Source organism: Platichthys flesus, chromosome 7 (genome assembly GCF_949316205.1).
Source record: "Platichthys flesus chromosome 7, fPlaFle2.1, whole genome shotgun sequence".
In the NCBI taxonomy this organism is placed as follows: Eukaryota; Metazoa; Chordata; class Actinopteri; order Pleuronectiformes; family Pleuronectidae; genus Platichthys; species Platichthys flesus.
Genome location: NC_084951.1, coordinates 13,219,630 through 13,507,987, shown reverse-complemented (window position 1 = coordinate 13,507,987; position 288,358 = coordinate 13,219,630). Strand labels below are relative to the sequence as shown.

Below are 288,358 nucleotides of genomic sequence, written 5' to 3'. Positions count from 1 at the left end.
ACCTGGAGCTGCAGTTGGTCACTTTCAACCTGAAGTGGTTTGAAATACTGCACAACACAGTCAGTCGCTGCCTCTAACCGCAGCTGACCCAACACCTTCCGCAGTGACATAAAGCAGTTTTCTGTTCCACAGCCACTCAACTAGGGACTGTAAATCAACAGTAAATGCATAAAAACAGTGCAAGGCAGAAGATTTATTGTAACACTGCAAATCCTTTTAAACAAATATTAAAATAAGACCCAAATCAGCCAGAACGTCGTATAACAGGTCATGCTCGCTTCAGTTTTGAGCCGGGGCCATGGCGGTTGACAGGCTGTCTGAATTTACATCGATATTAACATTTGATTAATAACACAGCTTTCACTCTCAAGACTGGTCATGTTCTAAGTGTATAAATCTGTGATGTATGAACAAAATGCAAATAGAATCAACACATGATTTGAGCACATTGTTCTTTTCAGTGGTTAAACAGCACATTAGGACACGTATGTGATTGTAAATGCACATCAGTTAAAGCAGATCTCCTGTTAAATAACGAATTGTTATACAAACAGTCATGTAGCAGATATAGCGAGAGAATTGATGAAGAGCGCAGCGTTCAGATTTGATAAGTGCATTTCTACCATGTGGTTTCAACCTGGGACTTTCACGAGAGCTCGTCAGAGAAGCGCTCAGAGTGCTGCCTGGAGAGGCTTTTTCGATTTCACTGAGAAGGCACTCGTACTGGAAAGTGGGTGGAGAAGATAATTCTCCGAAAGAGGAGGAAAAAAAGAAAGAAACTTCAACATTAATAAACCTTTTTAGTCGGCATAATCATTCATTTTGAACCTAAACTGAACAGAGCAACAAAACAAATCATTTTTGGGGAAGGAATACATGTATTTTAATGCCCTCAAGCAAAACTAATTAAAGACGACACCTCATTTGCATAAATAAGCATTATAATTTGCATGCAGGCACATGGGAATAGAGTCAGAAAAGAAAGCAATATTTTGCAGTCTGCTAATTTCATTTTATTCAGGATTTAAGCTTAATAAAGATTCATTTTGGAGGGGAAAGGAAAATAATCAAAGGGGGAAATTTGAACTATCTCCAAAGATGCAGCAGCCTCCCATTCAAAGGGCTCTCTCTGAGTCACCAGATGACTCCTAATCTGGAGTGGCACTTCCTGGCCCGGCTCCAACACCAACTCCTTGAAAGGTAAAAAAAAATTTAGAGCCCAATTTATTAGTATGCAGTTCTGGCATCGGGTAGAGAATTAATGGCGGTGACTGATAATGACTGTAATCGTGGCACAAATGGGGTGTTGAAATAGCAAACAACGGGCACAAGGCATGTAATGGGGATTTTATTAATTACCCGAGGTCCCTAGCATGAGCAGTCTCCAGGATTTACTGTGGCCATGCCAGCCGGTCGAGGAGGGGTTGGCCAGTCTAATCCGACAATGAAAGGGTCACTACAGAGACTGCGGCTTGGGACGAAGGGGAGTAAGGCGGCACGCGGCTGCACTTGCTTGAAAACTGCTCTATAATATGAGAGTTACTAGTACTGAAAAGATGAGAGGGGCTGTATTCATTTGATTTATTTATTAGGGGGTTCGGATCATGTCAAACATAAGAATCATGTATTTTCGGTGAAAAGTCACCAAGCGCTTGACTCGAGCGCAAATTAGCTCGTACATCACGTGTTAAATTGCATGAAAACAGGAAAACACTTCAAAAGACCTGAAACGATTCAGATGAATTACTGTGTTTATTTAGAGTATTTTGATTAAGATGTATGTAGTGAATGCAGTTGTCTACAATGAAATAATCTCCTTCTATATCCTTTGGTGGCTATTAGAAAAAGAAATCAACATATGGTAGCACTGCCAGGTAGGATAACCCATTCACACATCAACTCATCAACAAGAGAGGATTGATTAAAAGTCCTTTTTATTACTCACTGCATCCTTAATGGACGCTAGACTTTCAAAATGGAAGAAACAATTAGAGTTTTACTGCTTTGTGGGCACTACTGATTTATATAAATCACTGCACGGGTGTAAATTTTCCAATAAAAGACTGAACCACTCCTAGCATACATAATCAACATGTACACACTTGGTGTTCACTCTAGACTTGCACAATCTCTTTACATTGGTAGGACTCAGCAGTCACACCAGTTCAACCTCACTCAATCAACAGATTGGGTGCGCTTGATGGTATTTTTAAACTGTTTCTATATGCTTTACCAGTGCTAATCATAGCCAGGGCTTTAGGCCCCAAAACACATGTCCCAGAGGCAAACAAACATGGCTACGACTATTTGTATTCCAATGCTGTGTAATCCATAACATGTATGAAGATGAAATGAGAGTTTGCTTGAGTTCATTTACAGAGCCTTGGAGGGGTTTCCTCAATAAAATGTAGTCTGTCCAGACATGCGATAACACTGTCATTCCATCGGATGGGGAAATCTATTGAGCTTTGTGTAAGAGGCCTAAATCCAATACCAACTGAAACAACTGCTGACATACAGTGTGATGTAGCTGCTACAGATTCTTGAAATTTTCCACGATAAAGGCAAACAGCCAAATGTAAGCCTGTTGTTGTGACGCAGTTGTCGTGTGGTCACTGTGATACCCTCCACTGGAGCATGAAACAGGTGGAGCCTCTCTGTGGAGTTTAAAGTGCCACTCCCTGTAATATAGTCAATAACCTGAGTTTAAAATAGCCTTTTAAAATTGCCTGGGTACCTAGATGCAATTAAAGTGACACTCCACCCAAAAATCTATGTTTAGTGCATCAAATATCCACCCTGTGTTGGCTGGAAGGGTCAGTGCAAAAAGTTTGTATCACTGTAAAGAAAGCAGCTGTGGTCAGGCTGTATTCATATCAGTCACAGTTGCTCATAATGGGGGAAGTTTTCACAGAAGAGAAATGGTATTAAAACTTTTACGCAACAGAAAACCAAAGTTACAGCATGACCTGCAAAGCAAGGGGGATATGGTAAGCATCCAATGGAGGAAGGGCAATTTTTCTTCAATTTAAAAACTTTATAAAAACCATTGAAATTCATCGTAATCAGCAGGAATTCAAGCTGAGTTTACAGTCTTTATTAATTCTTAAAAAAAAACTTTCATTAACTATATATCCAACCACAAAAAAATTCTAATATGGCTATTAAATCTCTACACAGTGTTGGAGGAAGCCATAAGCAAACAGGTGACCTGACACTGAGAGAAATTCAAACAAGCTATTATTTAAATCTCTTTGAGGAACAATTTATCCTGATTAAAAAATGCCTTGAGAGTTTTGAAGGAAAGGCTTGTTCAGATTCTTTCTGTTACACACACACGCACACATAAAAACTGAGGTGAGCCATTCAGATAAAGTGTAATGATGAACCTGGATGACTTGTTGCTCAAGTCACATTGCGTGACAAAGGTGTGTATTTTGTATAGGATATTTATCTCATGCTTGTGCCCAAGGGCAACTGTTGGTAAGATAACCCGCGAAAATCTCACCATTCAGGTTCAGATTTGAATGGGGAAAAAAAGATTTGAAAATGTGTGCTGTTTTTGTCGCACACTTGCTTTATGACATAGTGCTCAAAACAAAAGCATTTTATCTTTTTATAAGGCAGACTTACAGCTCAACTTTCATAAATTCTTTTTTGAGTTTCCATGAGTACAGTGAGTGACCATCAATGAAATCATAATTTCCAATCTGTGGGGCCCCATAAAAACCGCTGAGTGCCGAAGCTGCGTTTCACAGAAAAAAAAAACACCCTATCGTCCTTCTGTGCTTATAACGTTTGATTTGCAACAAAATAAGCACCAATTAACAGGGACACTTTATGTTTGAGTAAAGTCTCCCCGTGAGCGGAATTCGTTTAATGAGACATTTTCATCACACAGCAAATGTTTATGAAACATCACCTGATCAAACGTCTCCACGTGGGCGTTACGCTCACAGTCACTGAACAGTTAACACATTTCAGCTCCTGTGATTACTCTTTTATCACCAAAATCAAAATATGCACTTTTTCCGAACCTTCCCTCATTCACATGTTCTGACAAGGCCTGCACAAGTGGCTTGGCCCTGGGCTTGTGTTTATAGTATTACTGTGTACTTTAGCGTATCTTGTTTTCACTTAAACATCGTTTCTTAAAGGGATTGTAGGAATTTTTTCCCCATATAAAAACAAGTGGGAAACACACGCCAATGCCAGCTGACAGTCAGTACATTCCTTCCACTTCCTTTCATTACAATGTTAGGTCTTGTCAATATTAGTTTGCCAAAATATTTTAACAGAAAGAGGTCCATGCTGTTCATGCATACAAATTGTGTAGAAAATAGTGCTAAATGACTTGTAGCATTTCCTCCGTTTGCCCTTAACTGTCCCAGACAATTGTCATCACTTTAATGGAAAATACCAGCATGAGTCAAATACCACATTCACTTGAGAAATACCCATGTTCCTAAAGCTTTTTGTGCTTTACCTGTACCTGTTCCATGGGTGTGTACATTGTTTTTCTCAAGTTGTGAGATCATGTGTGAAAAATGCATTGAAAAACAGTCATGCTGCAACGTATCGAAACCTGTTTTTACGCAATGATCAAGATATTTCAAAAATCAGCCCCATCTTAAAAAGCACAATGAATGTTCCTCTCTGCCCGTGTTTGTTTTGTTCCTCCTCGTGTCCTGCCTCTGATGTGAAAGGGAGAGACTTTGAAACTAAAGTTGGCAACATTCCTTGGCAGTGAAACACACAGAAGTATCACCTTATTGCTCAGCTTTTGAACACATGAAAAACACAAAGAGCCAAACCAGATGTTCAAGTTCTGATCTGAGAACAGATTGCATGTATAGCTAGAAAAGTGTTGGCGTTTATTACATGAATAAATGTTCACTCATTTGACTTTTTTTGTAGTGGTGCCAAAGGAGTCATTAGTTTCTAGGATGTCGTGTACATTTGTGTTTCTGTTCTCAAACACATTTTGATGTTTTATCTTAAACAATGTAGGTTGTTTGTTCTGTCTATTTTAAGTAGAGAGTGTATTCCAGCCATCACTAGACATGGTAAACACTAAGACCTGTTGTTAATGTAAAATCACTTCAGCTGCCAGTGTTTTACCCCGAACGTTATCCACGACAATGTGCATAAAAAACAACAAATGTAATTAAAAAGATTTTCTAAGGAATACAGTTTTATGAATCTGCTATAAACAGGAAAACAGATATGTCCCGACTTTTACCTGAACCCACTCTGAATAACTTCAGTGCTAGTCGGAAGTCGGAGTCCCGTGGGTGATGAGGAGGAGATCCCTCTGTGTTCCAGAGGTGTCTCAGACAGGCGTGTTGCCTCACCTGGTCCTGTGTTTACCTCAGATGGTGGGATTAGGAAGAAGCCATGTGGAAGATATGACTCTAATCCACCCTGCCTTTACTTGGCATTTAGACACGGCTTTCTGCAACACTTGCGCTCGCCTAAAAGGTAAAGCAACACCCTCAAGGAATGTAAGAAATATCAAGAGTGTTTTGAGGCTGTCAGCGTGATACAGCAATATTTTGACAGGCACACAGGGCATAGTGTGCCTTGTGGAGGAGGCTTGCAGATGGACTGTTAGGGGATCAGTGGGAAGGGGCGTTATTGTAGGGTCTTATAGTTCTCCAGCAGTCATTAACCAACTGAAATGTTCAGCTACACAAGATGGATCAGTGCTTCCTCTACTGTTAAACACAGGAAAACAGATATGTTTTCCTGGCAATAGATAAGCTTGAGACTTGTTTCTAGCCCCTTTACCATCCGGCAGATATTCACGGTACTTTTCTGTATACGTATTTGGCAATGTCGGTCTGTTTTCCATGATGGATAGTTAAATGTTATGTTGATGAAACTACAGATCAGGTTTGGTATTTTGTTCAATGTTTGGAGTAAAAATATTTTGATAAAACAGTGAAATATTTCATTTAGTGGATTATTTGTAGAAAAATATCACCACGTCTATAAACCGTGAATATTACAGACATTGTTTAGGAGGGCAAAACCTTACTTCTCACCCATGTTGATGTTAAGAAGACCTCTTGTCAAGCCAACTTTCCTTTTTTATGAATATTTGCTCATCAGTACCAGAAATACCAGTGAATTAGGCTAATTAATAATTTTCTGTTGATGTACAGCGCTGCTTAACTAGCTGGGGGAACAGCAACCCCCCCCATCCCCCACTCCTAATGCTTCTTGCTAATCCCCGGATGTTTTTAATAAAATTAAATATATAACCTTGACCAGAGCAACGCATAATAACATTCTGCACAGGCATGCAGAAGTTAACGTGCAAGGAAAAAAGGTTGTTGGCAATGCTAATGTTAGCCACAATGTCATCTTGGCCAACGAATGTCTTTGTTAAGCCACAGATACTGGGATTCTGAATGACATTATTCCTAATTTTGACCATTTTGTTTTTACTTTCAGATCAATCAACTAAATTAAAATATGTCTTTAACCAAACAATTAAGTTGATCTGGCTCCCTGATGCTGAGTCCGACGTAAAGAACAGTGCTCCCAAATTTTATCAAAATTTGGTGAAGAACATGTTTAAGGATGTTGAGGCAGAATCAAAGCCTAACATCGCGGTCCAGATTGTGTGGGAAGCAGATACAATTAGCTTCTCTCTGACTTCATAGCTGTATTTTGCATTTTTGGTCTGAGGACTTGCCCTTGATGTCCTAACCACATCACCGCCTCCATCACCACTGGTTGAAAACGAAACTCTTATTTATCCAATGTGCTGATAATTAAGCTGTTCTCATTAGGCATATAATTGGAAATGTAATTAGCATTAGTAATAATTATTGCATTTAATACCTTTTCTCTTTAGTTATCAGGCTGATTCAAACTGGTAATTAGCAGTCATGAGAATTTCATACTTTTGTCCTAATTCATTTTGGTCACCAAATATTTCTGTAGTATTTTACCGCACATCAATACATTATTACGACATTAATTTAGAGCTTTAGATAAATATTATTACTTATTTAAAGAGCAGGAAAACCACAATACAGTTTTTTTCTCCATAACTGAAGCTCTACTTTACATGTCGACTACAGCAAAAGGAAGAGTGGGGTCTTAATTTTGAGAAAAACAAATTGTTAGTCATGGCAGCTTTAAAGATGACATGTTTCATTTGCTTGTCCTTGGTAGATCAATCCCCTCTTCTTCCTCTGCCTTTTCCTGCCAGCTGTGGCCATAAAGTGGGATTTTCCCTTGGTCACACAAGGATGAAAGACAGACTCAATACTTGGTTTTCCCCTGTCAGACTTCAATTTTCTACTTTTGTCTGTAGAAGAGGCAGCATTTCCACATATATATTTTTTTCTCACAAGATTAAAGCTTGTCCTTATTCAGGAACAGATTCTGCAAGAAAATATTGGAGTAAATATAGTTTTCATTTAATCTTTGGGCAACGATTTTCTGCTGATTTGTCTGGATTTGAGATGTGTGTGACTTTCTTTAACTGCTTTGAAGATATATTCATTTTCGTCCAAACGAAAACTGCTGTTTTATGTTTATCTACAGAAAATAGATGGCTGTAGAGCGAGCATTGCCCAGACGCGATAACTCTTCAGTGGACTCAGCTCCAGCAAAGATTTTTCAACAGAAAGGTGAGTCTCAAAATTATATTTGTGTGTGGTTGAACATCATATACTAATATTTAGTGTAGATTTAATGGCTAATGCAGTGCCTGTTCGAAAGCTGTGTGTTTGGAATGGCCTCCTCTCTTGTCAAGTGTTAATGCCCTGGAGCTACCTCAGAATTATTCCTTGTCATTAGTGAGTCCTCCTCAAACAGTTCTACGCTAGGGTCAATCTTTTTGTATGGATGCTGGACGTTGTTTGCAGAGCTTTTTATAAACAGTCTATGCTGCAGAGTGAAGTAAGACATCTGTGTGGTCATCCTACCCGGATTATCATCATGAAGATTTTATCGGCAATGTTTCAAATTGCACCAAACTCAGCGCTGCACTTCCTCGGGCAAATTACAATGCACATGCTAAGTTTGAAGCCAATTAAAAGAATGGTTTGCAAGATGTGCGTTCCAGGTACAGACAGACGTTTGCGGATTTAGTAGGTAGATGTATTCACTAGCTAAGAAAGTGAAATGAAACTAAAGGCTGTGCAATTCATTTGAATTAAGCTGTATTTCACACATTTACTATTTCTTTTTATCTCCATGGGAAACCAAATTATTGGAATTGCTGACTTGACTTCCAGAAAACACTAAATGTGGCCAGAAATATGCAGTATTGGTGTCACCGCGCCATGTTGAAGCTACACCTCCGTTTCTTGGAACAACTTAATTGTCTCAAACATGCACGCAAGCAGCAAGCACGAGTCATGATACCCCAAGGCCTAGATTAATTAAGCTATGAAAACCCATGAGCAGAGAGCATTCAGCAGGTGCCTGTTTGCCTTGGTATGGGACTTGTTTTTGGCAGTGGTGCAGTGGCTCATTATAAATCTATAATTAAGTTACAATTTTATTTGCTTTTTTTTACATTCTGTCATAGGGGATCAACATGGCTTAAACCCTGATTCTGTTAAGTGCACTCTTGGCTATATTGCTATTGTATCATCTATTCTTCCTCAGGAATTATACTTTGACAAAAATGTGAATAAGAGGCTGAGAGTGATACGTTGAGTGTGTGTGACAATCGCTGGTTGTTACCCTGTGCCTCCTAAAGGTGTTCTCGCTCTCCAGTCGCTGTCGAGGAACATCTCGTAGTTCTTAGTATCTCCTGATTTGTTCTTAATCCAAAACAAGCTGATTTGCGCACCCCTCCCCCCCATCGCTGCACAAAAACAAACATCGCGCTCTCCCGCTGGTTGGAGGGACGGTCCTCGGAACCCCCACGGTTCAGCTCATCCCATGTTGGGGATGTGCTGGCAAGGCTAAGTGAACAGGGTGAGGCGGATCTCTCAGGGCAGCGTCTGTTGTTTTGAGTCACCTGCCAGCAGAGAGGGAGGATGAGACGCGGAGCCGGAGCCCCGGAGGAGGGATCAGCAGGGCTGTGGGAGAGAATCCCCCTCGCCTACAGGGTGGTCAGACTGAATGAGAGTCACCACCACGGCGCTAACGTTTGCCAAGAGCTCACAATGTGGCCTGTGGAGGGGCAGACTGGGCAGGAAATTGAGGTTAACAACATGGTTACATATTTAACAGTGCTTGGCTGTGCGCATAGGATGTGCAATGATAAAGCCTTGTACAGCCAAGCATGTTATTAAGTAATGAAATCTGCAAAAAATAGTTGTATTCAATTACAATATTTGTGGATCTTTCTGGATACGCTATTTTAAGTAACTAAAGATCAAAAAGACATTAAAATCCTAATGAAGTTATGGCCCATTTGCTGTGGAAAGATGCGTCGCCATTGATGTTGAGTTTGTGGTTTTAATATCTTTGGCTTATTGATTTATGAGTCGTTACTGTTTGTTTAATCCTACAACTCAAATTTCAAAAAAGATCCAAACAAATGCTCATATTTACCGCATTACTGCCAATCCGTTTAACAATGTAAGTATAACTTAACTGTCCAATCATGTATTCAAAATGCAGTATAGATAGGTTGAAATTTAACAATATACACCCCAAAGTCACAAAGTGGAGCAACTGGTCAGCAACTTATTGTTTTCACAGGTGTTAATTGTACATTGCAGTACAGGTCTGAACACTGGTTTTCACAGCTCAAGTCTTACGAGTGAATCTCGCCGCTTTCCTTTACTCTTTCCCCCACTGTGCTTTGCCCAGGGGAGAGACGCCTTCTACGTGTTGTAATAAGGGTAGCTGATATAATGAAGGTCATTGTAATCAGAGCTAATGTGCCAAGGAGTCAAGACACTGTAGCTTTATTTGCCAGTAAGGCCCGGCATTTGGTACCCATGGGGATCAGGCTGATAGTGTTATCTTTGCTAACCTGACTCTAATACAGGCCTCGCTCCGCTGTTTGTGTCGGTGTCGGAGCTGAACTTTTCCCAGCGATCCCCTCCGCGTGTGGACGGGCGCGGATTGGGCTCCACTCCGCTCCATCCCGGTTAAATCCCATCCCTAGGTGTTTGGCTTCTTCTAGGTTCACACACTGTATTTAGAGAGCGGCGCTCCCTCTCTCCGACCGTCTGGCTTGGAAAACAGACTGGGCTCACGTACGCTTCAATTGAATGTACTTGACATAGAAACATTACATTGGCGTCTGCTGAGGACCGGCTCGGAAGAGATGACCTCTAAATCTAATCCTGTCCCCCAGGATATGCAAATGTCCTCAGCTCAAATTTGATTTGTTTTTGTCAGTTCAGGACACAGCAGTTTGTTTACAACTGTTATCCACCGCCGTGTAAAAAAACGGGTGGCGCATATACGCAATTGTATTTTACAGGACATTTTACAACCTTACTCACCAGACTGTTTTGATATTGAGGTCTTGTATAATTTCTCTGTACACTTTGGTATCAAAATAGTTTTTCTCTTAATGATATGTGACATGATAAATCATAAAGCAAAGCTATCAAATCATAACGTAAGACTATCAAACTGATGCAGGTCTAATGACTATAGTGTTTCGTTATTGTTCAGGTTATTTGTAAATAGGTTAATAGAATAATGAACGATATTAATAATGAGAACAGTTTTTTAAACCTTGAAACACCCACTCAGTGACTGCAGGTCATAACGTAAGACTATCAAACTGATGCAGGTCTAATGACTATAGTGTTTCATTATTGTTCAGGTTATTTGTAAATAGGTTAATAGAATAATGAACGATATTAATAATGAGAACAGTTTTTTAAACCTTGAAATACCCACTCAGTGACTGCAGGTTCACAGCTGTCTCGGTCATCAGTTTGCATTAATGAGATGTCTGGTGACCCGTATGTGACTGAATATTTATCAGAGACCCAAAGTCCATAAAATCTTAAATAAAACCCATGTCCAGTGGGGATCCTAGAAGGTTGATTAACATTTCTCTCTTTTTTTTCACACTTGCCTTTTTAATGCTCCGCTTTCTGTTAGAAACATCAAAGGGCTTTTTTCCCTCCTCTTCTGAGCACCTCCAGAAAAAACACACGCTACCCATATCTAACCCCATGCTAGTCCCCTGGTCCCATCATTCAAACTTCTTTGTGGCTTCCTAGAGGACCACGGTGAAATGATCTCTTTTGTTTCGCATCATTAGTTCCATCTGTTGTGCGAGCAGGCCTGTCTGTTCCGGAGCATGGCAACGTGATGGTCGCCAGGGGCGACTGGAGACGCTACCGTTCCAGTGGCTTGTGGCTCGACCTCCACCACCGCCATTGCCTCGTCCGTGATCCCCATGACACCCTCACACTCGCTTGACTGTTTTTACTTATTTATTCATACATCTGTGGAAAACAGAAGCAGCCATTTACAGGACGGGCGGCTAATTCAGTTGTTGTTTGATATAGAAAGAATTTAGAGTAATTTTGTTAATGTAACTCAAACATTTCCTTGATACAATATCACTGAAGAGCACCATATATAACGTTCTTATAGTAAAGCAATATAGGATCGTCTGCAACATTTAAGCTGGTAATTGGCTGATCAAGTTTTGTAACCACTCTGATGTGCTTTCATGTAATAAATACAAATCGCCTATCTTGTCAGTTTTGTGTTGTGTCCACTCTGTGTAGAAAACAGACATTAATAGGTCAGACTTGTGTACTTATTTTCCTGCGGTTGCTGGTAAATGGCGCGCCAAACAGATGTAGCATTTTCTGTCAACAAGGAAATATTTTATTCATGATTTACATGAATGATAAATCTTCAGAAAGTCTTAGCGCTGATGGGCATACACAATTTAACATCTGTCTTCCTCAGAATAATTAATCACATACCAGAACACTTGGGACTCAGTGTTGGATTTTCCTCGTACTTTGCTTGATCTAATTACTTCTTTAAACGTAAAGCATTCTTTAAAGAAGACTGGAATTATAAACATCCAAGCCATATGATGCGCTAAAGCACAGCCTAGGAAAGAAGCAGGGAAATCTTGTTCTCGTCAAGATTTCCTTTTTAGCCTTATCCCTGTGAAACTATGCAAACCCCACCATTCCTACGACAAGGAAATGTGGCCTTCTAATTATAATTCGTAATACCCAAATGAATATTTCCATAATGTCTCCTGAGTGAATTGCTCTGGCCTTATCACCATAGTGTGAATGTTCAGCACAAGGGCATCTGTGTGCATGTCAATGCGGAGATCACCAGATCATTTTCACTGAAGATGGAGCCATCAAAGGTCACAGCCATCCAAATGACCTAACCTTGCAATGTAACACCTGGGTGTAAAAGTGGACTCATCCTATCTTCTGGGATGGGTGTAATGCACCTCTAATGTATAAAGTGCGGAAATAAAATAAGAGTTATAGGTTGGTGGAGGAGCTACAGTGTGGGCTGGAGAACACTGTAACTCTAGAGGGTGAAATAGCTGTGTTGGTATCAGCCGAGGTGACAGGCTGTTGCCAGAGTGCTGTATTTGTTGGAACCATTATGAAATAAAGTCTGTGAAAAAGGCCAATATTCAGTTTGAATTGATTCCTGGAAAACACCAGAAGTGAATATGCTTTCATTTTGATAGTATTACTATGGATAAAATGTGTTGTGTCAGTTTCACCCCGCCATTACTTTTCTCCATTAAGGCAAAACCGACTGATTTTATTTTTGCCCAGTCTATTTTCTGTGATAAAATGAAAATGGGAGAGCTTTATTAAGTCTGAGTGACACCTAAAGCTGAGAGCCAACAGGAAAATAAGTCATGTGGGATCTAGTTTCAGTTCATTTTTGCTCAATTCCCATCTCCTGATCAAATACTGCACTTTCCAGTAGGGGCCTAATGGGAGTGTCAAGTTCACCGAGGCCCTCTCTCTTCCTCTGACTCCATTACCTGATAACAGCACTGGTTCTGCCACTTATTTGCACAGTGCAGTTGAGCTCGGCTTGTGCTCTGCACATTTGTAGCAGGTTGTAATAGAAGCTTTATTGAGGCCATTTTTATTAATTTCTACAAATCTTCCCTGCGCTTGTTTCCAAGTTGCTATGGGCACTCGCCCATCTCATTTTCTTTTCTATTTGCACTGCTCTTTTTTGTGAAGCTTTTAAATGCTACTCCCCTTTAAGCCAAACAAACATGACCACCGATTTCTTAGGTTCAGGGCCTTTCAAACAACCTTTCAATAAAACAAGCTCAGCTGTGAGACATGCAGGATCTCTCATGCTGGGCAGCTCGGCTGAAAATACCTTCCCTCCTGTTTCAAAGCCATCAGCTTTTGGTTCCCCCAGGAGAGCCAGCATTATCCTGCAGGGTTTATTTAAACTTGTGAGGAGGGTCTTTTTTTTCACGCAGCAGTATATGTGACATTTAGGAGAACTCACCGCGTATGAAAGTGATTTTTATTTGGCTTATCAAACCAAATATCACAGCCAAAGGTGTTTCCTATTTCCTGTGACAGGTAAGTGGTGACATGTTTTAGAAATGGTCTGCGTGATGCTGGGGGGGGCCACACCTGCGCCTCGACTGCCGGTGACATAAGTAAAGGATGATGGATGCTGAGATGCCTTGAAGGCCTGCTGCGTTTGCCAGTCTTTTAGCTCTTTACGATACTGTAACCTGAAAGGTGAGGGGAGGAATGAACAGCGGAGGAGGATGGAAAAAGACAAATGAGGAAAGATGTCAAACACATCCTTTACAGCTTGATACCGAGGTCCATGGCTTGTTTTTATTGACCTTTTCCATTTTCTTTCCCATTTCTATCTACTGCATAAGATATGCCACTTAAATAAATGTCATTTGACCATCTCTCGTTAAAGTGTCACACACTGACATGTGGTATTTTGATAGAATCCATTCATATGTGGACAGTTTATCCATTCTGCCTGCTCTATTGTATAGCGATGCATTTGACTAAATATATGGGAGCTTGAGGTGCCTCCTTTTTGAAATCATCCCTCCTTAACTGCCTCTTAAATCGTCCAACTGGTCAGTGTGAGCGTGTTACTTTTTTGTACCATCTTGGGAGGACAACTATGCTTTAGCTTAGACATTATTGGACCATTAAATCGCTGCCCCTCCCTCTCAAGCACTTTCAGTTCTGTATAAATGCATCAGAATTACTTCCAGTGGGGGTTGGCGCAAAAAACACTACTGGAAAGGCTACTAATTCTCTTAATGATGTCTTGTCCTTTAATAAGTCGTCATCTTCATTCACAAATGGATCGGCAGCGGAGCACCCCAGGGACCGAGGTCACCCCTAACCTTTTTGTCCCAGCGCAGGAAGTTACTTTCTGTGAAATGAGGCGGGCGGTTTGTGTTAAAAGTTGAATTTGTTGACAGGGGGTGGTGGTGGGAGTGTGATGCCACACACCACACAGTAATTATTAGAGGGGCGGATTAGTTGGCAGACATTTATGATTAGTTTTCTGGCTACTAATAGCTGCGGCAGGAGAAATACTGTAAACATAATATTAATGCTTTTGAATAAGTGCGTCACATGTGAAAGATGAATCCTTCACTGACAGCAGCCAGAGATCTTCTTTATGAATGGCTGTGTTGATTGTTTTCATATATTAAAACTTGGCGCCGTCAGCTTCATCAAGTTGTTATAAACACATCGTCTCTGAATTTCAGCGTGCATTGTGAAATAAGTTAGGAATTTTTCTCATGGGAGTGAACAGAACGATAATCCATCCATTGACAAGCTCGGGCATTAAAGTATCAACACCCATCTATTATGGTGAGTGCCATGGTTACACGAGTGTATTGGAAAATGTGAGCTTTATTTAGCCGAGATTCCGTTAAAGGTCATGGAGTTTGTAAAAAGGTGTTTTTGTTGTCAAACAACTCAAAACACTCACATAATGGTCCCCAGAAATCATAGCACTGTTACACTTTAAATGCAGAACACTATACAATAATTTTATCTCCACCAAGGAGGTTATGTTTTTGTTTGCGTTTGTTTCTTTCCTTCTTTCCTATAGTTTCAATAGAACACATTCTTAAATGGGGGCTGATATTTTGAGTGTGAGCAATTTGGTGCAGATCCTTATCAAAATATGAATCAAGTGAATTTCAATGTGGTTTCATGAAGGGACTATCGGGCCTTGGCGGGGGTCAGCCCTCTACTGTATTCCAATCTGGTTTGTTTGTCTGTGTAATTTTTACCGGGATTACACCAAATGAATGTACAGATTAACATGTAACATGGTGTAAGGATGCAGTTTGGGTCAGGGAAAAACACACTAAATGGATCAGGGATTTTTATTTCACTTTCTTTGACATCGCGATTTTCATAATTTTCCTTGAATTCCCTGAAAATTATCTCTGAATCTTAATGAAAATATCAGAAATCAATTCTCTATCTAAAAAAATCTGTGTCTCGTTGATTTTAAAGTGGTTTCATAAGTGTTCAGGCTTTTATCAGCTACTGCATGGTAACAAATACAGTTCGAAACCTGTGAGTAGCTAATACACGTAATGTGGCCTTAGCTGTAAGGGTTGTTTTCACTGAAGGGGACTGTTGGGCCTTGGCAGAGTTATGCGCTCTACTGAGTACAATTCTAGTTTATTAATTCATTTTCAGATTCAAGGTGAGTGTGTTTGAGCAATAAAAAATCACCAAGTGACTAAATTACTTTTATCGCATCTTATATAAATGGTTACATTTCCCCATATCTGACTCAGGTGAATCACAGTTTTTTAAGATAAAAAAGAACTCAGTCCTATGATCAAATTAATATTTGATATAATAAAAACATATGTGGTCTTAAGTGACGTTTTCAACTCCCCTGAACACAGAGGATTGTTTGAGGTTCAGAATGAATGAGGAGTAGGGTCGGTACAAAATACCACTGTACGTCGATAAGATAACTGTAATTTTTTCTCCTGATCCCAGCACCTTTGGGCTGAATACAAGCACACATCAAGAGGTGAGGTGTAGCCAGTGATATACATGACATTCGTCTCTAAGGAGGCCTTTGATTTGTATAATATCTTTCAGACAAGGTCATAGCAGTGCCTACTTCTTTGAAGATAGAGGGAAGAGAACATGTTCCCCCTCCACTGCGCCTGTGGAACAGAACAAACGTGAGATCACGGTGTCGAGGGGCTTCCACTCTTCAAAGTTGATATGAATCAGACATGAAACGGTTTAGATAAAGTGATAGTTATCTCGATTCCTGGCGCCGTCCCTTGAATAGACAGTAACGCGAGGGGAAGCTGAATAGCCGCGTTTTAGTGTGAAATCCTAGGGAAATGTATCCATCTGGTGTATGAATAATTTAGACTGCTCAAGTTGGTTCCTGTTGCTGTTGTGTTTGCGCTCAGCTTTCTCCCTCGGCTCGGCACCCCCGACCACCCGCCCTCCCTCCTTGACATCACTCCTGAGGCTTGTTTGTGATGCTTAAAGGGAAGTTGGGCCACATGACGGATCGTGGGGAGGAGAGACTCACTTCTCCCTCTCTCCGCTCTGCTTTCTCTCTCCCTTCTCTTGTCTTTCCTGGACCTACACAAACCGCAGATAACAGTTTAACACCCACCGGGACACATCCTCCATCACACACACAATGGGATATAGCATGTGGAGACACTGCAGATGCAGAGAAAACTGTAAATGTTCTCTGGTGTACACTTTCCACACCATTGAAGTTTGAAAGCCTGGATTTTAATAGTTTAAATGCAATCTTTCTTATGCACTAACACTGTGTTAATAAGACTTGGTTTAATTAGATTTTAACCTGACATTTATAAATGTATCATGCAGCACTTAATAGGGAAGCACCAGAGCTGGAGAAAGTTCTACATAGAACACAAGTGTATAGATTCAAAATGCTGAGTTGCCCACACACACACACACAAACACACACACACTGATCCGACCTATACCCAATATCAATATTATCATTCCAACTACACAAACACGGAGTTCTATAGCATTCATGATACCAGCCTACAAAAAACTACTGTCAAAATAACAACACAAACATGTATGTGGACAAATCCACTAATATGCGAGGTCAGCTACCACTTGCCATGCATTGATTAATTTATTGTAAAAATTTAAACATGCTCAGGTGGAGTTGGGTCCCCTGGTGAAATCCAGTCCCTGTCTTTAAATGAACCAGTCAGGATGGAGGGAGAGAGAGAGAAAGAGAGAGAGGGAGGGAGGAGGGCTGAAGAAGGAGGGAGGGGGATGTGACAGGCCCTTGGAATCTCAACCTCTCTCTCCTGGCGCCCGCACTAATCAACCCCTGTAATTTATGCAGAAAATATGATTTATATTTAATTTCACTACACTTGCATTGTTAATTTGAGATGTAATTAACGCGTCGCCACGGCAACTAATTTCTCAATGCCGTAAATTATCACCGCCTTTTCATCAAAATTCAGTTACTTTGGCTCCTGTGCGCGGTGTTGTGATGCAATTAGGTTTCCAGGGCAACCCCAAAGTGTTAATTTTCTTTTGTTGTATTGCAGCGAGGCAGAAGTTTCTTTACCTCAAGTCATACTCACTTTTTGGGGTGAACAAAGAACTTGGAATTTTCTTTCTTACTTTAGTCAAAAAAGAAGAAGAGGGAGCAGAGGTGTTAAACGATGTCTCTGGAACGTGCGGCTCATGAGCACAAGTACACACCGCTGCTCTCCCCAACACTTGTTCTACTGTTGTGATGTCAACTGATTTATCACTGAGAATTCTTTGCTATTGCAAGTAGAGGTGTCTCAAAGTTGTCCTTTGGGAAAGGGCATATTTGTCAAAGGGAATCTATATAAATGAGAAATGTGTTCATTGTTCAAATTTAAGAGAGCTCGGTCTTTCTCCCCCTCTCCATCCACTCTCACCCCTCTCTCTCCCTGTCTGTCTCATACATACAAACACGCTCACACACCACAGCACATTTCCAGTACTCGCAGTCCTTTTATTCCCCCAACAGTGACTGTGAAATGACTCGATATTTTAATCAACTGTATCTAATTTGCACTCCAGCAGAAGATAGGGCCACATGTGTGCTGTTGTTGCCCTGGCTGGCACTGAGTATGCCCACCGGATGGCTCTGAGCCGCCCCGGATTGCCACACTTGCCAGTCTCTGTGGCCCACTCGGCCCCGCCATCTCCAATCCATTCTCCCTTAGCCAGTCTTCAGTGGAAATATCAGGTCATTGGCTGCTAAGCTCTGGTTAACTGCAAAGGTAATTAAATTTGTAAGCAGGCTTTTTGAATCTTTTCAGTCTCTTCGGTAATCCCGGCAGGGATTACAGCATTTTTGAAGCGCAGGTCTGTTTTGACACCCAGGCAGAAAGGGGCCAACTCCTAGTGACCAGACTGGATTCACGACAGCCAAATGCCTAACTGTCTGACAGATACAGAGCACATGATGTGTGTTTTACTGTGGATATACACAGGCAGGAATGTCAGGAAAAGTGTTGGTTATTACAAAGAGCAGGCCCTGCCAGCCAGATTAAGTACAGCACCTCCATGTTAATTTGTATGTGTGTGCCTGTGGTGTCAATTCTTTGACAAAATAATGATAACAAGCTAATTGATTTTTGATACCCACTGGCTCCCTCGAAAAAAGAAAAAAAGAAAATCAGTTGCCTAACATGTGGTTAATACATTAATTTTTCAGTAGTGCTGCCACAGCAGATAACAGATAATAAATCTACTGTAAAGTAGAGAATCCTTTTTTTATATCACAATGTTGTCCCTGCTGACTTTAAACAACTGTTTGACATTATTTGCATAGACAGCAGAATATCATAGGATTCAGTGTACGCTTTTTGTAGAGGAGGATCATGGGAAGAGGCTCGGCAAAACAAAACCTCTTTCTCACAACTAATTTAATTAAAAAACGTCTTTCTGGTATAATTTTGCCTACTTTAAATCATAACACAAAAGGAGTGACATTGGTTCCTGTGTAGATTACACACGGCAGTTATTTGATCGTAACCTCCGCTGCTTTGATCCCTCCCCGTCTGATCTTTTAACTAGAGATTAACCCCACCTCGGAGTTTAAAACAAGCACACACTTGTCTTATGTATCCCACCTATGGTAAATACCAGGCATTATGTAGAATCTAAAATGTATTCAAGTCCACGTCAGTAAAGAATGGCATAGTCTGCAATATGTAGCAACAGCAGTGTTTTACTGTATAATTCTGCCACAAAGATAGAAGGTTCAATTTCTAGACAGAAAATCCACAAAATCCTTTGTCCACTGATGTCAAACTTTGTTGAAGAAACAATTAGAAGTCACAACGTGGCTGCTCTGCTTGATCAAAAGCAGTTTGATAGGACATCCAACCTGTCTGGAGCCTCCTAAGTCTGGCTTAATTAGAACAACATAGTCCAAAATAACCTTGCTATCGCCCCGACGGATGAAAAGTGCAGCAAATTTTAGGAAAGGTCATAAAGAAAGTTTTTTTTCCATGTAACTCACTGTAAAAACCCTAAGTTGAATAGACTTGTTTATTTATTCAGGTCCAAAAGAGTATTTGCTTTTGTCGCATTTATTCCCATTTTGCCAGCACAAGGGGCCTTGGAAGACGAGTTACCAAGGAACACAAAATTTTAATTAGTGTATTTTAATCATTCAGGCTTTTCAAGCTAATCCACAGACCCCTGAGAATTCCCAAGATGCAGCTCTGTGCTGCTTTACCATTTATTGTTGAGTCTATTATAATTACTGTTAGCAGGTGGGGGCAGGGAGACGTTTATTATGTTTTTCCATCTTTATTATAATTACCAGAAAAAAATGAAAGGATGCTGTTTCATTAAGTTTAGAGATGATGCCATTTTCCCCCTGTTTTTCCCCTCAATCTCCTTCCTGCCTTTGTTCTGTAATGCTATTGTGCTGGCTTTCATTCCAGCGCTTTCATACGTTGCACAGCTTCATGAGAAAAAAACAACAAAACGAAACAGATCTCGTATTAAGAACAGAAGAGGGTAAAGATGGTCTTTAAGCACTTAATTTCTGAGACAGTCTTCCCTCTTTCTATTTTTCCCTTCTTCATATCCAAGCAGTGCTCAGAGAATGAAGTTGACGCATCCTCTGAAACACAACTGTTTAATGGAGTTGGACTGGGATCAGAACAGAAATGCAGAAAGAAGAATATGTCTGCCTCTCTTCCACACTCGTCAGTAATGAAAGATAAGAGGACTGCAGTAAATCTTTAAGCCCCATGCTTTTGGTTCTCTACAGGGATTTTAGCATCTTGCAGAAATATTTTTATGTTTGTCTTTTTGTTAAATATTATTATTCCTCTTGAGTCCCCACTGTGGCCCACTTGTGTAACCAAAACAATCAGGAGGCGAAAGTTTTTAACTAAGTAAACTGTTTTTTTTCTCCACAAGATCCTTTTTTGTAGAGTTATAAGTTAAATGGACATCCAACTTTTAGCACAATAGGGTCTGAAAGTTGGTTCAGCCTCTCTTCATTTAATGAAGAGAGGCTCTCTTTGCGTGACAGTGAAACATGTATCGGCAGCTTCTGTGGATGTCATGGGTTGACTAGTTGATCGGAGCTTGTAGTATGGTTATGTTGGAGTCAACTACATCACATAAAACTTAACGCTTGCCATCATTTCAATGTCTGTCAAGGGCACCATTTTGGAAATGGAGCTCATCAATTTTCCTAAGTGAGCAGATTTGAAGCTGTCACTTGGCTCGAAAGCAGTGTACTAAAGAACTTTATTTCAGCGTGATGTCATTAGACCTCCAGTTATGTGAATTGATGCCACCCCGTAAGTCTTTGTTCATAATCACCTGAAGGGTAAAAATCATCTGAAAAGAGCAATTTGCATTTCGCTCCTGACGAATACAAAGCGCATTACTTGCTTTAGCACAAATACAGATTTTAAGACGCTATAAAAATCACTCAGCAAAATACATTTGCAAACACTACAGGTCATAAAAGCAAAGTTAAAACAGCAACATTAATTATTATTTTATTATTTATTTTGATGTGGCATTTCTCTATAATTTCACCAAGTCAAGACAAGATGCTGCAGTATAGACAGAAAGATTCACTCTTGTGATAAACAGTCGCTGTGTATTCACGTGTACGTTTTCATTGCATGTTTGATTGGTTCTCTTTGATCTGATGACTATAAGAGAAGGATTCACACCTGTTACACCAACTTCAGTTAAACTCGTTTTTTTCAATGGGAGTTTTCTGTAGATAACCAGCCTGTTGAGCCAGTTCTTGGTTTTCACAGTAATAAGGAAAAATAAATACCAGAGACCATGTTGTGTTGGTATCACACCCATGGATACTTGGTTGTTATAGACAACCACACCCATATCTGAACTCAACTGTACAATTACACCTGTACAGTTTTGTGACTCAGTGGTAGTGCCAGCAGGGCCATATTTTTTAATGGTAACACACAAGACTCAGAAAATAAAAACATCACCCAGTAAATATATGATATACAAAAGCCTATTTGAGATGTGACTTGATATTTAACAGTTAGACGGTAATATCTTGACCAACATGAACATCTCGTCTAAGTTATTTGTTGCTATGCATATAGACATTGGTGCTCTCTTTGAGCTGTAGTGTTTTTACAAGTCCTTCAATATGCCTGCATTGCTGTGAGATAAGCTCTGTCTTATTTGAGTCCTAAAAACAAGAGTTAATGTTTTCCTGAGAAATAAGCATCGCCCGTCACATTACATTACATTATATTTCAAGCCAGGTTTAGATCAACATGATATTAGGTTCAGGTAAGGTCAGTCATGTTGCACAATCTCACTGCAGCTAATGTTAACCACATCGGGTTTAGACACCAAAAACCAGAATGCTTGTCGGGTTCTAGCTTGGTTAGTTTGCTTGCGGGTCAAATTTGTCCGAACAGAAGAATGTGGCCCAAGCTGCTCTTAATGTTGTTTGTTCCCAAAATGAAAGTATTATTTATAGTGTGCTCTGCATGTTGCTTTCAAACAGCTGGGGCTTCTATTATGTAAGAATCATTTCTGCTGGTGGTTAGCCTTCTGTCTGTTGCATGGCTAAGGTGCTAGCCAAAGCTTTAGCAAAGTTTTGTGTTTTTTGTGTTTACTTAGTGGTTCACTCTCATACACCTCCAAGAAAAAGCAATATCCAATAACACATTATATCCACTAAGTATATGTAGCGTGTTTGGGTTATATATTTTGAGATTTACATTTGGGGTTATTGTCTGTGACTGACGCCAAGTTCTGGTGCCAAACAAACCAGTTTTTATTCCCTTTTATTCCTTCCTGAAGTTTCATACTGTAGTTGAAAGTGCTCGTTTCGACCTTTACTCCTCTACATTCTGCCTGTTGGACTGTAAACTCTCCTCTCTCCATCCATTTCTGAAATTCCTGAAGCTTTGCTGCGTTTTTAGCACCACGTCATTGCTCTACTCTGGGACGTTTCTGAGGGCAGGCGGGAGAGGAGAGCGGGCAGTGATCTCATGAGGATATTTTTCATGTTTTCATGAAAAATTCCACATCTTCTCATGAGGTGGCGTTCAGGAAAAAAACCCAGATATATTTCGAGACAGGTCCTTGGAAGAAAATAATTAATAGACCTGAGGTGTGAAAGGCCGCACTGATGCAATTATAGAGTCTTTGTGAAGTGTCAGGATTTTTGGAATTATAAAATCACCCTGGATTGGCAGCAGTAATTACAGTGGGTGAAAAACATACCTTTGCTGATACAGGCCATACAACTGCCCAGTTGTTTCCAACCTGTTTATGGCTTTACCACTTTTCTATGCTGGCACTAATATTATTCTTAGTACCAGTTATGTAATTTGTATTTTTACACTAAATTACATTTAACATAAAAGAAAAACATTACTATATAACTACACAAAGCTTTTTTACAATGCTTTGACATGATCCAGAACAGATTTTTAATAGTTTTTGAATTCATAACTTTCTAGGATGTTTTCTGTAGATTGCATGAAATCTGTAAATGTAAGCTGATTAATTATACTATATTATGAAATATAACATTATAATTACTGGCAAAATAATTTGCACTAAGCCTTCTCAAAATGCATCACAGATGTTAAACATCAAAATCAGGAAACAGGTTTCTGATAGTATGACTGTATCTACAGAAAAAGTCATTAGACCTTGAATAGAAATCCTGATGTAGTGTCCTTTCCAGTGAGTCACTGTGAAAAGTGGGATCTAATTGTATCAGAGGTCATGATTAAGTTGCACAGTTCTTATCCAGGTTAAAAAAAGACATTGCTATGTATAAATATCCCTGAGTCGAGAATAAATGCTGTGTCTGTGCTACAGTTTTTATTGGACCTCTCAGTAGCATGGCCTTGATAAGCTTCGTGGAATAATAATTAGTGCATCTGTTCCTTCACACACAGGCAGCCAGGTGATGTTTAGGTTTTTGTATAATAGTGGGGCAAGTGAAATCCATTAGCATCCATGATGGGTCTCCTGGGGTTCTTCAGGACAGAAAACCTGTAAACTGGTTCTGCCTTCTTTCACTCTTTTTCTTTAAACTTTTTAATGAGCTTGATGTCTGGTGCACCATGATGCAATACAGAGGCTCTTCTCCCGGCCTGATCCAAACATGTGCTCAGTGTGAGTGAGGCTGGCGAGCCAGACCTGATAAAAGTGGCATTAAACCATCAGACTTCTCCCCTCACGCTGCACCCACATCCACATCGTACAAATTACTGCTCAATTTGGCTGCAATCATGCTCTTAACATGGAGCTGGTTTGGAGAGGAGCTTTTCTAATTATGGGCAATCTGTAAAAGATTGTTGTTGTGATTACGGCACAGACATATGTATGCCCGAGTGCAGAGCACATACAAAATTGACACCTGCAGGCAAGATGACCCCAAATGACCAAGGTTACTGCTTTACCTCTGATTATGTGCTGTATATGCAGTTATTTTTCATTGCCTATACTAAATCATTTATAAAGAAAATACAAATAGAGCTAGAATTAACCGATGAGATTTTTTCTATATATCTGTGTTTTGAAATTTGATGTTCAATTACTTAAGAAAAAAATACACAGTATATGCAGTCAGCCCATCAACATATCGTCCAGTGGGCAAGTAGATGTGTGCAATGGTTTAACTTGGACACTTTTCCCTTCAGCAATCATGTCAAGAAGAACATAAAGACAAGATCAAGGAATCTTAATTATAATGACGAAATTGCACAGGGCACAACACGGGCATCCAATCTGATAGTGATAATTACAGACACATGCGACGAATAGGAAATATCGAATTGTGAGAAACTCACTTTTACGTAGATGATTCTGTGTCTGTGTGTGTGTGTGTGTGTGTGTGAGTGTGTGTATGTGTGTGTGTATGTATGTGTTGGAGTGTTCAGTTCTCATTGCGCAGATCAAGAGAGGTTGAGCAAGTCTCCACTTCAGCTCACACATAAAAAAAAAATACTTTGGCTCCATCTCGCCTTAGAAAAACTCCTCATCCACCCAAACCGCCACACGTGCCCTTTTCCTGTCTCCGTTTATTACGCAGCCATGATCCTCTTATGAAGGCTTCCTCTCCAGTGAAATACCATGTGTTTCTGGTTAAGCGCAATTTCTTTTTCTCATCATTCAAGACAAGCATTTGCCAAGCCAAAAGCATTGAGAAAGCCTCACTTCTGCTTTTCTTTTTTATTATTTTTTATGTTTCCCCCCTGACATGTCTCAGAATATTTCAAATCGCTGAGGTTTTAAATTAATTTACCTCCACAACAAAATAGCTCAGCATTTTAATAGCATTGTGAGTAATTTTAAGTTAATTCGCTAACCTTTGAAATAGAGTTCAGGCAGCCAGTAAATTGTGGTTTTCTGATGACGAACTCAGAGGTCATACAGAGGGTCCTAGCTTATTCAACAAAGGATTAGTGGGATATCATTTTGGAATTGCCTTTTTTTTACCAGATGGCATTTGAAATGTGTCATTGATACAGTGTGGAGGACTTAAAAAACAATTTGGTTTAGATTTTAAAGCTTCAAATTGTTGGGTGCATTCACTCACACCATAAACTGTAAATAAAGATGGACAACATGACAGCTCCTCACAAATGGATCTGGAGGCTGGCTGCAATAGAGGCCACAATCCCTGCATCCTCCATGTTAGCTGGACATGGACCCCCCCTCCCCCCCCACAAAAAAAGATTACATGTACATTAACTATTATTATATGAACCTATTACTAGTTAGTTCTTTACACTGATTGATGTTTAAATTCTTCCAATGAATTTGGTTTTCGTTATTTGCTGCCAAAACAGTCATGCTTGCCAACTGAAACCGACTCATTATTGGCTGAGCAAGTTTATCGCAGAGACGTCACTACTGCAGCTCCATCCTCCAATCGCTATCTATCTGGTGTATTTTGGTCTGATTTCTGGATACTAGGAGGAAATGGAGACGTGTCCATCTTTGTATACAGTCTTTGACTCGTACCATTTCTAAGCAGCAAGTATTATTATCAGAATTCAGTAATTCCCTAAGGGTATCTCTGTAAAGGCTTTGTTTTGTTACAGGTAACGGCAGAGTGCTCAAAATGAATCCACCTTAGGAGAAACACAAAAATATTACAGAAATCCTCCTGCCAATGATACATACAAATAAAACCACACGCACTATTGAACATTGAAAAACGGAACGCAGCTTGTTCATAAGTGACATTTTTTCCACTGTGCTTTTGAACTCAAACACCAACCACTTTATTTCAGTATATTTCTTCGCGCTTACTGCATCCCGACCAACAACAAGAAATAAGTGGTTTTCATCATAATGTATTCAACAATATGAGTATGCCTGTGGTGTCACCTCCTTTTTAGTGTGAATTCCCCCCACCACATTAAATGTAAGCTGTTATAGGGCCCAAAGGAGCCCAGTAGTCTATTTTCCAATGATGTTGTCAGCCATGTGGCTTACACCCCTGAGAGGTGAAGGTAATCAGCCTTTTCATCTCCAGAGGAGGGGCGACGTTGAAGTCCTGGCTGACTCCATATTTTCCTCAGATGTCTTCCCTGTCTTGGAGCAGATCTTCACTCCTTCTGCTCTGAGTCTTTTCTACACGTCTTGATCCACGTGTGTAATTTTAATTTCCGATTTTAAATGATTTAAAAGTGTTGCATTCGGATGCTGAAAACTCTCTTCTCCCCAAAAAAGATACATCATTGAAATGTACTGATTTAATTAATGTTTGATATTATGTGTGTGTTTTATTTTCTGTTAGATCATGAACCTGAAGTAAATTCATACTGACTCTGTTGTTCACTTTGAATCACTGGGTCTCTGGGAGTATAATTCTCTTTCCCACACCATTGAAAAACAGTTTCTAATTTTCACTGTAAATGCGTGTGTTTATGTTGTTGTGAATGAACACAAATCAGCACTCTGGCACAAGATCAAAACTGCATTTTAGGAAAAAGATCCAAACTCTAAATTCCCTCATTAAGAGAACAAATTTCCTATAAGTCTTTGAAATCACTTTTCCTCTGAGAGCACATGCACGCCTGCATTTCTTTTGTGTAGGTGTTGAAACAATTGCTCTCCTCTCTGCACCTCCCTAAAATAGCAGACGTACAGGGCTTGTAAGAAAATTAGTCAATTTAATTTCCTTGAGTAATGAAAATGTCATGCACCATTTAATAAAACTGCAAGAAAAAAGTCTGTGTTGCACACGCTGGAGATAGCTAGGCCCGCATGGATTTGAAGTTTGACAGTTGCCCCTTTTGATGTTTTCTCTGAGTTTTGTTTCTTTTTTTTACTTGATGTGATTTCAAATTAATCTCAACAGCTTGGATGTAAATATGAAAATGAGACTTGTTTGGTCTCCCCCCGCCAGAGCACTGCTGGCTGAGGTAACGATATCTCTTTCCCCTTTAAACTGCAAATTATTTTACGTTTATGAGTTTGTCTCATCTTCAAGGTCAAAAATGTAATTTTTGCTCTTTCAAAGGGTTATAACCTTAAAAGAGAACCTCCATCCTTGCTGATTAATGAGAGACTCCTGCATTTGATGTTTCAACTGTGACATTTTAAACTTTGAATATTTTATATGCATACCTATGAAAAAAAATGAAGATATGCATTCATGTGGAATAAACGGTATTGCAGAGAAGAAAGGCTGGGCTGGGTATCATTTTAATAGAACAGTTAGAGTGCAATGGTTTTTCTTGGTGATTTTTATTTGAGGTTTTTATGTGTGCGCAAGCTGATTTAAAGGCACACTAAATCATTGGGGATGGGGAGTAGTGGATTATGCGTTTAATCAAGGAGTAGGGCCTTGGGAGAGTGGCTGGCCAAGTCACCGGGACATCAGTGAGGGGTTAGCTCTAACATGGGGAATATCCTCTTTGTTCCCTGCCGTTATGGGCCATTTTTACAACATTTATAAGGGAAAAAATGATAGAATATGTGCTGCTGTTCCATCTGTGTTCTCACTGATCACTGGAATTGTTGGACTGCTATACATTTTCAATGTAGAATACCTCTATCATTAGGTGCCAGTTCTTAAAAGTCATTTGGACATGTGAGTCCGCGAGAGGAAGTACTTAGCTGTACTGTTTGTGGTTTTAGCAAAACCTGTTATTGTTTTTGATTTATTGTACCCAAGTTCCACCTTGTACAGTCACTCACGTGTATGTATTCAATGGAGAGGATTGCAAACATTCACCCAATTCTGTTTATATGGTGTCTGCATAGGCAAACATGTTTGCATGTGCACAGACAACGTATAATCTTGTTTAAGCCTGTGAATTATCCATGTGAACCCTTATGGTTATGGGCAGATGATGAAATTCATGTCACATTATTTTTGGAACGTTTAGATACCCGATGTCAATAACGATACATGGACTCTGAGTATCGGCTGATACCAGTGCATTAAAAAAATTTAATTAAATAAATATATATACATTATATATCTATAACAATGATACCGATCACTTCCAAACCGAAATTTTCTATTCTATTGTACGGAACATCCCTAGTTTTTGCCTTGCTTATATATCAGGTCAATCAGTGTCTGAATCAAATAATTGACAAAACTATAAGGGCACATGAAGCGTGCATACCTACGCCAAAGCCCTACAAATCGTAATGTTAAAGAAAGTGAAAAACATTCCGCTCCCCTTCATTTTAAATGCTCCAAAAGCGAATGGTTTCTTCCTGGGCCTATACTACACCAAGTTTCAATGTAATTCTGCTAACAGCAATAAAAACACAACCTCCTTGGTAAAGGTAATGAATAGATACTTTTGTAAACTGTCACATCATTAGTTATAAGAATTTTCACTGCATTTTTGCTGTCGGGTCATCATCACTAAGGAAACCACCATAGTACGTTAACAGTTAATAAAACAATCTGACCAAGACGCCACTTAGCCTTTTGTCAAATATAATTATGAAATTGGAAACAATCCAAATATCATCAAATAGTTCAGTATCAAAGGGGCGATATTTCGGTGTGTAATCAAATTTTCTACAGTAAAAGTCTCTTTTTCTTCTTTACTCTTGTCAAATCGACTGTGGAAACTGAATTGCACTGTTGAGTTTCCACGGATCTGCAGTATTTGTCTTGGTTGTTTCATCAGCCTTATCACAGCTACCACAGTGTCCCCAGAGAAGTTGAAATACTCACCGGTTCCGTCTTCAGACATGGCTTGCCTCATGACTTCATATCAAATATTGCAATATGCAGGGCTACTGTACATTCATCTCGTTAAAGTATTTGATAAAACTGTTTTTCTGGCTTACACAGTTAAGTGTTGTGTTTCAGATTGCTGTCCTGTCAGCTTCAGGCAAGTTAGCATCAATATCTCTGAGATGTTCCCATTACCACCGGTTCTTTGAAAATTAATATGTGTGTTTAATGCTTGATGACTTGCTTTCCTACCGGCCAGGAAAGCTTAATGTTTAATTAAAAAGTCACTGTGTGCTTTGTGTGTCACATCTGTGCAACAGTCTTGTGTCTTAATCAGGGTGACAGCACACAAATTAAGGATGGATTTAGAATGTGAATGGAAACAGTATAATTTAAGTTGCCAAACTTCATGATTATATGAGGTAGAGACCATGTATGTGCATGTATATTCTCACTCGCTCCGCTTGGGGTTGTATGTGTATAAGGCGAAGGACCTTCTCCTGCATTATGTCCTATATTCCATTGTGTGTTTGTGTGTGTGTGTGTTGTTTTTAATTTGGTCAATTATGCAGCTTAATTACTTAATAACCTCCACTGTTCTTAACTGTGCAGTTAGATAGGTGAAATATTTACCAAAGTAGGATTTAAACAGGGACATGTTTTCTATAAGGGCACGGTTTGTTTTCTCCTCCTATTTGTTCCTGTGGGGGATTAATTCTGTCAATCACATTGACTGGCACCTTTCAAATCACACCCTTGCAGCAAAGTGGCTGATTTTGTCTGGGAGAGAATGGCGTTATCTGTAGGACCTTGTTTGGAGACTCACAAAACCGCTAAACCCGCAATTCATGGGAGATCTGTTTACAATCTGCACCGGCCATTGACTGCTAAACAGCCCGCGCAGATCCATCCTGGGCCACTCCGAGGAGGAGAGGAGCAGAGCAATTACATCCTCAAACAGCAATCTGAAGCTAGGTCGGCATGCAAACAGACGTCAAGTACACACACAAACACTGACAGATTCAGACACAAGCAATACGTTTGCTCAGGACTTTGTTAAGCTTTGGGTATGAATATGTTTGGTCTATCATCTAGTGTTGCATGTGTACCGTGCAGTACAGTCATTTTGCTGACATGTAGGTCTGAGTATCTAATTTCATACTTTGCATGATTAAGAAGCAGCATAAGAAACCTGACTCCTGAAACTCGATAGCTGAATTTCAATTAAACCTGTCACCAATTTGATTTCATGTTAAGTGCTGAGATGTTTGGGATCACTGTGGATTAGAAAAAAACAAGAGTTTGATTAAACAAGAGACTCCATCAATAAGCTTTGTTGTTCGATGGTTAAACGTTGGCAACCTGAAAAGTGTTTGACGTCGTCGGATCAGTTGTGAGTCAATGGTTCCATGAGAAGCTTAAAAGCAGACATATTGACATTTTACTGTATAGTAGCATCAGTCTGCTACATTGATGAATCTCACATTACTGCACATATTAAACTACAATAGCTCACAATGTTGTGACTCACAAACTCGTAAAAATTACACTAACAAATATATATCTCAATATAATCCACATTCAATTGTTCTCTTATTATAGATGAGAAGAATTAGATAAATTGATATTAAAGAAGTGTGACATATTCTCATATATTTATCCATGTGTTGTGTGTTATTATATTAAATATTGGAGCAAATTGTTGCTTGTCAGTGAGCTCTCTGCCCTGTAACAAAATAAAATGTTGGTAATATAATATCAGAATATTAGTGAGTTAGAGATTTAGAGAGTAATAATGCTATTTTACGAGAATTAACCCATAATTCAATAATTAAGTTATAATTTGAAGTTAAAAATGTTTTCCTTGGGAAACTCCAAAACCCCTTTGACATCATCCAGATGTAACAATAACCAAATATCCTCGACAAAAGAGTCTAAGTCTGCGTATACCTTTCTTTCAGAAACCTTTCAAAATTCAGAAACTTATGATAATGTGGCGCTGATGACCTAAAACAAGTATTTTACTATTTGTGAAATTATAGCAACATAGTGCCTAACCCCTTTTAAACGAGTTTTAGCTCAAATTATATATATATATTATATTATATAAAATCATGCCTACACCCAATATTATGAATTTATTCTCGTCATATTATGACTTCATTCCCCAAATCTCCGTTTTTTTTTCCCACTATACTCTAGCGTGAGTCATCATAACCCAAACTCCAAGCAATATTTTCATTGAAAATACAAGCATAAGGTTTAATCTGGCATAAATATATAATGTAAAGTAATGCAGCTACACTTTCCATTATCAGGACCTTGACTGTTTCATATCCATGGTGAAACGAGTTCTCAGATTCTTCCAAATGTGGATCCAAAAGCTGTTTGTTGAACTAGGAGCGGAGCGAGCAGGGAGGTTTGCCTGCCTTACAAAGCAAGGTTAGACGCTGTAAAGATATCACAACAAGATTAAAAGCATTAAAGGCATTGTCAGTGGATCTTTTTTATTTCGTCCACCCTACTTCCAGTCAGCGTCTTTTTTTTTTTTTTGGTTGTTGTTAAAGGACATAAGGCCTTTTAATTCAAAGAGGCAGATTGTTGTTTTTACAGCCCCGGAAGTGTTTCTCAATTGGGGTGCACTAAATCATCGCTCCGCTCAATGCTGTATAAATGGCTTAAGGTTGTCCAATGGGAAATGACCAATGTAGTGTATGTGGTTCCCTGTGCTACGGCTCGATGGTTAAATACATACAGACCTTAAAACGTACAGTTCTGCATCACATATTAAGATGCGCTTGATCAGTAATCATTACTTTTAAATTTCGCTAAACACAAATAAGTCGTCTGAAACCTCTCTGTAGCTTGTGTGTCGAAGCAATATGTCACAATAGGTGTCACTCATGTTTTATGATTCTTGAAATGTAAGCCCCATTCTCTATAGTGCCTTGGGCATTAAACCTTGAGGATGATGCAAACAGCTAAGTATATTACTTCATCCATTAAAGGATTTTAATAGTTGGGTTACATTATTGATTTTATTTTACTGTGATAAATACATCACTGATTGAAGGTTTTTCAAGTCAAAGATGAATTGCATTAGTGTGGCTTTTTGAGGAGTTAGAACAGAGATAGGACGCATGGAAGCCATAAAGTCTGTATATGTGACACTTAATGTACGCATTACAACTGGGCTAGTGCAAGCTTTTCACAGTATTCTTTTAAAAAGCCGTAATGAGTAATCAGACGAAGGAACTGTGTGAAGCCTGAGTTATTAGTTAGTATATAAAGTGCACCAAACACAAAGGACCTCTTAAACACACTGTTTATGTTCCAAACTGTTAAATACAATGATTAGATTTATCTTTTGTTCAAAATTGAACCACAGAAAAAGAAGATTTATTTGTGTTGATTTTATTTCTCCACCCTTCAGACAAACTAGGACGACGCTGGTTAAGCATACGCTCTCATCAAAACAGGACATGATGCAGTATACGCCGACAAAACCACCTAATCAACCAAACCAAACAAAAATAAATACATCTAATGGTGTGCATGTGGGAAATTTTTATCTGAATTTGGTATTTAGACGATTCGCACTGAATGATGATATGTGACAATCAGTCACAGCAATTAGTGTTACTGTTAAGAAGCCTTTTTGTTTTCTCTCACCCATACAGAATGTCACAAATAAATCCTCACTTGCATTTGCATATTAATTGGATCTGAGACGTCAAGCATCTTTCATTAAGCAAAATGATCTGCATATTTGGAGACATAAAATAGTTTATTTCAATGTGGGAAAAGAAGTCATTGAAAATTGACCGCATATGGGAAATAAACTTTGGCTGATCCATTAACCCTTTTACCCCCCCTTCCCCCGGCAGCAGATTGAACCCAAAGCAACAACAGGCTGATTAACAATGGGATGTTGTTCATCAGACTAAACAAAGCTAAAGAAAATAAGGCAGCTAGAGAGATCCAATGACTGTTATAACGTAACGTTTGTGTTTTATGTATTTGTACATTGTGAAAGTCTGTTACAGTTTCTGTTGAGAAAAGTCAAAACAACCCGGGACAACTTATCAATATAATAGATTGCAATGTTTCTGTTTTGCGTGATCTAACCAATTGAATTAAGCATTATTTATGGAACACACGGGGCAGTGTGTGCATGCAGCAAGATGGAAATTGTATTAATTTTACCAAATTAAGAAAGGCGTCATATTTCCAGGCTTGAAAATTCTGTTATATTTATATTTGAATCAGCAGTTTTGTTTATCTTCTTTTCGGATTAGGCCTTGAGGGAACCCAACCCCATGATTATCGAAATCCCTTGTGTCATCTGCAGTTGTCTTATAAACTTATTCTCAATAGCTCCAACTCTGCTCCGCTAATTACCACAACAACCAACTCCCCTTGAAAGCATCATTTGAACATAATGTCCCATTGTCTTAAGATTGTGTACTTCCAGTGATAAAATTCTCTTTCCTCCTAGTGCACTCTGTTCTTCAAAAGTGAATAAAATCCCAGGACAATAAGAAACGGCAAACAAAGTGGACGAGGGGGGAAAGACGTTGTTTGTCTGAAATCTTTGTGTGTCAGACACAGCCGCGCTTTGTTTGCCGCGTCTGTCGGCCATTCTAAAGGGAAAAGTGACATTGGTTGGTTCGATACGATTAAGGCTCACAGTGCTGGTAATAGAAAGGCTGTGTATCGCGGGGTCTACATAGTTAGGGGCTAGACTTGTGAATAATTTGATTAGGTTGCAGGGGAATATATCTGGAGGATTATGTAAATAGCGGTGCCCCCACGCAGAACTCTTTTGAACTCTTCAGAACTCACATCTGCCGGGGTCGACAGCTAGACAGGACGGCTGCCTTCTTGTAGGCTGATTCCTCTGTGTTGCAGGAAGGTGCTTAAAGGTCATTCTCAGTACAAACAGACTTGTCCTGAAAGACCTCTCCATTCTAAAGAACTTCAATTTATTTTTTGTTGATGCCCATGCAATTATCATTTTCTTTGAGTCAACAATAGCTGAGCTTAGGACAATTATTGTTGTATACTAATTAGCCAGACTGTGTGCGCGTGTGTGGCCAGTCACCTCTCGCACGCACTGGATATGTAAACACTGGAATAGCTTTGACCTGTTTACAATATATTTAAGGTTATATCTGCCTCTCCCTCTGTGCCGTCTGATTATGAGATTTTTCCCCCAAGCCTTATTTGGTGTATTTCTGGGTGGGGATATGTTTGTGTTGAGCACTATGGCAACCAAAGTCAAGGTGACCAAGAGCATGTTGCACACATTAGATTACCAGAATAGAGGCAGGAGACAATGCAGTCAGCACAAAATACCATGTATCTGCAGCCTGATTGTAGGGATTGCAGAGACCATCTCTGGGCTGGCTGTGGATTTATTGTCTCGGTGAGTCTGACCATTGCGCTCGTAGCTAAATATGAAAGCAAACGCACCTCTGCTTGTACATTGGCTTCTGTATTTACCTTGTGCCTGGTCACAAACACCTTAACAGCAGGGGACAAGTGGTTATTTTTGCCTCACTGGGACAGTGTCTGCTCTAAACATGGCTGTTTGGAAGGGGCTGTTTGCTTTGCCTGTGTTTATGCTCAGGAGCTACTTCAGAATTATTCCTTTTCATTAGTGAGTCCTCCTCAAACTGCTCCACAATATACTGTGGCTTTTTATTGTTCGTGTGCTGGATGCTATGTGCAGAGCTTAATGTTCTATGGTGCGGAGTGATTTTAGAAAACTTTGTGTTCATCCTACCTGGTTTGTCGGCAGTGAAAATGTTATAGTAAATGTTTTCTTTTTTAAATGAAACTGAATTACTTTTTCTGGTTCATGTATGAGTTTAAATTATTTACTTAACTGGTTTAATTCTTCAATCCATAACATGTCGACTATTTCGGGTCTGTTAAGCTCTTCAACTCTTCACTCCACACTGCACTTCCTCTGGCAATTTACAGCAAATAGGCAACGCTTGAAGCCGATAAGTTTAACAGTTTAGGAGATATGCGTTCCATATACAGACAGACAGACGTTCGTGGAATTCATAGATATGGAAAGCAGATGTGATGTTGAAGCAAACTATTTTAATACCCTGATTTTTTGGTTAAGCAGCATTTGAGAAGCTTTGTCTAATTTCCGTATGAAAGTGTTCCTAAATCCTTATTTGTTTTGTCAAAAGGCAGATAGAGTCTTAACAATGTTATCACATCATTAGCACCTTAACTCGTATCTTACGAGAAAGGTGTTTAAACTCTGCTCACAGGGGCTCCATTACACTGTGTTGAGCTTATTTGGTCAAACTCCAAATAAAAAAGCCTTAAATGCTCTAATATTATCAGCTGGTCGAAAATCTGGCAGGCTCATAACAGCACATGTTAAGTAACTCTGGCAACTTATGCTCGCTCGTGCACTGTGGCTGCGAGAGTATGCCGGGGCCTTCGGAGATGAAGTGTTTGGGACTGCGCTGCAGAATCGGAGGCAGTGGTGCCAGCGCAGTAAAAACGTAATCACTTTGGCAGGCTGTGTGGTTGTGGGATTCAGTCGCACTCAACAAAACATGAAAAAGAAAACAAGCAGTTTTTACAGTGCTTACCCCTCGGTTTATTGAAACTTCCCCCCCACACGTGAACCCCATACTGGGATGGATACGTGAAATATAGCGAATATCCTGATTGTGTGTCCTCTCTGACAGTTGCTTTTCCCCCGAAAAGCCAAAGTCCTGAAATATTTACTCAAAATAAAGCTGACAAAACCTCCCACTTGCCTTTTTTTTTTTTATTATTCTCAGGAATGTTTGTACGGAAGAAAGCGGTTTCTTTACCAACAGGAAGGATGATACAAGGACATACTGTAATTATGTTCAAAGATACAGATTCAGCCCCGTTTTTACTTGTAGAACTTGAGCAATCAGTTTAGGAATCTAAAATAATCCTCTTTTGTGGTTATCATGTGCTATTGAAAGAGTCTGCTTTGCCGTGGCTTGTGACCACTTGTTGAAGAGGTTGGGAGTGATTTAGGGAGGGCAGCTGGATAACAGAGATTGTATTTATCTATTCTGAGAGCCCTTTATTTTTGCAAGCAGTTCTCAGCTTGCAGTCGCTTCTTTCATGACTTTGTGGCCGATTTTATGAATTGTGTGAAAGGAATATGACTAACGGGAGGAACAGCTGAGCGGGCTCCATCTGTGGAACAACCTGGAGAAAATGAAAAATGCCAGAGATGTTAACCAGAGGGCAATCTGGATGTGTGGAAGTGCTGCTTGAAGTGCCAAATGCTGATTTCCTGCCGCTCTGGGGGGGAGGGCAAACATCTCACAAAGGTCAGGGACTGGGACATGGGATTATTTTTGCATTTTAGATTCAACAGGTTCATATTTATCCACCACAAATTAAAAACTCTCTATAAAGTAGATGTGTTGGATCCCTTTCGAAGGAGTGAATGTCACGAGGGTCACTAGAAATAGAAACTTTTTTCTAACACTAGGCTCGGTTATCCGACAGTGTTTTGCACGGCTATGTGAAACCTCTCCAGGCATCTGAATATGTGATTGTTCTCTGCTGCTACGTGTGTGAGGATAGATACAGAGGCATTATTACCCTGGAGAGGTCAAGGGTCAAGCATTTAGTAAGCTGCCGGCTCGGATCCCTGCATTAGAGATTTCACTCCGCTGGCCCAGGAAATACTCCTGTGTCTAGTCTAAATAATCAAGAGTCCTTCAGCGTACGAATTTAAAAACTGATAAATAAACACAAGAGACTGATATTAAGAGGAAGTGTCACTGCGAGGCGCCCACAGGAACCAAAGTGAAGATTTTCCCACTTAATTATAGAACAACAGAGCGGTGTTTACAGGGCTTCGCTCAGAAATAGGAATACCCGATTGGTCTCATGCTGTTACCTTTAGTCTGATTTTCTTAGTTTCTCAACAATGTTGTTTGACCTTCTGCATAGGAACAGTTTGTTTTAACCTCATTCCTCCAAAAATGCAGGAAAACAATGGAACCGGCTGGGGTAGGAAGTCACATCTCGCCATATCAAAAACAGATTAGAAACTGAAGAAAAGGCCAAAATACATGAGTGCATGAGAACAAAAGAAGTGGCATGAAACAATTAAAACAGTCAGTACTGTTTTTTTTCCAGGATGTGTTTGACAGACATTGTTTTGCAGATATTTGGACAGTATTTACTGATAAAAGCTTGAAGAGGTTTATGATCTATTATATTTTATATCTCACAACTTCACTGTCGTTATGCATTCTTAAATACACATATCATATACTTCAAAACACAGTTACAAGGTGCCTTACATGTTAAAACAATTGCCTAAAACTTTGAATTAAGAATTGATGAAAAACAATAGGAAACAGTTAAAAAGCAAACAAAGATAAAATAAAACATTACAAAGGGATGAAACTAGACGGTTAGATATCCCAGTCCTTATGCGCTGGCTTTTATCTGATCAAACTGTGAATGCTCCTTGCTTGCCTCCTGTTTGAATCTCTAAACAGGGACAAAGTTAGGGTGAGCATTATCACACAAACTCAAAATAACTCCAGAATTCAGACAGTACCTTATTAGGTCATGAATCCACAATGGGAAGGAAGTGCACAATTTTTTTTTATTGACAAGCCAGTGTTTCTTTTCGTCCAAGAACAGGACAACATAACCTAAGACAGAGATACTGGCCAAGTGCTTTATTTCATGAACAATTAAAAAGGGTTCTCCACACATGCACTGGGTTTAGTTTCACTAGTCGTAGGTAGAATAATGTTGAAGTTCCAATGTGCTGATCTCAGGCCTATAATGCCATGGCCTCAGGCTTATCAAAGCACATCACCTTTCTGAGGAATTCAGTAAGTTCCCACGTTCTGTTATCAGTAGTGAAGCACGGAATGGAAGTTTTTCCACCACAAGTTTCTCATATATTACTTTTTGTTATGCTATGAAATCACTTCCCGCTCTAGTGAAGCTGTAGACAGTGAACAAGACAATTAGTTTCAATAAGTAAACTAGATTTAAATTGTGTATGAAAAACCTCACAAGCCGTCTATTTATGGATCCACTGGTTTAAAAAGGGGCTGTCTGGTACACAGCATGCCCGACTTGTGTTTTGTTCTATTTTCGACCTGATTCTGTCCTTGAAAAGGACAAGAAAACTGACGGACTGTGTGTGTGCAAGTGTGTGTGTGCATGTATCCGTGTGTGTGTTAGTCAGATAGGGTGGGGTGTGTGGCGTCACAAGTGCTCCAGTTTAGGAAAAGTGACACTTTGCCTTGAAAGTCTCTTCAAGCCAGTTAGATAAGGAATTTAGTGGCTTTATCACAAATGCCACTATTTAATTTAAAAGGGTGAGGCACTTAGGATCTGGCACCGGTCTTTCAGTCTAGTGATAAATTTGCAAGAAAGTGGAAAAGATTGGAGCCTGAGAGCAGATTAGCAGGATACAAATATAGAAGTGACATTATAGTGGGTATTAGTCAGGTGCTCCTCTGAACAAGTGGCTGGTTCCTGATTGGCCCTGAGAATGAGGCCTGACTGTGGGGCCAGCTTTCTGGAACACTGCCTGATTCAGACTCATTCTGTTCTAAAGACTGCGTTATCTCTTATTAAAGAAACGCCTTAAAGCAGAATATTTACAATAAATCACTATATCATTTTCAAATTACCTTTCAATGCACTTGTCACAGCCAAAAATGAGGTCACTGTATTGTACATTGGTTAATTCTTTGTTTTGCTTTCTGTGTCATTATTCTATTTGTGCCTGGGTCCGATTTGGCAGAAACACACAGGAGCCTCAGCCAACTCAGGCAAGAGCTCACATTATTTGTTTGCACAGAAATAAACATACAGACGACACAACGTAGTTTAGGAATAACCAGGATAATCACATAATTTACTCATGTACTTATAGGTAACATTTTGTTTTATTGGTATTCATCTGAACATTATTTTCTCATATATGATAAAATGTCAGAAATGTTTGCAAAGTGATGATTAGAAATTTAATTATATATATAATTATAGTATATCGTTTTTTTTTTGGGTAAGATCTACCATCCATTTTACTATAAACGACACAGAAACCAAACCTTGAAATAGAATAGTACTCAATAGAAGCCTTAGAGCTGGGGTCACATTACCCGTTTCAGCTACACACACACACAGCAAACACAAACCACATTTAGATCAATTAGGTCCAGAGTTGTATTCAGATCTTCAACAAATTTCACATAATCATAAATATTGCTCCCTAAGAAAGTCAGATTGTTTTCATCAAGATTGTTTTTTTTAAATCTACAAAAAAGCCCTGATTTAGCGAAAATGAAAACAATTCCTGGATGTGTCCTTGATCTGGATCCACATCAGAATTTTATGGATTCTTTCCTGACTCATACCACATCCTTCCACCAAGTTGTATCTTTCCAGCAGTTTTTGCACAATCCTGGTAACAAATAAACAAATAAAACAAAACCTCCTTGGTGGAGTTCTTTCTAAAGTGATAGCAGCTTGCACATGTCTAATATTCTACATCTTGTCTTGTCCATCTCATTATACATGTGATTCAGCCTCAAACATGCTAACGTTGAAAGATAATCTTGAACGTTAAACATAACAACACAAAGCACCTGAGTTCCTGAAGATTTTTATAACCCCATATTTTTTTGCAAAGCTTTGTATAACAATATTTTAATTACATTCTTTTTTACTCACATCTCCCTTTTTACTTAAAGTACATCTGTACCTGTTCTTGGGGAGTTGTTAAAATGATTCTGTAAACAGTGGAACATTAAATAGATGAAGGGAAAAGACAAAAGCACATTCACTAAGGACTACTTACATTTTTTAAACAATAATGATACTTTATCTTTATAATTTCTACCCGTGAACACGCAGCAGAGCCAGGTCCCCCTTCTCTCGTCTTTTCTTTAATTCTCTGCCAGCAGACAAAAATCCTGCAGAATCACTATCTTTATTTTTAACTGATCCTCTAACATACATTTGTATTTTGTTACTAAAACCCTGCTTTTCTTCATTTATCTCTCCCTCCCTCTCCTCCTCTCCTCCTCTCCTCTCCTTTTTTTTTTTTTGCATCAGTCGATGTGTGTTCATCTTGGCAGAGCTCCATAGTCTGTTTGATGTGGTTTCCAGAAGTCCTGAACTGCAGTCCCTGGCTACTCTTTCTGTCATCGGCAGACCTGCTGTCTCTTTAGCCTCCATTGACTCCTTTTAACCTCCTCCTACCTTCCTCACATTGGAGCAGCTGCTTCCCTTCCCCGCTGCACATTTCTGCATGGAAATGATTTGATTCCCATTATTTGGTTGTGAACTAGGTTTTGTCGTGGGGCTGCATATACAAATGGACACTTGCAAATACAGTATGCTCTCTGGTCATTTGCCAAACATCGTCCAGGCTCTATTCTGGGCACTGAAGAAAAATGAAAGAAGGCTACTGTTTACTTGTTAAACAATATTAATTAAATAGTCTTAAATTTATGATTTGCCACCGAAGACTTGCATTTTTTCCATCCCAATATTACTGACAAACTGGATCAAAGTTAATCAGCTCTGTCGAGCTCACTGCCACTGGTGACGTCCACGCGCTGTAATTTGAGTGATAGAAGAGGGGGGTGGGGGTTGAGGCAGCAAGATAGTAGCTTCAAAGAGGGCTTTGTAGAGGACAGCCAGTGACCCTATATGGGCGCCTTTCCTGCATATACCAGCACGTTTAAAGGGAAACTGATAGGCAGGTGAAATATCTGCCACTTACAGAAAACAGGCAGGGACTGGGGAGGGCAGACAGGACAGAATGGATATGGATTGGGTCACAGGGCTGACGAGGCCTTCCTAAGGAAATGAATATTCCTTTCAAAGTACACTTGGTGACACTTTGGTCTGAGGACAAAACACAAGAGCAAAGAAAATCCATTCCTCACTTATATTTGGCACACAAAAGCCCTGGATCATAGGTTTTTTATCTTTTACCACATAAACACAGTACACGTTATATTGGACAGTTTATGGTGACATTACTACAAAGTGTTTTTTAAACCACTCAATGTATTTTGATATGTAGTGCCAAGCAACCGATGTATAAAAATCATTCTTCAGTCTCTTTAATCTTCACTGTTTGCAAGTGAAAAGTGAGGGGATTAATCAATCGACTCTTTTCATGCTCTTGAAGCGTATATGTATCCACTTTCACCCCACCAGCGGAGATTCATATTATTATCGAGTGGACTTCCACTTTGTATCAGATGAAGGCGATGCGGTGGAGGCACGAGCTAAACATGCCCAGGGGGCTGCAGTGAAACCGGTGTCTCGTTTTCAGGGGCAAACAAACACATACAGGGAGCAGACATGGCTGTCACATCTCCCTTAGCTCCCCCCTGTCACCCCTGAGGGCAGCGGGCAGGGGCAGCCTCGGCGCTGTGGTGATGCCACAAAAAATCCACATATACTCATGCAGGGACAGAAATACATGACCAGACATGTACAGACACACACACACACACATTAACACACACACACACACACATAAAAACATATGCTTCATCTGTTGTAGCTGTTCTCAAATACAGCAAAAATGACTCTCTGTATCATTTAACTTCCCTGTGGTGATCAGCGCTTTGACCTTCCAAGCTGAGAAAGCAGCGGATTTCGTCCAACAAACCTGGCTCCATTCTTAACTTCCACAGATTGATCAGTGATCGCTCTGGCGCCGGGCAGCTGTATAGCTTTACATCAGTGAGGAGGAGGTTTAGTGGTTTTCAATAGTATTTCAGGATATCCTTGCTGCTGCTGCTGCTGCTGCAGTTTTTGGCAGACTAACAGCTGCCACCAGCATTAGTGTACAAGCAGACACTTCTTAATGTTCCCCAGCCCTGGCCTCATGTGTCACATGGACTCCATCCAGCCTATAACCCAGTTGCCATTCACATCAGCTGGATTGGTTGAGAGCAGTGAGAGACCAGCAATTTACAAAAACGCTCTAGACCGTCCTTTCATTTTGGTTTCAGGTCAGCAACAATAATGTGACCGGTTCTGACGTGCTAGTGGCCTCTGTTTGCCCACAGAAGGCCAACAGAGTGCACAGACCTTACTAATTATGTGCGATTTATTATCACAGATGAAAAGTGATTTACTCCTTTTTTTTTAACAGTCTCTGGACCAAGGGAAATTAGTTATATAGCGCTGTTGCTTATAATTTGACAACACTGCCTTGAATTCACTGAGATGTAAAATTAATTCTTGCAGTTGTTTTCAATGGGACTTTCATGTTTGCCTTGCTCGCTGTTAAAAATCTGAGAAAAATACAAATGATTGGGCTTGGCTCAGTAACTTCATTGTGCAGGGAACAGAAAGCCAAACTGGACGAGGTTCAGTGGTTTTAGGCCTTTTGAGGGTTTGTGTGTTAGGATTTATGTATTTAATTACACACTCATTCTACTAATGTAAGTGGAGAAAAAAGGAAAACGGATAAAAAGCCCCATCAAGCCTTTAAGCTCGTAGTTTCCCTCTTACTGAAAGTTGGCCACCGCTGCTGTTTAGCTCCCCTTGAACTGGGCTAATACTTGTCTATTCCGATTAGGATTAGTAAGTGTAGCATGGGCTCAGGGACCCGGGACTCGTAATCTAATAAATCAAGATAAAAAACTCTGAGATTGGTGCACAGAGGGCTCGGATTTACTACTGGCCATCTCAGAGAAACAGGGATTAACACAGCATTTGTTGCTGTAGCTGCACCCCCCCCCCCCCCCCCCCCCCCAAATCTATGCGTAGGGAGAGGGAGAGAACCAGGCGGTGAGGAAAGGAAGAAGACTTAAAGGGAGGGAGAGGAGGGGAAGGGCTGACGAGGGCTTTCTAACAGGCAGCAAGTTAAACTCACAGTGACAAGGTCAGGTTGGTCCTTGTACAAAAGGCTTTGTTCCATAGGCAGATTAAAGGTCTCTTTGACAGTTTTTACACTTTTGGATCATGTTAAACACGTTAGGAGTTAATCCTGTCTGTGAGGGGAAGAAGCCCTGCTGCCACATGGATCACAGATAGGTGCAGACAATGGTGAGCACACTGCGTTCAATAAAAAAAGCTCCACACAACATAACTGAACAACTTCCTCATTATTGGCAAACGACACCTTTATTTTTTGTGTTTATATTATTGACAATCAAGTCGTTGTTGTCTTATTTTCACCCTATTTGTTCTGCTCCATGAGTAAATTCATGAAAATAAAGGCATCATGAAATGTGACATCACGTGTTTTAAAAGTTTCTTATACCATTCACTGGGTCTAATAGAGAGTAACTAAATGGAAAATGAGCTTCCTATTCACTGATTTGCAGCCGCTTCAAGCTGTTTGCTCAGATGTTATGATTAGGGTATTGTTTTTCTGGTTTCAAGTTAAGTTATTTGTCTGGACAAACATTGATTTCATAACCATTTAATGTGAGAAGACTAACAAGAGTTGTAGATTGGGGATTTTTTGGATTAAGCTTTATGTTCGTCAGGTAGGATGGTTGCCTGGTTTGTCATTGGAAAAAAAGTTTCGTCCTTCAGCAGTCAGCTCTTCAACGTATTTTGGACCCTTATGCAAACAGCTGATCAAAAATATCTAGTCTCTGTTAATCTCTACTGCCACACAACATAATCATTTTCAGTAGTTTTTACAGGTTAACTAGACTCTAACTTGAACTAGACCCTAATGCCCTCTCTCGCTATGGCAAAGCAGCATATCCCATCAACTCTCTAGCGGCCCACCATATGCAAATCAGTTATGAAACCATTATGAACCCAGATTGCGAACTGTTAGTGTTTTGTTATGGAAAAATGGATGGTTAGTAGCAGATGTAAAGTCAATGCACACATTTACAGGGTAGTGCAAAGTCCCTGTTCTCTCGCCTGATAAAACATCCAGACTAGCAGTTATCTGCAGCTCTTCTTTTTTTTCTGGGAAGCGTATTCTGAGAAACGGGACTAAAATATCTCCACCTGAAATGTGAGCTCTTTCTATTTTCTCTCTGATGCCGGGGGTTTCACATAAAGTTTTACATATCAAAAGTGGAATGTTCTTTCATCTGCATGCATGTCTTGTTAAGCAATATCAAAGAACAGGAAATTCTTTCTACATCCACATATAAAGGTTGAAAAATCCTAGCAACACATCCCAGCTTGTGCAAAAGAGGCCTTTTCTTTCTTTCTGAGTGAACTGTTAGCAATATCACCGGGCAATTAGCAAGGAAACGGGAGAGAAATGGAGAAACCAATTACTTCTGCGAGTTAGCTAAAGGCCATTTTAAACTGTGTGCCCATGACATAATAATGTTTATGGTAAATATTATAGTTGGAGACAGTGAGTGCATGGCGTGAGAGGCGAGGGGAGAAAAAAAGGCATCAATCTCAGATCGAGAATAATTTATTAAGATCTGAGATGCAGCAATTACGTGGAAAGGACCAAAAAGAAAAAAAGAAGAAGAAGCCAACTCTCCAGGAACCCCATACATGATTGCAATCTTGATTAAATCCCCCTGGATCTAATGAGTTGATTTTCTGCTGTTAATATTGCATTGCCTGATGATGGATTCGTTAAGATAATGGAACGAAGCTAAAATATAAATGACTCCCTGTCAAGGAGCAGATTTTCGTCATTTTCCGTCTGACACCTCCGCCGTGGGGATTTGGTGAGGCCTTTTTGTGTTTAGAACCATCAGGATCTGGAATACTAATTGCTCATGTGTGGACGCGTCTAATGCCTCTCCTCCTCTCTTCAACCCCCCCGCCCCACCACCACCACTCCTCTCTATTGTCTTGGTAAATATCTCCTCCACATCTCTAAGACAGAAACAAAGGGACAGAAGCGGCAGTTCTTTCGGTAAGGCTGGTGAAAGTCTCTCTGTTTTACTGCAGTTAAACCCATAGGATGACTCAACAACACTTTTCACATTGTACAGCTAATCTGTCCTGTTTGACAACCTCGACTATCAAATCACAGGAAGCGGGCAGATATTTAAAGCTACTGCGGATAACACACAAACTGCCCAAAAAAATAAATACAACATGTAAGCAATCGGCTTCTCATATCGACCTGTGCTTTTCAGATAAATTAATAATGCGGTCTCCCTTTGGTGCCGTGCAGAGCAGCTGAGCCGTCTCTCTCTGTTTTAAATGCTCTGTCACTTAGGACAACCGGTGGAGTAAAATGTCCGATGCATAGAATATTGATCCCGTATCACACGTGCACCACAACACACTACATGTAATATTTTCCTCCAGAGTGCAGCAGGGACCTAATGGAAAAAGCATTTGTATTAATCTGGTATTATAACACGGTGTGAATATGCTGAGATAATACGCTGCCGTTTGGAGCGGCTCAGTAGAGTGTCGTTAATCAAACAGGAAGAAGCTGTGTTCAGGTTCGATAATATATCCAGAGGTACAATGAAGAAGTTTGCAGCAAGTGGTACAATGATGATAAGTCTCAATAAAAACTGAACTTTGGGGACCGGGAAAAACACACACTTCATATGAATATAACAATTGTAAATACAGTTACAGTCATTTGTAATATTTATGTGTCCTACCGGCTAAATCCCAAACCTTTTCTCTCATTATCCTGATCTCCATTGTTGTCAAGTTTCATGCTTGGCCTGACCCTTCCTTTGTGCCGATTATAATATTGTTCCTCTATCTATGCGATATTACCAGGGAACCCGTCTGATTGGGCCATCCCTGAGGGCTCTTTCTTCTGCGTGTCACTTTTTGTGTCCTTTAACATGGTTTTGCTAAAAAGTATTTTTTAATCAATCAAGGAGCAGGCAGAAAATGAGCTTTGTCATGGCCGGGGCCTGGGGTCGTGTGACGCCTGCTCTGCCCGGTGACAGGTCTTCAAAAGGGATAAAAAGGAATATTTTGGGGGGAAAACGGGGGTTTCCATGGCACCAGCACTTGTTGCACACGGATCACCATTCTTTGGTCCCACACGAGATTGAGGTTTCAAAGGGCCGGACAACAAAAATTAGGCGAGAAGGGGACAGCGGGACTGTGGAGGTAGCTGCCCTCGAGCCCCCGACTCTGTCCTCTCCTGGGGGGAAAAGGAGAATAGGAGCCAGAAGTGACAACACAAAAAGAGGCCTACTATAGGTGCTGTCAAATATGCATGAGTAAATGGTCGCCTTCTCACTCTCTCTCTTCAGAACGTCAGAAGGAAACACACACACACGAGAACACAATGTACACAGCAACTCATTGAGAAGTGTATTCCTGTTGTGGCTTCCACTTCGCGTAATTAGAGGTTGTTTCATGTTGAGTGAGGTCACGTAAACTTGTAAGTTTCTGAGTTTATGTGTGGGAAATGAAACCAGGAAACTCAGACAATAGATGGGCCGTCATTACAGCGAGGAGAGTTATTATTTCAAACTGTTCTCTTCAGTCGAGTGCCTGTTGCTGTGTTCCTGTTATTTAAATTTGTAATAATTGAGAGTTCAGCTCAACTTGTCTACTTACTTTTCAATGCATACAGGCCTTATTAACACTAACTGTGTTTATGGCAATAAATTATGAACACATGCAGCCATATACTCTATCGCATACATTTCCCTTTGAGGTATGTTGTTTTGTTTTATGGGGATTTCCTTTGTGCTCCACCTAAATTCCTCTCACAATCACGTTTTCCTCTGTCTTTGGGAAGTGGCATCGAGAGGTCAAGGTTTTTGCGTGTCAGGAGTCCTTTAAGCAATTTGCAATAATTTCCATAGCATCATCACTGCCACCTTCAATATCAAACAAGGTTACACACATGTGTTGCCTCCTTACACTTGCGCAGTCAGAACTGAATGGGTTTCAGTGGTGGAGGGTTTTAGCTTGTTTACACAAAGGGGTCAACATCTCCAGATACACATTTATGTGCAGGTATTCATCAGCATTTAAGAACTGAAGTATTATGTAAGGAGAGGGTTGCTTGTCCCTGTCATTCTACGATGACAGCTGAGGATATTGAAATACAAAAATACAGACATGGGTTTGGCCACATCCTATTTTAACTTGAGTGTAATTATTTATTTATTTAGTCCGTTCTTTGAGGTTCTCAACAAGGCGCTGCCAGTCTGTTTAAAAGGTTAAGGCAGTCGGGATATGTTCCTTGATGGGATTTTATCATGCTAGGCATGCTCTGTTTCCTGATGAATATATTAAAATTATTACTGTGCAAACAGAGTTTCTAATTACTGACCTGCTTGGCATTGTACTGTGCGTTCTGTATATCCCCCTCCTCCTTCTTCATGCCTTGTTTATTTATCTGCACCAGTGAATACAGAATAGTCTATGCAATGTCATTTCCATCCACATGAAAATGATTTTGAAAATGCCAATCTTGCCTATTATACAGTGTAATTACTTGTCTGCTTTTTGATTTTATCATATCTTCAGCCAGTGGGAAGATACTTGGAGAGGCTAAACATCTTAGCGTAGCTTGTCAGCTGATGAATTGCAGTGGGGGGGGGGGGGGGGGGGGGGGGGGGCTCAGGAGTCAGGGAGTTTATTGGAGGGTTTACCTACTGTACACAGGATGTCTTTTGAAATGCATCGCAACATACTCAACAGACATTTAGGGGATGGTATGTCAAATATTGGAAGATGGAACTACCTTGATGCATTCTCATGGTATGAACGAGCTGTCACCTTTGTTTCACTCAGCAGGTTTTTCTACTTACAAAGCCAAAAACGTTATTTTTGGAGTTCTTTTCGATTCTCAAGCCACACTTGTGGCATGTCACCTAACTGCTCTTTTTCAGTGGTTGCAGTTGATGCGTTTGTGTGCGATGGGAAAGTGTCACCCATTTTACTGGAGCATCTGCACTACATCATGGAAAAGGGCAACCCTGTTGTTTACTTGTCTGCCTGCAATGTTGCACAGGGGGTTGATCAGGGGAGTTGATAGGAGCTGCAATTTAAAAAGAGGACACTGCAGCTCTGAACAAAAACAATTAAAGGAAAATGAAAGATGGCCCCCAAGGGTTAAAAACAGAAAATTATCAACATGCATGCTGGAATCCACTACCCCCCCACACCCACCCCCTGCACCAGTACCCCGTACACCCCCCTCAAACTTGCTGGGCCTGCATTGTTATGTATGATCAGATCTGCCAGTTCTTCCTCTAAGCTCCTTGTCACATTTTGACTTAATGAAGTGCAACTTAGAAGGGAATTGGGTTCATCATGCTAGTCGCACGATGCTCCCTTGTTGTAGCAAACAGGAGTGGCATGGGACCGAAGCGCTACAGCGCGAGTCGTTATCATTCCGGTCAGTCTGTTTAACACAAAATTAAACAAAGAACTAATTAGTGCCTCATGAATTAATAACTGCACTGTTGCCGAGAAGAAGTTAGGTTGCTGAGGGGAGATATAAAATAAGTAGGAAGATCAGGTTAGAATTATTATTACTTTTTCGGCGGCGCATTGGGCTCTCAAGGTTAGGAAACTTTTGAGAGGATTTAAGAGTGACTCAACTGGTTCTGCCAAAGTCGGTTTCTATCCTGACGTAACACTGCCAGGGTTAATGGGTGTCATATAAGGCAATGCACTTTTCTGCACAAAAGAGAGAGGTATATAGTTGCAACTGGCAGCTTTATATTTTAGCAATGTAGTATGAATTAAAACCAGCACTTTGAATTCTCTACTCCAAAAATCTTTGAATTCTTGAATTTTGCTTCTTTATTTAGACATTTCATGGGAAGTCGATTTCTTTGATACTTCGTTCTGCAAGACTGCAGAACTCATTCTTCTATTCGAGGGAAGCTGTGATTAAGCTATCCACCTAAGTCTGACTTTAAGGTTACTGCCTCCAAGTAAATTAGACATAGTTAAGTGTACTCTACACCTGCTCGCCACGCTTCAGTGGGCTTTACAAACTAGAGCCTCCTCCCTCAATCACCAGCCTCTCTCTCCCCTCCAGCTATGATATGGAGACGGATTATCTGTGCTGTTTTTAATACTGTAAAAACCAAATAGACGGGAGTGAACAAAAGTACACATTTTCCTTTGGAGTCAACAAGAGGTTTTGCCACATCGGGCGCAACCACTGCAGATTAGATGAGTTGCGTAAATGCGTGGATTTCTCAAGAGAGTGCACGAGGTATATATTCATGGGAATAATCAGCGTTCTGAGGTTTTAATGTTTCTCCTTTGCTCTCTTTGCACAGATGAAGTGAGCCCCTGTATGGAGTGACTCCGCAGGAAGAGAGAACGAGGTAGGACAAATCCCCAACATGACTGATTACTGTCCCCACCATCTCCCCTGTTCATATCTACAACAATATCAGGCATCTTCATTAATCCCCATGGATCAATGTGTCTGGGGGTTGTAAAAATTGACAAATGACTTATTAGAATCCCACCGTTTTATTTTCCAACTGATTAACTCACAGCAATGTCGTACACTATACAGGCACACTGATGTATCTGTTTTCCAAAGAGGGCCTCTCTCTCTCTCTCTCTCACTCACTCACTCTCTCTTTCTCTCTCTCAAGCTCTCGTGGCATGAGAGATCCATACAGTGCGAAACGCAGCCCCAACACTGTATTAAAAACCGTACCAGAGTGCAACGACTCAAAACTACAAGAACAATAAGCCGCTTTTGACACATAAAAAGTGCCGTTTTATTAGTTTCCTGACATATACAGGAACTACACTCTGCACTTCTTTAAATACGTGAGTGAACACAGACCAACCCATTGGAAAATAATCAGCCAGAATATGAAGAGCTTTACACTGGCAGTCATAAATATATATGTGTTTCGTCACTGTCATACCTTATTCTTTTTCCTGTGTGTGCGTGACGTAATCGCGTTAAGCAGGTTACATTCTGTTGATTATAACTCAATGTTCTTTTATGCCTGCTTTATGTTCAGACGGTGTAGTGGCAACATCCCACATTGTCATCTTGACGAAATAATATAATTTTTCCACAATATGGCATTTATTACTGTGGCAGACATTAGACACAGACATCTAAGTACAGATGACATCCACCAAATTAACAAGAGTATAAAACCTTTTGTTGCTGATAAAAAATCTGCCCCTGTACAATTTGACTCTCGAGAGGACACTAATGACTTGTGACTTGAAGAAACTGGGTTGCTTTTTTTTCTCTCTCTCCCCGAGATGAAACCTTCTGTGCTAATGATGTTAGCTGGTATAAGCACAATGCTGATGTGGGAGTCTGTCATGAGGATGCATACAACAGCCCTTGCCCCTGGCCTCCTAGTCAAGAGGGATCTAAACATTCAGAAGTGACACCGTGGGCTGTCTCATGTCAAATCAGAGACCCTCGCTATCACCGGGGGGTGGCATGGCCGTGAATTGAGGCGGAGGGCTACATCACACTCTTTTGTTTCTGGTGGTGTCACTCACACACCAGAGAGAAGACACACTCCTTGCATCAATCAGAGCCCCGGATACAAGCCTAGTGTACCTCCCTACAACATGATTATGACACTATCCACAGATCCCCTCATAGATAGTATAACTAAAGCAGCAACAGGAGAGTGAGAGCCGCGGATCACATTCAGCCGCAATTCCCGAAGGTCCCCCGACACAACTGGACAAACACACAGAGACATTATTAAACAGGTTCCTTTGGAAGTCCTGTGAAGCAAAGTTAAGTGTGAGTCAACTGCAGTGCACACTACATATCCTAACTTAAGTCTTCCCTCGTGTAACCACATAAGAACAACATAACTGACTACAGTTAGTTTAATTGGCTTTTGATATATGTTAATGCAGCTAATCATAAAGGCCAGCTGGCTCGAACACACAGGGCTGGCATGACATCCCCCTCCGATCGTGGCCCCCACAGACTCGGGCTGGGGAACTCTCCTCGAGCAAAGTCCCTCTCTTAGACAGTGGGAGGAAAATTAAACTGCCAAATTTGTTTTCATTGGTTCCAGAGACAATCTCAGGGGACTTCAGGGCTTTTAATTGAGCTCACTGAGCAGAAATTTGTAGGGCTGCTTACCAACAAGAATGGTGTCTCCCTATTAATTCTTTTCAGTCTCAGTGAAAGATCCGGCAGATTGGGACTGACTGTAAAGTAAAGTGACGCTTTGCGATATAAGAAAACTGTGTGTAATGTGTATTTTGTACTTCAGGGCTCTGTTAAGGTTCCTTTCCTCATGGAAAACAAGGGAATTGGTTTGATAATGACTGATAATTGAAATTCAGAATCACTTTGTCTGGTGTTTTGTTAGTGTGTGTATGTGTGTGAGTGTGTGTAGGAGGGTAATAATTCTTTCATAAACAGGAGCTCAAACTGTCGTGGATAGAGGTAAATATAGACCATGGTTTGCCTGAGGTACGATAATTGTCTCACAGATGAAAAAAAAGAGCAACAACTCCTAAACTAAATTCTGTGTTATTGAATCACTCGGTGTTGTATCATAACAAAAATGAGAAGCTGCCATCTCATTTTCCGCACTTCACTCTGTCCCTTACTTTTTGCTTCTTTTAAAAATTTCCCTGTGTGTCAAAACAAGCAAAGGCTACATGGAAACGGCAGCCCTGTGTAAATATTTATGATGTAACATCTCCATGTGAATAGACTTTCCTCCCAATCCATCCATCATTACGGGCATATCGTGAAAGCCCACCTCCCGGTGGCGGCTCAGGGCCTTAGGAAGCTCAGACAGGAGCGGCGTGTCCCCCTCTCATTCAAAGTATTTGTTTTTCTTTTGACTAGGGGCAGCCCAGCTGTGAGGGCATTTCATGTGTCAGCCCCTCGGTTCTCATTCAGCGCCGACTTCAAAGCCCAGTTTATGCCCATTGTTTTCTGTGACGTGGCTGCTAGAACCGAAAAATGCCTAAACAGAAAAATGTGATGTAGGTCAAATTACAGCAGTTGTGGCCCTGAAAAAAAGGGGAATTCTTATGGTCAGAAAATAAAGCCCTGGTTACCGCCTGACCCCGGCTTTTGTGCTTGTTGTCCATGTACCTCTTTAGTTGTTCATAGCAGAGCTGAATGAACATTGGGAAATGTAGAATAAAAAAGGCTGTAGTCCACAGAGCTTTGAAGAAAATCCTTTAAGTTTAACCTTTTTGTAGCTACATTTTTTTCGAAATTCACTTGGGAACTCAATGTCCAGTAGCTGAAGATTAAATTATTTTTGGTTTGAAGCTGAGGTCCTGTACATTGAGACTATTTGCTGCCTGTAATAATTGTGAGACTCACTCACAGAGTGTGCAGGCTCAGTTCTCTGACTTGTGCAATGGCTCGAAACGTAGAACATGTCTTTATTTGCTACACACAAAGTGCGATGAAGGATCTGCTGTGTTTTTTCAAGCTCCGCCGTCTTAAAGAATGCAAAGGTGTAGTAGATTTATGGGGTAGTGTGTTTGTAGAAGTAGGTAAGTCTAGTGCCTTACCTAAGTGGATTACAAGGTTTTAGGCTTTTCTCCTTGCACAACTTATCAGCAGAAAATAGGCGTTGCAGACGCTAGCGAAATATTGCCACCCAGTCTTTCATAACATTATCATTAGCCACGGAGGATTGCTGAAATGTGATTAATACATCACCATTTTGACAGACTGAGCCTGAAAAGGTAATATGGATTATTACAATGGTTGTAGAGCTCAATACCGCCATCCAAGTTTATCCATTTATCTGCAATGAAGAGGCTCCTTTGTGTTGTATAGCATTGTAACATCTATCTAAATAACAAAAGATATCTCTCCCATACACAATTGTTATGCTGTTAATATGCAGCCCGTGCAACAATGCACATGGGAATGAAGTGCTGAGACAAACTTGACTCAGATCAGGAAAAATTCTGTGGAACATTATGAGTGTTATGAATCGATGCTCCAGCCTCCAGCACTGGGCACTTCTTCCTTGCCTAAGGTATCTTATTACCCTCAAACAAAAATATTGCTTCTGTATTGTTCAATTACAACTGGCCGAGTGCTGAATGATGCAATTCACTAGCTAAGAGCTACTTTTTCTTTGTTGGCGTACACACTTTGCGTGTGTTTCATTTAGTTGGCCTTGGATGATACTGAATAAATACCATTTTTCTGTCGTTTCAAGTGCCTCTTTTCTCTCTGTGGATCCATTCAAGCTTTCAATACCTTTTCTCCCCTCTCCTCTCCTGTCTCTTTTTTCCACGAGCAGGAGGGTTTTACTTTACTCCTTTGTCATCCTAATTGATTGCATTAACCTTTTGAGTATTGAATTTCCTGTGCATCACGCCGAGCACAATGTGGAATATTATCATAATCCTTCCAAGTAATGGACACAGGGCAATCAACAATGCTTTAGGAAAAGTACGTCTTTGAAAGATGGAGCGTCATATTATTTTCCATCCAAAGACCTGGACAAGCTGAGACTTTAGAGCTTTAAGAAACTTTGTCAATAAGTGAGGTTTTTTTTATCTATTTAGCAGCTTGGGACTGCTGCTCTGAATATGTGCTATGTTTGGATACTATATGAATATGATTGATCTGTAAAAGACATTTGCACTAACACAAATATACACATATGTGAATATTTCTGTGATATTTCATGTGAAAGATAATTCTAATTATGCTGGACCAGAAACAGGCACCTGGATATCCACTGGTGGGAATGTGTTTGGCAACATAACATAATTTTCTTGTTCTGTGCCTGTTTTTCATATCATTTCAATAACATTTTGAATTCAGTGATTAAAACATTTATAATTATTTTTTAATAACATTTCATTGACAAAAACTACAATGCCAATCAAATGCATCGTCATATCAGTTCTGATAGGATAAATATAAGAGATCATTGGAAAGTGGTCTGATAACATATTTTTTATTTGTCATAAAAGATAGCTAAAAAAAAGTGGGAAGAAATCAAACATATCTCCCTTAATCCACATCCACACCAAAATGTGATGAGATCTTCTCAGCCCCACACCCCATCCCCCCTAGACTTAAGTGGACGTAAACCAAGAAACCACCAAGTAAACTACTGAGGGCACTCAGAGAGCTCATACTTCCACCCCAAGGCCCCACAATATAAACCCTTAACATGCCTGCTTTTTGTCATTGAAGATCAATGAATCATTCTCTGAGAAATTAATGGAAATGTTAAAAAAGACCTTCTCTTCCATTAAAGAAAGTAAAAAAAAAAACTTGAAAGAAAATGCATTGCGTTCATCCCAGACCAATACCACATCCTGCCACCAAGTTCTGTCGTAATCCTTTTAGTAGTTTTTGAGTAATTCGCTAACAAACAGACAAAAAACACAACCTCCATGGTATAGCTAATAACTACAATACAATACTACAATACATCAATACAGCCCACAAGGGTTGTTGGAGTGTCTGAGTAGCCACTCTGCTACGCAGCGATAGCAATACTACCAAGTGAAAGTTGGTTTCACCTATGACCAAAGCCGAAGATACTGACTGGACTGTGTTCTTTAATGGAGCGGTGAGAGCTGGGATTGCGCTCTCTCGCAAGCAGTTGTTTGTGAAAGTCACAAGATCCTGGTTGTGCACAGGTGTGTTTGAGTTTACCCAGAATGGGAAGGTCACTTATGCTGCATGTTGTTTGTCCCTATGATTCAGCAGTGACTGTGTTGCGAGCCTGGAGGACTGCAGTCTCTTTGGCTTTAGAAGCAAACAACATAGACAATGGAGGAGTCTGTCTCTCTCTGTCAGTAGTCACTTAGGTAGGCACAACTATCAACAGTACCAAGGCAACTGAGATGGGTTAGAAATACCCTGAGAGACTGGTGGTTCATCAATTTCTTATCTATACCACTTTAAGGGCCGCAGGAAGGAAGCCGGAGTCAATCCCAGCTGACATTGGGTGAAAGCGGGGTACACCCTGGATAGGTTGCCAGCGTATTACAGGGCCAAACATACAGAGACAAACAACCATTCACCTTCACACCTACGGACAATTTAGAGTCTCCATCCATCCCCATTCTTCATCTCTTTGGACTATGGGAGGTGTATAGTGTACCCGGAGTAAACCCCTGCAGACACTCGGAGAACATACCACTTCCACAAAGAAATACCCCGGCCAGGAAGCAGTAAAACTTCCTGCTGTGAGGCAACAGTGTTAACCAACACATTTTTTAAATAATGGAAAATGTTTTATAATAATTGCAGCAACCCCCTACTTTCTCTACCTTAGAAAGTAAATTCAAGCCCAGTTTCACACCTCAAATTCAACAGGACCCATGCAGATTCCTGGACACATGAGAAGTGTGCGAGCTCCTGCTCTTCCTTCTTGCTCATCGAGTTCACATATGTTTAATGGATTTGGAAGAGGCTTATGACTCTGTCCCTCAGGGTGGTGAGTGGGGGCAGCTTTGGGAATAAGGGGCCATACGATCCTACATGCCATTTAGTGCTAATTTTGTCAGCTGTTCTTAGATTTAGTTGAAGTCCTACTCCTGAGGTACTCCTGAGTCAATCCCACCCTTTTTATACTTAGTTGATTCTATGAAGTGTAAGTAATATGTAAATTGTATGTCTCTGATGCTTAGTATATTTAGCTTGAAGCGAACTACTAAATGGTTTTCATGTCTGTCTTGTTTTACATTGCAAGAATGCGGTGATCTGTACTGTATGTCTAGCAGCATGTGTATCTCTTTTTTCACTCTAGATGTTGTGATATATCTACTCTGAGAATGTAAATTAGTTTTTATCAAAACATGTCTTACCGTAATTACGTTTTGGTGCAAACAATGTGAACAATTTATGTCTTTCTATGCATAATGTTGATGAGTTCATGAGGTTCATTAAAGTAAAGTGATAGTGGAGTAAATGGAGAATATTTTCAAATACTGCTTAAAGGTAATATTATTTCATAACTACAGATAGTTTCTGGGGATTGTTCAACACAAGTCTACTCATATTGGTTTATTATCATCAGTTTTACAGGCCCAGAATGATATGAATGGACAGGGGGAGTGAAATAAATTTAAACAGGCATCACTCGTACAGTATATCCATTCGTAACACAACACCTCCACTACATCAGTGATATTAAGGCCCCTAGCCTAAAACCTACAAAAGACACTCCAAGGATAACAGTACAATAATAGCCTGTTAACAAGGAAGGAGGTGGCCTATTGGCCTATTGAGTTTAATCTATCGCTGAAGCTACTTTATTTAAACAAGGTGGTAAAGGAATAAAAAGTAGTTTATGTTGCAAGACCAATGTAATACCCATAACTGTCTTATAAAGGCTTAATGTCAGGCGGCCTTAGGAGAAGTGTCACTAGAATAACACTGATCAGCCTTGAGCTGGGGAATTAGAGACAGCAAATCTTTGAGTATAACGTGACAACTAGGATAGTTTAGAAAGACACAATGGGCAGAAACTTTTTATTGAAGAATTAATATATATTTTCAATAGAGCTTATACCCTCCTCCAAGGAGGTTATGTTTTCATTGGCGTTTGTTAGTATGAAAAAATTACTGGATAGATAACAACAAAACTCAGTGGAAGGAAACGGTAGAGGTCAGGAAAGATGCCATTCAATTTTGTTCTTGGATCTTGATGAATAAAATCAGGCATATTTGGGAACGCTGATATCTGTCAGTTTGTGCAATTTAGTGCAGCTTGATGAAATACAAGGCAACTGTTGGACCTAAGAAGAGGAGTGCCCTCTACTGAGTGCCATTCTAGTTATGTTATTGTGTTTGTTTTGGGTACCATACGAGGAAAAAGCAACAACAGAACAAAATGTAATAACATAATGAGAAAACTATATTTACACAACAAGAGATATCACACAGCATTTGGCTTCATGTTATGCGAGCTTTGTCAGCTTTGCAGATGCAGTTTATTTATAATGGAACAAAATGTTGATCGTCCACAGCCCACTCTGTTTGTTTCTGCTGTAGTTACAGTATTGGTGACGTCTGGATGCTGCTTTGTGTTTCTCTGTAAACACTAGCTTAAATGCATTAAAGTAATTGATTGTTGAAAAACAGACAAAATCATCATGTTATCGTGTTTCCTTGGCAACGGCAAGTATTATCTGGCTTCTGTTGATGAATTGGAGCAAAACAGCCTGTAATTCATATCAAGTCTGTTATATTTTTCAGCTCAAAGGGGAAAAATCAATTGAAACAAGCTCTTATGCATGGATAGATGCTAGTTTTGATCAATACTACTTTCACGGGGATAGTGCCTTTGAGTTTGATTGAGACCTGGATATACAAAGCTGGCCAGTGGTGCTCTGCAGGACTCGTGCAGAATTGTAGATATTGAGAGGGGCCACAGTCACTGTTTGGGCGCACCTTTTAACACATTCACCTGAGTTGTATTGATCAAAATAGAATGATGTGATTGACTGAAGATGTAGGTCAAAAATAGGTCAAGGTCAGTCAACACCACAAAGCCTAATCCTGTCCACCTTTTGTATTCCATCAAGCGCCACTGGTATTCCACTGGGAACTTCTGTGCCCTCAGCATATGGAAACCAAATGCCCCTTGGTTCAATTATACAAGCCCATTGAGCTTCAGAATATTGACATATCTCAGTATTCTGTAAATGTCATGGATAATGATCAACCTGGTTCACCAGAATATGCTTTCACAGAAACCAAGATCTGGAGGAAAGATGTGGAGTGAATTGAATTTGTAGGACTATAGCTATAAGGTCAGGATTTACCTGCCTAAAGGTAGAAGCTTAATTTCATTGAGAGTTGTCTTCTCATGAGGCAAGGTCTATTACAGACATTGTTCACAGAAATAATGCATATACTGTGGTTAATAAAAAAATAGGATCACAGTAATTACCACAGAAACAGAACTCAGGTTGAATATATTTCAGTTCATTTGACATACAAACATCTATTTTTTTACTTCAAAAGGAGGAACATTCAAATAGTTTGGTATGTACCTCGGTGTCGATTTATGGTTTGGTTTGTTTTTGTTACAGCGAAAACAAGAAATACAAAACATTTAAACTACTTCCTCTTTCATTTAAAATAAAACAAAACACTAGTGTACTTAACAGAGGCTGTCAATGGTTGACATTCTTGAAGTCTGTAATTACGCTGAAATTGGCTGCAACTTACTAATAAAGTACATTTACAAAAGTAATTCAAACAATTGATTATGGGGTTCAGTTACTGTCATCATGTTTTTTAAAACCTGAGTATGGCCGCGTTTTCTGGGTTTTCTACTTTACATGCGCTTGTTTACAGGCCTGTATTTGGGGAAAATGTCGGGCTCAAACACAGAGTTTCAAACTGAGCTCCGTACAGACACATATTTTTTTACATGCAGTGATTGTTTGGTACAGAAAGGCCCTTAACAACATTTTTCGGGACAAATACCTGTACTATTAATTCTGTAATTCTATTTTTACACTTTTTTAGCGAACTAAGCTAAAAAATATGGCGGACCACAAAAAAGCTTCAATTTGAACATTTGTACATGCTGGACTTGTGTAGTTAAGGGATCCAAAAGGCTCGTAGCCATACCAGAACTGTAGCTACAGATAAAGTTTTGTAAATTTACGACGTTCTAACATTAGAAAATCCATTTTCTTGACATTGCCGTTTTCATTTTGCACCTCGTCTTTGTTATTAAACAAATATGACCACGCTGCATAGGTTTTAGAAGAAGTCATAAACACAACACATTTTCGGAAACATGCAAACTTCACATCTAACTCAAAGTGACCATATTTATTTGCTTTGCTGCTTTCTTGTATCTGTTCCTGTCTCGTTCTCTTTGAATTCCCAGTCTATTCAGTGACAGCTACACACAGAATCTTAATTGATCTAATCTGGTTACTGCTTTCTATTTTCAACAGTTCCATTAGAAAACTCCCATCCTCCCCCACTCCCTCTCCCTTCGCCTCCCACACTCTCTACCCCCCATCTGCCCTGACCTACATGGTAGTCACATGGCCCCGGCTCCCTGGCTTGGCATTTTATGGAAAATCTGCAGGAGATAAAGCCACAGGGTTTAAAGTGTTATCCCTGCCTGTCCTTTGAGAAGGGCTAAACACTGAATGAGGTGTTATTGCATCAATGCTGTTGGACACACACAGGCAGCAAAGAGGATATCTTCATCCTGTCTTCCCTCTCTCTCTCTATCCCCCTCCCTCGCTCTGTCTCTCCCCCTCTCCCTCCTCTGTTTGATTGGATTTAGTAGAGTGTCACCACTGTGACTTTGGGGGATTTTTCTTTGCCTGTCACTGTCTTCTGCATGCTTGCTTGGGTTATTTACTTAACTTGTCCAGAAAATGGACTGTGATCTGCAGCTTACCACCAAAGCTAGGGAGAGACAAGTGCCACATGCTAGTTAAGATATGCCAGACGGGCACCTAGACGCTCGCTCCCTCGCTCGCTCGCCTGCGCTGGCTTGCTTACTCCCTCGCCGGTGCTGAGGGCTTAGTTTTGCACTGTGACCGAGTCCCCTTCACACTGTTGTCTGCCTGTAAATTTTCTGCTGCCCTTGCTATTCAGCCAATTACAGCAAAAGAGCTTTAGCGATTTTTTTCCCCCCTTCTCCTTCTCCTGGTTTATATTTATATATTTATTTAACAAGTGAATGATAAGCATTGCTGAAGGTTAAAAAAATGCTGAATTTCATAGTGTATATAATGTCAACTTTTTTCCATTGCAGGACAAATCAATAGAAGCTAGCTTTATCTTGCGCAGAACAACTACCTACACCACAGACTGATACAGCTTCTTTGCCTATTGCATTGGTAGATGCAGGATTTTATATATTTTTTCAATTTGTTTTCTAATTCTATCATTACATAATAAAATAAATATATATATTTTTTTTAATAATAAGCATGCACATCATTCTGGTTTGATTTTTTGTGCTTTGACTTGTTTGAAACGTTTGCTTCATCGTTATTGAACTGATAGCAGTGACAGAAACAGCCACGGTTCTTAATATTAACATGACTTTAAGAGATACTGTAAGGGTGTAAGTGAAGACAAATAAGTTCACTTTATCTGCAGTTTGCAGGTGTTGTTGTTTGTCCCAGTGCACCTCCTGTAAGTTTTATGCTGTCAGCGTCTTGCCGCTCCTCTTGACATCAAGCTGCTTCGTCCCAAACTGTCAACCTTAGAGCTCTCAGCTACATATTTAATAATTGAACTGAAAATTACACACGCTTTAACCCGTCTGCACAGTAATGAAGTGTTAGGTTCTTTAATTCTGAGTTGTTTATTCTTTTTATGGGATGTGGTACAAAGTATGTTTTACCTGATGTCTGCGAAGGCCACAGGATGACTATCAATACAATGTCAAATGTAATGCAGAGCCACAAAGCAGTTCAGGAATGCATCTAAAGTGCTTTGCCATGTTGCATTCTGGTGCTAAAATGACCAGAGTGCTGTTTTCCTGAAATAAGATTAGACGGAGAGGACAGCCTTGTGTCACTGTGACGATCGGTTGGAGTCGCACTGTAGCTAAACTACAGACCGACGTGCAGGCGTGCGACAGTCTCACTGCAAACCTAAAAAAGAACATCATATAGGTTCTTATTGTTCTATCAGTCATAAACAACTAACCAGAAGTTACACCAGTGATAATTGTGCATAAAAGAAGTGATACCACAAAATACACAGTGTTCCCAAACAAGAGAGCAGAAGAATAATGAGCTCCTTCCACCAGTGTGAAATCAGCCACGCCTAACAGTGGGAACGGAAAGTAAAACTGCTTAATGTGACAAAATAAAGACAGAAACACTCCAAGGGAAAGTTAGAATTAGGATCCTGAAAGATTTATGCCTCCATTTTATTTATAATTTGTTTTCTTTTCCTTATTGGAATTGAGTCGGAACTGAATATTTGATGAGCACAGCTTTGAAGTAAGGATGTTATGTCAGCAAGGAAACAAAAAGAAAAGAGAAACAACCAAGAACTGTATTTTGCAAAGTTTGCGCTTTGGAATAAAACTAATATGCCTTTGCTTTCACAAGTGGCTTGTTAATTGAATGTGGGGAGGGGGGGGGGTGAGTTTGCTATCTGCAGGTTGCGTTGAGCCCTGGCGAGGCTCGTGCGCGCCTTTCCGTCTGCACCGCGCTGAGTGCTGGGTACTCTCCACGCACAGAACACCATCTGCATTTTGCTGTTAACGCGCCTTCACATCCGAGGGAGGATTAGAAGGAAAATCCCCAGGTTTTTTCCAACCAGTTGACAAATATCAGATTTGTCTCGAAAAAATTAGCTCCATCTATATCTCCCACCATATGACACACAAAACAGATTATCTTTAATACCCAGCCAGCTTGGGTGTGGAAAAAGCAGATTAAAGTTTCTGTTTGGTCATATTTACCCATCTACTTCAAGTGCTAGACCGGCTGCATTACACAGCAGACAGACCTCTTCACAAAGAGCCCTCCCACACACACACACACACACACACACACACACACAAGTACACCCACCCCCAAGCCTTTACCTTCCAGAAACAAGATGTCTGCCTTGAAACAATTAGACATCATACTTAAATAATTCATCATTTCCCAGTCAGTCTTCCTCTTCTACATGTCCTTTAAACAGACCGAGGGAGCTGCCAAAGAGGCTAAAGTGAATAACAGCAGCAGGTGCCTTTTCAGACGGAGCTTTGTAGTCTGCAGAGGGTGCTGGGCTGTTATTTTAGTGGCCCACTGGTGAGGAGCAGGGGTTGGCTGGGAAATGGACCTGGTGGCTGACCTGAGACCCCAGAGCTGTCCTATTAGCACTGAGCTTTCCTCTAAATGTTAAAAGCTGTAATTTTTGCCTTCGATTTCTATTTCTCCTTGATACAACAATGCAATATGCGACAACCGCTGTCACCTGTCAACTTAAAGACGACAGAAACATAGCTTGATGTAAAAACTGAAAACAAAAACTCGTAGAACTCCTTTGACCCTGGTGGAGGTCATTTGCAGTGACAGATTGTGAGACTGGACATGCATGATTATTACCCATCAGCATTCATCAGAGGGATTTAAACATACCGGTAAGATGCTCCTTAAGCCTCTGCTAAGTCAGTATGCTCTTCCTGACCATTTCATTATCAAATGCATAATCGTCATCTGCCGCGGACAGAACCGAGGGCCTAGGGCACCTATACCTGGTGTCCTGGACTTCCTTGCTTCCGCTCAAGACCACTGCCCCACCCAGAGGTTGCTTTATGAACACAGGAGCCCCATAAATGAAATTAAGGTGTCAATTAGTCAATTATAGCATAATAACTCTGAGGGCAGACATTTAGAGACAGAGAGAACCTCGGCTAAGTTCATTTCCTCCGGCCCAGGAGCCTAGCGCTTGGCACACGTCACTCCCCGCCCAGACTCGCTGAATAAGGGCCCCAGTGCTCTCCCTAATGTTATTTTCCCCTGGATATCTTTTTTTGATCAACAATTTCCTTTCATGGTTTTGTTTTTCAGATGCAGGGGATGCACTTTTTCTCTCCCCAATTTGGCTAGGGAGAATTTTATAATTTAGTAATTAAAATCTTTGTTAGGCTTTAGAAATTGCAGCTAATTGAATTTAATGGGAAGATGAATTTCAATTTTATTTGATTAGTAGGACCCCTGGCATAGGTATTTATGGAAAAAACTCTACAAAAATATGCTGTGTGGGCTAAGATGGCATAATAGAATTACAGATAATCGGATTTCGCTGTCATGAATTTCACTCTAATTTCACTATAATTTTCCATTAGATAGCTGGTTTACAAATATTTGCTCATCTGCGATGGGAAAGGCTATCTGTCTAAAATGATTACGGAGCGAGCCTTCAGAAATATGTCCCTTTTTTCCCCTCCCTTTTAAAAACCAGATTGCGAGGGATCAAAATTAGGAAGATTGCATTATGGATGTCTGCATCCGGGAGAGCAATGGGGGAGATATGATGATTACGGCCGGGGGATGAAAGCAGTGTCAAGAAAAATGTATGACTCAAAAACATAGGCCTATTCTATCTCCCAAATCTCTGCTCTCAGCACACTGCCGCCAAGCAACATGCTATATCATAATTCATGTAATATCATAAACACTGCATGAATAACAGAAAGACATTGCAGCATGTCGACAAACACATATACCTTACACCTCGTACTGGCTCCATGTTAATTGCTTTTAAGTGTGTACATAAAACGAGATTTTCAGGTGTGATTTTTACAGTGCATGTATGTATACAGCCATGCAACAATTATGAAATTCAAATGAGAGTCGGAAGAATCATTGTCATGAGTAATGCAAATGATCATCATCAGGAAGAGGTGTATCACCGTCGTTATTGTTCTGGCTATATTTGTGTGTAAGCTTAATATTCAGCTCCTTCTCTGCTTAAAAATAAATATATAATGCAATATAAACAGACGTGAGAGGGAATAATATCCCATATCACAGACAACCTCGAATAACACTGGGGTGAACTCTCGTTGAATCCCACTTTAAAAGCCCCAGCTTCGGAATTAAGCTTTTACACGTCCAATTTCCTGCCAATTTAACAACAACATGACAGTGAATATCAAGAATAAACTTGATCCATCGCCTGCTGGAAAACACAAACTATTTTAATTTGCTGTGTTTGAAGTTAGACGCAGTAGAAGTGCTTCAGGCCGCCCGCTCCGTCTGTCTACCCCCGCGCCCCCACCTGTACACTCCACCAGTTAGGAGCGACCTCCACCCCACGCCAACTATCACCCACTCCATCTCCTCCCATTCGCTCACTCACTCTTTGCCCCGAACTGCCAGAGACAGCAAGAGGGGTTCAAAAACACAATCTGACTCTAAGCAAAGGTCAGATTTCTCACTCTGCATGTCTCTGGGCTTTGGGCACAAAAGCCACTGAATTCACATCTTTCAACTGGGCCCTGGCTTTTGTCCTGGGGAATGGAGGACTCGGAGTGGGCCCTGCACCAGACCAGCCCCTCCTGGAGTGCACTGTCAGGGGCAGCCAAACGTCTGGCCCGGCGGCCCTTTGACTGATGTACCCCTGCCATGTCACACGCACGGCAGCGCGCACTCGCACTCACACGCATACACACTCCACCTTGCCCTCAACATTCTCCCGCATGCACCATACAATACCCCCGGACCACATCAAACGAAAAGCCCCACAGCTCCTTTTGAAAAGTAATGGTTTTGCCCCCAAAGATGGCAGCTCCAGGGCCAGAGGGCTGTAAGGCACGGACAACGAGCCCTTCCCTCCTGTGGACTGTGTTACATGAAGAGAAATCAAACCAGAACGTCCCACAGTATCAAGTTTAGATACTGCCGGAGTTGTGTTATCCTTTTTTATTCACACTGCTGTAGCTGTATGGGAAAAAAAGCACTTTTTACAGCCACACATAAGTTTTTATTTTGTATATTCAACCACATGACTTTGGTTGATATTAAGTTCTTCACAAGAAAGTACCACTTTGAATTTGTTAAAAAATCCGGTGATCTCGTTGATCATTAGTGATCTGAACATCTTACAGTGATTATAATTCCAGTACAGATCACTTGTATTGACTTTATGTGCATTGCAGAATATCGCTTTGAATAATAGCCATGTTACCAGTGTGAACAAAGAGTTTTTTAGTGTTAAGTCTGTTCTTCCCAGGCCTCGTGATAAAATATGTGATTGATGTTAAACATAACTGACAGTTGACAGAAAAATACAAAAAACTTTAACCTTTTGCAACAGGTCTGTCAAGTCAGGTCATGTAGCGTGAAAACAATTAGATTTCATTCATCACGTCAAACAAAAGCTTTGGTAGTATTTACAGTACAGTTTAAGAGCAAGGGTGGGAGCTTTTGATAGAAATTCTTTTATGGACATTTTCCTTTATGTGGGTTAGAAGGAGGAGACAAAGCAGTTTTTTTCCATTATTAAACAGGATGAGTCATCATAACTTAGAAATCCACCAAAACCTGTTTCATGTACATACTTTGGACTCAGGAACTGAAGCCAGCTCCGTGTATCATTGTGTTATGGTTCACAGCCATAAAGTTGTTCATTTCCTCTTTTCTATATCCATGAAATGTTAGTTGCACACCACCTTTATTCAAAATAAAACTGCTGTGAAGAAAACAGGAATACCTAGTGACCTTTCAAAGTTTGGAATTTTTTTTTGTTTGTGTCACTTTGTTAATTCTGACATAGAGCCATGTTCCCAGCATATGGGCAGTGTGTATGTACAAATGGACCAGAGGCACTTTGCATGCCACTGCGGACGAAACTGCCAGGCAAATAAGGGGTTTGTCTTATAAAGTATTCATTGTCACCTGGTAACGGCTGTCGTTTATCATTTCACCTGAAATTACAATGAAAACTGATAGCTTATCAGAGGGAGGGAGGATAAAGAGTGTGCTCTGAGGGAGAGAGGCGTAGAAAGTGTACTACACGGCACTGAAATGGAGAGGATCCCTGTTTTGTGAGAGAAGTGAAAGAGGTATTCGCTTCGAGCTAATGTCACATCAAATACATGCAGAGGAATACATGTTGTACTCAATTTGAAATCTAGTTAATTTAATCCTTTAATACATGACATTCAGTAATAGTAAGTTCCTGTAGCTGGTACTTAATATAAAACAATGATAAATGGTCAGAATTTAAAGAGCAGATTTTACACTCTCCCTCTATTTGACTTTTCGACTTAAATAATTCTGTCACTCCTTCCTCAGTAAAAGTAGAATATATCTCGGTAAACGTGTTCTCCGATCCTCCGCAAATACCTTCCTTTTTTTCTCAAAGTGTTGTGCTATACCCTCATTTGAATAGAGGCAGTGGAGGCTCCACCCCAAGAGAGTTGAAAGGCTAGAGGACCACAAAGATGGAAAAGGCCAGCCCACTGAGGGAGGGAGAAAAAAACTGCTCCGGCTCCTCTGCCATAATTTCCTATCAGCCTATTCAGAAAACATCACCAACAGCTTGGTCTGTGCGTGTGTGTGTCTATGGGAGCAGAGCAGAGAGGGAGAGAGCGAGGCAGCGCACGCAGAGGCAGAGAGAGAGCGACACAGAGCGAGCGGGGAAGAGGGAGGCTACATTTTCTTTCACCTACCCCCCGTCAAACCACAGGAAGGAGGGGCCAGACCCTAAGCTGCCAATCAAATCCGCTCGTGGCAGCCGGCATTATCTCAGCAACAAACTATTGACAGATTACATGTCAAGGAGTTTAGTGCATGATTGAAGGAAGCCTTTTCAACAAAAAAAAATCTAGTTACTTTTCCGCTTTATTCTCCCCTCCACCAACCAGCATTCGAATGACTTTCCAGCAGAGTTGAGTAATATTATGAAAGTTACATGTCTGAGAGGATTTAACTTCGACTTTGCTGAATATGGTGAGTACTCCTCTTCTCTTTCTGTCTGTCGCCAGATATGTTTTATTAGCCGGCAGTTTAAGGTGTGCCTTTATCTCTGAATAAATATACAGAGAGGGGAAGTTGTTCATGATTTAACTATGTGCCAGTGCGTATGTATGCCCGAGTGTTGCGACACCCTTATTTATAGCTCTTTGACAGTGCCCAAAGGTGACTGCAATATCAAATATGATTGCCCATTTCTCTCGCACACGACCCATGAGGCTGTGTTTCACGCAGTACACATGTGAAGAAAGTTCACAAAGCCAGTTTCATTTTCTCTTGTCAGGGAGCCTTATTTTCTCCCAGGACATGAGACCAGCACAACTCCCTGTTTGGCTGTCTTTTTTTTTCTGTCTTCATCCATTGTTTTCCCTGCTTGATTTAGTCCCTTCCTTTCATTGCATGTTTATGAAAAAAAAGCCAACATTCGGTGTTGTAGAAATACAGGTAGCCTGTTGGTGTTACCCACAGAGGCACTCGCAATGCCAACAGGGTACAGTGAATGGCCTAAGGGTTTGTTGCCAAGGGGACAAAGCAAACAAACTGTTGTGTTGCTTATGTCTCTACACATGTAAAGGGAGCAGGAATTAACGTCAGTAATAGCGTGCACTTCTAATTAGTGTAACTTGCAGCACACAGGTGTATGCTACATTCAAAAGAAAATAAATCAAGTGCACGTTATGATAGCCAGAATAATATTCGAAATATTAAACAAAACAATTGTCAGTTATGAGCATTTTTCTGCAAATGCACAGATGGGGCTTGTTTTAAATTTTAATAGAGCTGTAACTGTCAGGTTTACAGTCAGTCTGTGCGTACTTTTGGAGGATAAACTTGTCCAGTGTCATAGGATTACACTTTACACTCATGAGCGTCACTCTCCTAACCGCTTCACTTGCATGAAGGGTTTGTTTGTATGTTTTAAAATATGTCATATTTTACGTTAAGTTATTTCTGTTTCACGTGTACACTGTCAGCGTTTGTGTTTGCATGCACTGAGTCGTTTGTTCCCTTCACACTTGTGTGTATGTATTAATAGTCTCTGTGTATTTCATTGTTTGCACCATGCATAAATATAACTACTTTATGACTAAATTGTAATATTACAAGTAAAAAATATATATATATTTTGAACTTTTGCAATCTATACATATTTGGTAAATAATGTGGTGATATTTTTTTGAGTAAGCTGGTTACAATTTATATGGAATTTTTCATAAATTACCGAAATTATAATAAAAATATACATATTTAGATTTTTTCTATATTCATGTCTTTACATATTTTTTTTGAATGAAAATCTGTAATTAAAACTACACTGTAGACCAGGGTTTGCTCCAGGCTCATATTTTTAATACGTTTATTTGCCACTGACATACTGTCCCTGTGTCTTATTTGAATCCTCTCAACAATTATTTGTTTTCTCCAGCTGTCTAATCTTGCCGTTAAGCACTCCTGACACTACACAGGCTTCTCTGCTCTTTAACTCGTATATGGCACAATTAATGAAAAAAAAAATCTAATCAAAGATGGTGCTGCTTATTAAATAAAATTCTCAGAGACTGTATGGACGACCACTATCACCACAGGGTTTCACAAACACACAGGACAGGCAGACACACTGACAGACAGACATGAAGGCTCAGTTATTTTGTCTGGTTATTTCAGGTACATTGTGTTATGGGTCTAAAATCAACAACAGGCAAATACGAGTGTTTGCATGACACACCTTAATTTCTAACTTTTCGTCAGCTCGGAAAATGTTTTTCTACCCTCTTATGAGTCATAATGTTGATTGCCTTCTCCCTCACCGAGTTGTCTCATTAACCCTTTGTGGCCCTCTCCAACTTTTACGGCCTTCCACAAAAAGCAGAATGAAATGAGGGAGAAAAACAAGCCCAGGTCTGAAGGCCCTCAATAACCTTTTATCACAATTTGGCAATAACCTGAATCAATTTGATGTCTTAAGCAATAAAATATGCTGTTGCACTCCTATTTCTGCTGCTCCTTGGATGACAGTAAATTTACATTTTTTAATTAAACTAGCCGGAATTTTTATTAGGGGGCTGGGCTATGCTAATGGGAATGTTGTGTACAGCAGATTAACAGAGTTTTGAAATAAATTTAACAGGGAGACATTTGGTGGAAAAAAAATGCGAGTCATTGTCTTTAACCTCTTTCATGCCGATTTCTCCTGGGGGATCCTTGTATTCTAAGGAGCCTTGTCAGGGAAGAGTGCTTCTCAGCAACGAGGTGATTAGTGTCGCCTTGTCAACCGAGGAGGAACGCTCACATCCCCGTAATTTATTTGTTCAAATGATGCCAAAATATATGATTTTTGTTATCACTTACATATGCATTTGAATATACTGACACAGTGTAAACCAGGCTTGGTTCGAATCAGGTGTTAAAAATGCCTCTATTCATGTTTTATTTAGGTTTTTTTAAATGTAAAAAATAATGAAATATACAGTTTTTTTCATTTTATTTTATATTTTATACACTGCCTCATCAGTGGATCCTTTCTTTCAATTTTCCCGCCTTAATCAATTTAATCAGGTATACATTTACTTTTGCTATTTTACAGCTACATTGGAGAGGGACAATTTGAAAAAAGTGTCAAATACAGTGGTTAATGGGAGTGTATATGTTTGTGTAGTTTTATGGTGCGCTCTCGGTGTTTGATTGATGATACGCGAGGCTGTGTGTGTTATGCCTGGTTTTAGCGGAGTGGCAGAGGGAGAGAAGGGGGGAACATAGACAGCAGACAAGGGGAGGGAGGTTAGTGTGTGTGTTACGGGGGGGGGGGGGGTCGAGACAGAAAGAGAGGGACAGCTGAGTCCGGATTGAGCATGTGCCCAGTCATCAGACACAAGCCACCCAACACCATAATTACCCTAACCCCGTCTTTTAATACCCAAATCACACCAACTGCCTTTTTTCCCCTTTACGGCAGTCAGAGGAAACATCGGAGATCAAACGATCAAATGAACTCCAGTTGCACGTGGGCTGCCATGCATCTTGCCGCAGTAGCCAAAGTGTTCAGGGCTACTTGATATGGGCCAGGAGCGAGGCAAGTGGCATCACCACCCCTTTTCTTCACTCCTGTGCACTCATGCAGTGGCCAGCACCTAATTAAAACCTCAAAGCTCCCCGTCACCAATCTGGAGTAATGGCCTAATTAATACTCGGTGAAGAAATATTCCAGAATGATAAACAGGTTGCACCTTGGGTCTTCATTGCCTTTATTATCTAAAATATAACAAGCCAAGTTTTATTATCACAGATAATACATGTTTGTTAAACTGCTGCGCTCGAAATGAAGGAAAAAAGAGACGGTGAATATCCTTTTTAATTATACTATCTTTAAAAGGATAGCCATGAATTATAAATTATATGAGCAATTACAACAAAAGCTTTGCCATTTATTATATTTCTAGAGAAAAAAACTTTTTTTCTTATTCATATGTCTCAGCTTCCAGTGGAAAAGAAACCCCGCGTTTAATCTCACAGCTAAATATGCCGTGTCATGGATTTCTTGTGTGCAGAGACAGGGGCGAGGATTCCAGTAACTTTTCTCTTTTTTTTCTCCTAATCTGTATATGAAATTATAATTTCATGCAAAGTATAAGGGAGAATAACAATCTCTAGTCATTGATATGCCATATAAGAGAGGAAAATGGGAAAATGAGGAGGCAATTAGCAGAGTGGAAAACTTTGGCACGTTTGTCTGAAAGCATGGTCTCCACTGGCCATGAATGAATTTGCATGCTTTGCTTATCGAAGCGCACTTATTAGGGGCAGCTGAAAGAGAGATTAAGGCGGCACAAAATGTGGTGACTAATCCTTTTAAATGTGGCAGGGGGTCTTTAAGGTGTGAACCAGCCCGTTCGTAGGTTTGGAATGTGACGGAACACAACTCTCCGTACGACTCTCCGTGTGCATGAAAAAGCAGCAGCGGGCAGATGTGGGGTTATTTAATGACAAGGGCAGTGATTGACACAGGTAATAAATTGATAGTTTATCTCCTGACCCTCTTATCCTTGGAAAAAAAACAGCAGGTGGGGTCAGGCCGGGTTGAGATAATGACGGAAACACTTTGTGGTCCGGCATCAATGACATTTTTTTGTTTTTTAATTAATCAATCATTGTTAGTGAGTTCAGTAAATCATTCATCTGAGGCCGAAAACTGAAGGCACAGACAAGGTGGTGCAGAAACAAATCTTCTGACTTTAGCACTGTTTTTCAGCCTTGAGCACATCTCTCAGTTTCAGTTCTCGGTCACCTTTTCTCTGACGGGAATCCAGCGCCTGTTTTACTGTCTTTATTCTTGATATGAGGAAAGAGAAAAAAAAGCACAAACAAACATGGAACCAGTTTTTTTTCTGTCACCTCCGATGTGAGCGAGGAAGTGTTTGCTCTGGCGAGTTACAGAGCCAATACTCCTGTCCTCGTTCCGTAATTGACTGCAAACAGGAACGTAGTGACGTTTAAACACTGCCCTCCTTCTCTCTGCCTTGTCTCGCACACAACATGCTCCTCAACCCGACACCCCCCCCCCCCCCCCCCCCTCGACTCCAGATCCCCCCCGTTTCTGCCGTGTGTTTCTTCATGTGACTCTCTATTCACTTGGGTCAGTAGCAGGCAGCACCAGCAATAATTACTGTCTGTACATGATAAATCTGAAGCCCAGCTGTTCGTTTCTGTCACTGCCAACAGAAAGAGGGGAGAAAGATAGAGAAGAGGGGGGGAGAGCGAGTGAGAGAAAAAGGGGAAGAGGCCAGGAGTTTGCAGTTTGTCAGATTTTCTTTTTTTTTCACTTGGTAACTTGATAGGATTACATGGTTCTAGGGCCCACACCTGTTAAGAGGCTGTTAGCAGAACAGTTGGCAGTCCCATAGCCACAGCTTAGCCATTTTCTTCCCTCACTGCTGTCCGTTCTGGATCCTCTTTTGGGGATTTCACCCCCGCATGCAGTGTATGACGGAGAGTTTGTTTCCCCGGGCTCCCGCCTCAGTCACAGGCTGAGGAGGGGAGAGCAATCCTCGTGACACGCGAGCGCTGCGCGTTAGATGTTAGATTGCGTATCCTGCGTTTGCATTTGCGTGCGTGTGTGAGTGTGTGTGTGTGTGTGTGTGTGTGAGTGTGGGTGTTTGTGTGTGTGTGTGAGGCCAGGTTGGCTGACATCTCTTTTTGCCTCCCTCTCCTGAGACACATTGTCTGCCATCAGTTGTGCCTCCCTCTCTGACCTCAGTCACATCGGAGCCGCCCTCCGGAACAACGTATATATATCTACAAGTAACACGACAGCAAACAAAGAAAGATTTCAATTAGTTTTTTTATTTCCATTTTGTAACCAAGGTAGGGGCCAGGTGTTGGCACAGTCGTAAAATGCCCAAATACTGGTTAAACCAGATGATTTAAATGATTAAGGGTTAGGTTGAGAACGTTTGTGCATATTTTAGGAGTGCCAAAGCCCTGCTGTCAATTAGAAATAGTTTTGGAAGGAGTGGAGAAATGAGTAATGCATCAAATTTGTTGCTTGTTTTTTCTTGTTGGGAGTGTTTATTTAAGTTGGAAAAAGCCCTGAATATTGTCTTAAGGTAGAAAATAAAAATGTAATTTTTTTTCAGGGCAATCTGTGTCATCTGGCCTAGAAAATAACATTACAGTAGGTTGTTTTGTGTCTCGGTGCAATGTGTCTCGCTACCTTATTTGGCGTTGAGCTGCAACCCAGCTCTTCGGCTCCGTCACTTTCTGTGGGCCCTCAGCACCTGTTCCCCCTATTGTGCCGGAATTTTCTATATTTGGCAAGAAGTTGGACTCTCTCAATTGGTGCGTAGGTCACTGATTCTAACAGTGTGAGAGAAATAACATATATATTCTCCAAGATAATTTTTTTTATCTCTTTCTTTGTATCTTTCTTTCTCTGCTGTTGCTCAGTTGTTTCAAAAGACAATATAAGAAAACAGGATTCAACTCGGGAGGTCACATTTCTCACCGGGGCGTCTAAATGTCGTGTCGTCCCTCTGCATGTTATTGACACGTTGCATTGCCATGAGTGCAAATTATTTTCCTTGTGAAGCACAGGAGAAATAAAAAAAGAGCAAAGTTAATAGATATCTCGGGCTAACTTTTAATTGTTCTGATATGTAATCGCTAAATGACAATAAAAAAAGGAGCAGGGCCACTTTAAAGGCTTTATCTCTCCTGCTCTGTGCCCAAAGTGTCATGTCCATAACAGCACCACCTGATCTTCAGAGTAAAATAACCACTAAGGCTTATTGTTTGGACAATATTGAAGCCCCCCTCCCCTCACACACACACACACACACACAGACAGCCACCCACCCCCCCGCCCGCCCGCTCCCACCGCTGCTCCTCTCCCCTCTCCCTTGATTCATTTCACCCACTGTCCTCGGCTGCTGGAAAATGGCGTTAATTTTTTTATTACCTGTTTGACTCTCCAGCCTTATTACTGTAGCCCCTTAATGTTCTCTGTAACCGTGGAAACCAGATGAATAAATGTCCGCCAAAGAAAATGAGATGATTAAACAGGTCACCCTTGCAAAACAAATTCGCTTGGTCGAGCGCAATTTGTGTACCAAGCGGCTGTCTTAACAGTTTGCTAACAAGGGGATTGTTTGCCAGACTAACTGACAGAGAAGGGAGGGGGGGTGGAAATGAAGATATCTGGGGAAAAGGATATGATTGAAGAGATAATAATTTAGATCACCGCGCTGTTTGTCTCGTCTCTTTATTCCTTGTGATAATGTGGTGTTTGTGCAAGAATGAGAGAGCAACCTTTCTTAGATAAAACGGAGCGACCGATACTTCCCTATTCCAGTGTACTGTATGTATTCAAGTTTAAAGCAGCCATCCATATTATTGTCAGAGGCATTTGGTCCGTGATCATCAGCAAGCGCAGTAGCAAATAGAATTTCCCTCATTTATGTGGCAACCAATCATTACTGCTAATTGTCCTTGAGGCCATCTGTATAGGATGGCTCGTCCTCCATTGGTGTTGGAACAGTGCTGGTCATGGATTTACAAGTCCAATAATGATACTTAACTCCTCCACAGTCAGCGCAAAAACACTTCATATTCACAACTGCAGTAATAAATATGGACAAGCTTCTTTTTTTTTTTTTCTCTGCTCAAATTAAACAGAAGCCTGAACAGCATCCTGGTTTCAATGTGTCGCTAAGTTTGGTTCCCATGATGTCCCCGCCCTTCCACATCTTGTCCAGGCGCAATGTTCTCATATGACTTGTTTCAGGCAAAGCACGACTGACAACCATATAAAACGTGTGGTGTTTTCATCTGGGAAAATAAGAGACTAGGTCGGGCAGATTTAGCCATGTAACGATAGGGCAAACATGCAGACTTGGATTCGAATCAGGCCTGTGTTGCCATTCTCGCCGCAAAATCATAAATGTTGGGGACACGGCGGTGGTGTTGTTTATGGAAGGATGCCCCGCTGCGCCACTCAAGGGTGTTGCCTGTTTGCATTGATGCACCACCACCACTTACCGCCTCCTGCTTTAAAACAACTTCCGCACCCCACTCGGCCCAGCCATTTTGTCCCGCTACCAGAGCAGATCCCAAATGTTCACCACAGCTGTAGCCTCAGCTTTAAAAGAAGGAAGGAGGGGGTTGTTGCTCAAAGCCAAGCCGTGGCTTCTTTTAGTCGTTTGTGGGACAGAAGATGGCGAGCCGGAGTTCGTCCCACTGGTGGAGGGAGGTATTTCATCCCAATACAGGGACACTATAGCTCAAAACTGAAAAGCACTTATGCATTATTGATGTTTTAATTTGTGCGAATGCCCAAGTCTTTGTTAAGTGATTATAGTGCTGGGGAGATAACAGCGGAGATACTTCTCTATGAAACAAGAGCTCGCTCGCTGGCCGCACTGGGAAGCCATTGGACTAAATCTAACAAGTCCACGCTTCTACTCAGAGAGGAAGAGAGGGAGTAAGGGGGGGGGAAGTAGAGGGGGGGTTGTTGAGTTGAAAAATATCAACGTGTCCCAGATAAGAACAAATTCAGCCGTTGATCTTTTGTCCTTACTTCAGCTACACCTCTCCCATTTATGATGTCGGGTTTATAGGTCTTTTACATCCCTTATCAAAAATTATTTGATGTAAATACAATGGAACTGACCTGAAAAGCCCTGTGTGTAAATACTGCGCATGGCACGCTAACAACTGACCTTGGGAGAAGAATGCAAAGTTATAATGCTTGCAAAACAAGCCAATAAAATAATACCCTTTCGAACTGCCGTGAGTTTTTTGTAAATAGATAAAAGAAAACAGACGAGAAGCAGTTTTCTTTCCGCTGCAATGATTAACTCAGTGCAAAGGTTATCATGGATGACAAGTTTTTAAACTCTGTAATTTATGTAATTGCCTGCTATAGAGACATACACGATAAACAATGACGTCAGGAAAAGTTCAAACCGTGTAGAAGACAAACGTGTGTGTGTGTATATGCAGAGTATAAGCTGAGCTACAAAGATTTTGTTTCATGTCCTCGTTGATGCGATGCTCAACTACATCTCAGATCATGGTCACCAGTTTCCTCTATTGTGGCATTTGGTCACCCAAACTGGGACTCAGCCTGTCTGGCCCCACACCTGCAGCTGTTCACACAGCCTGCCTTCCTCCAGCAACTAAAGCATGTATAACCTGTAAATGATGCTCTATTCATTTAACTCAGTGTGCATTAATATGGGCTCTATCAATGTCAACCTGTGAGATAAGTGTCTTAGTTCTGGCTTTGCTTTGGGTATTAGTCATTCTCCTTTGATCATTGGCTTTATTCTTGCTTTATTCTTTGGCAAATTCTGCTTAAATGTGGAACCCGCTTTATGTTTCTGCTTTGAGCTCCCTGGTGGAGGTAAAACATGAGAGCGTGCGTGTGCACATACACACAGACGTGCCTTTATGTGCGCACACATGCACACACACACACACACACACTCACACACGCAGTAGGCTCTCGGCTTCCCCAAGCATTTACTGCTTTATTAAGCTGTCTCATGAACCCACTAGCTGAACATGAGAATACAGAAAAAAAAAGAAAAGCCCATATTACTTAGATGATTTGATGTCATTTGTGGACTACCAAACGCCAGGCTTTATTGTGTGTGCAAGAAAGAAAGAGCGGCAGCGGAATTAAAAAAAGAAAAGAAATTGGCTTAGAAATTCTGAATTTCAATTAGCGTACGTAATCTGAACCTGCCGGCTTTGATAGAGGCTTTTTTTTTTTTTTTTTTTTACTAAGAATACAGCAGCACTTGTAAAACATTAATTAAGCAGACTTGTTTTTTTAAAGGATGGAGTAAAGTGTGCTTTATGCAGAGTCCTTTTCACTGAACAAAAGACAGTTACCTCACACAGAGGAACGCTTCACCCAAACCATCTGGAAAATAAAAGGAGAATTTGAATTGTAGAAAAAAAAGACAAAAGACAAAGTACAAAAAGAAAAAGACAACCCATTGAGAGTAATGTTCTGAAGGAGATGATATCATATGAGAGCGCAGTCTTTTGCTGAAGAATAGAAATGTATCCCTGCCTCAGTGAAACCTAAGCTTGGTGCAGGAAAATGAGCCTCTATTTTAATGACTTTCTACCTGACAGATGACTTTAGACTGCCTTTTGGATCACATTGCTCTGACTTTGTCTCTTACATCATCAAACCATTGATTATTAATAGTGTATATTAATTCTTAATCGATGGGTAATATGAGTTATTATGGCAACATTCTCGTCAATGTAAAAAAGGCGACTGTCTGTTTCTGTTTTGTAAAAACCAAAAAGATATCTCAGGGAGATTCTTGAACTTACTGTATCTGCTGTTTTGTTTCCGCCCTTGATGGTTTGTGGCGAAGCTATGGTATGTCTGTGAGTGGGCCTTTTAAAATGTCTTCTCTTTTCTGGTTAGTGTGACTACATGATACTCATGAGGTGAAATGCATACTCTAAACAACACTGGCTTTGCATTAAAGGGGATTACTGCTCATTCACACGTTTTATTTTCCATCAGAAACACAAAAACAATAAAGTCCCTTTTAAATACAGAAGCACATAAACGCCAAGGTATAGAAATCGTGTTAAATGTGTTTTTTTCCCCCCACCTACTATAAACATATGAGTTTTGATGCTTGTGCTATGTTGAAATATATAATAAAAAAAAGAACAGGAAAAGGATAAAGTCCTTGTCCCATATTTGCACATTGGTGTTGTATATGCATTTTCCACTGACTATTGTAAATCCTCTTGCAGTGGGTGATGAGTACACATACAGATGATACATTAAAAGTGCCATAACTCGCACACCCAGCAAAGCTAAAAATCAATTGGAATGGATAGTTAAGCTGGCCCCTAAAAATCAATGAGCAATTCATGTCCTTGATCACAGAGTGTCATTCCTCTCAATGTTAGAGGCTGATGAGGCCTGAGCACACACACACACACACACACACACTCATACTCATATTCAGCACAAATACACAACACAGGAAACTTTCAGAGACATTCATCGAGCTGATGCTGAAGGTTTATAGTAAATTTAACTCACCATTCAAGGGCACGTTTATTTTCACAGACTTGGATTTTAAACAACTCCTCTCGATGTCTCTTAAACAGGGTTTCCAGTGCATTTAATGTAACTTTCAGTCGGCCATAAGGTTATTGTCTCTAAAACTATGATTTTAGACTCAAACAGTATTGTTATAGTGTTAAATGGGGTTGGGGTATTTAATAGGGTCAGTTGGTGACTACAACAGTTCTGAATCCATCTATCAGCAATAGCAGGGAGTCAAGTTTCAAAGCTCCTGTTGTTGTTTATTAAAGCACGCAGAATGTCACAATCCTAAGACCAATGACAAATAGAGATGACCTTATAGCCATTACACAGTGGGGGCAAACACACACTCACACACACACACACCAACACACACACACACACACATTGGGAAGAAAGGCAATAAGGTTGGCCAAATGAAGAGGATGGAAATTCTGTGTTTCAAAATAGCAATTTTGCCCTTATTAATGCCATTAGTGTAACAGTCATAATGGATCAAATCAACGGATGACCGAAGCAACTCCTCTGTCTGCGCGCTGTGACGGGATCATGTCGGGAACAATTTGGGCGTTTTGTGTTGATGAGTGAAGTTTCAAGTGCCCTGTATCCTGCAAACCGCCCTTAAATTATGCCCATAGTTTCTCTCTTTATCTTCTTCTCTGCTTACTTATCTTTCTGTTATTCTTTTCATTGTCATTTATTTTGTATTTTTTGTACATTCAAACAGTCACTCGATATTGCCACCCTTCATTTGGGTCAGCTATCAGCAGAAGTGACCCTTTCAATGGGAACTACTATATTTTTAACCCAGATTTAGATAATGGCACTGTGACAGTCATTTTTCCGCTCCTGGGCTGTGTGCTGCTTTGAGGCTGTTCTTGTCACTCACACTTTGTATCCCCTATTACCAATTATAGCCCACACTGACCACTTCAGAGCAACGCTACAATAGAAATTACATACATGAAACGCACAATTATTTAACGTCAAATCGGAAAAATGACTGCTCTCTGAAGCTTTTCTACAAATGGCGTTCCCCTTATTTCACCATGGAGTCTGTTCGCAGTTGCTTGGCCTTAACAGGTGGTCATCTTTTATGGTCTATTACTCTGGTAACGTTTGAAAGGGTCATTCAGCTCCCTGGCTAAATACCTCAGGTTTGGGGAGCAGAGAGGGCCTTCGAAACAGTTGTCGCCTGTCAGGAGGAGCAGGGAGTTAGGAGGACCGCTCCAACAGTTGCTTGTCCCTTCTTCGAGGTGAGACATTTTCCGGCAGCTGTCACTCGGCCCCTTTACCTCGTGTTTTGTTTTTTTTCCTTTCCTTTTTCTTTTTTGGAGGGGCTGTTTTTACCCCCTCATTTCCAATAAAGCTGAAATGAATGTTTATGGCAACTGGAGGGGGAGGGCAAACTCCGGCGCTGTGCCCTGTCACTCACAATCTCACCCGTGTGTGTCCTCCTCCACGAGGGTTACATGTCTCATCAGCCGCCAATCATGAGACGCACGTGAGACGAACCTGAAGACAGAGTCTCCGTTTTCTGTCCTGGGATTCGGCGGCTTTTAAAGGCTCCTGTGGTTTTCTTGTAATGCAACGTCACAAGACTCTTCTAGTTGGCTTTGTATTGTAGCCAAATGTGTTATTTTTTGTCTCTGCTCTCCGTCTCCTCGACTCCCCATCTCTCTCCCGTATCCTCTTCCGTTCCCTGTCTCCCTCACTCCCCCTTTCTCTCCCCCTCAATCCATCTGCATCATGTCGATCTGTCAGACTGCCAGTGTCTGTTCCAATTAGATTCCACTTAATACACGTAACCTCGATTAACACGCAATCAAGCCCAGATAAATCACGTCCTTTAAGTCCCCCCCTCTGCCTCTCCTGTGTTGCTTTGCATCACTCAGTTTTCCCCAACAAGCTTTCTTCGCCACAGTCGTCGGTCACAGTGTATAAAATCACACGCCGGCTGCACGAGCAGGTAAACTTGGTCCTCGGTTGCATTTCGCTGCAGACACAGGTGCTTTTCACCTCAAAAACCAAGCGCACTATCTTCGTGTGCGACTCACTTCTGTTTCCAGCCGTGTGGAGTTTCTCTTGTGTTTCCAGCACACTCTTTGCCGGTGCCCTCCTCACCCCTGAAGATGAAGGTGTCTTAATTACATCTTTGGTTAAAAAGCTACAAAAGACACCCTGGGCTTTCTCTACATTGCAGGAGGCTGTGTAGTCTATTGTCTCTGTGACCTTTTTAGCTAGCGGACAATTGGTTTGACTAGATTACAAATTAAGACGCAGCACCAGGCACTTAGAAAGCAAGTCTGTTAGAGAGCCGTTCCATTACTACCAGTCTGTGAAAGCCACCGGGCCATACGGTTTTAGCATCACACAAATGGACAGGAAAGTCAGGCGTCACATGCTCATTGTTCCGCATCTATAAAATATAAAGTAACATTTGCTTTAATGATATCTGCAGTGCCAAGTCTTTGCCAGTGGCAGAAAAGGAAAAACACACAAAGCGACTACAGAGCTTAGGATTCAGGGCTGATTATAATTCTTTTAACAAAGTTAATAATTTACACTGTTTATGCTAATAGCAGAAAATAGGGACTGTTGAATTACCAAACAGCAAAAACCAGTAAAAATACAAACCAAATGAAAACAACCTGGGGCAGTGAAAAAGCACACGCAGCACTCTTGGGGTCTTCTTTTATTAATCGCAGCTAAAAGTGCTAACATTGACATGTTGAACAGATTAGCCTCTTTAATAATGGGGCGGGTCAACATGGCTACCGCTGCTGATCCATGAGGATATCCTGTCGGGAGGCGCATAGACGGTGTGTTTCATATCCTGACCCTTGCCTCTGTGGACCTAGCCCCTGCACTAAAGATATACTGAGTCTGGCCTGTGCATGGACGAGGAATAAAGCTCTCTTTTTTCTTCTATTGCTTATTGTAGTTTTGATTATACCCTTTTCTCAAACTGTTAAAGTTATGGTAGTTGTTTGTTTGTTGTATTAGGAAATCTGATCTGACCTACCTGACTGCATGGTTACTGTTTTTTTTTTTTTGGTGCTGTCTTCAAAAGCTTGAAGCTGTGGCAGTTAGAGATCTGGTTTTGTTTCACACGGCGACAGCTTGTGTCACACACGCTCAGCCTGCCGTTGTACAGCATTAATGGTTTTAAATATCTCAATGCTAGTTAGAGCTGACAAGGCCTGCCGGTGTGCGGTGTGTAAATAGGGCTTGGATTTAAAATAAATTAAGCTATGAGAAAGGCTCAGGTTGATCCATTTCTTATCTCCTCTGCTGCCTTGTCAGCCCCCGAGCCCTTTCAAATAGTGCGGACAAGTTAAGGGACCAGCACACCTCATTCACAGTTTCCAGCAGGCAGTGAGAAGAACCTGTTGTTAGTGCTTATTGATGAAGAGTTTATTTATAAAGCTACAGTAGATATTATACTTGTTCAACTTCCTTGAAACTGTTGATCTCTGCAGAACCAATTAAAAAGTTGCGCGTGTTTTATTTAATTAGTATTGGGTGCAAACAAAATGAGTATTGAATTGACACCCGATATCCCTCTGCCCTGTCTTTTTCCATTTATAAACTCCATCCACGGCCACAACAATGTTGCAGTGTCTCTTTAAAGGGGCTGACAGTTTTGACTATAAGATGAGCTCAATTTTTTTTTCTCTTTCCCAGAGAAAAAAAATGGGGAATAACGCTGATGAGTTTTAACAGCTTCAGCCGGGCGATGGGCAAATATAATAAGTGTTTTCGTAGACGTCACCATTGATTATCTCATCTGGGCATTTTGGGTGAATGTAGTGGATTTAGAGGCTCGTCTCCCATTGTGCTGACATCACCCTTTAACAAACCAAATTAAATCATGGCTAAAATCATTTGAAACTCTCCCAGTGTCTGTCTCAAATGCCCAAACAATGAAAGTCTGGGAAAAAATTCAAAGGGAGCGCTGTGTTCATTTGAGTGTGCATGTGTTTGTGTGTGTGTGTGTGTGTGTGTGTGTGTATGTGTGGTTGTGGGGGATGGGGGGGGAAGGGGGGTGCACTGTGGAAATGGGGGCAAATTTACCCTCACACTGAATAATGGAGTGAGGCGAGACAATTTTTTTTAACACATTCTTAAGAGAAATTATGTGACACAGTACTGCACAGGCAGATTTATACTCATACAGTTGTCTTTGTATTCTTTTATAAATAACTTATTATAATGTGTATTTTTCTTTGATTTGTATTTGCATTTGAACGTAGGGAAACCTCGGGCCTCAGCGAGGAAAGCTCTGTGTAAGGAAAATCTTAGAAGGGTTAGTCAGTCTTGATATAGAAGTAATTTTATAGATAGAAAGTCCGATTAAAGGGCACGAGGGTCCAGTTTCCATACTCTGGCAATGTTTCATGGAAAATGTGTTTCGATACTGAGACCACTTTGAAACACCACAGACAGGGAACGACAAAATGACACCTGTATATTATATAAACACATTTTGGGGACGTGCGATCGCAGAAAGTCACAAGCATGCCTGTCTCTTTTAGTTACCCTGACCATTAATATGTTTCTTTTAATACACATATATGTGAACATATTATTTTGTTTTACAATATCACAATGTAAATGTATTGCAGCCTTTAAATAAATTACTAGTTACAAAGTTGCAATGAGTAAAAGTATTCCCTTATTCTATTTCAAGGTATTTAACTGTTGTTGTGTGTTCGCCATACGATCGGCACAACATGCAGGGCTCGGACACACAGGGATCCGTCAGCTGTCCCGTTTCACCACTCGCGTGCCGTGGTCTGCCACCCATGACCTTGTGAGGCGAACAAAGGGGTTTGTGAGAAAGAAAGAGAAAGTGAGTGAGTGAGTGGGTGAGTGAGTGAGAGAGTGAGTGAGTGTAAAGGTACGTGGAGGTGGTGGTTGGATGGGAGGGGGCAGGAGTGGTTCTGCTAAGGGCCTCAACTCAGCCTACGTGGCCTGATGTGACAGGATTAGCTAAGCCCCAGTGAGCATGGCTGGTACTCTGTGTGTGTGTGTGTGTGTGTGTGTGTGTGTGTGGGTGTGTGTGTGTGTTTGTGTGTGTGTGCGCAGCAGACTGGGAACCCAGAACTGCTGCTTGCCACCAGCCGAGCCAAGACAAGACATTGGTAGATCAACAGTGTGTCAGCCCATCACTGCCGTCCAGCCTCAGCCCTCAGCACCTTCCCCCTTCCACCAATGGGAGCGAGCCAGAGCGCAGAAGATACAGCCAAGGGAGTCAAGATCCAGTCGGGGGAGACACAGTGGGGGACTAGTGGGCGGGCAGCTGGGGCTAAAGTGAACGTGAGTTGGAAAATGATCCTATTAAATTGAATTAAAGAGGCAGTCTTCATTTACCCCAAGAATGATGGATTTGGATAATTAACAGCGTTAATGGGGACTGGTTAAAGAGGGCAAGGGAAACCGGTGATTGCAGACACAGTGTAAAGGGGCCAGGTCAGACCTATATTCTAGTCAGGCCGGCGGCCCATGAGGGAGGACCCTTGTTGTTTTTATAAATCCATTTTATTTACCTTGCCCCAACCCATGGTCACTTGTGAGGGGTTAATTTATAAGCATTTCAAGACTTTGGCACACCGGAAATGCTACAAATCCCCCTTAACTCTATCCTTTTCAAGGTGCTTTCTTTTTTTTTCTGACGCTACCTTAATAAAAGAGCAGCGGATGTAAGATGATCTGAACTCAGACGATCAAAGGCTGTTGTGTTGTGTGGATTCGCGCTGGGCCCCGCTTAGTCGCACGCATGTGAGAAGGAAATTAAAAGCAATAGAAGGGTGTCGTTGATGATTATGTAGGTTCAGTGTCGATATATTTTGTGGTAGTGTGCTGCAGCAGTGAGTGCATTATACCAGTTTAATGCCCTCATCTCGGGACCTAATTATGGCACTAGTGTTTGCAAAATTTGTGTGTGTGTGTGTGTGTGTGTCTGTCTGTATGCACATGTGGTGGTGTACTTGTGCGCCTGGGCTTTCACTTTGGTCAGTGCACAAACCCTATCTGCATGTCCTTAATTCTCAATGATGTGCGGGCCCGGGGCAGTGTGTGTGATGGAGAGGTTGCCTGTTTGCCAAGTTGAAGTGATCGGGCGGGAGGGCATGGGCCCTCTGAAAAATCCTGCTGCCTTGCTCACAGCAGCCGACCGCTGATAGTGCGTCACTAGTTTCCACAGTCTAGTCAGGACTAGTGACACCCTGCCACAAAGGAGTCAGATTTATAGGGCATTATGTGTCATCGGGTAATCTGCAGCTCGTCTGTCGCCTCACAAATAATAGCTAATCCTGGAGAAGAACTAGTTAGCCTCATATACACAATGTCAGCTGCAGCCTTACTAATTCTTTTTTATCTCTTACATGCAGTTTTTTTCTTCTCGGTGCCGCGTTGTTTGAGGTCACGCTGTTTCCTTTTGACATAAAGCTGTGGACGTAATCAATTTCGACAGTTGTAGACGCACGCTCAACTCTACATTATCCCTGGCTGGTGTTTACCACAGCTCACCTGAACCTTGATTAGGCAGAGAATGTCTTAAGTAAGGGGATCAAATAATTTTATGCTACTTTTCTCCTTTAAAAAAAATTAACACCACAGTTGCACTGGCGCGGGTGTGTGTGTGTGTGTGTGTGAGGGAGAGAGTGATAGAGTGTGTGGAAAAAAACAATCTCATCAAGCAGGAGGCCGTTTGCTTAGCAAGAGCTGACAGTCTTTGTGTATGTAAATGAAGAATTTAGACTAATGGAGTTGAACCATTTCTAATTTTGTGATGGCAAGAGGATTTTGATTGAAAGTAATTAAGCAAGCTAGCTGTAAAATTAATTAAAGCAAAAGGAGGGGGGGGGGGGACTTTTATTGGATTGGATAGCGATATAGCTGCTGTCAGGCAGGGGGACAAATGGGGGTGACCTGGATTCTCTGCCCTCCCTCCTCCCACTCGGGACTTTTATGTCACTTTAATCTCCTTAGAGCGGCTGGTGTGCATTTGTTCGAAATAATCAAGGAAATATGGTCAGAAATTGTCAGCTTTCAGATCTAATTTACCTGACAGCCTCGCAAGTGTGTGTGCACGCGCCAGGATGCATGTGACAGTGGCAGGTCCTTTTTTTCCCCTTGCCCTCTCCTCAGCTTGGTGGAAAATGCTTTTGACAGTCTTGAAGCATCTTGGTTGTTGGAGGGTGGGGAAGACGAGGAACTTGGGTGGCTTTAAGATGGACATTTCAATGAGGCGTGTTTGGCCCGGCTTAGCACCTCTGACACCGTTGTGTGCATGCACACACACCAACATGCTTAATTGCCTCTGCAACATATTCAGACTGCGCTCGGCCACGCTAGCAGCACTTGACGGCTTCTGTTTTCTGCAGGTAGCCTGAACGAGCAGAAGAAGATTACAGCCTTCACAAAGCCTGTTACAGCTACTTAACCACTGACAAATAAGATCGCCCAATCCCGCACAAATAGAAATGGAACTTATTGTCCTTTGAGTTTGAAAAAACTCTGAAAACAACTAAATCATGTTTAGATTTCAGAATATTTTCCCTTTAGTGTTTCATCTTAAGCTTATAATTGGAAAACCGTGATGCTGGTAAAAGTATATAACACTTGTGAAATTTGTGATAAACTAATAATCATTCATAAAATAGTCCCACTAATGTCCTGCGACATCTATATGGCTTTGCACAGTATGGGGTCCGTATTAAAGGTCCACAGGGTTTCACACAATTCCACAGTTGGTGAGATGCCACTTCCTCTTAAAGCGTCTCAGAGCTTGCTGGTGGTGACATAGGGTCTCAGTGTGGTCCTCCGTACCCCCTGAAGAGACAGTTAATTAAGGCTTGGGTCCAGACAACGCTGCCGGGACTCTCACCCACCACACCATCGTCTGCCCCGGCTGCCACCGCTCCCCTCCTCGGCTCTACAGCCAATAGGGGCCTCTGGGAAAGCGGAGCGCCAGGGCTGCGCCACCATCGGGGCCCCTAACAGGATTAGGAGTCCTCTGAAAATAGGACCTTAGCTCCGAAAGCCTCTCGCCCACCTTCATCTGCCCAAAGTATCCCCCTCACTTCACCCCCAGCCCTCCTCTCCCCCTATAAGACGACTCCACCCGAGCTCCGTTTTATCAATTAATGTAATAAAAGGTGGAACAAAGAGCTTTCTTTCCCCAGCTCTGTAATTAGAGGGGGAGCTCTCCTGAGGACCAGCATTCCTTGGGCCCGAAAAACATGATTCTCACCCCCCCCTCCACCAAGCCGCCACCACTCAAGCGTAACATGGCTCCTCGATGTATAAGGGTGATAATGTAAATGTAGCGTAGTCTGCAAGGCAAACCCGGCACAACCTATTTCTGCGGCAGCTTTATCTAAGTGTGAACAAATGAATGTAACATTTGGAAGAGTGATACATTATTAACTCTAATTGTTTCCTTTATAACGCACACATACATTCACTGTCACCTCCACTTCGGCTCACACAAGTACACCCACTCTGAATTACTCTTGTCACGGCCCCTCTTCTAACACGTTACGTGTCACCACACACTGCTAACAAATGTGATAAAACCACCTGAATCGAGAATATCAGGTCTGATGTCGGCCCATGTGTGTTTTTGTCTTTTAAGGTGAGATATAGGAGACTTCACCGTGTGTGTCTAACTCTCTTTCTCTCTCGTGCTTAACTGTGTCTACACTGGTGTGAAAGTTAAGGAGAGAGACAGGGCGCCCGTTTTCACAACCACCGGAGCTTTAGATAGGAATTAGTTTTACAGCATATGCAAATGTTCCCCCTTGAAAAAAGGGGGTCTTTAAGTGACAGGTTGATATGTGATTAAACGACAATTAGAGTGCTGAAAATAAGTGTCGGCAGTAGGTCAAGCACCGGGCGGCTCAGCTAAAAGGTAGCCGACTATTGAGGAGAAAACACTCCCAGGCAGAGGCCATGCAGGAAAAGGACCCAAAACAAATTAGAGAGGTGGGTGGGGGTGGGGGGGGGGGGGGGGGGTGGGGGGCGGTGGCACTCCAATAGAGCCACAACAAAAACAAGTTCTGCGCTCTGCCTGGCTTACAAAAGACCGACTATTCACGATTAGAGGAGGATCCTGTTTTCATTAAACCTTCGCTGAGCACAGATACAGTCCCTGTGTTTTAAGTCGAGAACCTGCAGAGTGCAGGCATCATACCTGAGAGTTTAACCATTACCATTATGGGACTCCTCGGTTGTAATGATGTGCCTGTTTGCCTTATTTTAACCTTTAGTGCCCCTGGTCCAGATTAGAAGCAGTCATCGAACCTACTGTGTTGGCTGCGCTACACACCTCCTCTGCCCTTTAAGTTAAAAGCACACAGACATTAGGTATCCTCTGTCTTAGTACAACACACACACACACATAAACATACAGGCAGAGACATAAAAGGGCTCACGCTTATTCTGGCAACAGATGGCCCTGTCCCTATAATCCCCTTTGATGCTGCGGTGGGCAGTGGCTCCTGAACATCTCCGAAGCCAAAGCCCCAACAAAACTTGAGCTACTTTTCCTTTAACTGACCCCAATTGCCAAAGAGCTGTCAGCTGTCAGACCTGGTTAAGAGTGTCTTTACTGGGAGAGACTGAAGGGCACAGGTTTCTCTCTATCTCTGTCTCTGTCTCTGTCTCTCTCTCTCTCTCTCTCTCTCTCTCTCTCTCTCTCTCTCTCTCTCTCTCTCTCTCTCTCTCTCTCTCTCTCTCAGCTTCCTGTTTGTTTTCTGTCACAGAGGCTTCATTCCACCTCCATGACACGACTATGAAAGCAGGTTGACCGTGGCGCTCTGACTCGCGGTATAAACGGCACTTATTTCTTCACCCCCCCCCCCCCCCCGCCCTGCTCCTTCCAGAAGGTGAAAAAGTGAACCAACCTCCTCAAGGTTTTTCAAAGCCACAGATGGCAGGAGGTCGGGCTAAGAGGCTTAGATTTCATCAGAGCGCTCACCTTAATTATTGTCAATTGTAAGAAAGGGGGTCTTTTTGTGGCTTGTGTAACTTGCAATCTTAAAAATAATATTAAAATTGAACTAAATCACTTCATTTCTAGAAACTGTCTGTTAGAGATAATTACAAATAGATTTTTTTCATTTATATGTAAATGGTTTCTGCCTTAAAGAGAGTAAGCCTTTTGATGTTGATGAAATCTGTTGAAAAATCTGTTCATCTATCCAAGAAAGAAGTTCAGTTTCTGATCAAATAAAAATACCTGCGGTAGAGTTTAGCTCACAAATAGGTTGTAAACATAAATTGAAGCCTCAACCCTTATTCTAGAGAATTCATAGAAGACATTGTAGTTTGATGCTTAAATTTAGCTGAAGAATAGGACTTTTTATGTGTCATCCATTCCACTTTATTCCTATATTCTCTGATTAGAACGTAGAGGGCTGCGTTAAACACCCATGATTAAATTGAAGATCACTCTCCCAAATGTTTGAGTAAACCAGTACCGCGGAGCACTTTGCTTTCTTATTAATTTCGCACTGTAAATATATTCAAACGTGAACTGGTGTCATAACCTTTGTCTTAAATAATTTCCTCCTCCTAATGTGGGGAGCTCCAATCTCGGTCCTCTAATTGGAGGACAGCAGTTAAATGTCTCTTTAGGTGCATTTAGGCGATTGATCGCAGAGGTCTCTTATTCAGTTTTATTTGGAAAGCACCGGATTCAAACACAAATGTGGAAGGGGGGGGGGCAAGTTAGTGCTCGCTGGCTGTGCGATTTCAAAGAAATCCTCTGTACAGTTCGATTATGTATTATCATTTGAGAGCTTTGGGGGATAATCATCGCTGAGATTTGCTCACATTTCCAGCAGGTCTGCTGAGATGCATGTACGTAGCTAATGGGATTGGGCTTTTTTTCTATCCCTCTCCTGTGGCATTATAGAGCTGGCAGCTGAACTTGAACGGATGCGCATGGTGCTGAGTCGTGCACAGGACTATTTCAAGACTGAAATGCGATTGTTTTAATACTTTAATCCACCTGTCCTTGGCATTCAGGATGTTGCAGAAGTTGCCTAATTATTTCAGTGCCCTCTATCCTTCCTGTTTGAAATACAACAGAGACAGTGGCTCACATGTGATTATGAATTAGTCGATGATAAACAACGAATTTACAAAGAAAAAATCTATGGAAGAAATGTTTCTAATTTATTTCAGGAAGAAGCAAAAACAAAATCAGTTTGTCTGCAGGGTCCAGAATGTGATGAAGTCTCGAAACTTACTTAAAATAATGTATAGGGTAATGGACATTTTGAAAATGCATATATGCAAAGAGATTGGGAAATGCCCCAAATCACTTTAAAGAGCGAGACGTTAAACAAGAATTCTCTGAATTGTCCCGGGTTCCGACCGTGATAGTCTGCAAACACAAATATTTTCTTTTAATTAAAAAGGCCTCATCTCGTTGTATCCTCCCCCAAGCCTGCTGCCAGCTTCAACAACCCCCCAATGCACACACACACACACACACGCACACACACACACGCACACGCACTACACTAACACTTATGAAAACACACTCTTCTGATTCTTAATTTAAACCCAGTCGCACTCAGTGTCACATACATGCAGCCAAATTTGAGGGTAGCGAGTAAACGTGTCCCGGGCCATGGCTTCCTTTTGACTAGCTGCTAATCTGTCAGAGGCTGGTTGTCAATTGAGAACCAGGGACACCAGCAGGGACGGCTGCCCAGTTCACTGATAGCCCCCTGAGGGACAGTTAACCCTCAAACACCCCCCACCTACAAAAAAAAAAAAAAACTCTCTCTAGTGCAGTCCTCCCACTTCCACCCTTCCCCCTGTCTGGTCCAGCCTACCCGAACCCAAGCTGGCACTAAAAGTGTGTGTGTGTGTGTGTGTGTGTTGGGGGGGTAAAAGATTGGTGGTTTATGTATATGTGTGTGCATGCTGACTTGGGACAATGGCAGTGGCGGTGTGTGTTTGTGTATCTCCGTGTGGTTTGGTTGGGGGTGGTGGTGTGATAGTAATGCATGTTGATGTTTTCAGAGATACTTCATTTCAGAAACTGGGGCCTCATTAACTGTAGTCTTCATCAGGCCAGCGAGCAGCGGGCACATTAGGGGTCCACAGGAAGTTAGAGTACAGCAGGAGAGTGCATTAGGGAGGCCTGGGGAGACACACTCCCTCTCTTCCCCTCAGTTCCACTTCCACCTCCAGCTCTTTTCTATATCTTAATGCACCTTTCAGAGGAATTTGGATAGAGGTCAATAATTATGCTCTTTAAATTATTCAGCCGAGGTCCTCTGTAATTGTGCTTTTTAGAGCTCGGACATTGACAGCATGGTTTACTGCATGTGGGGCCCGGCCTGCAGACCGGATGAAATTAGTATAGAAAAAGAGAAAGAGCGGGTGAGTGCGTTTCGCTGCTTTCATCGCTAACTGATGTAGGATTGATCTTCATTTCTGAAATGTCAATACACGTCTACGCAAGACGAACAAATTAACTCATTTGCCGAGCGGATTTGTCAGCACATCAAGTTCGGATGTCTTTTAAACAGGCGTCGGGGCCGAGTCGGTCTGTGGTGGGCATGCTGGCGTCAGAGCGCGGCCACCGAGCCCCTCTGTGGGAATGTTTGGTTTGGGACGCAACTGTGTTATTTTTGTGACATCGAGGAGAAGAAAGCACAATCTGCAGGGGTAGCGGAAAAAAGAAATCAGCGAACTTTCTCTACAAAGCCCGGCCCCGGCAACGTTTGACTGCACATGATAACATCGTCCGTCCGAACAACAAGTCCTCTTTCAGCTACGGATTATTAACACATCGCTGAGAGTGGCGGGGAGCATTTGTCCGTTGTCACAGGGTCTAATATTTATATTTATCTAGTTGGGAGAGGCATTGACAAACATGTCACACACCTGCAGTTTTGTCGTACGTGCTACTGCAGTTTGGTGTCAAAGAAAGAGCCTGTACAGTAGAGTTTTGTTTAGGCAAGAGGAAGACTGTAATTACTGTCTGGCGATTCATCTAGTCACTGCATAAAATAGTGTTTATCCAGTCGCCCGTGTTTCTGTCGAGGCTGAGGGAGGGGAGGGTCATGTTTTGCACAAGTGAGACAGCTAGGGCAATCAGGAGAAGAATCGTGACTCCAAAACATTCAGCCTTTCTTTCCTCCGTCTCTCTTCCTCTCTTTGTACCTCTCTTTTTCTCTCTCTCCCTAGCAGGTTGAGAACTGGTGCCTTTGAAAATGAGATCTCCCTCACTGACACACCCACACACACACAAATAAACATAAAAAGCTAATTTGTTAGCACCCTCGTTTCAGAGGCCCGAGCAGGAGAATATTGTTGGAGGGAAAAGAAATGCTTTGTCAAATGTTGACATGTGTTGCAAACACGAGGCCTTCACCGGAGTGGCTCAGGCACATTGTCGGCACATGAAGAGAGGATGCTTTGAAACAAGATTATCCTCCAAATGGCCCTGCCTGCCTAACCACCCCCCCTCATCTGTACTCCTGTACATAATGCGTGTGAGTCTGTGCATGTGCGTCTGCTCAAAGATGCTAAATGATCAGATCCACTGAAATATAGGTAGGCCTGTTTTCTCACAGGATGAGTCTGGGTGTCATGTGCTGTATATCACTGTACAGCAGAAGGTGTATGTACACATTTGTCCCGCTGCAAGGCCTCATCATCTGGCACATGGTTTCACTTTCACTTGGGTTCTGGGGCCAGAAAGCGCACGTCCCTGTCACCGAGGCTACCTCCCCTTGGCTTTGGGTCAGGGTGACACTGGCAGGGGGGGAGGGAAGAAAAATCCATCACCACCACACCCTGCCCCCACAAAAATGAATAAAAATTGGAAAACAACATGCAAGGTCCACCTAATACAGGAACACTTGCAATATGCTGATGTTTTCTTTTGCACACTGTGTTTGCTAAATTGCCTTTGACTGCGTGCATCAGTAATGAAACTTTATGTCCTTGTGGAGAGGGCAGCAAGTCCGTTCCAGTTAGGACCGGGACGATCTCTCCTGTCTGGCTTTTGCAAGACTTTTTTTTCTAATACATGTCCTTATGAATAAATGAAGCCCATGAAGTCATTTTTTCCATATTTGTGTAAATTGCTTTAAAAGCATTTTATCATGTCATAAAAAAGCGCAATTGATCTGCTGGGCTTAGCCCATTGGACAGCTGTGTGTTTTGTTAATGGCCACTTTGCTCCAAGCAGCTTATTAAAAAATTTATATAGAAATGCTAAAATTGCATAAATTATTTAGATACAGTAAGCATTTTTTTGTTTTGGTCAGGCAGGGAGGGGCTGTTATCAGTATGGAAATTTACCATGGTATATTATCCTTTGAAATATAGTAATATATCTGCCCAGACACATATGTGTCCTCCTCACTGCACCCCCACATATGCAGAGGCGCAGGAAAAAAAGTATATATTTTTTGATGACTTCGTTTCAGCAACCACGGAATGTCACCCATATCCTGGTTGATTGTACTTTCGAGTTTTATGATGTTTTTCCATTGATTTGTTTCCCCGGCGCAGCTGCCGACCTCTATTGAGGGACGAACGTAATCAGCGCTGACGCAAATTAGATGGTTATTCGTTTCGAAAATTGACAGAAAAACAATAAAAAAGATGAAATGCTCCCAAATCAATAGATATAATGAAATTCAAATAATCCGAGAGATGAGGTCTCCATGGCAACTGATAATGTGGAAAAGAAAACAATTTAATAAAGGACAGACACGCTTTGAAAACAGATTGGGGAGGGGGGGCGGCTGTAAAGCGGGGAGAGGAGAGCAGAGGAGAGGAGATGGAGGGATAGAGAGAGGGAGGTAGGGAGGTGGAGGGGTGTTTGTGGCTGTAGTGGCGGCTCTATAGCTTGTTTCCCCCGGCGTGTGAAGGATCTGTGTCTGTCCCAAGGACACCGGAATAATTAGAAAAGCTTTCAGGCCAGAAAGTGCAGATTCAGGTTTTAATACACAAAATTATTTCAGGGGCAGTGAATCGGAAAACCATTTGTTGGTGACCTTCCTGAGAGGCCTCCCCCTCCCCGGCACAGGGCAAGATGGAGGCTATGTGGCAGCAGTGCCTGAGTTATGGCATATTTGTGTTTTTATAGAGGCAGGGGGAATGGAGTTGGGGAAGTTGGGTGGGGGCTGTGGGGGTAAATGTGTGTGTATGGTTGTGTTTTTTGTGCGAGTGTGTGTGTGTGTGTGTGCATGCATGTGTGCGTGTATGTGTTGGGGGGTCGTTGGGAGCCCTTCATGATCTGTGCGTGCGGTCGTGCGTGCGTGTGTGTGTGTGTGTGTGTGTGTGTGTGTGTGTGTGTGTGTGTGTGTGTGTGTGTGTGTGTGTGTGTGTATGTGTGTGTGTGTGTGTGTGTGTGTGTTCTAGCAGGAGTTTGGGCAGAGGGAAGGAGAGCAAAGAAGAGGAGGGAGAAAGTCAGGCAGCGACAGCGAGAGAGAGAAAGAGAAAGGGGGAAGTTGCAGATCCGGCTGTATTTACAGATCAGTTGTCAAAAGGAGCCATTTAAGGGGAATGCGCCCGTCCCTGCACTGTGACAGCCGAGGTGGCTGTTTAAAAAGCAAAAGACAACTATGAACCTGAGAGAGAGATAGTCAAACACAGGCTTTTTTCTGTTGAAGACAGACAGAGCAGGGGGTGGCGCAGGCAGGCGAGTGGGTGTTAAGTGACTTCATTTGTAGTCTATTTAAGGTATGTTTTACTTGTCCTTGTGCTGCTCTTCCAACGTCTAATACAGGCGGCTGTGTTCTAGTTAGCACAGCGAGGGAATAATGATCTGGTGCATCATTCTTATTTCCCGTAAATACAAATGACTTTCCCTCAACTGCCTTAAAACCTATATTTGATTTCAGTCCTGCTGTTAAGGGAGATTTCCCACTGATGCAAACAGTGATAAAAGCACAGCTCTGTTTCCCTCATTAGCTTATCACCACTTCAAGTATGTACACTTTCGGGTGGCTTTATTCAACATCCGTGTCCTGCTATTTTAACATCCTATTTTCTTTATTACTCCTTGTCAACGTTTTGACGGCAGCCTGGCTGGGCGTTGGAGCCTCGTCTGTCAAGCAGTCAGGAGCATTTTTGTGTCATTATAAGGCTTTGTTTGACTCAAATAAAGGTGATCCACCCTCTGTTCAAATGATACCAGCAGCAGGTCCGGGACAACACGTCTTGAATGCAGATACCCTTATCCTGTTCCACACAGCAATAAATGGAAAAACAAGTCCTCACACAAAGCTCAGCCTCATAATTACTGATCTAATATTTTAATAGCATAGGATCTGATCTGGATCTGTCATTTTCCTGTATTATGAATCATCATAAACGCTGTTCAACATTTGATGAAAGTGTTCTTGGTCTCACAGGTGAAATTAGTTTGCCGCCTAAAAAACAAATAAGGTGTTATGGAGTCGTCACACTCTTCTGTTTACTTTTAAACATTTCATTCTATTCGTATTAAAAATCTTAAAAGTAGTTGTTGACATGATGTTGCACAAAGAAGATAATTACTGCTTTATTTAGACTCAGATAATTAGGTCTTTGCTTTATTTTGCCCAGGGGAGTCGAACCTTATTCAAAGTCAAACAGAGATCTGACATTCTTCCGCAGGACAGCTAATATTCTCCAGTATTGATATTGCAATGTGAAATGTGCCCCACAAGTAGGAGAGAAACTAGAAATTCCCCACTGTGCGCTAGCTAAGAGCCTTCAAATCTAACATGCCAGTGTCAATGAACACTGTTTTCTTTTTTTAAATAAAAAAACTCGGGATAGAATAGAGATCTGAAATACGAGACCCGATAGGCATCCGCTGTGTGTGTTTGTGCACACACACACATAGGACACAAAGCACATGTTATCACTGTCAACAGCAGCAGTAGCAAACAGCAGCAGTTGTTCTGTGTGGGTATGTGTGTTGTGCCCGAATCAAAGTGTGTGTGTGCGTGCGTGTGTGTGTGTGTGTGCGCTTGTGTAGGCCCACAATCTCTCTGGCTGCTGGCTCTGAGGGACCCACTGTAAGTCAATCTGTGTGTTTGTGTGCTTGTGTGTGTGTATTTGTGTGCGTCTGAGCCGCTACTGTACTACTGTACAACACTTCAGGGGCCAGGAGCCAGGACGAGCCCAGCCGAACAGGGCTGGAAAGGGCCAGGGGCCAGCTCCCTGCGCACATCACTCACTTCACACCTGTCTCTCTCTCTCTCTCTCTCTCTCTCTCTCTCTCTCTCTCTCTCTCTCTCTCTCTCTCTCTCTCTCTCTCTCTCTCTCTCTCTCTCTCTCTCTCTCTCTCTCTCTCTCTCTCTCTCTCTCTCTCAGCCACACACACGCAAACACATGCACACAGCTCACACAGCCATGCTGCTTTGGCACTGGGCTCTCATTGTAGCAGTGACAGGAGGGAGCCCGTTAAGTGGCTCTCTCTTCCTGGGGCCCGTGCACATGTGTGTATGTGTGTGTGTGTATTTTGTTCCCCCATGTGGCGGTGGGGTGGATAAGGGCGATGAAGGACCCCTACCGGTAAAGTGGGTAAACTTGCACAGCCTCGACATCTGTGCTCAGGGAGGGAGGGAGCGAGGGAGGGAGGGGGGAGTGGAGAGGAGGATAGAGGAGGAGGGTAAGGAGGGAGGAGGGAGGAGAAATATAGACAGCAATAGAGGAGGACAGAGTGGGAACAAGGAAAGGAGTGAGAAGGAGAGAAGGAGGGAGAGGGAGACACAGAGGGAGAGTGGGAGAGAGAGAGAGAGAGAGAGAGAAGCTTGGCAGAGAGCAGTTGAGGAGAAAATGCCTTGCTTTGTGGAGAGAATTCTTCCAGGGCAGGAGGGAGAGGTGAGACAGAGCGCAGAGGGCGGTCTGCTGCCAGGTAAGACTCTCACACACTTTCCTCTCTGCTTCTCACTCCCTCCCTCTCTCCCCCCTCTCACTCACTCACTCACTCACACACACACACACACACACACACACACACACACACACACACACACACACACACACACGCACACGCACACGCACACACACACACACATTGGGGTTGAGTGCTACCTCGAGATGAACGGGACTGCTACTAGTTGCAGTTGGCATGAGTCAGGCACGCATGTGTAGTGATGTGGTGGGTGGTGTCAAAGTGTGTGTGTGTGAGAGAAAGAGGCAAAGAGAGAGAGAGAGAGACAGAGGAAACAGAGCAGGTGTAATGTTTATTTTTTGGGACATTTTTTAACTACAGATGCACATTTGCACATATCGTGAACTGAATGTGTTGAAGTAGTTTTGATACTTTGTTGCTTCCTCAAAAGTTTTGTTGTTGACTTTTTGTTCACTCTGCAGTTCCACTTTTACATTTGACACTTTTTTTATTTAATACTTTTATTTTACGACATTTCAGAGAAACTAAAATGCAGTTTTCACGTCTCATAGAGAAGTGAATTGCATTAATTTCTTTAATTTTCCATTAAGATACAAGTTGCTTTATTTTTAAATAAGATATTGTGAACTTATAAAATACAGTGAACTGTTACAGATTAACCTACACAGCAGTTGATAGTAGTTTTATGTAGTTTTATTACTCTCAACTTCAACTAGCTACCACACTAAAATATTTCCACTTAACTATTTATATTATATATATTTAATTTATCTTTCATAATCCATAACCCAATTGATTTAATTTTACTTATTTTTAGAAATGTGTACTTTATGAATAACTTTTATTTGTGTTAATACTTGTACTTAAGTAAAGCTTCTGAATACTTTAGACATTAATACTCAGCACATTACTTAATTCCATAGTAATAATTTGTATTAAGAAGCACTTTTCAGGTCCTTCAAGTAATACAAATACTTTTAATTTTGAATTGGAAACAGAAATAAAAAAGATCTAACTCTGCTCCACGGAATGTTCAAAATAGAAATAATTAAAAAGCACCATAATCCCTGCACTCTAATGTAAAGTGCAGATGTGTTCAGATCAGACATGCCGTAATTTGCGGTGTTGGTCCAGATTGATTCGTCTGTTTAGATACAGATGTTGTGATGGAGAGGTTTGTCATCGGAGGGATTTTCCACTCTGCTGATGTAAACACTGTCTGTTGAGAAAAGGCTAAAGAATCCTTCTCTCCCTGCTGGAGTCACAGTTCTTAACGGAATAATTCTCCTCGCGTACGATTAGATTTTCTCTTTTTGGTTAAATAAATACTGTGTGTGTGAACATAAACACAGATTTACATGCGGCCCTGTGGGTGTCTGTCTGTTAAACAGCATGGGCCTGATTTTTCTTGTTAAGGCCCGCAGGAAAAAAAAGACAGAAAGTCGAGGCGGAAGTTGGCCAGCTCTGACTTCATGCTTGCTGTTTATTTGTTTTTATAACAAATGGAACCGGCTTCCCGAGTGAAAGGTGAAGTCAGAATTGAATTTGGCTTGCGTTACCGTGGCGATCTGGCAACCGCTCCTGTGTCCCATAGGGCTGCTCCGGTTGCTGTGTGCCGGGCGCGTGTGTTTGTTATTTAACTGGCTGTGTGTGTGTGTGAATGTGTGGCTGTGTGAGTGTGTGTGTGTGTCTGTGTATGTGTGTGAGTGTGTGTGCTCTTACATTACGTGTGTGTGTGTGTTTGAGTAGTGGGTGGTGGTAGCACCATTCACGAGAGAGACATTTTACTAAGCAGACATTTCCCCCTCTGTTTTCACTCTGACCTGGTAGGAGATTGATGACTGAATTGTGGAGTACATGTTAACAGTAACTGGTGATTTATGAAGATACTTAGGGTAAGTGAGGCCGCACAGGCTGGAGGGGAAGAAAAAGATATAGCCTTTTAAGTTAATGCAAAAATATAGCCTTTTTAAGTAATAATTGTTATTACTACTGCAGGGGCTTGGGGAGAGGTCTGACTTAGAGTTGGATGTGAAGCTTTTCCTTTCATCCACTTCTCTTTTCTTGGATTTTTAACTCCATTCAACAGTGCAAGTTTCCCTAAACAATATAAAATGTGCGTTTAGAGGAAGACTTCCTTAAAAAGCTCAATATTTGAACGGAAAAGAAAAAACAACTACTTTTTCCTGGGTAAACCAAGATGGAAAACTTCTCTTGGATGAACCCTTGCACTGCAACAAGTGCGCTGTGTGTTTTGGCAGCCCCCCTCAGCCAAAGATCCCTCAGAAAATCCTCATGCAATTTTAGGAGAATCAGATTCTTTCCCTTCGGTTGGCTCGTGAACTCCTTGATATCATGCACATGGAGAATCCTTCTCTCTATTCAAATGTGAGACTCAATCCACTGGGATGTGATCTATGGCGTTTTTAAGGAATAAAGCAATTTTGGGGAATACGGAAGAGTGTTTCCCCGGGAAGAGGGAAGGCTTTCATTTTTTTTCGAAGGCACCTCTTAGACTGAGTGAAATGTTTCCCCTGTTCGCTCAAGGACGACTTTATTTCTTACCAGGGATTTAACACTCACTCAGTCCCCTCATAAATACAGCGTCCCTCAGCCCTTCGCTAGCCATAACTCATCCACTAACTCTCTAGCTAACTAAACTCATATAGCAGAGCCAACACTTGTTTGTCTTTTACCTCAGCCTTTCTCTCTCCCTCTTCCTCTCTGTCTCTCTCCCTCCCCACCTGATTTATACGTGACAGAATCTCCTCTGACTATCGTCTCACCATGCTCCTGTGCGGATCTGCTTGGCCCCCTCATGGAGTGGGTTTTAGAAGAAATGTGCATTTGAATATGAGCCAGCCTAATCTCCTTGAGGCTATTTAGAGTGAGCCTAATGCTCCAAGAATGAGCGAGAACAACACCAGAGAAAATGCGGACGTCCCTCTCGGCGTGTCACGACACAACTCAGGTCTCCGAACAACGAAGCAAGTCTTTGATTTGCTGATGAAAATCCCTCTTTAAGGCCAAGGACATAAAGAATCCTACTTTCAAGACACCTGTTGAAGCCCTCAGTCGCCTCAGAAAGGTCGACGTGTGTGGTTTTGTTTTTCGCCTTTATGGCACCTACCTGTGGAATTCAGCATGTTATCCCACTGGTGCAATAAATAGCAGACGTACAGCAGCTGATAAACTTTCAAGCCATTTCCCTCTCAGAAGATGAAAGTGCTCAGGTGGGAAATTACAGTATGGTGGAAGCCTTTACTGATCTGGTGCCGACTGGCATTTTGGGAGGAGACGGCCTTTCTGGCGTGGTTCCCGTATTGGTTGTTAACAGCCTGCTGGTACCTTCTGTTCTCTCTGTTCAGTCCCAATGGCCCGACACTGACAACTCCTCAAGCATCTGAAGACCCTCTGAAGTCAAAATCGCCCATTTTGATGTCTCATGGCAGCACCCGCGTTTTGTTGTATTTGCGTCTGAAAACACAGGCCCTGCTTGGAGGAATTACCCTCAGCACTCGTTGGCGCTCGATGGGGGAGGAGGGTTATCGTTCCCCCTTTTTCCCCCCATCTCCCCGCTCTCCTTGCTGTCCTTCCTCTCTTTTTGATCTCGCCATCAAATCTTCCCCGGTTTTTATGAGTGACGTTTACCCGAGAGCAGCTTGGGAAATGGTTGGCTGAAGAAGACGTTTGAGAAAATGCGCCTGAGCAAGCAATCACCTTTGATAAAGCCATAGTTCCAGTGGGAGAGGAAGAAGAAAGCCAAAGAGTACGAGCATTATTGGTAATGAAAAATGCCTTGCAAGAGGGAGCATCACTCCGATCCGGGCATGTTGAACCAACAATGTATAGTACAACAGATGCGGCACCGGTACGTCAAACATTTCTCTCTTGTTGTACAACAATGACCCAGAGGACTGATTTGAAACTGGGATACCACACTGGGCCCTTATTGCACAAATAATCTCATAACACAGCACTCACACAAACACAGTTAGTCGCACACCTGTCAACATTGGCAAACCTTCAGCTGTGGCACCAGTTGGCAAAAGGCTGGCAAGGCTTTTGGGAACACTGTAAAAGTGGAAGAAATAATGGGGAAGTTGAAGGCAGTTGGAGGCACGGAGAGCAAGAAATATTAGCTCTAGTAATTAGTACTTCCATAGAGAAGCAGCGGAGAGGACAGTGAGGCAAGCAAGTGCACAAAGGAGGCCCCGTGTGCAGATAATGATGGGGTATCATTGTAGCTCTGACAGCGTTAATCTTGGAGTGCTTCAGAGTGTTCGCGCGTGTGTGTGTCTTTGTGTGTGTGTGCTTGTTCTGTGCAGCACATGTATATACTGCTGGAGTGTATATGGTGGTGGTAAAGTGCCACTGACTGTTGCCCCTCCAGTGAGACCGACCACCTGACAGAGCAGTTTATTTGGCCATGTTGACAGTTGCCGCCTCTCGCAGCATCAGGCCGATAGTCCTGAAAATCCACAGCCTCCGGCGCAAGCTCCCAAAAGCCGAACTTGTCTTTTCAGAAGAGGGAGCAAGAAACGGAGGCGGGAAAAATAGGGGAAGAGCAGTCCAACTTTTTTTTGTGCCCTTTTTTCTTTTCTCCCCTTATCATTTGAAGTTGTGAGACACTCATTTAAGCCTCGCTGCACACCGACACTCTACACACGAGAAAGTGTTATGAATATGTATCAACACAGCATATGGCAGCAGTAGCGCTGGGACTAGGTGTGTCCAGAAGGTAGAGTGCTGCCGATGCATTATTCTCCATTCAAATTACCACAGTAAGAATGCAGCGGGAAGAGAGGTGTTCGCCGCCTCTTTAGACGGGGCAGGGGAAGAAGTTGGTTCACGCGAAACAGCAGGAGCGGATGAGCTGTGATGAGCACAGTAGTAGGCTGGCTGAGTTTCCTTGATTTGGTCGTTTTTTTCGGCAGGTTCAAACCCAGCACTCGCTGACACGAGCGTGATTAAAAGTGATATTTCTGACACATTAGAATGCGCACGGGAAGTAACCTCCTCTAAAGCGTTCATTATTAGATGCATGACAGACCTGAATATTTATAAAATAGATTTTAATAATTAATAGCAGCAATCTGCTCCCGTAATTCATCAGATTTGCACTTCAACAGAGTATCCGTTTTCACTTTAAAATAATAATAAGAGGAATATTAATGTTGCAGAAATGTAAAACGGGCAGCTGGATCCAGCGCAAATAGGCAAGCGCTCCGTGTTCACTTCTGAAGCTTTCCTTTAACGTGTCACTTTTAAAATAAAATTACATTTTAAGCCGTCAACACGGCGCCGTTTGAAAACCTTCAGCTGCTTGCGCTCGACAATTTAGTGAGTGGCTTCTCTCAAATGTGGGAAGTCATGAAGATAAAGATGCAGCAAACAAAGTGGGTTTGGTGTAGAATGCAAAAGTAGTGGTGTCGGTTTTATCAAAAGCAAATTTATTTGTTTGAGTGAACCTCCTTTTGTATACTGAGACCAAAAATAGACAGCATTCTTGTTTTTCCCCTGTAAAGCAGCTTTGCATGTTTCATCGTTTCACAGTCGTTTTTCTCTTTTTTTCTGCCTTATTGTGAGTGTTGTTTTATCCCATCTTCAGATTCAGCCACAGCACATTCCTCCCTCCACTGAACTCCCAGAAACAAGAATGTTTCCGTTTTAGGTGAAAACTGCCGCGTTTAGTTCCGCCTCCAGTTCACATTGAACTTTTCGCTAAAGCACGCTGATTTAGCGCTGTCACTGACACGCCGGTGTGTTTATCCTCACTGTGGATCAGGTTCTCCTGAGTGTGTAGAAATGTGAGTGTGCTCATTTGACTGTGTGTGTGTCTCAGAGCAAATTATGTGACCTGCGGCCACGAGACAGAGAGAAGCAGAACACAAGCATAATTTCTGTCTACAACACCCTGCAAGCAGGCGTGCAACACACATGCACAACAACAACCACACTTTCTATTTGTTTCAGCCACTTAACATATGTGTTTACAGTGGAATCTGCACATACCCGCACGTCTCCATCAGCATATGGCCACACACACTCTTCACAATGTTGTGTATCATGGAAACCTTGGTGTTGTCACTTCCATCCGGCTTATCCGAAGAAGTAAAAAGATAACAAACTAAAGTTCTGGCAAGAGAATCACAGCCACGGGGTAAAAAATGCAAATCCCACGAGCAGGAAGACTCACTCTCATCACTTCCTCCCTTAGCCCTGCAAAGAACACATTGTGATCAAAGTTTAATTGCGCTTCATAGGAAAAATACGTTGAATATTGAAAGTGCAGAATGTGATAAAATGTAAGTCTGAAAAAGCCTCCGCTGTTGAGCAAGAGATGGGTCACTGTCGGACAGGTAGACAACCTGTCCAAGATGACATTTTAACAGGCACCTGTGATTCACTCCAGCGCATATAAAGTCCGAAAGAGGAAAAGTCTGTCAGGCAGAGCAAATGTTTTAATGGTAGCCAGGGATCGATGTTGTCAGCGCAGGCATCCTGTCTGGAAATACATACTTTTTGGGGGGTTAATTTCTCCTCCTTCCTTTCAAGGAGAGAGAGTGGAGAAAAAGAGCAAGGGAGGAGGAGGTAGAAGGTACTAGACGGAAGGAGGTCGGTGAGATCTCATGCAAACGATCCGGACGACACAGAGTTTAGGGAAATAGCTTGAAAAACTCACTCATTCTCCAGGCCCCCGTATCTTGAAAAACAAATTTGAAACGTAACCTTGGAAATCAATTAAGAAGTCCCCGGGAGCTTGAGAAAAAATAAAGACATTTTTTTTCTCTTCATGTCCTCCACTTAACGGGGACTTGGATCTGCCCATCAGAACGCTGCCTCGTGTACGGGGGCTTTGTCAGCGGGGCTTTATTTAATTTTTTGTAACGGCGGAGTGCCTTATATGCTGTCAAAATGTCTTAAGAGTCTTATTAAAGAAATGCCACAGCTCATTTCCTTGTAATGCAATTCATATGCTGTTGAAAGGGGGCATGTCGAAAGATCTAAACAGCTTTGCTTTTTAGGCTTCACATTAGGGGTTATCTGTGAGGGCTTGTCATTGATTGACATTATCTGGCCTGACAGGGCCTCATATCAAGGTTAACCTCGTGGACAAAAGTGCCACCCGCGCGGACACACAAACACACTCCGTATCACCCACACCCACAGTCAAATAAGACACGCTCTCCTCAACTTCCTGTTGAGAGGGGCCCACTTCATCTGTGTGTGTGTGTGTGTGTGAGAGAGTCTGTAAGCCAGGTGGAGATTTCCAGACTTAATTGATAACTAATGGAGCGGCGTGTGCTGAGTTTACCCTGGAGAATTGACACTGTGTGTGTGTGTGTGTGTGTGTGTTTCCTTTGGAGAGATGGGTAGAGGGGTAGGTGAAGGTAAGGGGATGGGGATGACTTACTCAGCAGTGTAGTGCCGGATTCTGGTAAATTAAATACAGTACGGCCCTAAAGATAATGCCAAGGAGTGACACAAGCCAATCCGGGGGCTCCTGAACTTTACGGCAAGTAGGCCACTCACTTTGCTGCACGAGAAAGTGTGAAACTAAACAACCATGTGAGCAAGTACGCACACACACATGCCCATCTCCCAAGAAGCCACAAAGGCAACGAGAAATCCCCGTGACCAAAATACAACTGAAGCAGTTAATCTGTACAGATATTAGCTCAAGGGCCCTTTAGAGGTGCACCGCCGAGCCCCCTCTGCACTAAACTACCCACACTGCCTTGCACGCGGCACCAAGAACAGCAACCACGAGGGAGGGACACAGGGGTCGTCTGCTCATTTACCACAGTGGTTGGCTCATCGGATTGCACTCCCAGTGTCTTAAAAAGACTGGGAGTGCAATTTGAGAGCTTCAAAATAAAGCTGCAGGAATACATAGTCCTGGTTTCAGGACATAGAAGCACGAGGCTGTATTTTAAAGCAAAGTTTTCACACAGCTCCACGGGAACACTTACAAATTAAGTCGTCATCTGGTGCCAGCTGTGGGTCCAGGTTTCGTGTACAATTTTAACAAGTTAGCCGAGTGTCCCATGAATTACCCTGAGCAGCAAACTGAATAAAATTTGCCTGTTTTGGTATGTGGTTGTCAGAATGGATCATGTCACTCATGTTGGATAGTGTTATGAATATTTTTTTTTTTACTCCCTTAGACCATTTTAGGTTGCTTGTCCTCTGCTGTGGAAAACACCATAATTACCCTGTTTGTGATGAAGGCGGAGGGCGTATTTGTCCTACGATTTCAACTTTCCTGTCTGATTGCCCTCAAGTTCAACGTCTTTCCTCTTCCGTCTGAACTTGAAATATACATTGTTTTCTTCAGCCATTGTCCTGTGCCGTCTCACTGTGTGTGTGTGTGTGTGTGTGTATGTGTTACTTGGGCCGTTTGTGTCTGCCTTTGTCCTGCAGCGTCTTGTTTGTGTTTTGCAGCAGTGTGAGGGGAGCGTGGCACTTGGCTGAGGGCTCCTATTTGATAACAGCCCGTGGACGGAGCCAGAGTGAAATAGTCCAAACGGGTCCTTCAAGGTCGGCACCCCCAGAAAGACAGTACACAATGTGCAAGGTCACATTCTAGACTAAAAGCAATAAGTGCTTTATTGATAGAAAAAAAAACAACAAGCAGGCAGATGTGCAACCAACTGATTAATAATAAAATAGATTTGTGAGAGAGAGAGACAGGGGGAGGGTCGGGGGCAGAGGGAGAGAAGACAGCTACCTCCTGATTGTACGCCCATGTGTCTGTGCACTGTGTGTGTGTGTGTGTGTGTTTGTGTGTGTGTATGTTTGTGTGTGCATGCATGTACAGTATGCTTTGCAGCACAACATTGATCCTGTAGTGGAACCTAAAAAAATCCATTAGAAATCCAGTGGTTAAAAAAGAACAAAATGTGACAGATGGGTGCTGGTGGCAGTTTTCCCGGCTGCACATTCTCTCTTCTTCATGCCTGAATCATTTCCTATCATCCCCACAGTTTATGTGATCTGTAAAGTACAGTGTGAAAGTATTGTTTAAAAGAAGATCACAAGCAACTCACTTCTCCTGTTTTCACAGTATTCTCCATATCGTATATATCTCATCTGTATCGCGTTTTATGACTGAGACAACAGACACTGTAGATTCCTTTTTTCCATTCAGTCACTAAATGAACAATGTGCCTTTTGTGCTGCACCTACTGTGTAATTATCTTTTTATGAAAATAAGCACAGGCTATATGACTGTCGTCATCTTTTAAATGCCTTTATCGCGCTCTCTCTTTTTTCCTTCTTGTCCCCAACCTGGCAAACCTGCCAAGTGAGTAGAGCTCTAAAGTGGATCAGTCAGTGGCAGATTTAGATTTGAGGTGGGGAAAGCTAAGTCCCAGCCCTAGCCAAAACTGTCTTGTCAGGAAGACTCAGAGGGACAGGAGGGCTGGGAGATTTCCATATGCTCTGCCACCCCCTTTCCACAGCAGTCTACCCCCGCACACCCCCACTCCTCTTGCTCCTCGGTCGTGTACCCGTCTTTACAGCCCCCTTTTTTCTAAATCCCTTCTCTACATAAACTTCCCCTCAGATGTGCCCACCCCCAAACCCACATCTATCAACTAGTTGGCAATGGCATTGTTTTTAATCATCAGAACCTCAAAATTATTATTATCGCTTCTGATGCGGCAATTAAAACTTCAGGTCAGAGGCACAACGAGCGGTGATCAGCAGCCGAGCTGAGAAGTTTTAATTAGACGATCAGAACCATTAATGCACAAAAAAAAGGTGTGCGCTGGGAAATTAACGGGAACGTCTTAATCAGGGTTAGCGACTCCGAAGAGGAGTCAAGTGAACAGAGAGCAAAAAACAAATCATTTCCGCACCACTGGGACAAAACTCAATTAAATATGCATGCGGAAAAATGGAAATTTCTCAGCATAGGCTGCACCGACTGTTAGGAAACTGTGGCAAAATCTCACAGCGGGGTCGGCGACCTGCTTATTGTTATTCTTGTGTAATAAAAATGAGAGAGGGACCAGATGCTGGGGTCTGGGTGTCGTGGCGTAGTTGTCCATCAGTGGCTTTCCGCTTGACTTCCTTGCGTCTGCCGCAACCTCTCTGCCATGCAGGGGAGAGAGACAGAGAAAGAGAGAGAAGAGGAAAACACTCTCTTCCTGCGAGACCTAAATTTACAAAAATAAAAACATGGTAATTTCAAGTGTGTCTGTGCATGTTTGCCTGCGTGGCTCAATGATTTTCCTGAAACACGCACGCACACTCACTCTCTCGCACGCACATCTCCCCGGAGAGCCACAGACACAAAAGGTTCACTGAGCTCCACACAGGGAGCTGCAGCCTCGTCGATTAATCTGCCAAAGGTTCATAAAGTTATAACTACGCTTTTTTAAAGAGCTGGAGAAACTCTTCCTCCGCATATTGTAAAATAATCCTGAGCTGAGCAGACGTCTCCCAGACCCTGTTTGTATTAATTAAGTCCTGATATTGCGGGGGGGTTTGTCCCCGTGTCAGTCATGTTGAAACTCAGCAGGCATCTACAACGAGCCCCGTACCTGTGTTTGATTAGGTGAAGAGATAAGCTTCAGTTTAAACAAGTAATATCTACCTCCCTTATATACAGACCCTCCTGCGTGCTGGCTCGCTCCGCACAAACTGACAGCGCTGCAGGGAGTCGATGTGTTTACTCTGAGACACTGCATTTAGAATGAACAATAAAGCCAGGTTAAATAAGTCTCTATATGTTGTAAATGTAATTCTACAATTTCCATACCATGATTACAAACGCTTCTTGGCAAAAGCCGGCTCGTCTAGTATGTCAGGGAGAGGGTAAAGCCCGCGGTCTTCCAACTGTGGTTTACTCCCACAACCCTTACCCGGAGCTGCCTTGATTATAGTCTGCGCACGTTCACACAAATAATGCACTTCCAACAGCGTTATTAGGATTTGAAACACCACTTGATTGGGCATGATATCATTCTGGCACACAAACAGAGAGTCTGCATCAAAAAACCAACAAGACCTGTGGGGTTTGGAGCGGTGGAAGAGCGTGTTTGTCAGTGCGGCAGTGCTTGAACACAAGCCGTGTCATCCGAGGCGCTGACAAGAAACAGGGCCCTGAAGAACTGGATGATGCACTTATTTTTGACTGAAGATGAAAAAGAACCCGACCTGGTCCAAATGTATTCAAAATACTTTCTTGACTTTTTTCCTCAGGTTTTTTAGCCTTATACAGACAGCACGCCGCGCTCCACCGTGGCCCTGCACAGTTTCCAGTAAAAATAGTGTCACAGTTAACGTAAGCAGTGGGAAAAATTAGTTTCAGCTGTTGTGTTCGCGTTTCCAAACCTGCCTGTTTCTCCCTCCTCGCCGTGCTCACTGAGGTGTCTCCTCCTTGACAATTAGCACACCAGGCTAAAACCGAAGTGTAAATAATGTCCGGCGCGTGTGACAGTGTTGTTTTTCTGTCTGATATTCATTAATAAGGCAGAATGCTTACTGGACTCTCGGGGAGGTGGGGGAGTCGGTCCCAGAGGGAAAAGTTGTTCTTTCATGTAGGTCCCCACAGATTTTATCTCATTGTACGCTATCATGCACACAAACGACTTGAGGTAAACAGCTTACTGTTACCATAGCAATCTCAATTGAAAGCAGTGGCAAAAAAGCTGCTGAGGACAAAACCCGCAGCATAAATAATAGTTTAGACAGCCTCCGTAAACCATCGAACCACGGCGTGTCCCTTCTCGGGGGAAGCTCGCAATATTAAATTTGTTTTAAAGAACGCTTCACCTTTAAAACAAAACACTACACGTGTGTTTAAGATGTCTATTAATTCAGCTGTAGGCCTGGAATGGTAGCACTCGGCCCTCTTTTATAATTGTTAAAAGAAATGTATAAGTGAAAAGGCACTAATGGAAAGAAACAACTGTGTAGGGGTCATTTCCGACAAGGAGCTTGTGATCGCAATGGAAAGGAAATCAGTAGTTAAAGCATGAAATACTGAACACGGTAAACAGAAAAGAAACTACCTCAACTGCAACACCCAAATGACCTCAATCTTCCTTTGGAGAGTATTTCTAAAAAAAATATATATATATATATAACTTGAACATTTATGGCCTCTCCTTCCTAATAGTTTTTCCAGCTGATTTTTTTTTTCTTCCAAATTGCTGTCTTCTAAAAGGTGACCCTTTCACCCCTGCCTGCAATTGTCTAACACTAAATTGTGCGGTAATGTGCCGCTGATATATGACCGACTCAAAACTACATAATTCCTGGAGTCATTGTTTCAGAGAGGAAGCCTGCAATGTAAATACAGTAACTGAGAAAGCATGTGTGGGGGGGCAGGGGGTGCATTGTGATCCGTAAACTCCTTCAAATTGTGTATCCTCTAATGATTCCACAGCTTTGCAAAAGAAAATGAAAACAGGATTTTATGTTGCACCAGCGTGATTTACATAATGCCGGCAATGGCTCACACATGATTGTGCTTGGCTTTATGGCTGAGGGGAAATGAAGGGGCTCGTTCTCATTGTTGTAGAAAGTGAATTGAATCTTTAAGATAGAACTTTGTTACCTCTGATATCGTACATTTCTCTCGGCTCGGATGGTATGTCCTTAGCTCGGCCTGGTCTATTATCTCGCTCACAGTGCAGCTGGGTTCAAATTCAATACAACTAAGAGGAAATGTCTCGTCTGTTATTTGGCATTTAACAGTTTCCAACTGACACAGCTGAGGATCTGCTGTATAAAAATCTTAACACAAGTGAACAATTTTTTTTTTTTTATTTATCATAAATACTGTGTAACTCAGGGCCACCTCTTCCTCCTCCTACTCCTACGAACCTGATAAAGATCTGGCCTTGATTTTGAGTCTGGAAAATGCTGTTGGAAGGTGAACTTTGGTGGCTCTGGAAATCAAGTGAAAGGTAACAGAGTGCAGTTTCTGCCCTAAAAAGGCAGCTCTGGATCTGGAATGCCACAGGCAGCTGTTCCTGCCTCATCAGAGGACATGTTATAAAGATAGCCCCACTTGGGTTGAAATAATGCCACCCATTCCTGCCCCGAAGCACACTCTATCATGCTCTATTGTTCAGGGAGGCCCGGTGGGAAAAAAACGCTCGGCCTGTGTAGTATGTCTTGTGAAGTAAAGACATGTAAAACACAGGAACTACAACATTTGTTTGAATGATGTACCTGTGTTGCTGTCTTGGTTAGATTAGCAGTAAAAGAAATCAGAGTGTAAACAGCTTACACACACACACACACGTTCTGTTATTTTGCTGTAAATAAAATGATTATTATGACGATGATTGGGCCGAATCATGCTGAATAGCTGACGTGAGAACAGGGTCCAAAAAGCCCAAAAGTGCTCAGCGGTCAGCGCATTCTGACAGCTGTAACTCTGAGCAGCCCCCCACTCAGGGGCAAGACCACAGCCTCTTGAGGTGAGAGTGAAGATAACATTTCACGGTGTCTGTATAGCGCTGTCATGTGAAGGATTATGTAGCCGTGTATCTGCTGCTTGTAGTACCGTAGGGGGTCTGATACCTATCTGCCTGTGGTTTCAGCTGCCTGCACCTTTTTTTTTCTCCTTTTTTTCCCACCAATGCGTGAACGTCAGAGCTGACCAAAGAGGTGTGACTTAGAAAGATATGTACAGTATCTCAGTGTGTCCTTTCAGTCTCGTGCTGTTATTGTTAAGTGCTCTCGTATGTTATTAATAGCAGCAGTCGCTGTTGTTCAGTGGCAGTTTGTTTTTCCATTGTGATGTTTTAAATCAGTACAAGTTACTGACGTGGAAAAGCAGCTTCAAAGCTGCTTCTGGTGAATCTCAAAGCATTTCTGCGGTTCATGTGGAGGGAGTTAATTTTTTTCTCAAACTTTACCCGATTTGGTTTTACTAATGTAATGTGTATATTGTTATTTTTTTTTTGTTTCTAACAGCTGAAAGGAGTTTATGCACTGAAACGACCTCAGGAAAACCCAAGATGGCCGCCAAAAGAAAAGGTGGCCTAAAACTCAATGCTATCTGCGCCAAGCTGAGCCGCCAGGTGGTGTTCGACAGCAGCTCCCAGAATGCAGAGGGAGACCAGAGTGTAGCAGAAAACAGCGAGCGTGGAAGTTCCCACGACGACGACATCGAGACCAACTTCCCCGAGAGCCTGAGCCTGAACCAGAGCCTCGAGGAGGACCAGAAGAGACGCGAGGCCATCGAGAAGTGGGTCAACGGAGAGTACGGCGACGAGCCGCCGGCTCCCGAGGACGAGCAGGAGCGCGAACTCAAAGTCAGCAATGACGAAGACGGCCCTCCCGAGGGCGTGTACATGGTACAGCCCAAAGGCTGCAGCGACGATGAAGACAATGCAGAGGAGGCGGAGCCTGTGGCCGGGTCTCAAGATGGCAGTTACCATGATGACAAAGAAGGTGAAGACAGGCCTCCAAAAGACACCGCCTTCATGCCACCGAGCGAGGCCCCGAGTCGCCAAGCACCGTTCTCCTCTCCAGGTACATTCTGACACTCTGTCCTCCCTCTGATGGATACTTCTTATACGTCTTAAACCAACACCACCGCTGACCTTTAAAACATTTCACTACATAGCATCAAGGCTTAGATAAAAGGGTGGGTGACATTGTCACCTCCACTAAAGCGTATCCAAAGTCACATTCTACAGTTACAGTATGAATAGCCAGAGACATAACCCTAAAGACAGATTCAACTCCTAGACATGTGGGGGGGGGGAATCAGTAACTTGTCAGTGTGTGGTTAACTGTATGAAGAAATTCATAAATGGAGCGCGCTTACAACATAAGGCTGTTTATGTATTCTCCCAGCAGCTGTGGGCCAACAGCGCATGGCCGGGCCAGGCTAAGCTTCACATTACACCCAGGATTACATATTGACTCTTTGATTTTTCCCTAAGCTCACTAAACTTAGCCTCTGCTTCAAGCTCCTCTATTACATGGAGCTGTAGTCTGCCCTGGAGGGGTTTGTTGTTTTTTTCCACAGTTGTCAAATCCAACAGATCAATCGTCAAATAAAGTCAGGAACATAGAAGTTATCCTGCAGTGCCATATCAACCTTTAAGCACGTCACACAGCTCCACGTATGTATTGATTAAAACACATTAACGTGTTTTGATACATTTCTCATAGGTGTTCTCGTAAATGAGTCATCGACTGTTCAATTGTAAATTTATGATGTAACCTCGCAATAATTCACTGATTATCAAAGAGATAACATCGGCAGAAACTTCCAGCAGTCATCTGAGGTAACAAGAATATGCGTTAGCAGCACAAACAATCTTTTAAGAAAGCGCCCTTTACTGTTATATACTTTGTGACCCTTGAAACTGCACGCACACACACTATGGGAGAGATTGGCCTTTGTGTAGCAGAAGTTAAAACAGAGCTGTAAAAAGGAGAAAAAAAAAGAAGTATACTCGGTTATATGAATAGATAAAGCCTGTTTTTTCACAGACAACCAGGGAGAGGGGGGGGGAGGGGGAACAGCAATTTGCAGGCGAGACCGGTTGTTGTGGTACAAAAACAAGTTTTGTTTCGTGCTTGCTCACATCAGTTTAACAGTTTTTTTTTTCTGGTCTTTCATCTAGGTTTAGGTATGTACCTCAGAGTCATGTACACAAGCTCTTTTTGTTTGCATTTTTCTTCTTGTTTTCAACGACCGTGCACCAGTAGCTCCGGCCACACACACTCTCACACACACACACATATGCACACACACACACATTCAGGGGCAGGGGCTTCTCAGAAAATGAAGCGTGTTTCATTTCAAAGGCAAATGAAAAAGGTTTCGTGGTTTTAATTAGTCATTTTGTGTGTTTGTCATGGCCCTAAAAAAACAAAAAACCTGTCTGTAAATATGTATTACTGTAGCAGGCCTCCACCTCTGTCTTCTCTGTCTCTATTACGACTTCACATCTCACTACAAAGCCAGAGTTTGCAGACTGCAGGGAGAGCATCCTGCATAAGTTGTTGCAAATCTTATCTTTAGTGAGTGTGTTTTTTTTCAGAGTTGCTCTTTGTTGATTGTAACTGGGGCATCTATATTGCCACGTTTCTGCTCAGCTCACAATTAAAACAACCCCCCCCCCCCCCCCCCCCGTCTATCTCTCTTTCTCTCTCACCCTCTCGCCGCTGTCTTTCAAAGGCTGATGCGGAGTGCACATAATTATGCATATAAACATAGTGGCTTAATTATCTCTCACAACATCAGTGACAATGTAATTAACAAACATTGCAAGATCAATGAGAGAAACTGCGACCTTCAAAACATTTAACTCCTCACATTGAGGCATCGCGCGGATTTCCTATCAGTGCAAAACCCCAGAATACTTTTCCCAGATAATTTAGATGTCGCATTAGAGCCCTCATAAGCCAGTCAATGGGAAACAAAAGCCAATGAATAAAAACTATGAAAGCAATGACAGAGATGCTCATAGCGATGGATCAAACAGGCTTGACCATGACTTCCATTTGCAATTCTGGGTTCACTGTAAAAGGTTATTGTTCATTTCAAGCTATTTCAAAGCGCTCGCTCTATTTACTGCCCGTTAATTAACTAACCAAACAGCAAGGAAGTTCGAGGCTCTGTACAGTTTTGTGCATGTGTCAAATTAATCCAAACAAATGCCCATGATATTATTTATTCAAGCCAACTATTTATCAGCACACCACTGTTCATTTTAACAAAACACACTCAAACTAATTCACAAACTTGAGCACAAATTGCTTATTAATAATTAATTTAAATGACTGAACAGTTCAAAAAACTTTCCCTGAATGAACTCCACTGAAAACGCAGCACATTATACAAAATCCAAATAGTTTACATTGTTCTTGTGTGGCTCAAAGCAGACCCCTTTAGAGGGTATTCAAAGTCTAGATTAGTCCATATATAGAAGCTAGCATGCACCTTTATCATCAGCGACACCTCTGCCTCTCAGTCCTGTGAGTAGAGAAGTGATGCCATGTGGATGGCCATGTTTGGTCAGCCAAAAGGAGATATAATGCCCATCTGTTATCATATCTGCGCAGGAAAATGTGGCCTAATTGCCTCAAATATAGACAAGGCAGGTCTGTGTGGTGTGTCGGATTTTGCTGGCCTGAAGTGTCGAGATTAGGAGCCACTTGTTTGTAGATTTTCCAGTGGCACCAGAGAGAGCACGGTCAGACGAGCTGGGGATTTTTATTTATTTATTTATTAACTCGCAGTTTCCTGCTCGGTGTCACATGACATCAGCCAGAAAGGGCTTGAGTAGAAAACTCATTTACATGGTGCTTCAGAAAGGTTATCTCCTGTTGGTCTCAGTCATAATCCCTTCATGTCCAATCATTTGCCTTTCAGTGATAGCTGTCACACGATGTCACATGAAGGAATAAAGAGACTCAGATATTTATTTTTTTGCAGATTGGTGATGAAACCCGAAGCAAAGAGAATATGAAAAAAGGGATGTCAGAGCTCCCATGACAGAAACCACCATCTCTCTGAAACAATTAGCAATTGGCTATGCAACTAAAACAAGAGAGGTTTTCTGTAATTAACACATTTTGCTATAATGATAGTGTAATGAACTGTGAGATTTGTTATGTTGGTAATGGAATTGATCTCCAAATATGACTATGATATTTTAAAATGGGTGTCTATCCAACAAAATGTATTCGAAACCTTTTCCCTTTCCAATCCTTCTTCCTCACCCAGTCAAGTGTAGTTTCAACTTTCTGACCCAGTCGTGGTGTTGACGGCTCAACCTTAACTTTAGGGCTATATGATATACTGTGACCTGAGATGCCCTTATAAATACAGTAGCAGTAAACTCCAACCAAGCACTGAAGTCATCAACACCTAAATCAGATGTGAGGAATGTATAGCTTAATGGACATGCTCAGATGTATCGCTAACAACATTTGATGCCAAGTGTTCTTATCATTTTACAGGCTTAAGAAAGAAAAAAAAGGACTTAAACTCTAGAATAGGGTGAACCCCGCATCAAATACGTCTATATGTAGACACAGTTTGTCACTCTGGGGTTTCAGTTCATGTAAAAACATGTACAAACTTCCTCTCAAATACCTCATGCATTTCTCCTAAATTTTTCATGCCCTTTCGATCCACCAGCTCCTCTTTCATACTGGTCCACTGAGCAGAGGAGCAACCCCAACGTGGTGAATGGAAAATTTGGGGATTATTTTACATGCTGTGCAGGAGACGTGAAAAGCAGGACCCGGCGACTGATTTAGCAATAACTGAGAAATCTGAGACAAGAGCAGAGATATTTGTGTATTAATTACCCGGTCGGTTGGTGATATTACCTCTCGCCAGCTCATGTGTTCTTGTGGTCATGAAAAAAACCAATACGATTTTAGTATTTGGACCTTGATCCTGTACTGGTGCCAGTGATGAGTTAAGATGGCCAAAGGCTTTAAATGACTATCATCTATCATCTTTCCTTTCATTACTAGCATGTCTGTTTTCTGGGACCATGCCTAACATGCAAACTGACACAGAGAGAGATTTTTTGAATTAAGCCGGATCAGCAGACACAACAGTTTGGCGAAAAGCAGCCTCACACATCCTCCTTGTCTCGTTCCTTCTTTGTTCCTTTCTCATATACCCTTCCCCTCGTCTTTTACCCCTCACTCTTCCTCTTTATGCACAGCTTTGTCCCTCCGCTGCTTTCAGCGCAAATCATTTTTCCCTTTTCCCCACTCTCTGACCCCTTGCACTAACCTGGATGAAAGTTAATGGGCCAGAATTAATCTCCACATAATGCAATTAAACTATACATTGACTATACAGTATTTCGCTATGTCCTTGGGGAAGTTGTCCAATTTAATGGACTCTTAAAATGAAAGTGATGTTTCAGTTCACAAATGTGTAAAAAGAGGAAAAGATCCATTCTGTTCACTTTTGAAGGTGACACAATAATCACATTATTTTAAAACACCTTACACTAAGCTTCATGGAGGATTAAATGGAACACACTTGCCACGTGTCATTATGTCTCTGCTGATAGTGATAGTTTTGTCTTTGTTATAACATTCAGCATCAGGCTGCACATAAAAAATGTGCTGGATGTCTTTTTTTCAAAGGCTATGTAAAAAAACTTTTTTCTTAAGTAGTTTCTTCATTATCTATTTGTTGCTGTGTGTTTGCCAAAATGGTAATGTGAGATAGCTTCTCTTCCAAGCTATATTGTCAGATTTTCAACTTCAATGATATTTGATCCCAAACAAAATACAAAGTTGTCAAACAAAAGCGAGCATCAGTCAATATGTATCAAGAGGGAAGCAGTTTGTAGATCATGATTGTATATGCTGTGTTAGCCTTTAGAATTATGATTAGACTTTATTCATTGATACCAGATAGAACCGACTTGATGGGCCTAAGAATTGAAGTTAAGTTTAGCTATCCTCTGTTTTTGTCACCAGGAGAGGCCTCTGCTCTGCGAGACTATGCAGCCAACACCATGAATGAGTTTTTGGGAATGTTCGGTTATGATGACCAGCAGGTAAGGGATGAGCTGACCAAGAAGATCAGCTTTGAGAAGCTCAAAGCTGCTACCTCAAACCCCTCATCCCTCAGCAGTGAGGAGGCCTCACGGCGTGCTCGCTTCTCTAAGTACGAAGAGTACATTCGCAAGCTAAAAGCAGGCGAGACCTTACCTTGGCCTGTGCATGCTTCCCCACCCAAACCAGACGACCTCAACTCAAAACTGGCCCAAGACAAGAGTGCTACCATGCTCCAGACTTCGGGTAGCCACCCGGGGGCCGAGGCACAGATCTACCCCTCCAGCCTGGACCACAAACAGCCAGGAGGACACCAACTGGGAACATCTCAGCCAGCCAACCCCTCTCACATGCAGAACATGACACCCAGAGCCTCCAAGTATGACTTCTTTATTCAGAAGCTGAAGATGGGTGAGAGTCTGCAGCAGCAGAATGGTAATGCTTACAAGCGACCCTCCAAATACGATCTGGAGAACGTCAAGTTCCTGCACCTCTTCAAGCCCGGCGAGGGCAGTCCTGACATGGGCGGTGCCATCGCCTATAAAACGGGCAAAGTGGGCCGCCCCTCGAAGTATGACATCAGAACAATTCAGAAAATGATGCCAGGAAATCCAGAGGCCTCGCTGATGCCCAATGTCCTCGCTACAGCACCAGGAAACCCAGGAGCTCCTGGTGTTCCCACAGCAGGTGCAGCTGGGGCCAGTATCACTCCAGGCCTCACAATGGACCAGACCGGCCAAATAAGCTTCAACGCTACCGACTACCTAAAGTCCAGCTTTTCCAAGACTGACTCCATCACCACTGGCACTGTGTCCTCTGTTAAGTAAGTCTGATCAAACATTGTCATATAACACTAGAAAGCATAGACAAGGCTTTTATTTTGTTTGAATACACGATTAAAAACACAAATAGAGAATTGTGTCACTGATAGTGGATATTCCAAGTTTTAGTACTACATCACAGTACTAAAATCGGTCTAATATGGTGGAGATTGTATTAAATCTCTAGATGGACTGGTCAAATAGGTGTGCTGTGAAAACAAATAAAAAATAGCAGAATTTCTCATAGCACCAAAATAGGTGTGGCCTATGGATAGCTATATGTTTGATCAGGTATTTTGGGCAAAACATTACCTATACATTTAAACTTTATATGAACATAACATGCATCCCTTCTAATGACGACATGCATCCCATTTACTTATTCACCAAAATATTAAAATCAGATAATAAATCATTTAACCTGTCATTAAAATTCCAATTTAAAGTTTAATGGTGGTTTGAAAAGATTTCAAGCTCAGAGGTCTGTCTTCCTCACACCGATGGTCTCTCAGTGGAACACCTTGGAGCTAATGTGGAGCTCACATACACTTAACTGCTACTGTGAGTCAGTTAGCCCAACGCAAAGGTAATTGCTATCTTTACAGCAGCCAACAGGAACGTTGTGTGAAATAGCGCATAGCGCCCAATAGATCCACGACATGATGAGTTGCGAAGGCACATGAAGTGTTTACTCGCTGTAGCACTCCATGGAGACTGATTTAGCACAGTCATCGCAAAGTGACTGACTTCTTTCGTTTGGCTAGGGTGTAACAACTCTCCCTTTAATTACTTTGGAGCCATGACTAACCTCCCGGCGAGTCACAGGGGCCGACTCAACACTGCCTGACGAGTGCACTTTAAAGGAAGCAAACGAGGGGTTTGGGGAACTAGCCTACAGTTGTGTGCACTACCAGTAGGAAACAGCTCCCAGATTCTGTTTGATTGGTTTTGACCTTGTCTCTAGTTAGTCAAGACCTATCAAAGACACTGTTCAGGAGCCCTCAGGCACCTCTCCCTCAGGCTTTGGCCTTTGTCAGGTTGAGGCTCAACAGAGCTGTAGGCCTGGCAAACTAAACCAGTCTGTTGCTTGTATACGGCGAGAAGAGGGGGTGCTAGGGAGAGTGTCTGGCAGCACATCCTCCCCTCTGGGCCAGATTAACCTCAGGTCATCCCCCGTGTGGAGCTGCTCACATGGAGCTAAATGCCATCCCTGAGAGGGAGCAAGCAGAACCAATAACTGTATTATGACATCTACAGACAGTACTGCTGCAGTCTTTATGAAGGCAGTCACATTACAGGTGACGAAAAGCACACAACAATCCCAGCATGTCTCTCTAATACAAGTTTGATCGAGTTGAAACTGGTACTGAGTCAATTAGCTGGATCCATATGCTTTTCAGGCTTCAGTGTTGTCTTACATCTTTAGTCCAGACTGATTGGAGACAACTTGACATCAGCACTAGAGGCAAGGTCCACAGAGAATATCAGAAAAGACCTTTTCAGAGCATTTCTTCCACATCCCCATTATCCAGTTTTGCATACGAGCACTCACCAAAATACCCCCATAAAAGATTAATGTCCTTTGCTCCTGCATTTTGCCATTCATTGGTTGGGAGACCATGCATCAAAGTGTGCACCTTAAATCCCTGATTCATACGGCACATGAAAACGCTGTTATGACACAAGAAAATGTATATTGATAGTCCAAAGTTTGGGAGCGGCCTGTAAGTAAATAGTGTGTCAGTTTGTTTTTATTAACAACAGGCAGCCCCACCTCGCCATTAATCCTGTCTCTTTTGTGTTTTCTGTTGCATTAGGAATGGGCTGCCACCAGATAAACCCGCCAGCGAAGACATCAACCTCTACCAGAAATATATTGCTAGGTATGCAAATCCCTCAATGTGCTACACCAATGAAAAAACATACCAAACAGAGATGGGCCTTTTTTTTATGTACTGATGGTGCGTTTTATTAAGTGATGTAACTCGATCTTAGGCTGGTATGAAAATGTTTGGTGCGCACTAAATTAATTAAGAAAGGACTCCAATTTATGTGCTGAGAGGAAGTAGAAGGATAAGAGGTAATGAAAGAGAAATGGTTTGACGGCAGCGTACAGTGTCTGGTTGAATAAATGCTCACAGTGTGTATTGCACTGAAACACGAGGTGAACATAAATCTGTACTTTTAGCTTTGACTGACAGAGAGGATATGAGCTCAGACCAGGTTCCTCCTTAGTTCTGCCATTTATTGTTGAAACACGTGAGAGACTGACTGATCTAAAAAGTCTTACACACCATCGGAGATCCAAGCCTCAGGGGAGGAGAGGTATCTTTGGTTTCTATGGACACAGAACAATGTCCCTCATTCTGGATTAATTTTGAGCAGACACTAGAAAGGTGATTATCACTTGTTTGTTTATTCCGTTTAAAAAGAAAGAAAACAGTATTTGAAAAGCCAAAGTGGCTTTGGCATTAATGATTACTTCTCCAAGCCATAACATGAAGGGCACAAATCAAAGCCCTGGCACTGACAGACACACATCCTCTTCTCCGCACACACTCACACACACACACACACAAAACCTCTTCCTTGGACTGATTACATTTTGCAAGAAGATTTAATTAAGGAATTTTTAATGAGGCTTCTGCTGGCACTGCCAAGAACTGTTTTGATATTTGCGCTGCATAATGCATAAAATTTGTCTAAACATCTCGGCAGTTGATGCACGGGGAGGCTGCAGATAAGCCCAGATACAGTTTCAATTTCCGTGTTGGGGTTGGGAAAAAAAAAGAGAAAGGAAAGAAGAGGAGGGAGGAAAAAAATGGAAAAGGAGGGCTCATAAAAAGGGCAAATGTAACGCAGAGAGGGGAGCTAGAAGCGGGGGATGGTCCTCCTCGGAGCTGGGGCTAATGAGTGCACTATAATACTAAAAACCAGCTTTGTGAACGTGTTCACACCTAGTCCTTGAAAAAGAGGGGGAAAAAAGTTCTTCATCTCCTCACCACACTACAGTTTGATGTTTTAAAGAGCTTCCCTGGTAGTGTTTAGTTGCAGTTTTCACTCTTTAAATGCTTTCATGCACCCACTATTGCCACGGCACTTTGATCTGTGTATCTCTATTGTAACTGGAGATGCGCTGCAATCTCTGTATCGTGGCGATATTAATATTTAATCTGCTGCTGAATAGCAGCGGCCCATTAGGCCCCCTGACGCGGCAAGTGGGAATTATCCAGAGGCAAAGTGATACAGCTGGGCAATGAGCAGAGGGGTGGGACACAGTCTCATGAGGATGGGGGGGCTTTGTGTGTTCATAAGTGTAAATGTGTGTCTGCATGTATATAGAGGCGTATAGAAATCACTACTGTGTGAGCATATGTTGGTTTTGTTGCGTACACCTTGCGCGTCTTGGTTTGACAGGTTTGATTCTTTTCTAAAAGATCCATCAAACCTTTTGTAGCCCCTTCTGGTTCCATTGCTTTCCACACACGCACACACAACCGACTTAAAAAGTGTAGTGGATATACCGTTCAATTAGCTTAATGAACTCAGCAAAGTGATCTGTAAATGCAGCTCTGGGATAATCCTTTCAAGGAAAAACAGAAAGAGAGATGGAAAAAATATTACTTAGCCTCCTTTCCCCCTCTCCTCTCCTCTCCACTCGCAGATGGAGCTCTTGGCAGCCGCAATTCAAATGTTTATTTGTGTGTTTTCACTGGTAATTGAAGGATTTTAACAGTCATAATCGTCAGTCTCATTATCACAACCGTAAAAGTGGTTGTACTGTAGCAGGCAACAGCTTTTTTTTTCACTGGTGCCAGACTAAAATCAGATTTTTAGATTCCAGGAGAAAGGGTGGCAAAGGTTTTGGATGAAAAGTAGACGGAGATGTTCCAACATCTCAGGATACCTGACTCTCTTCCTCTCAGAGTGAAACTGTGGTTAACCTGAAATAACTGTGCATTGATTTGACAAGGGTTTTCACAGCGCTAAGAAATAAAGTAGTTATGGGGCGTGTGAATGTGTGTCAAGGGAAAAGGTTTCAGTGTAATAAGTGTCTCTTACGGCTGCTTTGGAAATAAATGGAGCTAATTTGGCTGAAATTGGTGTGACAGACGGGTAAATTGTTGCAGCAGTGTGGAAAGCAGGAGTCACTTTCAAGGTGTGAGCCGTGTGACTTTGAAGGTGAGCCGAGCACAATGTCTTTGAAAACTCCTTGGCTCGTTTTTAATTTTTTTGTGCTGTTCTTGGAATTTCAAATAATTTCTTCGCTAGTCATTCTTCATTTTCTGTCAATTATGTTTGAATCGCACTGATATCTTTCTGCGCCGCTTTATCGTTCAGCCTTGTTCATCCCTGTGACTCTGCTCTCTGTGCGATAAGCTCTCGTGCGTTCCCAGGTTTTGAAGCAGGTTGGATTTTGCCTTCTGTGCCGCCGCCAAAATGTATGCAACTGTTGAAATGTGTCCTTTAACTTGGGTTTCAGGTTCTCCGGAAGTCAACACTGCGGGCACGTCCACTGTGCCTACCAGTACAGGGAGCATTACCACTGCATGGACCCTGAGTGTAACTACCAGGTGAGCGTGAGTAATTTATCACTTTTTTGAGCATCACCTAAACACACTTTTAACATTTGCTCCTGTATGCTGGGAAAAGATCTGACAAATGTAGTTTGGTTTCACGTGCATATCTCACTAAAAGGTTGAAACCAGGTAGTGTATCGCATGATTTATTTATATCGAGGTTAGGCTGGGTGACTTAAAGCAAAACATCCCCTCCTTTTTCAGGACACGACTAAGGGGATGTGGTGATCCCAGGATAGACAAACAGGATAATGTGTCATCTTTTCATTAGTCGTCACACCCAGCCAAAGTTTACAGAGATGAAAAGTTTGTTGGCCTATGGTCTGCCGAACAGACTACGGGTGTTTACACTTGTTCAGTTTGCAGGTGTTTTCCAAGCACAGTTGGTCTTTGACAGTTGCCCTTTTATCACAAGGTTTCATTGTCAATATGCTTGAAATCTAGCTCTTTTTTTTATCTATGGGTTCTTTTTTCTAAAAAGACATCTGCCAATGACTGGGGGCCTGCCTTTAATCCTCTTTTCACGTTATTAATCTTCCTGGTCCCTGGAGTTGTCATGTATGGCACAGGAAGGAGAAAAAAACTAAACACAAAGCAGATCATATTACAGGGCCTTGTGTTTGCTGCAGCATATGGCCTGAGAGAGTTAGACAAACACGGGTAGATTTGTCAAAGACATCAAAAATCCATGCGCAGCCAGTGCTGTATGTGTTTCCCTTCCCTTTATTCTTGACCGTTTTTCTGTATTAAGCCATCTTCGGACGTAATCTCCTTTTTCTGCTCCTGATCAAGAGAGATTACCGCTCGATAAATGTTGTTTATGTGGTTGAAAAGCATAACACATCGAAGGTCTCATTTTCTGCATGAATCCCACTTCACAGTCTGATGAGACACATTCTTAGAGGAATACAAAGGAAAATCATTTCATGTCATTATTTAGAGCGTTAGTTCAGGTTATCACGGCAATTTCCACGGTCAGCTCCACATTTCTCTGTTGCCTTTGCGTCGCGTGGAAACACAGATATGCTCTGGAAGCCAGCCCTCAGGATGTCAATACCCTGAAAAAAACAGGCAGCCCCTTTCGAAGCGATAACTCATGAAATGTTACATGACACACACTCCTGGAATATTATCCCACTGCCAGCCTCTGGGCGATTGGCTGAGTCTTAACATTCTCCTTTCATGGGCCTGTACATGAGGGAGAGTGTGCATCTTGCCACACTAGTGGGAATCCTAAAATAAATGTAGCAAGTGGCTCCCAACCTTCATCACCACTCAACTGAAAATGAGATCTTTTTCCCAGTCAGCTCTCTCCATGGCCTATTTTGGACAGCTTGATGGATCGAATTTATCATGACTGCAGTTCAACTTATCTTCCGGTCTTCATCAACCACTAGACAAACCCAAAGCCCAAAGCCCCAAACTGAGATTAGGATTTTTTTCATTTTTCATTTAAAAATGGGATGAATCTAAAGCATTCATCAATTGGATTTACAAAATCCTAATGAAGTGTTTGCTTCTGCAAGAGTCAAACATCGTGGAGATATGCTGTGGGAAACGGGCCAGGAGCAGGGGAGCAGCTGTGTGAGATCCTAGCTTTTTACTTGTGCGCGAGTGGAACACATGACACAGAGCAATTACCCTACTTTGTACAGCAATTATTTGCTTTTTAGAATTGTTCTTTCTGATGTTTCTCCCTCAACTGGAGATAAATATGGATTTGAAGAAATGTCTCATTGATTTGCGCTTCTCCCGTTACAGTTTCTGTAACATCAGCTTAAGTCCAATTACAGCAGATTTGGTTTCTGCCGGTCTCTGTGGAACGACGTTTCTGTTTTGTTTTTTTTTCCCTTCTCGACTCCCGGGTGTCGGAGGAATTTATTTATTTATTAATTTATTTATGCTGTAATTTTAGAAGGCGGGCCTCTTAGCATATTCACTCATCACCACAGACGGAGCCGGCACCAAAAGCGAGCGTTAATGCTTTAATTAAAAACGGAATCATATCTCGGCGAATTGAAAAGGAAAACGTTTTTTTGGTTGGCTTGTTTGTTTGTTTCTGTTGTCTTCCCTTTTCCCTCATGCACGTCTGAGAAACCATCTGTATGGAACATCATTTTTCCAGAGTCAGAACCATCAGAACTGTGATCTTGCATGCCAATTGATTCATCTTAATTAAAAAATGAATTTGGTGGAAGTGAGTCCACCTGTAAAGATGGGTCGGGGGGGGGGGGGGGGGGTTTGGATGGGGGGGGTGGGGGTGACATGCCTCCTGTTTCAAGTTTCATTTCAGACGTATCTTGTACTCAGAAAGTCCCAGAGTGTTTTGGTGTGGCATTTGGATAGAGCACAACTTGCAGATATGCAAAGTGCATCAATAACCACAGAACACGTCATATTTAAAGACACCCTGGGCCTCTCCATTGCAGCATGCACAGCCCTCCCCAACTGTCAATTGGCTCCCAACTGCTGCAGCTGCTGCTTCCACAGAGATGAAGTGACTTGTTGCTGATTCTGTGACTGGTTTAAATAAACACCAACCTGTTGCTGTACATTTTCCCCCCCTCCCCTTTTGCAGAGGTTTACTAGTAAGCAGGATGTAATCAGGCACTACAACATGCACAAGAAGAGGGACAACTCTCTGCAGCACGGATTCATGCGCTTCAGCCCTCTGGACGACTGCAGTGTCTACTACCACGGCTGCCACCTCAATGGGAAAAGCACCCATTACCACTGCATGCAGGTACATCACACAGACGCACACCTCCTCTTCCATGTGCTCACAATAAACCCACAAGCACGCACAGCAGACACAGAAACAGAATTATACGCATCTGCTAACATGGGCGCATGTGCTTAAGGATTCCGTACAATACAACTCAGAATTCTCAGTAAAATTGATAACAAACTGTCATCAGCAAACCAGATCACACACACACAACAATAAAAGGCTTAAAACTAATTTTCTTTTTTTCAGTGACATTAATCATAAAACCAAAAGGTATATAATGAATTGCAGAACATTGTGATATAAATGATGGTCAGATCAGGGAAATGAGGCCACTCGTAACACACACACAAACACACACACACATACACACATACACGGCACAGTTTACTTGCATCTGTGAAATGGAATCACAGCCTCACACTTTTTCCATTTACACCAAAGTGTCTTTAAAGAGCAGTTTGGCCAAACGTGTGCTAATGTAAATAAGAGAAAATTGAAAAAAAATAGAGAAAAAGGGTGAATACACGTGTAAGGCTGCTTGTGCATCCCCACCACCTCCTCACTCTCTCACTCCTTAATTGGCATGGATAAAATTCAGTAAGGTGTTTATATAAACTACAAATTTTTCATCTTTTAGTACCAAGCGGCCCATTGAAGTTCATTCCCCCTTCTGGATTTGTTTAATTTTTTATACATCTGCTTATTTTCAACGTGTCACTGTGCTGAGAGCTCTCTCGCCAGCAGGGCAGCGGTGCAGCGGAGGATGGCTCGAGATGTATTCTTTTTTAAACCCCTCTAACGGCGTAATTGTTAATAGGACGTTTCAGCCCTTGTTTTAACAGCCCCTGAGAACCTGCAGATGTTGGCATCGGCTCTCGTGATTTAGTGGGGGGAAAAAACAGAGTGGCATTTTTTTCATTGTTTGACTCAATATGGAGAAGTTGCCCGGTTTGTACGGATGAAAAGTGCCAGGGATGATATACAATTGCTGCTTTTAATTCAAACATTACCAGTTTTTTTTCCCTTGGCTGTTGGCTCTGAGGGCTCCAGAGTACCAGAACATTTAAACTAAAAACCAGGACAGTCATCTTACTCCTGTCTGCTCTCCTCTGCCACCCCCCCCCCTCCCCCCCATACCTCTAAAATTTTCTCTTAGAGTTACAGAAAGACCTGTGCTGAATGTACTGTCATGCTCAAAATATAAATTTAATTTTCTAAATGGCAGCTTTGCCAGGAAGCTACTGTATTTTCAGATACCTGCTGTGACCACCGATACTTTCAGCCACATTTTGTTTCAAAATGTCACAATGAAAAAGACTGTTGAGTTTAACCTGTACTGCTGCTGGTGTGCGTTTCAGCGCATCGAATTATAAACGTGAGAAAACAAACCCTCCAGTCATTTCTAGGCCACTAGCATTTTTGTAACCACACTGAACTTTTTTCTCAGAGACATACGGTCTAGCACATCTCTTTAAAGCACTGTGTTTCAGAAGTTGCCTTTTTTTCAGAGTGAAACTCTCGGGTCTGCAGTGGGCCCAGATCTTTGTTTCCGATTACAATGCTTTGCCTCTGCTCGTAGGTGGGCTGCAGCAAGGTGTACACCAGCACCTCAGACGTCATGACCCATGAAAACTTCCATAAAAAGAATGCCCAGCTGATCAACGACGGCTTCCAGAGATTCCGGGCCACCGAGGACTGTGGCACAGTTCAGTGTCAGTTCTATGGGCAGAAGACCACACACTTCCACTGCAGGTGAATGTGGTGAATGTTTTTTTTTTTTTTACATTTATTAAACCTAACTTAAGCATAAATGCGTAAAACACAGGTAAATATATTATATATAATTGTTTTCAGATCAATTTGCAGTTAGTATCATGATATATGTTTATGTGAACAAACACATCAGATGTCCTAGCATGGAAAATGCAACTAATGGCCTGTTAGTATTTATGAACAAGGGGAAAAAAAGTTAGTATATAATGATACAAATATATTTTCATGAAGTAAATTGAGCTTCAAAAGTGTTCACCTTATTTTGAAAAGCACACACCACATATCTTATCAATGGATATCAATAATCGCTCCCTGTAAAGTTTCCCCGAGTTTTCAAGTAGTGATGCTTCAATGAGCTGCTGCTTTGTCAGTTATCGTTTCTCCATTGTACCAAGTATTTGAATCATATGAATCTCCCAACTGTTCTTGGTTCTGAGGAGGCTTTGCAACAGAGCATTGTGTCTAATCATGTTATCCCTTTATTTTCCGTTCTTTTCTCAGGCGGCCAGGCTGCACCTTCACCTTCAAAAACAAGTGTGACATCGAGAAGCACAAGAGCTACCACATCAAGGATGATGCCTATGCCAAAGATGGCTTCAAGAAGTTCTACAAATACGAGGAGTGCAAGTACGAAGGCTGCGTGTACAGCAAGGCCACCAACCACTTCCACTGCATCCGTTCTGGCTGCGGCTTCACCTTTACCTCCACTAGCCAGATGACCTCCCACAAGCGCAAACACGAGCGTCGGCACATCCGCTCCTCTGGCGTCATGGGCCTCTCTTCCTCCTTCCTGCCGCCGAAGGACGACCAAGACGAATCGAGCAACGATGACCTGATGGATTTCTCCGCCATCAGCAGCAAGAACTCAAGCCTGAGTGCCTCGCCCACGACCCAGCAGTCCAGCTCTGTACCGCACATGATGGCCACACCCACCACCGTTGTCTCCTCCTCCTCTACAATGGGCCACGCGCTCAAGCTGACATCCTCCCTGTCCAGCGCCGGCCAGCGTATGTCCAACCTTCTGTCCCAGGCCCTGCCCAGCAACATGCCGGTGACCCTCGCTCTCTCAAACAGCGCCATGGCCTCCAACCCGTTCTTCCCTCTCATGCCCAGGCTGCCTCTGCAGCCCCCTTTGCCTGCTGCTAGCCTGATATCAGCTGTAACCTCTGGGGCCCACTCCATGCCCACCGACTCACTCACCCAAGGTTGCTCCACATCGGGGGCGGAGGGAGCCATGGCGTCGACCCCGACCTCCTACGCCACCTCCTCCATCATGGAGAAAATCTCGGCGAGCAAAGGTCTGATATCGCCCATGATGGCCCGATTGGCAGCTGCTGCCCTGAAGCCAAACATGAACCATGATATAGGTCAGTTGCTCCACAAACCGCCATGATTGTACTGAATTTTTTCAATATAAATTATTTGGGCTAAAAAAAATCAAAATAATGCTCTCAAAAATTTTGATAATCAAAAAATGATATGGCTAAGACTCTTTTTTATACTGTTAAAAATGTATTATCTTTTCAGTTTTGAACTATTAATTGACTAATCAACAGAACTCTAACAGATTAATTGATCAAATGCATCGATGATATGATAGATGATATAACATTCTTCTTCTTCATATTCCTGTAACTGAACCACTTTAACAGACTGAGTTGTAAAGTTCACACTTAGTCAGTAGCTGCAGTAACTGCACGTATAACAAAAGCCACATAATTTTCTACGGACTTCGCTCCACTGCAGCGAGAGAGCAGAGCGAGTGCACTCAGAGGTCATTTCTCTCACTATCCCACACCAGAGAGAAGGGCAGAAAAAGTGCTGTTTTCAGGCTTACAGGGACATACCGGAGGCATGGTCCTCTGCTCTGGGCTTGTTATTGTGTTGATCGTTTGTTAGATACCCACAATCCATTTGGAGATAAATGCGCTGACAGGGGAGAGTAGAGCCTGTAAAAGTCTCTTATGATGTTCAGAGTGGGGGCTCCTGGGGCTTGTGTCGAACATGTTTCCTCATCATTGGTCTCTTATCTGTGTCTACCCCGTTCCAAGCAAATGGAGGTGGAATGAAATTAAGTTCAGAAATTGCGAGAACAAAAAAATGTTTTTTCCGTATCCTCTATGCAAACTGATAAAAAAACTGAAATTGCTCAGGCAGAAATGACTCAATGCACCAGAGCTGAAAAGACGTTTTTTTTTTCACACAGATACAAGACCTCAGACACACTTGCATGCATCAGCAAAGACACACTTTTTGAATTTCTAGAAACCCTCGGTTCCAAGAAAAACACATCAATATCTGTTTAGCATAAACACAATTCACATAATTTTGGGAGGTAATTGCCTTGTCTCTGTTTATCATACTGCTCTAAACAAAGCGTCTGAAAATGAAGTTAAGGTATTAAATTGATAATGCACCGCGGAGTGCAGTCTGGCATTCGAGCAGCAGCGGGGCCTCCTGTGTTGAGCCTGAGCAGGTGGGGTGCGGATCGTAAATGGGGCTGTAAGGGGGAGCATCTCCGGATGTTGGGACGGGGAAGGATTACAATTCCTGGTGGTGTTGGTGGAGCAGGACAGTTCCTGGGAGAGAGCTGGGGCAGCTGCTCTGGGGAGCCAAGCTGAGCCCAGGCTGTCAGGCTGAGCTCCACCTCTGGGCTTCCAGCAGTTAGTCTGAACACCGGGAAGGCCCCCACTGAGGGTGGGGCCTCCGCAGATGGTGCATTCACCAGCCCTCTTGTCGGCTCACGGAACGGCTGCAGCTCAGATCTTGCTGCTGGATAGTGAAGCTGTTTTAAAATAAAACCCTCATGCACATCATTTATTGTAAAAGCTCAAAGCAAACGCAGGATGGACGGGTGGCTGCGGTTGGGTTTCTCATATTTGTTTCATAAAATGTGTGAACAGGACATTTCAGGCTAAAATTAGGAGGAAGTGGTTTGTGCTTCTCTGTTGAAAAGATGTGAGAAAAGTCGCATTGCTTGTGGCTATTTCACACAGTGTGTATATCTTTCGTGCAGTTGTGAAACTCTATTGTGAGCTGTGCATTTTTCCTATTTCTGCTTTCAGTCATTTCTCAGTATTTTTTTTCTTTATTAATGTTCCGCTCTAATTTACCCCTAAGTGTTTTTCCCAGAGATTTGAGCATCTGAAGGGTTTACTAATTAGATACACAGTACAAATGATCTTTCACAAGCTCTGTATCTTATCCAGAGTAATTACATGGTGGTACATTATTCCTGGATAATTTCCAGAAAGAAGCTGCTTTGAGTCAAAGTCATTTGTTCCCCCTCTTTGGGAAGCGGGTCGAAAAAAAAACGACTTTGCGATGCGCAGCAGAGTGAGAGACCTTTGCACTATAACGAACCTCAGAGAGTCCCATGCAGCCTCTGAGAGTGAAGGAGTGCATTTCTGAGAGTGAAGGAGTGCATTTCTCTGCCTGGTGATCATGTGTAGATCCCACAGTGAGAGACTGCTCCTGATATGATGTGTTCTCATTTGGTCTGAGAGTTGATGTAATTGTTAATGACAAGGCAGGATTCGTCAGGCTAGTTAATTTTGGGTCTACTCTTATCAAGTTGGGGGAGGGGAGGAGCGCGGCGTGGCGGCGACTCGGTAAGCGTTCGGTGACCTCAAACCAGATGCAAAATTGTTTGACTGCTGTTTTTCTTTGAGCCCCACCCCGGCCCCAACCCCAGCCCCCCCAACCAACCTCAGCCATTGTCAAACTGAACTGACACTGACAGTGATACCGCCCCGTCTCCGAGCTTTCAGCTGACAGGGCCCAAGACTGGCTTTTCCACTCCTATTCTGCCTGATATGTCTCTGGGTCATCTTGTAGTGGAGGGGGGGGGGGGGGGGGGACTCTGGTGCCCCCCACGTTATATGGGCTAGTCTTGTTTTCTCCCCAGCTAAGAAAACGGAGAGGGTCCTCCACCAGGCTGAGGGCCAAGGGCACACACTTGGTTGCCCATGACCTTGCCTGTCACAATCCCTCAGCACCAGCCCCTACTCCTAAACAACTGATCCCACACCAAACCAATCACAGCCGCTGGTGCTCTCCAACCTCATACCAGGGGCCCTCTCCCTCCCACTCAAATTTTTTTTTAAACAATAAAACACCACTTATTGTCTACTAAAGCCCAGCTTTCTCTTCATAGCCCCAGGACAAATTAATATTTCAGTCCCTAGTGGATCGGGGGTGGTGGGGCAGAAATCAACTTCCTCTCAGGATTATTTTTACCCCACGTTGTTTGCTTATTTATTTCACGTCAGCTCTCCTGTCCTCACTCACAACATCCATTGAATACCTATTTGGACGAGAATGTGAAAGAGGGGTCACGCTATTTGAACCAATCTGATTGGCTGTCAGCTCCAATCTGACCGACATAGCACCCCTGTTCCTTGTGGGTACGCTCAGTGGCATTAGCTGCCGCCCGTTGTCAGGCCAACACGGAGCCCGGGAAGGTGGGAAGGGGGGGGGCAATCTGAGACTGCCACTTTCCCTCAGCATTAGCATCTCACTTAATGACCAGTTAAGAGGCAGCCTGGCAAATGAGTTGTGACAAGTGCTGCAGAAAAAGGAGTCTTTTTCCCTCATATCTCCCGCCTCTCAATCACCATTTAAAAGGCTTGACGGCTTGACATAATTTCGCAATAATTATCACTCGGAGAATTCTTTTCGGGCCTGGACAGAAGTCAGATTGGATCTTGTCATGAGGTAATAATGCTGACCAACAATAACTTTGTTGTCTCTTCTCTCCTCTGCGTCTCTGGCTTGATCCTCAGGGAACGGGCAGCCGTGTTCAGCCAGCCAGTTCAATCTGGTTCAAGTGAAGCAGGAGCCCATGGACGGCCACTCCGGGGCCTCCCACGACTCTGCGCAGGAGCACAGCCTGGACCTGAGCAAGAAGGACCATAGGTACGGAGGAGAACGGTAATTCTTCTTGTAAAATCAACAAATAAATTACAAACAAAATATGGTTTCTCTGATTTATTGATGAGCTCTATGTTCTTGGCAGCCATTCATAATTATTTATCAAAAATATCTTATTTATAGACGTGTAAACAATTAGAAAACCGTCAACATATTTCTCAATTTTTGTGCAAGAAGGTTATTTACATAATCCTCCATATACAATCTTCCCTCCAACTCAATGTAGATCTTATTTCTTAAGAAGACAGCATTTTTCTTCTTCATTATACAGGCACACCTTGTGTGATAAATAGTAATATTTACTGTTCTCATGCAAATCTTGACTAAACATTGTTCATTTTCCTTGTTCCAGTAATGAATCAAACGGACACCCTGTTCCAGGGAATACATCTCTTTTATCCTCGCTTATGAATAAGGTAAGATCCATCCATCAAACGCCTTTCATCCCAAGACAAATTAGCGGGACACGGAGGGGCCTGTTTGTTTTTTAATGTTTCACCGCTAATAAGATGAGTTTGTATCATTTAAATTTTCCAGCCATTTTTCATACAGTGTAATTTTCACTGCACCTCTCACAAATTAATATAATGAAGCAGTAGCTGGGTGCCATGCCAGATATATAGAGATGTTTGTTTTTTGATGAGCTGTTTTGAACTCGCCGTCCATTTTTTCTCCTCCTTTATACTTTTTCTTCCCCCCCCTCACTCTGCATTTATTTATAGAGTTTGTAAATTATTTGATTAAAAAGTCAGCGGAGGAAAAAGTACACAACGGTGCTGCTCTCATTCTTTTTACCCAGTATAAATGTTAGTGTATGGAAAATCAAAACTGATTATTTTTTGTTGTTAAGCCAAAATGGGCATCTTCATACTCGTCTATCTTATTTGACTGATACAAATGTGCCAGGTTACTTTGATTACATTGATAATGTAATGACAGATCGGCCGCCATTATTTTATTCTCGCCAACTGGTGTGATACCCCCCCCCCCCCCACCACCCTTCAGGCTTCTCCTTCACACACACTAACATAGTCTCTCCCCGGGAGAGGTTCACTTTGGAGTAGCTCTGCTCAGATTCATTGAACCCAGACACTGGAGGAGCTTGAAGACCTGTCGTCCAACAGCTCCTCACGTCATGTCAGATTTTTTCGGCGTTTGATTCAAGCCACCACATCACATAAAGGGGTTAACAGTTGCTCCCAGAGGACGCTTGGCAAACACGCTTGGCCGGCGCTCAAGCATAAGCTTTGGATGTTGTGTAAATCTGGCTGGGCTTTTTTTTTGCACTGCCAAATCATTTTGTGTGTCAAGTCTCACATTCCAGCTACAGTAACACAAGCAAGTGGCCCGGCTCATGTATGTGTGGCTCACCCAGTGGCTGTGTCTCCTTGTGCCGTTTGTCTTGTAGATGTCCCAGGTGAACCCGGCCCTGTTCAACGCCATGAACCTAAAGACGGAGCTGGAGGCGGGGCAGGGCAGTGACACGTCAGAGGCGGCACAGTATCTGAACCGAGTGCTGAAGAGGCCCCTGCTAGAAAAGCCCAATGAGATCTGGAGGACATATCTCCGCAGGTATAAAACACAGAAGATGTGCATATTTATGAAAAGAACTGAAGGATTTTTTTCTCAATACTATTCGTCTCATAACGTGCATGAACGTAGGAATTTTAAATGACCTGCGGGATTATGGGCGTGCAATCATTTACTGTCAGATGAGTAGTTTAACCAGTTCTCCTGTATAGCGTGCGTTGGGGTTAGGCAGTGCATTTACATTCTTTATTATCTATGTCAAGGTTTGACACCGATGACTTCTGCGAGGCTCAGTGCGACTTCCTTCAGAAAGTGCACTTTCACTGTGTGGTAGAAGACTGTGGTGCACTCTTCAGCACAGTGGATGGGGCCATAAAACATGCTAAGTGAGTGTCACACTGGTTCACGATCAGAAAATATACCCTTACAATCTACATTTTAGTTTTCAGCTTTATTGATCGACATTAAATATGAGCTTCCCTCTCGTTGTTCAGCTTCCACCTCCGCGCCACCTTGAAAGTGAAGTCGGAGCCTCAGTTCGGCGAGAGCAAGGACTCCGGTGAGGGAGCCCTCCTGCAGCCCGCAGCGCCGGTGTCTATGGCCAACAATCCCTCTATGGATGTGGCTCACCTCACCTCCTCCCGCGGCTACAGCTCGCCTTCTCCCTCCCTGCTCGCCTGGAAGCAGCTGGCCGGCAGCATCCCACAGATGTCGGCCTCAATGCCCAGCCTGCCATCCAACTCCCCTCTGGCCACCACCTCTTTGGAGAACTCTAAGCCACAAGTCAAACCAGGTTTCCTGCAGTTCCAGGAAAAGTAAGAGAAATAATCAGTTGAACGTCAGTGCAGGGTGAACTACATTTCCTTTCCTCTTATTGTCAAGTTTTGAATAAGCCATATCTTCCCTTTTCATTCACCCAGTGATCCGTGTTTGGCCACTGACTGTAAGTACTCGAACAAGTTCCACTTCCACTGCTTGTTTGGGAATTGCAAGTATGTGTGCAAGACCTCTGGCAAGGCCGAGTCCCACTGTTTGGACCACATCAACCCCAACAACAACCTGCTCAACGTCCGCGACCAGTTCTCCTACTACTCTCTCCAGTGTCTCTGTCCCAACCAGGTGAGTGGGACTTGATAACTCGCCCAGGAGCTGAATCACCTACTGTCATCTGCCAGGATGTCTAAGCATGAAGTATGCTATCTATTAGACCAGTATTTGAGGTTATTTGACTCAAGGCTTTCACAACCGCTGCTCGCCGTCTTCCATCTCTGCTGAAAAGACAGTCGACTCACCCCAGTAATGCCTGTTTATATGTCAATGATGTCATTTTGACTGCCGCATTCTCCTCTCAGAAAAGGCCAATTTAGCTGATATTACCCAATAAATCATTGTCACTCGCACAGTAAACAAGGCTGTCTGGAATAGGCCAAAAATCAGGGGAATGCTTCGCAAATGAAACCTAAATGGCAGCCCCTGCCTGCTCTCATGAGCCCGCATTTGGAGAACGGTTTAAATGAATTCATTAATGTGTCGAAAATCACCCCTCTCACAAAAAGTCCCCCCCCCCCGTTCTCCGTTCCCCTCCTCCTCCTCCGCCTGCTCCCCCCTTTAGTCTCCGTCTCCTGAAGTGAGCAGATCTTATTTGGCCCCGTCCTTTGGGATCTGGGCCTCACAAGCAGATGGTGGTGCACAGACATGTTAGAAAGGAAGTAAAAAAAATAAAAAAATAATCATGCTTAGAAATGAGGGATGTTCCAAATGACCAGAGGGGAAGAGAAGACTGTGAGATATCAATTATGTTTCAGGAAAATGTTTGACTAGTATTCACTTTTCCCACAAAGAAAGATCAATCCTCTCTCTACGTTTGACTCATGAAATGTGAAACTGTGTGTCTATCCGCCGCAGCACTGTGAGTTCAGAATGAGGGGCCACTATCACTGTCTGCGGCCCGGCTGCTTCTTTGTCACCAACATCACCACCAAGCTGCCGTGGCACATCAAGAAGCACGAGAAGGCCGAGCGCCGCGCCGCCAATGGATTCAAGTATTTCACCAAGAGAGAGGAGTGTGGCAGGCTGGGTAAGAAAAATGATTCTCAAATGAGTGTTTGCCACCAGACAGGTCCTCCGTGTCAGCATGAACACTTTGGGAGGAGAGTTGTGTAGATTCAAAGTTTTGTAAGAAAGAACTAAATCAATTTGTGGGGGTGGTATTCTCTGTGTTTGCAAAGGGAGAGATACAGTGTTGGCAAACAGCGTTGTCCTGTTTGTCTCGCATGAGACAGCCTCATGGACTCGGTTGTTGTCTTTTGCATATTCACAATGGCACCTCAAGTCCCAAAGGTAGTCTTGCCTGTACGATATAAGCAACAACGTCAGAGGGGGCAATCACTTCCAGGTTGTTTTCTTCTTACTTTTGCCCCTGTCAGAAATGAGCAATTAGGTTTGTGTTTGTTAATTATCTGGCTTGTCTGGTTTAGCCTGTTTGTGTTCCGAAGCTGTGCCTCACAGCCGCCGCTGCCATCGCACGGGAAAGAATTAAAAGTGATCTGTTTTTTTCAGGCGGTTACACAAGCTTTTCAGAACGCAGACACAAAGCAAACAAAAACCGGCCCGAAACAGCTGTTTTTTGTCCCCAGCCTGATCTGCCAACTGCATTGTTTGGGCTGCGGGGGGGGGGGGGGAACACAGAAAGGATTACCATCGCTAGCACTCCAGTCATAAAGAATTGATGGGTTGCCAGTATCCATGGCAGCAACATTAAACTGAACACAGCTGATGATGTTACCTGGCTTGTGTCTCACAAAGGGCCCTTCATGTCACGGGGTTACTGTTATTTGCTCAACTTTGCGTGTTTGAAGCGTTTGTGTGCGCGGAAGCTATTTGATGACACAGACATGTTGTGCTCTTAAACCGGGTGCCATGGTTACTGACATGCTAGCACCTGCACAGCATGTAACTCTTTCAATTATTTCTGCCTGCTTTTATATAATGGTATTTGATTAACAGGCACAAAACAGGACATTCATTTAATTTGAAATCATAAAGCAATTAGAGCCGGAGCGGTCAAAACATGAGAAAAAGAACAGAAGAATATGAGGCAGACGCCAATGCCATGGAGAACAAAAGGAAAAATGACAATGGAGATACTTTGAAAAATGAATTTAATATGGTAATAATTGTATATTTACTTTGGTTTGCAGGGGTGTGTGCATTATTGGCCCACAGAAAATGAGAATTTATTTATGTAAATTCCTAATTGAATAAAGCATGTCAGTGTAATAAAAGAGCTCCACAGGTTTAGTGAACAGAAGCCTTGACTTGCTCAGTGTGACACCGGAGTGATCTAATATTCCTCCTACATGTGCACTCCGAAACACTTTGAAACCCGATCCCTCTTTTGTCGGGAGCTACAGTATATCATGAAATTAAAAAAAACTAAAAATATTTCACCGCGTGTTTGATCTAATCACAACACCGTCGCACTGATAATATTGCATTTACCGCCCCAGCTGCTCTCAGATGCCTCGCAATGAGCCAAAGACAAATTAATCTGCAAATGGAGACTTTACAACTGTTTCTTTTCTCTTTTTTCTGCGCAGGTTGTAAGTATAACCAAGTCAACAGTCATTTCCACTGCATCCGCGAGGGCTGTCAGTTCTCCTTCCTGCTCAAACACCAGATGACCTCACACGCACGCAAACACATGAGGCGGATGCTTGGGAAGAACTTTGACAGAGTCCCATCCCAGGTACAAACACACACACACACACACTGTGGCATAAAACACATGCCATTGTGAACGGGTAATTATCTGAAAATATGGGTCTGAACACCTCGGTGAACGAAGACAGTTGTTGAGAAGTTCATTGAAACGTTTTCCAACAAAGCACCTCACACACCCTTTCCCTGAGAGGTTACACAGGGATGGGTCTTTGTGTCTAAAAAGCTCATGTATTTCATTTTGTTTGCAAGTTTTGAACCTAAACCAACCAGATGTTTGAAAAAGAACAGATTTTTCCACCCCCCCCCCCCAAACATGTAAACTCTTTCAGTGGTTGTCCTTTCTGATTTAAAACGTTTTGACAATATCTAAAACAATTACACCTCAGATTCTTTATGAAGTAACTTTCTCACAGATTTTGGTTCATTTAATTTTTAAAGCAATATTATTCTTGTTTAATCAGGCTACAAACAAAGCTATTATTGAGTGGCATTCAACGGTCTTTTAAATTTCTAAAAAAAACTTTTTTTAAATTGTGCTTCTTGTTTTATGAGTCAGATTCTGGGAAAAGAGCACTGCTCACATCCTGCCACATCCGTCAGCGACAAATCACTTGTTCTTCTAGGAAATTGATCACAGTGGAGTGTTCCCTAACCTAAACTTACCTATGCTATCGTCATGTTCCCTACGTAGATTGAGATATGTGGATCATCTAGTTCTGTTTGTTCTATTTTTTTTTTTTTTAAGTCCTCGTGAAATGACCGAAGCGGAGTTTCGGTCTTTGGAGATACGTCTGATGTTCTGAGGAATGCTTGGTTGTGAGCCAAGAGCCAACACCTGCATTAATGACACGTTGTTGCCAAACGTGTCCTTTTACAATGAAGATTATTTTCTGTTTCTAGATGATGCCACATGGTCACAGGTCGGATGACATGCATGGATCCGGAATGGGGTCCATGGCGACACAGTCCGGCTTCTCCTCTGGCCTCATGGATGAGACTGACGACTACATGGACTACATGGGAGGCGGAGGCAGCCCCCTGGGCCTCTCCTCCGAGTCCTCCAACCAGGACCGGAGCTGCACCAGCACGCCAGTAGGCAACGATGGCTCGCCAGCAGGTGAGACTACGTGCAAAACACCGGGCCGGCATGTAGAGCTTTGGTTTAGTCCAAAAGGGTGAAAAGTGAAATATAAGAATATACTCAGCACTGTACATAAACTTTAACTCTAAAGAAAAGCAGCAACTTGCCATGTCATTCTTCACTCTGTTTTTTATGATTTAATAGTTTGAGTTATATCAACAACATCAGTCATATAATACAAGGTTGATGACAATGCTGTATTGTTTCTGATTCCTGGACAAAGTCTTCTGCAGTTTGCGTGGTCATCCTCATAAAACATCCATTTTGTACATCAGTGGTTTGAGTTATTGCTCTATATCTAGCTTATTACATTTTCCTTTGGCCAGAGATCATCCCCGTGGCTTTATGTCTACTTTAGCACTTTTCCAGGGTTGAATTGTGGGAGACAGGAAAGAGGAAACAACTTTTACTTCAAAATTACTGAAAGATGGTTTATCCTGTGCTTTTTTTCGGGGTCTGAGGCTGCCTGTGAATTTTCATATTCCTCCATGTATTGACAGTATTATCCAAGACACTCATCATTGTTGATTTGGCGGGTGTTTGGGTTACTTGTCTTGAATGGGCCTCATTTTGTATCATTCTCTTATCTCTTATCTTTCCCTTTTTACCTCCCATCCCTCTGTGTGTGTGTGTGTGTGTGTGTGTGTGCGACTTGGCCCTTGTTTTTGTGTTCCCGTCTGTGTGTGTGTGTTTGTGTGTGTGTTTTTTCCTCCTCTTGTCTGTCCTTCACTCTCTCTGGTCAACCGGTCTCTCCAGGACAAGGCTGGCCTGCCACCTCTTCTGCTCCCACCACCCCTGCTGACACTAGCGCTACCCAGAATGCAACTCCTTCTTCCCCTCCTCCTCTACCGCCTCCTCACTATGCCCCTCAGCCTGGTTTTCACTCCCAGGCCCCATCCCTCTCTCCTGCCCTCCTCCGTCCTCCTCTCCCCTCACTCCCATACCTCCTCTCTCCATCCTGTCTGTCATACTCTCTGCTCAGCGCCTCTCTGGGAGCCACTCGGAGTGTTGTCATGCCAACCAACACACCAGCTTTCAGCCCCATCATTGCCACTCCGTCTCTGGTTAAAAATGACGTCCCTATAGTGCAGGATGCTGCAGGTACTTATCCCCGGCGCAAACCGACACTGCAGCTGTCTCTGAATTGAGTCCTGTGCAGCATTTAACTGTGTGACCCAACCTGTCTTTAAAGTATAGTTGTGGGAAGACAACAGAGTAGACGGGGCTTTCCAGCATGCAAACACAACGCTTATGTAGAAATGATGAAAGGTGCATGTTTACTGAGTTGGTACAATAACAGAACAAGTGTGTATAATTACTTTACTTACACCTCTGTCTGCTCTCATTCTTAGTGTTACTAGGATTTAGAGACAGAGCAGTAAATTTGGCACACATATTATGAAGCCTGGGCCTTGTTTAGCTTCCATTAACAAGGCTGCATCAGCAGCATTTTAATCACGCTTTAAGTTTTATCGAGGCCCACTGCTTCCTGTCTTGCAGAACAGGGATCACATCATTAGCAGTGACCGCAGGGTGTTGCGGGAGGTGGGTGCCCCTCATAAAACAACATGGAGATAAGAGGGTCGGTTAAGACCCACAGCTCCGCCTCTGTTTGGAGGCTGGAGACACCCTGTAAAAGTGTCATGTTCCAAAGTCAATCTATCACTTTACCTCTCCTTTAATCATTCTGGGAATTAGGAATAAAAAAAAAATTGTTGCTCTCTGTGCTTACTCAGCTGTGAACCACTTCTGGCTGACTAAGGTCGCATATTAGACGAGGGTCTCACAGTGTAATTTACTTGTAGTATGTGGGTTTTACTCTGTGAACCGATTGTTCTTTAATGTGCTCCCCTCGTTTATTCTTTCAGGCAATACCATCTCCATTCCCACGGCCACCGGGGCAAAGAAGCGCTTCTGGATCATCGAGGACATGTCACCATTCGGCAAGCGCCGCAAGACCGCGTCGTCACGCAAGATGCTGGATGAGGGGATGATGCTGGAGGGCTTCCGGCGCTATGACCTCTACGAGAACTGCAAGGACTCAAGTTGCCAGTTTTCTCTGAAGGTGACCCACTACCACTGCACACGTGAGAACTGTGGCTACAAGTTCTGCGGCCGCACCCACATGTACAAGCATGCACAGCACCACGACCGCGTGGACAACCTGGTCCTGGACGACTTCAAGCGCTTCAAATCCTCGCTCAGCTGCAGCTTCACCGACTGCCAGTTTTCAGGCAACAGCACCCACTTCCACTGCCTGCGCTGTGGCTTCCGCTGCACCGACAGCACCAAGGTGACCGCTCACCGCAAGCACCACGGCAAGCAAGATGTGATCAGCGCCGCCGGCTTCTGCCAGTTCAGCTCCAGCGTTGATTGCGAGGTTCCCGACTGCAAATATAAGCTCAAGTGCTCCCACTTCCACTGCACCTTCCCCGAGTGCAAGCACACGGTGGTGGGCATGTCCCAGATGGACTCCCACAAGAGGAAGCATGAGAAGCAGGAGCGGGGGGAGCTGCCGTCTGTGTCACCCAAACAGGAAGGTGCTCACCACCTGGGAGGAGGTATGTTGGTGGTCCCTCCAACCTCCATGACCCTTTCTACTTCCTCGCCCGGTGGTCTCCACGGCTTGTCCCACAACATTAACAGCAACGTTCCCTCCATGCTTTACACAATGGCCGAGATGGGGTCCGACTATAACCACCCGTACCCACCAACCACCATTAGCCTGGACGGCTCGCTCAACCTGGGCACAGACACCAGCAGCTCCCTGTTCTTCCTGAAGAACGCCGTCGGTCTGGGTCTCAGCGACTCGCTGGACCTCAGCAAGAAGATTCACCACCACGATGCAGCTCGATCCGGCCACAACACCACCCCCCCTCACGCTCTGCCGGCAGCTCAGGACGACACCACGGGAACGTCTGGAGAGGCCGAAGACGACGTGTCGCCAGAGGAGGAGGCGCATGCGGAGGAGGATGAAGAGGAGGAGGAGGAGGAAGAGGAGGAGGCCGAAGAGGATCTCAACACTGATTCGAATGATGATTCGATGCCGGAGCCCGATGGTGAGAAGGACAATGATGATGACAGTTTTAATGCTTCCGTTAACCACACTGATACTTCCCAACTGGAAAAGCAAGATGCTGTCCCATGAAAAAAACAATAAACTAACAGTGACTGCAGAAACTGAAGAAGAACCCTGTGTACTATGAACAAACAAAAATGAAAGTGGCCTCATTTATCATGTTTAGAGACTTCAGATGACAACAAAAAACAACAGCAGCGCAGCGTGAAAATGACGGCCGGAAATGATTTATTATGATGTTTACAAGATGACCAACATTATTAATTCAATTATGCATTAAAAAATATGAATGGATACACACAGAATTAGGCCCTGCTTTACACGCGGGGCAGCAATGTAAAGCATTTTACTACACATCAGTCTTTTTGTGTGTGTGCATGTTTGACTTTAATTTATTTTTTATTTTTTTCACTTTTTGTGTGTGGAAAAAAAACGTAAGAAAAACAAAAACAAATCTCTCTATATAACAATATATGTAAGTGTGTGTGTGTGTGTGTGTGAGTGTGTGTGTGTGTGTGAACGATGATATACAAAAGGAATTTGCTGGCACAGGTGACATGAAACCGCAGGGCCGTGGAAACATAGAAAAAGGGACGTGAATCACTAAGGGGGAAACAGGATTCGTTGCAAACATTTGATCTTTTTTTCTGTATTGATATTATATTATTATTAATTATTATTGTTGTTAGAGACAGAGAGACAGTGGGTGACACTCTGCTTGTTCCCGTCTCTCTCAGGTGATTTGCTTTGTTCTCGATGACATGTGGAATCGACCAGTAACTGTTCTCAGCTGCAGTCGGGGGCGTCTGGCGAGACGCCAGGTCTCAACAGTTCTCTCTCAACATTCTGCTAGAAATGTTCCGCTAGCACCGAAATCCAAGCTCAGCCCTCGTGAGGTTGTCCCCCCCCCCCCCCCCCTGTGGAGGAATCACGTTTGTGTGTGGATAGTGCACTTTTCTATTAGCTGACCACGACGACACCGATGACGATGCTAGACGACTCATAAGCATATTTAAAAAGAAAAAAATATTTTTGTTACCATTTTGCATCTTTGCATTACAGTGTCGTTTTTGTTGTGTTGTTAGTCAGAAGCATATCGATCTGTTAGCAGGCAAGGTCGTGATTAACGGCTGGCAAGTCGGGCGGGAGGTGTGGGGGGGGGGGGGGGGTGAGACTGACCAGAGGAAACAATGAGTCACTCAGATGCAGCGAGGGGAGGGGCCGTGACAGAGGAAGCGTCAGGAAGTGTGTTTCATGTTGAAAATGTACAGACCGAAAAATGTCTCAACGGCATTTCTTTTTTCCATTCACTATGGCTGTGGTTGAGCTCCTGTTGTAACGGTTTTTATTTAATATTTATGTGACCTTCCAATGAGAAATTTTAGGGTGTTATTGCACTTTTTAGGTTCATTTTTACCGTCTGAAAAAAAATGATATATTATCTTTTAACAGGGAATTTGCTTTAAAGATGTTGTTTTAGTTCACTTTTTTGCTTTAATGCACAAATAGATGTTAGTGTGACAAAGAACTGTTGTTCTGTGATTATTTAAAGACTGGGTTTGATTTTGCATCTGTGATTGGACAGTTTGACAAAAAAGACAAAAAGGGTACACCAGAGAAACGTTGTGTCCTGAGGAGAAACACTAATATGGACTGTGATTTAAATTAATTCTTGAGACGTTCATGGCAATGCTCTCCAACTGTAGTACTGAATTATAAATATGTCAAAGCCGCCCTCTGGTTTACATTGAGCAAGTATGTATGGCCGAGGAGTGGACACACTGATCAAGAACTATAGCCTAAGCTTGGCATTGGAAAGAAATTATCATTATTTAGGGATTAATAATGTGTGTAGATTATAATCCTCCTGATTTTGTTTTGGGACAAAAAAAAAGGTTGTACAGTATTTTCCTCTGTAAAAAAATTACTATATATGAACAAAATGCTCTTTGATGAACAGATTCATTTAAAAAGAAAACCGTAAAAAGGAGAAGTGAATAATAAAAAGCTAAAAATTCAAATAGCCTCGTTTTAGTTCACTTGTGTGCTTGAGCTCTTTTAATTACCCCAGATTTTTTGGCAAAAAAGGTTGTTGATACTATAACATTGGCAGATTCCGTTATGATATTTGCAGTATATATATAAATATATATATATATATTTCTTTTTTTTTTAAACTGTGTCAGAAGCTCAAACTAAAATACACTGATTTGAATTCATTCGTCAATGTTTCTGTTTTATTTAATGACTTGTTTCATTCACTGTCATTTTTTCTGTGTGCGTGTGTGTGTGTTTTTTTGTTTGTTTTATCCTCATTAATTGAAACTCTTGGTTTATATTAACTTTGCTGTGGGCATGCCTCGTTCACAGACTCAAACTGTCATCCAGGACTCTGTTGCAAAGCAGAGGCGTCACGACATGTGTGTGGTTTTCTCATCAGATAACCGTAGAGGCTGGGAGACGTCGTGCACTTGAATTTAGTTCATGTATGTGTGTGATCTGTGTGTATGAGTGTGTGAGACGGTGTAAAATAGCAGGATTTGTAAAAAGCTGAAAATAAAGAAACTATGATAAATATAATAATACACATGTAGTCATTGATAGTGCTTCAGTCTGAGGATGTTTCGGGTCACGCCAGGACGGGAGAGGCGCTGCTGAGCGGCAGCAGAGCAAAAGGTCACGGCGGCAGTCTCTGTCTCTTTTTCCTTTCTGTAGGTGACACTACTGAAGTGTGTGTGTGTGTGTGTGCAAGTGTGTGAGAGAGAGACAGATAGGCTGCGACCGTAAGAACACAGACCTGTGGCTCCGTCCCAGCTGCTCACAGCTCCGATTCATATTTCATGACCTTGTTCGTCTCTTCCCTGCTTTGTTCTGCTGTAAATTCAATGGCCGCAGAATTTGAAGATAACTAACAATCAAAGAAAAAAAACATACATCTGCATCCATGCAGGTAGAGGAATCAACAATATTTGTTGTTGGGGTGGCCTGTTGTTCATGTTCGACTTTCTGGTGCAAGAACCAGATCGGATCTGAGGACAGATTTAGAGGCCTGCTACTGCTAACTAGATGGCTCTCTGTGTCTGGTTCAGTGTTAACAGGGCACATTGACACATGCATTTATCTTTTTGGTTCTTTTAAATTTGATTTTTCTTTTTCTTTGCCTTGAGCCATGTGGGGGGGGCTCCCTGATGTCACCCAGTGGCCAACGTGCCGGGTCTGTCTGTCCCCTTGTCTACAGCTGTTCCTGTCCTTTCTCCTTCTCTTCCTTGTGATGTTTTTTAATAAAAAAAAAAAAAGGAGAAAAAAAATCACGAGTAAAGGCATCACCATCTGTCAGCCAGCTGGCATCCTGTATATAATCTACCAGAAAAAAAAAGAGAATAAACATGAAAATTATATTACACAAAAACCAGACGGAAATGACCTCCAAATCCTGCATAGGCTGCTGCTGGAACGACAGATCATTTGACTGTTTTAATTAACAGAGCAAAAAGGATGGTATAAAGAAGTGCTGGGGAAATAAACTGAGATGTATTTCCACTGCTGGAAAAATGTAACATGAAAGCCGCCTGCTTCCTGCAGCGTAGTGGATCAACAGCAACATTTTAGACTTTGTAAAATATATTGCACTTTTGGACTAAAAGCCATCTCCCGTTAGCATTCAATTTGGCTCGATTCATGAGACATTTTATATGAGAAGTAGACACTGAAGCAATTTTTTTAAAAGTCTCTACTTGAATTTGTTGCCCTCAGCGCTACTATTCATTCTAGTCCTATTGCTTATTTCCACTTGGATACAGTACTGTTCATCTTCATTGTGCTATATTTATGTTTTCCTCTGTTTCTGCATGTCTTATGCAAAGATTGAGCTTTTCACTCAGTGAAATAAAAACATACTGAACGACTTTAGGCCTGTTTCCAGTGTCCATGTGTCTTTGAGTGTCGAAAGGCGAGTACAACACGTCTTTCAGCAGATGCATGCTTTCTACCTTTTCACAAAACATCTCAGAGTCCTGGTGTATATACTGCCAGTGCCAACAATGTGCAGGGCTGCATACACATCGGCCATTGCTGACACGCAGCCGCTTGATGTGCCAGGAACAGGTTGAGTGAGAGTGTGTGCAGCATGGAGCGGCAACAGGCGCGGCTGGGAACACATACGACAGGTGTGCACTGCATATGTGGTCACATGATGCCTATAAGGCAGATTAGGGCCCAAACAGATGAAGCGCTGCTTAATGGCAGCTTTTATTAAGTTCACAAAGCGTGGAGGGAGGGGGGTGAGCGGAGGGAAAGCAGGTGGCTGGGCCTGTGCACTCCTAGATGAAGACAGATATTGTACAGTGGAGTCTGAGGAGGGTAGCCACTGTGGAAGGATTTATGGAGATTTGCCCGCCCTGGACTCACCCACCGCCTGCCTGTTCCCCAACTCGCAGTAATAGCCAGAGAGGCAGAGCTGGAAAAGCTCAGACAGAAGAATGTGCCAGCCGTGAATCCAGAGAGTGTTATCATAAAAGAGGAGATGAAACTATAATAATACCGGTGAGGACAGTCAGTCAATGCGACTACAAAAAACGTTAAAAAAAACTGAGGCAGAGAAATAAACTCGATTGAATGTCATGATCAGAAAGGAAATCTGAAACGTTTTAGTATAGATGACAAGAAAAGCTGAGATCACAGCTTTAGGAGTATGAGCTTAATTTTAGAACGCCAAGATCATAAACGTGACATGTCTTAGAAAAAAAATGCACATCTTATATCATCAGTGTGCATGTAATAATTGACAAAATTGGAAATATTAGTGGTGTGAGGGAAAATATGGGATGTCTAAACATGAACAACTTTATGCATCTACACTTTAAATAAAGGAAGGTTGTAGAGATGAGGACTTGTAATTTAAAGATAAATTATACATAAACAACATTAAGGAACAGATGTGTGACGATAACTATAAATAACTATAAAGGTTTGTATATTCTCATTATCACATTTACACATTATATTTCTATTCATAATGAGATATGAATGTTGGTGGAACATAAAGCCATCACAGGAAGGTGGCTACGTGTATAACTGCAGTGCATCTGTCCTCAGTGCCACTACATTCTGAGCATATTTCACGACACAGTTGTCGTGCCAACAAAAAACAGTGCTCCACTTCAGCAGAGTCAGTCAGTGCCCGAAGCTGATTGGCTAAGACAGTATGGACTGTACGTACTTTACAGAGTGGGAGCTTCTACACTATCGTTCACTTTAGACCACGTCTGTCAGTAAAAAACTGCTTCCAGGCAAATATCACTGACACAGACTGTTCCCTCCTGGGTTTGTCTCCCGCCTCAGTCTAATTGATTCTTCTCCACACACGACTTTTGGATTTGTTGGTATGTTGAAGGTTCGGCCCTTAGGATTTAGTGAAATCTAGCTGTGAAGTTGCAGATTGCAACCACCTGAACATCACCACCCCTTCATACCGATGTAGAAGAGCGGAAGGCTGCCACACAAACACAAAGTGCTTCTCACAGCCAGAGTTCGATTTGCACATTCTGGGCTCCTGATGAAAAAAGACTCATTCCAAGGTAAAAAGAACAAGTAATCTTATATTCAGGTGATTATACACCAAAATACACAAAACAATTCATTAGATTGCAAAATTCCACCATAAGATCCTTTAAGCAGTACTGAAGAAGAAATGATTCCACTAATATAACAAACATGTATTCAAACATAACCAATGTGAATTTAAAGAAAATACTTCACAAAAAACATATGTCACAATAACAATGGGTCACATAATGACGTAATGTATGTGAAAGGGGTCACATTAGAATTATCACCTGTAATTCTACTGTTCTCATTACACTGCTACGACCAGCTGGTGAACAGCCCGTGGACTTCCAGTGCAGACATTTTTCTTGAATATGAAATCTTGAGATCAGCTAGAGGGAATTTCTTCAAATTTGGTAAAAACATTCACTCAGACCAGGGGTGTCCAAACCTTTTATCCCGAGGGCCACATACAGAAAAAAAATACGAAGGTCTGGGCCACTCATCCCGCCGCGCCCCCCTGCCCTGGAGTGGACTGTTGACAATCGCGTCGCTCAGGGCGGCGGGGCGTTGCGGCCTCAACTGAGAGGTACAATACAGTGGGCCATATTCTATTACATTACATTTCATTTAGCTGACGCTTTTATCCAAAGCGACTTATAATAAGTGCATTCAAGGGTACCCGAGGGTACAAACCCAGAACAACAAGAATAATAAAGAAAGTACAATAAATTTGTTTGAATTTTTTTTTTGAGCCGGGCCAATTTAAAATGGATGGCGGGCCGCACATGGCCAGCGGGCCGTAGTTTGGACACCCCTGACTTAGAGCCAAGGATGAACTTGATTTTGGTGGCTAGAGGTCAAAGGTCAAGGTCCCAGTGACCTCACGTCCCGGTGGATATAACACATTAGGATTGCCTGTAGGGAATTTCCTTACATTAGGTTCAATTCAGTTGGACTCGCTGATTAACTGATTTGATTTCAGTGTCAAAGGTAAAGGTCAAAGTGACCCAATATCAATCTGGGTAAAATGTGTGGAGGAACATGTCCACAGAAACAGCACTGGTTGGCAGAGGCAAACAACCAGTGCTGTAATTCTAGTTAAATAATAAAAAGGTTTTCTCTCTCTTTATGTCTCTCTCTCACTTTCTCTTAATCTTAATTTACTGAAGAAGACTCTTTTAACTTGTAATAAAAACGTGTCATTCAAACAGACCAATGAAAGCCTCTATGAGAACAGAGAGTAATGCTGTGGCAGGATTACTGTAATTACAAATTTTACCTGATAACGACACTTCATGTCAACATTAAACTTGTTCTGACAACTGGCAACTTGGACTTTCTGATGGTCTGACACATTTTCCACACAGTTAAACAAATGCAGGTGCCTCTTCTTCGCCCAAAGCCGAAGTTCCAGGAGATCAAACAAACATTTACTAGATAAAGTGCTATAATGTCAACTCAATGCGTTTAACAACCTCACACATCAACCAACTCTGCAGTTACACAACTCCTTTGGAGGCTTGAAATTCACAAACATCTTTTTCATCTCCATAAACTATCCTATAGGAAAACAGTGAAAAGTAGAAAGAGTGAAATGATAAAAATGTGTTTTTCACAACATGTATTTGAAAAAGAATGAAAGGATCCTAACTGAAAAAAAGCTTGAGATGGACGTCATGTGTTCATCTAGTTGTTTGTGCCTAAATATTGATACATTATATCAACCTGAGAAATGTTTTCTCTACACACCTTGAATTAAACAGAATGAGGAAACCGTCACAGAATGTTGCAGCTCTGTCTGCAGGTCACCATGACTGGAGGTTTTGAAACAGGCCGATTTATTTTGAAATGTTCAACTCATACACCGAAATTATTCTGTCAAAAATGTGGCAGGAAGTTTCATAACCGAGCCTCGTCCTGACTTTCCAGCTCGACAACACAAAAGAGGCACCAGCCGCAAATAGAGAAAAGCCTTTTGCATAAAATGAATCATCTGCTTTTGTGTCATATCTTTGTCATCAGAGCAGCCTGTGGTTGATATGCCGCCTCACAGGTGTGCAGTATATCATGTGGCATGAGTATATATGACATGGCCGCGCTGCTCATTTTACTGCTTCATTGGCCCATTTATAGTTCACATTTTTGGATGAGATGTTTCCCCCGTCTCCCTCAGCACTCTGCCCCGGGTAGACCTCTCTTTAAATCCGCTGCCCTTTGCAATAGATGTTCATTTATCTATTTTTGCATGTGTATGGGCCTATTTTGGAAAGACCCCGGTCACAAGGCGGAAAAGGGGGCTGTGTGAAAAAAGCTGCTTTGCCATTGGTAGCAGCTGTTGCTGCTTAGACACCTCTGAGGAAATGGAGAATTGGACACACACTCATCCAATTTACCATTAACAAGACCTTATTGGATGCAGGGCCATAGGAGCATGCAGCTTTGCCTTGTGTGGCTCTGTTTAGATATGCCCCTGTTCTTCTTCAATGTGTGTGACTGGGGTCTGTGATAATCTTAGCATCTGTGATTAGGGATCACAGCCTGACGTGCGCAGTCGTCTCAAGTCTATAACAGATGTTCAGGCAAGGTACTCCATCGTTACATATCAGACTGTACATAAAAAACAAACCTATTATTACTACTAGAATTTACGTTCTGGATAATGTAAGATTGTAGTCTAAATACTGAGGTAAAAATGAAAACTTTGAGTTTATCACAATAACATGGATTTCCATGTTCAGGGAAGAATCATTATTAAAACCTGCGCTCCAGAGGAAAGTCTGGGCTGGAACATGAGATAGTTTCACACATCAAACACTGAAGCTGCTCCGCAAAGATCTGCAGAAACCAGAGATTTCCATCTGTTTGATTTTTTTTCCACTTCTAAATCTAACCACACCAAGAGATTTAGGTTGTTGTTGAGCTTCTCAACATAGCAGCCGCTGGTCGGACGAGTACCGGCTTCTCTTTCCTTCATGATCTTGTGCAGTAACGAATATATAATTATCTTTTAAAGAGCCAACCTGATGCACAGCTCCACGTCTCTATATGCTCAGCAGGTTTGAATCAGATATTATTCTCTTGTGCAACACCTTTGTTTGGTTTCTGGTTGGGTAACTTTTTTTTTCTTTCTCCTTTTTCCATAAACACATCTCACATTCTTTAGAGGGCGGTGTATCTAGAAATCTTTGTCTTTCAACAGGTTTCTTTTTTTCTGTTAGGACATAAAGATAACAAAGCATTCTCCTCACAGTTTTGCTGGAACATTCAGTTAGTGAACACAAACAACGGTGTGGTTATTAACTTCAAAAACCTGAAAAACTGGATTAAACTCTGGCCTGTGCACATAGAGACGGGTTGAGCAAACCGTACGGGGAACTGCTGATCAGCTCGCTGCGGTAATGAAGCGGTTGATTCCCCCCCCCCCCCCCCTGCTTTTTTTCTCCCTTTGAGAAAGCTTCATTTCATTTTTGTTTTTCCATACATGCACAGAGGTCACAGCTTGTTAGCGGGTAGGGATTCGGCGTCTTGAACCAGAGCAGAAACAGATTCACTGCTGCAGATGACAAACATTGACAGACAATATCATTCTTCATAATTTTCAGGGTTGAGGGTTGGTTAAGGTCACAGCTTTTCTTGAAAGACTCCAGAGCTCTTCAGAGTTAGAGGCTGATATTAAAATTGTTTTGTGTTTCTCAGAATTTGAAATTCTTTATTTTTACATATAATACACATATCGGTTTTTTTGTATTTCTTTGTCATGCCGGACCATTTGGCCGCCTCAGACACACCTGATTCACAAAAATGTACGTCTTCCGCAAACACACATGCAAATCGTACAAAAAATAAAAGAGAAGACACAAAAGCACACACACACACACACACAAAGAAAGAAAAAGAAACAAGGAACACAATCTCTAAATGAATTAAATAGAGAGTATATATCTGTAGATGAGATGGCTTCATATACTGAACACTGGATGCATTTGTAATTTCAATGGGTGTTTATGTTCATGGTCAGTGCCTGTATCTCTTTGGCCACGAGCTCAGTTGTTGCGGTCACACCCAAAACATAAACGTGGTTACCAAGCTGAGTTGGAAACATACAGAGCTCCTGCATTTCCATGAGCTCTGTATTAAGTGAACACATTTAAAAAAAAAAAAAAAAAATGGGGGGGATGGGGGGTGTACTGTAACACGAGAGATGTTATTTGGTAAACACACAGTTGTCATCTAACAAACACAAACAGAATCCAGTGGAAAGATTAGTGTTGAGGGCCTTTAAACAGCTTGTGAAAAATGAGCCTCCTGTCAACCCCGTTACATAAATGTTTAGTGAGAAATACCAAACATTGTGTTCTATTTGTTTTACTCTGCCTCCAGTTTGCCCATCGCCACAGATTAGTCATCCCCAGGGTTAACACACGACATTGCCAGCAGAACAAACAACCAGTAGTAAGACGGCGACCAGAACCCAGTGCACAGAACAGTCGATCCAGTCTGGCCCGCAGCCACGTGGCCATCACCCTTCAAGTAGTTTGCTTCTGAACTGGACCAGAGGTCTCCGCAGTCGAGTGGGAGCGCTTCATCACGTTATAAACCTGGTCCAAAAAGGAGAGAGCTCAGAGCAGAAACACCCAACCGCCCAGCGCCCTGAGAAACCAGTCATTCTCATTCCACTTCAACCGCCACTGAGCGGCACCGCTAACTGCCGAGTGAGGCCTGCTGCCGCCGCTGCCTCTTTCTTGGCAAACGGAGGAGTTCTTAAGTGCTGAGCTGTAAATTTGCTTGATTTGACGCGAGTCCGAGGGGAACGGGATCATTTTCTTTCAGGGAGAAAGCCTGCCATATTGGCTGACAATAAGCTGGAATGGTTCAACATGGTGTTTCTGCACGGCGGCAACGACCGGAACATACAGCGGACAGCGTCTGACAGAGCTGTAAAACCAGCGCCGTGTGACTCATTCTTATGTTAATGCCGTGGGAGCCCTCGACTGTAATTTCTGTGGAGAAGAAAAATTATGATAATTATTCCTCTGAAGCGGCTTAAAGTGGTTTGTGTGTTTGTGCGTTTGAAAAAAAAATGGTATAACTGTATGTGCAAAGCGCTAACTCAGACCCTTGTATAAACCTGTCTTAATAAATTATTCTTAAATTATGAAGTTTGGTCGCAAATGTGGAAGCAAAACAGATATACTGAGCAAATTACAAATATTATATAGTCTTAAAACTCACACTCGCTCCCTCACTGAAAACATCAGCCTCTTGAGAAGAAGAAATGTTTACACAAAGCACCGCTGTTTATAACCTATGAAATTCATGAACTGAAATTATTGATACATTTCAAGTTGTTTTCAAATTATCTTTTTTTCTACTGCATTAAAGTACCACTTAACAGACACAAAATTACCTTTCATAACTAACTGACAAAAATAACTGTGCGGATAGTGAATGATTGTCAAAGCTAGTTAGTGGTGGTTAATTAATAATCACCCACTGTGAGAGACAGCGTGGAATGAAAACACCTCTTTTGACCTTCTTCTGGAGTTTGTGGACTATTTCGCCGTGAAAGAGACAGAAAGAGGCAATAATGTCCCAGCTCCTATGAAGGCGACACTGGGGGGGAGGGGGGGGGTGAACTTGAAATAGCACGAGTTCGAACAGAAATGTGACAACTGTGGCATTTGCAGGACAGCATGTGGCGGAGTCCTGTTTTTAAAGAGTTCATAAAAATACTTGGTAGAAACGGGGAAGAATCTAATTTAGGGGGTTTGTCTCGTAACCTTGCGACAGAACCGTTGAAATCCATTTGAAGTTAAGTGTGCTAACATTCTGCTTTATATCTGTTGAATGACTCTTAAATATCACCGGCCGCCCATGAACATCACGCGCGCCTTTAAAAAGACCCGTTTCAGTATCACAGCTGTGACCTTCGTAAAACAGAGCGGGGCAACAGGTGGGCATCATGTGTGTGCTAATCTTCCACATTATGGTTGTTGATAACAGACACTGCACAGCCCCCCCGCTCGGTTAAAACTCAGTAATTTAATATGGAATACATCAGCAATGTGATATTTGTAGCACGAAGGAAGCAAAGGTTGGGAAGATTCTGCCGATGCTAATAATAGAAAACGTCCATCATTCAGTGTGGGTTTGTGTTACCAGAAGAATCCTGCGAGTACCGCAGACCCTCCAAAACAAGACATTGGGTGTCCACCGGGGGATCTGGGGATTACTTTTTTCACTCGCTCTCCTCCTCGCTACACGCATGAAAATGTGGATTGTATTTCGCTGTGACAATCCAAGCCAATTCTGGAGGACAAGGTCAGTGAATGTGCGGCCCCACCATCCGACCTCACCCATTCAATTTCACATGGGACTTGGACGAAAGTTTGGAAATGGCGGCAGCGAGTCAGACATTCTGCATGTTGAGGTTCTGGTTATGGAAAACAAAAAAATCATCAACACAGAGCTTGAATACAGTTTAAAAAACAATGTTTATACTTGGAACCGAAATAAAATAGTGATAGTCAATATTTACTGTGTTTATTTGGGTGGTAACGACTCCATCGACTGTTGCTCGTCAAAGGCCCAGGAAACGTTTAGAAATGTCTCTGGAACTGTTCACAGGAACCAGTTCATAGTTAGCACAGTTTGAGAAGCACAGAATCTGATTATCACCTTAATGAATAATAACTTTTTTCCCCCTCATACTCATACTTCATATTTGTGGTTTTGAGTGAAATGTAAAGCTGTTTGATGGATCGCCATGACATCTGGTCCAAATCTTCATATTCCCCTCCCAGGTGATCATCTCTGACTCTTTTGGTTTATGACCAGATACCAGTAACAGCTAATACAATTCAGTCATTTAGGTTTCAGCTGCATGTTGTGTTAAGTGCCGTTATGAAACTGTTGGCGAACTAACATGGACGAACATAATAACCCTAAATAATCTACCGGCTACACATCAGCATGCTAGCACTGTCATTGTTAGCATGCTGACATTAGCATTTAGTTCATTCCTGTGTCTAAGTACAAATTGACAGAATTGCTAACATGGCTGGATTCTTGTTTTTAAAGTTCAAAGGGAAATATTGTATGTGAGGACGACTGTGAATGCAAAAAGCCATAAAGCACTCGACTCTCTTACCCCCTTCTGTTTCCTTTTCTTCCCCCCCCCTCCCTCGCCCACCTGGCTGCTAGCATGCTTCAGGTGTTCCACAGTCAGGCCCTGTGATTAGTCTCATTTGCACAAATGCTGGCAAGCGGCGCACCTGTTGCCCGTGCCCCGCCTGAAGCCGCGGTCCCTCGGCAGGCTGACAGGTCTTCTCCTGGATAATCCAATCGCCTCACAATAGCCTATCTGCTCTCCACCAGCGCAGCGCGAGGGCGGCCATTTCTTCTACCTCTTGTCCTCCTTCATGTTCTTTTGGCCACCATTCTCCCGATGGCTCATTATTGGGCCATTCATAAGCACTGTCAGCCGGAGACTACTTCTCTGGGGTTTTTTCTCCTCCCGGTCTGCCACTGTTTCTCCTCTGCTCGTCTCCAGCGCCTTCCCTTACCTGCCACTGAGGTGAGCAAAGGCCTTGTCTTCAAGTTCAAAAGAGGCCCCACAGCCGGGCTCATGACAGCCTTCCAGCATTCACACACTCCATTTGGATTTGAACCAGCGCCAGGAGAAAATCAAGTGACACAGGCCACACAGAGTGGAAGGGAGGGAATGTGATCCCACTTGATTGTTGAGGGTTTATATAGCGAGCGATGACAAAGTGCTTTATGACTTTGCAGTGTTCGCAGGGCCCTACGTTTGAAGCCTTATACAGGCAGAGCCCCCCCGGTGACCTTGGCTTGTCAAATGTTCTCATTTTCACCAGGAAGGAGCCAGGGTTCAGCGGCCACTCAGAGCTGCTGAGCTGCTTTTAGAGAGACAGGCGTGGAGAGCTTTTGGAGGTGACCCATGCTTCCTTACTTCCCCTGCTGAAAACATTAGTTGGGAATGGCGTCATTCAGAGGAAAGCATAAGACGCTGATTTATAATGATGAATATAAATATATTTTCAACAAAACCTGGAGGCCACAGCTACGCTAGTTAAAGCGTGGCTCTACTGCCCAGCAGCGCTTTGAGCTAAATGCTAACATCAGCAGGCTAACAGGCTCTTAATGACAGGTGCAACATTTATCATCTTCACCATCTGAGTTCAGAGTGCTAACATCCCAACATCTAATTACAAAGTAAGAGTGATAAGAATGTCAATTTTTTTTGGTATTCGGTTACAAATACCAGTATTGGATGATCTTGACATTACAGTGGCATAATTATAAACTGCTTTATCCTGAGGAAACCAGGAAAACATGATAGTAATCTCTGATATTTCACTAAAAGCCACAAATGTTGATCTTATTCAAAGTGTGAAGAAAAAGTCATGTGCCAACCTATCAGCTAGATGTTAGATAAGATATTTAAAACTGAAAACCTTGACCTGGTGTTGGCACTACAACATTTTTTGGTGGATAACCAATGTTATAAGGATTCATCCTCTGGGGAACATGAATGTCTGTATGAAAGTTAATGGCAATCCCCATTGATGATGAGAACATTTGAAACCTGGTCATTAGTTTCACTGCAAATGGTGATAACTCAAGTTCAATCAAGGATTCCTGCAGAGCATAGCAAGAAAGATATTTCGAGATGAGTAGAGAAACCTCTGATGTTCTACAGGGCTACTCACACATGAAGGTATGACCTCAGATGCCTGCAACATGCATCTTATCTGACAGGGAAGAGGATGTCATCCTTAAGGCTCCTTTGCCTGCATTGCCCATGACTATGCAAATGTTTTACAACATTTCCCCATATGTCTGGAAGCCATGTTGGGTGGAGAAGCCTGACCTGTGTTGCTAGGACATAAATGATCCTGCAAAACAAAGGCCGGACAGGGATTAACCCTCAAGAACCGAAGGAGGACTTTACCGGAGTAAAGATGATGTGTGTATGGTGCAGACAGAGCCGTGGTGTAGCCCTCTGACTAGCTGCTGTGGGCTAACAACCCTTGCATTGATCCAAGGAGACACTCAGCCCTCTAACCTGCTGAGTGCTCAGTTCCAGTGAACAATGGAGTTCAGAGCGCGTCGATACACTATCCTATTGAGTGCTCTCCGTTTAGCAGCAAGATTGATGAGGTGAAGGCTCCCAACCGGGGAGCCGAACGGTGTCAAAACCAAGGTGTCACATTGGACAAACAATCCTTCGCTACACTACCACACTGAGAGGCGCTAGCTACCGTCTAACCTACCAACTCCACCCAGGAAGTGGATTCACACATACACAAGGTTTCTCAGAAGGTCTGCAAACTGCTGTGGAGGCTGTTAAGATTCTTGAAATGTGGAAGTGAATATGAGGGAAGGATAGATGCAGCTTTCTGAACAGGAATGCACTGCAAATCCCCTAAGACACTAAATGATGTACAAGTGGATTTATTACGGTAGGTCCCTATAAATCTAAGGTTGGCCTGAACTCCAGGGAGAGGTTAATGGATTACAAAGGGATGTGCTATCGAACCTCTGAGAAGTTTATACACCTCATCAATATGTGAAACACTATTGATCATTAGGAGCTTGATAAATGAAATTCATACAACTGATAATATATGGTAATATTCATAATGATGTGCATAAGGAAGAACCATCTTTTTCATCCCAGCCGTGTTAGCATGAGGATGTTAAGTGGGACATTGTCGGCAAGAGCACAGAAAAGGGCTTCATAGGAAAACAAGCGTCACAGTTTGTGATTAGCTGCTCTATCAATGCTGGGAGTCTCAAGAAATCATCAGTAACCCAACCGTTGCAAGAAATTACAATAAATGACTGAGGCTCAGATTCTGAGGATCATTTCTCAACATGAATGAGGCACCAGCTCAGACACGTTCATAAACTTTGCTTTAAATTAAAATTAATCCAAGTTTGAGGTTGAGAGATAAGCAATCTGTCAGTCCAACAAATTATCTCAAAGACTATTGGCTGAGCTAAAGGGAAATTCCACCAATTTTCTCAGCAATATAATTGTGAAGAAAACTGTATGAAACCTGTTGTGGCTTTAAAGGGGGAGCAACACAAAAACGATCATGGGTGGCTTGAGGTTACATCATCCCACTACTTGCATAACACAACGCTCCAACTGAATTGTAAAGGGCTGAGCTGAACCTTGGGTAATGCATGAACCTGATTTTCATAAGGAAAAGTTACATGTGGAATAAAAGGAGACAGCAATACCGAATGTCAATTTCATTTCAAGTAAGGTTATCAATAAAAAAAATGCATTAAACTATGAATCTATGTAGTATTAGCAGTATCAAAAAAAACTCCTCTGCAGTTTTGAATTATTGCTCTGAAGCTTAGTTAGCATGTTAGCTGTAGCTGGTAATTGCAGAACAGCATAGACTGATGGAAGTCTCACAAAGTGAAGATGAGACTGAATGAATAGGATGAACCCTTCTGATACAGGCAACAACACGGCTTCACTGGTGGAAAGCCGTGTGACCGGCGACTTAGACATTCTATAACTACGCATGCACCTTGTTTCATTATTCTGTACTGTTGGATTAGGCAATAATAATTAGTTTTAAAACCAAGCAATTAAAAAAAACTATAAGAAATAAGCCGATAATGTGTTCTCTTTAACTTCTTTACTTATTCAAAATGGAATGGGAAATTCTGCTCCCACAACAGAAACCGAAAGACAGACACTGAAAATGCACCCACAGACATAAACAAATCTTCACTTGTTTCGATGTATAACTGTTTCACTTACTCATTTCCAGAGAGTACACTGATAGAAGGCTGAAAGTCCCTGCCTCGTCATGTTCCCTGAACATTCACTACCGGGTGGTTTAGGATTGTACACAGAAGAGCTGCAGCACTCGAATCTGTAGCTCAGGAACCTTAAAGATTTATCTGAAGATTATGGCCTAAAAATGGTTTCGGAACTCTCAGGCCTTTTAAGATGCGTCACTCCATTATTCAAGTTTTCTTTATTCCAAAAGGCTCAGTTGTAAAAGGCTCAGGTTTATTAACAAATTTGACAGCATTTTACATGGTCTGATTTTATTATTGCCAAACAAAAACAAGAAATTGTACAAATTTACTTGATATGAATATTGCAGGAAAATGTTCCTTCCCCTGAAAAAACACATTTACACAAACAACTCAGATTAAAAGCAAAGACAAAAAAACAACACAACCCACTTAAAAGTGACAACTAAACACCTTTCAGCGTGAGGTTCGTGATTTTTATTTTTATTTCATTAAATGTTAATTGAATGGATGGAAATTCAAAGTTGGTACATGTTCATGTATTAGGATTTACAATGAACACTTTGTTGTTTTTGTATACTTCAAAATAAACACTTTGAGGAGACACATGGAAAATAGTAGCTGAATGAAAAAAAGAAAAAGGATTTCATGAATAGGATAGTTACAGAAATACTAGGTTAATCAGTAGCATGTGTGTTCAGTTGGTTTAGAATATTTATAAACCCAATGTGTGACAGTAATGTCACACCCCTGGCTAACACTCAGCTTATAGAAAGGAACAATGACTGAAACCACTTTGCTAAAAAACATCGAACCTCGACTTCTTTTAACCAAGGTTATTCATCCACACAAATGTGTTTCTACTTAAGGAAACATGTAGAGGACACTGCAGCGTTGTTGTCGTCTCATCATTTGAAACTTTGAAAACAAAGTACATCAACAGAACTAAAACCGATGAGTAGATTAGGACCATTGTCACAGAGAAATGTCCAGTGTCCCTCTACCTTTTCTGTGTTCCTATGCAGGCCGTGTGATGGAGGTGGAAGTGGCACGAGAGCTGATATCCCTCCTTCTCACTCAGGGACTCTTCTTGTTAGCTGGAGACAGAGTGAGTAATTCAATAAGTCAAGAATTCATTTATTGCTTTCCTTTTCAATCATGGGGCATTTTTGTTGTCTTTTTTACTTCCCCCATCCACCTCCACACCAAGATAAATAAAAGTGATACGAGTTGTGCAACTTCCATCTGTGGCAGCCCTCGTCTTACTGCAGCTTAATTACAAAATATCGGCGCCGTTTTCTGTAAAGATTACTCACTGTAGGAGGCCTTACATAATTTGGACCGGAGGGTGTGTCACAGAAAATAATACAATGCAACTGGGCTTTCTGTATTAGATTTCGAGTTTTAGCCTCCTTGACATTTCAAGCTGCATGAACTAATACATCTGTTATTTGTTGATCATTTGATTATTAACATACTTCACAAACCAAATCAGCTGCCCTGCTGGAGACACAGATACAGCTCAGCAGACAGCGTCTGCCACGCACAAACACACGCACGAGAGAGGTACAATTCAGCCCTCAGTGAAAAAGGAAAGCGGGGGGAAAAAACATTTATCTTCCCCTCCTTTGAGCCTATGAACACCCTGACACCGGCATGGAACAAAGCCCGTCATCACATTCTAATCTCGAATTTCAGGGCTTTTATTTCACGCAAATGCCACCCTGCTGGCCTTGTGAATTATTGACAGACTGACACCAATGCGAAAGGACACATAAAAGAGGCTAAAAGCTCCGGCCCTGGAAGAACGTGTCCTCTCCTATTGCCATCACCAGGGAGACAAACTGTGTTAATGCTTCTCTGGAAGCTCACAGTAACTCTGTGACTGAAGTACCAACATATGACTCCTGACCCACAGCTGCAGCTACACAGCAGAGACATTCTGTGCAGCGTCGCCTCTTTGGTCTGTATAAAGCCTTAGTACAATTACAAGGACACCAACGCACAGCTGTGAGTTATCTGATCAAATCATGAAAATTAAAGGCAGTCGGTTACATGGTTAGTTCTGCATGAACCCTCTAAACTCCCTCTGATTTGCCTATTGCCCGTCATTTCCCGGAAAGATCACAAAATGGTACTCGGCTCAGCATTCGGGTCATTTCGTTTGCATGATGAAAAGCAAATTGAGATAAGCCACGAGTCAACTAGACAATATTTGTCCGTTTTGCGTCTTCTCACGTTCATGCCTACTCCTCATTTTGCTCGAGATTAAGCGGTTAGAGAAACAAGAGGAAAGAGACAGTGGAGATAGATTTTAAAAATAAAAAACAAACAGAGCGAGTGTGAGCAGAGAGCAGCAGATTGAAACAAAGCCATCGGCAGAGACAGGAAGTGGTGTTTGGAGAGTGTTTTTGTGCTGTTGACTAATCCACCTCGCTCTCATTGCTGGCACCCTCTGGTCGCCTCAGTTTGTCCACCTGTTCATTAATCTGTCCATCCCCACCTCGCCGATCTTCTGTCTGCATGCTCAGACCCTCCTCCTCCTCCTCTTCCTCCTCTACATGGCTGACATCATCCTCCTCTTCCTCCTTCCGCTCCTCCTCACCCTGCACCTCCATGCGGACCTGGTCTTTCAGGTCCACGGGCAGCGCCGTGCCGTTGCCGACGGCGCAGGCATCCCCATTCATAACATGGGCTCCATCGGGGCCTCCCAGTTCATCCTGAGGGTTGTGATGTACATCTTTGACAGGGGAGGAGCTGGCGGACTCATTACTGACAGGGGAGATGTCGCTGCTGCTGTGGTTAACGGACGTCGAGCTGGATGTTGAAGGTGGCTTCAGGGGAATCTGCCATGAGGGGATCTTAGGAATAGAGGGAGAGGAGGGGAATTGTTTCCTGTGGGGAGGAGGGAAAAGAGAGCAGGTCATCACCTCGTCGAAAAAACCTTGTTGATACAAATTTGTGAAAATATATTTCCAATGATTCGACAGAATGCAAACACATATATAACATTTAAAATGCAGCGACGCACAAAAAGCATCCCATGTAATTCTCATAATTACAGCAAAGAATGTCCCCCCCAAACAGCCAGATGTTCATCACACCTGCTAAAGATGCTCCAAGATTGTTTTAATTACATTCACTTCAGGTTTTAAGATGAAAAGGACAACAGTGAGTCGTAACAGGATCAGCGCTGCTTAGTGGATGAAAAAAAATAATGTTTGGAGCTGATTTGGATCATTTGAACAGAACGGGAACGAGTTTGGAGACAGATGGTGATACCGACACCTTATTTTGTGATTGGAGCCGTTGCCACTGTGAGAATCCAGATGAAGTCAAGAATGCAAATGACAAAGGGATTATTACTGATTAGAATGTGTGTATGGGGGGGGGGGGGGGGGGGGGTCCGCAACTAGACAGTTCTGAGGCAATTTTCATCCTTGCCGGTTTTCTGATGTACACTCTTCCTTCAGACTTCATTACAGACACTGATACCTAGTCATGCATGCTAATGGGCCTGACTGAGCCAGGCTGCACCTGACTAGGATGAGGAACAAAGCTGCATGAGATCTATACAATAAGATCTAAGTGACAAAACATGTCTTACATCTTGTATCAACGTGTAAGTGAATGAAATGATCAACTAAAGTATTTTTGTTTGTTCAGGAAACAGCAGATTTTCTCAGTGCACATACATCACTCTTGTTGCGGTTTTATATTTGTCTCATAAAATGAGTGAAAGTTGCACAGGAACAATTATGCACGTGCGCGCGTGGTTATCCTGCTCACCAATTAAAGCAGTAAAACACAGAAGAGCAGCTGATGCCTGCAGTATGCTAATAGGCCAAGCCAAGTTTAGAAGTACAAGAAATGCTGCAATCAGTATTATAACCTCTAGTGCCAGTGAGATTAAACTTCTTCAAGATTAATGATTATGCTTTAAGTGTGCAATTTGGAAGAGCAATGTGACATTACGTGTTCTTTTATTTTATTCATTCAAACGCAAACACAAACTTTCGGGCCATCTACAACAATTCTCTAATGTAGAAGGGACTACGCCACCATAATGGCTGTTGTGTAGTTACTATTTGAACAGTGTGTTTGTGAGATTTAGAGTCAGAGTTTAAGAAGAATATACACAGTACGACAAAGAAAATCTTAGCTGAATTTGCAGGCTTTTTCCAGAGCCTTTAAATAAACTGAAGACTATCCCTCAAATAGACTAGATTCCCTCACCTTATATGAACCCTCAGTACTTCAGTAGTGAGATAACAACTGAAAGCACCGCAAAAAAATTGTAAGTGTTCTTTGAGGAAAGATTTACAGTCTCAGTTGACTTTTATGATTGAACAGTCATTAAAATAAACAACACAAAAGGCTATACTTGGCTTTTTCTGCTGTTATTATATATACTGAATATTAGTAATATAATATAATGATTATTATAAGTTTATAATTGTATCTTATTAATATATGCAAACCAAGAGACATATACGATAAAAGCAAGAGTCATGTAAAAGAGCAGTTATGTGGACAGTTTCTGTAGAGAGTAGTTTTATAACACATAAAACTACGCTTTAATCCTGTATAACATTGTCAAATGCATTCAGGAACTCTGAAGTGCATTTGAACAGTAGGTTGTAGCGTGCACACGCACACGCACACACACACACATACTTCAGAGAGAGATAAGTACAGGAAGACACACACTTTCATGTGACAGGGCATGGATAACTCTGTTACCTGCTGAGCAGTAAGCCCTTCAAAGAGACTATCTCTTGCTTCAGCTCTCCAATTGTTTGGTTGTCCAGGATGCGGTTGGTTGAAGATGATGTCTATAGGAAAAACACAAGCGACACACACACACACACACACACACGCACAGTTCAGGTCAAGTGCCACAACACAAAGTCAATATGTATCTATTAACAACTCTATGTTCCTCTATTCTCAACAATATGTAATAAATGTAAGGTCGTAGACTGCAAGGTAAACAAATATGGTGAATGCTAACGCTAAAAGCCACATGTTTGTAGTCAACACCATGACCTCATAAATGATGGTGATGGCAGAAAGAAAGACAAGCATTCACATGTCAGTCACCTCTATGGCCTCAACTGCTCCGAAACTCCCGCGTGGGAATCATCCTGTTTTTACATAATTTTCCATACTATCTGAAAAAGATTAAGCCAGTGTCCAATGTTTTGGATACTGACTTTAACTTGGACAATGGCCACTTTCATGAAGGCAGACCATAGGTTCACAGTTTGTTTTGTTCTTTTTGTGTTTTATCAAAAGGCATGTGTTATCACACACACGCATGCTCACACACACGCACAGCTTGAATTGCTACAGGGTGTAATAGCCAAGTATTTGATTGGCAAAATGCTCGTGAAAATCTGTCTCTGCAGCACTTTTTTAGGGATAGGCAGGACTTTGACAGGGGGAGCTATAAAATGATGACTTTTGATAAAGGCCTAAAGAAAAAAAGAAAGAAAAGAGATCACACAGCAACGCCAATAAATGCAACAATAAAACAGAGCTGTAACTTCTGCAAAGACAAGTTGACTAATGGATCACAACGTAATTCCCAACTCAAAATGGAGACCTTAGGGGCCCAAATTAACATGTCACTTTTTTGACAATTTTGAGAAAATTGTTTGCATTTTCCAGTGGTTTTGCCTCTTAAGAAATCTTGAAGCCATTTAAACGACATTGACTTAACTACTCATAGAAAAATGCAACCTGTAACAATGTGTCATGACTCTGCATTGTTTGGCTATAGAGTCAAAATAGTTGGGAGGCAGTTATGTACTTTATTTCTCCCCTTTCTGAGACCATCCCTGAATAAAGAGGATACACATGTGCAAGAGCAGGAGGATAGCATGATGAGACCAGTGGGAGAAAAAGGGAGAAGACAGGGGAAAAGTGGGATAAAAGAAAAGTAAAAACTGTAATTAAGACTCTCCTGACTCACCAGAGGAAGCTTGTTAGGAAGCGTAGACCCCCTATCGAGGATAGAGGGATAACTTGGACTCTTTTCCTTGTAATTAAATCTAAGAGAAATTAATTGAATCACATCTGAAAGGGATCAGGCTCATTTACAGTGGAAGGAGGGAGGCAAGGGGAGGAGAAGTGAGGGGGAGACAGAAAAGGAGATGAGGAGGGGAAGGTTTTTTTTGTGGCTCTTATCAGTTCCTAAACCTCGCTGATAAGGAGCCGTGTTTTAGAGGGAGTGCATTGGAGGCCAGCTGAAGACACTCTTATTACAGTCGTCACCTCATTAGAACCATCTTAATCCCTTGCCTCCCCAAGGCAACACTATAATAACGCTGGATTCTGCTTCTCTCTAGTTTTACATCGGAAAAAAAATTAATTGCCGAGCTAAAACACTTCCAAAGCACAAATCAGCTGAGGAAAAAAAAAGGATTTCTCCAAATGACTGAAATGTGAGGGTTTCTATGTTCTTCTCTCACTTCATGCAAGAAAACCGGCTCTAGAGTAGAATTGTTAACCGCTAGCTACATCCATAATGTGCATTATCTACAGAGCAGCACCATATAATATCTCACATCAAGGCTTGTCACACAACACTACCTCTGACATATGTCTAATTAAGTCTGAGGAAACCTAATTAAATGTTGGGCCAGGACTGAATTTCAGCTTTCAGATACATTATGTCAGTGTTTACACACACACACACATTGTGTAAGAATCTTGTGTTAAGTGCAGTAGGTGCTTAGGCGGAGGCTGAGTGGTGGGCTATCAGTGACAGGGAAGAGATTGAAAGAACACATGCCGACTTTACAAGAGGAGGCAACACTTATCCAGTGGACTGCACACAGTGATCAAAAATATGAACGTCTGAAAAAAATTAGCAGCTTTGATTACAAGTAGAATCATTTAAGGATTATTTACAGCGATGAGCATATTAGAATGCAGACCTTAACCTTTGTATTATTATTCTCACAACAATTGTCTGTTATATACATGAGAATGAGAATGGGCGATAAATCAAAATCAATATTAATCACATTGTTATTTTTCATCAATAGCAATATAACACAAGTAAAATATTTATAGATATATTACTTTCATATTTACTTTTACATTTTGCAGTGATAAGGTATAAAACATATCTTAAATTTGTCAAATGTTTTTCTGTTTATCAAGTGTTTGTCATAAGGAAGACCTGAAAAAGTTCATGAACTAGGATGATCATATGAGGTCACTGACATTGACCCCAATGTTAATCTCTTTATTCCTGAGTTGAAGTGAATGTTTGCGTTGAATGTGATGCAATCCCTTGAATTCATGATGCGTCATGCTCAAAAGACTGGGATGGAAGTGGATCTTTATCTTTGACCACGTAAATCGAATCAGTTAATCCTTGAGTCCAACTGAAGGTGTGTACCAAATTTGAAGACATTCCCTCAAAGCGTTCCAGAGATATCGCGTGTGACAACTGGGCCAGACGGACGGACAACCAAAAAAAAAAAACTCCAAATACACCTGTCATTGGGATGGAGGTAGAACAAATTAACCAACCAACCAAAGCCAAACCCAAAACCTTATATTATCATCCACCATTGTACTGACAGGGTATGCCTTTTTTTTACTGCATAAATACTGTTAAAGGTGGTTAAGCTGGTAAAGATTTCCTCTAAATGGTTTAAAAGCCTTGTAACTAATACGTCTCGGGTGGGTGCCTGGGTGTGATTGGGGTCAGCCTCTTTCTAACGGTTAACTAAGTGCTTCAGGGGGGAAAAAGGGGAAAAAGATATACACAGACACATACAAGCAAAGAAAAAAAGATTATCAACTGCAGCAGCACCCAAGGACGGCAACGCATCTGGATAAATGAAGATAAATGCCTGTGGACCATTAGCAACAAGATAGGATCTTTAACAAGCCTTGTTTAAGAGAGTCTGAAGGCAAATTAATTCACAGTTACTCCGCCGGCAGACAGTGTGTTTTCGTGTAACACATGTATATTTATGATGGAATTAGTTTCAAAAGGAAGTCCCCAGAGGAGGGTTTTTGAGTCAAAACACTGGTACAATGCAATTGATTTCACTCTATTTATGCGCTTTCCCACTGGCAGTGTAAGGAGGCGGTTTCTAATCTTCTCTGTAGTATCCACTAATAAAAAGAACAATCAGTGAGTTTAGACAGCGGGGCAAACACAGTTAACAGTCAGATTTGTGATGATAATGGCCCAGAAATAGACCTCACTGTTTAACATCAGGGATGAATCATCCTGTGGCAAATCTCTCCTTAACACCTGCGGTAGAAAACAGGAGCATTTTTCATGACAGAGTCGTCATAGCTGTGAAAATGGTGAAAAAGAGAAACTGTCCCAGGCGCTAAAGTCTGGAAATGTGCAGCATTAGCGTGTGCTCCGTGTGTTTGTGTGTGTGTGTGTGTGTGTGTGTGGACATGAGTCAATTTGTCTGAACTCACTTCCATGATGAGGTCCCCAGTTTAGGGACAGTAAACACACTCCGCAATTGAGCGGTTTCCAAACTAGGAGAAATGTTTACTTAGCAGCTGAGGAAACAGAAGTCTCCATGTGTTTCGGGTTAAAGGCACATTTCCGTGTTGAGAGGTATAATTGCTAAGCATGGTTCACTTTGAGCAGCGTGGTGAGGCAAACCCCAAAAGCCACAAACGGTGAATGATAAGTAGCTTGCCAGCTCCAACATGTGTTTCTCATCAAATATCACGGACCTGAAAACAATTTCCCAATTTCCTCCATGGCCCGAGACAACAGAGGGCCTTGTGCCGGCTTGCAGGGACAATTTAAGATCTAAGCCTAGCTATAAAGCAGAGTTTATGATTTGTTTAATGGGTGTTTTGATGTGAAATATACTTTTTATACACTACTGCTGTCCAACTAGGCACTCATGGCAAATGAAGTAGAAACTTTTTAATCCAATCTGTGATTTGGAGATGACGAATGAAAAGAAAAAACATCCCTTTTCATTCTCCCTGAGACAATACCGCAGCTTGGTCTGTTTCACGGCAGTGTGAGATCAAATCGGATCATCTCTTCCATGTAGCCACACGGGCAGATATGGGCTTCCACCGCTTTTAACACCAGAGAGACCGTGTGGCTGAGAACTTGAAACAGCACAAAATTAGCTATGAGTTGTCAGTTTTTTATGAATCTTGTCCAGGGGAAAAGATTCATATACTGTATTTCTTCCTCGTTTGTGCCGAAGCAGATGTGGCTGCATATGTTTTCCTGCAGTATCCAGATGCTACAGTGAAACACCCGTGTGCTTAACAGCTGTGGACATAAAATATTGTCTTAGATTGTCTCTTCCAAGGCACTTTTTAAGAGCCCAGAGATCATAAAATGATTTATGAGCGGCGTCGTAAAAGCAAGAAACATTTCATCCTCGCACATAAGTTTTTAGAACAATCGCTCAGTTCGATTCACCTAAACACTTACAATTCTGAGTAGATTATGAACACTGTCCATAAAAATCAAGGCGAAGAGGAATGACCATACGGTAAAAGATTATGGTCCCATGATGAGATGCACCATACTATTTTGCAGCTTGTGTTCTGATGATATACAGTATAATAAGGCTGTCTGTCTCAGGTCGTTATGACTCGGGGTAGCGAAAGAGATTTTAGTACACGGAGTCGTCAGGAAACCTTTTCTCTCTCCTCGTCAATCTGGAGATTTGAACCTGAGACTTTACGTTTACTGAGCTCTTCTGTAATTTCAGAGTTACTGCCTGTCGAGCTTCCCTCAAATCATCCGTTGCAATGTTACAGACTCTAAAAAGGTACAGTCTGCAAACTCTTCACGGCTGAGGAAGAGGAAAGTGAAACTAGTTAAGTTGTTTTTAATCTAATTTCTGTTTGTCTGCAGTGAGATATATGATTTGTTAATAGTTTTAACAAAATTCTAAAGTGAGATGATAATGTTGTTATAAAACGTATATGATTGAATATGAAGAGAATTTCATAAGCCTTTTTCAGAAAAACAATGGAAAAATGTCGGCACCAATGGGGTCTGCACTTTGTCCGCTATCTGCATTGATTAATGAACCACTGCTCAAGGTGTCATTTGAATCCACTGAACACGTTGAAGGAGAAAGTAGGACAAAGAAGGAAAAGGGTCAGAGTGTCTTAAGTAAAACTCAGTTCACAGTTCAAATTGAATAGTGAAGGGTGCCCAGTAGCTGATGAGATGGGTGGCTGCTCTACCTCTGCTGAAGTCCGTTCCTTCAAGAGCTCTTGGATTTTTTGCTGCTGCTGTATCAGGAGCTCCTGGACAGTGAGCAGGGTCTGCTGCAGCTGGCTCACTGTGGAAACAAGCAAAAGAACAGATGGGAAATAAAGCAAATTTGAAAAAAAATTTAAAAGGAAGTGAGATTGTCTGATTAGGTTGTTATGGTGGCGCACAACTGAATAGATCTTCTTTCCAGAGATGACAGAACTGATAGGATTCAACTCATGTTACTGATCAAAGCTGTCCTCTAAGACTTGTAATCAAAGCTAATACCCCGTAACTTTAGTCGCAGCTTTTTGGTCCAAGGCGCTGAGGGTGGAGGGTGGGAAGGGGGGCCACATAGGATGGAGATATTAATCTCTAGTGTCTGAACTTAAATCAAATAACAGTCTCTAACCTTCCATTATCCACCCAGACACTGCCTTCTAATGCATCTTAAATCCTCAAACGATCAACAAAGGAAAAAACAAGGCTCCTGTTTGGGAGGAGGCTGCCAGACAAAATGTCCCCCCTAATCCTAATAAATATTGTTCTTTTTCCATTGACTTTGAAAATTGAATTAGTTCAAGTGTTGGTGTTGGATGTGGGTGTATGATTTCAAATAACACCAGGCACAGTTTGTTGCCCCCTGCTTCCAGTCACGCGTGTATTACCAAACAATGCATTAAGTTTCCCCGAGCTGATTATATTACAGAAAACCAATAAACATTCATATAAATCATGGGCGTGTAAAGTGTTAAATCAAGCCTAATAGGATTAACATCAACAGATATTGTGGCGGTCCACTACTGAGGTTGTCAGGCCAATGGTTAAAAGCCTAAGCTGCAGCCGGCTGGACGGGATGTAAAGAGCGCCGCCCCCCCCCCCCCCCCCCCTCAGGTTAACCAGTACAAAAGACAGAGACAGGCTGTGTTTCTTTTGAAAAACCAACACAGACAAAATATTTGATCTTTCAAAGACACTAATATCTTGTAGTGACACCTGTGTTTAAATGGGTGGGGTTGTATCAATATAGGTGGGGTGCTGACACGTTTGATCTTTTCATACTCGCAGAATCCTGCAGAATACGGGTTTGAGCAGGATCGTTGGTTGGGGCTGAAAAAAACCAATGTGAAAACAGTTTGCTTCTCGGTTTGTAATGCAGAGTGTGACCAAGCTTTCCGAGGACGGCAATAAAACTAAAATACCGTGGCCATCGCTGCTTAAAAAAGGTGTTACGGTGACAGGGTGTGCACGCTAAGCCAAGAGCTGCCCTATTACCCTCCGATTCCACCCCACCACAAAACAGCTTATCCAGATGCGTGGGTCAGTCTGCCAGCCTGTAATGCCGTACCTCCTGAATTACCATTGGCACCGCTTTTTCAGCCACTTCAGCCAAGCAATTCACAGACTAACTCTTTTCATGTCTCTCCATAAAGTTGACTCTTTTGTACTGCTGAGACACTTGACAAAAATGCACAACTTCTTATCCGTAGTTGTCACAGATATGGAGCCAAAAATCATGAAGTCGATGACTTTGGCCCGGCATGAATCAAGAGGCGGCTGTTGCTGTGATGTGTGTGTGTGTGTGAGAGCGTGTGTGTGTGTGTGTGTGAGAGAAAGAAGAGAGACGGAGGGAGAAAGAATCAGAGACAAGATGATGTGTGAGGCTTGCAGCTGCTGTGAGGAGGGCGCACATTGTGTATTCAGTAAATTATTCAGTAAATACCTCAATATAATGTACACTACATATGTCCAGGGCTGTCTCTGTCTTTAATGGCCAGCTGGTCACCAATATGGCTCCCACCGACAAAGAGTGCCCAAACAGCCGCACAATTCCATTACAGCCTGGCTCCGCTGAAGGAGTTCCAAGATCCATTCATTAATTGTCTGTGTGAAGTTGTAGGCAAATCATAATGGGAGTCAAGGCCCTTACTCTCGAGCCGGGGCTGGTGAGAGAGACTAATGTCGTCCCCATTCAAAAGAATACATCACCTCATTGCGCCCGGCACTAGAGAAATACATGAACTTTAACAAAAGGGGGTTCAAGCAATTGGCAGCAGCAAGGCAGTCGGCCGCTATTACTCAGTGCAGCGAGGGGAGAGGGAGTGAGAGGGAGAGGAAGACAAAGGGAAAGCAGGGGGAGAAAACTCTCGATGTAATTGCAACCCCTCTCCCAAACTGTTAACTACAACAGTCATTAACTACAATAGCAGCTTGGCTACTGCAGTCATAGCAAATTAGTTCCCCACACTGGCTGAAGAAAAGGCCCATGATTTTTTTTTTTTTTTTTTCCCCACTCGAGGCTCACCTTTTCGCAGCAAACACAGGAGGACTCTTATTGTGAAATCCTGTCGTTACGTGCAAACAAAACAGGGTTTGTACATTGGCAAATGTCCAAATATGTATAAGTAGAGTAAGAACTGGTAGTGAAACACACCAGAGGAAATGTGTTTGCATAGTTGGCAGAAAATGACCATAAAGGAGCATATATTTGTTAATCAGATTCAGGGTGACACACCTCGCACGCAATCTCACACAAATTCTAACCCTCCACCTGCGTGTGCCAGCCAGAAAACAATAGCATGGGCGTGGCTGGATAAAATTATAACAGCACTATTTTCATCTACACTACGTTGGTTCGTGACCGAGGATGTAAACTCCAACTATTTGTTTTAATAAGGAGATGATTGAAAGTCAAACAAGTCTGTATTTAAATCTCAAAGGCTTGCATTTATGATTCATTCGTGGCTCATTATTTCCTCTCTGTTTTAAACTCCCATAAACACAGGTGTAATGGTAGTCGTTAGGGTTGCATAGGGGCAGAAAATGTTCGGTAAATTTCCGGAAACTTGCCGGAAACTTTCCGTGGGAATATTCAGCTCGGGAATTTTGAAAAAAAACTATATACGCAAATTAAACGCTGAGCAATAAAAAACATCATTCAAAACTCTATTTTAAAGATGTATGGAATGCAGCACACGCTGCACGTTGAATTTCAACCCTGCACTGTGCATTTCTCCATCACATGTACAGATAATTCCCAGCATCCTGCAGGGCTATTGAGGACTGCTGTAGTGTGCAGGACTAGTTAGGTAAGTTTCAATGATATTACTGGGGGAAATATATTAACATGCCGATTGAGGATTGTTCATCTGTCCATCTAGCCTCCTTCTATCATTTATCCATCAATTGTAAAATATTTGTAAAGACTATTCCAATTATTTATATCTCTGGCATTGCATTAGGGTTCTTTTAACAAGCTTTTTTCTCATCTAATTATACAGAACAATTCCACATGCACTATCTCATGTTGAGACATTTCACCCCAGCCAATGTAGAAGGAAAGGCTGTGTACATTTGCAAATACGATGCAAAGACCTATGTTAAGAATGACACAGGTCTAGTCAAGTCCCCAAAGTTTCCTCAGGGCTCAAATCAGCCTATGACAAAACAATTTTTTATATTTATGTCTGTATATGACAAGGTATATACAGTTAGTATAAATTATCCACCAAATTTCCTCTGTTAATTCCCGTTAATTCCCATGGAAAGTTGGCAACTTTGAATATTCCCCGAAATTTTGCAACCCTAGTAGTCGTTACTGTTTTTCTACAATATCAAGAACAACTATATTATAAAGAAATTATTAATTTGACAAATGAGAGGATTTTCCTAACTAAAAACCTCTGAGGTAAAGGTTTTTACCTTGCTTGACATCTCAAATTAACAGGACACAATAGATTGACAAATGAATGTAATCTCATGAAATCTAAAAGGCAATCCTTTTGCTTGAAATCTTATTTTATATTTCACTATTCATATCCAAGAAATATGTCTTGTTACCGGTTATTCTTGATGTATTTTAGGCCTCTGAGTTATTTGATTAAACTTGTTTTAATAATAAATTTGTCCATCTCAAAGGTGGATTGGTGAAAACACTCTCTGGCTCTACAGTACAGCTAACAAGAGCAAACTTTCTCGGAGTGCCTCTGTCATTTACGCCTCCCTGGATTTTTAATTATACTGACAAAGAGCTGGGAAAGCATCTTTCTCCCTACCTCTCTCTCCCACTCTCCATGTCTGACAGCCAGGTTGAGATTCCTCACCTGTCCAACATGGGAGCCGCACCTGTCACCGTACACTTAATCACACTAGGGCCAGTGGTGAGCCCAGACGCCACACAGTGCCATGCTGCACGCACGCACGCCACACACACTCACTCACGCAAACACACATACACAAAATTAAATTGAACTTTCTCACCACCTATGGGGAAGAGGGTGGATGATGATGATGGTGGTGGAGGTTTAGATGGGGGGGGGGGGGGATAAGTTGGTGCAGGGGGAGACGGATAGAAGGGGGGGAGTGAGAGAGGATGGGTGGAGGAGAGAAAAGTTGTCATTTCCCAACTCCTCATTAATATTCCGAGGTTAAGAGCTTTTCAGCGAAACGTAATTAATTGAGCCCGAGCCTGACAGTAAACAAGCAATTTCAAATTAAAGCGAAATGACAGCAGCGTCATTTGTTAAAAACGTGCGGGGCCCCCCGATTTTGGCGACAGATAAATGAGGGAAAATGTTAAGGAGGGAGAAAGTGATGAAGATATTAATCTTCACCTGTCTGTGTCAGCGTGCCACTCATTGCCGCAATGTTGCTCTCCATCCTCTGCAGATGCTTCTTGTCCTCTCGGCTGCCCATAATGAGGGGAAGGATGTATTTCTGCAATTAAAAAGCGTGGCACAAAATTACACTTCTCTTCAGTGGGAAGGCGCAGAGAAATGAGAAAAAGACAAGGCCACCTATACTTGGCCTTGGAGGGTCAAAGGCATTGTTTTATTAGACTAATGCCTAATTGTCTAAGCTGCATGATTAACTGCATATTTAAATTGTGTCCAAACAACTGAAACAGGTATGTGTACAGATCTGTGATGAAACCATCAGTCAACTAGAAAATTAATCAACACTTTTAAAAACTCATTAGCTATTGAAGTTATTTATTAAGAATTAATGTTAAATATTGTTGCTTTGCTGTATTTAATACCATTGGAGATGAAATATCTTTGGGTTTTAGACTCTTGGTTGGAAATAAAAGTCCTTTGAACACACAACTTTTGGTTCTCTTTTTTTATCATTTTAAATAAAAAGAAAATAAAAAAAAAAATCACATTGAGCTATAAATAAAATAACAGACACTAAAAACACATCATCGTCAATGTTAATGAAAGACACCCTGAATGGCACAGTGAAACCAAGAGACAAGCCTACAGGGAAAAACATGGTGGTGAACAGTGAAAATAGTCCAAAAACAATGTCACATTGTTTATCATCTCTTTTCCACTGAATAAACAGAGCTCTACCAAATCATATGTACGTGTGACAGCCAAAGGAGGGTGTTTGTTATCCAGTGTGAGTGATGCCCAGATGAGCAGCTTGTAAGTATGCGTGTGTATGATTGTGTTTGCGTGTGTGCAGAGCAGAGTTCGCCAAAATAAGAATGTCCAAGTAACCGTGTCCCCACAGTTCATGGTCCTCACGAAACTGTATTGAAAATCATTGGTTTTTAAGGCTGAATAAGGATCACATAATCCCTCACAGCCAAGCCAGGTTTTCACTCCAGCTCAGGTGGCAAGCAGACACACCAGCGCAAGTAATAAACACTTTTTAGAAAAATAGATTAAATGAGTGTCAACACGTAGTAATTAATAAGTGGGTTGCTGTGAGCGTGATGTTTACAAGGTGCACTATAACATAAATAAAGTATGGGCAGAAGCTTGGACATATGGTGCGACTGGCGCTACGCTCCAGTGACATGACAGCAACCTGTGCCGTCCCGCCAGGGAATCCCACCTCCCAGGCGACCAGTGGCTGGCAAAGCCTGCTGCATGTAGGATCAACAGTGGACCTGTACAGTGCATGTTTTGTCAGTGAAAGACTGCACTGATAGAGGAAGAAGAGACAGTCGACCCTGAATGTGCAACCTTATGAAAGTCTCTGTATAGAAGAATGAAATAATAGGACATAACAGGATCTAAAGAGAAGCCAATATGTCTGACAGGGTCAGGTAGGCATATGCATGTACACGATAGGTGCTCTCTTTCTCGCTCTTACAGACACTGAGGAGAATGGCCTGTCATCCAGGCCAAGAGCTACTGCTAGAGCTCCTGTCCTCCTCTAAAACGAGAGTAATGGCTTCCACATGCCACTCAGACTACTACTAACAACCACTATGGGATTAATGTCACCGGGGACAAGGGGCCTCATGAGCTCATGTTCAAGGGCTGCTAAGCCCGATAAAAACCAAGGTGATTATTTTTAGACAGTAGGACAGCAAAAAAATTGCTGTGTGCTGTGTTAGCAACTTTAGTTTTTAGAGGAAAAAAAAAAAAAAAAAATATATATATATATATATCCGAGAGGAGAAGGGAAGGTGAAGTTAAAAGAGGAGGTTCAAATGAGATCATGCTTTGACGTAAAGCAGGGTAGCTTTAATAACAAGACCAGAGTGATGTTACGTACTGCAGAGGCGCCTTCTCTTCTAGCACCATAATTCATCATAAACTGATGGACTTGCTAAGCCCACCAATTTAAATATAATATCAGAGAGAGGCAGTACTGACAAATCTTAGGATGCAAAGCATAATATGTATAACAAATTTTAGAGAAACAGTAACTGTGAAAACAAAGTCGGTGCATGGTCTGAAGGGCAGGAGAGGCAGGGTGTGACTTGCCTTGTAAAGTTGATGAAAGCCAAAGGCGATGCCCACCATAATGATGGTGAGGGCACCGTAGTTTTTCCATCGGTAGCCTGCTGGACCTGGAGAAGAGGATAAAACATTTGGTAAAATACAGATTTGGAAAATGACTTGCTTTAATATCATTGTGGTTTTAATGTGTGCATTAATCTGTGAACAAACTGTGGCATGAAACTTAAAGCATTTCATACCTACTTTGGGATTTAATTTCATAACTACAAACCACATACACATTTTTTCAGATTATGTTTTTTTATACATATTTATGTATTTCCTTGCAGCAATCAAAAATAAATTCTCTATTCTTTCATCCTGCAACATGGTTTCCACAATGGTTGGCAGAGTATGTAAAACCCTTAATAAATACTACATAACCATTGCAGAGACATTAAACATAACAATTAAAGCATGAGTTTGCAAAGTAACAAATCGCAGTGGAAATTCTCTGATCGAGCAGCAAGGACTTCATTGTCCTGCACTTATTTTGGGAGTGGGCCAAATGCAGTGTATACCATTTAAATAACTGCCATGAACAAAAAAGTGAGTGAGCGAGAGAGTGTGTGTGTGTGTGTGTGTGTGTGTGTGTGTGTGTGTGTGTTTAGAAGTTGATTGTCTTGCTGAGTGACAGATAATGTGAAAGTGTGTCATTGTGCAAGCTGTCATCTGGGTAGGCTAACTGTCTGTCAAAGTGGAAATTCCCCACATAAGGGATGCATTCAACTGAAAATGTCACTAAACAACAAACAGGTTTGGAGGAAATATATGAGGTTTTCTTTGATTCACTCTGGTGGGGCCCAAATGAAAAGGAAATGATCAGAGGCTGAGCCACTTAAATGCATGCATGATATTCTTTAGCGGGTCTGACATATCTTATTGGGTTATGTGGTGCCTATTGACAGGATAAAGGTAAACCAGATTGATCATGGGCCTTAACACTTGTGGGATTTGACATGCAAACAAAATGAGAGACGTCACATTGGACTATACGGTACATTTTCAAGGTTAATGCTATTTTACTCCTCAGTCAACTTCCTCAAGGGCACGTTTCATGGCGGCAGCATTCAGGGCTGAAACCGTAACCTTCCCTATCTAAAATTTGAATTATTCTCCAACATCCATATGGTAACCACATAAATTTGGGTCTTCATCAACATTATAGCTGCGATATACTGTCACCTATCCCAGAATACCGTGCTTCTAAAAGGCCTTGGAGTCCTTGGGATAGGTGGTTGACCCTGAACAAGCATCACTGCATCACCAGGGGTCTTCACATGCTCTTCCTTCCCCCCCCCCCCCCCCTTTAGGACCTTTCATTCTTCCCGTCGCTCCCTTTTCCTCTGCCACTTCCACTCTGCCATCTTCCTTTTTTTATTTGGTCACTTAAGCTGTGGAACTGTGGTCTCCATCCCCCATTTTTCCAATCTCCTCTCAAATTTATTGGGTTCAGTGGAGGCCTTCCTGTCCTTCTACCGTGTGGAAATAGAGATCAGAGTATCCATTACTTGGACAGAGATGGATGCGGGTCCCCGTGCACCGTCCCCATAACAAGGACATCAAAGAGAAGTAGCCCCCTCTTTTCGGCATGACCCCCCCATACAAGACTCCCCGCTCTCACCTCATTATGCAGCTGCCTTATAGCCGTTTTGATATAAAACCCCCCACTATGGACGGAGGGCCGCTAGTCTCCCTAACTACATGGCCATCCCATCAACATCACTTTCATTACAAAACATGAGATGCCGGGGGAGTCAAGGACAGTGTGGTAATAAATGAGGGTGGAATACATCTGGAATCATTGTCATATGGGTTAAGCATTACGCAGACTTCATTCTGCATTGGTAAATCAGTGGACAGCACTCATAACCTCCTGAGGTAATAAAGATACAGGTTGTGGTGTGGGGTCCTGCCAGAGTGGAACCCCTTGAAAAAGAATGGCATGGGAGACTTCATGAGCTTGTGCCGTGCAACATTGTATTCCCTGTGTTTTATTTCAAGTCAAATGTTGCAAGTCTGTAATCCTTGTAATAGATGGAGCAAGGAATAATCCTGTTTAATGGGTTTAAATGAATAAAAACAAACAGGAAGATCTCCAACCGCAAACCTGCTCTGGACAAGGGTCGAAGTTTTAAATTGACTCAACTACAAATGCTTTTCTCCCCAGGTGAGATGGTGAACATAAATATTAAATTAATGTATATGCATCGTGTACTAAAGGGAAGAATAAGGCGATGTGCACTCACTGTGAACTACAGGAACCAGCTGAGTTGCGTGGAGTGGATGTGGGGGTCCCACAGGGCTCAGGGCCAGGACTTCTTCTGTGCTACCGGAACGCTGGATGGCCAACTCTACCTCTTCATCCGTCAGCCCTGAAATCAAGACGCACACCTTTAAAGTCATTTCAGAGGAACTACAAAAACTGTGTGTTAATGGGAAACACCAAATGACTCCTTGCCTATCATAACATGAACTTAAATTCTTCCCAAGTTACCCACAAATCTTCCAAGTACAACTTAGAAAAAAGTATGTCAAATGTTTTATTGAATTTTACCCACCCTATTCTGAAAACTGTATTTTCATTTCATGATTCTCAATGGGATTCTCCATTAAGAGTATCTGTTTCAGGGACATCTATCAAAGACAGATAGTGTGGAAAGGTTCACACAATGAAATCGGAAACTCTGCTAGCCTATTAACTGCCACCAAAGGCAAGGAAAATAAGAGTCTGTCCACTTCTCCAGTTATATTTCCCATGTGGAGATTTCATACACCCCAGACAGTGAAAATGCATTATTTTAATTTCTTCATTGTAATGTAAATGTATTACATAATTTTGCAAATGCCAATATAATTTAATCTTCAGATCTTTTTAATGATTTTAGTGATGATTAAATTGCAAAGGGCTCCCTGATGGAGAATCAGAGGGGCGACGGAAAAAAATCTAATATGAACATCTCCTTTTGTGGCAAGAAAGGATTTTATTCCAGACGCCATATGCTGCCATTGCTCTGGGTATCATCTTTTAATGAGCGTCTTGGTCTAAAAAATAATTACAACTTTTGATGAAATACAATAGAATATAACCTTAATCAATTAAATGTTGTTGAAATCAAAATCGATTAGTACCTGCTGCATTTCTTAGATATTGAAAATCATAGTGTTGTAGCATACTGTTCATTGTGGCTAAGCAGGTTGTCTCTCCTAACATTTGGCCATTATTTCTGAAAGCCATTTCCTGTGCTTATTGACAGAAAATCCCCTTTGTACCAGAGCCTTTTACTTGAGCTACTCCCTCAGGATTTAGAGAATTTACACAAGCTCAGAATAAGCTTCCTCTGTGTTTTGAGAGACATCCAGAGAAATTGGAAAGGGTTCACTTCTAGTGTTTCAAGAGAAGGCTCCTAGTTTCATTAAAAGTGACAGCAGAAAGCCAGATCTGATACTGACCTCCTGAATGGACTACAGAAGAGAAACGTACTCTAGTGAAGAGTGCCAATGATTTGTACTGTGTAAACATATAGGGCCTTTCATTCTGAAAATCTTATGTGGACAATGCGTCTAAGTCAACTGACTGTGTTACATTGTTAAGAAATGTGCTATATAAAGTTTATTATATTGTGTTCCTTCAGATGAATGAGATATGATTAAATTCGTTTCCTCACGTGGGAAATTCTGTTTAAGCAGTGGGTCAGGTCTCAATAGCAGGTTCAACATTAATGTGAAATCCCACTTTAACCTAATCCTGTATCAGCAGAACTAAAAGCATAAAGGAATTTTTTGATACTCTACCACGCAGCTTATGCCAAGGGGAGGTCCCTGCCGTCACTTATTTAAATGCTCCAAGGACTTCAAATGGCCATGAAAATTGTTGAATAATTGAAGGCAAATATTGGCCAGCCTGTAGTCTACAGCAGGTCCTGAGTGCCAGGAAGTGGTGTCACCATGTGCTGAGTTTGTGCAGTCAGACTGCACTGTCAAATAAGCAATAATGTGTCCCTGGACTCCTGATTCATCTGACCACAGCAGACTACATGGTGGCAGACTATTGAGTGAAACTTGTGAGGATCTCAGTTTCACCGAAAGAAAAGAAATAAAAACATGCTTTTAGTTTTTCATTTCACCTTGAAATGTAAAGTTGATGTTTTTTTTAATCTACATTTAGGATGCAAATGTATGTACATTTTAATGGGGGTTGACATCTTTGATGTTGTATATTCAGCAACTGAAAGGTGTTTTTTTTATCATGTATTAAAATAAAATACATGGACAATCCTTAAGCAGTTTTCTAGTCAAATTACAGCTAGCTAAGTTGTGTGTCGAAGGCTCTGATGTATTTTTTATTTATTTTTTTGAGGGGAAGACAGCACCAAAATGAAAGGGCCCTTAGATCCAAAAGAAAAAGGAACAAGGTGAGAGTGAGTTTAACATATAAAAGGAAAAGACCAAAAAGGGATTGTGAAATTTATTATAGGTTCCAAAACCTGTGGAATGACCCCTGGACCTCTATTTCAGATCGACCTGTGTGGAGATGAATTTTTAAGACATAAATTACAACTAATGATGACACCATAAAAAAAGAACAATAATGGAAAGCTATTCTGTATTTCATTATACTGTATTATTTGGTGCACCTGATACACAGTGCCTGTTTATGAGTCCCCGTATTAGCAGATGCTCAGCCAAAGCATTTGCTTTGACCTTGCCATTCTCATTGGGGCATGAAATTACGGTGCTGGCACCTCGATATTACAGCTATAAATACTGTAAACTGCATATCTGGGCAACGTTTTCTATTGTCTTTCAACATAAACCTGATCGGTATTTATTTAAAGGAAAACCCATTGCTCGTCAGGTTATTTACAGCTCTATTTTCAGTGCCTCGTATTCTCTAGGTATTTTTTTAAGGGCAAAGAGGCAGCAAGGCTCCGCATTAAATCCATTTCTCGGATTCTGGCACTTCTGGATTTTATGGGTCAAGACCTAGGCCGGACAGCCAATTATAAAAATTGCTTACTAAAATATTTTGGGTGGTAAAAGGTGAATGCCTTTTTCGCTGTCCTCCAAGGCATGAATTATGATGTTGCCCTTGACTGGAAATTACTTACATTTTGAATATCGTATTTAGAAAAAAACTAAATGCACGGCAGGGATCATAAATAGATGGAGGTCAATGGGTTATTAAGAAGTCGAGTGCAACTTCAACCTGTTTCTCATGGTGTGCTGGCGACGGAGATTCTACATGTCATTTGGTTCACTACAACTGCTTGAAAATGGCATGCCCTAAATAATGACCACTCTCATAGAGTATTCATTTATGTATTAAAAAAGCGGACTCTGCTCTCATTTCCCTGCTTTATCGCCTTGTACTGATGACAAAGTAGGCAAGGCCTAGGCTAGGTGGCGCCGTGGAGTAATTTATAACCACATCAATCCCTTTACCTTCTATGCAGGCCTTGGTCATTGTCATTTTTGTCCGAGAGGTGAGTCACATAACCCCACTTACAAACAGGATCCTATTAATATCTGGAATGATGAACCTTACCCTTACCTTCATACCAGGTATGGTAATAGACCAATAGTCTACCTGTGTTCCCCATGACCCTGGATCAGTGGCCCTCTGAGGGTGAAATCTATTAGCATTATTTATTCAAGTCAATAACAACTGGGACGGCATAAAAAAGAAATAAGTCAAGCCATCATTTATGTCTCACTGACAGAGAGTGTACTGTGCCTGTTCCACATGCAGAATTTACCTGTAATGCAACAATGTAGGTGTACTCTCAGTTTGGTAATCTGGGAACGGCTGAGTGATTTCACTTTGGGCCACGGTCAAAGTGACACGCTGAAAGCTGGAAAGTGTTCTTGACTTCATCCTGAGCATCTTAAGTTTTTAGTAATTATGTGTGTAACTGCTAATTGTCTTGGTTAAATGGGTCCCAACACTCCTTAGTTGCTACATCTGTTAATTGTAGAGGACATAGACGGCACAATTCACTGGAAAAGACAGTGCCACATTATATTTCACTCAAACACAATGAAATTCACTTGATCTTGGCAAGGAACAAGTAAAGCAAAATTGCTTCAAGATGGCTGCAAGAGCGTTTAAATGCAATTCATTTCCCGGCTCCTCAGTAAAACAAAGAGAAAACGTCTCCGGGCTTAAATCTTGATTTATATTTCATCTAAGTAACAAAGTTTCAATATTTCAGCCGCTCTATTCAACAAGGACTCAAGAAGGGCAGCTACAAGTATTGGACTGCATAATTGCCAATTCATATTCGGAAATTGACAGCCAAACAGAAAATTATATTTTTCAATGAATATTGAAATAAACCACACTATTAGGGTCTCTTTGGGGGGAAAAATGTAACCAGAGAGGCATCCTTCAATGCAGATTAGGGCACAAATGTGCTGAGAAATAATATGCACGACCGAGATTATTGTGTAAAGATTCTGCAACATGTAATCAAAGTGGGCCCTATTTTCCCCTTCATCAGCTGTCCAGCATAAGTACTGGCTGCAAGAGGAATCCAATTTAAATTCCACTCTACCAGGAGATGGTATTGTTTCATTTTATGTGTGCTTTGACATTTCTGGCTGTTAATATAGAGTAAAATCCAGAAGTATTTACATAAATATGGCATTAAACTGTATTAGAAATTAAGACTGACACATTTGCTGTGAGGACTGCGGGAGGAGGAGGCTGATTGAGTTTTCTATGTCACAAGGCAGCGAGGACAACACAGAAACGGGAAATGTGAGTATTGACGTACTGTTATGTCTGTGCTTAAGTTTACCGTGATAACTATACTGCTACGGCCAAGGTAGGGCAGAAATTTGAAAATAATCTAAAAAAATCTCCAAATATCATGATCCTATTCTATTACAAATTTGATTACTATTTATATTTTGATTACAAGAAGTACAATTAATTTTGGCGTGTAATGTAACACCATAGTTGAAGACAGAGGAAGCGATTTATCATTATGACAAAGGACAGGCTCAATTATATGAGAACATATTTCTACTTATTTGAGTCAGGTTTTACTCCTACTAAGGAAATTGAAATTGATCTTTGCCGTCACTAAAACTCCAACACCACTTCTCTGTAGTTACAGCCATTTCCTTGGAGACACCCAAACGTCTCAGCCTTGTCAACAACCAGCTTGAAGAAAGGTAGCCACAGCCAATGAAGATGACAAAATAATACTAGAGAAAAGTAGTCATGTTTTAGCTCCTGTCCCAACTCCCAAAACCACAGCTTAGAAGCAGTACATTTTACAGATATAGTTTTAGAGTGTCACCAAGTAAAAGGGTTATTGCTGATATTGTTTGCTGATATTGCAAATAAATAGTGTATCTTTTTTTAAGATCTTTTTTTGTTGTTCATTAAAACAAACAACAAAATCTATTTAAATTGCAATTGTCCACAACTCTTGATTTAAGTACTTGGCCATATATCCCAGACCTACTTCTATCTGTTAACTTGGATATATTTACAAGACAGTGTTCAAGGTTTAAGAAAAGGTTTTCTGAAACAGTTTCCTGTAGAATAAACACATACAAACATTTATCTAAGATCTAAATTAGTGTGTTGAAGTACACACCAAAAGAACACAAGAAAATGAATTTAAAGATGTATGATGTTATAGTAAAGCACTTTCCTGAAACAACTCAGGCAAACTGAGGTAGGAATGTATGAGATCTTCAAGTTCACTTAATGCATGACTATACCACTCAAGTCAAAGAGTTCTCTGCAGAGAGAGAGTCAAACATACTTTGTGCTTAGTGTTACATTACTCCATTTTCTATCATCTTTACCCTCTCTCTTCCTGAGATCAATGTCCTTATGCAAATCAAGAGTTCTTGTTTAGATCCACAGTGGATCTGACTTTCCAAAATAAATCTGCATCAAAGTGTCATACATATTTCATGGACTTAAAGTGCAGTAAGAGCATACCATTTTGGATAGAGGAGCTCTGTGGAATTTACAACAAAGCAGAAAGTAAGAGGAACATGAGGTGTAGCATAACATCATTTTGTATTGATGAGGCCTCTTTACATTTGAGATAACGCATATATATTCTAAGCCGTTGTTGTTTGTTTGATGTTGTTGTGTGATTGTGTCTTGACGCACCAAGAGAAGTAATACTTCTCATTGTGTTGTATGCATAGCTTACAATGACAATAAAGGCATTCTGATTCTGAACGAACAGTGGATAGTGAACATGGCTTAGTTGTCAATAATGAGAAATAAAGACGGAGACAATTTCAAAAGATACAAAGAGTCATGGGTGTAGTAACAGCCGACAACCATGGATTTAGTTTCAGGTTACCTTTGCCAGTCATGGAGCTTTTAGGCTCACTTTTCACTGTTTTGCTACAATAATGCTGGAGGCAAAGGCACCAAGCACTGCAGATCTACAGTCCCCGAAGTACTGAACTGATTTTATATTGTAAATATATATATAGTAAAAATACTCACCATAAAGAGTTTATCTAAAGTAAAGCCACGTTCTCTCATTGCTCAGCTGTGGGCCGACTGGAAGAAAAACATGGCATAACACTGCACAATCCCACCGCCCGCATTATATTGAACCGACTTAAATGAGTTCAGAGTAGTAAAGCTATTTGCAAGTTTTATTGCACAAACAATATTCCACCGTGTGTCAGAAATAATTTCAATGAATTGCAAAGAAACTGAAGAGCCAGCAAACATTTCCAGCATCCCTGCTTAGAAAACCCTCCCTGTGTCATGCCTCAAATTTACGATAACAGTTAAATTAAGTAAAAGGGTTAAAATGCTGGAAGGCAATATTGATAATTCCATTGAAAATGCAGAGAGAGTTTGTCAATATTAATTTTCCTGAACCCAAAGGAGCATCCCTACTGGTGTGTCATTTATTCACAGGGCCTGAATCATGCACTCTGAAGCCAAATCGACTCGTGTTAAAGCCTCCAGGGCAAAGAGCTATGGCCACAACCTTTGACCCCAACAAACTAATCTTATAAAAAATAAAAAAAATGCTGTGTGTCCATCTCTGGTCAATCACATTTTGTAAACAAAGACATATTGATTATAATGTTAATATATACTGTATATATATATGTTGTGTTTTTCAAGGTTTGCATAACTGCATTCAACATAAATGAAGGGTGAATCAAATGTTTCTCACCTTTTTTTTCCAAGAAAGCTTTTCTGGTGGCCAAGGGACTCTGACGTACTTTGGGGTTCTGGAGAAATTTTACAGCGGTGATAATCTGGAAAGAGACAAATGTGAGTTAACTTCTCAGTAAGATAATGTGAGAGGAAGGAGACTAGGTGCACAGGGAAGTGATGCTTTCAACAGCACAAGCTAGAGTCCAGATCGTCTTTAAGAAAAAGGTTCATTATAAAAAAAACATAAATGGATTCCACTTGATGGGTTGCTTCTAAAACCCCCACACCCAGCAGTGAGGAGAAAGACCACCTGACCACTTTCCAGCTAAATGTGGGGAATGACCAAATCAGCAGTTATAAAATTAGCCCATCACGAGTGCCGGACAAATGGAGTATGGAGCTTAATTTGCTATTACCCTCTTAAAGACAAACTTCCATTCTTAAGTGCCCAGTGGAAGAAAATCTATACTTAATGCAGAGGTGATCATTTGTATCTAATAACTTGAGAATCCTAGGCTGAAAACTTCTGTAATTCTTCCAGTTAAAAACCTGCCATGATCAAATCACCCAGCCTGGATGTTGTAATGACTTGAAACGTTAATGCACTAGAACGTTAAATAGCATCAGAACATCAGAAGTTTTAAGTGCAGTGCGTTCATCGATTCTATTATGTTTTCCTTCGAGATGCACCTTAATTTTCCACCCCAGTATGCATTTCCAAGAATTGGAGGGAGAAAAAAATCTTCCTCAAATGGCATTAAAACATAAATTTGAAGTGGGCGCCGTGAAGTGGCGCCTCCTAAAATAGATAAATATGTAAGAACACAGGGAAAGGGGAAACACACTGGAGGGGAGGTTTAGATGACTTATTATCGCACCTGTGGTCCCCGTGATTCAATTGTAAAAGTCATCCCTCTAATAGGTTGAAAGGTTTTGATTACTCTTCTTTTCTCTTAGTGTTGAAAGATACAAAATGATTGAGCGCCCTGCCAGTGGTAATTCGTTTTGGGTAATGCATTGCATACACTATGAACCCGTTTCAATCCAAAAGAATTGCAGTTTAAACTTGTCTACGGGGTGGCAGGGAGGATGTGTGAAGAGCTAGATTCCAGTGACAAACAAACAGTACAGTAGTCGATGACTATGCTGAAAAGAAACACGATAGCACTTTTATTCTAATAAGGTACACACAGGCAGACTTCCTGTAGCGTTCTATAATCAATGATGAAACTTCAATTGTGAATTTTATCAAAATGGGCCAGATTCATCCCGAGAGATCCTGCCACAATTCATTTAGACACTCATCTACCAGTTCACTGGGACACTACCCCGACCTTGATGTACGTAGGGGTTACGCAAGGGGTATGGAATTTCCTGGATCTCTATATGCTGAGGGCTTATTAAAGTCAGTCACCCGGAACCTTCATTGTGACAAGCAGATTAAACCATTTGCATGGTGAACCACCAACTGATGTTCTGGGCCAAAAGATACAGTCAAAACACAGAGAAAATATCTGTTTGATAACGAGACAAAAATAACCCTGCTCTTGGCAAAGCCCTGGCTGTTAAACTAAGTGAGCCTACAAGAATACTTGTGGTAAAAGACAGGAGTCAGACATAATGACCACAGTAAAATCTAATATTCCAATATTTATTCCCGTAAATAACATTGTGATGTAGGCCCTGTGAGTGGGAAATTACCTAATAGAGGAAGAATATGCTGATTGAGCAAACCTTGTTTACATTCCCTTAAAATTTCAGGAGCACAATATTGACAAGAAAATTGTGTCAATGTTAATAGGCGTAAGTATGACATCTTAGTAAGGACCGCAGCTAGCTCAGCGGCAAACTAATGAGGTAAATGTCCATTTGGTTAAAACTGTAGTGGTAGACCTTCAGGGAGAGGAAAAGTGCACTTCTTAGCAGATGACATAGATGCTTTGCACAAGTTCCACCCAGACATCTCAATCAATTATAACCACATTGCACAGATTTCAGTCTTGTCTTGTTATTGACTTATGGATCACCCCAGCTATAGTGTTGGGTAGCACACTATGATGGGGGCTTTTAGGGGGGTAAGATGGATAACAGTACAAGGCCCATTTGGGTTGGGGGCAGAAACAACAAAAACAAAATAATTCTTAATTTCCTTCCTTTTTGAAAACCGGTGAACCAACTGTGTCGAAAGACAACAATTAGGCTCTTGTGTAAAACTACTTGTAAAGCTTTGACTGCTAATGTACCAAAGTGCTCCATGTTAAGAGCAATAATCTTTGCTAACCAGATAAACAATAAAGTGTCAGGTAAATCTGAAAAAGAGGCGAAAACTCAATCATAGGAAGAGATAACATTAACCAACACACTTAAAGACAGTGCAGTTGATGAAAGGACAAGATTACAGCCGTGTTATTGAGTTTGAATTGGACAAGACTTTGCGCTGCACTTGTCTGAAAATTACAGTCGTGATACCTTGAATTGTGAGAAATGAAGATAAAATCCAATTATGTTCGAACCGCATGGTGGGACGCCTGAGGAAATCCATGTAACTAGTTGTATATTTTTGCCTTAACTGGTGGTATCACTTAACTATAACCTATGAATGTTTCACTGACCGCGCATTCTGGTGAAATAACTGGAGAACAAAATTTGAACAACAAGAGATGAAAAATGTATCTCACAAGAAAATATTCAAGATTTTTGTTTAATTCAGACGAACTCAAACTCACTGGTTTTCTACAGTTATGATGAAATGCAGTGTTGCAATGGTTAGTCTTCATTTTTTAAGTTTTGCTGATTGTTGTTGATCTCTGAGCCTCTTTTAAAAATAATTATGTTCACTTTAATTGAAATACTACATATCTTACCAACCCAGGGTTTATCTGAGCTTAATTTCTATCCAAACCCTTGTGTATTTCAAACAAAACGCTGCATAATTTCACATCTATTGTTTTTTACTACAGAATTTTATATTGCCAGGCACTGATTAACCTTTTAACCAATGTCATCTGTTCCACAGGAAGGTGTATGTCCACATTTTGTCTTCAATGATGAAGACAGTCAGAGAATATGATGGAACACAAAGTAGAGTGTTGGGGTGCAATGGAGGGGCTAAAAGGAAATCATTAGCAAGTATAGGATTCAGTCTCAGTGTGAATCAATTCATTCCAAATTGCCCCGGCCTGTACATTTGTGGAGAAGTGCCCCTGATATAATAACACACTGATAGACACGAACAAAAATTGTGTTAGGCCAGTCTCAAGTTTCACCCCCCAAACACACGTTTGAAGGACCAAAAGCGAGAGAAAGTGAGAGACGGCAAAAAATGAAGCTCTATATTAATTTGGTGCTTTCATGGATGATTTGCTATCAGGGGCAGCTGTCTTAAATGACTTAACCCAATACCTTTGTGATACCAGAGCCCTGCCAGAGAGGAATGAAGTTTTAATGTAATTATTGTATTTCCTTTAGTCGCCTGACTGCTTGATGTGGCCAACAGTGCTTTTTAATCTTTTTAAAAGAGCAGCTTTAAAAGCCCTTCTAATTGTGACATCTTTCCCGCCTTAATGTGACCTTTAGCGGAGGAAGCAAGGCCTCATGGGAGCTGCTATAGGAAATTATTGACCCTGAGAGACATCAGGAAGTGAGGTGCAGACTGGACCATTTAGCTAAGCTCCATATCGTTCATGACACTGAAGAAAGGGCCCTGCTGGAGATGAACCATTCTGACACTGACTGTACAAAAATAAATGTTTGTTTAATGCCCTCATCACTTTTGGGCAGTAATTTTTAGATACACAGAAAATAAAAACAACCAATAACCAAACCTGAACTAAAACCAATTTTCAGCATTAGTAAAATCTGATAAAGTAACACTGTTCAAATGTGGCCTTTTATCTTTTTTTAACCTGACAAATTATCAGATGTTGTAGACTAACTTTCACATACATAGCACTTAACTGTCAGTATAAGAGTAAATAGAGAGTTGGTCAGTGTTACCGAACCAAAGTTTTGAGATTTAAAAAACAATTCAACACACGAAAAAGGGTCATGGAAAACTTCATTGACATTACCACGGCAAAGGTTTAAAAATAACATTCACTAGTGTATCGGTGTCAGTGTTAGAGCCATGGGCAAAGCAATCATGCCATCAAAAGTGCATTATGCAATTCTGTAATGGGGGGTTGGTGGACGGAAATAGAGCTTTTTTTTCAAAGACCACTGTATGTACAGAGCGAACTTTCCATTGAGTAGCATTTCCCTTTCAGAGCTCTGTCATCACAAACATGGAAAAGTTGAGTCGGTTCAGCGTAAGACAGGGGCTAAAGTACATTAGATCTAACGAGGCCACTATCACATAGTAAAAACAGAGTACAGATAAAACTGATAATTGAGCCTGGGGAGTCATGCCTGTCTCGGAAGAAAAAGTAGAACTGTTCCTTCTTCTCTTCTCTTCAGCAGCCGATTTTTTTTTTTTACAATGGGGTGAAATTATATTGCAAAAGTGAAGCAACATATTTTATGATTCAATATGCTGGGTATGCATAAAAATGTTGGTTAAAAAAATTTGCTGGGGGCTTTTACAGGTTGTAATTTAAGATAAATCAGCTTCTTTCAGGTTGTACTCAAACACACACAAAAAAACATAAGTGCAGCAAGAAATGACAGTGGCTCATGCAAACAGCCAAGTGTTTGAAAAATAAGATGGATCTGCATCAAAGTGAAGTGTTTCCTTTTTCTTATGAGATCTGAAACTAAAGAAAAGCATGCGGCAAGCAGCCAACTCAAAACTAGCTTGAGAGATTCGCTACAGTGCAGAGTCTGACATTTCTTAATGTGTAACTGTCAGTCGTGCTGCCTGGGGTTGCCCTTGCTACACCAGCGAGACAGATGACTGTTTAGATAAGGACATCCCCAGCGGGGCCCTCAGAGCCCCGAGAGCCCCGATGACTAAAGAGCAGCGACTCCCTCAGTGACACCTCACTTTCACTTACTTTGGACAAAAATACTTATATAGCCCACAAATTCCTTTTAATTCAGGTAAAAGGCCCAAACCATGAGGCTGGAGCTGCTCTGAGAGATGAGGGTCATCAGAGATTAACCCATGGCACTTTAGCAGTGGGGGTGCGAGAGGGGAGTCACAGTGGAGCACAACAAACTACTTAGCCACCACAAAACATTCCAGCCCCTTCTCAGCTGCAATCCAGTAATGGATACTTCCTCAGCTCCTCGATTGGTCAAAATGTTTTCATACAATAATTTAATTCAGAAACACATTTACAAAGCAGGAGTAATCAATTTTAATTAGTTGACTTTTTTTTCATTCGCATAAAATTTAATGTACTGCCATCGATCTCCTTTGTTCTTTAATGCAGTGCCTCTTTCCTGTAATTTGAAGCTTTTCTTTTTCTTTTCTCTTTTTTATGGTACAGTCAATGATGACATTGTGTGACAGGCAGCTCCATGTGCTTTTCAGAGAGAGGACTGAGCGTGAAGAAACACAGGAGCACTCGCAATGTAACTTCATATCAGGGGAATGTTCTAAAAAATGTGGCTTGTATGAAATATTGTGAAAAAACTAAAAATATTTGAAATACAATCAAAATACTAAAACAATCACTTCTTGACTGATAACTACAAGTATTCAATAAAATAACATATAGAGGTTAATGTTATGCAAAGCTGTATATTAAATGTGTAGAAATATAAATGAGTAGAAAGTGCTAAATGTGTAGTTATACAACTTTGTGCATGTGTTGCCGAAAGTTTGTTGAAATGACAAAAAAATAGGGTTAGGGTCAATGGTTGCTTATTCAAATTAATTAAAAACATAAAACCCATATACAATTTTTACCCAAATAAAAAAATTTAACAAACTGCACTGATTAAAAACAAAAAAAACTCAAACATTGTAACTGTGAAATGAACCGTTTTAGCCACAATAAACTGATCTGCATGAATTTGGTGAGATGTCCTTTGTGACCCTAAACTGGAGACGCAACCGGACACGGCCACATAAACAAGCACACAGGCTTTTCGTGAAACTGCCACCGCTCTGTGTGTTGTCCTTCATATCATCAAGGCCCGCTGGCCTTTCACATTCAATTAGTTGATTGAGGCAAAATGCGAGCGGCACCAGTAGCAAACAACGTGAAGCTTGTGTCCAAGCGACACACCACAGAAGTTGTGTTGTGGTGTCAGGAGAAGAGCTGCCGCCGTCACAAGCAACTTACTGTGACAAGCCTATCCTCCTCTGTTGATCCAAACTGCTCCTCTCACTGAGGCAGCACCCACCCACAGACACACATCCTACAGTACACACACAGCAAAGCAACGTGAAGTGAACCATTATGATTAGCAAATAAAGCAGGGAGTCAGGGTGAAGATGCAACGAGTTGGCATCAGTTGTGTGTGCGAGTCCTGCCAGCCTGCCAAATTAACTAATAAAACTAGAATAGAGAGGCCAGCGACAATAGAGAGAGTAGTGTCCTTTTATTGATCAAATTATTCCTTCTTGGGTACACTGTGTCACTGAATCAGAGTTTGTCCACAAAGACAACCAGACGGATTGTGACATTCCAGTGACATTATAATCACACGTCAACCCCTCTCCAGTCAATAGGCTGAATGCACTAATCGTGCGTCTTGGATCAGTAATTTCATGGTCTTCAAAGGGGGCCAGGAATTGGTGGCATGACCCTCCACACAGGGTGAGACCCCTCTTTGCTCAGCAAGTGCCACGGAGAGACAGAGAGGAGAGGGGTGGTGAAGGGGGACACACAAAGGCAGGACCGGAGCCAGAGAAGATTAACACCGCCATCTCCTGGTCAGGGGTGGGACTGTTGAGTCAAAAGGGGGGAGGAAAACCTGGCAGTTTACCCTTGCGGCCTGTCTCTCACTGAGACCTGTCACAAACATTTAGACACACTTGCCAAGACAATGGGCCACACATACACAGCGGCAGATAAGGCAGTCTGAAATCGTCATCAAATGAGGAAGGAAACTTGAAGCAGTCGGCCTTTGGTCTGGTTTTGGAGGGAGAGCAAACAAGAGTCTGTTCCTGATCACACTAAGTGACAGAGAAAATTGCTGGCTAATTCTCCTTTTCTGGAGGCCTCCAGCTGCCAGGAAGAATCCAACTTCCAAACTAGCATGAGCACAGAAGGAATGTGACAATAGTCATCGGGGTCACAGAAGCAGCAGTGACTGTCTTCTCATTTAACCCGATGTCAGAGAGGATACAAGTCGTCAGATAGAATAAATAGTTATTTCAGCCTTTCTGAGAATACAAACCGGAGATTTCATAGTGTATAAGATGTCATAAAGTGACAAAAGCATGCGTGACATTTGGTCTCCATGCCGCACCTAAATATAACCTCCCTATCCTGAGATGTTCCGAAAGAATATCAGGTTTAGCAACATTTTTTTCGAATGCAGTCGGTAAATAACGTGACACAGATATAAATCAGCCCACTTCACCCCAGACAACTCCATGCATCTGCCTTAAATCTACTTTGAGGTATTTCTTTAGATCACAGATTAAACTCATGGTTTAAAAAATGTATTTTTCTCTGGCAGTGTTTCTACAGAGGCAATGATCCGGTTAAAGACAAATGCTTCCTTTTGCATCAAGTCTCCTAAAATGAGAACTTTTAATCAGATTCAGAACTCAACAGAAAGAGGAGTAATCAGACAGGAATGTTGCACGTCACGCAGCGCCACACTTTCTGGGACTGAATGACAATCTGAGGCGGTGGTCAAAGTTAAGGCGTCAACACCCATTTCAAATGAACATCAACCTTTGTGGCCACAGCAGAAAAAACCCACACTTTCCCAGGCTCCTCCAACAGATTGAAGATAGGAGACAACCCAGAGTGAACCACTATATTGTCACACAGGGTGGCGCGTTACAGCAAAGGGGCTGAGTTTGCAAGCGGCTCAGTTCAGACGTGCACCTGTTCTGACATTTTCTGTCGACCTTGACACGGAAAACACATGACAATGCCACTCTCTGCATTTCAAAAGTGCAGGCTGTTTGTCGAAGCCCCTTCACCTCCCATTTCCTATCCCCAGGATACCAAAAATCACTTTCCATACAGTGTGGGAGCTGAGAATATGACGTAGTGCTATAGATGTGAGGAGGGACAGTCGCACAGTGGCAGTAAATAAAAGGGATATACAGTAGAGACGTACACAAATCTGATATAGAGTCATATTCGGGCACCACCAAAGACTGTTCACTCTTTCCACAGGAGTGCAGGACACCAATACCTCCCTCAGAACACCAAATCCTACAATAACGTCAAGTGGATGGAACAAAAAGGCCTCCGACTCTCTCCTCTGTTTACTACATTTCTAACGTCTCCCTCTCAGCGTTCCTTTTGAAGTTCATGACAGAGCTACAATTCTTCCATCCGTCTACTACTTTAATCAAAAAGAAAGCAAAGTAGTGCTGCCAGGAGCGCTGCGCAGGGAAACAAATGTGATCTTCCTGTTAATCACTGCATTAACAAGCAGCCGACAGTCTTGACGCACATACCAGGGAGGGGAACCAGTCCAGGTGTTGGATAATTGTCAGTTGCGTCAGTGGCTATGTCTGTTTTTTTTACTGTGCCAGCCTCTGTTTCACTGCTGATCTACACTTGTGCCCCACCTTAATGATAGCTTTTAAACGTCCTCTTTCTGCTGAAGGCTGCATATAGACACAAAGAAGTCTTGGCAAGGGTTTCTCCATGCTGACTGTCGTGGACTACGGGTGAAGTCATAGACGCCCCGCTTTAATCAGTGCCAAGTAAAGTGCGGCTTCATTTTCACAGTGCATCAGTAGCGTCTATTTTGAGGGAAAAGTTTTTTTAAAAGCCCCATCTTATCTCTATAACCTTTATAAAAACAAGTCAATGCGTGGCGTTGCTGGCAAACAACCATATATTAGAAATGCATCACAGTAACCACAAAAAATACTTGCCAAGACAGCAGCTTGTCAGAAATGACTCAAGTGTTTCTTTCATTCAGAAAAAAAAATCCTTGGGCTGCAGGTGTGAATGTCATCCTGAGAGAAGTAGATGAATCGCAACTTTCCTTTAAAACACAGAAAACTTTACAGTCAGTACACTCGTGTATCCCACGTATAGTGAGGCTAGTTAGAGCAATACTCACACTTAAGTTCTCCATTTTTCCAGGTTTTAAGATAATTTCTCCTTTACTGTATTTCACTTTCATTTTAGCCTGGAGTAGTCCACTATCTCCTCTCTTCAGATTACCAAGATAAAGCCACAATCTCAGGGCGCCACACACAGAGAAACTCTGAAATCCCATTAGCATTGTGCTTTCATTATTTTTAATCAAACCCACAAAACTGACAATTATTAATTAATATCCATTACCAATTTTTTGCCCCTCTCCCGGAGAAGACGTTGGGGGGAAAAGAAGCAATTAACTTAACAAAATAATCAAAAAAATTGTTTCACAAATCCCTGATAAATGTCATGTGAGGTCCCGTCTTAATGTTAGAAGTGTAATACATTCTTGCTGTCATATTCCATTAAACTGCTATTACCGTCTTGATAGAACTATTAGTCACTACATTATTAATAACATTAATGTATTTACATTTTTGGTGTACAAGCCTGCTTTCATGCAATAATTTATGAACCCAACTTCAGATATGTTATAACACTCCCCATCGAGGCTCCTTTGTGTTTATTATTGATTATGAAAAGAGTCAAAATTCCAAATCAAATCCCCCTCCGCCCTCCCCCCATCCCCTTAATGTATTGAAGTGGGCTGTTTACATTAAAGGACTGGAATAAAGTGCATTTACATCTGAAGCATAACTTCATAATTTACATTCCAACATTTATTAGAGGTGACAAACGAGCATTTGGTCCACTCGTGCTTTTCCACAATGCAGCACTCATTCAATCCATATAAATTACAGCTGGGCTATGGAGTGCAAGAGCAAATTATTTTATTATATTTATGCATGTATGACTCTATAGGGGGTTACTAAGACAAACAGGGAATTACTTGATTAGGCCAACTGTGGTTAACAAAGAAAGAAATATGACATAGAGGGTAGGGCCAATCAGATTTCAACATCACTCAAACGTTTGGCCCGGATTCAAATATCTAAAATACATTGATCTCAGGGTAAAAGCTTTAAATCTATAAGAATTTTGTTTTTATAAAATGAGCGTTCTGCAGACTCAGATCCTTTGCTTGGTTTTACTGTAGATGTCTGGGAATTGTAGAGTATAGAGAGCTGTTACAAGTATTACGGTTGCAATAGCTTACCCTTAGCAAGAACTAATATTATTCAATTAAAATAAACTTGCCTAAAAGGCAGTATTATATTACATAATTAGACAAGGCAGCGTTTTCAGAAGTGTAGTTACAAATGCACTGAGGGGATCCCAGCATTTGAACAAATATCTAACGCTGTAGGGGAGCTTGCCGACAAATTAACAGCTAATAACTTACTGTGAAGCCAGATAAAAAGAGGAAAAAAATGTTCCCCAAAGTGTCAATTAAAAATTATTTTTCCTCTGATTTCCACACTTGTGAGAGCATGGTGTGCTAAACATCATTTGGAATCGCGAGCCAAAATTGCATGTTGTTCATTTATATATTTATTTTTCGTTTTCCTACAAACTGGGCTAATTCAGAGAGAGAGATAATTCAACGACAGCAGCGGGATTGTTCAGGAACAGTGAAAGGGTAACCGTACGGTTGGCCGGAGAGGAGAGGCAGACGTATGGGTGCAGGGACAGAGGGAATTGAAGGGGGATTCAATCAAATTCATGTTCATTAAAATTAGAGGACATCGCAAAAATTAGAAAGATGCTGACAAATCAAAGGGTCTCAGTACCTGAATTACCATAGTCATTTACTTATTAAAGCCAGGATGCTTCCTGTCAATCAAGAGCCATCACATTCTCCATTTGCAGCGGAAAGCCAGCGTAATTGCTTCTCATACTAATCAACACAACTTGTGTAATTATGCCTTGAAAGTGACATTGGAGGCTGAGAGCGATGTGAGCAGTCTTGACAGCGGAGACATCTCAGATTCATCGGGAGATTTCCAGCCTCGCTGCAAGGAGACAAGCCACTCTCAGACCAAGTTACTCACTCGAGCAGTTTACAACCATAAACACAAAGAAAAGACGATAAATCAAGCTGAAGTAATTACAAAGCAGAATGGAGTATAAAAGAAGCTCAGCTCAATAAGGCCACTTTCCCAAGTATATTGAGGCAAAATGACTGCACTGTAATTAAACTAATGTCATATTTCTAACATTTCTTAAGTAAACACATTATGACAGTTCACTAAATTGCGGGAGAATAGGAAATTACAGCTCTGTTACCATGCTGTTTACATTAAAATGCTTGCTGAGACGAAAACCCCACAAATAAAATCCGAAGTATTCATTAAAGTTGATTGGATCAAGCTTAATCACAGACTTTGCATGTCTCCAAAATGAACTTTGCGCAATGCTCGCTTCAACATTCCTTCGTGCATTGGAAAACTATCTAAACCATATTCCCAGGCTGCATCTGTCACCAGTCACACAGCATCGCAGCAAGGAAGGTCACAGCGAGGTCAAATTGATGCAACAAATCAAGAGCCACGGGTCATGACGTGAAACCCCCTGCATAAAATATGTGCATTATTGACATACAGCGACAACAGCTTCTTCTTCATTTACCATGAACTTTACAACGTATTAAAGGATTTTCAATACGCTCATCAAAAACAGAGATAAAAGTGCTATTGTCCCGATTGGCAGCGCAGATCTGGTCCGGCTCTGCACATGAGGAGGAAACCACAAAATAAATAATATGTATAAAATGGGCTGGACCATTCTGTGCTCATCATTTTCAAAGAGGTGGGTGGATCCATCAGAGAGAAAAAAGCCACCAACATCAAAAAGAAGTCGACTGATAATTCTGGCATACTATGAGGGGAATAAGCGCAATCATTTCATCTGCTAACAGAAATGAAGATGATAGATTTATGGCTCGTAAAAAGTTCAAACGACAGAAAAACCAAAAATCCTAATCTGTGTCATTCCTCGCTTGTGACCTCCAAACTTTAGCACATGTTTGAGACAAAGTGAAGCTACGCTCATCTGTGGCCCAATATGAGAAAAACAAGTTCATTTACTGACATAGAAAACAGAGACTTTTACAGGAAAAGCGTGTGTGGTTCACCCCCCCCACCACGTTCAACTCTAATGAGTCAAAAAGTGTGACCTGCACTTAAACAAGAAGTCACAGCCAGAAGCTGTAAACTCATTTTCCCCTTCCAAGCCAGCAACGTCTGCAGGACGTGGAAGATGTGCTCCGAGCATGCACGATAAATCTGACGTGAAATCATAATCATAAAAGCAATTAGCTGACCCTGCGCCACTCGTCCTTGGACATGACAGTGAGATTTCATACAGAGTCCTCTAAGGAGGCTGGCTGCCGGGTTGAGCGAGGGGGGGAAAAAGTGCAACACAGCAACAATAAAATGGAGGGCTCTTCCTGTATCATTAACCACTGAAACAAACAGCGTATGATGCACCATGAATGCTGCACTGAGAAACAGAGAATTGAGCTTTTATGCTTTTCAAACGAGACAACCTAACCACGACCACTGAAACAAACTGCTGTGCAAATGTTTTTCTTGTAGATCTGTGGGCATGTAACACACATACACACTACACTTGTAAATGCCATCTTGATATCTTACATCAGTCTGTACTGGTTCCCACTGTGTGAAACTGTTTTCAAGTAACATTGAAAATAAAGTTTAAAAATAATTGAAGTTATTTGGAATTAATCACAGGAATATGGAGAAAGATCATTTCCATATAGGCCTTTGTATTGTGTGTCCGTGGAGCATGTGGCATGTTTACAGTCAACATGACCAGATACAGAATCTACTGACTGAGAGATGGAAGGTGATCAGATTTATTTCACTTTTCTCTTTCAAGGAGTGTGATCGGGTCTGAGAAATGTCTCTTCACACACCGTTGCATGCATACACACACTTGCCATCACTTCCTACCCAGTAATTACAGCAAGGCCGAACTAGTGGCTGCCACCTAGTGACCGTCTTCTCCAATAATCATGAAATATCTCTATGGCTCGCGCCCCCACTCGGACCATAACTCTCCTTTACTGCAGACAGCTCCAATAAAGGATTACAATTACAATTAAAGTAATGAGCAAAGAGGAAAAAAGGAAAATCTCAGAAGGTTCCCTTGACTAACTAAATTGAAGGCTAGTTTCTTGACAGAATGGAGTTACCCTACCAGCCTCATTACTGGATCCCATTTCTTATTCTGCCCCAATAATTAATTTGAAGCGTGTGTTGAAACCTTGAGTCAAAAAGTTAAGTAATGGTTTTTAAAGTGATTAATGTGAATTGAAATATTTATTATCAAATACAATCCAATTACTTTATATATTTATCTTTTATGGAAGTGAAAAATAAAAAATAAACATAACCCTTCAAATCGCTGGTATCTCAGGGTTTTCTTTTTAACATTTCAGGAATGTATATGCTCTTTTAAAGAAATCCCATTCACACACACAGAGGGCAGGTTTGATTTTGAAAGATATCTTTCCACAAACACAAGTTCCATGGGGAAAGTCATTCAAAACAAAAAAAAAAAGACTAAACCCGAGAGTAACCTCTGACTTCCTGGTATCACCACTGTGGTACATTTGTGTTACACCCACTAAGTGAAGAAGGAAAAAAATCCCTTTTTAGAGGCAACATATGAGCAACATATGTCTGCCTGCGACTCGCAGGGCTCAGCAGAAGAGCCATCCGGGAGGGAGAGGTGACGCGAGAAGAAAAGAGCAACAGAGAGAGACAAAAGGTGACAGTAGCAGCGGCAGTGCCTTCATGTCGCCCGGCTGGACCGATTCCTGCTGGCATGTCCTCCGCCAACCAGCCAGGTCCCCCTCAACTCCTACACTTAGCATACTGTTCCCTTTTACCCCTCTCCCCTTCTGTGGTATGACGGCTATAGCAGGGCGGCTACGGAAATTCTGAGACTGCGGAGCCAAAACAGATCACTTCAAAGCAGCTTATTTAACGCTTGCTAAATTTTTCATCACAGTCGCTTAATATCCTGGGGAAGGGGAGCTTTTGAAGTTGCTGTGAGACTGGGGATGTTCTTCATACAATTCATTTCCCCCTCCCACTGCCACTGCCATCCTCCCTTTGCTGGGTGGACCCCCCCCCCAGAATCTAAACACATACTCACACTCATTTTACACAATGCCTACATGCGCAAGCTGAAGTATGCAAATGGTACAGATGCACCTCCTGCACGCATAACCCAGCTGCTTGATTCTCCACAGAAACGCTTCCCCCCCCCCCTTATAGGCCTGTGATTTTACAACATATGGGGACAGTAGCAGGCTTAATGTTGCCAAGGATATTGGTGAGGGGTCAATCTTTCTGCATATCAGCTGCAAAGCCATATGATTCAATATAAAATAAAAGTATTTCACAGAATGGTAGCGGTTCGTCTCCTTATGTGCTGGAAATTCACAAACAAAATCAGACACAATCTGAACACTCAGTGACAAGTTAATCTGATATCAGCAAACATATATGATTTGGTTTTAAGCTATTGAATTGGTCCTAGAGTTTGACAAGAAAAACAAAATCGGATATCTTATATAGTTTAATGCAGTAAATAGGCAGAAAATGGACAAACAGATTAATCGATAATAAAAAACAATTAGTTTGAGCACTACTGTATGTATTTAACTACAAATTCAGAGAAAATAAATGATTAGAATAGAGCAGTAAAGATAGTCAAGCAGGAAATCATTTTTAAGAAATTACTAGAATCTATAATGCAGATCTACATCTGTTTTCTCATATGATCAAAGTGACTTTGTTCACATATAATTATGGTGGAAATATATTAATTGACAGCAAAGTGCGGAATGATTGGAGGTGACTAGTGCTGAGCAGAGGGTAACACTACAGGGAAAGAACACAGGGACGAGGGAGACGCCAGCTAGAGACTGGTAGGGGCAATGGCCCTGGCAGAGATAAATGGAAGGTAGAGGGGGGAGGGGGGGGGGTTACAGAGAGAGAGAAGAAACAAGCCGGGGTGAGGGTGTGCAGAGAACACTGCCAGAGGCAACAGCAGCAGCTGGCAGTGACTGGTATACCAGTCAACCATGGAATACATACTCACACACTCCCTCTCTCTACAACAACTGCAGGTCTAGACCTGCACCTCTGGCCTGGACGGTGGCAGAGGCTGTGGCACTGGCCCCTGAGCTGGGCCCTCTCAACACAGAGAAGAGCCCACGCCATGCAGTGTGCCAGGGCCTGCTGATCTGGGCGAGGTGAGTCAGAACCTGTTAACATGACTGGTGTCCCCAGCCTGACACGCTGGCTTGTCAGACATGCACATGTGCACATAAATGTTATACAAACGTGTATGCTCTCGCTCTCTCTCGCTTTCTGCCCTCCCAACCCTGCCAGCACTCCCTTTCCTCTCAACCAGATAAAATCCTTTCGGACACAAATTTCAATTATTCACCTCATCCAAATAATGCCATGTGACAAGAATTATCCCTACTGTAATAATCCACTTAACTGGGAAAGAGCAGCTCATCAAAAAGAGAAAGGAGAAAAGGGGCTGGAAGTGAGGGAGGTGGTGGGGGTGGTGGTTGTCTGCGGGGAGGGGGGGCTTGTCAACCAGCCTCGAATCAGGACTCTCATAACAAGAATTTCTTCCCTTTTTGAGTAGGCAGTCTTGAAGCGCACTGGGATGATGAAATTGAAGTAAATTGAAAGAAAGCCTGGGAGAATGCTCCCACAATCAATAACCCCAGGATTAAATTAGCCTTGGCATGAAGGGATGATGGGGGGAGGATGAAGAGTGAATGGTGGTGAATGACATTGAGACATGTAGGCTGAACAATACAGCACTGCTTTAACCTGGATGCTGTGTCCATACAAGGAAAGTGCTGTGATGTATTCCAGCCCACTTTGCAATAAGACACTCTCGGTTATAATCATTGTCATCACTTGTCCTATAAACACTTTTCATTACACATACTAGAAAAACAACGGACTTTCTTATTCTTACAAAAGACCCGAGATTCTGGTTAAATTACGATACATTTATAAGTAATGTAAATGCTACCAGCTTTTCAAATATCAACCAGTATGTGCAACTTTTCTTAAATACTGTTCACTGAGGACAAAAGGAATATTCAATCAAACTATTAGGAGATTCTTTTAAAAATCCAGAGATAAATTGTACCGAGGAAGAAAAACAATGGGCTAAACTAAGGTAGAACAAATACATGTGGTGAAAGTTTTCTATTTAACATGATTAAAGCAGCCATGGAACCACAGTCGTTGTTAAAACAGTGCTTTCTGCATGCTTTTTACTCTCCAAAGCCGAGGAACAAAAAGTACAGTCTCATTATGGGCTTGGGGACATCAGTGTGGCGCTAAATGACTGGCTGCTAATTGGACGCCTTTAATACTCGATCTCACTGGGGAATGTGGGTAATATCTGATTAGCCAAGGAAAAGTGGTTTGTTGATGAAAAGATGAAAACAAATGTCTTTAAGTCACCAGATCAGAAAAGAAACGAGCACAATGTTCCTTCACTGTGTCATCAATTTCCCCAGGTGCATGTTTTTCCAAATACCAAAGAGGCTGATTTCACAGGTGAGAACACAATGAGAGCACAACACAAATCAGTAAAAACAGACATAGAACTTACATACTGTGGTGAATTAATAGCACAAGGCGGAGAATAACCGCATGGAGCATATTTACTGACAAAAGAAAATGATCAAGTCAAAAGAAATGTTTACATTTGATCCATCCTGCAAACACACATTTACATCAAATACGGATTCTTAAATTATGTTATGAATGTTGCAACAATGAAGTAATTTATATTAAAAATACTTAATTCTTACCAGTGCTTCTCTGGGGGGAGCTGGCCCACTGTCTCCAGGTGGAAGGCCAGCCTGAGAAGATAAACACATCAAGTTGTATTAGAGTGCCATCTACTGGAGCACAGTGGGAATCAGTGAGGGAGCGGATGAATAAATACATGAAATCCATCACTCTATGTTTCACACTAATTAATGCGGTTGAGAAAAAATATAACCAAAACTAACTCCAGTTATAAAATCGTGAACATCTCGCACAACATATAATTGATGGTCTCAAACCACCTCTAGCCTGAGCAGCTAGCAGGAGGAACACCTGTCACTTGACTGCTCCTTCATAATGAGCTGAATGCACATAAAATCTAGTTGTAAACATAAATGGGAAGGAACCAGTAAAATCGTCTATTTGCATTACATCTGTGCGGCCTTCTTCTGCCTCATATAATGCTGAGCAATAAAAGAAATAGTGACACATAAAGTGGATGCATGTGCACAAAGGGGACGAAATACTTTAGGAGACATGTCCCTGCACAAGCTCGTCATTTAGTCAACATGGAGTCCCACTTCTGCATTGACCTTGAGGACTTTGCACAACATGTGGTGTGAACATATACATTGTAAATTCAGCAGCTGGTTGCTGAGCTGCCCAAGACGAGTTGTGAATGGTTCGAAACTTTGTTTACCATTAGTTTCCTCTGAATGATCGACGTCTGTCAGCGTTTAAAAACCGATTACAGTGTCCGGACGAGACGCGGAGGGGAGTGCAAACCCCACCAGGCTTGTCCGGGCTAACTGACCTTTCCACCATCGTATCATTAACAGCACTATATGACAGAGACGAGGCTACATAGTCAGGGGGAAGGACGAGCATTGTGTCTAAGTAAAGAGCGTGCAGGCTGGGTGAGCTGTTCACGACAACATATGGCAACATGTGGCAGAAACACGACGACGTCAGCTGAGCCCTTCGTGTGTCCCTGACTGCACAAACATGTCTGAGGAGAAACTTTTTGGAGCACGGCGGCGGCGGCTAGCTAGCGTGCTAACTAGCAAGCATGCTAGCCAAAGCTAGCCAACTGGGGCGTTATAAAAGTAACTAAGGGAAATGAAGGCAATAAAAGAGGAGCGAAAGATAAACACGTTGCAGGAGGTCACTGTCATGCGTGGACACAAACGGGTGGATGTGTTTTAGTTGTGTGAATGTGGACCTGTGTTGGTGGATCAGGTTGCTCGGTGGATGCCATCTTCCTATCTCCTCGCTGTGGTGAGCCGCGCTCGATTGCTTTTCCTTGGAGGACAGCAACGGTTTATATTCACCACTGGTGTCTCTGTTTACTTTCTCCCTAACCACCACCGTTAACTACCCTGCACCAGTATATATATATTATATTTACCACTGGTGTCTCTGTTTATTTTCTCACTAACTACCCTGCACCAGTATATATATTATATTTACCACTGGTGTCTCTGTTGACTTGGAGAGAGACACCTTTACAGAGATTCTACAGCACTTTAAAAACCACATTGATGATCTAAAGTCTTTTACAAAAAAGTGATGACAGATAAGCAGTAATTACAATTATATTAGATAACAACAACAATCAAAGTACTACCCAACACAACACAGTGTTTCCCCTAGGTTTACAGCTTTTTTTGGGGGGGGACTCAAAAACTTAAAGGAATCATGACGTTAATGTGTTTCTTTTAATGATTTTGAACTGTACATTGAATTTCTGAACTGTACATTGAACTAAACAAGAATTATCATGAAGCCCTATCAAGAAAACAAAGAAACGCTGGAGCAGAGTGGTTCAAAAAGATGTAAAGTGTCATGGAGCATGCGCATGAAGTGAAAGAAGACGAAAAATCACTGTTATCACAGCAATCAAAAAGGACAAGTTAGAATCGAGCACTTCGCCATAACCCTCGTTTGTGTTAAGTTACCGTTTTGAAACTTCCGTCTATAATACAAATCTTTTCAAATAAGATTTGCCTGTTTTGAACAATGGTCAGATGAAAATAGATTAAGCAGTGATAGATTAAAGTGTTGCTTGGTAATGTCATCCCTTTCCTAACCAGATTCTTAAAAACATTGATATGGTTTATGTTGTTGCTATTATGAATAAACGCAGCAGGGTTAATAAGGGTTCAGACTGAGGTTGCAAGGGGAGCATTGTTGCCAACTTAGCAACTTTGTCGCTAAATCTGGCGACTTTCTAAATCCTCATGGCGAAAGCTACTAGCGACAAATCTAGCTACGTTTTCTGGTGTTATGGATACAAGCTCTGCCAGAGTGTCTCTTTTGAATAATTTTGCTGGTCCTAAGCCCGGATAAAGGAGGAGGGCTGGACGTAGAGCTAGCAGTTACACCCAGTGTTGCCATAGTTACTTTGAAAAAGTAACTTAGTTACTTTACAAGTTACTTGCTTTAAAAGTAACTAAGTTAGATTAAAAGTTACTTGATTTTAAAAGTAACTAAGTTACAATTACAAGTTACTTTATTAGTTAGATTCAGCAGCTGCCGACAACACCCCCGACGCCTAAACATAAAAATGACAACCGGTTTAGCCAACACTCACTTTATTAGAACCCCCCGCGCGAACGGAGGGTTCCCCTAACGGGCGCTGTAGCTGAGGTGATCTGAAGGGACCGACACGCGTCCAGAGTCGCTGCCGCCGACCGCCCCTCCAACCAGTCCCCGCCTTCCGCAGCGTTATGTTATGTTGTGTTTTATCCCACTGAAGAATTACAGCTCTGTTGTCCTAGTTTTGCCTCTCTGATCTTAGCGTTGTACAAAACTACATATCCCAGCGTCCTTAGCGGCACCGCGGCAGTTCCGCGTTGGTTCGAAGACAGGAGTCTGTTTGGTTATTCCCAGTGAGCATCTAAAGAGGGAGAAAAACGTGAGTTAGGGAACATAAAGGCCAGAATGGCGGACATACGGCCGTGTAAGGTGTGTAACTTCACACGACAGAAGTCCTACGGGTTGGTTGTTCCCTCCCTGACGGAGCTGAAGATAAGAGGTGAGCTGCCGAATGGGTTCGACTTGTAAACGTGTCTGAATGACAGCGGAGATGTATAGTTTCTAATTTAACCGCAACTCTACAGGACACAGAAACATGGGACGTCAAAGTGAAACAGCCTCGAGTGGATGTGATCTGTGTCTTACTGGGATCTCACTTATCTGTGATTCTGTTTGGGCTCTGGTGTGAAACTGTAATACGACTTTTTTAATGTAGATCCTGGTCACTGACAGGTTAAACTCTGCTGGTATTCTGCTGCACACGCAGAACTCACTTATCTGTCGGTGGTCCTGTTGAAACTTGCAGAAGAGTAACATGAAAAGTCAGAGAGCTGCCCTCAGTGTCCTGCTCATTCCTTCAGTGCTAGTCAGCAGGCGTGGTCCGCATCACTGCAATCCTCAAGCTGTCTGCTCAGTCGAGCCGCAAGTAACACATAGTTGTAGTAGTAGTAATAATTATAATTATAATAAACGTGTAGTATCTTTCAAAACACAGTTACAGGGTGCTTTACCAGTTCAAAATGTAAAGCAAACAATAGGAAACCGTTTGAAAAAGCCAACTGAAACAATTAAAGTCATGTGAAGATCACAAAGCATTAGATGCAACTTGTATGTTTGATTACATTAGGGTTGCTCTTCTGGGACTTTGACCACAAATTTGTGTCATCGTTTTCTATAGATGAATTGTGCCTAACTCGTTTCATCAAGACCCATGACATATTCCCTTGGAAATGGTTCAATTGTTGAAAAACTCTTCTTCCCCCCTGATCTTGTTTACAAACAAACAGACAAGAGTGAAAATATAATTTCCTTCGTGGAGGTAATTACATACCCCAAAAACCAAATCTATGAGAAGCAAACCCAACAGACACAATAACTAAATTATTTATTTATCATTGGCATAAGGAATACGTCATTTTAAAATCCAAGCCTCAGGTGAAGGAGGCAGAAGGAACTCAAGAATGCAACAGCAGTGTTCTGAATGAAGGAGGTGAATGAAGGAGGTGCAGCTGTGATGAAAGAGAAGGTGACATCTTTATTGTTTAAAGTATAGATGTCAACAGTATTTGCTAGAGTCAGCTGATGATCAGCTGGTATGTTTGTTGACTGCCTAAGATATTCAAGCTTGGGACTGGTTGTCCTACTTATTTTGGCTGAAACATGGCAACATGGCCAAAGATGTCAATGTGTCTCAGAGGCTCTAATAATGAAGCATATTCCCACATTAGACCTGTACAGTCTCTCATCTCTCTTTCTTCCTGCAGGGTCTGAGTTCCTCGGGCATTCCAGTGACCAGGTCACAGTGGTCCTAGAGGAGGATGGGACGATAGTAGAGGATCAGTCCTACTTTTTGTGTTTACCCCCAAACACAAAGTTTATGCTGTTGCATGAAAAAGAATCATGGTCTCCAGTTCGCAAGAGTAAGCAGGTTTACTTCTGTCAGTGATCTGGCTACTGTCCGAAGTGACTCTTAACATTTTAACAGTGAAATGCTCAGCCTTGTGTGTTTAGGTGCTCAGTTTACCTATCATTGTAGTGGATGGTGGCACGGCCTGGATGGCCAGGGAGTCTGTGATTCTGGAGAATGATGCTGTGGATGCCCTCGGCCTTGTAGCGCCCTGGTGGGGCCTGGCTCAGCAGCTGAAGCAGGACCTGGCCAGCATCATCCTGATGTCTGAGGACGACTTACAGGTACCAACATTACTCTTCTGTTTTACAAACAGCAGCTGCTGTCATGACGCAGCATGCACTGGGAAGGAAACAATACGGAAATGGTACTTCCAAAAAACCATGGTTGAATTTGTTTACTCTGTGAAAACAGTTTTTTGGGATGGTACAGACTTTGGGACCAACTGCAAGAAGTTGAGACGGACAAGTTGACAATATGCCAACTTAAGACAAACCAATCTATAATAACTTTTTTTATAAAGCATCTATCAATAAACTCAAAGACACTTAATATCAAGTATAGATAGATGCAGCCCACATAAGCGATGACAAGCGGTCGTACATACGCCCCACAGAAGTCTTTAGTTCACTCCCTGAATAACAATGTGAAACCAAATCTAACCAGATAAAGTACAAACAATGTAACAAAGACATGAACCTTGGTTCAGGACTGATCTAAACTTTGAGGTTTGAAAACGCCCTCATTGTTTTTCCTGTTTGAGGATTAGTTTGGGAATATTCTATAAACTTTTCTTCAGTCAACACTATAGAAAAAAACAGCTGTCCATTACAAGTATTCTTTTGTGTCTCCTGCTGTTCCAGACTTTAGTAGATGCCCCATGCGCTGAGCTAGCTTCTGCTCTGGGTTTCCAAGAGAAGAAGGCTGTGGACCTACAGGAGACCCTGCAGAGGGTTTTGGACCGAAGGGAGGAGGAGAGACAGTCCAAGGAGTTGCTCCAGCTGTACCTCAAAGCTGCGGACAAAGAGGACAAGCAGCAGGAAGAGCCGAGTCAGCCCAGCCAGGGAGGTATGGCTTTGTCATTATGTGGTTTTTCCAATTTAAAAATATTTTTCCCAACTAAAGATCTGGGACATTTTATTCTCGCCTACACACTAAAGAGGTTTCATTGTTTATACTGTGGCTTCTTTGACACATGTTAAGTTAGAAAGTTATTTCAGTGTTTGTTTTTCAGTTCGATCCACAGAAGCTTTATTTAGTATCCACATAAATATTCTGTCCCAACGAGTTCTCATGGAAAACCAACAGTTATATTAAGGGATTTGATCTCCTTTAAGGTTTTGGCTCGGCAAACCTATCACAGCAACCTTTGAGAAGTCAATCTTTCCATTAAATAGAATAGTTCTGTTTCTGTTGATATTATCTTTTCTTTTTATCTGTGTATCTAATCCAATTAGTTTATGATAATCATATAAAAGGTATTTCATATGTGTTTGCCCTAAAATAAATATGTCTATGAATCTTAACATGCCAGTAGTGCTCATTAATCTTCACTCATTATAATCAATAAGCATGAGTACTACATCCAACAAAGTAATCGATACAGGTCTATGATTGTATCGCTCCCCCAGGAAGTTAATGACCTAGAAAGTGCTCGTTCTTTTGATAAAGGATCAGGACAAACCATTAACCAGCATGTTTGAGTGACGCACTAAGAAATCCTGAGGAGTCTTGAGATGTGAAAAGAACTCTTTATAAACATCTATACATGTATTTGATTTAGTAACCAAGAAAACTATTTGTATTCAATTGGTCAATATTCAAATAGATACATGTTCATTTACATTTTAGTTTTGTATGTTCTATGTGGCAGAGCATATTGTCACAACAAACTGAATCAAACAGGAGGACTTTTTCTTTTGATTAAAAAAAATTACATGCTGTGGAATCATCTCGAAAAAAACTGCAGGTAATACAAATCTTCCTAGGTTGATGATAGCTAGTTGAACCGCCCTCTCTCGCTCTTCCTCTTTATTTTTCTCTTCTTTCTCTCTCCTTGCCTTGCCACCTGTCTCATCAATTCGTTGTTTCATATTTGAACTCAGCAGTTAGTATATTCCCTAAGCTGGCTTACAGTATTGATCATTACCTATATGGGAAAAGGTGTGCTTGTGCATTTTGGGCACTAGGTGGAACCATTGTCTCTGCCTGTTTTTTCCCCAAGTGGTAACTGTGAATTCTTTATACAACAAATTATCCTAAGAGAAAACTTGTTCGATATGTCAGGGGCTGCAGAGGTGGATATGCCAGACGGAATGGAAGTTGACTCCGCATCTGGATTCATGTCCAGGACTCTGATGGTCTTGAAAGGCAAAACCAGCCCAGAGACCAGGCTCTCCACTGAAGACCTGCAGGTAGTCTGATCATCCAATCTGCCTCAACATCTCTGCAGATAGAAAATAACCCAAATTAGACTTTTATTAATGTACTGTGTGTAACTGCAAATGCCGATCCAGTGTTTCTTAAAAAGGTGAAGGATTTACAGTGGCTTTAATCAGACCTGAGAATCCAACATGTACATCCAGCAACAACTTCCTGTATCATTCCTTCAGGGCTTATTCTGCAACATACCTATTTGAGTAGCAGCTGTAGAAATGATTATGCAATTATGTAAAACTGACACGACACATCCACATATAACTATAGTGACATAATTCTCTTATGTAATCCAGAGGGTATTTAATTTAGCTAAGCCTGAGAGACACTACCCGACCAGAACCGGACAGACAATCTACTATATGTGTCCTGTAACCTGAACCGAGCCCGATGTTTTCATGTGTAGTATAAAAACATCTAGTAGAAACTACTGTCATTATCCTTTAGTCCAATATATCAACACAACTACCTAAACCTCAAATCAAAATCTATCTGACACATTGTCAACAGAAGCTGAAAATTATATTCTCCACAGAGAATAGGATTTGGATAGTATTCATTAAAAGGCTGTCTGATTGGATGTTCACGTTGGAAATGAAGGCTCCTCCATGTGTCCTCAGATGGTATCGAGCAGAGGGGTTGAAGCTATGCAGCAGGTGCTGGGCTGGGACTCATCCAGGACGGCAGACCTGCTGCAGGCCTGCAAGGCCGAGCTGGCCACACGTCTTCAGCATATCCAGGCCGTGCAGTCCGTCAGGAGCAGCACACAGCTGGACAGCAGCCGGCAGGCCGGTGGGAAGAACACGGAGGGCAAATAAACGGCAGCCAGAGGAAGGGACTAGGCCAACTTCACCTGAGCAGAGACTGATAAGAATTCACACTACCTGCCTCAGGGTCAGCAGAATGGGATTTGTCCTGTGGTACAGATAATATACATAATTTTGGAATCTATGAATGCTAATAATGTTGATGTTTGCATCATTTTGTAAAGCTTGCAAACCACCTAAGCGCTTTTGCCGCAAGAGGTTTTAACCACTAGTAGCAGCTTTCTATTGGCTCCTTAATTTGTGCCAGACTGTAAAAATAAACATATATGAATATAAACATATATATGTAAAAAAAAAATCTGTTCAATATGGAGCTGAAAGGATCAGGCCGTTTCAGCAGCCTGGTTCTGTTCATGTTAGATTTAGACCTGCCAGCACCTATTCAGATCACAAGTTCACATATCACCTCTGTTCGGATCAATGTCCGAGCATGTAAGTGATTTTTCATTGGGGACTGGGAATATAAGATATCATTCTCCCAATTCAGTGGACTATCAGATGGATTTTGGAGCTGCTATTTTGAGGTACTAGTAGTATTGCTTCTAAGTTTTTATAAAAACTTTTATTGTTGAATCAGTTCCCAAGTATTATTGTTTACAATGTGTTCCTCATTATGATTGCCAATTAAGACAGAAATTATGCACTGCTTTTTTTTTATGCACACTTTTAAGTTGAAAATAAGAAAGAAATTGATTTTCAGCTAGCCAAAGAAACCCTGTTGATCTCTGGTTCAATTCAAAAGTGCCATTGAAGAATGGACATTTACATTTTGAATTCAGGGGATCTTTGGTGACGGCTGATCCTGTACTGTATAACACTCCCTTCCCAGTGTTCCGTGCAAAAAGAGACATGTTAGGACCCCACTAGAGGTCTTTATCAAAAGTTTACTTTTATTACAATCACTTATAAAGTTTACAAAGAGACTCACAATGTCAAGAAGTTGATAAATCGTTGTGAAAAAAAGACGAATGTTAATAGAACTGAATTTGGTATTTTCCTTTTCACCTTTCACCACACTCTTCATGTGTGGGCTACTTTTTAGAGTCCGACAGATAGTGATTTTTGGAGGCTAATGCAGATACAAATATTAGGGAGTGAAAGATTTCTGATACCAATACATTGGCCGATGTAATTTGTGTGATTTTCTAAGATGTCGTTATGAGACCTTTGTTACAAAAAACTATAGGCTTGATATTTTACAGTCAACTTTATTATAAACATCCATGAATAAAAACAAAACAAATACAACAAAGCATGATTTGAATTATAAGGGTTTCACCTTTTTTTCCTTTTCTTTTCAGAAATTGCAAACATAAATCCACTTAATTTATTCTGTAAGATTAAGGTTTTCACATCTTTGTATATCTGCAAACAAACGTGGATGCCAATAAGTCTGTGAAAGTTTCATATCGGATCATTATTAGCCAAGAAAATCGGTGGGACTCTTTCAATAGGTGTGAAATATCATAATTTACTGACCTGTAACTATAAGTAAATTCAGTAACTTGCACTACTTTAGAGCATGGAGTGCAGATAGAACCCGTGGCCTTGATCCTTCTTAGTGAAACCTTTTCATGATATATATGCAAATACTAAAATCGAGTAGACATAATCATATAAAAAACTCTGCGTCAATAAATACATCTATTTGAATGGATCACACAGGCTAATTCCTGATTCCACCAGTAACGTGTGACACAAGACGAGATGTATGACACACAAATGCAAGCCTCACCGAATCCATTATGGCTGACATTTTGAATGACAAAGCTTCATCTTTGAATTATTGAGAACCTGGATTTCTGGATGAGCACCCTTTAACACCATCAATTAAATACTATTAGGAAGCTATGTATCAGTCCAGTGGCCACGTGATATGCATCGGTGTGATTGATGTGTGCAGGTCCGCGTGACTCATAGGTCATGGAGAAGATGGCTTTTGTCGTGCCTGTCATCTCTTCATCTGTCTCTCGAACATAGAACACAAATGATGGTGGTCACACTACTTAAAGCTTCTAAGAACTTCCTCGTGCCAGTTCTCCAGCACATTCACATGTATTTAATTGAAACATGTGTGCCAGGTGTTAGAATGGGAACTTGTATATGATTGTAAAGTATAAGGTACCTTTGATACACATGTTGAATGGTGGTTGGAGGATTTTCTAAATAAACTCAAACTTTTGACAGTGCTGATGTCCTCTTTGTTTTTTCAAATGTGTGTTGATGTTTATTAAGTATGTAAATTAGCAGTGTTTAAGTGCAAAGCATTGGTCTCTGAGGATTTACTCAAAAGCTGAGCATTGAGCTGTGATGCACAACATTGATTTTGGCCACAAAGCTATAAGCTCTGGGTAAACACCCCAAATGCACAATAGTAAAGGATCAGAACCATTTACAACTAGAATGGCACCCACAGTGTTAGCCATTGATTCAGGGCAGGCATTTCACCAAAGAGATGAGCATGCATGACATGCTTAGGAGAACAACCAATAGGGTTAGTGAACTGCTCTGGTCAAGGTCTCCCATCATGGGCTAGATTAACAGAGCCTAGAGGAAGTGCCGGAGTCTAGTTTGGTCTCAGATGCTTGAATTACATCCTTCTGAAAGGTTATTATAAAATAAATGCTCACTAATGCCAGAAATCTTACTATTAGAAGCTTTAAAGCTCCTACAAGGAGTTTTTTAACTGGTTATGAAACAGCCTTATTTTAATATTGCTGCCTTTTTAGGAGCCTACAACAGCAAATAATATCTGGATTTTGTTTTTGTATCTGCACCAAATTGCACACACTCATATCAGTTACCTAAATATGCCAGATTTATTTCATCAACATCCATGAATTTTTGTTGGGGAAATCTAGGAAAATGTCTTGAAAGAATTCCTGGATCTCCACCCGTGTCTGAATTTTTTTCCCAAATTTGTGTTCTTAATTTTACTCATGTCCCATCCTTCTAACTTTTTGTGTAATCCGGCTGATAAAAAAACGAATCAAGCAACAAACCGGCAGACAGAGGCAGAAATATTACGTCATGGTGGAGGCGACAAGAAAAAAACAATTCTGACATAGTAAACCTCCTTAATACATCTTTCCTCAGATACAGTAAGTTCATGCATGAGATACCGGGTCGTCTACAAATATGATGTGTTTACTAGCTGTAACCCTGTTGGCTGCATGCTGCTGCTACATTTTTTCCAACAGATGGCTAATGGGTTTCATGGTGTGCGTAATTCCTGTGGAATTGGCTCCAACTAGGCTGAACTGTGAGTGTGTGTGGTACCAGATCAGTCGACTGTGCTGTCATGTGTGACACTGTCTTGGTGGACATGATTGTCAGTTAGCAGTACCCAGGTAAAAGAACTGCAGGTTTGATCTGTTAGCACCATGTTGCCCTGAGGACTGTCTGGGCCTTTCGTGCTGGAAATGAACTTTATGCCAATGTGGTCAGATAACTCTCAGAAGACGCATGTCCACCGAGGAGCTTACGATTCTGTCGGGTTGCAAATGCCACCATGATGTTTATGGGTCACTACTCTGCCTTACTCAGTGTGTAGCAGCATAACAGCTCATTCAATGTTAATATGGTGATGGTTTAAAAAAAAGAAAAAAAGAAAAGAAATCACAGGAACTCCACCTGCTGTTATTCTAAGAAACACGAAGGGAAAAATCTGACACTAGAATAACGGGAACAGTGAAAGTAAATCATCACAAGTGATTCCTCCTCACATCAGGCACGCTCCTTTGCACCACTTGTGGGCCGCAGATGGAGGAAATGTTAGTGAGTCAATGCAAAAGTGTCCAATGAGAGGCAATTTCATGGGACTAAAGAAGCCTGTAATGAGTGTTTTGATAGAGGTGCTGAGCTGGGGTTGCCGAGAACAAGCTGCATAATGTATGAAGGTTAAACGACCAGCTCCTCAGACGAGACTCACGGACCTCCGGTATATTTTAAAAGGAGTTAATTTATTGTTTCTGCCAGGGTGTTAAAATGGGCCCCCGTCTCAAGTAAGAATACAGCAGGAGAATTGTTTACACTCAGCTACGGTATTTAGTGGAATCATTTTTTGAATCCTTATTGTTGTTTGGACACATAGAGCCACAGGTTTTATACAATAACGCCAAGATATGTCTAAGTAAAAACAAACGTTTGTTCTTAGCCTTGGTTTATTTGCAGTAGAAATTAAAGATAAGCACAAAAAAAACATTATAAAAAAGGGGTTAAAAATTATTGTTGATCAAAACAATCAAATTCGATACACGCAATGAAATAGCTTGAAATTTGGCAGGTCTTTTCAGTGCCTAGTTCACAATGTCATATTAAAGAAGCATTAGAGGGATATATTTATTCTTTATTAAGGTTTTCTCTTTCCTCTAGTGTGTTATATATTTTTATCTTGTGTATTTAGCCGATTTGCAAAGGATTGTGCTTGTGAGATTTTGCATAATGTACCTACATCATAGCTAGTCCGACACGCCCCGTTGCAAGAGACGCAAGCGGCAAGAGACAGACATTTCCCACACGAGCCTTACAGATAGACAGGAGCTTAAGAGCACGGTCACATGCACTTCCATTCTGTGCGAGCGAGGGGGGGTTGAATAAAACATTTGCTTCCTGGGGTGACACAAATCCACAGAGATCAACTTTGCTGAACATGTGATTATCATTGCCTGTTTTCATGTATGTGTGACCATCCACAAAACAAAGCATTTCAGACAGAGGCAAAAAAAATAAAAAAAATAAAGAGTATGTAAACCTTTTTTAAATATGAACAAATTCAAATTTTGAACTGAAATATGAGCAAATATATCTCCTTTAAGATAATACGTCTGCTAGCCTGAACATAATATCCAAACTTCATCACCTAAATTATGGTTGTGTGAAGTCACCATAAATGTTCAGGTTGTGTATAACGTGTGTCAGCCTTCAGTCGTAAGTTAAAGTCAGGCATTCAGCCTGCTCGTGTACTTGATCTTCCACCCCTTGTTTTTGCCACCAGTATCGGATCGGAACCCAACATGCACTTGGTAACTTCCTGTGTCAATGCGGGCCGGTGCGGTTGATCCACAGAAGGGTCCGTGCTCCTGTCCAGCTGTCGCAATCTGAAAAAGAGGAATGACAAAGAAGAGACGGGTGTTGATGTTGAGTCGTTAAATGATTGCCTGACTGATGTCCGGCCAAACCTAAATATGCAGCAAAACGAATGGCCGCACGGTATATCACCCGAGGAGGACAAGTCAACGACAGACTGCCTCCGCAAGCATGAGTAGGAATACATTGCTAATCATCACCTCGTGCGTGTGTGGGTGTGTTTGTTAGGTCCTTAAGTCACATGACAAACCTTCAACATATCATACGGGCAGGGGACATCTGGGTGTCCCTCTACGTCAAAGGGTTCCAGGAAGTCCAGGATTATCCTGTAGCCCTCTGGCAGGCGGATGGTGTGGTCACATTGAATCATGGGAGGGTAAGGGTCCGGGTAGCCGGGACTGGTCAGGACCCCCGATGGTGAGGTCAACACCTGGCTGTGGCATGGCACTGTGAGGAGGAGTCTCATTAAAACCCCTTTTAAATGTGGTAACTTTTAAAACCAACCATTTGTGTTCTCAGTGTTCACATCTTTGCAACTCCTGCACGTTCATTTGTTGAACTGACGAATGAGGGTTCTACTTGCAAGGGCCTCAGAGTATGAACAAGTTTGCTTGATTAGATGAAAACACATTTTTTATGAGAATTGAGATATTTCCTGGCACCATTGATTCATTTAGGTTTGCATTACTGCCACGGCGAGTGTGCGCAGATGCCGTCGCAGACAGAAACAAACGAGCATCGCAAAGAGGCTGAGTTGCTGTAATTCATATAATTAGTACAAACTCGAGGCAGATAATCATTTTTTTTTTTGCCCGTTCATTGCATGATTTGTTTTGTCACCCTTGTTCCTGCGGCAAATAATAATAATTTAAAGCACATCAGCTGGTAATTGTGATAGATTACCTGGTGTCAGCACGCTATTAGCGCCCCACACAGGTATCCATTTTTAACACCATTTTGAAGTCGCTTCTCCCTCGGGAATCAACAGTAATTAACCTTGCTTTGCTCCAGCTGGCAGAGATCAACTACTCTGTGCATCAGTTTGCCTTTTCACTCTGAAATGAGTCAGCACAGGAAAGCCAGCGCCTGAATAAAGCCCACTACAGGAATCTGTGATCCGTAGTTCACCACAAAGCAGTGGGATGTCATTTCCATCCATGCCGTCCTGCAGAGTCTGAAATTAGCAGCTACTTGTTCTTATCAACACCTTCACACCACGTTTACAAATGTGCGAGCTGTGTCATTAATACAGTTCCGCGTCAACAAATATTCTGGAATTGAAATATGTTGTAGCCGAGGCCTCAAACAGGTCAATGCACACTAATGGGCATCGACATCTGCTGGGGGGTCGTGAGGAACCCCATTTACACGGATCAATATACAGTGACACTTCAGCCTCACGACAAGGCGTCAAACTCTGATTGAGCTCAGGCCTGCACGTCTCTTACCTGTGCAGGTTCTTTTGTTGTCGTGTAGAAGGTATCCTTGCCTGCAGGTGCAGTAATACCCACCGATGTAATTGTGGCACGAATGGTCACAAGCTTTCTCGTCTTCAATCTTGGACAGACATTCATTGATATCTGTGAGGTCGAGAGGTTAAAGAGACAAACACTGCACCATAAATATGGACTTATTTTCATTCGTTAGCGTACTTAACACAGGGAAAGGGTGAATTATCTCTCGCAGTAATAATGATTTGAGGTTTGCAACTCTCCGGGTAGAGGAGGTCACCATCTTTCAAATCTAGTAAATCTGGTCTCTCATAAAAATGTGTCATAAATGGACTGAAACTAACCAACGACCAGATGATGAAAGAGCAATCTAATAAAGCTGCTGCAGCTGCTGCCGAGGTGAGACTGTTACATTCAATTAAAACATGAGTTTCAATTGGAAAAGTATTAGTTGCTGTCAAAGCTTATTTTCACTTTTTTCACTTCTTGGTTGATATCAACTGCAGAATACTAAAAGTAATGGAAGATAAAAGAGAGACTTTGTCATGAATATTGAGCTGAGTCACGTGTTTTTTTTATGTAAGAATGCAATCACAATGAAAAACAGGAGGAAGGAGAAGCAGTTGTCAAATTAGCGAAACTATGTTAAAGGTAATGCATTATTACAGTTGGATAGTTGAATATGAATGAAGCTCCTTCTTCTAATAACTTGTTTTGCACTTTATTGGAGCTGTGTGCTATTGTTGTGTCATTATTTGACTTGTGTATGCTGCTAGAGTATCATAGTAGTATAAATTAATTAAAACGTTAATCACAAAGTTCACAGTATACTATCTAATCCTGGTGTCATTATCTGTAAAGCCCATTATTCTTGGTGTAATTACAGCTAACAAAACTGTTCTGCCCTCTGGCCTCAGATGTCACTATTGTGCATCACCTTCTGCAGCGTAAAACGCTCGGAAGCCGGTGAATCGGCCCTCGTTAGAGTAGTCGCTCCTAAAGACCACTGACATGAGGTTTCCGGCTGACAGGATGACGGTGTTCCTCGGAGCGCTTTCGTAGTTCTTCTCCTCCTCACCACAGAACCGCAAGGTTTCTTTTCCCTCCGCCAAAACCTGGTGTGACAGGGTCAGAGGCCTCTAAGTACAGACTCCTGTGCAGACAGTGAGAGTGGGTTTTCTCCAGCGTGTACCTGGATGTAGTCGTATTCACACCGGTGGGAGGGTTCCACGCTGAAGTGGGTGAAGTAGACTTTGACCCTGTGACCGTCTGGGACGCTGATGTTCCACGCTGTGCGCTGGTTGTCAGGGTATGGCTGGGGGAAGTTGGGGGAGGTGAAGCTGCCATACAGCCCTGACAGCTCCACACTCAGCGACACACGCAGGAGGGAGAACACGACAAATACACAACGCCCACTGGGCAAAATTAGGTGTGTTGCCAGTAGTTCCGAATGTTGTTTCACACAAAGAAATGCTCAGTGACACTCACCTGGTCATGTTGGCTTTACGGTCCCCAGATATTTTGGAACAAACTCACTGGCTCAGGTCTGAGGGTAAATGAACCCAGCTGTCCTGGCCGGCTGACATTTAGGTAAACAAAGTGAGACAGGCACATGATCAGTTTGTCATCATTCTCAACCTCTCCCAGTCACACAGAAATCTATCAGACGGATGAAATGTCAAAAGAATTAATATTCATTCTTCTGCTTAAACTCTTTTGTCACCTCGAAATACCTCTTCCCAAAAACTCCCTGCCCTCATCAGAGGACATGAAGACGGATCGATGCGCATGACGTGGTGGCCCAAAATGATCAGACTAAAAAAAAGTTAAGTTTACAACAATTGTTGTCAGGGAGTGCGTGTTGTCCTCTTACCGGAAGACCGGGGGTTCGATCTCCGGCTCCTCCACACTGTATAAGGATATGTCCTGGGGCAAGACACTGAACCCTTAAGTCCCTCTGATAGAAGTGTGGTAGAATAAAGCATTGGATGTAGGTGTGTGTTGTACGGGTGTGTTTGATTGGGTGAATGTAACATGAACTGTTTAGTGCTTTCAGTGAAGCCTTGAAAGTGCCACAGGAATACTTGACTTCATCAAATGTAAGGATTTTTTTAGCGTAAAATGAAAAAAACATATAAAGCAAATATCATCAGCGCTGGTGTCACACTTCCCCGCTCCATGAAACCTGCGCAGACAGTGATGCTGATCGGACCAGGCACTAATTACTTCAGACCCGGCTCTCATGATTGCTGAGCAGCGAGGCTGTTAAATAAAAGCCTCACAACATAAATACACTAGAACCACAACATTTAACAGCCTGGTCCTTTTATTTGCACCTAATTACAGCATTGGGGTTGAAAAACAATCCAGAGTACATCAGCAACAGTTTCCCATTATTTTCTATTCATTTGTCTTCATATTTGCGTCTGCACTGTGCCAAATGCTTTAAGGTCAGACATTATTTGACAGGCTTATGTAACAAATTGAGATTCCACACTGTCTATGATGATGGATTATGGATATTGATGTTTTTCAGTGAAAGGGGCCTTTCAACCAGCAACTGTTGTTTGATGTTCCCTTGTGCAAAAGCGCTAATGGCTAGTACTGAAGGGAATTACAATAATTATCCACATAAACAGCAACGTTGATTTCCCTTTGCTAATGACCTCTCTGATGGCACTCTTTTTAAACGGTGCCACAACCTTTCCACCCGAGAGCCGTCGGAGTCTGGGAGCAGATGGTCTCCTCTCAGATATCGTAAAGTATGAAGCGCCCAAAGAAATGACTCCTCCTGACACTAAACAAGTACCCTAGCTTAATCAAGAAAGAAAAAAAGAAAAAGAATGTTGAACTCTTCACCCAAAGATATCCCACCCAGTATTTCTCTTCGGTATCACATTTGAAATGTTATGCACAACACATGTGCAAGGTTTTTATGCTGGCTCCTGGTTATTTATCTGTTGACTTCTTTTGTTTTTAAGGGCAAAATGTAAAACCCTTTTGTAATTATTCTCTGCTCATCTTTGTACCTATAACACCTATAAGTCTCCCATTATGAAGCCCCAGTCTTATGCTCTGTCAACTCCTCTTCCCCCAATAATCATGTTATAATCCAAAGGAAAACTGGCAAAGTTCATACACAAAAAAAATTCAGTTTACAAACTATCAAAGTGAAAAGGAGGTTATGTAAAAAAATGTAAGTATCCAAAAGCAATTAAAGCTCTGTAGCTACTTCAAAGCCATAATGATAATGTACTCTAACATGAAATATAGAGGAAATGCGATCTAGTTTATTCGCACAAACATTTGAAGCACAAAGAAACAAAACAAAAAAGTTATTATTGCTTATGCTAATATGAAGTGTTACATATAGATATAATATGCAGATCTAATTATCTAACGTCAAATAAATTGCACTTGGGTTCCTGAAACCATGAGGTAGATACTACTTTGTATTCAGACTCAGCAATTCAAGAAATACACATACATATATATATATATATATATATGTGTTTTTATTACATATTTAAGTAAATGAGTAAAAAGGGTGGTTGTTTAAAATTATTGACCATTCTTTTTAATGTTGTTTGAACTCATACAACAGCTCCACAGCAAAAACATTAGTATTAATGACTAACCCAAACACTATTAGCTTTGCTCAGTCAGTTCATAATTAAACTCCCAATCTGCAACTGAATGTTTTGATACAGTAGAATTTCTTTAATATGAACTATACACTTGTATTTCTAAAATATTGTATTTTCTGTTAAGTAATAAAAAACATTTTAATTTGAAAGGAGTGACTGATGTTAAATGACCGATATACTATATTTTCTGATCACAAGGTTTGTTTTAGGGTGTGCTTCTGCTCTAAAGTCAATGCATAGTCTGTCAATGTTATAACATATCAGCTGTACCAATCATAGGTAATAAGATTGTCAGTTCTCATGAATGTACTGCTTATTTCTTTTATTTACAGGACACCAAAGATTTATTTTTGCTTGCCTAAATGTCTGCTCTGCAGCTTGTTGTGAAATCAGAAAAACCAACAGCATCCCCCTGAAACGCCTGGAGCTGCTGGCACGCCACCTTTTCATCTTCTCCGGTGCGTGCTCTTTGCAGCTGCACAGCTTTAGAACCTTTTCACAACCCGAGGTCATATCTTTCACACCCGTAACTCATACCTTCAGGTGTAAAACAAACAACAACCTTTCCTCTTACCATGTCCGCCTGTGGACCGAAGGCAGTTTTTAGCAACACACAATGATCACAATAAAGATTAGATCTGATTCCTGAATGCTCTGCAAATGTGAAAAGTTTGAACATGATTGTTAGGACGACCACACTTACGGCTGGACCGTACAGCAAAAGAAGACCAAGGCAGGATAGTTTGCGTGTCACAGACAGGTTTATTGTGGTCTCTCAGGCAACATGGCACACGTCCTCCAACTCATGCAGAAACCACACAGGAAAACACCCTCCCACTGATAACACAATGGCCCTTTATATAGGGTGCCTCGTTAAGGAGGGAGAAACCATTCCCCATGCTGACATGCTCTCCTTTTGACAACACTTTTCTAATATCATTATACCCACCATTCTCCTATATACACACCCCCACACACATTTATTTACAAACACCCCCTCATCCCCAATTCCAGCACATTACAATAATCACATACACTAATCTTCCCACACCCACACTAATCACCACTTGGTTTCCCCCGGAACTATAAATATGGTGCTTGTTTCCTGAGGAGGCCTTTTGCCCAAACACCCTGGAGACAAAAGAGACTGGTGAGTACCATTACACACACAAACACACAGTTTACCCTTCCAAATATACTAAAACACACAATTGCACAACATATGATATTAGTCACATCTCATCTTGGCGTTCAGTTACCACAAATGCACATTAACTCTCATGTCCCTCTTTTGCAGGTGGAACCATGTGGCCATCACAGAACCTACCAGCACAGATTTAAAAAGGACAATAACTGTATCACCCATCAATAAAGATGAACTGTTTTTAAGTGTGCACATATACCATGTGCAAACTCTGCAAATCCAATAAAGTGCAACTGCTTACAAACGCCTGGGCAATTATTAAAGTGCATGTACCCGGTCAAAGTGCATGGTGCAATATTCCCCCAACCCCATCTCAAGCTCCAGGGAACGAAGTCCTCTTCGTTACAATGATATCAAGAATAAAATCCAATAAATCAAACTTCCGAAGAATGATCATATTTCAGGAATGTTGTGTCTCTGTATTCAAATGAGTCTCTCCGACAGACGGACAGAGAGGCTGAAACCCAGAGCAGCTCTATAGACGGAGAATAACAGAGCCACAGCTGACATCACTATAGCAGCCGTGGTGATCTGCGGGTATACGAGTACATTTTGTATTTGAAGAGAAAAGGCTCTTTATTTAAATAAAACTTGACTTGAATGAACACACTGCCTCAAACGACATTTCTATGAGTCCACAAGCTCAGTCAGTGATTCAATCGTACCTGGTGACATCATTAGGTCAAAGATAAATACCCTGGTTTCCAGTTAGATTAAAATGCATTAAAAGAGACCAAACTGCAATTTGTTTACCAGTTTGAACTTGATCAGTTCAAACAATTGCAATAACCCGGGAGCTGAATATGAAAAGCTTTGTGTAGATGCATCTCGTGTTAGATCAGGGAAAACACATTCATTACTTCAGGATACATTTGAATATCTTGTGCCAAGTGTTGTCCTCTGCGTCACAAGCAAAGCTCATTTTGTGCATTTACTGCAAAGAGTACGTGTACACACTCAGTATGATAAAATCCTGAAAGTCTGTGTACACAAGTCAGACGCTGCCCTCACTCCATTGTTTCGCCTGCTGGCTGTACCAGGCTGTAATGAAGTGCTTCCTCATATGAAGTCAGGCGGTCAATAAATACAGAACAGGCCACTGAGATGTCTGGAGGGTCAACGCAACAAGCACGATGAAGATTCAGGGAGAGAGAGCTTCAAATCAATGCTGCATCAGATGAAAGGTGAGAGGTTCTGTTTTTCTTCTTCTTCATTTTGCACAACCAATGCATTGCCCATTCTAAACCCATCTGTTTTGAATGGGCTGTCCTCTTGGCCCGTGTTAATGCTCAGGAGCTACTTCAGAATTATCCCTTGTCATTGGCGAGTCCTCCTCAAAAAGTTCTACAATGCCAAATTGGCCATAACTGATTAAAGCAAATTGGCCATAACATCTCCATTGCAGGGAAACCAGGTAGGATGACTAGGTTTTCTTACGTCACATTTAGAGTGATGTGATGTTATGGCCAATTTGCTTTAATCAAATGTGTGTTGTTTGGGAGATTGAATAATTTATTAAATGTTGTATTTCCCATACATTGCATGTTAGCCATTTCAGAGGTCTCTTAAACCAAATCTTCAAGTTCACAACTGTTCAAAATAAAAGCTCTGCAATTCAGCTCAATATAAAATATTGCAGCGACAAAAGAAACGTTGTGCTTTTACCTTGAAGTCAAATTGCTAAAGACGAAGTGATTCTATGACTATTGATAACACAACAGCGATCAGCACCTGTGACACCTGGGAATGTCTGTAACTCACTATGATATGGTTAAAAATGTTCAGATCATCAAACTAATGTGGAAGCAGCTTTGGCCCAGTTTTCGACTGCGGCTGTAGTTTATTCAAGGACGTGTGTTCAACTGGCTCCACAGACTGAAAGCACACTGTCAAGCAGCCCCCCCACACCGACTGTTACAGAGCACTAGTCTCTGTTCATTCCGATTTTATTAATATTGAAAAAATCACATGTTTAAAAAGTGCAATTCGATTCAATCAACAGGCCGCGTGTTGTTTGTTCTACATACCTGCAAACATTTGTAGAATTTGCAGGTAGACATACAGATTTCCCATGTGGCGACCACAAGCTGCAGGTGTTACTCTTCCCTGATTGTGTTTCTCCCTGAACATCTTGTACTAGAAAAGTAAATGATCCTGCCCCAGCACTGTGCTAGTGCCAGTATGTCTTGTGAGAGCATTTACTATGACAACCTTCTGCCATCTTTATCCTTACTCTCCTCTTCTCTCTCCTTTCCACTGGCTGCAATCACAGCAGTCTCATCCACCCACATGCTGTAAACTGTAATTAGGGACTTGAATAAGTGGGGATGTGTCACTCTGGCTGAACACAGAGGAACAATGTGGAGCTAATCCACTGTAATTTGCTCCTCCACTGCAAAAAAAAAAAATTGAATTTAGGCGTCCGTGGCACACGACCTGCCGCAGAGAGTGGGGGGTTTGAAAGCTGAGCAGGTGATATGTCTCTTTGACATGTCAGATTATCATCCACTCGTTTGTCAGTGTGTCTGACTGCAAGTGCGTTAGATCGACAACGTTCAATGTATAAATGTCGAATTCGGCTGGAGGGAGCGTGCACATGTATTTCACAGAATTAAGAGAAGAGCTTTCATGTGTCGTGACAGATCCAGGGTCTCACTCACTGTTTCAAAAACCATGAGCAGCTGCCTTGACTGGAGCCTCGAGGCCAGATGCTCACGAGCAAACGAAACGGAATTAAACGAATGCCATCCATATATATTAATATTGTTCTTTGTTCTGAGGAGAGTGGCAGGCTTGGCTTAATCTTTCCATTAACACCGCCATTGTCCCTGCTCATCATGCGTGGGTGCAGAGAATACAGTGCACGGCATGGAACAAAAATACACCTGGGAACTGGAAGTTTTTGGTTTCTTGCCAAATACTCTTGCCAAATGACAATTTAAGAATGTGAAAATGTGAAGATGAACGCAAAGAATAAATGTTATTGGTGCCGTCATTTTGTTGGACATAACCAGTCACAGTGGTATAATCAGGTAGAATGACAATGTGGTACTGAATTCGAAAAAACATGAGGGATTAGAAATATAATATATACCATGTTTCTTGTACAAATACTATCTTGGTGTAAGTTAAGTTAGTTAGATGATGGTCTGTGCTTGTATTATTAAATTACACACCATGACAAACTGACCACGGCTTCTTCTGCTGGATACATTTGGTGGATGAGGAGTTTCCACTTATTTCAAATCAATAATCTAAGCGTGATTATCTTATTTGGCAGTTAAATATGCTGCTTTCATTGTTCCTGTCCAATTGGTTAGTTATTTTTTTCTCATGTGTATGTTCTTTTGTGGTTCTGAGAATTGCAAGTATATAATTTGAATTGATGTTTGCTGCTTGTTAGGGCTTTGCAATTTTTACACATGAACATTTTTAAATACATTTGTCAATTATGTCCAGGAACACATTAACAAGGGTTGTGCTGTTTCATGTAAGATGCAATGTAATAACTGCATAGTAGAAGGGCCTTGGTGCATTTACTACAAAGTGTCTCAAATGCTAAACCAAGAAGTTCAATGTGTAATTACTTGTTTTCCCCCGGCTCCCAACATGCCGCAATGCTAATCACCAAGAATAGCTCCTGATGAATTGATGTTGAGTCTTTTTGTGCCAGATTTCGTTCCTGACGTCAGGCCCATTACTCTTTCACTTTGGCCTGGCACGGCTCTTTTTTGCGGATAACAAATACGGTCATTTCGTTGCTAATTTAAACAGGCCTAGGCTCTAGCGATTCAGTGGACTGCCATCAGGCAGTAAAGCAGTCAGTGACGTTGGCGCGAGGAAACAATGATGAGAAATGACACACAGGTGCTGCTCTCGCCCCAGAATCCTCTCCTCCATTAATGCGCCTAGCATCACCACGCTTTTTTCCCCTTCAGTCGTTCTTTTGCAACAAAACGACTGAGTGACGATTTAAAGGGCTAGTTCACCGAACAATTCACTCATTATAAGTTAGTTATTGATAAGCCTGATATTGTATATTTTTAGTGACATAATGAAATTAGGAGCCCAGCATCATGATAACCTCCTCCTAATATGTAGGTTCCTTGTGTGCCCCAGAAGAGCCCCATCTGCAAAGGCTTGGACCCTACAGGAGGTCTGAAGGTGGTAGGGCCCATGCCTCTGCAGATCAGGGACATACCCTTGTCACCCTGTCATCCATTCTTGGTTCGTCCCACCAGGAGCGCCCGTCCTTCCGTTTCTTGGACACGTCGTCCTAGTCACCGGGGCCCTTGTCAAAAACGCATCCACTCGGATCACCGATATGAAATTATGTAACAGTGCTGACGGGCCATGACTCAATAACTCCAGTAGGGATATAAATGGAGGGTTATTTCTTGTAGAATTGATTAAACATTTTCGGGTCTGTTAGGCCTGAGAAAAACGGTGGTCAGCCTGAACATTAAACATGGATTTCCAATATGAGTAATGGCCCGACTCTGGTCGTCGTCGGCGAGGACTTCACATGCCATTAATAAACGAAAACCATCACTGTCACACGTAATGGTGTGGTGACATTTAGGATCTCGAAAGCCCGCGCCGTGTTTGTGTGTGTTAGCGTGCGTGTGTGTATTGCCACCAGATCATTTGACATAAAAGTGATTTTGTGTTGTTAGAGGAACAGCAATCAGGTGTATTGCTATCCTACAAGGGCCCAATTGTCCTAAGAATAGGTACAAGTAGCACTACATACCGCGAGAAAACCAAATTACTCTAGATCCTCATCTGGTGCTGTGGCAACCAGCCTGCTCAGGGTACAAAAGGCTGAAGCAAACAATGACAGCACTGCTGGCTAATCACAGGAGTGTGTCCCTGTGATTAGAGACCTATATTGTACACGTCGTGGAGGACACTGCGGTGCTTATACAAAGCGGTCACTATCGTCTTGTGAGGCTTGCCTACCTCCTTGCAGTCCTGTTCTTCTAATGACACCATCAACATGAGTGGCTGCTGGTCGTGAGTTTGACATCCAGTGTAAAAGCCCGCATAATGAACTGCGATGGGAACGCCGCTTTATCGTGATGGATTGCATTTACTCTGATAGAAGTTTAGTGACCATAATACAGCAGCACTCAGCAATTGAAAACTATACATACATACTATATTATTGTATAAATAAAATGAGTGCTTGAGTTGTTTTTCAACGATTCAATCAATGTTGTATTACTGCTGAATAACCAATATAATTTTCCAACTTGATGTTTTTTTTAGCTAAACTCTAGTTGAAATTGACCTCGAGGCTCACAGGCTAATGGGGAGTTTCAGGGCGTTCCTCCCGATGTCGAGACATGCAGACACAATGATTTAATTGGACGATACGTTCACACAGGAGTAAAAGCAGATGAACCTTTCAGTTGGTCAACGAAGCGCAAACCATTTCATCTCAACATGCTTTGTGTTGTTGGTACAACCAAATATCTGCAAAGCCTCTGCTCCACCTACACACGACTTCTGTGCTTTGCTGTTTCAGGGATGTAGCTTATTTAATCCAGCTAAGGATTTACACTCACCACACTGTTGCCCTAAAATGCAAAATATATATATCATCTGCTGAGCAATTTAGGATAAATTGTCCATTAAAATTGATGTCTACATATGGAAGGACCAAAGCGTAATAACTCTACGTCTTCTGCTGGGTAAAAACAGCAACACAAATTGTGCTAAGTCAAGCTAATACTGGTCACATACACGGTAGAGTACATTGATGTGTCAGGAGCATCAACATTAACAAAGAGTGGCATATTATATTATTATATTAATTTGTTTATTTTAAAATGACCTCAACTGTTGTCCCAATTCAGGGGCTGCTTCCTCAGGAGGATGCTGACCTTCGTGGGCCGGATAGACAGCAAAGGCAAAACCAAAATAAAATTGAAATGATTTGCATCACTAGCTTGCCATGGAAAAGAGCTGCATATGGACATAAAGAGAGCATCTCAATGGTTCCTTTAACATATGTAATGTTGTTTGAGTTAAAGTCTGATAGACTACTTAGATATAAAGTTGTAAACATCGGACGTTTTGGTCTTGTTGCTGCAATCATCTGAATCATATGAAAAAGAGTTTGTTGTCTCAGTGCAATGAATCCTGGGATAGGTTGGCCAAAGAGGGATCCTCCCATCGGTGCCCTAGCCTCTTGAGAATGAAAGGATGCATTTCTCAGCTGCGTTTGGAGTCGGTCTCAGAATGCAGCCTCCACAGGATGCGGCCCCTGAATTGGGACACAGAGTTTAGCTGATGACTGCAAACCCGCAAAATGACCTTAGATCCAGCCAATAAGCAAATGTCAGAATTTGTACATTCTAGACTAAGTTGGTGAACATGGTGAGCACTATAAACATCAACATATGACATTAACATTTAGCTGAAAGCAGCGCTGTGCCTACAAACTGCCTCACAGAGCTGCTGGCCTGTCAATGTGGGATAATCTAATCAAATACATTTTTTTGTTTTTGGATATTTATTATCTTGTATCCTAATTACATGGTGAAGGCAAAAAGAAAATCAAGATGAAGACGTCATATTAAACACTCCAATAAACACAAATGTCATCATTAATTAAAGTCTTGAAAAACTTTGTTTGACTTCCCGCTGCAGACCTGCCCAGCTTCTCAAAATAGTGGCACCCAGACTGGACAAGGGCTCACTATAGTGACCAGTGGGTTGCCTCCTCTCCTCATGCTGCGGTGACAGCTCATTTTCCGAGCCACGGCTTTAGCGCTGAAAGAGCAAGGGGCCTTATAATGATCAGCTTTTAGCGCTACCACCGGTAGACTGAATAAGCCATCAGGCATCATTTGGTCCTGCTGGGGGAGAAAAATCTCTCCATTCCCAACGGTGCTCCCAAACAAGGGAACTCTTTGGGACAGATACATCAGAGACACTTAAGCCTATGTGTTGTGAGTGTGCCATAATGCTGCACTCTGTCAAAGCTCAGCATCACATGGCAGCGAGTGTCTCCACAGCACAGATGATGAAGCTATTTACATCGCCTTTGAAAAGCATTATCTCTTTAATCTTAAACATTAGTTTCTACGTAAAAATTGACAAATTCCTGATCTAAACTACAACAGAGAGACAGTCTCTACTTAAAGGCTGTGATGATCTCTCAACAATCATGCAAACACGCACACTCACACACACAGCTCTATTACTCCTACTGGCTGGTCCTTTCTCCGGTAGCTAGTTTGTATATATATTTATTTTTCTTCAAAATGCCTCAGCTAGTCGACCATAATGCTTTTGCTCAGTGCTCTGTGTACAATCTGAAATGTCAAAACTAACTGAGGCCAGCTGACAGAGATGAATAAGGCCGCTGCAGGCGCTGTGTCCAGAGTCGCCGGGTTAATAAAGTACAAGTACAAGTACATGTGTACTGCACAGACCCTTCAGCCTGGTTGCTGAAACAAACATGTTCACCCACTGTATCGTAACCTATCAAATAAAAATGTGTGTGAGTATAACAAGTAATTTCCACTTCACAGGATTATTCCAATTTACTCTAGTAAATGCTGAATTAGTACATGACGCATCCTATAAAACACTCATCAGTTGAAGGAGCTTGAATCTCTGAGACATTTGATTTCATGTAAAATAATATTTATATTATTTGTTTATAGCGTAATTTTTACACAAGGGAGGACACAGTCTTTCCTTCAGCAGCAAATCGCCACAAAACCCGCCTGTTAACACCTTTCCTCGGAAGCATCAGCCGAGCGCCGGGTGTTAATTTGGCCTGTCTTGACTGATCCAGGCCAGGTTAGGGAACCGTTTGATGTTAACCATTTCTAAATCTTCACGAGTGTGGGATGAAAATGTGTTCTGACATCTGTGAAATACAGAGACAAACACAACGTGAGGCCAAGCCAGCTCACAATTACAGTGAGACAATCAATGCCTCTGTAGGTAACAAAAGAAATTTAAGATCTTGAGTAATTTTACGGTAAATCATTTATAAAGAGAGTATGTCACACTCAAGATTCAGGTTCACGCTCAGAAACAATCGCTTTGGTTTTAACCAAAGCAATGAAATCATCAAGAACAGATGAAATCTCTTCTCTCCTCACTGTGACCGTGAAAACTTCATTAAAGATAATGTGGAGACTCACACACATTTGATACACAGATCTGGTCACACCACAGTGGTTCAGAGATGTGTGCAGCTTTACTTAATTAGCTCCAGAAGAAGTTGTGTAACAGAGACAGTTAATACTCCGACAGAAACGGGTTATATAAAAAAAAACAGCTGATAGCCTGTGATTGCTTCCTCCATATTGGACCATCCAGCTGTCCGGCCCCTCCTTGGTCAGCACTGCCTTGCTATTGGTTAAATTTGGGTTCAATGCACTTATATAATACCTAGTTTCTTTTATGACTGCCAACTATTAAACGACTGGGTAAGAAAAATTTTAATCTGAAAGGTGTGGAGTATCATAAGTGCCACCAACGTCCATCGTTAAATCTAAATTATTGGAAATGGTACCATATAGAACCAGCACCATATTTCTTAACTTACTCAATCTTCTACCGTGCAGTAGCATTTAACACACACAGGGAGTTTGATATGACTCGCATAGATGTACTGGTCGGCAGTTAAATCATATTTGTCCACAAAATACAAAAGAAGAGGGAAGGTCCTCAAACTTGAAAAATAACTGGCAACAAATCAGGAGGGAGCACAGGCTTTAAATACAGGAAGTAAGACTCAGGTGTAAGTAATTAGGGCGGAGCTAATGATCAGTGAAGGAGGGACAGCAGACAAAGACAGGAAGATAAGTGCACAGAGAGAGACACAAAGGGAAGTAACAAACTATTATAATAAAATATGACTAAAAGTTAGGGAGCAAACAACAGAGACAAGAAAAAAAAGGAAAACAACAAGATAAAGGCCATAACCAAAATATCCAGAAGGTTAAATCATAAGGTCTTTTAAAAGTCTTTAATATTGCATAGTGTTGACACTGAACCGTATATATTTTCCTCGGGACATTTCCCTCTAGATATTTTTTCCGTTGCGCTGTGCTTCGCCACACCTTGGTTGTAGGATTATCTATTTGAGGTATTTTGGTCTGCATCATTGATAATGCCCCTTGGAAAACAAATAGCTCTCTACATATTTGGACTGTAGAAATAAGATGGAGATAAAAGGTTGACTAGATCGTGAGAATAATTCTAAATAGGCTGAAAATCTCTACAGATTTTAATGATAATTCTCAGTCTCTATATCTGATCGTTTTCACAATGCACACATTGATGAATCTAAATTATAAGATGTATCTCGGTTTCGACATCAGTGTCTTTATACGGAGTTTGCATGTTCTCCCGTTGTCCGTGTGGGTTTTTCTACGGGTCCTCCAGTTTCCTCACAGATTGGGTTTAGGTTAATTGGAGACTCTAAATTGACAGTTTGTGTGAATGTGAGAGTGAGTGGTTGATTGTCTCTGTGCCTTGGACCTGTGATACACTTGTGACCTGTCCAGGATGATCCCTTCTGGCCCAATGTCAGCTGAGATTGGCTCTAGCTCCCCCCCCCCCGGCCTTTAAAGGCTGTGTGGTATAGATAATGGATGGATGGAAATGTGGAGATTTACATAAGTACAAGTCTAATTTGGAGTTAACCCCTTCATGACTTATTGTCACCCTGTTTTGCACTGAGAGATGAATGACCCAACATTTAATAACCACAAATTATTTATCATGATGTACCACCAAACTTAACATAACATCGCAGATTATACATCTAAAACCGGGAAACAAGAACAATTAGCGATGCCTTCGTTTCTCCGTACTTCACAGTCACATCCTATAAAGTTTACAACTCTCCTCTGCATTTACGTAATGGTACTGGGTTCACTTTGAAGTTGTTTTTTTTCCTTATGAGTAGCACTGACAAAACCTTTGTTATTTTTAAACACCAGCAAATATGAAGTCACATTTAAATTTGAATTACACAGTTAGGCCTGAGCATTGCCTTCCCTCCTCCTTCAGATCAAAAGGAAAATGCTTCGCTTGCAGGCATTGCCTTTGATGTTGCTCCTCTGTATGCTCATTTGAGCCCGGGAGCAAGAAGTCAAGAGTGGACAGCCCCTCCGCTGACATCAAATTGTTTTGTTGTGCTATCGCAAGCCCAGAGATACTGATTGGTACCAGGTACTGCGTAGTTGAAGAAATATTTCTCTCTTTTTCACTCTTAAAAATGATTGTGTCTTTTATTCTGGCCAAGTTGTAAACCTGGAAATGCATAGTTTCGAAAACGGTTCTTTTTATTCTTCCAATGACAAATGCTGCGCTAAGGAACCTACAATTAAGTCAGACCACAGGGGTCATTGTTTGTTCATCATCTTTAAAGGGAGCAGCGGTACAGCAAACCATGTAATTATGCCGCTTTGAAATTCTCTGCACTGTAACTCAGCATCAAGTGTTGCTTTCAGGAGATTTTTGATTGTCTTGTTCAATAAGAGCATATTAAGCACGACTGATGAGCTTTTCTCTCCAAACCGTCTTGTACATGCACGCATTAACAAGAGAAGAAAAAAACACGTCATCACCAGGGCCTTTCATGTTCCACCTGTAATTGAATCAGTGCTGTGAACCTAGGTTAACTCGAGTCTCTGCAGCACCTGTGAAACAAGTGCATTCATCATTACCTTCCATTCATCCAGCTCAGGAAGAAGACGAGACACTAACCCAGCTGAAAGGAGGGAAATGAAACCACTTCCGAGCTTTGCCTTTCGCTGTGTGGGATTTCTATGGACTCCGGTGACACGTTGTTGTTGGGTTATTTTAGAATTAACACATTTCACTGTAGCTCTTTCAGTTGATGATTGCCCCACACATCTGCTAGGCGATGGATTATATCTGCATTGCCAGTTTTTTTCTCACACACAGATTGACGTCACTTTTTATTTGAAAACTTGAGTAAAAGCAGAAAAGCAGAAGCAAACCTAAGAGTATGTTTTGGTTCTTGTTTGCCACTTTTTGCTCAGTTGTATGATTCTTTCACGAAAGCACTATTTAATCGAACTGACTCATACAAATCTATTTCCCCTGCATGTAATTTACTGCATTAAATGTGTCAGTTCTGCCCTGAGCTTGCATTTAGTCAGTATTTGATTGTGGCTATCCCCCGGTGCACACTATACATTGGTATGTGGTTAAAAAAACACACATATCACATTGTTGTACATGCCAGGAAGACCGTGAGAATTGGTAATTGCAGTGTGACTGATTGAGGAATGGGTGGCTGGTGGTCTGCGCGGGTTCGATTTTTCCTGTAACAATCGAAAGCTGGGTTTACTGGGTCACGCTGGGAACATTTTATTATCTTTAAATCGGACATTTAAAAAACGTTTCCTCTGTTTCATCACACATTGGTTTTCTACCTCCCGTGCTACAAGTGCCGTAACTGCTGTCAGAGGTCAGCATGCCGCGAACTCCACCTTATTTACTTTCCTTATAGTGACAGGTTTAACAGCCTGTGATGATTCACTGAAGCATCTCCCTCAACCTGTGACCAGGCATTAATAAGTCGGGCAAATAATAAAACATACACACATTACAAATTGTCACCACCTAGATTTTTTTTTTTTAATTACTTTAACTAAAGCATTTAGGCTCAACACCACTATTTGTATCTAGTCAAGTGATTGAATATCTTTTTTCAGGAATTGTGAAATGAATCAAAGAAAAAAATGTCCTTCTCAAATGATCGTCTTACGCAAGTCTTTCCCGTTCAGCATTTTTTTATTTGTAACGAGTACAAAGCAGAATAGGTATGATACACACATTATGAATTATACCCTCTGTTACCTCCTAACACCTGCCCTCCTGAAAAGGAAGGATTGGTTGGCTTTCAGCAAAGAATCGGTGCCGTTTACGACTTAATTTAAGCGGATGTAGGGATACATTTGAGCGATAATGGTAAAGCATAAATTATTTCCGACAATTTTAGCGCAGTAAATATTCCAGTTGCTATCAAATGCAGCCACATCTTTTGCATGAAATCTGACTTTGCAATTCTAACCATGTAGAAACAGGTGGAAAATCACGACCCTTGCTCTGAACAGTTTGCAAAAGCAATTAACTGATATTACCATCCCAAATATTTGATCCATGCTTTATTGTTGACCCTGAAGGAAACGGTTTTACATACATAAATACATACATTTGTTTATACATAAATAAATAATTCAGATTCAAACAGACACACTGTCTCAGTGAAGTCCATCGATGCTGCGTGTCGGACAGGTGTGGATGATATGTACAGCTGAGGTCAACTACAGTTCATGTGGAGCTGTGGAGGGAAGGAGCCCGTTAGGCAGATCAGAGCCTGTTGGGTGGGTTGAGGGGGGGCTTGCCGGGGCACTGTTAGCAGGAGGTGAAAGTTTTCCAGAAGAAGTTTTTACAGGGGGTTTTGCGGTCGCGCTGAGGCAGTGATAGACGGTTGTAGACAGCCCTCTCCTCCAGGCGAGACTCCAGCGGCTCCTCCAGATCCACAGGTGCCACGTCCCCCGGCAGCATGTTGGTGTCCAGGGCTCCGTCCAACAAGCCGGACACCAGCTTCAGGATCAGCTCCTTGCGCTCTTTGCTCAGCTCCTGAGCAAAAAGCAGAGGAGAAGAGAATATGTTATTAAAACACCGTCATGGGAGATTAACAGTAACAAATTAACAGGAAAGCCTAAAAATCCTTATTTTTTTACTTCTCCAATTTAAGCACGAGTTCACTGGAATAATTGAAAAGTGTTTTAACTTTCTGGCAGAAATTTTTTTCTAGTGCAAGTTAAAAGCAAATTCTTTTTTCTTGATTACACAGGCAATTTTCAAAAAAAGATCAGATATTCTTTCCAAAATTCGACTTATTCAATTCGATTTTGGCACAAAAAATAGATCAGTCAATCAGTAGTGAGAGAGGAAATTAACAGAACAATAAACATCGACTCACCCTGTTCATATGGATGGGGCTCCGGTCGTCCACAGGAAACACAGCGGCTGCTCTAACGCTGAACACAACCCCCATGAGAGCTGCTAACACCACCAGGAGCTGCATGCTGTGGCAGGAGTGCAGGTGACGGACCAGTGCTACGGTCACAGGAGGCTCAGAGAGGTCTTGTAAGTGTGTGTGTTTGAGAGCAAGGCTGTGAGAAGTCAGAGATCCAGAGGAGAGCGGTGCAGAAAAGTGCAGTGCAGTTGGAGGCAGCTGGTCACAAAGACTTAGAAAGCACTGGTGTTTCTTCTCCTCATCCTCCAAAATCCCTCACTCTTTTATAATGCCTCCCCCCCACCCCCTGTCTGCCACTGACGTACACGGTGGTGGGTGTATGACGGAAGGGTGGAGGGTGGATGTGTGCGTGCACTTTGGGGCGGGGGTGGTTGATGTGGGAGAAGGGGAGGGGGAGATGGAGAGGTCAGGACAAAACAAATGGAGGTGGTCGGTCGAGCCGGTGTGATTCATGGAGAGAACATCTGCAGCAGACCGCGTCACCGGGCTCAAACCAGGGTCTGACATCAACATGTGGATAATGTATCTGCAATTAGGATAAGACGGTCTGAACCCGGACCTCTTCAGACTCCAGGGCAGACAATTCCACAACTCATATCAAACTGTGTGATCCCCCCCCCCCCCCCCCCCCCCCCCAATACTCCTCAAGATACCAGGCCTGCGTCTTCCTGCAGCCGCCATCAAACAAAAAATCTAAAAGGAATGCAAAGGGTTCACAAGTGGACCTGATCGCCTGCACGACTCAGTGTTTAGCACTTGATTGTACCGGATGACAACATCTGATTCCTGTCACAGTGCCTCTGAGCGCCTCACCGACACCTGCCGATTACAATTGACTGGTCGGGCACTCACCATGACTGGAGGATGTGTCTTCAGGAAATGCACATCACCGAGCTTGTGGAAAAAATAGAAACGATGGAGAAAGATGCAGCACCATCTTCATCGTGCCAGATGTGAGAGGAGCTGATGGCTAATTTTGCCATTTTATTTCTAACCCCACTGTGAGAGTGCAACATATTTCAGTTAGGATGCTGTTCAGTTAATTTCACATTACAGACTATGCTTTTTTGATTCATCTAGCGAGTAACTACTACATATGATTATAAGGAACCCTGTGGTGCAGCATAGATTCATATGTGTTATATCTCTAAATACTGTGACCTTTTTATATAGGACTACATAACATCACTAAATTTGTAAAGCCCCGTTACAGGGAGCAGTTACAGCATAACACACACATCCTTGTTTCAAGTGTTTGAGATGCCGACCGCAGCCTCCAGGATGCATCACTGAAACAGCACAATTAACAGAGTTTACTGGGTTTACTGTTCAGACCTCTTCAGACAGTGTGCTACAGGCAGGGAACATACAGTACTCATAGTCCAGTTACGTTCAAATTGATTTGTTGTGCTTTCAAAACAGTGTCTTGAGGGGTTTTCTTCACACGTGGCTGAGCTGAAGACGGCCCGGAGCCAATCCAAAGATTAGCTGACAGTTGATATGGCCCCGCTGGAATCAATGCGTATTTGAAGGATCTGCAACGTTCGCAATATGGTCGGCAGGAGACTTCAAACAGTGGCCAACGTCAGCTTGACGGCTGGTGTGTAGGAGCTCCCAGATATTATTAACGAGGCGTGGAAGTCTCACTCTTCGCCACAATTACTTCAAGTGAGGCCTCCAGCGCCGCCTTGACATCTCTGACAGAGATCACAAAGGAACATCCACTCAATCCTCTGAGGGTTTAGTGTTGGTTGCATCAAACCCGTGAATCTGCACATGTACGTCAATCCTCCTTTTTAACTGCAACAGAAAAACTCAGATTTAATTTTAAGGTGAACCTTCAAAGTCACTCATGAACAAACGAGTGCAGTCACATCATATGAACAAAGGTTGGACATATATAGAAAACCAGTGACAACTGAGCTCTTACACAACAACTAGAGTTGATGCAACGGAGAGCAACAGTGACACCTCACTCTGCAAAACAGCAACTGACCTGAAAGATTTAATGAAGCCAAAGGGCTTTTCATTCAAATTCAAAGGAAATCCCCCAAAAATGGTTAAAGCCTCTGAAGAAGGATTTGGTGACTTTGAACAGCATTAGATGTTTGTACCTCTACAATGTAAATGGTAAATGATGTCAGTAGAGTTTTGCCACTCACACAGTGCATCTCTGGACAGGACTTTGGGGCACTTAGGGGTTCAGTATCTTGCCCGAGGACACTTCCGAGTATGGAATGGGGGAGACGAGGATTGAGCTACTAAACCTCTGGTTAGTGCACAGCCTGCTCTACCTCCTGGCAGAGCCCCCCCCCCACTGCGGGAAACTGGCTTTTACATAAAAAGAATAAAGATTGCCATCTTGTGCCTGAATATGGACACTGCACTTGGATCTCAGTGCTGTTCATTGCAGTTGTGCATTTGCAATAAACAGCAGAAACACAGCAGATATTAAGATAAGGATACATTTATTTTTTTAACCTGCATGTGGTTAAAAGTGATGCTGCAATTGGTAAAGATTAGCTCAAAATAAGATACAGTTTTAGACAAATGGATACAGTAAATCTGAACGATGTGATCCCTGATCACATCGATCCCTGATCACATCGTTCCCATTTTTCCAATGTCCTGCAGCCTAAGTGAGAAACAGAATTTATTTTTCCTACATAAAAAGCATCACAACTTTTAAATTGTTCTTGTTGTAATGATGCATAAACCTGTGTAAAGTCATGGACGAATACAAACAGAACCATTTTATGTTCAATTTATTACAGTTGATAATTATTATAAAAACACAGACTCATTGCTCAGGTACGACCCCACTTCTCATTCCTCGTGGAATTAAAAGTAACAGATATTAAGTGTTTGACATTAGCTCAACAAACAGATAAACCACACTGAGACATATGAGATTTCCATTGAGAGAAATGAACAGCATCCTGCAGTGAAACGCATCAGTTTACAGGCTTACCATCAGTGGTTAACACCCAATACTGCAAGTTATCATTGCATAATGAATCACCTTTAAAAAAAAAAAGGTATTTCTTGCATTGCAAAGCTCCAACACCATATTTCATTTTCTTTTACCAACATTACAGTATTCCATATTAAATTGATGGTCAAAGAGCATCAATTACATTTACCTCATGACATTTTAGAGACAATTTTCTCAACTCATGACATTTGCGCTTTCGTCTAGAATGAAAACTCATCAGTCATTATCTGCCTAGAACACTGCCATAGACACAATGAGAAACAAAATTCAGTTAACAACTACCATTTTCAGGCACTGGAAGAATGATAAGCTGAGGATCATTCATTCTTTTCACATTAAATCTAGAATCCAAAATGAGAAACTAAATGCTGTTTGTTACTTTATTAATTTAGGAGGTTCACTATAACACCTAATAATGGCTTGTTTTTAATTATCCAATTTATGCTAGGGTACACTTGAGCGATGGCCGTACCTGTTTGACAAAATGAATAAGAGTTAGAGCATCAATAAAAGCAATCTTCTAGTTTTTTGGGAAAATGTCACATTCAAAAAATGTGACAGTTTATAAGAGATAGGCTGTATTTTTTTTCCACTAAATACTGTGACCTAAACCCATGGCAGTAACATGACTATTAACAGTTCAATTGGTAGTGTGTACAATTCGATGGATTAACACATCAGAGAAGTACTATGTCACTGAAGGAATCTTAAAGAGTCCATGTTCCTTCCCCAAGATACACACACGCAAGGAATTACACTGTGTGCTGTGAATTAAGCCCGATTTTTAAAAGTACTCTGCTAGTTAAAGATGGTTAAGCTCATTCATTAAAGTAAATCAGGTGCAGCCATCAACCAAATGTACTTGTTGCAAATTTATCGAATACAAAGCCGATCAACTTCCTGGTCCCTAAAACCAGAAAAATTGAATATCAAAAATCTAAATCCGTCAACCACCAAAAAGTAATTGATCTCTTTGTGTCAAACTCATAAATGAATAACGATGGATTCGGACCATGAAAAGAACTAATACAATAGATCAATCGTGTGTAGAGGTCACATTATTCTGAATATAAAGTAGAAAAAATGGCCACTGTATTTTCCTATTAGCACAAGATGATATCTAGCATTACAAATAAAAATGCATTACATGTACATACTCTACATGGTATGTAATATATTGCATAACATATGTGCAGTGAATCCAAAAAACAATACAATGTTTCAGAGTGAGGTCAGGTGTGATGACACTGTTCTTTCCACTCAGCCACGCCCATCGAATAGCTCTTCACAAAACGTTGATACGACAATTAGAGTTAAAATTTATATTCAAATACATGAGGAAAATAAATAAACACGGAGAGCGAGCTGGAAGGAAGGGGAACAAACTAACACTTTGTCTGTAGAAATCAACAAGTTTCCACCCACTGATTATGAGACGCCACCGCACAAAATCTTTAAGGAGGCCGCTTCAGTTGAGCTGTGTTGAGGAGGTGGAGAGGCCGTAGAAAAAGGGTGTTTCTCTGTCGTCTGAGGGTCAGGTAGAGGTTGAACATGGTGGTCTGTCACTGCTGGTCATGCTTCACAGAGTACCTGCCAAGAGTGAAAGGTAGAAGTGTCCTCAGATTAACTTTACTCTGAAATAACAGCAGTTAATTAAATCATTCAAGCTTCTATATGAACTAGGGATGGGCATTCGATTAAATGGTCTTAATCGATCGTTGGGAGAATAAACGATTGATTTTCGATTAATCATTAATATTGTTGAATTAAAATTCCCTATTTATAGGCTATATAAAAATGCTGTGAAAATAGAAAAAACACAGCGTGTTTCCTCATTGAGATCTTTATTACAAGATGAACAACTCTTGTGGCAGTTAAACGGGATCAGTTCAATGGTTACACTTGGAAATATGCGCTGCTGTACTCTTTAGCCCCGATGAGCAAGCAGCGTCCCTAATATGAACCACACATGTGAGCTGAAATCATTTTATGAAAAAGATTTACCAGATAAAATCAATCATCATCGTTGCAGATAAACCTGCTATGACAACGGTTCCTTGGCATTAGTGAGCACTGATGCTAAGGAACAGTTGGAGGATTACAACAGAACAAACAAACCAGACAGGCCTGTTTAGAGCAGGCACTGCCCTCATACTCAAATCTGGAAAATAAGTCAAACATACCTTTCTTGCAAACTCCGGGAGGACGAATGATGCTTTGTGAATCTCAGGGTTGTAATATTTAAGGTTCATATTTTCCATTTCTTCTTTTACCAGAGCTTTCACGGGTTTCTTGAAATTAGTTTCCTGATTGAAAAAAAGTGAAGGGTGAACTCAGTCATTTAATGGTCATCACCAATTCAAGACAAACAGCAGACCTTAGAAGTTGAGCCGCTATAGTTTTTGTATTAAAAAGGGATAGTTCACCCACAAGCTCTTGCCTCCATGCTCTGGCCCAAGGGGCACGTGGCGACAGCAGCTTGCGAGTATCACGAGACTCGCAATAGATGCGGCTCCGAGCTGAAGATGGCAGCAGACATTTAGGCTAAAAAAACATGGTGTAAATTACGCTGTCTTGAGTCGAAATTGAATGTCGGGGCTTACGGACACTTGGATGACAGCACAGGAGCAGTATGGAGGCATTGTATGTTTGGCTTGATGGTTTGAAACTCTAAAAGTGTTTTATGGACTCAAGCACTTTCAACCACCCCGCCATCGGCATTGTGATAAGCAGATATGAGTGAATTTTCCATTATGTGTTAACTATCCCTTCAAGCTAGTGGTGTTTATAGGCACCACGTGTGTGTGAGTGTGTGTGGTGTAGAGTGACACGCTCTCTTACAGGATTTTTACTGCACAGCATGAATCCAATTTGGCCGCTGGGATAAGTTGGGATGGTGCTGTAGGCATAGTCCACCACAGGGAACAGGGTCTTGCAGAAGGTCTGCATCTCCTTTATCAGCTCCAAATGGAGCCACTGACACTCTCCTGAGAAAATGACAAGAGCAGAATGAAAGGCATGTTCATTTCCTGCCTGCTATTTTGCCATAGTTTCAACTTGACATAACTGAAAGACTTTATAAACTGTAATAAAACAGCATGGGAGGATGTAATAGTTTAATGACTTGTTAGCTTTTCTCGAACTTACAAGAAAACTGAGATAAAATGTAAAGTTACCCTGGGAGCAAAGAATTCCACCGTTTCTCAAAGCTGCCTTCATCAGCTGATAGTAAGACTCCTTGAACAAACTCTCAGCTGGGCCTGCAACAAAAACACAAGTGGGGATAGGAATGCCTCTGACAGCAGCTGACAAGGTTAGATGTTACAACTCTGAAAAAGTGGCACTTACCGACTGGATCTGAGGAATCAGTTATAATGACATCGAAGGCATCCTGGTTCTGCTTCATGAACTCAAAGCCATCTCCAACATGAAGGGTGAGCTTGGGGTTGAAAAACCCTTTGGCCATCCCCGGGAGGAACTTCTTTGAGACGTTAATGACGTCCTACACATGAGGCGACATCAACACTGATATGAGCAGGTGTTAAGCAGGGAAAAGAACCCATATTGTTTCATTGAGAGAAGCTCCAATCCATGAGTGTGTTGTTCCCACCTCGTCTATCTCACACAGCACCACCGATTCCACCAGTGGATTCTTCACCACTTCTCTCAGCACGCCGCCATCGCCGCCGCCAATAATCAGAACCTGCAAAACAGAAAGTGTGCCGTTGAACATGACAGGAGAGCCTCACTGCTTTCTGGGTGTTATTTTACAGCACCGAGTTAATTTCAAATACATTCATTTTGAGTGGTACCTTCTTAGGGCAAGGATGGCTGCACAGCGGGAGGTTGGCAATCATCTCCTGATAGGCAAACTCATCTCTCTCTGTGCACTGAATCACACCATCCAGCACCAAGACGTTACCGTAGGTTTTACTGAAAAGTGATGCGACAGCAAAGGCATGAGAGGCACATTGGAGACTTTTAATGGTAGGTATACTTGATTTGGAATGTGAATCACTGCAACTCGAGCCGTTCCCTGAAGTGGATGAATTGGTCAGGACTCTATGAGTGAGCTCTGTCTTACACTCCCCCACACTACACAGAGATATGCAGGGTCAACTGTGATGAAACACAGGAGTCACGTAGAAGAGTGTGGAGTAGCTGAGCATCTTTTTTGATGATTGTTTTACATTTTAGAGTTTTTACTTGTTTCTAATACTGGGTTTGTTTTGAAGGTTAATCACTTTTCTTTTGTTCGGAAGCAAATGTTTTATTTGTTTGCGTCAATATGGTGACTAGTAACATGGGTGATGAATGATTGATTAAATATAAATCAATGAAATTATGGTTTTTACAACTGAATGAGTTTGTAAATACACTTTAGTATATGTATTCTGCTTTGTCAGTCAGAGCACTTGCTTACCTGAAAAAAAAGTTGCTGTATCATGTGTACAAATAATAGTATTATTGTGATACTTCTTACTTGTAGCTAAGTTGTGATAAACTACACATTTATACTGCATAGTGTTGCATTTAAAAATGCAGTACAAGCCGCTGACCATGACCCCTGACCCCCCCCCCCCCCCACCACCACCACACAGATGCTTCTAAACTCTAGATTCACTGTTGTGTCCTGAGCAGTTTAAATCCCTGCATGGCCACGACGAGGATCAATCAATGAATAATTCAGTGACTGCTGCCGTGACTAACCTGTCATGGTGTTACCATTACACACTCACCCTCACTACCCTCCCTGCAGCCCATTAGCCAACAAGCTAACCTGCCTGTTAGCTGAGAGTTGAGGCTAAGTGAGAAACTCTGGAGCAGCCGCTAGCTGAGCAAACTTAGCAGAACCCACGAGCCCCCGGCTGCTGCTGCTGTGCTGCTCAACTGCCAGGGCAGGCTAACAGCTAGCCACGTTAGCACTCACCTCTTGAAAACCATGACATCTTGAAACGTGGACTTCTTGTGGTAGAGCACCTCTTCCACCTGCAGGCTCATTGCCTGGCCCGGCCATAGCGTGCACAGCTCTGTGAACCAGCCATCTTTAATGTGGTCCATAACTGCAGCCGACAGCCACAAGTACAACTGCACAGTTTCCTCCGTGTGTTTCTCTGCGGCGGCGGTGTGACGGAGGTGACGTCGGTTCGTGCGCCGACGCATAAACTTGCTGTCCGCTCCGGGTGTAGCGAATCGGAAGCCGCGGATGGCGGTGACGTAGGCAGCTCTGGCCAATGGGGTGGCAGCATGAGCCGGCTCGAGTATAGTTTGTATGATTTCTAGGATCGGCTCGTGCCAGTGCCCTCGCCCAGTGGAGAGGAGCGGTGTTCACGTGAAGAGGAAAGTTTGGTCTCCTTTTCATCAGAGACGAAATCAATCCGTTCACTGATCCAGGGCCTGTGTAACCTCACTGTGCTCGGACACTGGGAACAACAGGCCCGGTTAGGTTGTGGGAAAATATCCCAGTTTGGATTAAAATATACTCTTTCACAACATTGGCCACGTGCAAAGAAGATCTGGTGGCAAACCACTGAGACAAATCCCCCCCCCCAACCCCACGTGCTCATGGATGTGCCACATGCATACAGTTGTCACTGTGGCACGCTGCTGCGCATGCGCTGGCCCACAGAAACTACAGCGTGGCCGTTTGTACTGTAGAAACACTGCAATCACTTCTTTAAATCATTCAGACTTCGGAGTTCATAAATTTTTCCTGACCCGGAACAAGTGGCCACAGAAATAGGGAGACACAGAAGTATACCAATCAAAGAATATCTTATTTATTACCCAAACCAAACTAATTAATGTAACACATTAAGAATGCAGGGTGTGCCTGAGTGAAGGGTGTGGTTCCAAGTTTTTTAGGGTGTAAAGAAAACATGAAGTCTACTTAAAACAGGACCAAAGGGGAAGGTGAAGTGCAGAGTTCCCTTAGGTTAATTTTAATTCATAACAGCCAGATTGTTTAACTAAGATCCATTTATTATTCTGTGAGGAACAAAAATGTTGAACAAGGTCCCATCTCACTGATTGAGAAAACTCCTGGATCTGTGCCAACATTTAGTGGATTCCCTCCTGACACAGACCACATCCTATCACCGACTTTTGTGGAAATCCAGCCAGTAAATATTTTACATAATCTTGCTTACGTACAAACTATCCTACCAACAAATGGTCAGGGGTGAAAACATAACATCCGCCAATGAGGTGATCAAGGCCAGAGCATTTTCAGGCACTTCCCAAATGTACACAATCAAAAGTCTCACATGCCCGGAGCCTGCTGGCTGTTTCTTTTGGATGGATGTTATCACTTTGCTCAAGGCAAATCATAACGTGACAGTGTACAATGGTCTTTAAGACAAACTTTGGGTTTCAAATCAGATTTGGCCCAGACTAACCTGTGGCACAACACTGACTGAATAATACCAAGTCCCTGCGGGGAGGTTACAAAATTATTTTGTGTGTGTGTGAAGACTTTCCAGGAGAGTGAGTGTGAAGGAGCAGGATTGTATCACTTAGCCTTCACACAGGGGTGTGTTGCTCATGTGTCATGTCATGCTTTTCAAACAGACAATTATATTGACAACTATTGCCTTAATATCATTGACAACGGTAGTTAAAATACTTTGCTATCCACAAAATGAAACAATACATTTCATCAAACTGTTTTGTTTGGTTAAAAAAAACTGAAGACAAAGAACTTTATCCTCTAAAACCATCTTTAATGAAGAGTCCTGTGTTTCCACATATTTACAGGATACACTATTCCAAAGATGGAAAAACACTACAAATTCATTATATATTGAAATACTGAAATACATTTGCAGGAAGGCAAGGTCGGGGGGGGTCATCGGTTCCTCGAGATGAAAAAATAAAACAAAAAACTGAAAATGAGCAACAGTCTTATCTTTTGGGCCAGTTATGCCGGAATCCCCTGTGGAGAGTAAAAACACAGAATGGGTAACGTACTGGGATGGTTGAATGTGCAGAGAAAATGAACATTGGACTGTATGTTCTATGTGTACCTGTCAGATCTCCCAGTCAGGTACGACAAACTTCTGTTTCCAGCTGCAAAATTGGATTTTTGTCCCTTGGGGCCTCTCTGTTGAACGAAAGATTTCAGTTCATCAATCACTAATAAAATGTGTTCCATGAAAAGTATTAAAAAAAAAAAATCTTTGTCTATACCTTTTTCTTGTTATCATGGCTTTGCCGGTTTGGATCAAACTGTGTGTTGTCCTTTGATTTGGGGTCTGTAAAACAAAGTGAATTTAATGTTACAACAACTGTACGGGAATGTGCAGCAATTATTAACTTGTTTAATGTGATGACAATCAAAGTCAAAGATACATACTGGCAAAGACTTTGAGGTCTGACTGAGAGTAGTCGAAGGGTGTGAAGACATCTTGGGGAGACTTTTCTGGCTTCTCTGACTTCTCGGGCTTCTCGGGCTTCTCCGTCTTCTCTGCAGATTTCATCAGTTTCTTGGTCGGTCTGGGAGTCGACTCTCCAACCAAACTGGCAACCCTCTCTCTTTTCTTTCCACCACTTTTTACAGATTCCTAATGAAATTGATCAACAACATTATATTCTTAACAGTACATGTATAATTAATGGCTTTTACTGTTCCCTGCAATGGACAAGCAGATTTTTTGCTGTACAAGTAATCAAAGCTCTGTTAAGATACTTTGATATATTAAAAGATGAAGCATTTATGCTACATGTTAAAATTGAACAAAAGAACATATAAAGCTAAAGTGAATTATAAAGAGATTAACAACAACTAAGATACATTTCAAAACATTTTGTTTCCATGTGCTTAGCAGATCTTAAGTATTTTTTTTTCTCAGTCATTAATCTCTTATAAGGGCCTCTCCTGAAGAAAGTATATTGGGCAGTGACCTCTGATCCACATTGCATTGACCCACTAGTGCTGAAACAGTCTGAAATGTTGCTTCTGCTGCCATCGCCAATATTGATTGCTTTATACACCTCAACAGTAACTTGCATTCTATAGACCACAATGTGTGGTGTCATGAGACGTTCACGGTAGGGATTTATAATCCATATTCCAAGAAGAGACTGAAAGTACAATCTCTGCAACATTAAAAGGAGTTAACACATGCAAGGTGGCTGATGTGCGGCTTAAGATAAAGCCACAAATTATTTGCAGTCGTGGAATTAACTTTCACTGCTAGACTGATGATATCCAGCTGTATGTGCCTATTAGGAAGGCAACTTCGCCCAAATTAGGAAATTAGAGGTCTGCTTGTCTGCTCCTAAAAGCTAGATGTCTGGAAATTCCCTGCTGATTAACTTCTGATAAAAATGAAATGCTATTCATTGGCTCAGCTAGACATGGACACTATCATCAAGTGTCTGTAACTTTTGACAAATGGGCGATTTCTCCTAATCTGACCACCCTTAGACCAACATAACAGATACAAATTTGGTCTTCTGTTTATAGCAGAGGCTGGTGAGTGATTTTGCCTTTGTCTGTTGCTTTAACCGATAGTCTGTTATAGAAATCATGAAGAAAGCCTATTCACAAGGATGCATACAGCTTCACATTATATAACTACAATCACAGTAAAAGGTGTGAATGACAACCTCAGGTTATATCGTAATGACTGCTTTGATTACAAACCTGCCAAAACCTGTTTTCTTCTAACTCCATTGTTCATCATCCTTATTCAGGAGTTTCACATTAGAAATGATTTTTATTCATATCAGATGATGGGCCCTGATCAAAGCACACACCTTTCTTCATATGCATCATAACATCAATGCACTTAAAGCATGAAACTTTCTTTCAAACTAAAATAAAGCGAGGAAACTTCAGTGCCTAAGTGCCGGCTCTAACTGACCGTGTGCCAGTACAGCCAATATTTGGCTGCAGTTGGCAGTTTGACGAGAGCTACTTTCAAGTGCTACTGCCAACACTTATGACTATGATGCCTGCCAAACGTGCATATTTGCAGGAGCCGTTTCTGCAGGGAGCACGCTTACACAAACTTTTCACTAAAGCCAATCATCACACAATGGGTTACTGTTGTGCATACCATTACCGTTTGTACTAGCTCTTGATGGCTTAAGGCTGACAGTGAAGGGCTGAGGGGAGGGGGTGTCACCAGAAAGGAGATAAACAAGAATCAAATGGTCATAACCACGTTCATACTGTGAGTTTTATATAACTGAGCATTTAAAAAAGACAGAAAACACCATATGGCGGCAAGAGCACAGATGAGTAACCAAGCAGAAGGATGCCAAGTAATTCCCCAGAGAGAGAAAGAGATAACAAGAAGGGGGGTTTGGGGCAAAAAACAGCTATTGTTGATCCCTGGGGAGGAAAGAAGAGGAAGACGTGTCTCTTATGCTGCAGTCTCACGCTGTGTGTTTCTCTTCCCCAGACACATCATGGGAAAGATATACATATTGAAAAGTCAGTACCATACCAGTGCCACAGGAAGGCAGCAGTGTTTCACTGGTTTGTGAGTCACTCTACTTATGCGCAGTAATATCAGCCAGGTCTTAAGAAAATGGCGGGCATTGCAGAGGGTTAAACTGAATATTAATGACACATCTTTAAAATGCTGTGCCGGGCTAACGGGTGAATGCAAGCCAAAGGGACATCAACAGTGAAGTTGACAGCTAAGCCTATGTTAATCTGTGGACGCAAGAGCAAAATGACTCACCGCTGCTTGTTGGCGAATGGTGATGACGTTCGCTAGAGACTCCTGGTAGCTTTGTTTCTCCTTGTTTCTTTCCTCTGTGGAAATAAAACTTGAATTCAGTGAGGAGCATTAAATAACGACGTTTACATTTGGAGAAGTTCAGACCACATTACCGTTCGCTTTCTTTGCATGTTCCTTTACTTCTTGCTTGGCTTTCTTCTTGGCCTCCAGCTCCTTCTGTTGCTCTTCCATACTCTGCAGCTTCCATCTTTTACTAATCTGGATATGTGAAATGATACAGCTATAAACATCCAAACATGTAGTTAAGCGTTAAAAGACGGATAAGTCTGGATCTTTTGGATTACCTCAAATATTTTTGAAGAAGGGTCAAACTTGGCATTCTTGCTTATGTGCACGTCACTGGTGGGTAAATACTGAAATCCCAAAGAAGATAAATGAATACTGCGTGTCTGATTAAAAATACAAATAATACTGAAGATTATTCACTGGTCATCTCTTACCATTCTGAAAGGGTTTTCAAAAGATTCAATGATGCGCCTGGCTTTCATGTGAGGAGCAGAAACAGACTCTTGGTCTTTCTTTGTCTCAGGCTCCTTGAAAAGGAGGCAGAGTCTACACATTAGTCTCCAGGGTTACAGACACAGCAATGAGCTTAAGTTGAGTGAGTTAGAAGATGATATTTACCTCAAACAGCGTGATTTTAGCTGATGCCGTGAGACCACATGTTCTCTGATTATCATCCTCATCATCCATTTGGTGCTCATCTTCTGAGAAGAGCATTCCCTTTTTAACAGGCAGTTCTGAAAAGACATCTGAATGTTAAGCTAAAATATCAAAACAACCTGGAAAAGGCACAACATGCAGACGCATTGTGCTCACCATTGGGAGAGAACTGGGGGAGGTCGCTTTCGGAGACCCTGGAAGTATCGTGGGGTCCAAACAATGTCACCTCTGGCTGGAGATTTAGACAAGATCAAAAATAATATAACATAGCGATTGCTTTTGCGACAAATGAAATGCAAATTAAAAAGATTCAATCTTAATCAGTTCTTAACAAACCTTTTTTATGGTTGTGAGACCCTTAGTCTTTTGAGCAGCAATCTCAGCCTGTGTGGGGTGTAAACAAATTTAATTGTTAGATATTTGAATTCACAAGTAAGTTGACAGAAAATACACCAAAGTTACATAAACGTTAAGACACATTATAAAACCACGGCTGATAAGAGTTCTCACCTTAAGGAGGGGCATTTCTCGTGCTTGCTGCACTAACAAGTGGAGCTCATTGACCTGCTGCCTCACCACTGGGGGGACAGGGTTACAACAGGCAATGATGCCCTGAGGCTCCCTGAGTAGACAAAATACAAAAAATACTGTGCTGTAGGTTCTCAATAAAAATACAAAATTCATCCACATTGAGGTGAGAAGAAACAACACAATAATTCTTATTTACTTACCTGGGCATCTCTTCAGATATCTTGATCATCATGTGGGTGGGCAGGACATATCTTAACACACAAATAACAGCAGTTTGAAATATTTTATGAGCGGAATTCTATAAGCTGGGAGAAAAATAAGATGGTTGCAAAATCTGGCTGGGCACAAACTACAAATTGATAACCGCTCAAGCAGATTTCCAGAACAGCGAGTCCATCCATTTCCAAACAGCCTACCCGGTGCTTTCATCTTCCTGCCTGGCCAGCTTGTTCCTCCAGGCAAACAGCAGTCTGAAGGCAGTGAGCTGCTGGGTGTTAAACGACTTTTTCTGCTTCCTCTGCAGCTCCAAATATGACTCCTCTGTGTATATAGGTTTCAAATATCTCTGTGTGGAAGAGGGGGGGGAGATGGGGCACAGAAACCATGACAAATGTCAAAAAATGGCAATTTAAAAATATGAGCGTAATAAAGAAACTGTTCAACTATTGGATCGATGGTAGAGTAATGATTATAGAAGCAGATTTTGAAGTGTCAATCTGATCATGGTGGGTGTACAAAGTGAGGGTTGTGCAAACCTTCAGGGAAATGTCCTTGCTCTTGTTCCAGACACTCTGCAACAGGCCAGGCTGCCCGTGGTTAAAGTCCAAGAGCTGCGCCCTCACACAGTCATAGATGTAAAGGAGGTAGTGTGTGTCTGCCCGGGCGTACTGAAACATCTCATCTGGCAAGGGGCTATGAGTTATCGGACAAAAAAAAATACAATTTTGTAAGAGAAACAAGAACATGAAATATCTGTTACGCTTTTTTCCCATAAAAAAAAGAAGAAGAAAGAACTCTAGGTCACAGAAACAAAACCAAAATTATAAGACTAAGCATCTAATGACTTTGTCAGGTCCATACCGTATCCTCCAGTCGGCCAGCTGGTAGCGTTTGTCTGAGTCCACATTGCAGAAGTGTTTGAGCAGGTGGTCGAGGGAATGTCTGGCCATGTTTAAAGCCCGGCTGGCCTGATGCGTGTCGAAAAGGTTGACGACATACACGCCGAAGTCTCTCTGGAGCCAGTCCATGTCTGAGTCTGAACCATGAAACACCTGAGAACAAGAAACCAAGCCCATTCAAGAGAAACCTATATGACACGGAACTAACTTCTAAAAAAAATATAACAAAATTATATAACCGTATTTATATTCCATTGTTCACCACAGAAAACATTTAAACAGAAAAAAACTGGGGACATCATGTGACATTTTTCCAGTCCGCTATTTTTCACAGGATCTTTGTGTAGCTCCAACCCACATACCACTTTTTTTTTAACAGGTGTCCTACAGTGTGTGACTCATGGTGCCTCCCGCGCTCCACATGACAAACGCCAACCTTAAACACATCTCAAGGCAATGGGGCTCGGAGATGCCTCAAAGAAATTCAGACTAATGGGCTTCGAGATTAAAGAGTTTCTTCCACAGGTTTTCTATACAATATCAATGGGAGAGAGCTGGAGATCGAACCGCTCATAAGGTCATCTGAGCATCTTCAGATACATGTTCCTAAAACATATATTCCTATGAGGCCATTTTCAATGCTGAGATTTGGGAATGAGATGACAAAGCTAGACGAGTTGAACAAGTGGTCAGGAAACAAGAGAGCTTCTGTTAAAATGTCCCCAGTTTAACGATTTAATCATGATTTAAGTTAAACCCAGAGGTATGAACAAGAAATTTCTCTCATTACTGTCTATTGCATTCTGAAATTACTTGTGTTCGCAACTACTGTATGCACATAAGGTCAAAGTTGAATCTGGCGGTAGCTCTGCGAGATTTATTGGATTTTCAAAAGTGACTTAAAGTCAAAAGGTTACTCTGCATTTTGTTGTAAAGTTGGTTAGGCAGAGTTTCCATGTCCACAGTTTTTAATGAAAAGATGGTGAAGTAATTGTTCACTCATAACAGAAAGGTTGCCGTAAACTGAGACAAACCTTGGTTGAACAACAATAGCAACAGGAAACAAATATCAATTGAAAACAGCCTCACAGATGAAACAGTGAAACATTTTGAAAACAAATCTGTGGACCCATGTACTCTCATATTCTCTTTAGGGTGTTAAAGTTATAGAACAGTGTACAGGAACAATGGGGAACGCTTCAATTACCTTGACAATAGACGGGTCAGTGAACGCTTCGTTCAGGATGTACATCTCGCTGCGGAGCTCCAAAGTGTCGACAATGAAATCCTCATCCCTGGTGGAGATCTGCATCAGAGAGGTGAGGCCGAGGAAACTCCTGTAGGAATGGTGCTGCAACAGAAAACAGTGTAAACTAAATGTGTCCACAATCCATTTGGTTATACAAAAGAACAGGAGAGAACAGGTTTGCAGCGACCCCAACAACAGCCCCAAAAGTTACCATATTGATAAATCTCTGAAACAAAATGTTTAAAACATTATAGGTCTAACAATATTTGTTTTCTTTAACGCTTCATATACAATTATGTCACAAATATAATCCTAGTACCTCAAGGTCAACGGCAAATTCAGACAATTTGCACAGCTTCTCATTCAGTGCCACCAGATCCTCCAGGGTGTCAATGAAGGAACACTTGGTCTCTGCGATTGGTTTGTACATCTAAAAAGAATCCAGAGATAACAGATTAGATCGCGGCCTAATCAACAATGAGAGGATCATATTAAAGGATTACGATAACTTGCCTGTGGTTCTGGCTTAGTCAGGAGGCTTTCTGGAGTTGTAAGATGATCCAATTCATACTGGTATGGGTGTGCAAACCTGCATGGATGACAAACTATCATTTAGATGGACAACGATGACAAATGGGAAAAGACTAAATGTTTTAAATAATTCTTACATGTCTTCAACAGGTTTCTGAGTTCTTTGCTGGTGAATGAAATCTGAAAGGGCAGCTGGGACATCAACATCCTCAGGTCTCTCTTTTTGGATTTGTTTGTTGGTAAAATCTACCATTGGAAGGTAAGGGAGCAAAATAGGTTATAAATGTTAAAGCGTTAAGAGTAATGATATAAAAACAACAACACATGGGAAAATCATGAGTGAAACGCATGTCTTACAAGATGGAAGAGGCTTTAATGCGTTGGGCTTGATGAAGATCTTGGGAATAAAGGGTGTGTTGCTGTTATCTACTTTTTCCTTGAATTTTAGCTGCGGCCTCGCAACGTTCTTGGCGTGGAGCAGTCGGAATGTCTCGGAGCGACTGCTAGAGCCTGAACCCTGAATGAAATAAAAAACAAGGTTTACCAAAAAGTGTGTAGCACCAGTATGAAAATGCATGAAATGTGTCCCAAAATAATAATAAGAACCGGCGCTGGCACACAATATTTCAGGTTGAACGCAGCCCAAAACAGAGACTGGGATCTGTAGTACAAGAGCAAAAAGGTTAATTAGCCAACCTTGCGATTCCAGCTGGAAACAACAATTTTAGGAGGCTGAAACCCTGCAGGCATGACAGGCTGCTGGCTCCTATTCAGCCCATCAGCTTCATCAAGAAGAATCCCCTGGAGATCAGATACAAGATGTTAGTCGGTTGGCCAAGACCTTTCCATTCAGAAACTTGTAAAACACAGGAACTCTGGGTCCTACCGCTCTTTCGAGGATGACGTCATTTGAGTCCACAACCAAGTCAAATCTCTCCTCCAGCCCCGTCAGCTTGCTCTGGTCTCTTATGTGAGATCTGCAGCCATGGTGCCGCATTATCTGACTCATGCTAAAAACAGAGACACGGTGAAGAGAATTGGCATTTGATTTTTCACAATAAAATAATTAGATTCATCAACACTTCTGCACGTCTAAGGCTATCTTCAGACCTGGTATTAACATCCATCTTGAGTGATCCATCACAAGTGGAAAGCTCTAAGGACAGGTATGAGCACACCTAAGATGGATTAACATGGACCACCTAACATTGATTTTTTTTTTTTACAAATGAATAAAATCTTGTTTTATTGTAAAGCTATGGAACTTAATTTCCTCAGACCCCTGAGTCCACTTCTTCATGGACTTGATATGTGTACGCATATAAAGTGGGGAAGCAAGATCCGAGTAGAAGTGGTCACAGGAGACACATTCAGGATGCATGTTAATGCCGGGTGTGAACAGATGAACGTAAAGCTGACCACTCTTGAATCACAAGAGTAATGCTGCAGTATGAAATCTATTGATGCACTATTGCACAAATTGGGTTGATCCATTTGGCTGGATGCCAAAAAATAATGATGAAAGAGTTACACATGAACACATCAGTTCAATGGGTTCACGTTCCAGCAAATACTGGCAGACAGATGGAAGTCATACTGAAGCAGCAACATACTCACCAGTGCAGGAGCTTATCTCCTTGACTCTCACAGAAGTCCTGGAAGCCCGGGAAGCTCCGGTAGAAATCATATTCATCTCCAGCTTGAGGCAAGCCCGCGGAGGCTTTGGTGGCCGATAGTACAGCACCCAATCCATACTGCAGAGGAGAGAGAGGACGAGCAGTTAGTCAGTCATTCGTTAGTTAAAAGTTTTTAATATGATTGAGTGAGTACAAGAAGAGAAATTCAAGAAATAGGGACACATAAATATTTTATAGTTGTTACATTTTTTATGCTTTTTAGTCCAATGCCATGTTGGTTTTTTTTCAAAACAATAAGAAACTATTATTTGAATCTTGTAAAAAGATCAAATCTGCTGATGACAGCTTTGTTTATATAGTTTTAACTGAACGATTTCCTAATGTGCAAACCATATGGCATAAATCAAGGGGTTTTATTACAAATACAGCTTCAGCTGTAAGAAAGAAAACAGACAACCTAAACATACTGTGAAGCATAAGATTAACACAATGTGATAGATTAAATCTAGTTTCGCGTCCATGTGCTTGGATTTAAGAGAATAACATTTCCCCCCCATGGATGAGAATGATGATTAAGAATGACATCTTTGCAACTGTCCATGTCGATAATGTTCTTTTGGGGAGAGTACTTCAAGACGTTGTAAATGCTGTGTAAAGCCAATTATGAATTAACCCATTGGTCAATTCAGGTTTGGCTTTACTTGTTAGACGCCATAGAGCTTCTCACATTTAGATATTTAATTTGCTATATTTAATGACGTCCCCTGTAGCTGGCCAAGTTAGCTAGCTTTGAGTTGGACGAGATATTTAAACGGGACTATTTTTGTAGACGTAATAACGAACACACAAATGAGTCGAATCTGCTAATTTACTCTCGTCCAACATGAGATAGACATTAAGCACGAGACACTGACGATTCTTCACGAAATCAATTAGAAAAATAAACTCGTGTGCCACTCGAACACAGCTCGTCCTCTCCACGTTGCTACAACGCCTGTTAGCACGAGCTACCAACGTCACTGCGTTCACCCACTTTCACGAAGGCGTCGACGTCTTTAAACCCGGGACACAGCTCCTCCTTTTCCTCGTCGTTGTTCTCTGCATTGCTGTCTTGGAGGCCGCTCTTCGTGGAGTCGTTACTCTTTGAAGAAGCCATTATTTTAATCTGGTGAAAAGTGTGTACATGTGAGCGACAGGAAGCAGTCGCCGTGCTCACTGCTTTCTCCTTCGCTGATCGAGGAGGACGCTGCGGGGGAGACAGCGCCACACAGTGGCCGGGGGGACGCATCGCAAAAGGGTGGATTGTGTTATTTGGAAACGTTTAAAGGTTCAGTGTGTAGAATTTAATGACATCTAGTGGGGAAGTTGCATTTCGCGGCTGAAGACCCCTCACCTCACCCTCCCCTTCCAAACATGTGGTAGCGTTCAGTTGTCTTATAACTCAAAAGGTTTTTAGTTTGTCCAGTCTTGACTTCTGTGAAAAACATGGCCTCAATAGAGAGGAACCGCTCCCTGTGTAAATATATAAAAGAGCCCATTCTGGGCTAAGGAATCTGTACATTCTAGATGAAACACACATAGTGAAAAAATCTCTAGGATTATTTTAAATCCAATTTGTGCCAATATATCCCTTTCACCTAAACCCTACACACTGGACCTTTAGATCAAGTGCAATGTGTGATATTGTGGTTGAAAACATCCCTAGCAATTCAAAATTGAAGGTTTCATTAACATTTCAGTTTTAGAGTGTTTTAATTGGCTTCATGACTTCTGCAGGTCATGAAGCTCTGTTCATCAGTGCGCTCATTCATTGCAGACACAGCCTGATCTCCCCCTTGAGGTGCCTCAGCCATGTATCTATGCTTCACCCATCCAGCCTGACCAAAGAGTTGCACTAGGAACCTAGCACCATGAGGGGGCAGTGTTGACACTTGCAATCTGCATCAACAGAGCTACAGTATTTGCACTGCATTGAGGGGATGGGAAATCTGCACCAGTCATGCCTTAGTGTATACCTCAGTATTAAGGTATATCTAAATCATGTCTGAAGCCATTCCTTTTTTACAGTTTACAGCCATAGATGTGCCACTGGGGGTTTACTATAGTCACACTCCCTTTGGTGTGCATGTGGTGGGGAGAGAAGTGGGCTGCTGTCGAGATCCAGTGGTCAATAGCATGTGAAGAGCCATTGCCTAAGTATTGACACAGCAACTCATTACGGATGATCTGTGGTGTGCAGGGAGAAACCACTCTTTTCTTCACTTCCCCTCCCTATTGATCTCCTCTCCCTCTTATTATCTTAAAAGCATTTCTGCAACACTGGCTTAATCGATATTTCACAGTAACCCTCACATGTAATCCAGGTTCAGCAGATACCCATGCCCCAATTAGCCAAGGATATGCATCAGTGTTATTTTTCAAGGGTAATATATTCTTTCTCTATTGTGCAATGTTAGTCCTTAAAACATTTCCCTCTATATTACATGATAAAATATTTAGAATACACAGCAAAATCCACTGTAAATGAGCTCTTTATGCACTGACTATGCCATTACTGCTGTCAGTTACTCATTTATATGCTTTTTCATAACATTATGTATTTTATAGCTTTGATGGTGCCCCAAGGCACTTCTCAAATTCTCCCAGCAGAAGAAGACACTAAAACTGCTGATGCTGAAAATGACACTGTGCCATACATTCTTTAAAAAAAATAAAACAAGACGAAAATCCTCAGTGAATTGTTTTATTAACTCCCTCATTTAGAAAACACAGATGCACCAAACAATATCATACATGCACAGCTTCAGCATATCAAGATCAGCTGACCTCGTTTCAATGTGAAAACGGTTTATGCCACGATCTCACGGAGATCACCTGGACGTCAAAATACAGAGGAGTCAAAACAGAAAGGCCAAGCGTTGTCACCCAGAGCTGGAAACATTGTCATTTTTTTTTATCAATCTTTAAGGAATAACAAATTGTGTGTAACACTTTTTTTTATCTTATTATTTTCAGATTAATTTCTGCATTTTTCTCTGAAATTAGCAAGACAATTTGTAAAATTGTGTTGGTATAAAACGACTCTGCACGGACCCACTACCTTGTAACAGGTAGCGTTTGTGTCACTGCACCAAAAGGCTGTGTCTGGAAGCAGCTCAGAGGAAATGTGACTCTTTTCTCATGTTTTTTGTTCGCTGTCGGAATCTGGGTTTGACTGAGAATTACAATCGAAAGAAGGACACCACATGTTTGTTTGGGGGGGGGGGGGTAAACTGTATGATGACGGATCTCACATCGCTGTGTCCGTCTGAATTAACTGGTATTTTAAAGCAACACTTGACCTTTGTGCAGAATTTTGGGAGGAAAATAGGAAATAAAAACGATCAGCAACCATAGCAAACATAAAAAACAACAACAGAGAAGATGAAAGTTCAAATCTAAACATCCCACAGTACTGATACGATACAAAACAAGGAGGTTGGCAATGCTTCCAAAAAAGACACCATCGTCAACAGTGTATCTTTTTTCAATAAATCAATAAATCAGCCGGAAAGTTTTCTTGTGTGAAGCTCTGTCAGAATAACAAAGACATTCTGTGAGAATGGACACAGATTAACGACACATGAAGCCACAAGAAACCCAAAATGTCAGGATCAGGATTGAAAGTCTGCGTTCAGAAAGGCATTAACATTTGTCAAAGGAAGAGAACCCTTTGTTTTCATACTTATCTTGCAAGGTGAACCCGACCTGGCCTTGGATTTTGGAGCTTTTTTCCCCTACTTCTTCCTTTGCACTGGCAAACCTCTGTAATTTGATAGAAAAGCAGACAATCCCCCCCCCCCCCTCCTTCAGGCTTCAACCTTTTTTTTCTCTTCTCTACTTCCCATTTGACCTCGCATTACGGGATTTTAATGTCTGCCTCGCTTCAGTGGCTCAGAGCCCTGAACCGTAGTTAAGTACAAAAAATTAGTTTGAATGGCGCGTTTAATTTTTGAGCTGAATGTCCTTCTTGAAAACACTTGTCCATGACACTGTGGGGTAAGGCAATAACACACAGACACACACGCGCGCACGAATCGTCCTGGTTTCATCTTGACGGGACTGTCCTGATTTAGCCCTCCCTAAATCCTGATATATTAGTCTTGTGTGGGCGTCATTACTACCATTACTCCTATGCCCTTTCCCATAGAAGCCCCTCAGGCCCGCTCTAATTTATTAATCTGTTTTAAGGTCTGCTGAATCATGGCACACGTCAGGCCTTCCATTCGTCACGTCAGACAGTTAAATGGACCCTTGTGACAGATTTCTGATCCTGTCTGCTCCTGCCGGTTCAGAGCGACTGAAGCGCAGGGAGAAGCAGGTCTGAATACCTGAGCAGCGGACGTTACACTGAAACACAGAAAATGAACAATGACAACACGCATGACATTTTGAAAAAAGCAGCAGCACAACTGACAACAGGGAACAGAACCACATATTAAAAACACAGCTGACCATACATTTTGCCAAGTAACGTCTAAGCTGGTGGCTCGGTTTCATTCGTCAGACTGGCACGTCTCCACTGGGATGGCGGATGATGCGCGGTGACTGGCACTAGCTGCGTGCTGCCCAGATGGACGCAGTCTTAGCACGAACATAATGAAGACTTTCATTATTGATGAAGTAGACAGTTGTATTTCCTTTTCATGGTTGAGTCTCTCAGATGTCAGAACACAGTGAAGAATGAGTATCATTATTCTGACGCAGCTGATTATTACCTCAGCCAAGAAGGTTATGTTTTCACCCCGTCCATTTGTGTGTGTGTTTCTTCAGCAGGATTACGCAAAAACCACTGGACAGATTTTCTCAAACTTGGTGGAAGAATGGGACATGGACCAAGAAATAATCCACGTTATCACATATTTTTTTTATCACTTTGTGAGTTTGGGTGTTTTGGGATATTTCCATGGTTTTCCCAGGGAATAAATCATCATGATGAAATATATCAGGCATATTTAGGGGACTAATATATCTATATCTATGAGCGTGTGGAATTTCGAGCACCTCGTTTAAATTGAAGGGTATTTTCGGTTCCCTGGTGGACAAAATAGTTATGACTAAATCCACTTTTGTTTAGATTTTCATTGTGATAAGTGGATCTTAACATGAATTGGTCAAACAACTGCTCCATAAACCAAGAATGACCTTACACATCCACCTACTTTTCTCTATTCTTGTATTTTAACTATCCTGCTCCATGATTTGAGATTGTTCAGCGAAAGGACTTTAAAACAACAGTTCAACATTTTTGGAGGAAATGTGCTTCTTTGCTTTCTTTCTGAAAGAAAATCAAGAAAATCAATACTACTCTCATGTCTCAGCATTAACTATGGTGCCAACCATATGACAAGCTGTTCAGCATGTGCTGGTAGGTGTGTTTTTGAACGTTGGACAAAGCCAGGCTAGCGGTTTCCTGCTGCCTCCATTCTTTGTGCTATGCTAAAATAATCTAGAGAGCGGGAATGTAAACTTGTTATTGACCCAATTTTAGAAATAATGTGATTGTAGATATAATGTAATATGAATAATATTGTAGAAATAATTTGGATTTGAACTATAGCCTGATATTATGGTTATCATATGAATTCCCATTTTGTTTCAGTTCAGCTATAAATGATCAGTTGAGTCTGTAACTTTCACTGAAAACAAAGGTAAGATGGAAATGTTGTCCAACTAATTAAATGGTTGATAATTTGATGACATATAGCAGCTTGTTTGGTGGTATAAATTGGATTTTGTCAATCTCCTTTTTCCATAATGGGACTATCACCTTGCAGGCTTTATAATTTAGGTTTAAAATAAAAAATAAAAGCAGCAGCTGCTCATGTAAGAGCACCTGGAATCACAGAATGTCTCCTTGATCAATGACTTCAACGATTATTGATTTGTTTGTTGATTGACTGATTGTTTGAGCACTGGTGTGGAAGGACACACACTGACTGCTGTACGCCTGTAATGGGAAAATAATCCAGAGTCCAAACCAACTATCATGACAACAGATTTCAGGTGTTAAAGCAACACTAGGCAACGTTCTACTTTGTGACTTGGTAGAATGGTGTCACTTTCATTCTCACTACTCACCCTGAATCGAGCAGGAAACGATCTCCTGTGAGAAGTATGTAGCAGACTGATACTCTAAGCTTAAGGGCATGGTCACCTCAATGTGAATGAAAAGCTAATATTGCAGGTTAAAAGTTTGTCGACGTTTAACACGAAGCAACGCCGCAGATTTGCATTGCATCAGGAAGTGACATTTTTTATCCACCTTGTGGGCCTGAACAGAGGTGAGGCTTCACTACTGCTACTTTCCCGTATGTGTGTCGGTGGCCTAAATTGTCAGAATCAGGCCAAGTAAGTTCCAGACTAAAGCTGAACTGTAAATAAAAAAACAGGTAGAAGTGAAAGGAAAACTGTTTTTATCTCTGATGTTCAATGAGGAAACTTTTAAAAGAGTTCGGTGTGCTTGTTACAGTGGCAGCTCTTCTGGTTCAGGAAGCCGGGGTTCATGGGTTATATCCAACAATCAGTTCTCTTTTAGTGCTTTCTTTTATAGACTCTGTTTTTTCTCGCAAAAATAACTTGAATTGCTCGAGAAACCGAGCACAACAGAATGATTCACCTCAGGCGTCTGCAGAGGGCACTCATGCTCAGTAAAAGTTACACAGTGTTGCTTTAAAACCTCATGGTACATTCAGATTACCACAATCAAATGAATAACACCGGCAGGCGAATGAATAACACCGGCACCGTGGGCCCAGTTTCATCAACCGACTGTCAATGGCCTGCGATAAAATTAAGACGGATGTAGTACGATCCAAAGTATCACTGACTAGTGATTATAAGTGACGCCGTTACAAGAACCTCCGAAGGCACGGACCAAGTGAATGAACATGTTCCTTCTCATCAAATCAGATTCAGAAAAGAAATCTGAAAATATTGAAAAATACAAAACACAACCTCTCACCATGGCCCTCTGACACTGAGACCTCCGTTAATAAGAAACCGTGAGGACTAAAGTTTTGAGAAAAAGCATGTAGCAATCTTAGCAACAACAACAAGGCTGAAACTACTTTGGCACATGAATGGAAGTAAGGCATCGTATCATTCTAGAGTTAAAAAGGGAAAAGAAAGAGATGACATGGAGCATTGTTCCCAACCAGCAAAAATATCAAAACAGACCTTTGTAAAAAAAAAAGAAGCTCAAGCATTGACTGTTAATAAAGTATCTGACAGCACACTCCGCTCGTGTGCTGCTTCATACCTGCAAACACTGCAAAATACTGTCGTATGGTGGCACCTCCAGAAAAGAGAGGAAACAAAAACTGGCAACATTCACAGATTAAATAAAAAAAAAAAAAAAAAAAAAGATTGGATGTTGAAAAATAGCAGAGTCGTTCATTGTGTCATGACGTCGACCTGAATGTTGATATTGCGAGGGCGAGGATCAGGGAGAGGGGCGAGATGTCCAGGCTCCAGGCTCTCGAGCCACGGGCACTCATACCTGAAACACACACACAAACACACAAACACACATAAAATAAAGATTACAAGCTGATGTTCAAACCTGCGGGAGAAAGCGGACACTGCTGTCAGCAACACTCTTGAGACATCCACCTGAAAAACACACCTCTGATCTAAGTATTTGCCAACAATCATTTGTGCTTTCAGAGACCAAACCATGTTGCTTTTACACAGCCCTGAGTTTGCCGATGTGCCCGATGACAATGTTTGTGTGTGTGTGTCTGGACGAGCGAGAAAGCCACAAACAAATCAATGCTGGACACAGAGAAGCTTAAAAAGACAAAACATTGTGAGACTGTAATAGGTTGTCAGCTGAGTAAGTGGTCCTTCATCGGTGGCTAAATGCAGGTGTGCACACAGTGAACAGAATGTGGTCACATACTTCCCTGGCCCCCTTTAAATGTGGTCTGAGTGCGTTCAGACCTCTCCTTATGCTGACCGCTTGTGATCGGATCTTGGCCTGTCACTATAATCACTTATTGTTCGATATATGGACATGACCATGATCTATTTTTGCCGCCCTCAATATTGCCTGATTACTATAGAAACAGCCGACCTATCAGAGTCAAACCAACCATAGGTCAATAATCCAATCACAACCCCAGAACACAGCCCCATCTATTCTGAACCACTATATATACCATAGACGATGTCTAATTGCCATGTACATATATAGTTTATAGAGCAGTGACACGGACAAGTCTCTTTCTGTTTACTTTCCTGAGTTGTTGGTTTGTGAAGATCCGTGGTAAAACTTTTTTTGAAGTGTTTGCCTTGATTTAACTGGATTTAACTGGATTGTGTTTTGCTTGTGGGGGAGAATGCAGTGGACTTTCTAAATACACAGATTTGACTCTGAGACATTGTGGGACATAAAAAGATCTTAAAATGACAATGTTAACGTTTATCGTCTAAGACAATACATATCGTCAGACAAAAAAGACCTAATCCGAACAGAAACACTGGTGTTCTGAAGTGGTATTTATTAAAAGCTAATCTGAGTCCCGGCTTGTGCCTGAGACCGTCAGTAAAACGTGTTAAGGGAGTTGGGTGTAAAGGGACCAGAAGCCTCAAGCAGTCTGCTCTCATCACTTCACACTCCTCATGTATGATTTAAGTCAGTCAATTAGCTCTTTAGAGGTCCCTGACTACTTTCACTGTAATGACATAATATTCATATAAAACCCTTTTCTGAATTGAAAACATATTACTGATGCAAAAGGAACCTCCTAAACCATTTCTGACGTTCCTGAGTAAACCGCTCCTGTGAACACAGCCCTCTCTTTGCCTGCTAATTTGTTTTGCCCACATATTTTTCTTTGCAATAGCCAAAGAATCTCTGGGGAACCAGTAGGCAATATTTCAAAATGAAATTTGAAAGAAAAGTCAGCGTGGAATTCTATCGCTCTCTCAACCGCTGTTTTCTGGGATTCAACACGGAATATTAACAATGCAAATTAGCATTTAGAGCAGAGAGAGGGAGAGCCCCCCCCCTGGTGTCCCACAGGACAGTAATAGCATCTAGTAAAGAGAGGAAGTCAACCCCTGCAACAGAGATGGATTGTGCTGCATATTTCAGCAAAATATAAGGCTACAGGAGCTCAGCAGGAGTAATGGGGAGTCAACGGAGGACAAAATGTCCTTGTCAGGTTATAAAAGTGTTAAGTGACTCCATTATAATAGTGGATAAATAACAAGGGAAATAGTTGCCCTGACAGACAGAGGTTTGGCTGAATCTACATGTACATTGTGTCATCACCAGATTTCACTGCTGAGGCTGAAACTTCAAAATAAGTTTTTCTTTTACGTTTCTTTCATGTGGCGACTGAAACCAAAACTACTTCTTGAAACTGAAATGACTAATTGAGCATCCCTCCATCCATCCCTCCATCCATCCATCCATCCATCCATCCATCCATCCAACAACCTTTTGTTTGAAAACAGCAAAATCAAACGATTTCTGTCCATATAAGTGTTTTGCCGCCATCTGATTCATCAATACGCCATCATGGGACCACTCACATACTCTGGACATGCATCTGCCAGTGTACACAGATAATAGAATAATTGCTTGTGTCCTACACAAATAAGCAGTTGTATCATTGTAAAATGCAGAATTTAACAGCTGTTAGCAAAGACAACCGAGCCAATAACGCTTGTAATTGATTATCCATGCAGCTGGTAGCCAAGGCTAATCCCTTTTTGCTTTCCGGTAGGGGGGTCATGCCCGAGAAATCAGCGAAGGCTATGTTGAGACCGAGGGGTAGCCATAGGAATCAACAACCACTGTTTAAAGAGTAATCCACCTGACCCTGTGCTGCATTTCTTTAGATTGCGGGAGGAAGCCAGAGTTTCATACAGAGGGCGAACATGCAAACAGAAAAACTAAAAAGAACCAGGAACCTTATTGCCGTGAGGCGTCAGTGATAACCACTGTTCCACCATGACGCCCCCATCTGAACTTCATTTATTGATAAACCCCCTCCCAATCACAAACTTACTTAATTGGTGGATCCGTATAGGGTCCGAGGCCGGGCCGAGCCCTCCTTCACTCAGAGTCTGAATGTGGATGATGTAGTCGTCGTCGTCCTCGGGCAGGGTCAGCTCTGCTGTACAATTGGATGTTGTGAGTGTGTTTACCTCTTTGTGTCTCTGCCTCTTGTATGACAGCTAAACAGAGGGAAAAGAAACAAGGTGGGTGACACAATGTAAATATGTATGCGTAAATATGGAAGGGGGAAAACTCACCCGGTAGCCCGTGACTTCACACTCTGATTCCATAGCCACCACAGCTTCCCAGTAAAGAGACAGCTGAGAGCCAATTAGAGTCCATTCGATGTTGAGTGGAGGCTGGGCTGGTGCTGCATGATAAATAAAAACAATACATTTCTATTTGTCACCACCGACATCACACATTTCTCTAATGGCATAATATGACTTCTAAGAATACGATTAGAAGTGAATATTCTATCTGATCTCTGTGTATTGAAGATGCAAATATGCCCATAGTTTTTCAAGCAGCTAACAAAAGCTGGGATTCAAACCTTTCATAGAACTCAACACAGTGTGGCTGCAGCAGCAGCGGCAGCAGCGGCAGGGTGTGTTGGTGCTCAAACTTACGGGGCTTTTTTGTGGTAACATTGATTGCAGGGAGGAAGGGGCCGGTCCCCGCTGTGTTGAAGGCGCTGACTGTCAGGAAATACATTGTGTCTCCAGCCAGGCCGCTCACTGTGACCGAGGTTTGGTTCCAAGGCACCCTGACCTTCCCCATGGTCTCCGGTTTAGTGTCGTCCTCCCAGTAAACCACCTGTTTGAGATGGAGAGCATGTCATCTGGGATCGAACTGTGACACACGGAGCAAAACGTGGACACTGGCAAAAGGCTTTCTCTATCACCTGCAGTATTGGCTGTTGTCTTTCATTTCCTCTGGCTATATCTTCTGAGGAATTTAACCCTAATATCATTGCAAAGACCTGGAATTGGTTATATAACTCAATTGAATGTTGCGGAGGAACAATTGGGGAAGATTAGATTACACAATAAGCCATCTGCAGATAATTTTGATTCATGAATTCATTAGAGAATCATTAAAATAAAAAAATAATTAAATTATGTGTTGTCCGTACTATAGCAAAAATATTATTTTTTTGTCCCCAAGTCTTTATTATATATTTGAAAAAGAAACAATAACAATCCTAATTAATTCATTCATTATATAATTCTATATTATACACACAAATGTATATACATACAAACGTGCACTTGTGGAAAAAAAACAAAATTATGAGGAAAACAAACATAAACATGTATGAACTCATACACATGGATACAGTAAATATCCAGAAATTCATAAATGTATATTTCAAATCCTTTCTACATACATTTGAAAGATATGCACCTGATTATATATATCTTCCCAACCTCCATTTAACTCTCCTACTAATCCTGAATGTATTCGAGTCACAATGCTATGAAACTGAAATCCATAATGAAAATGATTTCTTTGTTTTCCCTGACCAATAGATTTTCTGTTAAATCACAACAGCACAACAATGAATCTGTTTATGTTGTGCAACACGGCCTCGTGTGATCACTACTCTCCCCTGATTATCATCTGACTTATTAAAAATGCAAGTAGATTATACAATAACTGATTCAATTCCATCATGTACCCTTTCATCATCATTATTCCGTGTTTGCTGATGTTGATATCACTGAGATCGCTCAGATATGAAATGACACAAACACTTTCTTTCCCGGATGGAAAACGTTGAGACCTCTTTGATTTTACTGAGCAGAAGGAGAAGAGGAACATCAGCATCTTACATTAAATCTCTTTGATGGTCCTGATTATTCAGTCAGAAGCAAACAGACGAGGCAATCAGGGTGTCCCAGTTTTTCAAGGTAGGAGAGAGGGAGCAACCTCACTGCAAATGTGATCGTTTAATATTCCTGTTTTATTTAGAGAACATAGACGAGACTAAAGATCCATTCCCCTGGTGCGGCTCTGCTATCAATAGTCAGTTGTTGGTGTGATGTTGTGCACTTCTTGCTGCCCTGAAGTGCGGAGAAGGGTTGCCGCTCAGTCCATCACGAGGCTTTGTATCACGATATCCTATAACTGACAGCAACATGAAAAGCAAAGTGGACGCGGCAATTTCCTTTGTTCTCTTGAAAACTCCCTCGACATGTTTTCTGTCGTGCGGCTACAAAGAACCGTATAATTTTGACTGCAGCAGACGCCCGGCTGAAACGCTTATTTCCATGGCGAAGCAAACTTCGGAAGCGATTGGGTTTTTCGGTACAACAGGGGTGAGGACAATTATTTTAACCGTGTGGTGCTGTGCCGCATGATTCCTTTCTCCATATAAAAGACTGAGACATTTCTTTTTCTTACCTCGTAGCCCAGAACTCTTTCAGGGGTGAAGGATATCGCCTGCCAATTCACCTCAATCTCCGAGGCTGAGACACTTCTGGCCCAAACGCCTGCTGGCATCCCACTTGGCTCTGAAAGGAGACAACAGGAGACTGAGCGCCGAGACAAGCAGAGCAGATCTCTTCAGTTTTTTCACGTTGATAACCGCGCAGTTTTGTTTTTCATCTCTGCTCAGGTGAATCATTACAGGCAGTGCTGCTAGTAAACACCGGTTCAGGCTGACCCTCTCTCTGAGCGTCGAGAGGTACCATCGATATAAATGCCAACAGGTTTTTTGTTTGTAATTTGGCACAGCCATTCAAAAGAGTGGTGATGTTCACAGGCAATCTGCCGATCCTCCCATGAATGTGTTTTGGTTTCCACCCAGCTTTACTTTAAAAAGATGTATTTTCCATCCAATAAAGCCGAGTTTCATGATCTTTGTCCTTCCGTAAGAAATGAAAAATGCTCCTGCAAAAAATCCCACTCACATTCATCCCCTTACCTATCTCTGCAGAGTAGATGGTGGCCACAGGGCCGAAGGGACCCTGTCCTTTGCTGTTGTAGGTTCCGACCTTGACCTGAAACGGAGAGAAGGGCAGGATGCTGTCGTTGCGGTACACGTAGCGCGCCGCGCCGGGGGCCGAGGTGGCCACGTGGGTCCAGCTGACTTCTCCGAAGGCCCGGAAAGCAATGATGTAACCAAAGCTCTCACCATTCTGCAGTTCTTCGGGGACAGGCTGAGAGTGAAACACAAAACTATAGTGATATTAAAACATATACAAACCGCTCACGTTCACCCCGCCGCCGGGCTGACACAATCACCGCCCGCTCTCATGATGCCAAAAGGAAGCATGTGACCTACAAATTGCTTTTGTGACCCACCTGACGAAATGAAATGAGCAGTAAAATGCCATTTAAAAAAAAGGCTAAGCTCATTACAGGGCGTCCGTTGCAGCTTTCAAAATGAGAAGTCGTTTTTGCATTTAATGAAATGAGAATAATTTAAACGAGGAGATTGCTCCGGCCGCAAAATGATTTCTTCAATATCTACATTATTTTGGCTCGCTCCGCTGCTGTGATTCGGATGAGCAGTAATTCATCACAGATTGAAGCCTCACAAGTGACAATAGCTGTCAGATTCAGTGTTACGCCTGTCTACACTTTGCTAGTGACTCTTTAACTAAGACATTACAACCACAGCAGCGCCCAGACGTCGATTGACCCCCGCATTGACGACACTCACAGGCCAAAGGGAGCAGGAGCTTTGATTTAGTGTAGAAATATTAAACGGCTCATTCAACAAAATAGCCCACTGACTGCACCCATTGAGAATAAGAGAGTGGAACATGAGACTGTTGACTTACCTCCCATGTGATGACCAGTTCAGATCTGCTTCCGCCTCCTCCGCCCACGTCACCGGGAGCTGCATCAGGGACTACACAACGCACACCTCGTTCACACAATTTGCATGAGAATCACTTCAGGCTTCATGATATTTGTACAAAATGGAAACATTTCCACTTGAATGATGCCGGCGCGCAACCATCTGCAGGTGCAACTATTCAGCTCCTATTGTAATGTTTGTTTTTTATGATGTATCTTTCATTCAAAACCGTTTTTATTTTTTGCAGCGGACTGGAGGAGGTTTTCTATCGGATCCGGACGAATCAGGAGACGTGTGTACCTGCGTCCTCTGTCCTGGTCTTGACGGACACAGGGCTGGGTTCTCCGACTCCAACACTGTTCTTGGCCAAAACCCGAAACTCGTACTCCACCCAGGCATTGAGGTCGACCACAGTGGCTGTCAGCGTGTTCCCATAAATGATCTCAGGGACTAGGAGAAAAAATAATCATGAGATTGAGTCTTAATAAAACATAATAAATAATACACTCAGGTTCATGGGGCTTAAAAGGCCTCTACTTCCTTTACGTTAATAGTAATGCTATGTAACATAGCGTCACGTTAGCAGTGGGACAAACTGTCTGCTCTCAGCACTAGTGATGTTGGCTGTTATTTTTTACTTTTTGCAGCGACCGGAGATGAGAGGGAATCAGAGAAGTAAAACAGTCAAACATTGAGCTCAAAGAAATGAAAAGGCTCAGTACCGTTCAGATGAACTTCAGTATTAGGTGATCGTTATCTTGGGGTTCATCACTACAACCAATTTATTTCTCATTAAACAGAAATCTGATCCATTGTTAAATAATACTGATTATAGCAGCTTTAATTTGGCTTGACTTGAACCTTTCCCCCCTCTTTCTTGTTTAATATGGATTGAAGCCACTTTATGTTATATTATTACATTATGTATTTCCTAGATAGGAACTACACTGTTGGGCATATAGTTTCACCTCAACATTAGGACCATATAAAATAAATTGCCTTATCGGATAACTGTGGGTCATTTACAATGCCCACACGCAATAAACCACACTTTATTACTTTACATTGATTTGACAGATGCGTTTGTCTATGGAAATGTACAATATATATCGATTTAAATCCTGCAACCTCTCCCTGCTGAAGGGAAAAGGGAAATAAGAGAATATCCCTGAGGGGCTCTATGAATTATCTGGATAACGTCACGTGTGCTGTAAAAGGACAATTCATCTTCAAGGGTTGCTTACCTGTGTTCACCCGCTGCCAGCCCACAGTGAAGGGGGTCCTGGTCTGTATGAGGTAATTGGTGATGGGGCTGCCGTTGTCTCTGCCTGGGCTCCAGGTCAGCTGAGCTGTGCTGTCTGTCACCTCCTCCACCGTCACAGAGTCTGGTGGGCTGGGGGGGCCTGGCTCAATCACACAAACACACACTGTGAGGTCCGTGCAGCGGCGAGAATGTTGATGCAAATGTGTAAACTCGCACATGCTGGAGTTTAAAGCTTTCACTGTGGATCATATCTGCATTCAATTCTAGAATTACCACCATGTAGCTGAAGGCCCCAACCATCTTGTGTGGCTTCAGCTAACATTGACTTTTTCCAGTTCAAATGACGTCACTGTGACCTTTGACCACTGTAGTCGTATCATCTTGAGTCCAAGTCACAAGTGGTTACAATATTAAGAAACTTCCTAAAGGCAGCCTTTGTTATCCCCTCATGATGCTCTAGAGATGCTGAGTTTACAAAACCAAAACAAATTGTTTCGTAAGGTCACACTGACCTTTGACCTTTAACCACCAAAACCTAATAACTTTCCAAAAGGGATCCCCTAAAGGTATTCCTGAGATATTAGGTTCAAAATGTGTTTTGTGAGGTCACGGCGACCATGTGCGTTGACCATCAAAATCCTTGAGTTCAAGTTAAAGTTTGTACCAAATTTGAAGAAATTCCCTCGAGGCGTTCTTGTGTTCGCAATAATGGGATGAACTGATAGACTGAAAACATGAAAACAAAATGCTTTTTGCCAATGACTGTCCCCTCTACCTGAACTGGGCTGCTCCTACAGTCTGCTTCGCTTAGCTGAAATCCTTTGTTTACGAATCAACAGCAACAGGAAGAGAAATTTTTTTTTTAAAAAGCTTTGACTTTAATGTGAACTAATGTCCTTCATGAGGAAAAATGATGTAATTCAAGATTTATCCTCCAACATTCACCCAACTTGTGATCCCTCCTTCTCAGGCAGCTCCACGGTTAGTGATCGATGAAACAGTCCAGACTAAGCGGGGGGAGCAGGGAGTCAAATTAAACGGTAAAACATGAAAAAAATACCTCACAGCCCTGAAGAAAACCAGAGCTTTACCATTTATTTCCATTATCCTGCCAATTAAGTGCTGTGATGGTTTACTTTAGCCTCATCTCCTGTTTCCTGTTCTAATGAAGGTGTCAGCTCATCAGAAATAATAGACCACTAGAGAGCGGCGAGACAACCCGCAGAATAATACCGCCCCCTGCTCTGCTCACACTATCGGTGGCTCTGAAGTGCTTTCTAATCTGGAGGAGAACCATTGTAATTATCGAAGTGATAAATGATTATTTTGATAAACAATAAGTGCACTGAAATCGCGTATAGGGGACTTCTGTATTGATGGTTCATGCAGGATCTGTGGTATGAAAGTAACAAGTGACTGTGGAACATTTTTTTTCTTAAATGTGCTGTCCACATATATTTGGACTTTGGCTTTAGAGATATTGATCTTTGTAAAACTCTTAAGCTGCTCCTGATAAAAAAAAAAAAAAAAATCTATTATAAGATGGCCTCATTAAAACATAAGTAATCATGGGGCACACAATCAGGATCAATTTCTTATCCTCTCTTAATTATATTACCGTGGCAGAGGTAAAAAGGAGCTGTCACTGTCTTCAGGGTGTTCAAATAATCTGTTATTAATATGGATTGGCTGTCTGGGCTGTTATTGTGAAGCTGGCCCAGAGAATCTGGCTGTGTTATGATTTTCTTACAATAGTAATATTATTTTGATCTGAACTGAATATGAGGCTCATTTGTTAAAGGTGCTGTCAAACATGTCAGATGCAAATCTAGACAATAAGAGAATAACAATGTTAAAAACACATTGTCTCTCTGGCAGTTGGTGTCTCCGTGTGTATGATGATGATGATGATTGATGATTGATGATGATGATGATGATGATGATGACAATGCAGCTGTCAAACCAGCGCAAGTGCTCGCCAAGTGGTTTGAAAGCGAATGACCATGATGTTAACCGCAATGGTGACCTTCTCCAAAACCACCGGTGTCCAGTGTTTGTGGGGCGTCATGGAGTGGGCCTCCAAAACATTTTCCACTGCAGCCGTTTTAGAAAAACAAAACAAGAACCCTGCAGATTGATCACTCAAGAGTCTTTGTATCAGGAGCGATTATTATTGACCTTCAGTGCGACGAGAGGAGCTGAGTGAAACGGGATCTGAAATAGCACCCAGCAGGATTACAGAGCCACGGCTAATTCTACATCATTGCAATAATGCGTCTACTGCCAACAACAACAACAGTTGCTACTATTACGATTGTGATCTTATGTACTGTATGTTCCTGCCATCACACTCCCTCCAAGGTATAATCACACTGACATAATCACTATAACAGGTAAATTAGTCCTGCATTATTCACACGGTTGTCGGAGCAATCAAATTTCATTTTTGAGCTCACGTAAACGCAGCCACTCAGTGAAGTTGGACTCTGTTTAAAGGTTTTCTTGCCTGCCTCTCGAATTATAAAACGACAGAAAAAAGACATTTTTTCTTTTATTTGTCCCGTTTTTTAAGTTTATCAATCTCTCAGATTTCTCCACCTCAAGAGAAATGGGAGAGGGCGGAAATTTTGTTTGTGCTGCTAACAGCTTTGAAAAAAATGACATTTATAAAGAAATCAATAGCAACATCTCTTTCTAAATTCAGCGTCCCCGTTGATAATCCACACAACAAAGGAGAGTTTCTCTGGTTTAAAGTCATTCAGATGAAAACAGCTTCTTCTGTCCGTTATCCCACCAGGGACGGGGACACTGAGTCACCTGCAGTGGTCGAAAGGGAATTACTTCCATTTCTTCCAGTTTGGTAAATTTAAGAAGAAAATACTGCAACAATGACTGTTAGTTACTTTACATTTGTAAGATAATATGTTAAAAACATTTAAAATAACTATAAATGTATTCAATTGTTCTTATTAAATACAATTTAAAAAAGTAATATTTTCTAACATCTAATTAAAAAAGGAAATCCATGAATTGTGTGACTCTTATGAGGACCCGAAATCCCAAAGCTTGGACTCACCGCACTAATCTGACAGTTAATAAAGAAGATAAAACTAGTTAAACCTCCACCAGCTACTAATGTGACATGAAGATTGCAAAGTGATGCATCAGTATTGACATTCTAGAAATTACATATATATTACCAGGCCATAATTATAAGCCTTTCATTTTGATCCACATCAAACCTGTTGATAGATGATAGCACTATACACAAGCCTAGATGATAGCACTATACACAAGCTATAGTGATAGCACTAAACACAATATTTTTCTAATATTCTTTGCATTATTCCGGATGCATATCACATCCTTCCTCCAAGTTTCGTGTAAATCTGTCCAGTAGTTTTTGCATAATCTTTCTTACAAATAAACAAACAAACAAACATATTATTACCTCCTTGGTGAAGGTTATAATATGTCAGTAACTTTCACTTCTGTATACTTTAAGTAAAGTGCAGGACTTTTAATTGTAATGCAGTATTTTCACATAGTTTACTGTTGCTGTTACTAATCATTCAAATCCATTTTTTTTCTGAGAACGATGCTTTACATTGAGAGTTAACCTGTGTCCTTCACTGGTCATAGGTATAAAGGTATGTGGGGGTTTACAAGCTGGATAGTGAGTCGACTGTTGATCGGCATGTGGCTAAGAAAACTCCTTCCATACCCTCCATGGCTGTTTTTTTCTGCCCTGCTCCAAACATTTGAAGCTGTTCGATCCAAGCAATGAGACGTCCATGACAGCTGTCGTGAGCGGGGAGTGTAAATAATGCACGGTCTGAGTCACGGACAAGTTCCTCTCCAGTCGATGCCGGGGCAATCCATTTCCAGGGCCTTGATATCGCTTCAGCTGGAGAACTGGCGTCATTACCACTTAGTCGTCAGCCGCTCGGAGAGGAGCGCTTATGAATGCCATTTGCCTGAGATCTCCAACATGCCAAACTGAATCACTGGCAAGTATCCTTACAAGACAAAGATATGGATCCAACCTTTTCAAATCCTGACACCCGAATCATCCCTCACCTCGTCTGACATTTAACACGCGTGGTGTCAATTTGCTGGGCTATTTGGCGTATTGATCAACGGCAGACACATCCCGACTCTCACTCTGCACAAACCTGCCACTCCCTGAAACAAGTTGTTCGCTTTTGTTCTGCCCGATGCAGCTCTCTGCAACTGTGTCTCTCCGGAGCCACACAAACTGCATGAGCGAGCACAGGCAGGCTTCTAAACATTCATCTGTCAGACCGCAGCAACACCGAAAATTGTGCATTAAAAAGAGAGACAGAAGGAACACCAGAACACGTTCTTAAACACAGCTCATATTCCTGTGATTTCACACATTACTCACAAGTCTTTCACTTGCACAAGCACCCCTCAATGCAAAAGAAAAGAAAAGCAATTTGAAATAATCAAGCAGCCACCGGTGGGAATAGTAGAGGGACATAAATCCTGTGAGTTCTGGTGATAGTGTGGTGGTATGATTTTCATGAGGATAAAGGCTTTTTGGTCTGAAAGAAAACCCGTTTGGGTTTAAAAAACCTAAGTGAACATTATATTCCCCGATAGTGAACTCTCCTTTTATTCTCAGTGAAACATATTCATAATAGAAAGGCATACCTTCGCTCAACAGTCCCCTAAAGCCGAGTTCACACAATTTCAGATTGCTTGGATCGCTCTGCAGTTCATATTACATGCTGTCTTGTGTTTAGGAGTCTTCAGGTTGTTTTGAGTTCACACCACATGACTGACTGGCGAAGGGGGGGGGGGGGGGGGGGACCAGCGGCTGGTGCATTAAATCCTCTTACTGCTCAGAATGACACATCAAGCTTGAGGAGGTCAAACGCTTTAGTGGACGTCACAGTTGTAAAAAACAAACAAGAGTGCAGCTCAGGCTCAGATCTTTGGTTCAAACCGCCCTGAAAGCTAAAAGGAGCCCGACCCGAACCCGACAGGTATTCTGCTGACCGAGTCTGACCCCAGCCCGATGTAGTTACTATGCGCTGCAATCAGTGTGTGTTACCCCGTCTCTCACACACATGGCTATTTCTTGATTTGCCTGATGACAGACATGTGCGGTGTTAAAAAAAATCTAGATATGCCAGATTTCCAGCAGGTTGAGAATCTAGGAGCCTGCGACACGTCAGGGATGTGTCGGCGAGCCCCTCTGATCAGGTCTCTGAAGAGTTCCCACATAGCTGCCAGCCCATCAGTGGCTTTTATCTGTAACTTGCAGAAGTCCTTGCTGAGTGTCGAATCTGTCTGAAAACCCTGTGGTGGGAACTGAGCTTTACGAAACCGCTTTTAAATTCACTCGATCTGGATTTGTATTTCAATCTGGGCAACACTCGCTAATATCAGTCCCCTAAACATGTCAGATTTATTACATCAAGATCCTTGAAATATCCTCTGAGAGAGGAACATTTTGGAAAAATCTGACAATGTCAAAGAAAGTGAAAAAAATAAATACCACAAACTTAAATGGGTTCTTCCTGGGTCGTGCCCCACCTTTCCACACTCTTTCATGGATATCTGTTTAGTAGTTTGTGCAAATCCTTCTTTGTGGAGGTAACAACGTCTCTACATATATCTCCAGAAATCTTTTTTTATTGTATGTTTTGCGGCTACACCAACCGAGCACTACACGGTTAAGTTTGTATTTGAAATTGATCCTTTTTTAAAAGCGGGGCCCAATCAGCAACCCCGGCTGTAAACCCTGTTGTAATTAGTGAGTGCAGAGTGGAGGGATTTTCTTACCTTTCACAATCAATACAGCCACAGCTGACAGGCTCTCCACGTCTGTGTCCACCACGCAGATGTACTTGCCGGCGTGGTAAAGCTGAATGTTTCTAATCATCAGATCTCCCGCTGTGCGCTACAAAGGAGGAGAGAAAGATGTATGTAGCATGATGGCAGACCTTTTGACAGCTTATCAAAGAAGGAAGTGAAGCATACATAAAATGCGGTTAATAGCGGCGCCACAAGCGTTTGCACATCCTGCAGTTATTAAGCCAAGTGTAGAAAACCAGGCATGGTGTTAGAAAGCTAGATATTTTTTACATCAAAAGACATTTTACATACACATCTTGACCCTTCTTGAAGTCGGAGCCATTAAAGCATACACAATGGAACATCTCAGAATAAGAGCGAGTCACACGGAGCCGTTCCTCCGATGAGAAGGATCAAGGCTGGAATTCAAATCTAACGCACGCAGCAAACGGAGCCACTGTGATTGACAAGGCCATGGCTATTTCTTTTGTATTTTCTCAGAGGTCATTGCCACGACCTTCAAGACCTATTAAGAGGAACCGCAGAAATATGTGTTAGTTCAGCGAGTGGCTTGTGCTTGATCGGAGAGTGAAAACGGCCCACTCTATATTCTCCTCTGAGAGACCCCCGTAAGCAGTAAATGGTAAATTAGTGGTGAAATTGTTCTCTCGGCATTGGCAGGGAAATGTGTCACTCGACCCAGCATGGTTTAATTATGGAAATTAAATTCCTTGAAGCAGCAAAGTAAAGTTGATAATCTCTTTGGACTGGGCACATTCTAGCATTTCTGGGGGAAGGCGTTTCTTTTCAGATAAGCACGCTGTCAGTCAAGCGCGCACAGGAAGAATGGTTCATCCTGAAGGGTGTGAGGGTGTTCTCAAAGCGTTTTGTCATTTGGGGCTCTGCCATTCCTTTAAAAAGACGCCTCTAATGATGTGTGTTCCCCTCTCCGCGCGGCGGGCTATGTCAAAGTGGGATATGAAGAGAATTCAAGACCAGACCGAGTGATAAAAATAGATCTCTTCATAAGGCGTCAGCTTGAGCAGTAGACGTGCACTCGAAGAGATGACAACCTGTCACAATGGCTGAGCAAGCAACATATTACCTGCATCAGGATTTGTATGTAGGAGGTGGATTTTGACACAGAGGTCGCCATTGCTTTCATTCATAAAAGTGCAATTGGAGGCTTAGAGGGACTGAATGATCTCAAACAAGTTCCTGCTCCAGATTCCCACAGCTTATTATCCCTCCTACATCAAAAGAAAGGTGTCACACCAACTTCAGGGGAAATTAGGCTGCATCCACACGACTACATTTTACTTTTATATCACACTAAGAAGTTTGAAAAACCAATGGCCCCGTTTATTAAATAGGTGGGTGAACTTCAGTCCCCCATATACGATACTATATATTCACTAGGAGACTAGAACAACCGAAATCGAGTCATAGACCAATAAATTAGCATTTAATTTGAATTGTTTATTTGAACTGGTTTGGGGTAAACAATGATGGAATGTAACTAGGTAAATTTACTCAATTACTTTATAAAAATTTCAGGAGCTACATTACTTGATAGTTGCAATTTCATGTTACGATATGTATCTACTCCATTAGATCTCAGAGGAAAATACTGTACTTTTTACTCCGCTATTATTTTCTATCTAGTCATAGTTGCTAGTTAGTTTACAAATTAAGATATTTGCATACCAAACATATTACGGTAACAGTAAACTCATGCTTTGACATGACAGCTCATGTAATAACAACAACACATAACAACAAACACTGATATCATTCATTGTGAAAATAGCCAAGATAATGTCGAGCCAATGTAATAGGAAATTAAGTTTATGATGTTATTGTGAGCATGTGATTCAGATAGATCAATGCGGCTAATAACAACGTCCATGAGATTAAGGCTGATGAGTTCTTCAAGCTTCACACAACGCTGACTAACTGATAAACAAGCAACCGCCATTTACTACACACTCCGCCCAATGACACAGCCCTCTGCTGGCCCTGGCTACAGCGTCTCACATCACAGAAACAGCTGATCGGTGTTTGGATGTTAAAAGGGAAAAGTCCTCTGACTTCCATGTCTGTGTCCCATTTTGACGAGCTGCGCCCCATGGAGCCGCTCACAGAATGGAGGGACCAAGAGAAACTCGGCCAGTGTGCGAGAGAGACGGGACTTTGAGAGTCAGCGAGCAGCGAGCGAGGGGAGGGGGTGGGCTGCCAAGCAACAGCGAGAAGGGGGCGGGGGGGTAGGTGCTCCGTACTGTCATATAATGCTCGGTAAAATTGGACAATAACAAGTGAGTAAACCTCCATAAAAAGGTGCGTAAACGCTACTTTGTATTAAAAAGCCCCCCCCCCCCACACACACAAACACTACAGGCCCATATGCAGCATAGTGATGCACATTTCACTTCCGGGCATTGGCACCTAATTATCCATAACGTTATTGAACTTTTTATGTTTGTCCCATCTTTGGAACAAGGTTTTTCTTTCTTCATAATGTGCAAGATGCAACACACTGGAAAGTCAGCGAGGCGAGAGAGCTTCTCTGTTCCCAGTGACGTCAAACATGATATAGAAATGCCAACTCCTCTACTGGGAAAAGAGAATATTGCATATTTTTAGTGGCTTTGCCCTTGTTTTCGCTAATTTGGGTGTTTAAGATGTGTTGTTGTCAGTCCTAGAAATAAAAATCCCTTCTCTTACTTTTCACCAATGCTGTTTCTTGCTCCCTGTTTACATCGGCGCACTGTGTCCAGTGAACTTGAATGGTCATGTGATCTGCGTTTCCAGGGTTGTTTAGTATAAACAGAGGATGTTTTAGTTTTTAAAACACTGTTTAAAATGGAAAGTATGAATGTACTCTTAAGTCACAGTCAAACGCTCTTCAAGCTGTCCCTTTTAGCAAATGGCTGGGATGAAAGATGGTAGGAGGTGTTAACTGCACATTCACACGTCCTGAGGCAGCAACCCGGCGGGTCACTCACCCCACCCACAAGCTCAAAGTGACCGTCTCCCTTGGCGATGAGCTGTCCGTTGAAAGCCCAGGAGAAGGAGACGTCCAGGACGGGGTCACTGGAGACCTGACAGGGTAACACGATGCTCTCGCCAACGATGATCTCCATGTCCACAGGCCCCTGGAGGATTCTGGTTGGATCTGCACCAGAGGATTAAAAAAAGCCGTGAGAGGGAGTCATCTCTGACGAGGCGGCTGTCAGTCTCCCACTGAACATGAGACGTTTCGCTGAGACGGGTCGAGCAACCATTTGCTGAGATTCCGAAACAGGAGCAGACGAGTGACACGACGCCAGCTGGAACACAGGGGAGTGTTCTGTTATACAGTAAGTGGAGGGCAGGCATTAATATCTATGGCAAAGGGTAATTATATCAATTCTAATCATCATAATAATAATAAGCATTATTATAATAATAATAATAATAACTTGACTTTACACAGCGCCCTTATAGAGACCCAAGGAAGGTCTCATGAAAGTCTTATTGGAATTAATGTGATAACATGCAGCCTGCCACCGCTAAAGTGGACTAATACTCCAGGCTGACACAGCCGGAGTAATCTCCTGAATTCCTGATAGCAATTATAATACACTGGGGATCAGATAAAACGTCATGTAATGGGCTCGTCTGTGCATCCAGAACAAAAATGAGGAGCGCTGCTTCAAAGTCTACCGCGGCAATCATTGGACTAAGTCTTCAGTGCCTCAAAATGTGAGATAATGAATCTGCTGGATTTGAATAAAGACGGTACAACGCAAAGGAAGAGGGTCTGCACTCTCTCATCTTACATTACATTCCCTGGTAAGGAAGTAAAGCAGACATGTAAAAAGAGTCCCCTCACTTCTTAAGCCATTAATAATCAGTGTCTGGGTCGTGGCTTTGTGTCGCCGGCTGTGTTTTGACCTTAGAAAAACATGTCCACAATTAAAGAACAAATGCTGTTCCGCGCAGACAGAGCTGCAAACAACAGCGTTTCACACATAAATAAAGCCAATAAGAATCCGGGAGAACACTCGACCATCACTGGAAACACACTCAATACAATAACAGCTTCTGGAGCAGCTCATTCTTTCATCGCCTCTATCCAGAGCACTTTTATTTGTTGCAGTAAATTGGTTGTTCCAACGGCTTTGAGGGAAACAACGATCCGAGAATTTTCTCCAACACCATTCATGTGCAGCTTCAGCAAAATGCAGCCGGACAGAACTATTCAATATAAAAATAAACCAAAATAAGTTTTGCAGGCTGCAGCAGAGCTTTGGTAAACAATACACACACATTGGAAAAACGTTTAAGGATGTTACTCAATTATTCAACGACTTTCTGTTGGGCCCTTCATGAATAGAGGCTTCCCAAATTTTTGACGCACCCCTTTTTTGAAGCGAAACCTGAAGTTTGTTTAGGTTTTCTAGCCACCAGTTATGACTCAAGTCCTCCCGATGCAGTGGCTCTCTCCTTGGTGTTAATCCATACTCGGCCATATATTCAGCTCACCAAGTGGGGAACGCTCGGCTATTTAACAGCGCCGCTCACCGGTAACGAGGAGCCGTCCTGTCGTGCTCGACATGCCAAATCTATTCCGAGCGAAGCACGTATAGCTGCCCGCGTCCGACTTGCTCACGTTGGCGAGCCTCAGCGTTCCATCTGGAGAGAGTGTGATCCTGCAGGAGGGTAAGGAAACGTAAAGAGCGGTTCACAATCTCACGTCTGCCAACAAGGAGCCGCTGAAATCTTCAGTGCTGATTCTTGATGTGTCTGCATGTCAGTGTCCCACGTGCTCATGGAAACTTGGTGTAGTGCGAGTGTATGTGCATTGAATATTAATCAGAGGAAATAAAGTTTGAAAAAAGTTTGGATAAAAAATGCCCCATGCTCTGATTTCAACCTAATTAAAAAACTGAACTGTTCATGCGTGTACATCCAACTACACACTGAAAAGAAGAGGAAGAGGAAGAAGAAAACGGAGGAGGAAAAGGAGATGAAGGAGAAGAGGAAAATGAGGAAGAAATTGAAGAAGAAGAGGAAAGAGAAATAGGTTCAGCGTGTAGCCCTTGTGTGCACATTATCAGTAATTTGAACACCCACCAGTCTTTTGTGAAACCTCCTTAAAGTGGTTTTCAGAGAATCTCCAGCTACTTTTCAGTTCGGCCATAACTCACCTGTCGTTGGTGTGGATAGGCAGGTTTCCTTTCTTCCATAAGATGCTGGCGATGGGATAGGCCTGAGGTTTACACTCTAAAGTCACTGTACTTCCTGCCTTGGCTTTGAGCAAAGCTCTGAGGACGTTCCCTGTGAAGTCTGGAGGAGAAGCTGATGGGAAACAAGAAACAGACTTTACCACTGCAGCAACTCTCACAGAGTGAACTTCAGTCTGAGAATCATCCAATTTTGAAGTAATCAAAGGAGACATTTTTAACATTTTGTAATAGGAATTAAATAAATATTAAATCAAAACACTACTGAGACATTTACTAATTTTGTATATATGAATATTATGACTTGTATTGGTTTTACTGTAAAAAGTCGTTTTTATTGTTCTTTATGTCACTACATCCCCCACAGAAGAAATAAATAAAAATAAATATATATATATTCTTTTTTTAATGTGTTTGACCCCACAAAATGATTCTCGCTGACCCTGTTATCCGTTAATCCAGACAACCTTTCAGAATGACAGTGAGATGACCTTTAAGATGCTTTGGCAACAATGACATGAGGAGTTAAGGGAGACATAAATGCCATCCTACCTAAAACCATCAGCTCAGCAGCGAAATATATGACACCGTGTTTATTCTCAGCCACACACTGGTACATGCCGGCGTCAGACAGTGTCAGCGCGGACACTGACAGGAATCCGTCCTCCACGTGGATCCTGCCCTGTGCAGGAAAAGGATGAAAGGAAGCAATTATTGCCAAGGACTTAACGGTGCAGCTTTTGCTTCACTCAGCATCCTTTGGCAAAGCTCAACGACTATTCAGTTGAGTTAGAGGGGTTGTCAATAGGTGCAGATCGAATCAGGATTATGTTGTCGGGATTTAATCGTGTGGACAAAACACATTTTAGTTTTGGTTTCACGATAATAGCCTTTATAGTTTTTACGTTTTCAACTCAAATCTGAGTAGGTGTGGATAAATCAAGGTTTCTGATCTATTATAGATTTAGTTTGAGGTGTTGACATTTGAAACCTTCCACAGTTCTATAAATCCATTTTAATTAAACTATTCTAAACATTATCCTTGAAAAAAGCCTTCACACCTAGGAAACCACATTTGAATCCACTTGACTAAGATTTTTATTTGGATTCATACAAAAATGCACATCTCATTTATGCAAACCCCATAAATCTGTGTTTGATTTTAAAAAAAAGATTAACACATAATTACCTGAGAAATCAACAGAAATGTTAAAAAACACTCATGGTGAAGAAAGTGATAAAAAAAAATCCTGGATCTTCACCAAAATGTTGTTGTGTAATGTTGTCTACAAACAAACACACAGATGAAACTACAAGCACACAGGCTGATTGGCCACTTTATCATCATAATGTGTATTCCATCAGAAAAATACCATGTACACAAAAATGTGATCTTATGTGTTATGACCAAACAGAAACTGAGTAAAAATCACCTAAAATATGTCCAAAATATTCTAACACACGCCTGATGTTTATTCATAAAGAGCTTCAAATTCACAAAAATGTGGGAATCTGATCAGGTGATGTTGAAGAAAGTGAAAATAAGCCAGTAGCTCTGTATCAAAATGTAATGGGTTCTTCTCTGCTTACAAACAAACAAATGCAGATGAAAACAAAACCTCTTTGACTTGGCCTTTTGATGGCAAAAATAATATACAATGAAAAATATTCATATTCTGAATCTTGCAGGATGGAAAATATCCTTAAAATCAACTTAAAGAATGACATTTAAAATCCTTTTCTTCTTATAACACGGTCAGACAGGTTATATTTGTTTTTATACATCAAAGACCAGTCACATTCTGAGCGTTATTAAACTAGCACTCAGACAATAAGACACGGCAGCAGGATCTCCCACAAGACGACAAGTAGCTGTGGTGGTCTGCAGTAAGGTGTGCTGCTCCATACACTGTATTTCACAGTGGATTAAGCCCATTGTCCCTAAATCTGGAGGAGCTTAAATATGCACCATGAATAATGAAAAAACCACCACTGACTTCATTCAGATGAAATGGAGCAATCTCCTGGGGACTACACTGATCCACTCGCTAAAACTGTGTAATCTGCCAAGGTGGAGCCGAAGAAGAGACAGTTACATCCGCGTCTCATCACCGGCACACCTCGGCATCGTGTTTACCCTCTCATCTCCTCTTTCTCTGAACTGCACTCTGGGAAAAAAAGACAGCGACGGGTTTGACGCCGGGCTCTCGGAAAAAAACCGAAAGGGATGAGCTAAAGCTGAAGATTAAGCCTTTAAAAATGAATCAGTGGTGGGTGGCAGAAGACAGGCAGTGATTTACCTCGGAGAGAAGCTGCTGGCCGTTCTTCAGCCACGTGTAGGAGGGCTTGGGCTTGCCATTGGCTCGACACTCCCAGTACAGCCTCTCCTCTATGGCCAGGGCCGTGTCCTTCATGGTCTGGATCCACTGAGGCTTGGCTGAAGACACAAGATTTATTTACACTCCTGTGAAATATCTGACAAGAGCCAGGAGGGCAGATTTGCGAGGGAACAGAATTATCTCATTAAATTCTGACAGCTCAAATCAGTGGAAATCATCGAGTGTTATAAAAAGAGGTTGTCTTTAAAGGGGATGGAGAGAGAGGAGTGAACGTAAGGTGTCACTCAGTTTCATCACTGAAATGTGTCAGCGTCCAGTGGCAGCTCCAGATTAGAGCGAGGCGCCGCAGCAGAAAGCAGGAAGCCCTCATGGTGGGTGAAGTGCACCCCACATCCTCCCTCACCCCCCCAACCTGTCACCTTGATTCTGCACACGGTAAACATAACCCCTGTCGATTTCCCCATCCGGAGCCCCTCTTCCCTCTTCCCTCCAACCGGCATCCTACATATTGACAGCTTTTCAGGAATTTTTTATGGGGCTAGAGAGTTCTGCTCATAATAAGCACATCTCACTTCGCAGGCACTCGTCATACCATCAGTTCCAATTTCACAAGTGTCATTCTCCCTCTCTCACAAAGTCAGGAGGAGGGAGAAAAGACAACGAGTCAGGAGCCCAAAAATGTAATAACGGCGCAGCACAGTTAAAACCAACACATCTTATTATACAGGAGGAAGGTGAAGGTCCCTCTCCAGCTGTGAATCTGCTGTCAGACACAGCTGGAGAATGATATGATGTGATCAGATCACCGGATTACAATTCATCAAGTCACATTCAGAGGCAATGAATCTAGAATCCACTGCACTGAACCGACAGGAACAGTATGTGCGAATGCAAATGTCCGAGTCAGTAGCTCCGAACATTTCACGAAACTTTCCTTTCCTTCTGGTAAATGTACGGAAAATATCCAAGCGAGTGGATGTGAGGCTCAAACCACACGTTAGAAATCCCATCCACTCTCGTACAGATACGCCTGGAGTTTAAGAGCTGCTCAATGGAGAAGTCTGGTAACGAACGGCTACAAACAAAGATGCTTGGATATCGATGACGTATCCGTTCACATCCGCTTGCTGATCGGATCTTTTTCGGTTACGACGCAGCTTTCCCTTATTGATCGGGCAAGAAAACAACTGGGATTAGCTTCGGCTACCGGTGTGGAACACAACACATATCTAACACACTAGGGACGCTAAAGTGAAAAAACCTAACCCTAACCTAAACAAATTAAGAATACAAATATCTCTGGGTGATAAAAAGGAGCCATTCACATAGAGGATACAGATAAATATGTCAACTTAGAAAGAAGACAAGATTCAAGAATGTTTTTGTAATAAGGTCAGAAGCCAAGGTTTATCTACTCTAGACAACAAAACGTGATTTCTGCAGTTGAATTTACTGGCCATGTCCTGCCTTAGGTCTTATCTACCCACACACCACACCTTGCCTGACTATTCTGGACATTTTCATGTTGTTGTTGTTCTGACCCAGACAATCTCCTGTGCGTTCTTCATAAGTGCAAGACAAACATCTTCAGACATTAACTTGAGTCCGGACATTTTACAGAGTTCATAACAGCTTTAGAAAACCAACAGTGTATCCAAAAGTGTCGGTACCATAAAAAGCCAGTCGACCAGTGGCTGTGTTCTTCCCCATCTTGTTCTCGGCCAAGCACTCGTACCCTCCGGCGTCGTCCTGCTGGAAGCTGGGGATCTCCAGCACGGCATTGGAGTACTTCATCTTGACTTTGCTGGGGAAGGGCACGCCGTTCGCCCTCTTCCAGGTGATCTCTGGGACGGGGCTGGGAGAGACAAGAGGAAGTGAGATCCTGATCCAAGTCGCTTTGAACTACTGAGACTGCCGCTTATGTCGCAGGTGTCTGTAATAATCCTGCAATAAAATGGGTGATGGCGCTTTAAGCCGATTCACAGTATTTTGGCAGATGAATGGTTTCAGTGTGAACCCTATCCAACAACAAAAAGAGACGCCTCACACAGGCTTTCAGACTAATCGTTGCTTGACGCTGCACTCTAAGAAATATAACTGCCACAGTAAGTTTACTCAATAGAAATCTAACGGTGCCTCGTCTGGAGAGAAAATCAGCAGAAGATTGAAATCATGCCTCAAGGAATCCAGCTTACTTCCCAAGGGCGAAACACTCCAGTGTAACTGTTGATCCTTTGGCGGCGGGTACATTGTCTGGGAAATGAACTTCTATTTTTGGCTCGTATTCACCCATCACTCCTATGCAGGGGAAGCACAATAACTTGTTCAGTCTTCTACTATTCATGACTTACAAGCAATATGGTTTGCATTATGGACCAAAACAGCAACACTGTAAAAATAACAGAGGAGAAATAAAAGACACAGGAGCTAACATGCTCTCGCGGGTAAACTCGGAGCGGTACCACACTTTAGTGTGCAGCCACCAGAATGTGGTGAAACAGCAGCCAGGAATAATTTAAATCTCTTCCTGGTGGAATAGACTGTGAGTGTATATATGAAATCTTGTTCTGTTCAGCTAGTCTGGCTTTTTATCTATTATCTCAAAGCTTGAGTGGGCAGTTCCCAACCTCTGGTGCTTTATTGTTTGTATCAGTATTCAGGGAAGACAGGCATGGCCATGATCAGACAGTGATGCAATGGGATTTAAATGTATGCAGCTACATGTACAGTACACTGAGTGGAAACTAACTGGTTGAGCCACCAGAACACTCAATGTAATGGTCCAATGATGTATGGCTTATGTTTAATTCATTCCAGAGGTAATCTTTATTCAATCTTTCTATGAAAGCATAACAGAGAACAGAACAACGGGCCGCTGAGAACCGGCCTGAGAATTCATGTGAAAGCACAAGGAAGGCTTTTAAAGGGAGGCGGGAATTATGAGAAAGCCAAGTCAGCAAGAGGAGATTTGGGCGCTTTGTTTGGTGGCCTACATTGAGGAGCAACTATTTACTTACAGGCATTAGTACTCGGTGACTCAACTACAGCAAAGCAAGACAGGACAAAGAGCTCTCAAGCCACTGTGATGATTTAACGCTGCCTTGAAAGGGAAAGATCCTCAATATATATACGACTGAAAGGAACACTTGTCACTTCACAGCACCCAGGAGGCGTCTTACCGTCTGTCCTGAGGATCAGAGACGTAGGTGAGCTGTGAACTTTGCCCTTTGTGACGCTGTTCATCACTACGCAAGTGTAGTTACCCACGTCAGAGGGCTCCACCTTGGAGATGTAAAGGTTTCCCGTCTGCTGCGACACGAAACGCCGATTGTCTTGCTGAACAAAGTATGGGTACTCGTTGAAGATCCATGCATAAGAAAGGTCTGTGAAACAAACGAGAACACAGTAGATGCTGATCACTGCAACGGAGTGTGAGGGTCATGCTGAAGAAAAAACGATTTGAGACTTATAGAATAACGTCCTAATTTTACAAGAATAATGTTGTAATTTTACAAGGATTAGGTTGTAAACTAATTGAGAGGAAGTCATAATATTACCAGATTAATGAGATAATATTACAAGAAAAAGTCATATTTTATAAAGTTGTGAAATCATAAAAATAAACACTATACTTAAGTATAACTTAATTATAAGACAATTGGATGGTCTTAAAAATTACTAAAATAAGCCTTAATAATTTATTGTTGTAATTTAATAACTCTATTATCGTAATATTTATTCTTGTGACATTCTGACTTAATTCTCATACAGTAATGACTTTCATCTTAAAATCTCCTTCTCCTTTGAGTGGCTCTAATACTCCGTCATAAATAATGGATACATGAGAGGAAATGCAATTAAGGAAATGATATGCGATTATCATGCTTCCATCTTGTGAAAACACATCACTAGAAGTTTAAAGACCAGCGGTGTTGGAGGTTTCAGACAGAGGCCAGCGAGTTTACCTCCTGAGGATGTGGGCGTTCCACAAAGTAGCACCACTCCTTGTCCCTCTCGGACTGACACTGCGCTTCTGGTGTGGACTTTGAAATGATCTAAGTCTGAGGGAAAAAAAGAAAATAAATGAAAAGAGAGATCCCCGCAGGATCTCACATATCAGAGAAGAGCCGAGCTGAGTAAAAGCTTTCAGCAAGACACTGGCACACGCCTATAAGGAAACTGTCATGAGAAGTACACGTCTACAAAGCCTGAGAGAGAGAGAGAGAGAGAGAGAGAGAGAGAGAGAGAGAGAGAGAGACTGAGCTTGTTCTGTGCTTCTGTAAAGTATTTGACCAAAATAGAGTCAAGAAACTCACATCCAGGATGTAAAGGAGACATTAGATCTATATTGCATGACATGGGACGCATGCAGATAACAAAAGATTAGGTCTCTGTCACATGACGATATATATTGTGTTAAAATAGAATTCAACAGCAAGAATTCAGCATGAACCGACAGCAACACAAACAAACACAGGGGAGAGTGAACAAGGGTATTTCCGAACAGGAGATGGTTCAGACAAGACAAAACATAGAGCTCGTAAAACAGGAACAACTGATTCTACAGTCTGACATGGACCAGAAAGTAGTGTCTGCAAATGATGCCCATAGACCGGTCCACACAACACACTTAAACAACCCTTTTACCTGTGCTACAATCATCTCACACAGTACAGTGAGAGTCTAAGAGAGATGAAAGCCTCCAAAAATGTTGCAATTTTACAAAACACGTCGTAATATTTGAAAAACAAATAAACAGTATTTCTGATACTGATACTTATAAAACTTAACAAGATGCTCCACCTCTTTAAATTTAACACAGATGATTGGATGATCTTCTGATATTCCCCCTCCAAAATAAAATATAGCCTTAGACTGTGACCTTATTCATGTGACACTACGGCTTCATTCCCTGAAAATGTAATTTAATCTCGTAAAATTACGACATTATTCTTTGCAAATGATGCCCAAACTCCTCTAACTTCTTTTACCACCTGCACTCAAATCGTTACAGTCCGGAGAGAGTCTAAAGAAGTACAGTGCTGCTACAACAACTCACACCATGTGGCAAAGAGCCACAGAGAATGGAGGGAATTTACAGCTGGTGACACGGCCCCAAATTACACAGTTAAGGAAAAGGTGGCAGCAACAAGTAACAGCAGGTCTCATTATCCAGATCTGAAATGACCTCTCTCAGAATGTGATTATTATTTTCACACCGCACAGCCCTGCTGTAATGAATGTCTCTAATAAAGCAGAGTGACCAAATGAGCAGGAACGCTGGAACTAAGTATTTTGTATTTCGAACAACTAAATATAAATAAAATCAAATATGAGATATATGGCGAAACTTTAATATGAAAATAAAAACCTGGCCAGAAGCTAGAGAGAGAGAGTAACTATTATGACCATTGGTTATTGGCTATTGTGGATTTAAAAAGAAGCCTTCACTTATTATGATCCAATAACATCACATCCAACCAACACTGAGAAGAGAAACCTTTAAACCACAGTATAATAAACATTTCAGACCAGCCCTGCATACTTTCGTTGTTCATATTATTACACGTGGATTCTAGTACATGTTAAAGTATGTATAATGTATGTACTGCACATTCCCCACCCACCTAATGGGGTTATCTCCAAGTTACTCTGCATTATTCACAGACATTTTAAGATTGGGGTTATTATCATTTGAAGAACAGCAAACTCTTACCAGCGAGGTGTAAAGATTAAAGATGTAGATTCTGCATTGACCTATTGTTCTTTTGTGTGCGTGTGTTTGTGTGTTTTAAATATCATTAATCAGTATTTTTGAGCTCCGCTAATCTCAGCCCTCTTCAAAGCTTGTCTACCAGATAGCATTGTGAAGTGAGGGTGTGAGTTTTGTTGTTATCTCTAAGAAGCCGTAATGAATACAACTTGAATAACAGGCATCCAGTTCTATATTCATCGGGGATGTTTGCAGGTGTCACCATGGATGATTATTGATATGACAGAAATCAGAGTCTTCACACACACACACACACACTAACTCACTGTTGTAATATAAAGCAACGCACTGCAGCTCTTATTTATTTATATTACTGCTAAATGTGTGTTCGGGCTTCAGTCCTTATTAAGTGGTTTGCTGACTCCTGTACCCCTGAGTACATCCAGTGAGGCACCACTGACAACACCACAGACTGTATGTTAAGAGGGACTATGCATCTCCACTTCCTCCCACTATCGAGAAAGGAAGCCAAAGTATCCTCGATACAAACGCTGCTATCTTGTGCATTTGGAGTCTGAAAAGGAGTCATTGTCCATTACCAGCTGTCAATCATAACCCCTATATAGCAACAAATAACAAATTATTACTCAGACGTGTTCACAACCACACAGAATCCTCCGCAGCGTTTAGGTGAAGGGGGGTGCAGCAGGCAGAGGCAGGAGGTAACATATTAATACCGCTGCAGAGGCCATTTGTTTTTCTACAGCATATCACACCCTTATCTCACAAAGCCCTAAGTGTGTGTGGCTCCGCTCTTTGGAGTTATTTGTTTTCTATTTGTTTTTTGTTTTTTTGCCTCTGTCGAGTGTCATCAACACCCCCACCCGCTGGCGGTGACTCCTGAGGAGGATCTCCTGCTGTGCTCTCACATCGGCTCCTGCGGACTTTTTAATAGGGGACTGGCCCGGGGGGGAAGTTCTGAGTCTCCCACTTGGACATTTGCATACAGCCCCTCCGGAGAAAGTCTGGAGGATGAGATCAGCGCATGTCTTAACGCAGCTTTACTGGAAAATGTAACAAAGGCAGAACTACCTTTGAGGAAATGTTTTTTTGACACGTCTTTGACCTTTAAGCTCGGTCCATGCCCCATTCACTAACATGGAGGAAGTGGGGTTTATGGCAAATGCTACATATCAACACGTTTTGGCTTCGCTTTTGTGGAGCTGTCATGTCGTCCATCTTCATCCACAGTCTGTGGTTTCCATGTATGACCATTAGAAAAGAACAGTTGTCGAACTCACATGTTAATTTAACATTTAATGTTGTTTCACACCACCGTTGCAGCACTCTGATAAATAATGCAATTGCCACCTTGTCGGTTTGCTGTGAGTCTGCATTATTTGTGAGTGCACTTATGCTTCCAAGACATTTATTCTTAGAAAAACAAGTGAGTATAATCTCTGACACCGACTTACAGGCAAACTGCAGACTGGCCCTCCGGCTGAGGATGGCTCCTACAGTGTTGTAGGCCATGCACTGGAACACCCCCACATCCTGCTGGCGGTCCAGGCTGCTTATAATGAGGTTGCCCCCAGACAGTCGCCGCCGGGGATCCTGGCCCAGATTTATGAGGGTCCCATTCAGTGACCATCTGTGGGGGGGGGAAAGACACCATCAGTCGCAGGACAAAAAAAAAAAGGCACTGTCCGGTTCTCGCTACCGACCAAGGTGGCAAGACAGGAGGTTACTGCAGTAACTCATATACACAGTGTGTTTGTGCTGGAATTCACAGGCTTGAGATTCCTTTCTCTCTTATGCATGTACCTTGAAATACAATCAGATGGATGTGTATACAAATATAGTAAACATTTGAATGACTTTTTGTTTTTTACAATCCTAAATCCTTGTCAACTGGTGTATTTATAAACTGCAGGTATAATATAATAATAAAAAAATGTCCTCCTATGCATACTCTGTAGTGCACAACGCTGCAATGTTCACACGTCTGAGCCATTTGTTTAACTTAAGTGTTCAAGCGTTATTGGTCTTTATATAACCCTTAAAATGTAAATACCTTCTCCACACTGTATTTCCTGCTTTTATTATTCTTTTCTTTATTTATGCCACTATTTGCTGCAGCAGCTATTCCATCTCCAGCCGCAGGGATCATTAAATTTTAATCTGAGAGTATCACACACAGAGCCGTCCTCTGCTATTTAAGGTAAACAGCAGATCAAGGTTTCTGGAGCCATCCTCGACATCATCATCGGTCTCACCATAATCACCTCTTCTCTGTCACATTAAATCTACATAATGTGACATTACTGCACCTTTGACTTCTCATTAGGACAAGAGATTAGCCCTTGGCACGAGGTAACAGTGGGCTGAGGTAACAAAGGATGGCTTATCCTCTCTTTCTTTTCACTTCTACTCCATCCTTGCCACACGTATGAATTTTTAGAATACACAGCCGGGTTCTGATTTGACCATTTAATCGACAAAATGCCTCAAAGAACTCAGCAGGACACAAGGTTAATTCACAGATTAAAACAAGTCCCACTATTCGGCGAGCAAAGACCTTCATTCTCAGCCACGCTCTCTTTTAAAATGCTTTTCAGAAATGGAAGAATTGATGGGTTCAAGGATGCAACATTTTTCAAGAATCCACCATCATTTTTCTCAAAGTATAAAGCTATAAAAGAAAAAGAAAAAATTCTCTGCTCCAGCCACGTTCTTCTGTTGTGCTTTCGCGAAGTGTAAATGAAAGCCCACAATGGCCAACCTTCCAACGCCATTCGTGTCCATCCTTCAAAAATAATTTCTTAACAGAATTTATCCAACCATTGAATGTTAATGGGAGCCTGCTGCCCCGTTGTTCACACTTGTTCTGTACCTTTGTGTGCGTTGAGATCAATGCTGCTATTTCTTCAGGTAATACCGTTTAAGAGACAGCCTATTAGATGAATATCTGCAGGGTTGGATCTGCTAGTGACACAAGCTGCCCTGTGTTTAGGTGCCTCTGTCCACATGTACGCATTCAGCTCTTATATTCTGTGAGTCACCGTTTTCACCTCTTTCTGACCGACTCTGTAGAGCCTCTGCTGCTCAGCGGTGCTCTGAATATCAGGCAGTTGATTGAATAGCGGCTCCGAAACTGAATTACTCCACTCGAGACTCATTTTGTCCACACATGTTGTCTGACAATCTGAATACGGACTAACTCGACCCTTCCAGCGGGTTCCGGAGCCACGGGTTTCACACCTCAGGTCAAGTAAAGGTTGGTCGAGTCACCTTCTGTTGGGATTTTTAAAAACTCATACCGCTTGTTTTGGGGGGGCTCGCTGTGAAGAACTTGCTTTTCTCTTAAGAGATGTGGCTTTTTCACATGACTTATTACACAGCCACAGCATGTGTGTGTGTGTGTGTGTGTGCTATGAAAGTCTCACATCTTTGTGAGTGACAGCTGAGGAAAAAGGAAAAGGGAGAAAAGAGAAGAAGGGGGTGGGAGCTGTGTGAGCCCATTTACACTTCAAGAGAGGAGCCGGAGAGGTGCTGAGGGCGTGCGGAGCCTCACACAGCCAGTTTGACAAGACTCCACGTTAAACATGCTCATTTCACCTTTAATCAGTACATGGAAATACCTGGTCTTAGGCAGGGAATGTGTAAAGCCTGAGATAATGAGCGTATGTGCGCCCCACCACTAACACTCAGCTCATCTGTGCTTTCTGTGCTTCAGTAATTCCACTGTTGAGCGCCAACGACACTCGTAATCAATGCATGTTGCTGCCAACTGGTGTCTAGCAACCTGCACCAGTCTCATGGCATCTTTATAAGGGGCGGCCATCATTAAGATGCCGCACATGAGTCACTAAGATACTATCGGACGAGACAAGAGGCAAATGGTCGCGTTGCATTTCAGTCTTCTCTTAAGAACATTCATAAGAGAGAAAAGCTATTCCAAATAAAGAATATACAAATATATATAACTTTGAATGGATAAACCTCATTTAAAGTACTCTGAATGATTTAAAATTGGTTTTATATCCCTCAGGAGCTGAAAGGCTGTCGGTAATATCAAGGATATATCTATATTTCTCTTTCTCTCTGAATATAAATGTGATATTAAACACTATAAAAATTAATGAGTGCATCCACAGGTTAGTTTTCCTGCAAAAGGTCATAGAGTATGACATTAATGGCTCTCTGTAAGTGAGTGGAAAAATATGGAGAAGGTGCCAGTGAGCTGCACATTCATTAAAAACAAATTATCAATGAGATCAATTTTTATATTTTAGTGGGTGTGTCCAGGTGCAATTACAAGGTTCTGTGCTATAAATGTTGCTGCTGCAAATAATTCTGGGGCGGCAGCTTCTCCTTTCCTTTCATTAAGGATGGTCCAGTGTTTCCAATTCTAACGGAGATAAATTATGAAGCACTGAAACTAATTTCCTTGAATTCTAGCAGCTCTTATTTTGAAACACTTACGGGCTATTTCACTGAGTTAGAAAGGTTCCTAGGCAAAATGTGTTTAGCTTTTTTTTCAAACACACCCAAAGCATCACATTGTCATTCAAGCCCCGACACACACTTTAATGTGAATGTGCTCTCACCTGTACAGGGGAGGAGGCGTTCCCTTAGCGTCACAAGTCAGAGTGGCCTCTTCTTCTATGGAGTCCACAGGAATGAACAAGTCACCTGGCTCCATCCTCCATCTTGGACCGTGATATGATCCGCTGTCTAGACAATCTGTCAGAGAGACAACAACACTCGGAGCTAAGAGACAGAGACAAGGAGGCAACGTTGATGGATTCAGATCGCCGGGATTCTCTGTCCCTCTGGAGGAAATCCAACAGGTGAATTGGACATTACGTTTTTGAGGTGCTGCAAAGCTCAAATGTATCCCAATGAATAAACCAGGATGTCATTCCCCAGTACAATGTAGAAATGGTTTGAAATGAAATTAGTAAAAAAACAACTACATTTTCAAATGGCAAAAAGAAGAAAGAAACAAATGATAATTTTATGTTACTCATTGTTAAACTGTTGCACATTATACGTAGGCTATTTTCAATGTCTGGATTTAGAGGAGTCCTCATGGTCCAAAGGGAAATATTATGATGAAATATCAGCTGTGACATCGATATTGGTTTGTCTTACTTAAACCTTCTTCTAGTTGCTGGTGATAAGAGGATGAAACACCAGAAAACAATAGGAGGGGAGCGACGAATAAGATTGAGAGTGGTGTGCATGTGCTCTGAGTGGAAGTCAATACTGAGGATTGTTCCTTTAAGCCGGGGCCATCCTATCCTCTCTGACATGATTTTCGGCTCTTCAGCCATCATCCCCACAAGTGTAAATGTCCGAACCTGAAAGAATCATCACTCATATAAAAAGGTGGTTTACCTGCCAGACAGTCAATGATTGATAACAGCAGAAACTGTTTCCATAGCAACGTCATCTTTGGCAGCCGAGGGCAAATGAGACTTTCATCCAATAAGCTTTGAAATGGCACTCTTGTTCTCCGAGGGAGAGGGGGGAGGGTCCTGTTGTTGACCTGTTGGAACAAGATTTTTTTTTTTTTTCCATTATCTTTAATACACTTTAACGCTTTAATCCCACTCTCAATATTCTGTCGGTGAATTGGATACCATACAAAGGAAATGTAAAGTTCAGTGGAGGAAATATTATATTATTATGAAAAAAAATGAACACAGAGTTTGGTGCAGACTGTGGCTCATGTCTCCTGTCCGTTCCA

The 288,358-nt window shown here is 41.8% G+C and overlaps 8 protein-coding genes across 17 annotated transcripts; 2 read left to right on the top strand and 6 right to left on the bottom strand.

The window, feature by feature from the left end:
• Positions 1-65,529: 65,529 nt before the first annotated feature.
• casz1 (castor zinc finger 1) lies at positions 65,530-140,903 on the top strand. 9 transcript variants are annotated; one of them, XM_062392215.1, is made up of 19 exons: positions 65,530-65,973; positions 108,426-108,986; positions 113,931-114,831; positions 116,647-116,712; positions 119,313-119,403; positions 121,988-122,152; positions 123,720-123,892; positions 124,415-125,280; positions 128,698-128,830; positions 129,198-129,261; positions 130,254-130,417; positions 130,639-130,761; positions 130,870-131,190; positions 131,269-131,494; positions 132,281-132,452; positions 133,975-134,123; positions 134,999-135,215; positions 135,996-136,340; positions 137,108-140,903. In XM_062392215.1, exons 1-19 carry the CDS (start codon positions 65,925-65,927, stop codon positions 138,385-138,387), a joined length of 6,066 nt encoding a protein of 2,021 aa, XP_062248199.1. In that variant the 5' UTR covers positions 65,530-65,924; the 3' UTR covers positions 138,388-140,903. The 9 variants fall into 9 exon arrangements, with proteins under 9 accessions (XP_062248199.1, XP_062248196.1, XP_062248198.1 ...); XM_062392212.1 differs by having other exon boundaries at positions 128,698-128,845; XM_062392214.1 differs by having other exon boundaries at positions 119,313-119,409.
• A 14,048-nt stretch (positions 140,904-154,951) lies between these two features.
• On the bottom strand, positions 154,952-199,029 carry pex14 (peroxisomal biogenesis factor 14). 2 transcript variants are annotated; one of them, XM_062391941.1, is made up of 10 exons: positions 198,961-199,029; positions 197,780-197,830; positions 180,834-180,918; positions 173,901-174,026; positions 171,637-171,722; positions 169,525-169,627; positions 164,902-164,999; positions 159,421-159,512; positions 157,110-157,572; positions 154,952-155,774 (listed from the first exon to the last, which is right to left on the bottom strand). In XM_062391941.1, the coding sequence occupies exons 1-10, from the start codon at positions 198,994-198,996 to the stop codon at positions 155,751-155,753; spliced, it is 1,164 nt and encodes a 387-aa protein (XP_062247925.1). In that variant the 5' UTR covers positions 198,997-199,029; the 3' UTR covers positions 154,952-155,750. The 2 variants fall into 2 exon arrangements, with proteins under 2 accessions (XP_062247925.1, XP_062247926.1); XM_062391942.1 differs by having other exon boundaries at positions 154,952-157,572.
• A 1,569-nt stretch (positions 199,030-200,598) lies between these two features.
• dffa (DNA fragmentation factor, alpha polypeptide) lies at positions 200,599-207,634 on the top strand. The gene is made up of 6 exons (XM_062391370.1): positions 200,599-200,775; positions 202,040-202,195; positions 202,312-202,466; positions 203,046-203,250; positions 204,469-204,596; positions 205,239-207,634. Exons 1-6 carry the CDS (start codon positions 200,682-200,684, stop codon positions 205,434-205,436), a joined length of 936 nt encoding a protein of 311 aa, XP_062247354.1. The 5' UTR covers positions 200,599-200,681; the 3' UTR covers positions 205,437-207,634.
• A 1,754-nt stretch (positions 207,635-209,388) lies between these two features.
• On the bottom strand, positions 209,389-216,353 carry masp2 (MBL associated serine protease 2). The gene is made up of 7 exons (XM_062391371.1): positions 216,335-216,353; positions 213,473-213,563; positions 213,177-213,399; positions 212,922-213,099; positions 211,982-212,113; positions 210,784-210,980; positions 209,389-210,544 (listed from the first exon to the last, which is right to left on the bottom strand). Exons 2-7 carry the CDS (start codon positions 213,478-213,480, stop codon positions 210,386-210,388), a joined length of 897 nt encoding a protein of 298 aa, XP_062247355.1. The 5' UTR covers positions 213,481-213,563; positions 216,335-216,353; the 3' UTR covers positions 209,389-210,385.
• A 12,267-nt stretch (positions 216,354-228,620) lies between these two features.
• Positions 228,621-230,117, bottom strand: LOC133956920 (somatostatin-1B-like). The gene is made up of 2 exons (XM_062392288.1): positions 229,836-230,117; positions 228,621-229,489 (listed from the first exon to the last, which is right to left on the bottom strand). Exons 1-2 carry the CDS (start codon positions 229,938-229,940, stop codon positions 229,262-229,264), a joined length of 333 nt encoding a protein of 110 aa, XP_062248272.1. The 5' UTR covers positions 229,941-230,117; the 3' UTR covers positions 228,621-229,261.
• A 2,523-nt stretch (positions 230,118-232,640) lies between these two features.
• On the bottom strand, positions 232,641-238,017 carry srm (spermidine synthase). The gene is made up of 8 exons (XM_062392485.1): positions 237,818-238,017; positions 236,700-236,820; positions 236,498-236,590; positions 236,236-236,389; positions 236,064-236,147; positions 235,729-235,874; positions 235,071-235,193; positions 232,641-234,477 (listed from the first exon to the last, which is right to left on the bottom strand). Exons 1-8 carry the CDS (start codon positions 237,946-237,948, stop codon positions 234,460-234,462), a joined length of 870 nt encoding a protein of 289 aa, XP_062248469.1. The 5' UTR covers positions 237,949-238,017; the 3' UTR covers positions 232,641-234,459.
• A 1,568-nt stretch (positions 238,018-239,585) lies between these two features.
• On the bottom strand, positions 239,586-249,611 carry exosc10 (exosome component 10). The gene is made up of 25 exons (XM_062392174.1): positions 249,405-249,611; positions 248,352-248,488; positions 247,621-247,744; positions 247,431-247,535; positions 247,092-247,251; positions 246,872-246,980; positions 246,717-246,792; positions 246,523-246,633; positions 246,162-246,305; positions 244,917-245,107; positions 244,592-244,748; positions 244,253-244,401; positions 244,037-244,087; positions 243,816-243,927; positions 243,642-243,689; positions 243,462-243,537; positions 243,267-243,382; positions 243,083-243,175; positions 242,927-242,995; positions 242,735-242,840; positions 242,583-242,656; positions 240,242-240,449; positions 240,076-240,140; positions 239,913-239,989; positions 239,586-239,821 (listed from the first exon to the last, which is right to left on the bottom strand). Exons 1-25 carry the CDS (start codon positions 249,525-249,527, stop codon positions 239,791-239,793), a joined length of 2,712 nt encoding a protein of 903 aa, XP_062248158.1. The 5' UTR covers positions 249,528-249,611; the 3' UTR covers positions 239,586-239,790.
• A 6,173-nt stretch (positions 249,612-255,784) lies between these two features.
• Positions 255,785-288,146, bottom strand: LOC133957381 (contactin-3-like). The gene is made up of 22 exons (XM_062392924.1): positions 288,007-288,146; positions 287,214-287,349; positions 284,079-284,254; positions 280,856-280,951; positions 280,070-280,273; positions 279,086-279,188; positions 278,561-278,745; positions 276,852-276,988; positions 275,104-275,233; positions 274,516-274,666; positions 273,890-274,017; positions 272,329-272,498; positions 269,312-269,429; positions 263,478-263,636; positions 262,534-262,683; positions 262,214-262,284; positions 261,352-261,586; positions 260,829-260,938; positions 259,052-259,238; positions 258,680-258,792; positions 258,433-258,601; positions 255,785-255,911 (listed from the first exon to the last, which is right to left on the bottom strand). Exons 1-22 carry the CDS (start codon positions 288,059-288,061, stop codon positions 255,814-255,816), a joined length of 3,081 nt encoding a protein of 1,026 aa, XP_062248908.1. The 5' UTR covers positions 288,062-288,146; the 3' UTR covers positions 255,785-255,813.
• Between the last annotated feature and the right edge of the window lie 212 nt (positions 288,147-288,358).

Bases quoted from the DNA above. Each gene is read 5' to 3' on its own strand.
- pex14 (XM_062391941.1), bottom strand. From the start codon at position 198,996: ATGGCATCCACCGAGCAACCTGATCCACCAACACAG. The intron at 171,723-173,900 runs GTGAGTGCACAT...CCTCTTCTCCAG, and splicing joins GCTGGTTCCTGTAGTTCACA to GTCCAGCAGGCTACCGATGG. The intron at 165,000-169,524 runs GTGAAGATTAAT...TTGTTTCCACAG, and splicing joins TGGCACGCTGACACAGACAG to TGAGCCAGCTGCAGCAGACC.
- dffa (XM_062391370.1), top strand. From the start codon at position 200,682: ATGGCGGACATACGGCCGTGTAAGGTGTGTAACTTCACACGACAGAAG. The intron at 202,196-202,311 runs GTAAGCAGGTTT...CTATCATTGTAG, and splicing joins ATGGTCTCCAGTTCGCAAGA to TGGATGGTGGCACGGCCTGG. The intron at 204,597-205,238 runs GTAGTCTGATCA...ATGTGTCCTCAG, and splicing joins TCTCCACTGAAGACCTGCAG to ATGGTATCGAGCAGAGGGGT.
- exosc10 (XM_062392174.1), bottom strand. From the start codon at position 249,527: ATGGCTTCTTCAAAGAGTAACGACTCCACGAAGAGCGGCCTCCAAGAC. The intron at 245,108-246,161 runs GTAATTGAAGCG...TCTTGTTCTCAG, and splicing joins CTGACCCGTCTATTGTCAAG to GTGTTTCATGGTTCAGACTC. The intron at 240,450-242,582 runs GTGAGTCATTTT...CAATTTCATTAG, and splicing joins CCATTCGCCAACAAGCAGCG to GAATCTGTAAAAAGTGGTGG.
- casz1 (XM_062392211.1), top strand. From the start codon at position 65,925: ATGAAAGTTACATGTCTGAGAGGATTTAACTTCGACTTTGCTGAATAT. The intron at 116,713-119,312 runs GTATGCAAATCC...CTTGGGTTTCAG, and splicing joins TACCAGAAATATATTGCTAG to GTTCTCCGGAAGTCAACACT. The intron at 122,153-123,719 runs GTACATCACACA...CTCTGCTCGTAG, and splicing joins CCCATTACCACTGCATGCAG to GTGGGCTGCAGCAAGGTGTA.
- srm (XM_062392485.1), bottom strand. From the start codon at position 237,948: ATGGACCACATTAAAGATGGCTGGTTCACAGAGCTGTGCACGCTATGG. The intron at 236,591-236,699 runs GTACCACTCAAA...TCTGTTTTGCAG, and splicing joins GCCATCCTTGCCCTAAGAAG to GTTCTGATTATTGGCGGCGG. The intron at 235,194-235,728 runs GTAAGAGAGCGT...TTTTTCAATCAG, and splicing joins TGCTGTGCAGTAAAAATCCT to GAAACTAATTTCAAGAAACC.
- LOC133956920 (XM_062392288.1), bottom strand. From the start codon at position 229,940: ATGCAGCTCCTGGTGGTGTTAGCAGCTCTCATGGGGGTTGTGTTCAGC. The intron at 229,490-229,835 runs GTGAGTCGATGT...CTTTTTGCTCAG, and splicing joins GCCCCATCCATATGAACAGG to GAGCTGAGCAAAGAGCGCAA.
- masp2 (XM_062391371.1), bottom strand. The intron at 213,100-213,176 runs GTACACGCTGGA...CTGTCACACCAG, and splicing joins GTGAATACGACTACATCCAG to GTTTTGGCGGAGGGAAAAGA. The intron at 210,545-210,783 runs GTTTGTCATGTG...CCTCTTTTTCAG, and splicing joins GCCCGTATGATATGTTGAAG to ATTGCGACAGCTGGACAGGA.
- LOC133957381 (XM_062392924.1), bottom strand. From the start codon at position 288,061: ATGACGTTGCTATGGAAACAGTTTCTGCTGTTATCAATCATTGACTGT. The intron at 275,234-276,851 runs GTAAATCACTGC...TTTCCTGCACAG, and splicing joins GCCAGCAGCTTCTCTCCGAG to GGCAGGATCCACGTGGAGGA. The intron at 272,499-273,889 runs GTGAGCGGCGCT...CCTCTGGTGCAG, and splicing joins AGGACGGCTCCTCGTTACCG to ATCCAACCAGAATCCTCCAG.